Source organism: Melozone crissalis, unplaced genomic scaffold, assembly GCF_028551555.1.
Source record: "Melozone crissalis strain CALT ecotype California unplaced genomic scaffold, PUWL_Pcris_2 ptg000042l_1, whole genome shotgun sequence".
Lineage (NCBI taxonomy): Eukaryota > Metazoa > Chordata > Aves > Passeriformes > Passerellidae > Melozone > Melozone crissalis.
Window position 1 is genome coordinate 56,114,147 of NW_026535820.1, and position 267,756 is coordinate 56,381,902.

Consider the following 267,756-nt stretch of genomic DNA (forward strand, 5'->3'; position numbering starts at 1 on the left):
CTTCCTTTTCTCCCATGCCCCTTTGGTTTTCAACAGCGTTTGCATGCACAAGCTGTGGAACAGCTGCATCACGTGGCGGTGAAATCCGGGCGTTATCTGGCCAGAGACTTGGACAACCCTGTCTTTCCTTTTTCATCCCCGGGCTGGCAGAAGCATTGCCCAGCAGCCAGAGCACTGACAGCTTCTGTAAGGTTGGGACCAAAAGCCTCCCATAGTTTGGCAGCTGGGAAAAGCTCTCAGTTGAGCTCCCATCTTGGGAGTGACTGACAAATGCCAGACCCCGGCAGGGCTGACATAGGCTCGGGCTGCAAAGTGTCCTGCTCAGAGGCGAGTCACTCTGAGAGGAAAACAAACAGGAAAAGGTCCCCAAAAGCTCCTGATTAGTGTTACTCAGGCTTACTGCAAACAGTTCCTTTCTTCTTCCAATAGCAGGCATGAAAAATCACCGCTGTCACTGGAGCAGCAGCGCGTGGAACTGTGAGCAGGTCAGACTGCTCCTCTGTGCTGTGCCTGCTCTGTCAAACTGCCCCTGTCCCAACAGCCTGCCAGCCACGAATGGCCTGGTAGGAAACAAAGAGAGAGATTCAAAGCAAGAACACCTGAGTGATCCAGTAACAGGGGTGGGAAAAATGCAGACTGTTTCGGGTCATATGAATTGTGTGTACGTTCCCAGACACTCAGTCTGTCCCTTGTAGTTCAGGGAAATGCTAAATGAGCAGCATGGCCTGCAGAAACTGTAAGGAGGGGAAAAGCAGACAAGTGCCTGGAGGAAAGCTGATGAGCTGGTTTTCAAGACAAGCGTTACTACTGCAATAAGAGATAGGGACACATGTAGGCGTTCCCTGTCCTGGTAATAAATAACAGCTACAAAACTCTTATTAACCTCTGTAAAACATGTTGATTCTGCCAGCCCATCCATCATGAACCTATCTGTTACTGTGGTACTCGCTTCAGCTGTCCCAGAGAAAGACAGAAAACACAGCAGGCTGGCCACAACATCCCACATTCCAAAGGGAGTCACAATTGCAAAGGATGCATCCTTGTTGTCATAAAAATGATGCTCCCCTCTTGTATCCTCTGTCTTTGGGGGCAGCACTGAAAAAGGAGACTAAAATACAAGCATCACTTTTGAGACAGGAACTTCACCATGACACAAAATAAAGGAACAAAAAAAAAGACTACCTCAGGAATCTTCTACCTTTCCTTCCTAGGAACAAGCAGCCCTGGGGCCTGGCCTGAGCATCTGGCCCAGTGAATTCACTTGCAGTCCAAAGAAAGCCTGGCCCCATTCATCAGCAGGGATGGGAAGCGCCAAGTCTCCTCTCCTCTCACCATCCCACTTCCTGGAGGGGAGTTCAAGGAACAAGTGGCCTGCTAGTGCTGAGAGGAGTTCTGTCCCATGTGCTGCCAGGCTTCCCACACTGCCCCATCTCAGAAGTAGCATGGGGAGGAGGGGGAAATGCATAAATCAGAGCTCTGATACTTGGCACTACACCAGGACATAGATTAGACTACTCAATCATTTTAATTGCTATCCAACAATAATAATCTATTTAGGTGATTGACTCTAAAACATGCATAGCACTTTGGTATGTTTATAATGCTAATTGGGAAGGTCCTGAACCAAATAGCCACCCTGGGTAGCAAAGATGTGTATTTGGGGAGATTTATTTGTTTAGTTGTTTTCAGAACTTCACTCAAATACTGTTTTTCTTAGGTTTTTTTGCTTCAACATATATATTTTTGTCTGTTTACTTGTCAATCTCATGTATTTGGCAGACATAAAAAAATGCAGAGCAGTAACCAAAATTACACACGCTTCCCATGCAACACAGGGTTATTCTTCCATGACTTGTTTCTGCCCTGCATATTTAATTTTGTACTCCTGTGAGGACTTGGGTGCTCAGGAAGAATGCCACTTTTAGAATTACCAGACCTAAGTAGCTGCAGCTACATAAATGAGGAGTATGTCAAGATGTGAGGAGAGCCAATGGTTTTACTAGGTCATCAGTTAACCCACATGGCCAGGAGTGCAGGTGTGAAAGTGATAATCCACCTCCAAGACAGATCCCAGCATGCCTCCATGGGAGTTTTGTGCTTCACAGAGGCATCTTGCCCTGTGAAAGATGGTACATCAGAAAAAGTTCCTCCTGCTTTACCTGCACTGTTAGCACCTGTGTTATTGCAGGTAGGCACTGGGAAGGATATGTTGGGTATGCAGAAGCTGTTACCTACCATATACCGAGCAAAACCACGGGAGAAAAGATGGTGCAGCCTCTGCTCTGGCTGTGTTTATCCTACATGTCAATAAACAATAAAAGCAGGGCACTGAAAAATAAACCTCACTGCTTCAAAAAGCCCCCAGGAGAGTTTCTTCATTGGTATCATATTTTTTGTTTCTTTCTGATTTTTTTTTTTGACTGTTGAAGTTGACATCTCTTTTCCTTTTGCTGAACCAGCATTTCCTGACAGCAAACCACGGTCAGAAATTTTCCATTAAGCCCTGAAGTGTGTTTCAACATTTGGTGCTTGTGCATGCTTATGAAAAGAGGTTAATGTCAATCTCAGAAAATTATCTACATGATGTTCAGAAGGGTACCAACAGTGAGGAGTAGCACCTGCATTTGAGGAAGTCCAGACACTCTCTCGCTTCTTTGCCTCAGAGTTGGGGTCAGCTCTTATCTGCTCTCTTACATTTGTAATGGTGATCCTCCTTTGCATGTTTACTGCCCGACTGACCTGTCACTTGGAAAAAATCCTTCCATGGGGAACACTTTCGTGACACAGCACATCCCCTTCCAAACACCCTGGAGACATTCTGATAGTTTTAAAACCAAACATCTTGGAAAAGAGCAGTGCTCTCCCAATAAACAGCAGTGCAGTCAGGCCTCAGAAGGCAAACAAGCAAGGCAGGAGCTTGTGGGAGGAGATGGTAATAAATACAATAGTCAGCTTCTTAATCTCTATCCCCAGTGCCTGATAACCATTACCTTGTTTCAGCTGCCCTCTGCATAACAGTGACAGGACAGCCTTCCACATTTGGAGGACTTTACCCAGCAAAATCTTCTCAGGGATGAACAAGCACTGATGTGTAAACACACCCAAGAACTTTTAAAGGTTGGAAAAGGAAAATCTCGTGTGCTGTGAGAGCCATCAGACATGAGGCAGCCTGGGTACAGCAGCCTCCAATCTGCAGCAGTTGCACTCAGCAGCCCCATCAGTCAGGAGGCTTTTTTGGGAGCAGGGGTGGACACAGCGAAAACCAGTCAGTCCTTACTGAGAACTCCTGCCTGGAGGGCACTCAAGCCAAAGCTGTCTTGATGTGCTTTTAAAAAAAGGCAAATGACAAGCAAGGCATCATTTCCTTCAAAGCCAGCACTTCTCCTCCACTGAGACATCCAGAGCTGCTATCATCAGCTGAAGGGGCAATAACTTCACCAGGAGGCGAAGCTGGTTTATGAGGGGGAGGAGGAAGAGTTAAACCAAACTCATCAACCCACCCAGTGCCATCAGGCAGCAGCTTTGAGCTCTGAGACACGACATCCCAGCAGCACGCCCAAGAGAGGATGTGTCCTAAAGGACACAGCTGATTCATCATCCCGCTCAGGAATCTCGGGCAGTTTCAGCTGCAGAGGCCTGACCTGCTTGGCAGCCAGCCGGCCGGCATCAGCTGCCTCCTGGAAAAGGGAAAGAAAAAATAAAAAGCTTTGAAACGACAGAGTGGGCAGAGGAATGGGGAGGAGGGGAAAGGAGGGAGTGTGGGGGGAGAGGTGGCCTTGCAGGCTCTGGTTGAGTAAGAGGCTAATTCCCCCCCCACTCCCTGACCACAACTCCATCTAATTACCCTGTTTCCTCTGAGCTGATTGGAAAGTGGCCTTGTGTCTGGAAAAGGCAGTAAGCATCTTACATGCATCTGTTCCACCTAATCCCTAATAACTAGTGCCTGTGTGTTCCGGGAGAGGAGGCGGAGGAGGTGAGGGAGGACAGGCAGGGAAGGGCCAGGAAGGGTTTCCCATGTAGGCTGCCATGTGGCAGAGGGCACAGCGGCCTTGTGGCCTGGGCTGGGGGCTTTCAGGGAACTAACATTGTTCCTCTTCCACCTGTTTCACAATCTGTGGAGGCCCTTTCCTCCTTCCCCTTGCAATAATAACAAATTTTATTTAAAAAAACAAAAGAAAAAAAAAAAGAGAGAGGCCTGTGGCTGGAAATAAGGACACATTTTGCTGAGCCTCGCTGCAGTTGGGATCTGTTTAAGCCACTCGTTTTCCCCTTTCCCTAATCCTGCATTATCCTTTAGGCATGACGTTCAATTCCTGAAGGGGGGTGGGAAGTGCTCTCCAGGGCCCTGCCTGGTTTGCCCAGGAATTTGGATTGCACTTTTTATGTGCAGCTCTGGGAAGGGGCAGAGGGACAATTATACAGCCCTTTAGTAGCCAGGCAGGCACATTTTCAGTGAGCTCTTCCTAGTGGGAGCTAATTCAACTCGAGGAGAGCACAAGGATAAACATCTCCATTTGCCAGTAAAGGGATTGTCACATCTGGAATTTACACAAGTTACGAGGAGCCAGGAGCCACTATTTCGTTTCACTTGCGTGGCGTCATAAAGCATGTTAGCACTTTAAAAGTGTTGCGGGGCAGATGGATGCAGGACAAGGACAACAACTCCCACAGCCCTGCCATGCCCCCGCCCTCCCCTTCCGCCATCGGGGGACACCAAGCTCAGCCCTGCATCTTGCTCAACGCCCTCAACTTTGCTCCAGCCCCTGGGAAGGGAGGCTTTTGGCCTCCAACGCTGCCAGCTGGCTTCTCTTCTCCATGTTATAGTCCCAGGAGGCTGGGAGAGGGACCCGCTGTGCCCCCTGCACACCTCACAGGGAGTGCCAGCCTTGCCCTCAGGCTCGGCCCACATGGAGGAGGACTCATTGAACGATCGCTTTAAACCAGTTTCAAAAAGGTTGGCTGTGCCTCTGTGGGCTGTTTATTTCCAAGAGCTTTCCACATTTATCCAGCTAGTTTTCCACTGTTTTGCTTTTGGATTTTTGCAGTTGCAAGCTTTGAGTGCTCCTCCTTGCAAGAGCCTCCTCGCTCATCTCTCAGCACAGTAATGGTGCCAGAGGTGGTAACAGGCCCTGTGGGCTGACTTCCCTTAAGAAGCCCCTGTCCTCACCCCAACAAAAACACTGGGAAGCATCCTGAAAAGAGCAATGGGTACAGGCATCCACAGACTGGACCCATCCCATCCAGTACCAGTGGACTTAAAAATTAAGGGGAAGAAGATTAGGTCAATGGCCTTTTGACCTTTGGTACTTCTCATCTGCACACAGGCCTTCAGGATGAGCAAGGCAAAACCCAACAGCCCTTATTTCCCAGTTTGTTTTTTCTGTCACTTTGTTGCGTGGAGCAGTGGTTACCCAAGAAATGTGCTCCCTGCTCATTTTCATTAGGGACCAAGCTACACTGGGTGGGAAAACCAGAACAAGCACAAATCTCTTGGCCTGCCATGCTGTTTGTGAAATACCATGCAGAGGTAAAGGCCTTCAGGTTACCGTGTGGAAACCCAGCTGTGATTTACACCTCCTCCTCACCCTCCCTCCAAGAGACAAAGAGCTGCCCTGGGGAGGCTCACTTTACCCTGCAGAGGACTGGCAGCATCACTGCTCACTTTGCTGCTTGCTGGCAGAGCACAGTCCCAGCTTTTGTGAGTCATCCATCCAGCCCATGCAGTATGGGATCCACAGCCTGGAGTCCCACCAGCGCTCACAGGAGCCTGTTGGAGAGCAAATCTCATGCCAGGGATGGATGCCCTGCAGTGGAATACACAGCAGTAGCTGTGCAAGGGTGATGGGAGATGGGGAGAGTTGGCTGCCTCCTACTTGAGCTCTCGTGACTGACCAGAAAAGTGAAGTGAAAGAGCACAGTGGGAAGCTGCAAGGTCACACTTTGCTTCTAGTGTTGTCCAGATCCTTCTGCAGAGCCTTTCTACCCTCCACATGCATAATTCATCCCATGTTGCTCTAACTAAACTTAAAGCCCCTTGAGGTAAGTTGGTGCAACTTTCCCATGAGTGCAGGCTCCTGACACTGTAAGATTAGCAGCTGAAAGAAAAAAAAAAAAAAAACAACACTTTAAAGTGTCTTCAAAACCTCCATCTTTAGGTAACAGATAAGTGGCATAAACACTCAAAGTAATGTGCCCACAACCACAGGCAGTTTTCTGTTAATTCAGGCTGAAGTACTCTGAAAAGGGAGGTCACCTTCCTCCCAAACTGCAAAGATGACTTCAGGGAGGAGCTGTGACCACAGGTGTCCCTGTATCACACACTTGCCTGAATGTGTGAGGGTTGGCATGGAATATAAACAGTAGCAAGCAGATGGTGTTTTAGGAGGAGAAAATATCAAATTTATGGCCAGAGGTTATGCTTACAGTTACAACTGCAGCCTCATTACCTCCTCCTCAATATTCCTAGCTGCCATGCCACAATGGCTCCAGGCCTCTGAGCAACACCTTTTCCACAGCCTGGTCATTGCACTCTCATGAAAAAAATATCCAAACATGCCAACCTGCTCTTCAGAAGACACACTGGCATGAACTCTGCTCACCAGCTACATCTCCAAATGACAGGGGCTGCAGAGGGGGAAGAAGTAAGAAAATGTGGCTCAAACAGATTTCCTCTATTAAAGAGTCAGCACAGGAGGAGATTTACTTGCACCAGAGTGCAAAAGACTGCCAAAATTTACCTAGCATTTATTTGCAGAGCTGGGAGGAAAGCAGGGAGGTATGGCCACCTAGGCTGCCCTCAGTTAGTGCAGAGCAAGTTGAGGAGCTGTGTCTCCCAGTCCTGTGCCATACATAGAGAATGTCAATCAATATCTTGTGTTATTTGAGATCCCTTTCAAAGCCTATTTAAGGGTATCTAAAACAACATAGGTGTTTGCATGACAAATTCCACAAGCTGCATACACACACATGGTGTTTTTCAATAGTGCTAAAGAAATAAATTTGCTGTATCCTGCTTCATGCTCTGCATATGGCACCATGCTCCCAGCCTAGAAGGAAATAAAACAATCACTATATTGTATGATATGGGTTAGAATGAAGTGGCTCTTTTCTACTGTGCTTTCACCAAGGTCCTATCTTTCCAGGATGAAACCTTCATATTTGGGAATACTGAGCAGATTTATTCTGACACCTGTTCTCTGGGAAAAGTCTGCAGCTTCTCAAAAATAGGCTGTGAATACAGCATCTTCATGGTCACAACCCACTGAAGCGCACTCATTATCACCCATCCCATCTGAGCTAATTAATCCTCAATAGTAATGGCTTATTTTAATTGTCTGAACTCTGTTAAGGCAGGACCAAGTGTCCTTAACTCCTCTAATTCTAGGAGCTAGATTTTCAGCTCACTTCATGGCTTGTTTTTTTCTTTCACTCTTGCACTGTCTTTGCACTTAATCACATACCACAGACCACACCTTGGGAAAACCCATATCTTCAGGCCCCTGTCCTGGCCCAGGAAAAAGCTGCTTTTAAATGGAAGATGACCCTACTTTGAAGGTGTCCCTTCCATCCAAAATGTCTCTGAGATAAAGATATTATACTATTTGAGTGGAGATAAGCAGAGTCAAAGCTGCGTGAAGCTGGGCTGACCTAGAGCATGGCCAGGGCACTCGGTTTCCCTGGGAGGAGATGCCTGGCTGGGGACCAATGCCTGTCCAGAGATGGTCTCCATGGGGGCTGCTGATATTGAGCAATGAGTATAAAATAATGACACATGAATGGGCTTGGGGGCTGAGTGACCACTTCTGAAAATCTGAGCCAGAAGCACTCACCCAGGGCTAAGAAGTGAGCGAACTGGCAGAAGCACAAGCCTTCATTCTCCTTCTTGCTGGATCTCTCCTTTAGCCACAGGCTCCATGGTAAAAACTTAGCTGCTGCAACTTTGTTTAACAATTATGTCACCATTAGAGTTCAGAAAGCACCTGCAGAATCCAGTTAACTTACCACACCAAAAAAACAAGAAAAAACAAGGTACTTCAGATGAAAAGATAAAATGATGACATTGTTTTCAAGGGTGAAGTTTTACAGTTTATAATTAAATATAACCCTCTGTTTGTGCACTAACCAAATTTTATTGGAAATCCTTGAGAACTTTACTTCATACACTTTAATGATAAAATGTAAATAAGGCATTTTTAAAACAGGTAACTAACTTCTTTTGCAAACAACAGAAGGTATTTTGCCCACACCACCAATGTTACAGGTGATCCAACTGAGGGGCTGAGTGAACACAAACTGTACAGTTTTCCCTTTTTATATGAACTTGTGTAAATCAGGAACAATTCAACTGGTCATTGAGCATAAGAGAAACACAGGGATATGCTGTGGCTACAGCCTATTCAGCTATGGGTCTGTATTTAAATATTTTTACAGTATCTTTTACATTGGTGCTTGGGGACTCCCAGTAGTCAGAGGTGCAATTAGATAAAAGAGCCTATTTGACTTTTCATCCTTATTCCTTCCTGCCTTGCTTTTGTGGGTTTACAGCACAATCTTTCGACTAATTAAACACATTTGAATATTCTGTGGTGTGTGCAATGAATGTATAATTAGACTCAAGAGAAGGATTATGTGCTTTCGAGCTGACACTAACATTTCAGCATAAAGGTACCCCAGGCACCACTAAATGTAACCCATGAGCTCCTGCTAATAGCACGCTGCCTCTGATCTCCAGAGGATTATCTTACTCTGGAGCTCTTATAGGAGCTGTACACTGAAAGGGGCCTGAAACAGATACCCTGTAATTTACATCCCTGCTTAGTCCCTCGGTGAGGAAAGGCGGCCTTTGCTCCAAATTGTAAGTGTTTCTTTCCTTCTCTGCTTTTCAGGTCTGAAGTTAAGGCACATGATCTTCAGGGTGCAGAATGCTGTAAGAAACCTCTGGGTGGTTTCAGGGAAGAAAGTGTACTTTTTTTGCCTTTTTTTAAAATTCATATTCTGTACTACTTTTTTCTCTATAAACACAGAGTAACCTCTTAAATAAATTATACTTGACAAAACCCCATCTCTCTGCTCCAAAATTAAAGATATCTGCTGCTTTATCCTCACCAAGCACTACATCCTAGTGCTATTATTTACTATATCTCATAAATATCAGTCCTTTTCCTTTCCTCTGCTTGGCACTTTTCCCATCAATTTTACACTGCTGTGCTTTGTTTTTGTTGTTGTTTTTTAACAGAGGTTAACCCTCCCAGCCACCACATGATAGTGATTTTTTTTTCCCCATTTTGTGGTTGGACCAGCTCAGACAACTAGATAAATATTGTGGGGAGCTGACCCTTAAATATCAGGTTTGCCTGTATTTTTTCAGAGAGATCTTTATTTCCTTAAGTTGTAGGTGGTCTCCTTAAGACAGCAGGGAGACAAACCTGGTGGAGTGAAAGGAGGGGAAAAAGAAGAAGCAGGAAAATCCCCTTAGGATGTTTCCTGTGGTAAAACAGAGTAAAGAATATTTTCAGAAACAGTAAGAAATATTTTAGGGCAGCTCCAGAAAAAATTCAAGTCCAAATCTTCTGTGGGATTCAGTGAACTCTGCACATTGTGCCTTTCCTCCAAAACCCGAAGCCAGGCAACTTGAACCTGATTTTGGAGTGAGTAATGGGGACCCTGGCATTTCTGTACCCCTTGCCAGTTGTGAAGAGGGTTGTGTGGGATTTTTAAAGATTTTTCTTCAGAGTAAAGGTTAGTTAAACAAACAGTGGGCTAGCTACTGAAAATCAGCCCCTATCAACTATTGTCAGCCGCAGATGCAGATGAGGGGCAAAGCTCCTTGACCAGCAGTATGGCTTTAGAGTAAGCAGTCTGCAAATTTCCTCTTATCTGAAAAAGAAAATGATACCTGGACAGGCCAGGAGATAACAGCAGGCGTGCAGCCTCGATGTCAGCAATACCTGTGGCATTACCCTGGGGTTAGCATGGCAAATCACACCGTGCCACTGCAGTTCTGTCACTTTTCTGTAGGGCCAGCCCCCTTAAAAATCTTCCTTCAGCAGGAGGCTGGCTTACATTTGTTGTTGTTGTTTACACTGCCAACAGGACGTGTCCTCTGCCAGCACTGAGGAGAACTGTACCGGAGAAGATGTAGGACCTGTGTCAGGGTACTTGATCCCTGGATTTCATCACATATAACTTCACTGCAACTGCTTTGCTTTGCTTTGCCCCTTGCTCAACAGAAAGAGGCACCCCGACTTCAGAGCTTTGTATCTGTGCCCAGACTTCAAGGCTGACACACCTCAACATTGAGAATAAAGTGAAAATCTCCTTTACTGTTCCAAGAGCATGCAGTTTGGAAAGATCAGGATTGAAGCAGGTGCTCAGCTAGGGAGCATTGTGTGCTGGTCCCAGCTTATGGTGGCCAACTCCAAACAAAGCTGCTCCTCTCCCTGGGTAGTCAGGTTGGCCCCACTGATACCCTTCTGCAGCCCACCGCCAGCCATGGTGGAGCTGCTCTGTGCCACTCACTGTGCTCTGCTTGTGAGGCTTTCAGGGTTGCAGGTTCCTGACACAGGGCATCTCCTGGGACCCTTCTTCACTTCTCCCAAAGCCCTTTTTTGTTGGGAAGGAAACCCCAAAGTGCCTGCCTATTCACATGGAAACATACCACGTATCTCAGCTGGAGCTGCTGAGGCAGATTGCTAAATTTAATTACCAGTTCCAAGGGCTGAGACAGTGAATGACAGGTCAATTCATGCAGTGAGCTAGCAAAGATTGCTGATAAGTGCTTTCTAATTGAAAGGATGATAAAACAACTATTAGTCACTGAGGAGCTTGAAGAATGAGTTAGTCCTGGGGTTTTTACACTATGAAGAGCAAGAAGTGCTAATCTCATCAGCACTCTGTTGTCATTTCCTACCAACCTAGTCACTCAAAAGATTCAGGAGGGATCATGAGTGACATTGCAGAGGGGTGACCAGTCACGGCTCCCTCAGTCCTATTAAGGAGATTGAATAGAAATAATCATTAGCAACGTGGATAAAGTCTGTTGGACTCTGGAGAGCACCAGACATTTCTGTGAAGGGAAAAACCAAAGAACAGAAATAACCTCTTGCCCACAGCTCCCTTGGGAAACCAGTTGTGTGAACAACACGATGTAGCCTTCACAGAGCACCTTTCTGCTGCATTAAGTGACACAACACTGGGTGCTGAGAAGGCAGGAAAACAGCAACCACCCATTAGCAGGAACCTCTGCTGCCTTATTTCCATGCTGTGCAACCCTGGATAATTTTTTTCTGCTGCTTCTCTTTCCTTTCCTCCTCTTTTGCCAGTCTTTCTAGACCGGAGATGTTCAGAGTGAGACTGGCAGTGTACTTGCTCTGTGCCTAACACAAAGGGCTACAGCCCTGGCTTAAGGCTCTGGGTACTGCTGTCACATGGATAATCACCCAGGACACTTGCACACACCACATTGCTGAAATGGTAAACATGTTAGAGCTAAGCTTGGGATGTGGCCAGGTGACACAGGCCACAGGACACGTATAAAGTGAGGTTTTGCCAAAGGCAAAAGGTCAAGGCATTTTTGCACCCTTAAGAAGCAGACCTCACTTTCTGCATTAGGATGCGCCTTACTTTCTCCTTTCTGCCCCACCAACATCCACATAGAGTTCTCACTACATGGTACTGGGTATTTGCAGTGGGAAGCCAAATATTTTCCAGGAGGTTGCAGCACTCCCAAATCTGTGTTTTCCATGTTTAACTAGTGACAGATTTGCTGTCTCTCCATCAAAAATTGTGTAAGTTCTTTCTACAAAGAAGACCATTATGCATGGAAAAGAGTGTGCCTGGCTGTTGCATCTGACTAGATATTGACATGAGGGGAGAGAGACCATATTTACATTAACCAGTGTGTGAAAGTAATCCAGTGATGGCATGATAACTGTGCTTGCATTTATGGATTCAATTAGTTTCTAAATAATTCCAGATCCCTAAACTCTTGGAAGTGCAGATCAGTCTTGATCAGCTCATTCTTGTACTCAGTATGCTTTGCCTCAACTCAAAAGCCCCTGGCTATGGACAGACACCTTCTTCACAGTCAGATGTGCAGGTAGGTATTTTGACAGAACTGCATGAGACAAGTCAGATCAGCAGCTCTGCCAGTAAAATCTTAGAGATGTAACTTGCAAAGGAGGGACAGGGCAAAACATTCTTCCAGCAACTGTGTCCAAAAGGTATATCAGCCAGGAGTATAGTGACTACAATATTATATTAACATTTAAAGCAATGAAGGTCACCTTGGGCCACTCACACCACATCTCAGACTTGACATCCATACACTCTCCATGTTATAATTATGTATCAAATATAGTTATGCATATATAAGTATGCATCAAATATATATTGGTTTAGTTTATGTAGTCTCTAAGAGTGCCATCCCTGTTTCACAGACACCTATGTTGATATAAAACTTTACTAAGTAAAATATATTCCTATAATACATTTATTTATGGATTTTTTTAAAAATTTATTTGTTTGTACTTACATAAATATTTCTAACTTAGGGATAAGCTGTGCCACTCTACATCCATACAAACTACTATGTGTCCATTCTTACTGCAAGCTTTCATACTGGTGTTTGGAAAAATGCACCTGCTGAATATAACCACCACAGTCCATGGCTGTGGTGGTTATAAAGCTTCAATATTCCTCCCAATAAAGGCTCCCCCGCCATTTTCACACATACTATGGAATAAAAGAAACATATCTCAATGCCACAGAAGCTTTTCTCCATCACTCCACATTTTCATCATCAGTGAACATCCTTTGGATCAAAGATTGTTGTTTGACCCCAGGAAAAGGTTAACAATGTCAGCAGTGCTTAGGCAGTTGTACCACAAATCAGATCAGGCAACTGATCCCCCTTGTTTTTCTAAATAAAAACATATTTAATTTTTCAGGGTCTCTTGTTTTGTTTTTTTCTTGAAACACTTTTTAAAGCCAGCTGCAGCTGCATCCTCCATCTCCTCAAGCCACAGCCTGAATTAGCATCCATTTAAATTAATAAGACAGATATCCCAAGTTTTATGTTTCATGCTTACAGCCAAGCTGAGCAGATGTGATGCATGTTTACAAATGCAGAGACATTTTGGGAGTTGCCCTGTTTGATGTCTGGACTTGTTTTGTACACACTCCTCATATTGCTGAGAGTTCTTGGAGGAGGTTCCTTCCATGGTGACTTTACTAAATGAAATAAAATGAAGCCTCCTTCTGTTTAAGTCAAAGAGAACTTGGCTTAAAGCTTTTTTTCTTCCTTTTTTTTTCCAGTTGCAAGATATCTCTTTAGCCTATATCTAACTGTGTCATCAGTAATTAGGCATGTAAAGGAAATCAATCTCAACAGGGATGTAAGATTCAAAACCTGCCAGTAAGCAGTAGATAACAACTCTTTTTAAGCACAAGCTCTTCAAAATTATGCTTATTAGTGGAACACAGTCTCTGAGTCAAACTCCCAGATAACCTAACAATAATTAATTTTGTTGGAAAGAATAAGCCTGAACTGTTGTGCTGACCATAGGAATACAAACCACTAAGATAAAGCTTGGACAGAGTTCCTCTAGGCTGGGAAGTATGAGCAGCAGTGTGACAATTGTGAGGAGGGACAGCAAGGTAAAAAACAAAAATACCAACAAAACCCAAAAAAACCCTCCTAACAGAAATTTAGGCCTTACTGTCAGCCATAAGGAACTCTGTTCCCATTAGCCTGGAGATTCACAGTGTCCTGAGCAGGTGCAAATCACAAGGACCACTTTGGGGGGATTTGTTTTCTCAAGCGATTGTTTGCATCAAAAAGTTTTCTCTGATAGTTACTGGAGCTAAGATTTCTCACCCAAGCAGACAGGAAAACAGGGCAAAGCATGGATATTTTCTGATCATACATGTACTTCCATATCTCTGTACACACACAACCACATGCAAATGCTGAGAAGGTCAAATGCGGAGCTGAAAAGAGGCAGTGTCCCTTCTCCAGTTAAATGTCTACACACATAACATCAGGTTCAAACACTGAGGTGATGTGAATTGGAAATGCTTTGTAAGTCAGTAGGGTTAGGCCATTTGATGTTCATCCAAAATATCTTCTCTAAGTATATAGGCAGGCCATGCCCTAAATCTGAGCAGATCCCCTGGGTCAGAGGTAATTTACAAATAATCAATTTTACTCTTTTTTTCCTTCCACCTGGTGCTTATTAATCCATAAAATTTGGGAAACAATGAAAACCCACTGCAGTGTATTATTAGATTTTGAAAAGTCCTGCATTCAACAGTTGGAGTTGGAGTTGCTTCCAGGAGTGAGATTAACTAAGTTGCTCTAGCAACACAGTTCTTGAGATGCAGTCAGCAAACCAAGACTACAAAAACAAAGAACCCACAAATCAAGCCCACAAGGACAGGCAGCTAGTTCCATTGCTTCTGACAGCAAGGTAGTGTAAGCCCTGCTTTCTTTTGGCCATGTGTGTCCTTAGTGATTTTGAAACTGGGAAGGACCTATTAGATATGTTGAATTGGGGTACTGCCAGTAGCTATTGCTTTCAAGACCTTTACACAGTGAGATGGGAAGAATGTGTCCATGAAATAGATACTGGAGCCTGTGTGTTTGTGCATGTGTGCGTCAACTTCAGAAGGAAAAAGGCCTGAATGAGTTAGATCTGTAAACTTAGCTCCCTTTGGGAAAACTTCTCCTCCAGAAACCTTCTACTTTTTCAGAAAACACACATTCTTACTATTCCAGCTCTCACATATATTTTTTAATTCTGACATGCAGTGAGATCAGTGTCTACATTGGCATGAAGGACTCCTGCAATTATGGCACAGATGAGGAATAAAATATCAAGACTGCTGCACAGATACACAAACTGATGTATAGGAAGGTTTAACATTCTGTTTAACATTCACAAATAAGAGTGCAGGTATACCCAGATACATGTCTATTTGCTTTTATAGTTTTCACTTAATGACTTTATTTAGTCAAAATTCTTCTATATCACAGAAAGAGGCACTTGGAAGACACTTGGAAGTTGAAAGGACGTGACAAAACTTTGCCTGTCTGTTTCCATCTTGCATCCATACCCTGTGATTTCAATTCCACCTCCACATTGTGCTGAAGTGGAAGATAAACCAGCTGCCACTCCAGAGCATCACTGTGATAGGGAGGCAAAGACATTTGTGGATGGAGAGCAGCTCAGAGGACACAAAGCTGACCACTGGTCACGCTGCATTGCTTGCTGCACCCCTTGACTCCGTGCCACTTCCAGACGTGCCTCATAGCAGGCTCCATGAGCACTTTTATCAGCCCTGACCCCCAGGAATTGCCTGTCTTTGTGATTTTAGAGCTCCCTGCTCACTCCACAGCTGGTAATGGAAGCAGCCAGGCATCTGGAACAATTGACAAGTCCCTATTACCCTCCCACAGAGTGGGGCGTGCCTTCCCATCCATTTGCTCTCTGGACCAGGAGTGTGGGAGGGGACAGGGGTCCTTCCCCACATGGCAACCGTGGCAGCCGAGCTCAGCTGGGAGGCGTCTGCAGCTCCCAGGTTCAACCCCTCCACATCCAGCAACTGGAATTTCTCAGATGAATGCTCCTGCCCTGGAACTCACTCCCCTTGGCAGCTGCTCAGACCTTGAGTCTAATAACCTTCAGGGCACCATACAAACTTCATTCATTTTGTTTAACCTTTGATTAACTGGGTTTCTTGTACAATTTTCTCTGGGATTGAGGCCTCCATGGCAAACAGGAGTGAGAAACAAACTTCTTAAGTTTTTCTGCTACAGACAGCAGGGCAACAAACCACCCCATGCTATCTAAACCAAAAACAGTACTGAAATGTTTACAAGGAAACAACCTTAACATTGATAAACCAAAAAACACTGTAAAGAGTTGACTGCCTCTGCTTGTCTCTTTGGCAAAGAAAACATTTCAGACACAGAGCAGGGATATAGCAAAGGGCCAAAATAAAATGCAGAATTAATATCTTTTTCTTTAATTTGTAAAAACACCTGCTATGCTAAGGATGCAAGAAAAGTATTTCTTTCCTCTCTGAGCAATTGCTAGAGCTGCTGCAGAGCCATTTTGCAATTGGGAATACAAAAGCAGGTGGTTTAGCTGGCAGTCAAGCTGTGGGTATGATCAAAGTCTGAAGACTCTGGTGCTGGCACATGCATGATCCCCTGTGCTGCAGCTCACCCAGTCTCTCTTTTTTTTCCATGTCACGATTTTGTCATGAAGATTCTGAACCCCTTGCCTGTGGTTTCAGATCATCTCCTGCCCCAAGTGAAGGGACAGCCTCAGGGAAAGAGAGCCTAGCTAAAGGCTCATGGCCTAGTTGCCACGATGAAGCAGGGCAGGGGAGAGGTTTAAGGGACTTTAAAGTGTTCCCTGTAATTTGACAGTTATTAATCATGTTCCAGCTCTCTTAGTGCCTCCAGCTCCTTCATAACTTGGTATGTACCTGCAGAACTCCAAGGGTGTCTATGGAGCTGCATAAGGTGAAAAGAAAAAACCCTGAGTTGTTCCCAAAGCACTTCAAAAATAATTGGCATGATTGTGGTGTTGAGGTTTGTTGAGCTTTTCCAAAAATCCTGACAATTTCTGTGGCCCAAAGCAGGGTAGAGCTGACTTTCAGAGTCAGCATGGTTGGAGCCTGTTGCATTTCCTCAAAGATAAGAGAGAGAATCATTTCACACTTTGCCTGGATTTGCAGTAACACTGGAGGTACGTGAATCACGGCGATAAATGTTGCAATGCACAGCGGACTCCTGATTCAAAGTCCTCCCTTTATGAAGCTTTCCTATCTCTAAGAGAGGATGATGTAGCTCTTGGGTAGATCCCAGATGTGGGATCCCACTTCAGCACAAACCACACTGAGACCTTTGTGGCAGAGATGAGTCCTCTCTTCCTGGCCAGATATGCAAACACAGCTCAAACCCACTCCTCTCCTTTGGGTTGGACTCTGTGAGACCTGGAAAAAAGGAAAAAATGAGCACTACAACTTTTCCTGCTTCAGCCACAGAAAAGGACAAACAAGGAAAAGGGTTAACACCTGTTAACCCAACCATTAATGGTCCATATATGGGGCTTTCAGCTCTGCATATTTTCAGTTTGATCCCCAGTAAGGCAAGGTAGCGTCCATCACAGGTGTGGCCTCAGTGTTTTGGGGGAACCAGGCAAAACCCTGTGACTTCAGAATCTAGATCTACATCCGTATTTTGTAGCTACTGCCCAGGCCTGCTTTGCATTAATAGTGTTGGAAAACACCATCACAAGAAGAAGGGAAAAACAAAAGTTTCCTACTCTGTGTGATGAAGATCCCACTTGGGAAATCACCTACCCCACTACTCCTGCAAACAAGATGCCAGGCATAAATATTTCACCCAGCTGAAAGTAAATACAGATCCTTCTGCTAAACCCGCAGCTCCAGACAAACAGAAAAAGGCTTAAATGAAGGTGTGAGACCAAAAATGAACTTCAGCAGCATGAGTAGGCACAGTGCTGGGGAGCACAGGGAAGCAGAGGTGAAATCATTTAGCAAGAGTACATGGTGGGAATTTGAGTGACTCACAGGAGCAGCAGCTTTCATTATTTCAAACCACTGAAAAACACCCTTGGTCCCCACACCAGGGTGCGGCTGCACATTTTGAAGTTGTCTCAGGTTTCAAGTGGTGGAGGCATCAGTGGGGCATCTGGGTGCCCCTGGGACTCCTCCCTGGCCCTTGATTCCCAGGCAGGGTGGCAGGATCTGCACATGCTCTGGAGGGCTGCCCGCATTCCCGATGTTTCAGGCAAGCCATGTGGCGGGGGAAGGCAGCCCCCTGCCCGGGGTGCACCCCTGCAGGGATGCACTGGCAAGGGGATCAGCCTGTGTGCTGCTATGAGGACAAAACTTTGATCTTTCATCTTCTGAAAAAAGTGAAGTGCTGGGAAGGATAGAGAGGGGAGAGGAGGTCACAGAGCATGTAACCACCCAGAGATATTGCCCACCACCTGGGAATCCCCCGAGCATGGGAGAGGGCTTCCTTTGCCAGAAAGCTCAGCCAGCTGTTTTCCCAAAGGGCTTGTTGGGGTTACAAGTATCTACACATAACAAGGAGCATCTTTTAGCCTGCTCTGCTTTATATTAAGGACTTAGTAAGCACTTTCTGAATTCATTTAGTGACATCTTTCCTTCATTTCCCAAAGCCAGTCACCCACTGAAATTACTGACCTTAGTAAACACCAAAAAAAGAGTACCATTCTTTTCACAGAAAAGCTTGGCATTAGTTCCCACTAACAACTGCAGAATCCTTATGGAAGAAGCCAATTAAGCAATAAAGCACAATAAAGTACAGCCTATTACACTAACATAATAATTCACACCTACAGTATTGCTACTAGAATCACACCTGCAGTGTTGCATAAAGCCAAAAGCCAGGAACTGTTAAAACAAGCTAGCCAGTTTATTATTACAATATAATTTCTGCCTGGGGATACGCTGCAGAAAAGATAAAATATTGATATGTGCTCTTATTAGAGTGTGAACAAAAATCTGGGGTTTAAAAGGGAAATGAACAGTGGTTTAATAGTAAAGTCCAGTGGAGCTTGATTAATTTAAAACTATACAAAGCCAAATGCTGAAAATTAGCTAGTGGGGTGGGAGTCTGCAGCAGAACAGGAAAGGAGTGGATGAGGTGACACCATGGCATCTTGCATCTGGTCTGTGGCCTGCTATCATGGGGCAGGTATTTAGCTGACCTTAACTGAAGGACCTCATTGAAGCCAACACAGCTATTATGTACATAGAGCTAGCTGCTGGGCTGGAAGTAATTTGATAGAAAAAAAATTAAGTGCTTAGTCTAAGTATCTAGCATGCTTTCCCTTTGAAACATCCCCCAGCGATAACTATCATAATTATACTTCCTTGCTCAGGTTGGTTGCAGAGGAATTAGGCAGCCATCACCCATTCTTGTTCTGTGGAGGGTTTTAGCTGTGTTAAAGGCATGGGACATGGCACTACTCAACCATGTCAGCAGAAGGTCATTCCATCCTAAAGCACTCCTAAACAGGGAAGAACTAAAAACTAAAAAGATCCAGACAGTAGAGACCCCTGTCTTATGGCACTCCCCAGATAGTTCAGAAAACAAAAGAAAGGTGCTGTTTTCTTACAGCATGAATGGGACTGGATGTTCCCATTTCCCTTGGTTATGACCCTAATTGGACCTGTTCCAGGATATAAATGAGGGAGTGGTGCTCTAGTACTTGGGAAGTACCTTTTCCATTAGAATTGTGGCCAGCCAGAGAGCAGATGTAGCCTGCTCCTGCTCCAACACCCGGAAGGTTCTGGGGGCTCCTGGGGGAGCTGAATGCTGGCACTCAGTACACCTGTAACAGTGCCTGAAGCTGCCCCTGGCATTACAGGCAAAATGAAGGCACTGCCCGTTCTCACACACTGGCTAAGAAACCTTCTTCTTACTGTGGGCTCCCTTGGCAGGCTGGGGCCCTGTGGGCTCCTTTGGCAAAATGGGGCCCTGTGGGCTCCTTTGGCAGGCTGGTGTCCTGACTAACAATCCCTGCAGCTTTTGCATCTCCTCATGGCCCTGACGGCCCAAGGCCTGTCACCTCAGCCCTGCTGTCACATCCTCCTCCTGCCTGGCCTCCCTGGCCCTGCTTTCCTGGCTGCCTGATGAGCTGCCACAGAAACAACCTTCCCTTCCCTTCCCAGTGCTCGGACCTTGTCCCCAGGTGGCCCTGGGCGGCGATGGTCACACCAGATCTGCTGTGTGGAGGCTGCAGCCGCCGTCCCTGGTAACACTTTAACTCCAAGCAGCCAGGCAGGCAGGTGAAAGGTCGGGGTGGTCCCTGCATTGCCCCTGCTGACAGAGTCCATTTCCCTGGTGGGGCACGCCAAGGTCCCGCGTGCAGTCAGCCTCCTCAGGCCAGGTGTCCATCCTGCCCACATCCTGGCCTGCATTCTGGATCCCAAGAGTACCTTTGGGACAACAGCCAGGCATGATGCTTGCCCACCACCAGATGCAGAGCGCTGGAGGGCACTTGACCTCAAGCCATGTCCCTGCACCCTAGCTGGCCCCTCAGATCTCCAATCCATGCCAGTTTCCAGGAGTCCATGTGTGACAAAACCCAGGGATCCAGGCACTCCCTGAGGAGGTGAACATAGAACCTGGTGGAAACCCCATAAATTACACTCCACAGAGTTATGCAGGATTACCACTAATTAGTTAAACAAACCTTACCCTCTGTGATTTCCATGGAGACTCGGTGGCCCCAGCCTCCGCTGCTTCTCTTTGGAGCTGAGAAGTTATCAGGGGCACTTCCCTCAAAACTGGGTTGAATTGCAACATTTTTCTGTGGCAGTGTTTGCTTTGGTCTGAGGATTTCTGTGTGCAAAACAAACAACAACAACAAAAAAAACAAACCTAAAACACAACAAACAAGTAGATAATTTCTAGGAACAAATTAATGTGTTTAGGGACCAAGTTGAAAGAAGAGAGTGAGGGGAAAAAAAAAATAAAACAGTGAGGGACTTTAGAAATGCCTGGAACATGCCCAGAGTTTGTCCTAAAGTGAAACGGGGTGAAAAAGGGTCAGATCTTTTTCTTTCAAATTTGTATTCTACCTGTTTAAGTGGCTCCTTGAAAACTTGTAACAGTCAAAAGTGTGTTTCACTGCTCTGAAGTAAAAGTAATCTGGTCTTCCTCTGCTTTTTTTATGAAACATCCCTTTACAAAGGCATATGCTCTGCTCTGTTCAGCTCCCAAGCCCCACTACTGAGCTACCACACATATATACAATTATTTCTAAAACCTAGGAATACAGAGGAAGGGGAGTGACACTCTGTACATGCCTTTTTTTTTTTTCTTTAAAAAAGCCATTTCTAAAGATGTGGCAAGGGGAGGGGGGGGGGAGAAGTGAAGAAAGACACATTTTTTATTAAAACCAGATGTGGAAAGGGGGGAAAAAAATGAAGTTTGTGCCAACCGGCATCAAGGAGAATTTTTGTGTTTCAGCTTCGGAGCTGAATCTGCAGCATGCTGCGCCACATGCTGATATCCATCAGTGTAATGACTACAGCATCTCAGCAGCAAAGCACTCCTGCCAGCAGAGAGAAGGGAGTTGGTAAACTAAAATCAACCTCCTCTCTCTGTCTATTACGGTATAACCTTTTGGACAGTTAGTGAGAACTGGTTCAAACTGTGCTGCCGTCCAAACTTCAGACCCATTGAAAAGCCTGCCTTGGCCCCAGGCCAAAGTCCAGTGTTTTATTACCAGTCTCATGTCTTTCTCTCCAGTGCCTTCCATTACCCACTTATTTTCTTTAGCTTTTTATTTAAACTAAAAAAAAAAAAAAAAAAAAGAAAATAAGTATCCTTATAGTACAAGTATCTTAACAAATTCTGGTACATGTCACAGACCTCGTTAATTGATTCCACATCCAAAACAGAAGACTTGGGCTATTTTTGTTGTTCAAAGCTGTACATTGGCCAACATCCTCTGCATATAATTAACCCCCTATTTCCATGGAATCTCTGCATTAACTTATTACAGACTCGGCTGGTAATGAACTCCTGGGAGAAGTCCACACACAAACATTGGCCATTGGCTTCGCTGCCCACGTGGATTAAACAAAAATTAATCTCATCTATTTGGTTATTCATTTGGTGTCTTTAAATTGGAGGCATTTTTCTGCTTCGTTTGATACACACAAAGAAAGAGGGATCTGGCTACTGAACTTTATCCAGAAACATCCATGTGTGGAGCAGATTAATGGGAACTTTTCATACCCATAATAGCTTTACAGCAGCGAAGTAGAACACGCAGTTCTCCCTGGGTGACTATAATGCTCTGGGAGACAGGGAAAACAAATGTGGCTAGAAGATAGTAATGTTTTGCTCATCAAGTGCTGGATAGTTTAGACATCATTAAAGTGACGTTTATGATGTTTAGAACTGAACCTGGGAGGAAACTCACATTTTGTTAATGTAGGGTGTTTTTTGTTTTGGTTTGGTTTGGTTTGGTTTTTTGTCGTGCACTCAAACTTTTGCACACTGAAATAAAAAGAAGGATGTGACAGATAGAGATGTCCCAAAACAGCTGCTGGTATCAAGTGACCACATGTAAAATGGTAAAACGGAATTGACAGGCAGACTGGTAAGGAAAAGAAGTGGAAGCAGCAGGGATTACTGACTCTACCCGCTTCTCGCTGGAAATGGTGTTTTCTAAATAAAGAGAACAGAACAGATATTTTTATATTACTTATAACTTAACTGGTAGCAACCACCTAGCTGAAATCCCAGAGAGCACAATCCCTCCTTCTCCAGGCTTTGCACTGACCACAGCTCAGCCACCTTACTGCTATGCTTTTCCCCATGGGATAAGGCAGGGTAAGAATAACAGTGTCCTCTGGAAAATGCTCTGAGAGCAACTAGAGAGGAAGACCTTAAGTGGATAATTCTAAATAAACTGACTTCTCCTCTGCCCCCTCTCTACCTCTCGAACTCTATCTCAACAAGAGGGTGGTTCCTGGGTTTTGGTTGCAGTCTTCAACAGCAATCATCACTATACCATGTGGGGATCTCTCTGCTCCCTTGGGCTCACACGGAGGTGTCCTGAAGAGGTGTCATCGGGACTAGTGGTCTCTTTTCCCTGCCATGGACACAAAAACTGCTTCTTGGCATTAACTGGCTTTGTCAGCTCAAAAGCATCAAGGTCATTCCATCTTTGGTAAGGAACTTCTTCAACCAGACCCTGAAAATTCATGCTCTAACTTTTGTGGACAATACTAATCCCATTTCTTGCATGAGATCCAAATGTAGCAAACCTGCCTTTCCCGTAAATGCCCCTCCCTGCCTCTCATGTGATTTTGATTCTATTTAGAAAATACTCATTATTTGGAAAGGTATTTATGCAAATTTTCAGTTAAGGGTGTGCCACATGCTGTGAAAACCCTCAGTACTGCCTAAGTCACCTCCTTGTACAATATGTCTGCTGTTGTAGGACATTGTGGAAGACGAGCAGACCTGGCCACATGCTTCAGAGCCCTCAGGATTTCCCCTAACAAGGGCCCAGACAAATGCTCCTCTTTCTGCAAGCCAGGGATGGACCCCCTCCAAGACCAGCCCCTCAGAAGTGGCCTGAGCAGACTGAAGGAGCACATGCAGCACAGCCCATTCCTCACAAGGGAGCTGCTAGCCAGGATCAGTCCTGGACAGAATCTCTGCCTTTCTCTGCAATGCCATCATTTTCAGACCAAGATTTTCAGGCTCACCTAGCACTTGCTCAGGTGATTAAAGGTTGAGGTGGCAATTCCCTGCCTAACAGCACCCTAGCCAGCTGGATTAAACTTCCCTGGCACTTGTCTACGTGCATCAAAGCCTTGCAGATGAGCAAGGGCAGATGCGTTTGGAGGAGGGTGAGCATGGTGGCCCAGCTCCTTCTTGGAGGCATCTCTTCCCTCTTCCCCCCTGACCTTTCCAGCCAGCATCCCCCCAGGCAGCAGGGCTGAGGCAGCAGCCTGATGTTCCCCCCCACATCCCCAGCAGCTGCTGTCCCTCCCCCTGCCACCTCAACATCCCACAGGCACGGTGAGCTACATCAGTGGGAGAGCAGCCAGGGGTCACTGGTGTACACCAAGAAGCAAAAATGGTCAACGTGCCATCAAAAATGGTCAATGTGCCATCAAAAATGGCCAGTGTGCCATCTCTGCAAACAGGCTGGAGCCCCACAGTGCAGGAAGTACACATGAGTGAAGCCCCTCAGGGAGGAGGGGACTACCTGCCCTGCACCTCAGCCTTGCAGAGGGAGCGGCAGGAGCTGTGTACCTTGTAATACCTGTTTCAGATGCACCTGAACAGAAAGCATTCTAAATTGCTGAAGGGCCTGGGAAAAGAGAGAGCATTCACAGCCATGGCCTTAAGTGCTCTTCACCTGAAAACCACCTGCTGAGATGTTGCCATGACTCTCCTGGCAGTGCCTCCAGGGTGGTGTGTCACCAGGGGTTGACATTGCTATTCATCTCCTGCAGTTTGAAAGATGAGCAACAGGACTGTGACTGGGTGCCCCATGCCTTCTGTGTTGTTGTCAGGCTGGACAGGGAGTGGATAGGCTTTGTTTATCCAACAAAGGTCTCCAGTCACTTCTGACAGGCTGCCACAACCTACTGGCTGACATCTCCTGCCGAAAAAGAAGGAGAGCGGAAAGCAAAGGGTGTACAGAAAATGGAAATCAGGCTTGAGGACAAATACCAAAGCCAGTGAGGATGTGGCTGAGACCCACCCACTTCTGCAAAGCAGCTTTGCAAGTTCTTTTGCCACCAGTATTTAACCAGTCAACCAGTTCATCTAGTCAGCTACGTCAGCAAGCACCTCTGCTCCAACCACAGCACTCTGGTCCTCCAAGCAGTTGCTGCTCAGCCCTGCTCAGGCACACCACTGCCAGCTGGAAACACACTGGCTCAGGTACTGAGGCTGTGCAAAAGAGCAGCAAGGCACAGGGGATCAGCTAGCTGCTGGAGGATGACACAAGTTCTCCAACACAGCTGCCCAGCTTGCCTTTTTCCAGGCACAGGGTGCCTTTTCCCAGGAACAGGGTGTCTCTGGCTAGATTACAGAAGGCAGAGCACAGCTAAGAAGAGGAAGCAAAGCAGAAGTGTCACGTATGCTCACTGCATCAAACCCAGCATCTGAAGGACACTGCTGTCATTGACTGTACATAGATAATTTCTGCAGGCAAACACATCAGTTGGACGTGTCCAGGCCCATGTTCATTACCAGCTTGGAGATGAAGTTGGTGGGACTCCTGCAGTGCAGAATTACTTGGCTCATTGCTAGCACACATTCTCACATACGAGTTTTTGCACCAGAGTGCAAAAAACATTGTGTAAGAGTTGTGACTTTTAAGATCAGGATTGCACCTAATCTAGCAGTCTTTATTTCACAGTTCCCATGAAAACAACAGTGTGACTGCCCTTTATTCAACATTTACTAATGCTTCTAAAATACTGGGAAGAATTTTGCTAATCATCCATTTCCTTACACTTCACAAAGGAGCTGAAATAAACCCTTAAAAATTAAAAGATGTGCAACAGCCAGTGGAGGTCTGTAAGCTGCACCAGTTAAGTAACCAGCCAACAGATTACAGCACAAAAACCTTTTCAAAGGGAATTCGATAGCAGAGCATCAACTCCATGAATTGAAGATTGCTGAGCTGCCTCTGAGGGGTGGTTTTGCTGAAAGTCAGTGAGACCCTAGGGGAGAGATTTAGGGAATTCACTTCTCATTCAGCCTAAAGTATTCTCAAAGCAACTTGGGCATCCACACCAATATCCAAAGCCTCCTGCTCAAGCACCCAAAATTCAGACCACCCACAGCTTTCACACACATTCAGGCCCCCAAGGAGAAGCGAGACTTGTCTAGTGGATCCAGAGTTTCCCACTTCTCTGCTTCTCATATTTCCTGACTCCATGGAAACTACCCTCAGCACAGGAGGGAGCTGCCTGTATTAGCAGGGAATGTAGCCTGGAGAGGAAGACGAGGAGAAAGCAACTCCTACTGCTCTTCAGCCGGCCCCAACCATCCTGCAAGCTTTGCAAAGCTCTGCAAGGAAGACCATGAACCTCAGGGAACCTGTGCATGTGATTGCCAGGTGCCATCTTCCCAGGAATCTGATGAAGGGCCAGCTGATGGAAACAGTGACCAGGCAGCACACTGGAAACTCTGGGGTTTCAAAGGCTTCCTTGAAGTTTGAAACTTGATGGCCTCCATCACATGCTCCCCAGTCAGACTTCCCAAGATCACCATATATTTTTTTCTTTACTCTTTATGATGCTTTGGCTGAAAGATACCAATCCATCTGTAATCACAGAAAAATAATATTATAAAAAGTCCCAATAAGCTGTTGGGACCCAGTAATTTCTATGAATTACATTAGGTTCAGGAAAGAAAAAACAGGAAATTGATCTACAGTACAAACAGACAATGCTGTGTCAGGAAAGAGTAGAACTTCCCTATTTATCAAGCTGGGAAATGTCAGCTGGTGTTTTAAAACCCAACCTTTATATGTCAAAAAAATGTAAAACTCACAGAAGAGCCAGGCTTCCAAAAGTTTATCTACACAGTTGCAAACCTTGTATAGACATGAGGAAGTTCTAGCAGCTCAACAAATACCACGATTTTTACAGTGAGTTATTCACGCCAGCTCTGTGAATGTGTATTTAATTTTCAGTTTATTTTGGTTTAGATTAAAATTGACTTAAAAATCAATTATTCTGGTTTCAAACCAAGTTGTCCACTTTGTAACAATTTTAAACTTTGCTCTCAGTTGTGGAAAATGACTTCCCCACAGAGCAGAGGACAGGACAAGTTTTATTTCACACCTTTGTTTATTTGTGAACACCTGTGTGGAGCTAGTCTTATTTTAGAATAAAAGCACTCATGCAGGGACTCAAGTAACAGGAGAGTTAGAGCTCATACAATTATTTCTGAACATTTTGTGTGCACACCAGCTTTGTATCACAACACCCATGCTGTATGCCAGATCTGACGTCATGACATAACTCGTTGTAGTAGATTATTTGGGGATTAAAACCAAAACAAACAGGTATTATAAGGAAAAAATATTGCCACATGAGGGCATGCTTCATCTCTCTCAAAAGCTTGCCTTTTCAACTCAAATCTAAGTCAAGTTATATTTTAAGACCTAGTTTTAGAAAAAGGAAAATTCAGGTTTTATTTATGATTTGCTAGGTTTGTAACATACCAATTAAGGGCAAAATTAGCACAAACTCTGAAAAGAAGCATTCTTTGCTTCCCTTCGTGGTTACACTATTTTCCTGTGGTGACAGCAGCATGCACTTTGGGCTTAGGGCAGAGGAGATGAACTATCTGAATGCATAATACTCGTGTTCTGTACCACGTTGTACAAAATGAGCACAGCACAAAATCCAAACACAAAGTTATGAAAGATAAATTTCACCTTTTGCCCAACGGGAACAACTTCCCAGATGACCAGGCACGTCAAGGCAGAGGGAGGCACCTCGTACTGTTCTCTTGCAAAAGAAGGGCAGGGTTGCAGGGTTCCCCAGGGTTTCCCAGCTCCAACACACCACTGGATCAGACTCCTCCCAGAAAAGTCTGAGTCTGCAGCCCCTTGGCCGTGAGATTGCTGCCAAACCTGCAGCAGACCTTCCTGGGGATTCCTCAACTCACATGGTCGCCCCAACAAAGTGTTCCCTGCTAAGTCCCTCTTTCAGATAAAACTACCATCATCAAGCTTTCAGAGCCCACCAGGTCATTTCTGCTACCAGCCCAGAAATTAATTAGGTCTGCAGACCATACTGCAGACAGGCAGCAAGAGGTTAATCTGTCCACCTAGACAGCTGCACCAGAGCAGGAATCCTCAAGGCCACAAACATTCTCTGGTCCTGAAAGGAGGATTTTGGACCCATGGTGGAGCACAGTGATTAATTAGGAATCCACGGCATCCAAGTGTTTGAGTCACTACAAGTAATTTTTCTTCTAGTGAGTCAGAGTATCTGCATATTCTTGCTTCCTGGAGACTTGAGTACTTAAACATGCAGCATCCCACTCTGGTATCACATCTGTGTCACGGAAATGATTTCACAAAACATTAGGATTCTCCCAGCTAATTCTGTTCTCTAGTCTATATCCACTGATGCTCAACATGCTACAGGATCTGGCTTGAGGTGATTTGTTGAAATCAAATGGGAGGGTGTTTTCCCACATTCCAGAGGAGCAGGGTCACACACAGAGTTTCAGAGCCTGCCACTCACCTGGCCTGGGCTCAGCCATTCCTGCCAGAGGAGCACCAGCTCCTGGAGCCTTTATCCTTGGCTGATGCAGGGAAGCAGGAAGCTGCAGAGGCTCTCACAGCACACGGCTGCACAATTTTAGAAGTCTGAGCTTGTGCTGACTAAGATGTTCACACTGACGATAAAAGCCAGCTCAGAGGGGAAATCTTTCTTCGGTTTCTCCTTTTATCCAAGAGATGTAAATTCATTGTGTGTGTCTTTCACCACCGCACCCATGCTCCAAGATTACTTCATCTGGCCACAAAAAGACAGACGAAACACAAATGCTCCCATGCTTGTGAAGACAGGTGCAGTAAAAGCCTTAGGTGGAACAGTGAGTGAGTTGAGAGATCGGCTTTTAATCCGATGATGTGCAAAATACTGAATTCCCACATATTTTTGTTGTTGTAAACATCTTTCAATCATAAAACTGAAAGATGCCAGCTTTATGTTCTCACTGTAAAATATCACAGGAAAATGTACTCTGGTATTGGATGGGAGCATCACAGGTATTCTGTGCTAATGGTGACTACAGTTTTACTCTTTGTTCTGTGATTGTACCAAAAGTAGTTTTGAATTTATACCAGAGCACATAAATACCCGGACATTTACATTTGCACTATGCCCCTGGAGGGGCAGACCTGAAGGAACAAGAACCTTGATTGTTTAGGCAGGGATCAAGTTTCTCCTTATCTCCTTTGCCAGGCCATGAACTGCTTTTTCGTGCACCTCCTGGCTTCTCCACCAGCTTTTGCACCACAGCCTGAACCCACCCATCCTCCCAGGCCACCCCTGCTCCAGAGTCCTGCAGCTCCTGGTGGAGCTGTAGCCAGACCCCCTGCCAGCTGGCTTTGGCTGCTGCCCCTTCCTCAAGGACTTTGCACAGCCAGGAGGTCACCAGGACCCAGAAGGGCGGCACTGCCATTTGTTAACTGTTGGAAAGAGAAACTGGATCCCCGAGAAATAAAAGCAAGGGCAGGGATATGATCAGGGTGTCCTGCTGAGTGCTAAGGGAGAAGAGAGGCTTCCTGCTCCCTTGCCCAGCCCCTGGTACACACAGCAGCAATGTTATCTGCACCTCTGAGCATCCCAGGCTTGCCTGGCATTGGGAGATAAAGGAATTCTATCATATCTTTCAAGAGGGACAGGCTGTGTGAGAGGTGGCCTCTCAGAACCGGCAGGAAAAGGCCAGCGAGTGTGTGGGAGCAGGAGTGAGGGACACCTGAGTCACACATGGTGAGAGCAGCCTGGCACAGGCACTCACCCAGCTGGGGCAGCAGGATGGCCCTCCCACAGCTTCCTCTGCCGAGCAGGGTTCTGCACACAGGAATGAACTCTGGCACCCCAGGAACCACCTTCCCATCAGGCAGGGAGGGAGGTGCAGAGAGCAGGGTGAAAGGGACTGTCAGCCTGAAGAGCACACCGGGGAGACAAGTAAAAATGATGGAGCTGAGCCTAGTAAATAACAAAAAAAAAAAAGAACAAAGTGAAAATAAATACAGCAAAGTAAAAAAATAAATCCAGAAAAAATAAAGGGGAAGGAGAAGTAGCCACTTTTCTTACTGACTCCTGCCTCAGTAGCAAAGTCCTCTCCTAGTTCATGGAAGGACAAGATGGGTCTCACAGGGCTTTTTCCCTGGAGGAACATCACCCAGTGGACAGATCCCACAGCAGCAGGAGCCTTTTGTGACAGCAGAGGAGCTGACCTCCATCCACAATGGCCCACAGCCAGGTGGGTGATAAAGGGGCCTCCACTCTTCCTGGGTTCCTTGGACCCATCTCAGCCTGGCCCATACCACCCTTTCAGAGGTGGCTCTGGCTGGGAGTCAACAGGAAATCAGCACCCCTGTCAAAGGCTGGAGCAGCTCAGAGGCCACAGCAAGCTCCCTGGCAGAGCTAGTGCCACTACTACTCCCAGGAAAACACTTCTTTTTTCAGTTCATGCCCTCCTGAATTAGGCAGGACAAGGACATTTGACATCACCTGACCATCCAGGTGGCCTGTGCACATCCCTGTGTGGGGACTGCCACCCAGTACAAAATCTTCAGGGAACATAAGAGGGCACTGGAGATGTCCTTTTTCCTATGTCCATGGCATTGGCTGGCTCAGCAGCTTCCCCAAAACACACTGGTAGGACACATGTAGCAGGGGAAGGATGCAAAATCTCCAAGTCCTTGATTTCCTCTGAGCCTTGCTGTTGTTTCTGACCAGCTACCACTTCAGCAGGTGGCATTCTAGCCTGTGTGCCAGCATGTGCACTTGGAGGTGTCTCTGCCAAAACCTGCCCTTTCTTCACATCACTGCAAGCATGGCCTGCCTGAGGGGGGTTCCCCGAGGGCTGAAAAGGAAGGGAAACAGCAACATTAAGCTTAAAAGGCAAAACACAGCAGGATTCAGGCACTGAACTTCCTTTTGTACCACTGAAAATCCCATCCAAAGTCCCAGCAAAGGCAGGTTATACAAGTCAAACCTGCCCACACACAGGCACTGCTGTCCCAGGGACTTTTGCCCCACTCACAACAATAAATCTGTTTGCAAAGCACCAGCTTCCTGCTCCAGCTTCACCACTTGTTGCAGCATCAACAAGCCCCCACCAGCTGCAATGCTGCCCCTTGCCACTCATCCCCTCTCCTGACTGGATCCAGCAGGACAACATCCTGTCCATCCAAAGCATCCCCACTGCTCCACTGACCATTCTCCCGCAGCGGTGGTGGCACCCGTGGCCCTTGGGACGCCGCCAGGCTCCACGTGGCCACGGCCGAGGTGTGTGAGCACATTTTGCTTGCAAAAACCTGCGGCAGAGAGGCAGCCAACAGCTGGGCTGAGAAAGCTGCTGCTGCTTGCCAAGTCTACATGGTCGCCATAAAAAAAAATATTGCCAGGCTTTTCATGGAGTAAGAGCTAAGCACGAGCTCCCACTTCAGCCCAGAGACAGCCGCGCCTGCTTCTCTCGCTGCGGAGGAGAGTTCCTCTTGGACTGCACTACAGGCAGAAGGGAAGGAGCACACGGCAGCAATCATGGGAGAGTGGCAAGCGGCCATCCCAACTGCTGGTCACAAAGCTGTCCAGCAGCTGCAGAGAGAGAGGAGGGGGGAAATGAGCCAGAGGGGGATGGAGTGGAGGAGGAGGGGAAGAAGCTTTAAAGATAGGCAGATTAAGGGCAGCCCCTCAAATGAGTCAAAACTCACTGAGACGTGGTTGCAACTCCCTGTTGAGCAGGAGGCATCCACAAATTAATAAAAAGGAATAAAACCTGGACAGCTAGGAAGTCGTAGTCAATCAGATTCATACATATTTAACAGGGACATTCATGTGAATAGAGGCCTGCCTGTAGCATGCTAGAAACAAGTCACACTGCCTGGGAGGCTCACACAGAAAGCTTTGCTCCAGGCCAGCATGGGAGAGAAAGGCAGGGGATTGTTTGCTGCGCTCAGGGAAAAAGCAGCCCTGATGTGGACAGAGAAGATGCACACACTGGTGAGGTGCAGGGCAAAGGTTATCTCCCGTGCTGGTGAGGAGCAGGGAAAGGGCATGCTCTCTGGACCCTGACCCAGGAAGGACAGGACAGACCATGCTCTGTTTCACAGCTGAAACCCGCCTCCTGGCACACACTGCGGGGACAAGCAGGGCTGCTGCCTGTGGAGCCAGGGCAGCTGAGCTGCAGCCCAGGAGACAGCACAGCTGCTCAGAGGCAGCCCCAGGAAAAAGCTTTAGCTCTTGTTTTCTGGTCCAGAGCTCTCGCTGTCAGTGCAGGAGCACGGATTTGACAAGAAGCCCCAGAAAACTCTTGAAACATGCTGGGATCATCACCGACGTTAGGAGGGTGAGGGATGGAGGGATCACATCTCCTTTAGTCTCTCTAGCAATGGTCTGGATCTAGGCATGGACTTGGGCTATTAAACCTATTGCCACACATCCTGGTGGGTCCTTTGTGAATTCAAGCCTAAGAGAACCACGCTGCATCAAACCACATAACTTCTGCTGCACCTCTGCCTGGGCACTGGCTGAACCAATGCCCTTGCACAGGGCTCTACAATGGCATGTCCTGTATCAGAGTTGTTCCATGGGCAGCTCTCAGCAACCTTGGCATTTGATGAGAATCCATTAGTATAAAAATGGTAAATCCAAACTGGGTACCACTGGCTTGGGAAGTGTCATCAAACAGAGTTCCTCCTGCCTGCTGTCCTCCATTTTGCAACCATTTGGAACACAAAACTAATTGTTACTAAGGTGAGGTCCCTCTCTGTCTGGCACAGCCTGTCGCAGGAGTTCTGCAACCCAGGCTGTGTCCTTGCTGACACCTGCTCAACCTCAGAAACCCTCCAGGGGTTTGCACAAGCACAACTGGCTGAACTTTCCAGTGAGACACGGGAACACAGACACTCTCATCCCACAGGAATTGCTGCAGCCCTGCTGACATGGAGGCTTGTAGGTGGTGTTTCCAGAGCAGATTTCCCTCCCTCCTCCTCAATGTGGAGGCTCTCCCTTGGGGCAGGAGCAATGGCTTCGGTCCACCCTGTCATCTGTGGCAAAAAGGCATCAGCCAGACAAGGAGAGGCTCTTATCGAACAGATGGGAAGCAGGACATAGCTGAAGGAAAAGCGGGGTGCACACCTACAGCACATGACAGTAGTACGTGATATGTTCCAGAGATACAGGGAAATGACGGTTATGAAAGAGACAGGAGGGGAAGGGAATGAAAAAAAAGCCTTTTGGCCCAAGTCCAGGGGGGAAGGTTCATTTCTGTCATCAGACTTAATGGTTCAGCCTGGGGAGAAATGCAAAAGGCACCAGGTCCTCCCTTCCCAGAGAGGGAGAGCAGGGTCAAACGCAGCAGCACCTTTCCTCTCCCTGTGCACGCCACCTGCCTCAGCCTGACCTGAGGCAGGAGCTGTCCTGAGCTGCCAGCGGAGCTGGGTTTACAGAGAACAGCAGTGGCCTGGTGAGCCCTGCATCATGTAGGGAATCAGAAGTACTTTTGCCTCAGGCCATACAGCAAGCACAGTAGGAACCATTCTTCATGCATCAGATATATTACATGGATGCCACATATCCCATTTGGCAACTCCCTCACAGATTGCAAGCTTCTGGACAAAGGGACTCCAAACTCTCTGGGTCTGGCACAGCACTCACTGGGCTTGAATTTAGACAAACATTCTTGGCCAGCAGCCCCGAGCTCTGGGAAGAAGCATCCTTTTTCCCCGTCTCCTCCCTCCTTCCCACTCCTGCCCCCGGACGGAAGGCACATTGGATCACTCCTCTTTGTGAGTAAGGGAGTGCTCTTCTTCTGAAATAACACCCTCTGCATGGGCAGCTCTGCTGGTCCTGCTCGTCTCAACCCACCAGGAAAAGAAATCTCTGCTGCAATACTGTTGTGCTGGAATCAAAACGCATCACAAAATCCAGCTGATTTGGTCAGGATTTTCCTTAAGGAGCAAATCAGGAAAATAAGGAGTTCCTGGTAGAGTGCATTGAAACATTACGCAGCATGTTTAAATGCAGCATAGCTGCTTTATTATTCCTATTTCAAAGCTACTCTAATTGTAATTTTTTCTCCTTGTATTGCATTAGGTAAGCTGCAAAACTCAAACTAAATCTTCCAGTTATTAAAAAAAAAAAGTTGGAAGTAAGAAAACTGAAGATTTTAAAATTTGCCCAATCAAATTCTGAACAGTAAAAATCCTTAATAAAACCAAACCTAAATATCAATCTTCACCCTTGTATAAATATTAACCATTATTTGAATGCAGTTCTCAGCCTGTGAAATCCCCTAGTGTAGATAAGCCCTTAGTACTAGGTAGGATGATGAAACTGCTGTACAGTGTAAGAAGCTGCTATTAAATTATTGTAACTCTAGTAGGGGATTCTACAGCAAGTACAACATTTAAATTTTTGAAAACATAAATATATTCTACCACCAATAAAAGTAGACAGCTAGGAGAGAAGCTGCTATCTATACATCATTATTTACAGGTTTAGGAGTTATATAATCTTAAGTGACGTTTCTCAGTATTCATCCTCCACACAATGTTTTAAAACAGGCAAACAACTTCAGCATCCTGTTAAGTATATTCTCATGTGCATGTCTTCAGTCCCATTGGTCTCACAGGTGTAAATTAGGGCAGGATTTGGCCCATGATATCCATAGCCCAAAAGAGTGACTGCAAATCCTTAAAGGAACAAGGGGGGGGAAAAGAGACAACAGCCCTAAAACAATTAGTGAGATTAGAGACAAAAGAAAAAAAATATGTTGACTAAAGCAATGCTATATATTAGCTTGACCCTAAATAAAACATTAAATACTGGCTGGTAAGTTCTCTGTTGAAATCACTGAACTGAACACTAAAATAAAAGCCAGTTTGGAGGGGGCAGCAGCTTCAAACCTACAGAAAGCAGCTTTACATACCAACCACAGGCAGCAAGTAAAGATCACTGTGTTTAAGCAGAAATTGCAGGAAGTGTGTGGGTGGCAATAGCCATCCTCCACACTAGAGTTTAGTGGAGGACACTGTGACCATTCCTGTGGCTGGTCCAGGAAAATATCCATGCTGTGGTGAGATACACTGCCAAGATGCATCCCTGCTTTCCAAGGGCTCAGCAGCTGGACTTGGGATGAGCCTCTCAGATTTGCCAGGGCCTGAAACAAAATTAGATGAGCCAGAAATGAAAGGTGAGATCTTGGACCAAGTACAATAGTTCTTGGATCCTGTACAAAAGTCACAGAGATCAGATGTCACCCAGTGATTAGGGGAAGTTGGGATAATATCAAAGAGAAGGTAGGCCAGCTATGTCAAGAGGAAGAAAACTCCTTCAATTATAGCCCAAATTTACAAATCAGAAGTTGCAGTTTATGCTCTTGACAAAGCTGAAAACTTCCTGTGACATCTTAAGCAAACTAGTTTGCTCCTCAGTCCAACAAGATAATAATTTACACAGTCCAGAGCTTTCCAGTAACTGAAGTGCACAGACTGCTTGCAACTCCCAAGGAGAAAAGTGCTCTTACCTTAAAACACAGCAACGAAACCCTCCCATCATCCATCTGCTGAGCACAGGGGGAATGCCCTTGGTGGGGTACCACACACAGCCAGCTCACACGGATGTAAACCATATTTTAGTGCTTGCTCCTTAGTCCCAGCTTCCTATCCCTTATAACCATCTCTATCCCACCACATTCTTTGTGAATGGAAACTATTCCTATCACTATACTAGAAATAGCCAAGTAAACAGGAAAAATCCCAGAAGATTTGCCAGCAGGTGCTGTGGGAGGGGAGAAGGCGCCGGTGACCAGCAGCTTTGGCAGCCGTGTAAATGGTACCAAGCACATCAATTTAGCCACCTCTCTGTCAAGAAAGTCAGAACCACAGGGATTCCTATTTAGAGAAGGCTTTCCAAAACACTGTTGGCTCTTATCTCAACCCAGCATTGTTCATGCTATTCATCACAGGCCACGACAGAAATTATATCAGCATCAGCAGCAACCAGGGTAGCAGAATATTCTGCAAGGAAAAATCAACCAAGAAAACCACCAGTGTTTACCATGAATTATGTCAGTTGTTCTACAGTTTCCAACTTCTAGTTAGGGTTATTTGGCTCTGAGCTAATGAAAGAACTTCGGGAATATTGGCTGGAAGGAGGGCAGCATACAGATGTATTTGACAGGAGTAAAAACCTATGTAAGCCCTACGTTTCTTGTCTAAAAGTCACCACCCCAGAATAGCTTGTGATCTAGTTATTTTTATTCAGAGAAGAGCCTGTGCCTTGAGTTTGGATCAGAGTCCAAATTCCGCTAGAGTTTCAAGCTGTTGTTAAGGTAGGATGCTCCAATCTGGCCCAGTTGGAAACAGGATGACCAGTAAATTAGGGATCTCATTTGGAGTCAGGCTCAGATATTAGAGGTGGTCCATTTTTAGAGGTTTGTGTCATACAATAAATGAGCAATTGTACATTAAATGTAGGGGGTTTTCCTCAAGAAAGGAGGAATTTAGGAACTGTGTTCCTGTCTTCACATTTCAGAAAGGTTGCAGGTTGTTTCATGGATGCTGGGATGACTCCTGAGTCTCACTGGTCCTCAGAGGTTACCATTTGATAAAGGAGAGTGCATTTCCCTAGCTGAAAATCATAGTGGTGAGTACTGGCAGGTGTCTCTGTGTTAAAGCATGTCTGCACACAGACACATTTACCATTAGGCCACACACAATATTATACCTTGCTCTGTTTAGTCTGTGTATGCACCAAGGATTCTTTGACAGTTTTCTGTATTTTGGGATGTGGAAAGCCTGTAGGAACTACAGGATCTCTTAAAAACCATCTGCCCATTTTCTCCCTCCTTCCTCCCATTTATCAATGATCCCTTGAGTACAGGAGCTTTCTTCATTGCCCCAGCTGGATATTTTTGAAGATTTTATTATAACTCACTGGTTCAGCTTTAACCACAGCAGTAGTAATGTAAAAATTAATATCATTTTCTTGTAAATGCTTTGTTAGTAAATCTGAAAAATAATGATCTCTTAGTTACCTGGCTTCTACCCCACTGTGTACCCATCCTAGAGTCTTTGCTTACACAAGAGGCTGACACAGTTCCAAATACACCATTTTAGTTGCTCATGTAAGAAATAAATACATCACACATATTTTACACACATGCTTGGCACAAAATGTAGAAGTGCACATGCACATGAAACAGGAGTAATAATACACTCTATTCCAGCAGATGCATCCAGTCCCATACACGTCTCCAGACCTGTAGGAGGCAATGCAGGAACTCTTTGTGTTCTGTGGGAAAGAATTGAGCCACTTTCTCTGCTCTCCCTCTTTTCTAAAACTCAGGGTAAAGCAGTGTTAGTAAAAGTGTTCTCTCTTAAACATAAGGAATGTCAGCTGGCTTAACAAGCATCACCTTGCCTGCACTTAGAACTATCTGAAAGGCTTCACCTGACAGATAGGAAGACCTTGGACAACCTTTTCCAAGAACAGAGCAAGGGATAAAGATGCCATCAGCAGAGGATTGGTAGCAAGCATCTGCAATGGCTGTAAAATTTCCAATCAGCTCAGCTGTTTGAAAATAAATGCCATCCACAGCCTTATGGAACTGAGCTGGTACATCTTCAGACATCCCTTACATAAATCTCTTGTACACTCAAAGAGATTTATGATAAACACTTGCTCTTTCCTTAACCTCCAAAACCTTTTCCACCTGCTGAATAACTCAAGAGTCTTTCCTCTCACCCAGCCTGTTCAATATCTATATAAAGCCTCTGGAGAAGATTCGGTGGCACCACAGACTGACTTGTCAGCAGTACACATATGACACCCATCTCCACATTATCTTCTTCACCTCCCATGCAAATAACACCATTACTCAACTCTTCAAGGGCTTGACTAAGATCAGCAAGTGAATGAAGCTGGCAGAAGCTGAATTGTTGCAAGAGCCTGGGCTGACGATGATATAGGAAAGTATTTTACACTTTGATAATGTCCACTGCTGGCATTAGGACTAACTGAAGATTTAATCTGGATTCCATCATCCTGAAAACCCCATAAGTGTTGCTGCAAAAGCTTCAATCCTTCAGCACAATTTCCAATCAGATAACTGAAAAGATTGGACTTGGTCCTTATGCTTGATTTCTACAACCTAATGGACTTAGAACAACCCATGCAAGAGTGCTTCTGGCCATTCACTCAGCAGCACAAGACCACCGAACAAGCTTAAGCTCTGCTCTTTGCTCTGCTGACTGCTCAGTCCCAGCTTAAATTCAAGGGTTTGCCCTCATTTTCAAAGCCTTCATGACTTTAGCAAAAATTGCTTTAAGGGCATGCACACCTCAGGAACATGACACCATTGAAACCTGACAGTAGCACTGCTCTGTCACAAAATAAATGCCCACTTTGGAGGGTGTGTGCACCAGGGACAGATGTCCCCTGCTGCCTAGGACACAACCTGCAAGAGACATCCATAAATCTCAGAAGTGCAAGAACAAGAAACTCCAGGTCATTTTTTTCCTTTCTCTGTTCCAACTGTACCAAAGCCATCAGCATGAGCAAGAAGCCCATGACTGAGAGACTGGAGGAAGTCTGACTTCCAGGGGAGTTCCCTGGTGTCTGATGAGAAGGTGAGCTGGGCTGGCAGCATGTTGATGCTTCAGCACAAACAGGCTCTTTCTTGTACGCATCTGCCCCTCTCTTTCAAACTCACAGGAACTTCACTTTCAGATCTGTATTCTTCTGTCAACAGGCTCAAACTTTTGGGGAGATGAGAAGGGAAGGCACATGGCATCACATATACAGACAGACACACATAGCATGAATTCAGATGCTTTGTTTTACCAGGAAAGAGTTATTGGCAAAAGCACCATATGTAAAAAATAGGAGAGAAAATGAGAAAGAGGGATGTCAAAGATGTCTTGTGTTCATTCTCATGACCTCATAAAATGATTGCAGGCAGATAGATAAAGGTATACAGGAACATCTGAGGAGTCATTGCTTTCCAACACAACAGTAACAGCCAGCAACTCAGAACCTGGAGAGAATCCTGCAAACATTTCCAAATGACAAATGAGTCACTAATGATAATTAGATCTGACAGAAATTTATTTCCTCCTAGAACAAATCCAAAGATCGCTTTTCAATTATACGAGATGCAAAACAAGGCAAAACGTGGAGATACCACGGAAATACACCTGAATTTGCACTTCCGTGTTACTTTTTCATTTCCTGACCACTGGTCAGTTGCAATGCATCTAGCTATGTTTACATTCCCTGCCAAGGAAAGTAAAGCAGTGGTGCCCCAGTAGGGAAACCAATCCCACACGTATCTATACACTGTGCAGAATAAATACCCTGACAGTGCAGAATTATCATGATGCATCTAGCATTCCATGAATCCTCCAGCTGGTCTTGCCTGGGAGGAAAAATGTGCATGTATGAGCAGGGATACTGTTCAGAGACACCAAAACAGGTTCATAATAAGTCATCCTGTTTTCTTCAGCACAAAAATAAACCCATATCAGGCTTTCTTTTTTTTTTTTCTGACAACAACTGGCAGTAACTTTGTGCATTTCAAATGCAAAGTAGACAACTTTTCAAATGGTTAAAAGGTGTGTGAAGATTGAAAAGCTTGGAAGTCTTGCCAAAGTTGATAAAACTTTGCTGAAATGTTGAACAAAAGTTTCCATGAAATTTTCACTGCAACAACCATTCAACTTGAAATCTGCCTAAATTTGTTCAGACCTTTGGGCTCATCTGACAAGAAGTAAGTGGCCAAAAAAACCATCACAAGTGAAACTTGGAATCACCAAAGAAGCCCATGCCAAGCCTCTGCCTTGGTGGGGTTATATCTTGTCAGGCTTTTCCAGTGCTTGATTCCAGCAGCAACATTTGGGCTGGCACATCATGACAGAGAGACAGCATTTTTGTGTTACAACTGAGAAAACAAGCAAAAAAATAAAAACAAAAATTATGTCGGTTTAATCATTTGGTAAGGCAGCTAGCATCGTCATGCAAGTGTCCAAATTTTAGTGCAAACCATCCCCCTCCCCATTCTCTCCCAAAACTCTTATCTTCTTTTCTTAAACCAACAATTCAGAAACCAGCCAGAGGACTGTTTCTTTTTCCCTTGTATCCTCTGCCACGCTTGCACATGTGCTTATCCAGTAACAGGCATCACTAGTGAAATGGGATTACGCTGCCCTGGTTAAGCGCATGAGCACAGCCCTGGGTGGGGCTGCTGGAGGATCAGCTCTTAATAAGGTGTCCAATTTATAATCTAGCAGGGTGAAGAGCAACTGGCTCTCAGAATGAATAGCTCTTCTGTCTCACCATCTCCTGAGGCTGGCTACTGGGCCGGCTCGCCTCATCTTTTTTTTTTTTTTTTTTCCTCTCTGTGTTTCTCTGATGCTGTTATTCTTTTCACTAAGTTTTTGCTGGAAATATAAAGAGGAAGGAAGACAACGAGTACCCACCCGTATCTGGTCACACATTGCAAACTGCAGCAGGATGAGCAAACGCTCTGCTGGAGTAACAGGCTACAAACCCTTGCTATTTACTTATTCCAAGAAAGTTTCGTTTCAGCCTAGGATCCTGCTCTGGGAGACCGCCTTTGTGCCCAGCGATGTCTTTAAAAGGGATGCTGCGCGCAGGACGGGACAGCGGGCACGCCCAGGGCGTGCAGCCGAGGGCCGGGCGGGATGCGGAGCCGGGGCGATGCTGTCCCCGCCGCCGCTGTCCCTGTCCCCGCCGCTGTCCCCGCCGCCGCTGTCCCCGGCCCCGCCGCCGCTCGCTGCCCACGGCCCGGGCGCGGCCCCGCCGGCACGGAGGCGCGCACGGCGCAGCGCCCTCTGGCGGCGCGGGGGGGCGGCGCGGGCAGCACCTGCCGGGAGCGCTGGGCCCGGCCCGGCCGCCGATCCCTGCCCCGCTCCCGGGACAATCCCGCACTCACCGGGCGGCCGGCGGGACACCGCCCCCGCTGCAGAAACACCCCGCGGGAAGGCCTGGCGCAACGCGTCTGCAAAGGCTGGCGGTGGCACACCCGAGCATCTCTTCTCCAAAGCGGTTCTCCGGCCAAAGATTCCCCCTGTCCCGGAAGGCTTGTCGCAGAGCCTCCCCTACCTCTAGGAGGCACGTTTAGTAGATTTGCTTTCCATGGCGATGAACTTTTCCAGCCTCTGACAAAGCACGCATCTGCAGCGTGCTGCAGTAAGGAAGGGCTGCTCCTCAGGAGTGACTGCTCCTTGCCACCCACCGTCCTCCTCCCTTTCTGTCTCTGTACTTGCACTGTGTGGTGTAGAATGACCTGATTTCCTGTTTGCAGCACTTAAACAAAGCACAACAACAACAACAACAACCCTTAAATACTTTCTGAAAGTACCACCTGAAAACTTTCCATCATTCCGTGCTTCCCCCCTTGCCAAAGCAAAGTGAAAGGTGATACCACCAGCCGCTTGATCAATCTCTGTCAGGGTCGGGGGCATCTGGCTCCCGTAAGATTTTTTATAGTAGGAGTCTGTTTCTAGGACCACTGGCTCTTCTGCAGCAGGATGCTGTTTTCCAGATCTGATTTAAGCTGAGCTCCAAAAGACCACAGAGAAAGAAGAAGCGGGGAGGGTGCACCCAACTTCCTGGAAAAGACACCCGAGCTGTTCCTGCAGCCTCCTGCAAGCACACCCCATCCTCCCCAGCCCTGCAGCTGGTCCCGGCAAATGCCGGCCCTGCGCTCCGCAGGCACGGGAAGTGGCCCGCAGTTGGCCTGGGGAGCCTGCCGGGTTTCAGCAGTGTTTTCAATTACTAGCCTGCTCGACAGCCACATCGTGTTCTGTGAGAAATGCTAAGTGTCACTAGCAGTCTCTCGGTCCAAAATGTTTGGGAGAGCCACTGTTCTGTCCCCAACCTCACAGGGACTTCGCATCTGGGAGGAATGCCTGGGATGGAGAACACAAAAGGACAAGCGGGACTGGAGCACCCATTATGCCATTGAAAAAAATGAAAATAAGATGTCAACAACTTCTATGGGCCTAATTGTTTCTTCTCAAACAGATTGTTAGCTTATGTGAATCAGGGTAGCTCTACTGAGTAAACCAAAGAATGGAAGGGGGGAGGGGGATAGCCTTGGGATCAGAAAGGCACAATATGGGTCTTTATCCCACTGCTTGCTGGCTACTGAGTAACATTAACTTCTTGCCACCCCACCCACACACCCCCAAGAGATAGTGGCAAGAGAGATGCCGACACAGAGGGCAGTAAGACTGCCTCAGTTCCTGCAAACACCGCCACACAAGGACACCTGAAGGACTGGGGCTTGACTCCCTCTCTCTACACCTGCCCTTGCTGCTCAGCTCTGCCATCAAACCGAACCACACAAAACTAAACTGACTGAAAAACAGAAACTGTCATTTTCTGGGCCAGATTTCTCCCCTGAACTGGTCTGCTTACAGCCACATGCACTTTGGACCAGGTGTAAAGATAATACAACTACTTTTTTCAGTATTTGAAGAGTACATCAGACTGCAGCCTGGTGAAACACTGGGAAATCCCACAGTGAGCCACAGACTAGGAAGCTGTACTTTAATTTCAGCAAAACAAAGATCAGGCAGAGAGTGAGTGATGCAAAAGCACCTAGTCAGATTTCTCCACTGGACCTTCAAGAGAAAAGAGGTAAAACATCAAGCACAAAGGGCAGCCTGACTTCTCCAAACACAAAATCAGGACAAGCCAAATCCTGTCCAATTGCACAACATTAAAGAGTGATTCTGTGCTCTCTTACCTTATGCTAAGGGAACAGCAGTGTTCTGACCTGCAGTGATTTATGTGTAGCAAATTCATGCCATAAACAAGTGAGAGAAACCAAAATCTCATGCCCTAATCCCTGAAAGCAAAACAAAATTCTTTATGGTCAGTAAGCCTGCTGATGAAGGAGGTTATGCCTATTCTTATTTGAATCCAATAAAAATATCCAAACAAGAAAAACAATGCTCCAAGAGCTTTTCTCTGTTACATTTGCAAATAATGTTTAAAAAATAATTAATCATTCCACATGCTTTATAAAAATTAATTTATCTTGATGTCTCCCCAGCTGGACAGGTGTTACTTACAACCTCCAGTGAACGTAGGAGCAAGCTGAGTAAGACAGACCTGGCCCTGTTTTTTGAAGTAACATCTAATTTTCAGTGCACTTCTAGTACAGGCAGCTTCTGTTCATTTTGGCTAGAGCTGTAAGTGATTAATACGCATGTAAGACAGATTCTGGATATCTCAAGCTACAGGGCTAAAATTAAAGCCCATGCTCAAAAATGTGATCCTAAATGACTTGCCCTTGGCTGGGCAAGGCAGGGAATCTGTTGCAGGATCAGGAAAACAAGCCAAGTCTTTGGATTCCTTGGGGCTTGTCTCCACAAGAAAAGTAGGGAAGCATCACAAAGTTGCAGCACGCCAGGAACATTCTCCCCAGGTGGACCCTTCAGTGTTTACTGCTTTCAAAGAGCAAATTTTAACCCCTCCAAAAATTCATCCCTTCCCCCACGAGCACAGGGAGACTCACTTCTCGGTGCTTAGCAGCATCACTTGCTGCCACTTCCTAAACGATGAGGTGCTCGTGGCAAGAGAAGGATGTGGTGGCTCCAGAGGCAGCAATAAGAAAGCTAAGGGTAAGTTTCACTTTGGTTTCAGCAGAAAGCTTCCCCATGAAGAAGATGTTTTGCTTGGCAACCAGCACTGAAGCAGCTTACCTGTGTTTCAAAGATGGGTGAGCTACCTCCCACTCAGCACACTCAAGGTCCTGTGTACCCATTTTAAACAGACATATGGAGGATCTGAATAGCTGCCCACACTAGCTGGAGGACAATGTCAGCCCAAAGGAGGAGCTGAGTGGTGTCATGCTAGCACCAAGGAACATTTGTCTCTGCAATAAACCCTCTAAAGATAATTTAACAATGTCTGCACAGGGGACTGGGTTACAGATGCACATCCTCCCAAGCTGAGGTGCTGCTGGAGAAGTCCATCAACCCAGCCTGTGACTACCATCCCTTCAGGCCTGCTCTGCTCAACTGTGCTTGAATGCTTTTCACAGTTTTTCAGGCTGAATGAGGTAGGTTAGAGGGGGCTCAGTATTTCAACATTACAAGCTGCCACCAAATGACAGGAAGTGGTCAACCCACAGCTTACTCCCTGGGTCTGAAGCAGCAGGAACCTCTGGCACCAGGGGAGAGCTGGAGATGGAAATTTCTGTCACAGCCTATGTGAATGTCTGTGGCCTAAGTGCAGGGTAACAGTGTCCAGAAGTTCATCCTCTGGCTTGTCACATGCCAGCTTTCACATGGAGAAGCGCCTGGTGCTAATGCATTAAGTCCTGGCTAACATTTAAAATGGTGTGGGCATAGCACTGCCACTATTTAAATTTTGGAATCGGTGTGATGTAGCTTAACTGGCAAAGATCAGTGCAGGCTAGGTCTGCCAAAAGTGGTGGGTGCAAAGGAAGTGCCACAGTACCCTGTGGTGAGCAGGGCAGCCAGCCAGAGTGGCCACCCAGTGGGTGCCTACACCACACAGGCAAGCCTGGGGTCACTTCATGGTCTTGGTGGACTTGAGAAGAAGAGGAACACTTCAGGTTACAGACACCCAACTGTTTGGACTGTAGCAGAGCCCTTTGGTGTAGCTCCCCCTCATTCCTCACAAACCCACAGAGAGACTTACACCTGCTGTCCCATGCCATCAAGTCAACTGTTTGTGTAGCTGAGCTCCAAAGACTTTTTTTAAGGACCTTTGGGTTAAAAAAACCCCCACCAGGCATTCTCCCTGAAATGCATGTCTTTTCTTTGAAATGGATCATTTCACAGGACTGGCTTAAAGGACAGCTAGACAAACAGCTGCATCAGCACGGCCGCTGAAGCAGTAACCTGGGGCAGCGGAGAAGGAGCCGGCCAGAGCAGCCACCTCCCTCAGCTGTGAGCTAAAGCCAGACACCTGTCTGTGACCCAGCTCCACCTATACTTTCCAAAGTGCCTGTTTTGCTTTGGATTGCTTTTCTGCTGGATATTTTTCCCCTTGCATTTCCTAGATAAATTAGACTTATGTAATTGTTCTTTCTGTCAGTTTTCCTATAATCTCTTTCAAGTCAGTTGTCCCATTCTCAGTCAAATCTGTGAGAGTTTCAAACATAGCATGAGCATCTAAATCTGTCAGTGTCTGGGTAGAGGCCCAAACTTGTGTCCTCTGCAAGGGGAAAAGCAGGCAAAACTCACCTGTTACCCAATGCTGCTCTTTAGCTGACACATGGCCCTGGCCTGTGGCTTCAGAGGGACAGGGTGGGAACTGAAGTGGTGAATTTGATGCCCATCATACAAGGCTAGGCTTTGTCACTGTAATTGCTCATGCACAGCCTGCCTTTATCCAGACTTTGTACCTTATGGCATGTAGACTTCAGTGTATACTTGTGTTTCAAAAGAAAGCACCCTGTCAGAAGTTCCTTCTCTGAGTCATTAAAATGTAGTTAGTACTTTTAAATCCATTTAGTGACTTCTGCATTGGGCTATTTTAAGATAACAACAAAAGTACTACAGATATCCTTAGTGAAAAAGGGTGATATTTACTTCTGTGCAGTGGCTTATGTGTACCATTTGTAAGTTTGATGACTGATGCTGTATTTATACTGCTAAAATGCATTTTCTGGAGGGGGCTCAACACAGAGATGAATTTAATCTAACATGAGAGGAAAAAGGTAACTTGTCAGCCAGATTGGTTATTCTCTGATCTATAAATCAGAGAGAATAACAATGCATACTGTATTCCAGCTTGTTCCCACACACTCCTGCTTGTCATCACAAGAGCTCTTTAGTGCCCTGAAATACAGCTTGACAATAAAAATTAATTGAAAGTGCACTACAATCATTAACTTTTGGAGCTTCACAGTTTGCCCATCCTTAAATAATGCTGGTTATAAAATCCTGTTTGCACTACAATTCCTTGGCTGTGTGCCATGTAGCATGTAGAGAAATCAGCAATATGTGCAGCAGGGACTTTGCTGGCTATAATATGAATGCACAGAATAGACTTTCTTCTTTAGCTCAGCAGCAGAACACTGACTCAGATCTAGAGACCAGTTATAGTCCCAGTGGTGTTTACTCCGTGTAATTAGCAGTATCAAGTGTGTTGTCTTTTGGGTAGCCTGATTGTTTCCATATGCATGAGCACCTTCTGTGAACGAAGACAGGGCAGGAGGCAGACAGCACTCCACAGCGTTCCGGGAAGCACATATGTTTTAAATACCTTATCTCTACAATTAAGAAGAGTTTAGAAATTGGTCATATAAATCTTGGGAAATGGGGCCAGCAGAGAGAGGAAAAGACCTTCTTTGCAAGCAAGAGCTTTGCCTGGGTAGCTACTCAAACCCAGGTGCTGGAGACGGCGCAGACATCTCCCTGCTTGCTGATGGGAGAGCAGCATGAATCAGAGGCTCATGCATTGCTCCGGGAGGGAGAAGGCTGTTGATGCTGTGCTGGGGCCTGGAGGAAGACAGGGCTGGCATTCGAGGTGGGGCGTGCCTGGGAATGCTGCACAACATTCATCTTAGAGGCAGGTACTTGCTGAAATTCCAATTACTGAGAGAGATGGCTGAGGCAGAGGGAGGCCTTGCTTTGCCTTGCAAGGCGATGCATTTTTTTTTTTACCTCAAGCTAGTGTTTCTGGCCTGTCCCAAGGTAAAAAAGCAACTTCAGCCTCACTGCAAGGCAAACCAGGCAAGGTCAAGTGGGGGCTGCTGCTGGACTCGCCTACATCAGCAGCAGTTACAGCAAGGTTTTAAAAAAAAAAAAATCCTTGAGCACAGGAAAGACCGGCCCTAAGGTCTGTTTTGAAAAAAAAGAGTATGAAAAAAGGGTTGTTTGGGCTTATTTATCCCTTGTTCTCCCTCTCCCTTCCACGCCCCCAACATTGCCACATGGGTCAGGCTCTCTCACCCCGACACTCAGGCCTTTGCCCCGTGGCTGGCAGCATGGCTGGAAGCTGCAGGGAGGCGGGGAGGGACAAGGAGAGCCGTTTCCATTGCAGCCTGGCTCCTCCTGCTCCGTGCTGTCCTCAGGATCCTCCACACGCCTCTCGTTACAGCAGGGCCCCTCTGCACCCCACCCTTAATGACGCTGTGCCTCGAGGCATGCCTTGCTGATTGGGAAAGGCTCTCCCAAGACATTCCCTCGCACACCTCTTTTTATGGCTGCAGTAGATGCCTGAATAAAAGCCACCTTAAGTAACTGTCTTGGGCTGTGTGCTCCCATGGGCCATGCCAGCATCCCAGGACAGCCTCCCCTGCATGCTCTTCTGTGCCTCCCAAAGCCTCCTACGTGTGTGTGCCCTTTACCCCTTTGCTAACAGCATTTCAGTATCCAGTCTGTAGCAAACCACTCAAACTAACCTGGACTCGCCACAAGAGAATGTGTGGCCAGGACATTACGACTAGTTGGGTGTCATTTGTGTTGCAGCAGATTTAAACCTCAAAACTTTTAAAGATTTAACCTCAAAACTCGCCTTGCAGCACAGAAAATACATCCTTGCAGAGCACCTTTAAATTTGAGCAAGTGCAGCTAGGCTTACTGGCTGTACCAACTTGCATCACCTGATTTCACCTGCCCTTCTCTGCTACCTCCAGGAACTATCAAAAAAGCTCCCCAAGCAAGCTCTTTAATTATTAAATCTTCACTATAAAATACTACAAAGCAATATTATATGCAATAAATCCAGAAAAAAACATTCTTCTCTACATGTCTTCTTGAAAATATCTTGTAGTTTGTGATTTGGATAGAATTCTGGAAGCCCAGTAAGAATAAAAATCTTTTATTGAAAAAGGTGTGTGCTGTTCACGGTCGATCATTCATTAAACAGCCTAGCAGTTTGTTCCAATCATGTCTTCTGACATTAGGAATGAGGATGCTACTATTTTAATAATAACCTATCAAACTGTTTTGCAAATAGTCACTGCATTTTAATTTCTTGAAAAGCTCTGAAAAGGTGAAAAATGCATTTGCAGCACAGCTGCTGCTGCTTATTCAAAAGGGTATATTATTTCAACCTCAAGATTTGTTTATCTCAGTGAAAAATACTGCACTAAAAATTAGTTTAGTAGTTTTTTTTATCTATCACTGTTGACATTCTGCATTTATTATTTTCTCAGTGGTTCCTGCCAGGGTTTTTTTCTATTTTTTCTTTTCTCATTTCCAGTTAAACGTCTGCCACTGACAAAAACACTTCACAGCACGCAGTCACTGCCATTCGTGGTCACAACAGATGCAGGGAAGCCCAGTGTAATCACTCAAACTAAAAAACATTTTCAAGCAGAGAAATAATCTGTGTGCAATCTTGTGCCCTTACAAACCTCCCTGCAGGTGTGTAACTCTTCCTTAGTGCAGAGGAAAGTTTAAAGATGCTTGAGCTACTGCTACCAGCTTAGTACTCGCAGCACACAGGACAGTGCACACTATTTTAAAGCTTATGTAAATAATAAATATGTTTTGTGGCCTTTTTGTGTGTAAAATGTTAGGTTAATTGAGAAGTTAGTTCAAATTTAGTAAGTAAAAACACAAATGTACTTCATAGTGAGTACCTAGACCTCTGCTACAAGCACATTTACATAGAGAGAAAGACAGAATATCTGGAAAACCACTGTTTCCGCTGTGATGGAAATAATATACTGTTTATGTGTCATGTTATTTTGAGTCATTATTAATCTATTACTCAGCCAGGTTTGTAAATGTGGTACAGCACTAAACATTTAGGGTGACATTGAAGATTCCGGCCCTGGACTCTGCAGATGTAAGCATATGTGTAACATGTGCTGAAGTGCTTACAGGAATGGAGCAGAAATATGTATCAAGCCCAAACTTGAAAACAGGTGGGTTTAAGTTATACAAGGACAAAGAACAGTGAACCAATTTTTAAGCAGACGCTTCTAGCGTTCAGAAATTAAATGGCTCTTTTTATTCCGATCTCCACCATCCAAAAAAAGAGTCCCAAAAAAAGGGTTGAGAGAGAAACACATGAAATGTAAGCCATAATTTTAAAACTGAGGCTCTTTTTCACCATGGGGGAGGTGGGAAATCACTTCGGTTTTGTTTGGGTTTTTTTTTTTGCTTTTAATTCACCAAGGGCTGCCTGTCCAGCATAGCATGAGCCCAGGTTCCTAGGCCAGCAGGTGTCTAAAACTGCAGGACAGGAGCACTTCCTTGGCACAAACCAGGGCACTCCTGCAGGCTGGGCTCCACAACAAGGAGCTGGTCATAGCTGGTATTTTGCAATAACAGAACTGAAAAATAAAAAGAGGAGAGGAGAGGAGAGGAGAGGAGAGGAGAGTTCCATTAGCACGTCTCATGGCCACCGCGGTGGGCTGGTGCGTGTCCCAGCAGCTGGGCTGCCCTGATCCCCGGCACTGTTCCCGCCGCCGTGCCCTCAGGCCGGCACATCTGCATCCTCGGGCAGCTGCCCCTTCCAAATCCCGCTGTGTAGGGAGCTCGCACACCCAGCACCTGCTCAGGGACCCGGCCGTACCGGGGCCCACCCTCCTCTTTCCTTGCCTCGGGCACGGCTCTGTTCCCCAAAGGGAGGCAGGAAAGGCGGAGCCGGGCTGGCAGCCCCCATCCCGGCCCTCGTGAGCCCCAGTCCCATTCCAAACGCCGGCACCCTGAGGGTGGCACCTGCCCCCGGCTTGTCCACACCCCCTTCCCAAACATCAGGGCCCTCCCACGGCCTGGAGAGGCCTCGGCTGCCCAGAGCACAAGGCCGGGGATAAGCGGGCTGGGGGAGGCGGGTGCGATGTGGGGCGAAATCCTTCTCAGCTGCCCTCAGGGAAAGGGAGTGTCCGTCCCAGGGGAGCTGACGGAGCGCCCTCCTCTTACTCACCTGCCCGCCCGCCACTCGGGGAGGCGGGGGGGAGGTGTTGCAATTATCTGGGGAAAGGGACGGGCGCCAGGAGCCCGAGAGAGGGACAGGAATGGCGGGGTTACATAAAGGAGGTGGTGGGCGAGAAGGGGAGCAGGGCAGTCAGGTGTGCGCATCCAGACTGATCCGGGGGCCAGGGGATGGCGGAAGGGGCGCTGGCAGAGAAAGCTCAACACCCGTCCAGGAGTGGCTGGGAAAGGAGAGGGAAGGGACACGGCCTCATGCCGCAGCTGGTGAGGGTGCAGGCATGGATGCGCGTGGAAAGGGCCGGACAAAGGGCAGGAGCAGCACCGCTGCACAGACAGGCTGGGAGAGGGAATTCCCTCCTCTCCCGGAGGTCCGCAGTCCCCCCTCCTGCTCCCCGCCTGCTGCTGCTGGGGAAACCTGCGCTGCCGCTGCCTGCCAGGAGACAGCTCGGGGGCTGCGGGTGTGCGAGGCGTGCTAAATGGAGCCTCGGCTGCCCTGCTGGTTGCTGCTGTGCTCGGGGAGGGAGGAGGAGAGGGAGAGGGAGGAGGAGGAGGCGGGAGGGATGTGAAAGTGGGTCAGGAATGTAACTAGACTCTGCCCCCCTTGTTGCAGGCGCAGGCGGCGCTGCCTTAGCGATGGAAAGCAGGCATTTCAGTGTTGATGTTCCCCAGCCCCGGCGGCTGACGGTTACTAGGGGATCCTGAAGGATGTGTTTCCCTGTGACCCTTCGAGAAGAAAAACTTAGTTGCCGCAGTAACCAAGTTTGGTTTGGATGCAATGATGCAGTAAATAGCATAGGTGAGCCTTGCTAAATGGAGGAGGAGGAGGAGGAGGAGGAAGCTGGAACAGTACAGGCTGGACAGCTCTTGCAGTCGGGTCGGGAAATGTTTAAAAAATATCCCAACGAACTGTATTAGTTAAGTACATGACTTTTATATTTTCTCATGCAGTAAAACTCTCAGAATTTATCACCTATTTGTTGTAAACTACTAAGAAAACAGAGATAAAAGTAAACTGCCTTAGTGATGTAGCATCAGGTACAGACCTCATCCACAACTTCAGTAGCCCTGACAGCCCTTTTCAATGCAAAAAATTTTTGTTTGATGGTCTGAATTTATGAAAGTAAAGGGGTGTGAAAGAAGGTGAAGGCTGGCTCAACACCTTAAGTTTTCATCCATCTTCTTTAAAACATTCTTACTTTAGACTAACAATTTTCAATTTTGTTACTTAGATTAAAAGAGAACCCATCAACCCTGCTTCTAAAGGAAATCCACAAACTACTTTCAAAGCGGAAAGCACACTAAAATAACAAGCAAATAACTTGAGGGCCCATCATGCCTAATTTCTCCCTATTCCCTCCAGTTGTTATCATCTGATTTCTATCTTCCTCTAATAAGAAACACTTTCATTCACAAGAGTGGGAAATAATTTCTCAGAGTTGGAATGAAGAACTGAAAGGAATCACAGAATACGTATACTGTATACTGTGATATATCAATTTCTTCTGTAGTTTTCTTCCAGAGTTGTGTCTTTTCTAAAACGCTGGTATTCTAAAGAAGGAATGGGTTGCTGTACCATGACTCATTCTGCTCCCAGCCTGAGGACCCACAGAGAACAGAGCTGTCAAGCTTACAGATCATCAGGAGCGAGGGGACACACGGACTGTCAGTGCAGGCCACACAGCAGATAGGGGTGCATCCAGTCGATGGATGAGGGTATTTGTGTACATTTCATTAAGGGAACAAAAGTCACTGGAGCAAACTGTGCAGCTATTCCTTTTACTCCCTTGAATATTTGTCAAGGCAGTATTGCTGTGGATAAACATCCCTTTAGCTTATTCCACCTCTGAAAGCTACCCAGTGTTTAAAAGCAGACATGCCCTTTAATTCAAGGACATTCAGGGATGCATAATGAATGTTACTCTTTCTACTTTTTCCATGAGATAATTTTTCCAGTTGATTTCCTCTATCATTTTCTACTAAAAGATGAGTTTAGTAAAAAAAAAAATACATGAATATAAGCAAATTGTGCTGAAATATAACTAATATATTGTACCATCATTCCTGTTATATTAAAAAAAAAGTAGAAACTAATAATGGTTTGAGTGCTATGGGCCACAATGCTTTTCTTTAGCAGAACTCAGTGGAGGCCTGGGTGATACCTTATAGATTAATGTAGCCTATTGACTCCATGAAGGAAAATATTTAGACAGTCTTCATCCACAGTTTTAAGATCTACAACAGCTTAGGTATGTCATGCTTATTTTTTGGTGGAACAGTATTACTTGGTTTTGTCATTTTTCCTGGCAATGCTGAGCGGTCAGAGGACACTCTTTCTTGCACCTGATTGCCAGGGCCTCTGCCCTTGAGCTGCCTTGCAGACTGGGGCAGGGGGATCCCACAGGTCTCTGTCATTGTCAGTGAAAATGCCAGGTTAGAAACCTTCTCTTTGTGGACTCCCACAGAAAGTTTTGATGGTCCCACCTGTTGCCAGCATATTTTCCCTGTGTGTTGAGGCAACCCAGTGAGCTGGGAAAATTAAACATTATAGAGTAAGAACTTGTGCTACCAACCGTTCCTTCCCTCACTGGCAGGGAGGATCTGGTTTTGTTGTTAGTCTGGGGCCCTGTTTATGCCCCTCTAGCCAAGCAAAGGGCAAGCTAAGCCTTATGGAAATGCAAAATCCTCCTGTGCTCTGTGCAGGAGCATGTCTATTCCCCCCACCCCTTTCTGTAGGGATGATGTGAGGAAGGAGGTGGGGCCAGAAAGTTGCTGCTTTCTAGTTTTTCTTGGCTCTGGCAAAGGCCTTTTTATTCAAGGGTAAATGACAGGGACCTTGACACCACTCTAAATCTGCAGGGAAGTCTTAGAGGTCCCCAGAAGGACCAGATAATGTGGCAAAGCATGAAGCACAGCTTAGGTGTAACAGAGAATTTGACCTTAACCTGGGGCTGCTTTAAACAGCATCTCAGCCTCGACCTCTATTGCCAAGATTTGGGCATGGGCCTGGTCTGCAGTGAGAGGCTGGTGGTTAATGCACAAGTGTGGAAAAAGGAGCATGGGAAAGTTCCAGGTTTGATAGCTACATCCATCTGCCAAAGTATTTTTCCTTTGTTTTTGCTTTAACTTGCTTTGTACACTGGAAAATCAGGAGGGGGGGAAACCCCACTATTTAAATAGGGCTTTTTCTAGCTGTGTTCAGCTGAGTCCCATGGTTATTAGAGAGAAAAAAAATGTATTAATTTTTACCAAATCATGTTATAGCAAGCTAGTCTGCATACTTTAGTAAAATACTTATTTTTTGAGTAATTTTAGCATGTCCTGGCTTTTAAAAGCATCGTTTCCAAAGTAGATAATAATATTAAATAATATATTAGCTCATTTTGCTTCTACCTAGCAGAGGAACCATTTTGCATCCTACTGCAGTGCCTGTGTGGCTTCAAGGGGAGGATAGACAGGACCTCATTAAGATAGACTCAAAGATTTGGCCGCATGCTATTTTTGAGCTTTAGTTCCTGGGTTAGCATCTTGCTCTTACCAGACTGAATTGCAGAAACTTCTGAGTGAACAGGATGAAACAATAGCAGCAAAGGTAGGATGCCATACCAAGCTGAATAAGGACCTCAAAGCCCATTACCATTTTAATGATGGCATTGTTAAGCAAAGTAGCTTCAAGATTAAATCGTTTACTTAATTAAGAAAAAACTAGCTACTTATCGAGTGTTTTACCTCTAGCAACCAAAATACAGCAGTGTTTTCTTTTGGAACTCAGCTCGTGTAGTTTCAAAGATGTTTGCAGCTGAAGACAGTCAGTCACTGGCTGCACTTACGAAACAGGTTTAAAAGCAGACCGGGTAACAGGATGTGACACAGGCACTCCTCAGCACAGCATCTGACACATCCCTGTGCTTTTCTAATAACTTTGAAAGAGGCTGCTTAAGTCTGGAATGCAACAGGTCTCCCCAAAGTTTGAATCCAATAAGAGAGCCTTAAGAAAGGTGTATCCCCACATGTATCTTATTGGGAATTATTTCAGTGAACTTTTGCTTATCAGTATTGAAAAGATGTGTTAAAACCAGTCTGACAACTTTTTTTCGTAACACCATGTGCTGGAGGGCCTTGAGAAAACAGTTTTGAAACAATATCAGAACTGAGGCACCGAAATGCTTTGAACAAGAAGAATGTTCATTAAACATATTTCCCTGGTTTTTGTACTGTCCCAAACAACAAAAGTAAAATATTTTACAATTTATAGCCCCTTTTCCAGTGAGATGCTACTGCAAGAGCTCAGAAGATTTGCATCTTGCAAGTAAGAACACGATGGACTTAAAATGCTTAACCTACTCTGCTTTTTTTCAAAATTTTAGCTGTGAATTTACTGGATCCTGTTTCAAAACATGCATGTAAAAGCCTTAAATACCCACCCAGCTCCCCTTATCTTAATTCACTGTAAGTCAGCCAACACCCACGGGAGAGGCTCTGCAGTGACTGGACCATGAGAGATGCAGACATTTCGTACTTCACTGGAAACAGTCACTGTGTATAATCCTGCTTTCTCCGAGTTCCTATTAACCAGCACTCCTTGAAGTGAAATGAGGTTTCATTGCCCAAGGCTGTACTCTTTTCCCTCCCGCAGAAGGGCTGTGCTTCAGGTCACAGGTCTGAGCACAGGTCCTCCCACCCAAGCCCAGGGCACAGTGAGAGCGCCTGCTGACAGAGATCAGCTCCTCTGCAGCCACCTGGCAGTGCCTGTTCTGCACTGAGGCTCTGAGGAGGGAAGACATGGATTCAGAACTTGCAAAGCACACCAACTTCCTGATTCCCCATTCTCCAGCCACAGATTTCTCGGTACTTCTCAGCACCCCATTTTCGGATGTGTAACAAAGTGTTTCAGGTTAGAATGGGTTATTCAGCACCTCTGATCTGAAAAATCGGAGCTGAGTGCCACAAAACAAAAACAAAAAAAGATTTAGAGGAAATTGTAGATGTCATTTTGCAGGAGACGTTTCTGACACAAAAGCTGATGCAAACAAATAGTAGCATCCTGCTAAAGTGAGAGGGACTGGGTTTGAAGCATACCAGCTAAGACTAAACATGAAACTCACCTACTACAGCTGGTCAGCAGCAGAACAACTTAAGAAAAATCAGGATTTTGAGAGAAATGTATTACAAAACTGTAGGGCCCAACTAGAAATGTTCACTAGAGATGCTACCCAGCAGGGAATGATAAAGGAAGAGTCACGTTTACATCTAGGGCTGTTTTGAAGAGCTGCTGTTGATGGAGGTTCCTGGTAGGCATTCCTGGGAGCTGTGTCTGTGTCTGCTTTAGTAACTAGGAAATAGATTGTGGATCCTGCTATTGGCGGGACCTTTTACACATCCATCTTGGTATTTTCTTTGAAGTCTTGGGTAATGGCAAACAAGAGTCTCTGTAGAGATGATTTCTGCAACACAGGAAACACCTGTACACTCTCCTCAAATTATTTCTCTGTGTGACAAACGCACGCCAGCTCTGCTGTGTCACAAGGTCTTTTCACCCTAAAAGTTAAGGTCAGGAGTGAACCACACAAAAAAAGCACTGGATAAGGCAAAGTCCTTCCCCTAAACCTTTCTTCCTTTTGTCTCCTACTCTGTCTTCTCTGTTTTTTTCCCCGGTATTATTCAACTCACAGCTTGCCTTCCCAGAAGCATCAATCCATCATTCCCTATATTTGTTTTTGTGTCTGCTCCTGAGTTATCAAGGACCAGCAGATGCTTTTTTTTTCTACCAATGTGTGTAGAGCAGAGGTCCAGCCACAGGCTGGTTTGCATTCAGAAGCTGTAAAAGTAGGAGTGTACCAGTCAGTGATGTGATTTCTGCAATTTCTAAACATTTTTCTTTAAACATGGTTATACAGCTCACACCTCTCCTCCTTGATTAATTGGAGCCTACTCTGTTTCAAGCACTGAAATGCACATTTTTGATACAAGCAGGCCCAGAGCTAGGAGAGGGGGCTCCTGTTCCTGGCCTTTCTACATCTTGCTGATTAGCTGCCCTCTGACTGCCTCAGTTCCTTCAGCTGTGCAATGTTGCTCCCAGAACTGTCTGTTTTATTATAAAGTGAGTAAAGATTCTTGATGAAGAATATGGGATTAAATTAGACAGCCACAGCTGTTGCAGAAGTGTTACATACAAGTATCACTGCATGGAGAGTTCTCCAACACTTTATTAGTACACACAAAGCAGCAAGAGTTTATTCAAGGTTAGCATCTTCTACTCTTAAGCTTGGCTATGGTAGAATAGCATCTTAGATAAGAAAATACCTGTGCAGCGTGATATCATTAGTGTGGTCTGCTTTAGATCGTGTCAAGATCCTGGCAGAAATATTTGCAATGAGGAAAAAAAAGCTATTTCTCTTTTAACCAGTTATTAACCTCAAGACAGTCTGTACTTACAGGGAGGTAATAAATGTTGTACAAAGAGCATCTCTTCCTTTGTTCTCTGAAATCAGGATGGTTTCTAGTAATTTAAGTGTTCCTATTTTATTACTAAGTGCTACTCTATATCTCTTAATATTGTACAGAAAACTGATAGTAGGTGAATTACACAGTTTTGGAATTCTTTACAGTTATTTCTGTAACTTTGTCTTTTCTTGGAGCAGGCCTCAGAAATTAGTCTTGTAGGATGTAGCAAATGTTGGATAATTCAGGAACAGTTTTATAAGCACTTAGACCTGTTAGTTACACTGCCTTATTTTCTTACTGTTGAATATGCCCAGCAAGACACTGAAGGTTTTTTTATGAGAAACATAAAGTAGCTTGGAATTAAAATTCTCCCAATTAAAAAAAATAGTAATTCATTGCACTAAATCATGTAAACAACTTTGACACCAGAGGCACTGCTCCTTAATCTGATATCTGAATTTATTAATGGATATTTTCAGTTTCGTTTTTAAAAGCAACTGAAACGCAGATGCAGATTTAGGGTTCTGGATAGGGGAGGAAAGTAATTACATTGCATCTGCACTCTTCTCCAACTCATCCCCTAAAATATAATTTTCCACCAAAGCAGCAGTGTCAGATGCGCCACAGTTGTATGTGTTGTACATTTTACTAATCCAAAGCTGAGCCTTTTCATCCTTACACCATTTTACCCCTAGGTCCTGTCTGGGTCAGACACATGTTTTCCAAAGAATGTCCCAGAAAGCACAGTGCAGGTGATATTAAAATTCTGTATATTCCTACAATGCACCAGTGTGTCTGCGTCATGGGATCGAGAATTTTGCTTTGGAGAGTTAATGGTAATGCCAAATGATAAATAAAATGTTGAAATGAAAAGTAGGCCCCGAAGCATGGAAAGCACTGTAATAAATCAACATTTATATTTCTAACTGCAGGTGCTGTGAGGTCTGCAGGAAGGGTGTATGGAGCCTTCAGTCCATACTGCACACAGCCAGCAGGCAGCATGCAGCATCATCACTTGGGGCAGATTCACCAGAGCCCTGCAAAGTCACCAAGCACACGCTATTCAATGCTTAGGTTAGTAACTCATGGAGCCTTCTGATACTCAGAAGCATTTGGCAAACATCTAGTATTACTGAACTGTTTAAAGGTGTTTGCAGGTCACATTTACAAGGGGATGTCTGTTACACACTATTATTAACAGCTCTCTTTGCTGTTATCTGCACATTAAACCCTTCCCACTGTACCAGGAAAATATTCTGTTATTAGATATCTGACTCCATCCTCTAATTTTTCATGCAGACAGGCTATAGCAGAATACCTCTTTAGGAGATCATTCTATGATTGTGTGTACAAATAATTATTGCTGTTTGATAATCAAAGAAAACCTTACTGAACATATGATTTTTCAAATTATCTATATAAACACCTCTTTACTTATGTCACTGTTATTTAAAGTTCAACGTATTTCTTCGTTATATTATTTGTATTCCTGAAAGCCCTTTCTTTTGTGTTCACAGCAGTCTTCCTATTTCCCCTTAATCACAGTGGTCTCCACCACTTTTCCCAACTATTTAGAATTCATTGGGAAGAACTTGTTTCCTTAGTAATAGTTTTCCAAGTGCTTCAACATGCTGCAGCATATTTTACAAACGGCAGAGGCTTCTAAATGAATATTTCTTATCAAGTTTCACTTTTAAACTAATCCCAAGATGCAGGAAAATATTTCCATTCATTTTTATCCTATTTTCATCACAGATCACACAACTGGTTGTATTCATCATGCTATTAATTTTTAAAATGTGATGACTGTAGTTAGGCATCTAATTTGTACTCACATGCATAAGTTTCAGAGTTGCTCAGCAGCCATAGAAGCCATTAATGTTCTCAACACCTCTGAAAATCAGGCTATGTAGATGACTAGAAAATACAGCATCAAATATTTGACTAGGGCATCCTAATTAGAAGAAAAAAAAATAACCTTTAAAAAAATGTATTTGATTTGGGTGAAGTATTGGTTCCTAGCAGAAACAGAGCATATGACTTAATGGATCTCATGCTCATTCAGAAGTGGCAGTCTGATAAGCATATTTATAATGTTTGGCAAATATATTGATTTTTCTATTAAAAAACTAAGATGTAATTATTAATCCTACAGTCTGATTTTACGTGTTTGTTTCACTTTTTAAATTCTAAAAATTGTAGTATTATGTTCTGTAAAGTTTGGGGAGAAACAGCTGGCATTGGGAAATGTGACATGATGTATTCTACTGATCCTGAAAGCTTAGTTTAGGCCCTCCTAATTACATGAAGTTCCCTCTTCTCACATAGCCCTGGGATAATTGGATGGTATGGCATTCCAAAGCCTTTGGGATGCTAAAATAATCATGCATTAACCCTACAAACATCCTTGTGCTTTGATGTTCTCACCACTGAGCTGCTAGCTGAATAATTACAATTCACTTGTGATCAACTTTCATATGATAAGAGTGATAGCAATGATAAAGAGGGTGAAAAAGTTGCAAGACACTTGACACGTTTTTAGTTCATATGAAGAGAGGACATCAATTTATAGGAATTGACATGGAGCACACCATGCAATGAAAGCTTTTGGTCCCCATTTCATTGCTGGAGGGAAGTGGAGTTTGTGCTTGGTGGTGGGGAGCAGCCACAGGAACTGGTTGTGGCTCTCTGGCTGAGATAAGTTTATGCCGTTCCCTTTGGCAAATCATTGTCTTATAAATTCCTCAATGCTTTGTTCAAAGTACAGCTGTGTTTCAATAATAACTTATTTCTGTATAATTTCAGTTTAGTGGTTTTTATTACATATGCTGCTAACATTTTCACACGAGTATCCCAGCTGTACAGCAGCCCTCTTGCAGTCAGCACTAGCCCAAAATCATGCCAGGAACTGTCTGTATTAATTTCCATGCTACCAAACTTTTGTATACTGAACTATGATACACCACTCCCATCTTACTTTCTCTTCATTCCATTGCTGTCCTAGCTGTCCAAACCTCACCACTTTTATGCCAATTTAACCTCAATTTACTACCACAAGATTTTGCCGTTGTTCCTATTTACATGCAACATACATGTTGTTTCTGTTTTATCCACGTACCAAGTTTTGCAACAGCTCTCAGTTTCCAGATAGGAAATCTGAGCCTGTTCATTCTTTTCCAGTGTGGTTGGGCAATGTGGTGTTCATCATAGGACAGGATGAATGATACCAGCTCTACTGAATCACCACATTCAAGCTAGTGCAGGGAATATTTCCTCTCTTTTGCAGTGTCAGTAAACTGGAGTCTAGACCAGGAACATCATCAGTGGATCTGTCTTTGAGATTATCCCAAAAAATCTGTATGGACTGTGGTGAATTCTGTCCATTGGCTAGTGGACCAGGGAGCAATGGAAAAACATCAGGCTGGAGTTTACTGATTAAGTCTGCACCTAGAGAACAACAGACCAGCTACCAGCTCTTCTGAGGTGAATCACTCCCATTTACAGCAGAAACCACAGCTCTGAATCTCAAGTCACATAGGAGAATATCAACTACACAGTTCTTTATTGCATATAACTATAGCAAAACTCTCTAAATACCAGATAAAAATAAACAGGAAATAAAAGCAATCGTACTTTTCAGTCAGAAGACCCATGCAGCTTCCTAGCCTTATTTAGTGTGTGTATGTGTGTGTAGGGGGACAAGCAACTGTGGAGAGAATTAGTGTCCTTCAACAGAAGGTCCTCATTTTTACATGAAGACCACTGCTCTGAAGGCTCTAAGATGAATTAATCACATTCATTTTAATGGGTTTTTTAAATCAGGCTTTTCACCCAAATCTCAAGAGGTAAGAATACAGTGCTGCCATCCACTGTGCCACTGGTCACCTTAGCAATGCTCTCCTCAGCCTCCTCTTGGATTATCTGCTGTATAGCTCTTATTCTACTGACACTAGGCTCTACCCCCAGGACTTTTCTTGGGGGTTTTGTGTTTTTTTAATTAGTTTCTTTGCATTTAATAGTTTTAGAAATCATTTTGCTGAATTATTCAGGCTGCTCATTTGTACTCTAAGAATTACCTTCAACCACTTCTGAAAGGGAAAGGACATGGAGGAAAACAGCATAATGAAACAAGTTCAGAAGGTGTGTATGAAATATGTACATAAGATTGTTCAGGAAATTATTAGAGAAAATCTTATTTGCAGTTGCCATTTCGTCCAAATTTATAGCTCAGAAGATTATTTCTCTGCTGAGTTTAGAGAACCACAGCAGTCTATTACCAGTTCACAAAAGGCTGCAGGAAAAATTTTGCATGAGTATTACGATTTCAGGATATTTTCATAGACATTAATCCCAAGAGTTTTAATCCTTTGCTGTAAAAATTGATTGCAAGCTGAAAAGTGGGAGTTTAAACGTCCTCTGCCCTTTCTAGTTACTTGGAGTTCTTTTGAGGAAGAAGCTGATGTCTATGACCTGTTCTTAGAAATCATTTATTTCAAGAGTTGAGATTTCCATACAGTGAATCATTTCAGGTAACAGCTCTCTTGCACTCATTCTGATAATAGGGGTTTAGGGTTTTTTTCCTTTTCAAGTTTCAGTTCAGTTAGAGCAAAGTAATTGAAAACAAAAACAAAAACAAAAAACCAAAACAAAGCAAAAGTTTGTCTATCTACCAAACCTTTCCTCTCTGCATGCTCATTAAGAGAAGTTTCACCTTCTTTGTATTGCACAGAAGGAAAGAAGATTATGGAGCATATTATCTGTTGTTCACATTGAAGACAGGAATGCAGAAAAATATACCAAGGATACTTTCTTGTAAAGAATCATGTATTTAAAAACAAGTGAATGTTGAATGATAAATAAAGGTAAAAGGATTTGAATGCTCTTATCCACATCGCCTTAAATTCATACACTTGGCAATTATTGAGTTTTCTTTTTGTAGAAGCAAATGCTTTCCTGTATGAAAGCTTCAGAAGTTATCTAAAATATGTCTGTATCTTACACCCCTCTGGTCTAAACAGCTATCTTCCTCTGCCAGGAAAAACCTTGTGCTGACAGTTTTTGCTGTGGTTGTGGAAGTCATGTCAGTAGAAGAATTCCTTTTACCTCTCTTAATCATGTGTCCATTATGGACAATCTGTTAGCAGAGCATGGCTGTTTTGACAAGCAGAGAGCTCTCCTGGTGCAGTTACAGCCCTGTACACTGCAGCAGAGGTATAACTACGCCCAGTACCATTTACAACAGCAAGACTCTGCTTTTGCCAGCATGGCTCATCTTGTCATTGTCTGAATGACACAAGCTGTGCTGGTGAAGGTATGGTTCTGACTGCCTAACTCTGCACAGTCGCTGCCTTTGGTAGCACAGCTGGGTTCTAAGCTCAGTTGCAAACCATATCCCTTTGCACATCTGCCTGCAGAACTTTATGGCACAGACTTGACCCAGTGCAATTTTGCTTCTGATTTAAGGAGATGCAGAGCACAATTTAATAGGTACAAAAGCATAATGACTCTTTTCACACTCATTTACCTGAGCCTCACAATTTTCTTCTGCCTCCTCCTTGATTCTTTGCCTACTGCATCCATTGGCCATTTTTTCCTGGTAATTTGGTTCCTCTCTTCCCCAAATCCTGTCATTGCAGCTTCCCCCAAGTTATATTAATCTCTGCCCTTTAAAGTTGTCCTGCTTTTTCCTTCCCTGCAGGGTAACTGCTTCCTTGCCTACTTTCTTCATGACTGCTGCCTCACTTCCTATTTCTTCACGTCTCTGCTGCTTGCTGGCCCTCTCTGCTGCTTTGTGGGTGCATCTCAAAGCACTGCCTACCATCTTCTCCCTGCAACGGGGGTTTCCTTCTTCCCCATCCCCTTTTCTATTTGCACTCTGTAAGCTATAATTAGCTGTGGCCCAAAGTTAAGAAAATAAAAATGCAGGCTAGAAAAATCAGTAGAAACATCCTAACAGCAAAATCAGCAAGGGCACTGCCCAAGCTCCCAACAGAAAGTGTTGAATCCTCCGTAACTGAGAATACTTAAAGCTAAACCAAGACAGTACTGAAAAGTGTACTGTGCAGAGAATTACTGTGGCAGCCTCAGAGAATGGAGAGTAGGTGCTTCCCACCTCTAGTCTATGATACCAAAAGATAATAAGTGATGCTTCAATTGGATATTGCCACCTTCCTTTAGCTGCCACTGTCTCCTCCATTTGAACAACTGAACGTGATGTTGCTGTTAACAGAAGCATTTATTTTGTTTAAGAATAAATGCTTAAACATGCATTTATTTTGATTGTGAGAGGCTTCAGAATCCACTCTCCCTAGCAAATGAGACACAAGGAAACACACAGCTGGCTTACTACTTGCCTTTGGGAGGGAAAATAATCACATTTAAGCTAACAATCAATTAGGTGTGAGAGGCTGGGTGGTCAGTAAGAATGAAACATGTTAGTACCAAATCACAGGCTGGGCACTGAACACTGACTTCTTTTTGCACACCTGTGTTTTTTTTGCATTGCCAGGCAACAAAAGTTTCTGGGCAACAATGCAGAGTTTTAAAACAAGTGAAAGTATTGCAGTGGGTGGTTTTGCTTATTGTTCTTTTACCTGCTCCGTCTCTAGACTGACACACTTGCACATGGATTAAACAACCTGTTTCTGAGGCTGTACATTAGTGATCACAGAATTGCTTGAGAATGTAAATGTCAAACATTACCCACTAGCTTTTTCATGCTATGTTTTCAAACAGTCTGTTGAGGAAGAAGTAGGCTGTGCTGCTTCAAAATTTGCTAAATAATTCAATATGCAGGAGGGAATCTTACTTAGTTTCATTCATTTAAAACGTGCTATTTTTAAAACTCTTCTTTAAAGAATTTTTGTTACTAAAACTGTAATAACACTCTTGTGCCTCTGTTTGCTTTGGTTATAAGGCTGAAAGATATGTCAGCTGATTATCCTTTTAGCCATTCTCTGTAGTTATGACTGTATATCCTGAAAAATAGGTTTAGGCTGGTGAACTTCCCCTGAAAGGGTTTAGAAACGCTGGTTATTGTTACAATGGTTTGGGTGAATAGTTTATGCTACTTTTTACCTCCTGAAAATTAGAGCTGGGGAAAGGGACTAGTTCATCAAGCTGGTCCAGTCCCAGCAGCAGGGCTGCTCTGCATTGCATCCATCTGCAGGAGACTCCCACAGTGAAAAGAGAGGAGGAGATGGGACCAGCAATTATTGCAGCCAGAAACTCCAAGCAGTCCTGCACTATGTCCTACAGGCTGTGATCTGTGGGGGGGGGGGGGAAAGAAGTGGTGTGAGTTTCAGAAACACTATCTTCATATTTCCATATGAATCCTTAGCCAAGAGGTAGTCTTGGCTGGCTAGGTGAGCCAGCACAAGGACTGCTTTGCGCTGTTGAAATGTCTCAGAGCAAACAGGGAGCAAACACTTACACATGATCTTTTGCTGTTTGTTATCACTAACACACTGTCTGCTGAGAAGAGACACCCAGCAGAGTGGATGGCTTTGTGCCTGGAGAACTACACTGGGATTTTGGGGGAAATACTGGTTTTAATTCCAGCCCTGCCACTGCCAGCCTGTTGGGATGTGAGGGAAAGTGCTTAAGCGTGCTGGGATACATCAGCTTTTCTTTCACTCTGTAAAGGCTAATGTTAAAATAAGTTTGGACTAAAGCTTTGGCCTAGCTGCCCTTGAATATAGTGAGTGGGGTTGTTGCAGGAGCAAGTTCCACCACTCCCTTGTTCCCCAGTTGCCCAGTTTCCAGATGCCAGGGTAGCTGAGCATGGTGGTGCATCACATTTCCCTGTGTCTTCAGACAAATGCTCTGAGAGAGTTTGCAGCTCATGGATTATGCTCTTCTGTGTGGTTTTCTAGTGCACAAATTCATCAACTTTTCCAAGCAATTTATAGGATATATATTTAATAGAACTTTTCCCGTTTTATTTGTATAATTACCCTGCCTCTATGGTGGTCATATTTGTCAGTTCTGCATTAGTTCTTAAGGGGTTTTTGACCCAAGAAACCTGTGTCTTGGAGAAAAAAAACCCTCTAAGCAAAAAAATAAAAAACCTCAACCCATGAGAAGACTCAGCAATGGCATGTTTGTTCATTTAATGAAATAACTGGTTGAAACATAAAGGAAATTCAAACATTTCTTTTGGTCTCAGGTTTTATAAAGACTTATTTCACAAAGCCCTCAGGGCTGTGTTCTCTGATCCTCCAAGTAGGCCTTTCCCTGTGTTAGTATGTCAGCCGAGTTCTCCCTCTTGGCACGAGCGAGGACATCAGGAAAAGGATGGCAGCACGAGGACTCCGGATGCTGAGCAGCACAAGCTCCAGCGGGGCACGGGGCCTCAAATGCCTCTGACATCCTCTGAGGCTGGACAGCCACATCAGGGCGAGGGAGCTGAGGCTTGGCAGCTGCCCTCACCCAGCAGTCGGGAGGTGTTGTAAAGCCAGGGCCCAGTCCTGGCTCTCAGCATATAAAATGTGTCTGGTTAGCCAGAGAAATGCCTTACTCTGAGCTACTTTGGCTGAAAGTGATGTGTAAACTTGCAATAAATTACAGTAACTTCTAAAGATCAAGATCTAAACCACAGAATGTTGATAACGTCTCATAAGATAGGGGAAAATTTTTTTCCAACTAACCTTTAACTTCTCTCTTAACCCTAATGTTAACTTTAGTCTCTGTGCTTTAAGACGTCCTCAGGTTGTGGCCTTCATATAAGCTATACATCCTGTTTTTCTTCTCTCCTTGAATACCTTTAATCAGCATCTCTGATATTTAAGTTGTGGGTGGGGGAGGAGTTGTCCTTTTCTTGGGACTACAGCAGGTGGCTTTTGTCACCAACATTGCTGTGTCACCCAGTGGTGTCTATGAATCTGGTAACACACTAAACATCTTCACAAAACTATTGTTTTTATTTCTACTATTGTTCATTTTATTTATCCTTATTGTGAAGAATTGGAAAGGTGTGTGAGGGTTACGCAGAAGCTAAAGAAAGTCTTCTTGCCCCTGAGTGTGTTTACAGTCGGTATCCAGAAAGTATAGAAAATATGAATAGTCCTAGGGAAAAAAACCCCAACTTTTTACTTATCTTGTCATAGAGTGGTCAAAGGAGATGGGATAAACCACAGCAATGTAAATAGTGAAACGTGCAGAATGAAGAGGATAGCTGTATCCGTCATGTAGTACCATTTTGGGAGAGTCATTCATAAAAGTGGGGTTTATTAGACAGAAATTACCTCTACCTTCTCTTTCTGTATAATAAGTAATAAAAAAAAGGAACCATTTTCTCAAAACTTCTCATTCAGTACTAGACCACAGTGGTGTTTTACCTCTCTGATGCATTATAACAGTTCAAATGACAGAAGGCTGAAAGAAATATTTAATTTCTCTTGCCCACCAATAACCCAGAATTATCATTAATTCCTTAACTGCTAAAAGACATGTAACTTTTTATTATTTTATAAACCCTAGTAGTTAATGGAGTTTTAAAGTTATTACATAACTTTTTTTCATCACTGGGTTGTTTGTTGGGTTTTTTTTTAATTTTCAGTAGTAATGTAACACAGTATGTACTGGTTCATGCTTCATTCCATCTTACAAAAAGAATAGGGGTAAGTGCTATAAAAAACTACCTGCATATTTTCTCCAAAGACTAAAATAATGATTTTTTTCCAATGTGAGTTTTACATGTCCACCTTTTCAGAGCAGATTTCAGATACTGAATTGAGAAACACTTGTTTTTCTATTCCATCTATTCCATATACCTGCTTGCTAAACTTCCTACATCGAAGGGCTCTTAAGCACCTCCAAGGTTAAAAAATACATAGAGGATGGGAATCTTCATGTTGAGGAAGTCCAAAATGCCTCCAAGACTATTCTAGAAATATTAGGCAGACGTCAATGAGACATGCATTGCTAACCTCCAAATAGGATTACCCATACAGGAATTTTCACCAGTTTCAGGTGCAGCCGTTTGTGTAAATAAATGGCTGTGCGAACCAGGCCCAGTCTCTGTGAGTTTGTATGTGTGTGCCATGAAGGCTTAAATCACAGCAGTCTTCCAATGTAAATAGAATGTTTCAAGGGCTGAGCCTGAGATGGATAAACTGCTCAGGTTTTTGATTAATTGGATGCCTGACAGCACATGATACTGAAGGTGCAAGCTGGCTGTAAAGCTGCTGAACTTACCAGCAGTTCTGCCAGTGCAGGTTGACAGGTTCAATGGGGACAGAGATGAAAAGGTTAAAGACACTTTGCTATCAATTTATTTTTAATGGCTTTCCTCTCTTTTTTTTTGGTAAAATAAGAACCTTAGAACAATGAGAATGTGCTTTCTCTCATGTTTGTTGCTAATATTGTGGGATAAACAATGATATTGCTCCTCTGTCAGTCAGCAACTCCACTTGGGAAGTACTGCAGAGAACACAGTACAGAGCACAAGTGGCAAAAATTGAGCCCGCAGAAACCACCGCATCACACACATGTCAAAGCTGCAGTTTCACATTCTGAATATACGTGTGCTACCTTTCGGTTTTGCACTTGTGGCATCTCTAACTCCCAGTTCACCAGACCTGCACGTGTTTTACTTGTGAGTCCAGAAGGGATGAGGTTTATTACTGATATGAATCACAGCTCATGGCTTTGAGACAGGACCTGTGCATTCCTGACTTGTATGCCTTTATCCAGTATTTGAAAAAATGGTGCAAATGAAGTTAATCGTGACATCTTATATGCAATAGTCTGTGAAAATAGTCAGTTGAGGGCTCACTGCCACATACCTGGAATTTCGCCTTGTTTTCCAGGTGAATCCCTTTTCAATCAGGAGATAGGATACCACGTAAGCTGGCACAAGCCTTTTGCCTAGAGGCCATGACTTGATTTCTTTAAAAAACAGGCACAGACTGCAGGTTCCACCTCACCAGTAACAGCTTTAAAAGGCCTAGTTTTAGTAGCTCTAGATGTAGTGTAAATAACCATTTCCTTAAAGGCAAGCTGGTTCCTCCTATACTCATTAGGCACTCCTCGGAAGTAGTGTTGGTTTACTTTTCTTTTTTTCCCATCGAGCTTTCAGGATGGAGTATTGCCAGGTATTTTGTTTTTATGTAGTGTTATTATTTGTCACACAAAACTCTAAACCGGTACCGGCATTACAGTGAAATCCTCACCACTCTGAACACCTCTCCATCACTTGTTAAGTCTCCTGCACCTTTGAACTTCCACTGCAGGTAAAGTAACGGGAAGGATGGTGCGTGCGGAGCCGCGCAGTGTAACTACCTGTACGTGCGAGCGGCCGCATCTTGCCTTTGATTAGGCACAGCATTTGCACCTCTGTTCCTGCGCTGATGCTCGCGGTGCTGTTACATTTAAAGTGTCCTTTAGGTCTGGATGCATGACTGACCCCTGCGGGGACCCAAATCGCGCAAGGACGAAAATTTTCCGAGGAACCAAACACACCCAGAAGGTGACTCCTGCCCGCGGAGCACGGGCTGTGCTGCCTGCGGCCGCTGTACCTGGTGAGGCAGCGGGCTGGGAGGCGCAGGAAGATGCACAGACATTTCCACGGCAGCGGAGAGCCCCGGTGAATTCCTTAGAGCCGGCGGCGCGGCACCGCCACCGGCGGCTCCGGATGCGCTCCGGCCCCGATCCGGGCGAGCGGCCGGGCGCCGGGGGACACGCGCGGCGGGCCGGGAGCGCGGCGGGCCGGGCCCGCCCGGGAGAGCCCCGCGGGCGCGGCCGGCGGAGCAGCGGGAGGGCGCGGGGCGCCGCGTGGCACCTGGCCGCCCCCCCGCTCCCCCGCGCCTGCCCCGGGCATCCCGCTGCTGCTGCGCTGCCGGGCGGAGAAGGGAGGGACGGAGGAAGGGTGGGGGGGGAAAGTTGTGCTCACTCCTCTCCTTGGAGGCGCCCCTCCCTCCCCGCGACGAGGGCGAGTTAGAGATGCTATTTGCAACAGGCTGCTGCTGCCGCGGTAGCGCGTCCCCGGGAGAGGAGCCGGAGCGACACGTGATGTGTCTCCTTATCAGGGTGCGCGGGGCAGCGCGGGGGCGGGCAGGGGGCGGGGGCGCCCGCGGAGCGCGGCGCGGCGGGGTCCCTAACCGTGCCCATCTCTCCCCTCCAGGGAGGCGCGGAGGACGGGAAGTTAGCGCGGAGTTGATGAACTTTGCACATCCACAGAAACGCCATTTTGATTCCTTTTTCCGGAACAAGTTTGCGGCTCCCTCCCGTGCGCGCTCCCCCCGGCGCGCCCCCGCGCCCCCCCGGCGGCCCATCCTCCCGGCATGTCGCGGCGCAAGCAGCCCAGCCCCAGCAAAGTCCGGCGTAAGTACCGCGGGGCTGCCCGGCCGCGGAGCTCCCTCACAAAGGGCAGGAGCGTGCCTTAACTCTGGAGGGATATCTATTTCTTTTTTTTTTTCCTTCTTCTTTTCTTTTTCTTAAGGGAGGGCAGGGAGAAAGATGAGGAAAAATAAACTTCTGGGAGGGGGCAGGCGCGGCCGTGAGGACGTTGCAGCGTGTCGGCTGGTCGTGCGACTTATTTAAAAGAATGAAATGCTTCTTAGAGGAGGGGAAAAAAGTTTCCTTTAAAAAAAAAAAAAGGAGGAAAAAAGTTTGGCTGGCAGCGGTGGAGATGATGATGAGTTCGTGCAGCCTCCCTCTTCCCTTCCCCCGCTCCTCCCTCTCCTCTCCTCCCTCCGCGGCTCCTGTTTTTTTTTTTTTTTTTTTTTTTTTCCCCTGTTGCAGACTTTCTACCAACCAGCGGCACCAGCCGCGGCGTTTTGCCTTCAGGACCTGATGCTCATCCATATTAAACCGTCTGAGCTCAGGAATCCGGCCAGATCATCCCCCCCCTCCTGCTGCAAAGTTTATTTTTAACCAGCCACCGCCACAATTTGGATGGGGCTGCGAGGAAGCAACATCTTCTAGCCCGGCTCGCCCCCGTCTCCCGAGCTTGCCTTTTAACTTTTCCTTCAGGGTTATTTTCCTGCCGGCGGTGGCGGCGGTCCCGCGGCGGCCCCTGCCCGCAGTTCCCGGCTGGGAGGGCCGCGCCGGAGCTGGGAAGTTGGGATGAAGGCGCCCCTTCTCCGCAGGTAGAGCCGGCTTGCGCCGCGCATCTCTCCGCTCACTTTCCGCTCCCCCGGCAGGGCCGGACGGCCGCGCCTGCCTTTCCTCGGCACCCTGGTACTTCTCCTCTCTCTTCTGTGCCCCTCTTCCTTACTTTATTTGATTTTTTTCGCCTTTCCTCCACTTTCTCCACCCGCCGCCCCCCCCCCCCCCCCCCCTCCGTCTTCCTCCCCCCCGTCCCGGTAGGGACGTGCGTGTCCTTTCCCCTCCCGGCCTGCGCGGCGGGGGCGCGGGGGAGCCGTGCCCGGGGAGGGCGGGGGGCGCTGCCCCCCGTGGGTCCCCCCCGTCCCGCTGCCTTTGTGCGGTGCCAGGAACACATCCCTGCGCGGCGGGGCCAGGGACGCCTGGGCGGCGTCACCACTACAGGAAGGAGCCGGGCAGCATCCGAAGCTGAGCAGGGGTGTCCGGGCCCTCGCCCCCTTCAGCCCCATCTTGGCGGGGGGGGGGAGGAGCGGCGAGGCAGAGGTGACCCCCCTCCCGCCCTGGCGGTGTTTGAGGTGAAAACAAAAGTTTGGGGCGGCGCGGCTGGCGCCCCCCCGGCGCGGTGCCCGGTGCGGATGGGAGCCGGCCGAGCCCCGTCTCTGGGCGACTGCGCTCCCTCCCCATCGCCGTTGCTACGGGCCGGACACCCCCGGCGGCGCCGCGGGGGCCGCGCTGAGGATGCGAGGCAGCTCCTCCTGCCCAGCTCGTAGCACACGGGCTCGGCATCCCCCCCGCCCCATCCGCCCGGGGTGAGGGGACGCGGGGGTCGCGGGCCGGGCCGGGAGCGGGGCGCGCCGAGATGCTGCAACTTTTTTTTTTTTCAGCAGAGGAGGGAGGGCGGTGGATTGAACTTTGTCATGTCGCAGATAAGTTTCCTTTGGCTTCTTCTCCCGGCACTTCTCCCCCGCCTCCCTCCGCACGCACGTTTGGGTTTTTTATTTTTTTATTCTTTCGTTTTTTAATAGTTTTCCCCGTTTCACTTCTCGGCTGTGATATCTTCTCCTCCTCGGCATCCTCGCGGGGTTGCGCAGGAGGAGGAGAGCGCTTCTCCTGGCTCAGCACATTTCCCTGCCCGGGCCGCTGTGCTCGGCTGCGCACCCCGCGGAGGCCCGGGCGCCTCCGTGCCCGCCGCCCTCCCACGGCCGCGCCGCGGGCTCCGGCCCGCAGCTGATGCTCTGGTCCTGCTCGCCGAGGGCCAGCATCCTGCCCGGGAGCCACCGGGCTGATGGCTGCGGGGAAGGCGGGGGGCATACCAACCATTCAGTTTTCATCCCAGCTCCCTCTTTCGCCTGTTTTCTCTTGGAGATAAGATCAAGTGTATTTACTTATTTGAGAAAGTAAACATCTAGTTCAGTGTGATTTGGGGGCAGTGGTCTAAGAGAGACAGCCAATGCAGTGGATGTTTCCTACCATTCCAACATCCAGCCCCATGGCTTGGAAAAGAAATTGCTTATTAACAACAGGAGCAGTTGCTAAATAACGCCGTGTTGTCACCCCTACAGCGCACATACATAACAGTAGACAGCTGTTATGATGGCTGAAGTTTTTTTCGTTGAGGTCGGTCGTTTTGACACCAGCACTGAGTTTTGTTACCGCAGTTCCTGTTTTCCACAGGGTCAGCGTGCGTGAAAGGGATGCAGTGACTCAGGGTCAGGCCAGCCATATTTGTTTTAGGTTTTAATTTTCTCTTTGAAGACTTAAGGGTATATAGTCTTTTCTTGGTGGGCCTGCATAATGCCGATTAGCCTTAACCGGAGTTGGGTACATCCAGGAAAGAATAGGCCCTTTTGTTTGTTAGAATCCCGGGAACAGCATGAATCCATCATCCAATCAATCAGAGTACCAGGGCTCTGCCTCACCTGCCGGCAGGGACGCATCCCAGGCTCTCATGCTGCAGGGCAGCTGTTCCCGACCGAGGGTGGCCTCCTTTGCTCCCTCACCTTCCTCCTCCTGGCATCCGTATTTGGAACTGAATTCGTATGGTGTACTTGGAAAAATATCATCCTTTAAGTGCAATCAAGTAAACTTTTATTCTCCTTTCATTTCACAGACAGCTTCTAGTTGTCAAATTTTTATTTGCTCATCAGAATTGACTATTTATGTAGCCACTCTTACACATTTCTTTTGAGAACTAACAATGCTAAAGAAGATAGATATAGATATATATATATATATATATATATATTTGGCTTATATGGCAGAGTGTTGACTGTTTTTCTGGGGTTTGGGGGTTTTTTTTCTTGTTTGTTTTTTTTTTTTTTCCCATCTGGACCTGGGTGTTTGAAGCTTCACTTGAAGATTTCAGTGTAATGAAGCATCTTATTCTGACTTAGCTCACCCAGGTTGTGATGCCACTCTTAACTCTTTACAGTATTCAGTGACCCTCTGACAAAATGGCTTTTCACTTTGATTGAGGATTGGGAAGTAACTTCAGCTTTCAAAATTGGGAAAGCTGAATCTCTTCATTACCTGCCAGTAGTATGTGTGATCTCTTTTGGTACCAAAGATAAGTGCAGTGTTTCCCAAAGTATACAAACACTGACCTGTGTAGTGCTTTTCTCACTCCTTAAGGATATTATCACTTTGCCTGTGCTGAAGTAACACTGCAGTCATAACAGTAGCTTGACTTTAGTCTGTGAAACTCTTCTTAAACATAAATAGTTTGAATTGCTCTCAGTTGGATAGGATTTCTCATTTAAATAAAAACTGGTGATGCACTTACAGTGTATAGATTAAAAACATATAGATAAATCCCTTTGGTTATATTCATTATCCCTTGTAAAAGTAGGTGGTGCTTAGAAGGTCATAGGATAAGTGTTGCTAAGCAGCTAAACAGAAGGATGCTAAAATTAACCTGAGTGTTTTTGAAAAGGATTCACTTTTTAAGTTGCAATAATTTTTTAATTTACTTAAAGTACACCTTTTGCTAGTAAGACATAAAAAAAAAATATATATGTAGATGCATAAGTAAAGCTTTCCAGGGGACTGTGTCAAATGTTCAAATTACCTACGTACAGGAGTAATTCTACCCTCCCCCAGTACACTGAAATTTTACTAACATCAGGCCCTTGATCTGTGCCCTTTGCAAATGTCCCTCCAGAGTTATCTGTTGCTCCAGGAGCATCTGATGTATGTTGGATAGCAGCCTGTAGGGACAGTCTTGGGAAAAAAGAAACTGCAGAAGTTCCCCGGGAACGGGCAGAAAACAAGTAAATCCTGTTAGTCTGAAATCTATGCATGTGTGGAAAAAAGCCCCTTTTAACTTTTTGATGAATGATGCCTAAGTTTGGAAATCTCTGTTTTAGGTGTACACTCTTAAAACATGTGAAATCATGTCTTCCTCTTTCAGCACGATAAAGTTGTTTTGAAATGAGTGTATTATTGGACTGTGTTACTAGACCAGTTTGCCACTGCTGCCTTGTTGATGTGGTAGCTTCTTGCTTGGGAGATAATTGTTTGTAGAGGAGGATGGTAGTGCTGCTTTCTCTTCTCCTGAAGGTAGTGAGAATACTTCTTGCTCTCTGTCTTCTGCCTTCTTTCTGAGTTCAAGCAAGATGGACAGTGATAGGGTTACAGCTTTAAAATATGCCTTTTCAACAGCATTCTACAACTTGGAAAGGGGCCAGAAACTGCTTCGTGTTCTTTTGAGAGCAGCTTTATCATGGATGGAGTGCTCAGGTACCCTGCAGCTTTGCTGGAAAGTCTTTTATGGAACAGATGTAAACTTTGAGGGTGAGAAGGAATTGCCTTCTGAGAGAATGCAACAGCTTTTTTTTCTTGCTTTGGGGTGGGAGATTTGACTTGACTAGATGTTGCTCAGCAGTTAAAGCAGATTTTCTTTGGGGAGGCATATGAGGAATCCTTTCTCTGTGTGCATTGTTTTATTTTGTTTGCTTGTTTGTTGCTTTCCTTTTTAATGTCCTACATAAACCAGCACCTGTGGGAGCTGTGGTTTCCCCCTCTCCCCCACGCACATTTAGAAGAATCTTTACAGGCAGTGATTTCAAAGGCAGGACTTGGGTATTTCTGGGAATGTCACTCTGGTGATACACTGAAAAGTCAAGGTATTTGTGTGGAGCCAGGATGGGCTTGAAACTGGCAGAGCTTTGCCAGGCCGGGTTTGGTTATCAGCGTTTGATTACAAATGAACATAGGTGAGGTTGGCTGAGGTGGGAAGTGCTGGCTCTGTTCTGGGGTACTTCTGAACAGGAATTTCAGGAGCATTGACTCTTTGTTCTTCTTTGGTGCAAGAAATCTGATGATGGCTTATCTTTGATGTCTGCCAGTGATGTTTTTCCCACCCGAAGGTGTTCCCTCCACCTCACCCTGTACCGCTCTGTTTTGAATAGCAACATTTGAGGGCCAGTGACTTAAAAAAGTACAAACTTCTGAGCCAGCAGTACCACAGCATCTCACGCTCCTTCCTGCAGCATTTTACTTGGAGCAGGGTGACAGGACTTATTTGGAGCTTGTGCTAATGCTTTATTATGAAATGTTGAAAGTAGAAATAATTGCCAGCTGGGGCATATGCTCTGGGCTCCTGTTGGGCGGCTCGTTCATGTTGTGGTGGAAAAGGGTCAGAACAAGGAATAGGGCCTGGACAAGAGGGAGAAGAGTCAGTGGGATACTTGGCTTGTGGCTGTGCTGGTATGAAACCTGTTAGAGCAGCCTCCTCTCTGCAGGCAGAGAGGAATCGCCCTGATGTCACTGAGCAACGCCTGGACCTGTGCTTCCTTTAGAAACAACACAGGCCTTCAAGTGTATCCTGCTCTTTTTTTTTTTTTTTTTTTTTCCTTAATAATAACATTTCAGCCTTCAGGTTGGCCAGCATAGCAATCAATAAGGTGGTTGCCTTTGACTAGGTGCTTTACAAAAATACATAGTTGATGGGTGGTGACTGTTTATTCAGAATGATTCAACTAAGTAAGGCTAAGGGAATCTGAATACCTCTTTAAAGATGTAGAGAGAGGCAGCTGTTTCAACAGCAGGATTCATCTGCGGAGTCCCAGCCATCCACAGAGGTGTTACAGCAAGGGAAAAGAAAAACTGTCAAAATCCCCCAGGGCATTGTTAGGCTTCTGAGCTAAAACAGGTATTCCAAGGACCATTAGAGAGGGAGGCCTTTCAGGCCTTGATGACCTCTCCTGTCTCCTTTGCAGTTTTCCTGTAGAAGCATGTGGAATGCAACTTTCAAATTCGTTTTCCTGCATCTAACCTTCCTGAATAAAAATGTTTTTTGTTTTATCTTATGTACTTATATAATCTCAGGATTTTGAGAGATCCTTTTCCTTTTGGAGAAGGCATCCCTACATCCTGCTGTCTGAAATTTCTGTGAAGATCCATTTGCACAAGGGATGTTATTTGTGTAATGCTCTGAAAAAGTGTGGGAAAGGTGCTTGCATGCAATGGCCAAGCGACTTCCCAGTGTCAGCTTTGAAAAATGAAATTTATACTTTCAAGTCACTCTGGATAAAAAATGTGTTAAGCTTCTTGGAAATTTTCTGTGCTGATGTGCCTAAGTGACTTGTTAATTTGGTTCTAAAAGAGAAAGATATTTTGTGATTAATAGTGGAATTTCCAGCCTCTCATACATGTAGAACTTCTCCACTTAGCATCTCCTGGTAGATACTTTACAGGTGTTAGCGTGTGCTTTCCTGAAACAGCACAAATGTACCCGTAGGTGTTTTAGGAATGGGGGCTTGCATCATCTGTCTTTGAAAATGGAGGACAGTCAGCAGTTGACAAACTTTTTTAAGTTAAGTTAGGTATGTGCTTCCTATCTGAGGATGAGAGAAACAAAATGTTCATGCTGAAGTGTAGCTGGCCTTTCCTTTTATTGTGTATGATTAGCTGGCTTTAACTGGAGCCCTTGTTAGTCCTGTTTCATACAGCAGGTGATGTCAGTGTTCAGGTGTATCAGTAGCTGGGAGTGCTTTGTTCAGAGCTCTTGCATCACAGCAATAAATTCCACTGCTGTGTTCAGGCTGGACTCCTTCACACTGGTAACATCAGGGCTTGAACAAGAGAGAGCTGCTTTGGATTTTGCACCAATATGCAGCACTACTTCCTCGTTAATTTGGACCTCTCACAGTTTTGGGTAGGGGAAGGACCCTAGTTTAAGTTCCTCTTTTTGTTACACAAACTGTATTTTCTTTATTAAATTAAGTTCATCACATCTTACTGCTCTTTGTGTTTTGAGAACATGAGAAGCAACCAGGTCATGAATACCTGTGCACTGTTCCTCACCCAAGTGTGCATTTTTTTTCTTATGTTGATGCAGTTGCCACTGTATTGCAGAAACACGCAAGGTGTCTGTGGTGTCTTGTGCATGTGCTTACCTGCTTCATCCCTCCTTCTTCCCAAAAGCATTAAGGTGTCCTGAAATGGTCTCCAGCTGGATAACTTGCAGCACAGCTGACATACTTAGCTGTGTGTACATCCTTATGCTTTTGGGTGGGAGGGAGGAGGGCTGCAGAAGGAGGTTTGCTTTCTAAGCAAGACACTGAGGGTTCAGGAAGTGGAAGCACGCACCAGAGAAGCCAGCTGTAGAAGAGCTGTAGCTGGATTAGTGAGGGATTCCATTTGTGAGGTTTGACTGTATTTTCCAGGGGAAGAACTGTGAGTGCAGTGACAAGTGCTTCTCTACAGAGATGTAACTTACATCTTGTATTTAGCTGTTGAGTATATTTCTTTTGGTCTGTTCTTCCAACCACTCCATCATTTGTTTTTCTACCTTATCAGATGGCCCAGCCAGGTGTTGCTAAGTACATCCTACTGTATTTCCAAGTAAGTTTCAAGACTGTAGGCATTGGCAACTTCTGGAAGAAGTCTTGGAGCAACGTCTCAGCCTTTACAGTACATAGCTGTCTTTTCTGCTTGGTAAGATCTCCTGTCACTCTCTGGACTGTCAGGAGCCTGACTGTCCATGCTGTAAAAGTGTAAAGAGAGCTGTATCACAGTGCCCCTGTTTCCCTGCTGTAAACTTGCTTTATTGTTGGAAACTGGTTTTGTTCAAAAAGTGAGGATTTTTTTTTCATATCAGTGTTGCCTGCAGTTTGTGGGAGAAGTATTCTCCATCCTCTGTCTCCATTCCTCCTTTTTGCAAAATGGCAGTGGTTTTTTGCAGAGTGCAGTGAATCCTGTGTGCAGCCAAAGCAGGGGGTGAATTTCTAGGGGTGAGGGAAACAATCCACACCTCAGAGTGGATGCTGGTTACCTTGAGAGGAAGCCATGCTGATTATAAACTCTGCAGGAAGGATCTGGTGGATTCTGTAAACTCTGTGGCCTCAGTAACTGCAGTTTCAAGCAGTTCTCAATCTCTACTTGCAAAGCTTTTGGAACTTGTAAGCTCTTTAAATCTAGTGACTGAGGATTTTCCATGTTTCCCTTGAGGGAAAAAAAAAAGTTAGAAATAAATAGTAAGGTTACTCATTTTAAATGCTCAAAGGGCAACAAATGAAAGTTGAGGTGTTCACAGAACAAGTAAGTAGATAAGGTGAACACTGATCATGCCCCGTTACAGTTGCTGTTCCCTGTTTAAAAAATCAATAGATTAGTAAATAGCAGGTAGAAGTGGAAAACGTGTCTTCATTTGAATCAACAGCAAAATTCTTTCAGGCTTCTCTGGACTAAGATTTTATTTGGGGTATGTACAGCTGAAAGCTCTTGAGAATTCATAGCATGAAAAATGCCAGGAAACTTTAAAAAACTGAAATACTAATAGCGTCTTTGTATTTTTTTGGTGTTTGAAATTCCTACAGGTGTAGTTACAAAGTCAGTGCATCTGTTTTAGGAGCTTGTTTGATAAACAGCAAATGGAATTTGCAGTATAATAGTCTATTTTGACTAAATTCTTCCATCCAGGTTTTGGGCATCATTGCAGCTCTGGCCACTGCTGTGTCCTTTTTTTAAATCCTAGAGGTTGTGCTTTTACTTTCTTGAGCGTATTCAGTCTGGTGAGTAGGACTTGTCCTTCCCAGGCTGTCCTTCCCTGCAGGAAAAGGGGAATGCAGAGAATTCTCCCTGAGGATGGATTTGGGACAGAGATGGCCCCTGTGTGTTTGGGGCCAGAGTTTGTATTTGCACCATTGCGTAACTGAGTCTCCATAGAAAGAGATGTGGGTTAGTGGCATTGCAACGCCGCATAGGCCACAGGCTTGCACGTGGCCGTGGTCTGCCCCAGCCGACGTGCGCTAGCACTGCGTTGTGGATGTGCTGATGCCTCCCTGGGGTTGTCCTGGAGATTCAGGACAGAAGGATCTGCTGTTGCCTGACTCTGGACCTCGTGCATTGGCAGCCTCTCCTGCGCTTGCACGGCCTGAATCGACTGACTTGCAGTAAATGTTTCCGTTTGTGTGCTCGCTGTCTTTTCAAAATGATTGCTAAAAAGTATTTGGGCCAAAAATAATCTGCACTGGACAAGAAGATGCCAGCAGCATGTGCAAATTGCATGCTGGAGTTACTGTCCCAGCTACTAATTCAAACAGAGCTGCACAGATGTGGATTAGGAAAGTCCAGACTGCTGATTTTAAAATTTCCAGTATTTCTGGTAATGGATGTTTATGTGAGCTGCCTAGTCCAAAGACCCAGGAAATGAACTGGTGGTGGTCTTTGTTTAATTCCTGGTATACAGATGCCAAGTGTTATGCTTTGATTTCCTACTCTGTAAACTCTTCGGGGCAGGGATCAGCATTCAATTACTGAGTTTTGAAAAGCCACCTAACACACTGTGGAACCGACCTGCACAGCACTACCTCAGTATAAATGTTTAATTATAACTATCTTCTTACCCCATAGTGGAGCCTTTCCAGATACCAAGGTAGAGGCATGCTGGGAACCTGCACTGCTCCTGCTGAGGTGTCTCCTTATAAATAGACAGCTTTGGTTGCAAAGCAGCATTTGGGCAGCTCTCATAAATGCCTGCTTTGCATGTGAGGGGCAGATTATTTATTGATTTCTTTTCTAGGTGGTAGAGGTGCAAGTATATAGACGTGTTGAGGAGTCTGCCTCTGGTTGTTTGGTTCAGAAGCAAATACGTTCCTAGCTTTAATATGTGTTCTAAACCACCAGTCAAATCACATCCTTCTCTCTCCTTTTTGCTTTAGGTCTGTACATAAAAGGGACAAATATCAGGGTTCTGAAATTAGGAAATTAGAAGGAGAAACTGGGAATAGAAAGATGTCACCCCCTCAGTATGTCACCTTCCCAAGACTGAAATGAAGAGCAGTTGCTGGCTCTTACCATTCACAAAGTAATTTAATTTTGTTGCCTTGAATGACTTCTGTTGTAGTTTTAAACTGAATTCTTAAATCATCCCAAAAGTGATGTATGTATCATTCATTATGCTTATACAGCATAAGAGCATATGGAGTAATGGAAACATCTATAAATTAGACCTCCAGAGAAGACTCCCATTTTAATCAGGTTACTTACTTGGATTAATCCAACCCAAATTTAAAACACATGGGCTCATGCACTAAACTAGTTGCACTTTCAGCACTCCAGGGGTCTGTCTGGGAGTTTATCGGTGCGTTGCTGTAGTCTGTTCCAGCCGGCTTTGCAGAAGCAGTTTGGTGTTACTAAGGTTGGAATAAGCTGATGTCAGATTTTTGTCCACAGTGCATAGCAAGTAGAGGTCAAACACTTGTACAGCCGGTGATACTATGACTTGTTAAGAATGTACGCAGCAGGTCGCTTTTCAAAACATCTTTTGAGAAGCAGCCTGCGAGAGCAGTGCCATGTAGGAGAGACACGCATCTTCCTCTGGCATCAGCAAATGGATGCAGCCTATCACATTGGACTGCTGAGCATGTTTAGTCATGTTACTGTAATAAGCTCTGGGAACAGGAATGGGTTCTGCCCTGTTGTGCTTCGGGAAGATTTGAATGAATTTGACTGGTTTGTTCCAGGGAAACTTGTGTTTCTATGTGCTGCTTTTGTGCTCAGTACAGAGAAGTAAGGAATCGAGTTTGTTTTTGTGGCTGAAGGAGTGTTTCTTTGCATTATAGGATTGCTAACATTACCTAAATTCTTGTTCTTTAGAAGAGATAAAACTAAAAGCATGACTCCCAGAATTATCAGTGTTTCTGGTGCTGGTAGTGTACAAATCTGTTTTCTTTTGGGACTCCCCTTTGCCCAGATAAACTCGAGTATTAGGGACCTTTCTTGTGCTTCCAGCCATAGCCCTCAGGCATCTCTGTTTTTCCTGCCCTGGTGAATCATCCTCCACCATACACACATGTAAATTTTAAACATGCCTTGGTGGGGGTTACCATCTTCATCCTTTTTTTTTTTTTTTTTGTCTTATCCTGATAGCTCTCAAGGTATTTTCTGAATTTGCTGTTGGGTTGTGTGTGTGTGTGTGTGTGTGCATATGTCAGCAGCAAGTCTAGATCGAGCCAAGCAGTGATCCTGCAGACACTTTAACACAGATAAAATTCTACTTAAGCAGGTTGTTCCTTTAAAGTCAAAATACTGGCATGGGCAAAAGTTAGGGGAAGTGTTTTGGGATTGGAGCCTGCCTCAAACTTTAAGAAAAAGTATTGGTGACACAAGCCAGAATCTTTAACCCGTGTGAGCCGCATCTCCAAACTCACCTCACCGACTTCTTCAGGAAGCATTGCTCAGCCCAAGGAATTTTCCACAGCTCTTACAGCCTGAGAAGAGCCGGTTTTGAAGAGAAGTGGCCAAAAACGTGGCCGTGAACCCAAACTTCTTCAATACACAGTGTGTGCAAGAGTTAAATGAAAGTACTCCAGCAGCTCATGTGCTCTCTGTGTGCGCATACTTTCCTAATCTTGACATGGGGTCTGAGCTGCAGGCTCTGAGGGTGTATGTGAAGTTGGCTTGGCTGTCACCTTTTCACTGCCCAGATCTGGCTGTGGCTCAGCACAGGGACGCTCCCTGCCGCTGGGATTACTGGCTGCAGAGAGCCTGCTACCCAAAATTCCCTGCATGGGACAGGCTGGGCTGAGAGGTGCCCTGGCACACCTCTCCTGCCCTCGCACTGGGAGCAGCAGAGGGAAGAAAAAGCGCTCCTCTGGCCCCCTCTTCTGCACCTGGAAGATCTCTTGCACCCATCTTGTGCACTTGGGTCGACCTGGCTGAGCTTTCTGCTCCTCTGCTATCATCATTTGGCTGGAGAATTGATGCCTCCATGGATGGGTCTGCTTTAAAAGGGGAACAGCTGTAAAGAGTGGTTTCCATGATGTTGGGCTGCCCCTGCACGTGGGGACAGGAAAGGCAGAGCACGTGTTTTTCTCCTCTAGGTGACAAAGTCCTAAGGGCAACTTGGTCTTTGGCTCTCCGGGAAGAGAAGCTGCAATTCTTTGAATCCACAGCACGCTGTCAAAAATCACTGAGCATTTCTGACCATAGGCTGGAAGTGAAAGCTACCAGTCTTTTTTTCCACTTGAGTTTCTTCGCAGAGGCTGCCAGTGGCCACCTTGCCCCACCCTGCAGACGTGTGGGCGGGAGTGGGGGTAGCCGGCAGGAGGGAACATCACCAAAAAGGCAGAGTGATTTGGCTCCTGGCCACACACAGGAGCAGGAACAGCTGCCTAGATGGCCCCCGGAGCCTCACTGATGTCAGCATAACCAGCGCTCCTTAAAACACAGCACCGTGTGTGGGGGGTGACGGGGAGCAAGGCTGGGAGCAGCTTGAGGGGGTTAAGCAGTACATAAAACCACTTCCACAGTTCTTTTTTTCACCCCTCTCTTCTAAACAGACCTTTACTTTCTATAGGAATGGGAAGTGTTTGGGTGAGTGAGAGTTACGAGAAATTCATAAAACTAAAACAAGTTACCAAAAGCAAAGAGCAGAAGGAATATGCATTGTAAAACTTGCATGTGGCTGCAGTGTGTCTGTTTGCTTGGGTTTTTTCCTTTTAAGAGAAGTGTGGCTAGGAACAGTTTGTCACTGTTGGATAAATCTGTCAGTGCTGTTCCCTCCTTTGTCCCCTATGTTGTCTCTGGGAACCTCTCACACTGTGACAGATGATACTGTCAAAGATCATACTGTGTTTGAGAAGTATCTGGCTTGCCTTGGGATGCTGTATGAAATACGGCAGGATGTGGCATCCTGCAGGGAGCATGTCATGTGCGCTTGCTTGGCCTCCTGCGCGTGCCTGAGCAGAGGAAGGGAATGCACATCAGAAGAGCACAGTTGTTCACAGCTTCCTTCCACTCCCCTTGCTTGTTCCAGAGAGGCAACGCTCCATGAGTGGAGTCAGAGGGGTGTCACCCATGAGGTTTACCAAAGCTGCCTTTCCTGGTGTGCTGATAACCAGGTTCCCTGATGGAGATGCCTCTGCATTGTTAAGGGGGGGAGGGGACTCTCTCATGACTTCCATGATGTGGGATGCACAGTGCAAAATTACCCCTGTCATAGGTACTGAACTGGATGAATGTGAGTTCCTTGCAGGCCAAAGATGCTTTTTCCAGTTTAGTAGCTAACATAGCAGTTTCCAGAAGTCACAAGAGAATCTGACGTGGAAGTGCTGAGGGAAGAGGATACCAGCTTTTCCAGAACTGTGCAGCTCAGTCACAGAACGAGGTTGGACTGGACATGAAACTGGATTCCAGGGTGACGTGGTGATTGCAGCCTCTGCTGGCTTTGCTTCTTCCCACAGCTGGGGAGTTGATTCTCACAGTCGGCCCGTGCCAGTATAGTCCTGTGCTGGCCTTGTGGTGTTATCCCAACACAGAAGTCGTGCTTTGAATGGCTTGCAAAGTGGTAAGCAGCACGTAAATCTAGGCGACAGGGGTGAGCCAGCCTACCCAGGCTTCTTGCAAAGCTGAATTTGCAAAATGCTGTCTCCATCAAGGGCGATGTAATAATAAGTTGCAGAGATTCCGTCTCGAAAAACAAACAGTGAAACACAGGCATTGAGGGAGGAGGGTGTTGTGTTCTTTTATAAGGCTCTTGCTTTTTGTTAACTCAGGTTAACTTTATCAGCTGGATTAACTTTTCAGTATCATTCCAGAATTATTGTAGTAATTAGGAAAAATGACATAGGGTCATGGCCTCATACATGGCCAAGTAAGCATCTAGTCACATTCTTTTCAACTGGGACAGTGGCATGAAGAATTTCTTTACTGAAGGTCACACAGGGAGACAGTAAGAGATGCAGAAAAAGAGCCCAAATGCTGTTAATCCTGTCGTGTGTCTCCACCATTAGATCATGCTTCCTGTCTAGGCAGATGAACCCACATAAAAACCTCGGTTCACAAACAGATGACATTCAAGTACTACCAGCATTTTAAAATATGGCTAGGACTAATATATTTGCTCTGACTTTCATCTTGAGTGCCTAGTGGAACACCTGTAAGTATTTACATTTTAACATGAGCTTTTGTGCTTGTGAAAGCAGACAGTTTGACAGCAATGACCTCTCACACAAAAGCCTGAATAAGTGATGAACTTCCAACAAATCCATGACTTGAACTCTGCTGGATGCATATTGAAGGCGACAAGTTAATATGGCCTGTGGCAGTACCAGCAAGAGGCCTGGCTCTGTGCTGGGCTCTTCTGGAGGAGGTGGTCCACAAATGAGCTGCTAACGACTCTCCCTATCCAAAGGCCTGGAACTAAGCATGCCCGTGTTCACTGCCTGGGCGAGAACCTCAGGCAGATGTTTGATGCAGAAAAAATTTAATTTTTTTCCAAAGTTTTCTTGTCCTGTTGGTCTGGCCCTGGATGAAGGACTTGGACTTACGTTGCAGAGGAGGCAGAAGGGTGGATGTGTCTCCTCCCAAGTAGAGCACTTCAGAGTTTGCTGTGTTTGAATTGAATGGAGTGGTAGGTAGTTAAGGCTTCAATTATGGGCATCCCTGGAGTTGTACGTGTCTCTGCTGCAAGCCCAGTAACCACTGGCCGTCAGACAGGGATGACAGCCCTGGTACAGTAACCTCTGAAATCACCCTGACCTGAATCACGTTGAGGCTGTGGCTCTGGTGACATTTCCTCAGGACTGCCCTGTCCTGGAATGAGCAGTTCCTGGTACCTGCTTCTCCAGTGGAGCTTGGATTCAGAGCAGGGAATGCTTCCTCAAGCTGACAGAAATGCCTCTGGATCTGTTGCAGGAAGTACTTTAGTTCTGTGCTAAATTCTGTGGAGTAGGTCATGCTGTGTTTTTTGGTTTTTTTGCCTGCAAAACTGAAAACTAGTGGGAATCCTGATTGTGTCTTAGTACCAAGTCAGACCCAAAGCTTACCATGCCCAAGATGCTGGTCAATGTGCATTTATCAAAAGAGAGTATGGCAAGAGGGCACCTATTAGTGATGCTTTCCTAATGTAGCCTACCAGCAACATGCTTCTGGAATCCCTTGAGCCAAGGAGTATTTGTGTAGTTAGAGTGTTTAGTTTCAAGGATCCTTTTTTTTGTGAGCTTGTCCAGTGGCTTTTTGACCCTGTACTGACTCTTGGTATGTTGTGATGGTGAGTTTTGCTGTTTAACTGCAGGCTCTGTTGGTGAGGAGCTGAAAAATTGATTTTCTGAATCTCTCATTTTATGCTTTCACTTAATACCATTTGAGACTTGTACTAAGGGGAGTAGCAGGTATTCATTTGCTACTAACTGTCTCCACACCTTTCAGGATTTTCTGGACCTCTGCTGTATCACCTCCGTGGCTTTCCTCCCAGATTGGAGTCCTAATCTGAGTATCCATTATTATGCAGAAATTGTTTCATACTTCTGATTACAACATTCATCAATGCTTTTAAAATCTTTGGTTTGCCTTGTTAACATCTATCACAGGCACATGCCAAAAATACTTTATTTGCCTAGATATTTATTGCTGTAAGACATACTTGGACAGACTTTAAAGATTTCCAGGTGCTGCCATGATTCTGCAGCAGCTTTTTTGTGAAACTTTCTCCATGTTGGCAAGTCACAGTCAGAAGATGATGATTGGTGAGGTTGTTTGTAGGTCTGGCTCAGTTACTTCCATCCTGATTGCTTGAGAACTGCCTGTTTAAATGGTGCTTTTCTTGCTGTTTTCCTTCCCAGATATACTGCTGGTTTCCATGAGCAATGTCCCCGTATCCCCCCACTTAATATGCCCCCCTGCTTCCTCCCTACAAATGGCAGCCTGAAGCATGCCCTGTGTATCTAAAACCTTGGTGAATACAACTTACCAGAGACAAGGGACATTTGTCCTTGCTCGCTCTGGGTGTTTCTTTAGGTTCCACTTAAATGGAGAGATATTACCCACATAAAAGTTTGTCCATTTCCTATGCTTGCCTGATGATTTGGGATGATGACTAGGACTCATCCATCAGTTTATTCTTGGCCGGTATCAGAGGAATTGTTTTGAGCTGACTGAAGTAAAATTAGCAATTCTGAAGTAACATTCCGCAATTCTACTGTTTCTGCATCCCCTTTTTTATATTTGCTAGTTGTGAAGCCACTTGTCCACCTGTAGGACCAAGTGGTCTATGTTGGTGGACTTTGAGATTTTATTTTTTGCAAAGGAAACAATTTTGCTTCAGTGCTAGGCATAGTGCTAGTATTTACTTAGTTAGATTGCTTTACAAATCAGTGCTTACAAGGCTGCCGAAATGCAGCCGCTTGTGGAGAGTGAGGAAGGAGAGGTTTGGATCAGGTCATGCTAACCCCTTTCTTCCTCTGTGTGCTGCACATTCTTCACTGCTGACATGGCCTAAAAAGGAACCTTGCCTTTTAAAGCTCTACCTTAACCTGCCCACCAAACGATGTGTACTGCTTGATTTGTGTTTAGCTGTTGAAAACTTTATTCCAAGGTGCCTGAATTGGGAACTTAGTTGCAAGGGTGACGCCAGTGATTTGAAACCTTCTGGGAGGGAAAGCCTTCCACAGTGGGAACTCAGTTTTATCTGGGTTACTTACTCCATGTACTAAGCCTGATGAAATGTAGTGGTCTTAGGAGAAACAAGCCCTGTTCATCAGGTAGTTCTGATTTATGATGAAAATCTTTGAAGGTTGCTGTGTGTAAAACCATTCTAAATAAGCTGTTCAACACTTAATACTGAGCTCTGTAGGCTTTGTGAATTATATAGTATTTGAAAGTAGCAAGCATATGTGTTTGGAGAAAGGGGGCAGGGGCTATTCTTTTAAACTATGAAGTTGTGGTTGTAGGTCTGATTGTTGAATTCAAAGCTCCTCTTGTATTGTTCTGCTGCTGTTCTATGCATTTAGTGGCTTAAATTTAAATTTCATATCATAAAGATCACTTGAGGAGCAAGGAATGAAGCCCTAGCATGGTACATGCTTTGCAGGTGTCTCTCTGCTCTTGGGTGTTAGATCAGGAAAACCTAAAAATAAACATAAAATAAAGTCATTGTGTATGTGTAAGCAGGAGGGCATGTTTATGTTCCTTTAATTAGAAGTGTTTTCTTGACTGCTTGTTTTCTTGGGGTATGTATTCAAAATAATAAATATTTTAAATACCTTAAAGGTATGCCCTAAAGTGCTAGGCCAGAAAGCTGATAGGAACTTTTTGTATTTGTCCCTCTGTCTTTTCAAAGTTCAGTTTTGGCTCAGTCTGTTCTCTTAGCAGACTTACTGTGCAGGTGATGTAGTTGTGCTGGAAGAAGGAGGTGGGAGAAGAACAGAGGATGACAGGACTTCTGATTGCAGTGCAGGTAGAACAGATTTTAAAAGCCCAGGCAACCATTATTAAAAAGACCATTGCTCAAACCATCAGAACCATCATGTCTTCCTTGTGAAGCAAGGGCCAGGATGAAGAGTGGAAGAATCAAGTGGAATGCCTTTTTGCCAGTTTATCTTTGCAAGGTCCTTGAATCAAACCTGGATGCAAGAAGATGCATTGCCTGGTAGGATGGATCCTTGATCCTGGAATCAGTGCTGCTAGGTTAATGAATTCCTGCAGACAGAGCCTAATTCAAGTTTGCTCCATGGGTGGGGGGTGATGAGCAATGTCTGTTGTATCTGTCCTTGCCTATAGGAGCTACATCTGCTGTGTATGTTGGGCTTAGCATCTTTGTCTCAGAGCTGTGGTGTTGAAAAACCAGCACAACCATTTTGCACTTTTTAAAAGATGCTTCATTTTTAACATGTAGGTTCTTAGCTGCCCTCAGCCTACTTGAAGGTGAGAATGAGCATCCCCTCCATGGCTGCTGTCAGTTCATGGGTGTCTCTGCTGTGATTCCAGTAACTGTAAGAGTGGCAGGCTTATGGTAATAGAACCACTTTCCCCCTCCCCTTTTCCTTTTCCCACTTGCCTCTGTCTTTCAGGTACATTGTGGTGTTTGCCTTTAAAGGCTGTGTTTAACACCACTTGTATTCAAGCATCTTCCCTCCACCACTTCAAGGCAAGTATTCTTCCAGGTATGTGACTGCAAACAATGCAAAGGGAAACATCTCAATGGAGATCTGTTCTTGATGTTTTTTATCTCTTTGAAGATGCATTTTTTAAGAGTCTTTTGATATTTAGGTATTTCCTCACAGCTTTCCCTTTTCTGGTGTCTTTGCCTTGGTAATTAAAAAAATTCATAATGACATTGAATTAGTGACTTCAGAATGGATTCCCTGGCAACTTAAATGGGCATTTGGCATCATAGGATGAAGAAGTGGTAAAACCAGCTTGAAGAGGTTTGGTTGTTTGGGTTTTTTTGTAATTTGTTTACCCCCTCACCTCTAGCAGTTCACTCCTGCTGTTGTAATCTTCTGAGATGCTGATATAAGTGTTTGTGGGGTTTCACTGGAAGCCTTATCTCTAAAATGTTCTGAGTAGCCAATCCTCTTTAATTTTTTGTGTCTTTGAACAATCCTACCTCGCCAACTTTTGTTTTGATCAATAGAGGGGAGGCAATCATAGGCTTTCCCTGGTATGGAAATGAGCAGCTGAAGGAAGGGAAGAGCTTCTGGAGAGATGCTGACCCTCAGTGCAAGCAGCACAAAACTATGTGCTGTTTTTATCAAGAGGCTTGAGAGTTTTGGCTGCAGAGATAGCCTCATCTTCCCACCTTATCAAACACTCCTTGTTTTTTCTCTTGATGCAAATCTTGTTACTGCATTAGCTGTGTAAAAAATTCTGTAAATCAGGTCTCTTTTAGCTGTTCTTTCTGTTTCCAAATTAATTTCTATCTTGAGAGAGTATCTTTCTTAATCATGCTTGATATTGTGTAAGGAAATCATGTTTCATCATGTAAGATTGTGGTCCAGGTTTTGTTCTGACTGGACTGGTACAAATCTGGTGCAGCTTTGCCAGTGTTGGTGTCTCTTTTGTGAAAGAAGTCAGTTTGAGCAGCCGGGGGCAGAGTATCAATCACAGCCCAGAAACACCAGCTTAAGGAAAATAAGAGTGAAGACTGATGTAGGTTTTGTTGGAATGCCCAGGCTTCTATTATAAGATGTGAAACTAAACATATGCTAAAAGCCAAGTAAGTACAAAGACTGCGACACCACATTTCCAAGAAAATTGTCTTGTTGCAGAGGAACATGGACTGTGAAAGGGCCTTATGGCATCTGCACATTTAACGCAGCCTCTATCAGTACTATCTTCGGTTACAATAGTCCCACTTGCTTTTAGATTTCTGCAGGTTTTATTTTTTTTTTGTAACTGTTTGGGGGAGTAGCATATAAAACAGGGCAGCATGTAGAAATCTAAAACTCCAGCCAAAAGACACCACCTTTTTGTGTCTATGTGTTGCAGCTGCCTATCTCTTGGCAGCAGGCAGCCTGTGTAGAATGTGAGGTTTTAGCACTGAAACGTGGAAGAGAGAATTAAGGGGTTCTGAACTTCAGTCATTCTGTTCTAGTGAATTTCAGCCCTCACCATTGCTTAGTTATTTGGAGACTGTAGGGTTGGGTTTTTTTCCTTTCGGTAACTCCTTATGTTCACAGTAACAGGAGTGTCTCATATAAACTGAGACAGGTTGCTAACTCTTCACTTTCCTCAGTTCTGCAGTTTAGTAATCAAATTAATTGGAGCCAGTTGCATGGATACCCAGCTGGGAGGAAAGGCAAAAAAGAATGCATGCATGTATTTTATTATGGGTAGGAGAGGAGTAAAGGAGAGACTTTGCTTTTTCTGCCATGAAACACTTTTGTATAAGCCAAATAAATGCTTTGTTACAGGGATGTCAGTATGGGACATTTTGTTTCTGCATAAATTATGGATTACATCATAACACCTAGGGCATAGTTACACCTTTTAATCTCCCCTTGTTCCACCTGGAAAAGCAGAGGATTTTGTGAGATGAGCCAGTGTAGGAGCTTCCCTCAACACTGAGTTTTTGCATTTTGGAGGAAGCAGATGCATGCTTTTATACCAGGCAAGCAAACTGAAAAGGGAAAAGTATAATAAGACACTGTGAGACTTTCCATTTAAACCTATTTTTTTAAAATTACTTTGTGCCTTCAGTTTTGCAGATGTTGTCAGAATAGGGAATGGAAACTGTGTACTCAATGCTCTGAGAAACAGGGTTTGGGTGCTGATCTCCATCTTCCTTGTAGACTAAATCCGTGCCTTTTGCCCAGGGTTTTCATTATTCCAGCCTGGCCTGAGATGCGGTTTTCCTTTTAGCCGAGACATTTGTATTGCTGTGGTTGTTACATGTGCCCTGGGCGAGCAGAGAAGGCCAGCACAGGCAGTTCCATGCGCTGGTGGCACTGCTGCCTCGCTGGCACGGGCTGGGCTGCTGCTCTGACTGAGAAAAGTACGGGCAAAGTTGTTCAGCTTTTTAGTGCACGGGTGAAAACAGACTTTTCTCTTCATCAACAGCGTTCGACCTTTCTGAATCGTGTAAGTTCTGGTGTGCAAAGGCCGTGTGGTGGTGCTTGAGCAGGTTTCACCTTTGTTTTTTGTTGTTGTTGCTGCTGTTGTTCATAACTTTAACACGCAGCTTTAAAGGCCTTGCTCTCGGGGAGGCTGGTATTGAAAGGAGTGGAAATCATCCCGGGGAGAGGAAAAGGACAGGCTAACCTTGGCACCTGGGGCCTGGCTATTATGTTGCACTTCCTCTGCGGGGCGGCGCGGGGCGCGGGGCCGCCGGAGTGATGTTCTCACAGCAAATGGAGGAAGTTCCTCCAGCAGCAGCAGCAGCAGCACGGCGCTTCTGGATCTGCTCTCGCCTGGGGGATGGGGCAGGGTGGTGAAAGAGGGCTATACAAAGCACCGAGGGGAGGGGTGGGAAAAAAAAAAAGAAGCCAAACAACAACCCGGATCCTTCAGCTTACGTGCAAAGCTCGACAAACTTTTCGGAAATGTGAATACTTCGCGTATTCACCGTTTTGGGGAGGGCTTGGGGAGCACGAGAATGTTTCTTTCCCCGGCGCTGCTGGCGGCGGGGAAGGTACCACGGGAAGGAGCCGGGAAGGATGGAGGGGGGCGGCCGCTCCTCTCTGCCTGGTTGCTGACTAAACAGTTCTGTCAGCTGGCAGTCGGCGCGGCCTGGGGATTTGCGATAGAGCTCCTGGAGGGTGGGGGCGGCTGCGCGGGGGAAGGGAGGGAAGGGCCGGCCCTGCTGCAGCCGCTGCTGCTCCCTCGCCCTCGTGGCAGGGAGGCCTGGCTCCCCTGGGCACGGCCGCGGGGAGTTTTGGCGGTGATGCCAAGGGGATGTGCCCACATCTCTGTTTGTCTGGAAGGCTGTCCTGTGCAGGAGCGTGTTCCTGCCCCGCTGGTACCCGCACCTCTCTCGCCAGCTGTGCCAGAGCCCTTTGGAGCACGTGCCTCTGCCAAAATTGCCAGAGCCGGCCGCTGGGGTGCAGGGAAGTGATCCCATCCCAGCTCGGAGCAGGTTGTGGATGCGGGGGCAGAGGGCAGCCCTGCGGGGCAGAGCTGTGATTGCCCTTGGCCGGGTCTGGCTGGCATTCGCAGGGACAGTGCCAAGCGCAGAGCAGAAGCAAGGCTTGGGCAGTGCCCTCCCAGTGCTCTGCCACAGGTAGAGACTGCCCCATCTAAGCGTGTTAGGAAGCGCACAGTGAATTCTGGCTGCTGTTCAAGTTTAATGTTTCCTTTCTCGGCCTTGAAGGCAGATGGAGCCCAGGGTAGCCCTTGCACAGAGCAGGAGGTATTTACAATGATTCTTTTAGGTCAGTAATGTTCAAATCCTATTTTTCTGCTCCTCTTGTTTTGTTTTCCATAAATCCCGTGCTGTAAAGTTGGAACAGCCTTGGAACAGCTGCGGCTTTTCACCCATATGCTTCCCTCCCCTCCACCCCCTATTAGGAGTAAGTGAAGGATGGGTTGTATGTGAATCACCTCCATACATATTTCACTTCTCCTGTCCCAGCAGTGCAAGACAGAGAAGGACCCTGTCCTGACAGGCAAAAAGGGTGTGTGTCTCAATTGTTTGAGGTCAACTGAGTTAGCCGAACACAATTAAAAAAAAAAAAAAAGCAGCTCTCTTGATACTCCTTAAGGTACAGCCTACCATGTCCAAAGCTGTGTTTGTGGCTGTGCAAGACCAGTTAATGTGCTAACCTGCATCTTAATGAACATTAAGGTAGGTTTTTAGTAATGTTAGTCTGACTCAACGGAGCTACCATGGTTGTAGTCGTGAGTGAACCTGTCCAGCCCAGATGGACCAGCTTGCTGGAGGCTTTAGTTTGCAGGACAGCACCAGTCACTGTTTCTGAAGGTCTAAAGGTGATCTGCCTTTTTTTTTTTCCTTTTTATTTTGCCAAAGCTGAGCATGCTGTGAAAGACGAGTGGAAGGCTATAGAAAAGTGTTTATATTGTGATGTGGAAATCTACAGATCTCGCCCAAGAGCTGCTTTGTTGTACCTTTGTACAGCTCTCATCACCTCAGTGCAGTTCTCAGCAGGGTGTGTTGTGCCTGGCACTCCTTCACAGCACACCTGGATGCCCTTTTATGCACGAGTCAAGCAGCAGCGTGGTTTTGTAGGGCCTTGCAATCCTTTGCCAAGTGGCCATACGGATGAGCTGGGCAGCTGGACTGCTGTCAGTTTGCTCTCAGCACTGTAGGTGTCTGCGAGCCGGTGTGGGAAGGTTGTAAAGCACTAAAGTATCTGAGTGACACCTCAGTCTCCATTCTGCTTTAAACACCCTGCTTGTGACAGGCCACAAGAGCAGAGCCCTTTGTGAGAATGTGTTTAAACTGATAAAACTTGAATCCTTAAATATTTAGCTTTCCACTGTGGTTATTGTAGGTAAAAAACACTTCTTTGGTGCTGAGGATTTTTTTTTGAGCAGAGAAAAAAGTTTCCAGGAGACAGGAAGACACTGAGAGGTTAGTGTAGAGCCAGATGTACATCATCTGTATTCTAAAGCAGGCAGACTGTCTTCTGAAAATGGAATTATTTTGAGAAGAGAGGGGTATATAACAGTTGGAGTGCTTAGGCTTACGGTCTGAAATGCTGAATAACCGCAATCCTCGCTAGCTTCACAAGGAACGCTTCTGGAAACGGCTCTTGATGCATTGGGTACAAAGCACTACAAGTGCGGGTAAACAGTTCTTTAAAATATTTTGGCACACTGAGAAAACTTCAGAGAGTGCTACTTGGAAGCCGAACACTTGACTTTTCGTGGATAAGATCAGTTTAAATAGGTGTGTTTTTCTTCCTTCTGTGTGTATGAGAGAGGGGAACAGGAGGGCAAGTAAAAAAATCAGAGGAAAAGACCTCGTTGCTGACTGGGGAGACTTGTTTGACCTTCTGAGCCCTGTGCACTTGTCTGTGGTTTGCAGCCAAAGGCTCTCACTTTGAGAGCGCCTTGCTCCTCGTGCTGAACTATTTTTTGACGCAGTGAATGAATGCAATATGTTAACACTCCTGTAAGTCCCCGAATTGCTTGGCTGCCCCTTGCCCTGCCTGCCTTGTGCTGCCTGAAAAGGTACCATTGTTTGTTCTGCAAACAGTGGGTGATGGTTGTTTCCAAGGTGACTGCGGCACTGTTGCTGCCCTCTAGTACAAAAAAAAAAAAATTGTCATTAAACACCTGAGAGCATCCCACTGTCACCAGACAGTGGGAGGGAAGCAGGAGCTGTCTGTAAGAGCTCTCTGGGCTGGATGTTACTATACAGATGGATAAAATACCAGTAAGCTAAGAAGGGGCGATGCACACATTTAGTCTATGCTACGAAATATTGCTCCTAAATAGTGCACAGATACAGCTGTTGAAACTGCTGATTGTTTTTAAGTCTGTCTCTGCTGGGAAGAAATGATGATAAATTTAAAGTCTCTGAATAATACCGATCAACTGGTAGTTGTAGTTTGAGTTTACAGTAGTAATATTCTGCTTTTTCACTTAATTGATAGGATGTTTTGAAGACTGCTCAAGCCAAGGGTGTGTGGAGTTCTAGAGGGAAAGCTAAAAGAAAACACTCAACAGTTCTGCTAGACTTGTAGGTTTTCAGACTGTTTTGAAAAGCAATTATTTGGGGGTAAAGTATCCATCCCCCAGAAAGAGAACCCCAGCAGTTATTTCATTCCTTTTGTATATCCTTGAAAGGCCTGTGGTCCTCAGAGCAGGGACTTATTTTGAAGTGTCTAGGTGGATGGATTTGAAGAATTTTTTTCAGTCTTCTCCCTGAGCTGCATGCCTATTTACTCATGCAGCTGTTTAGTGGGAGGGGGATGAGTTTAAAAAGAAAAACAAGCTAAGGCTTCTTTTTAATTGGTCATGGATGCTGCTAGCAGAACTTTGCCTCCCCCTGCATCAGGTTTAGTACAGTTCATACGCAGGTTTCAGTAAACATTAACCACTTTTATCAGGGCTCGCAGCATGCTGAATGGTTAGCAAAGAGCATGTACTGAGAGAAACAGAGAAAATGAACAAGTCCAAGGTCAAAAGGATGGTAGATTTTCTTTTATTAAAATAAGGGGTGGAGAAGGTTGACAACACTTAGTGGAAAAAATAGGTGTGTGAGAAAACATGATTCTTGTCCTCAAGCTTTCATCTGGGTGAGAGTATGTGGGGGTACTGCAAGGACGATGTGCATCTTGAATTTTTCTTCTGCTCCAGTGAGATGACCAGAACAATCAGCCCTCCTTGCACTCTTGCTGACTGACAGCTTAGCTCCTCGTGACTCAGATCAATCCAGAGCAGAGTATAAGCTTTGCAATTGCTTGTTGCATATTTGTAGGGGCCTGTTCCTACCCAGCATCCACAAAGATCCCACTGACTTCTGCAGTGCATAGCCAAACAGAGATCACAGTTCCCCCCCTTCTATGCCTGCAACAATACAAAGCCATCCTGGTTAGGAAGGGTGGTTAAGGAACTGTGGTTTAGCATTTTGCCTCACCTTTCTTTCTCTTGGGCGACTTGGACGTTTCTTTATTGCATTTGAGGGCTACAGTGCTACTAACTTTCCTGCAGAATGAATTGATCAGCTTAGCAATGAAAATGAGGTAATTGTGGTTAAATTAATGAAATGATTTTACGTTGCGGTCTGGAAAAAAGGCATTTTGAAAAGAGCATGTAATCTGCCCTAATGAAATTTGTTGAAGCATCTGATGCCACAGTTCAAATTGTAAGTTATTTTTAATTGTGCAAATCAGCATATCCTGTCCCTCCTAGCTTTATTCAAATAGTACTTTGCAACAGAAGCAGCAGCATTTACCTACGTATTTCCTAGAAAACAGCATCACTGAGAGGTTGTACCTCATTGGAAAAACACAGATTTAGTTAAATGATACATCAAACACAGAAGAAATCCAAACCGTGTGTGGCTAGTCTGACAGTAGTTTGAGAAACACCCTCCACTGCATGCCCCTCAAATGAGAAACGTGTGCGCACAGTTAAAAATCTCATCTTTGTGGTGACACAGATGATTCAGTGCAGGAAACGAGAGGAATTTCTTTCAGCAGTTAAGCATTTGTGGGGCGGGGGTGTGAGGAGGTCATGGTGTTCAACACACCCAGATAGAAACCTTCAGGCTCCTTTCCCTGCTGCGTTTTATTGATTCAAATCAGGGCTGATACTGGAAGCATCAGCACGAGAGGCAAATTCCATCCTGTATGTCCCACCTGGATCAGATGGGAAGTAAAAGAAAGAAAGGAGGAGACTTTTTTGTTGGTTTTAAATTTTACCTACCGACATTAGCCATCCTACTCAAAACCATCCCTTTTCATGGGAGGTGCAAGGACTCTCGCATCCTGCTGGAGCTGAGCTGTGGGGTGGCTGGGCCAACACATGGAGGAGGGGCACCAGCAGGGCTGCAGTGGTTACCCATGTCCTTCCTTCTGCAATGGCTGCATGGTCCCAGGGCAGGCACAGGGAGAGCTTTACATGCAGGCTTGCCATTACAGCTTCTTGAAAGATGCCATAGTTCATCTAAATATAAAATACGGACTGTGGTTTCGGTCTGAAATATTTGTGGGATTTTGCAAAACCACTACAAACAAACAAAGTAAACAGTAGCAAAAAAGTGACACATTTCAGGCAGGATTTTTTTTCCTTTTTCTTTTGCAAGGTGATGCGGAGACTTGTATTCTGTGATTCAGTGTTCAAAGGAAGGACATTTCTCAAATGGAGTACGTATTTTTTCATCCCTTATTCAGAGACTTCCTAAAGAGCTTTATATTAAAGTTTTTCAGGAGGCTGGGATGTAATTTTCTTTTCAGCTCTGTTGATGTTCTCCCACAGTTTCCCAGGTGTTTTTGTTGCCTTCTCCAAATTTAAAACTAACAAACAATTTCCTAGTAAGTTGATCATGTGTTGTATTAGAAGCTTCTGTAAAGTCTATGGAGGAAAACCAAATCATGTGTGCCACTTGAATTCTAGAATGCCAAGGGCAGCTTTCATGGGAGCATGTACAAAACATTACATGTATGTGTAGACTTTTGTCTTGCCTGGAAACTGTCCAATTAGTAAAGTCAGACAGTTTTTAGATTGCTTTGATGCGTCTGTAAAAACTTTTGAGTTTTGTATTTGCTGTAGGTCTCCAGCTGATAACTGGCATTAATGAAGTGGCTTTTTATACAGTTTTATTGAAATTATTTATGCAACTACAGTGCAAACTTTCTTGCAAAAGCAGTGATTTGCAGTGCACAGCTGGTAAGCAGAAGCATTACTGTTCATTCTCCAGAACCTCAATAGCTATGGCTCAGTTCTCACCACTGTAGCTTGCTGTGCATGCTCCCAGTGTTTATTCCTCAACTCCAGTGGACCTGCAGGTTTTGGCTGCTCTGGCACAGAGGTGCAGGAATGGCTGTCTCTGTCTTGAAGAACCACTCATCCTGTTTTGCGTTTTTTTGGTTGGTTGCTTGCTTTCTTGCTTGGGTTTTTTTAAACCTCAGTGGAAAAATACTTTTACTGTCAGTCTGTGGGACCACAGTCCTGTTCACCTCTGAAATGGTTTCATAATAGGCTCTCAGAAGACCATTAGGTGCACTGGGGATAGGAAGTGTTACGTGCATCCCCTTTTTAGATACCCTTGCAAAGGCTTCAGTGCCAGAGGACTCTATTAATAATGTCTTAACACACACTCTCTTGATGATACAATGGAGGGAGTCATTCTGTCAGCCACAAAATTTCTGTCATCTCTCCTTCAGCTGGGCTTGCCTTGGTAGCTGTGGAAGTGTCAGTTCTCCCAAACTGTTGAGATAATTTTTTAGGAGAAAACTTCTATTGGGCGAGATGTGAGATCTCTATGCTGGATGGGTGCCATGAGGAAGTAAGGTGCACAGCCTCAGGGCAGCCAGGAGTGGTTGGGGAGAGTTGTTTCTTATTTTCTGTCAATGTGCAGGTGGGACTTAATTCTTTTGGTGTCTTACAGGAACTGCCACTGACTCTCCCACTGAACTTCAGTTATGGTGTATGATGTGGGGATTTTTTGCTTTATTGCTTAGCTCAGTAGAATGGAGCAGGTGACAGGTATTCATTAATAAGCCATGCTGCTTAGCTGCTTATCTCCAAAGGGAGCACTTTTGCACAGACTTGCATGGGTGTCTCGTGCATCTTAGGGACAGGTCAGGTTTGCTTTCAGAGATGTCAGGTGTGTTTGGGGCTGATTGCAGTGTCTGGCATTTCAGCTTCAGGAGCCAGAGCTCCCTCAGCCAAGGGCAGACTGGACAGCATGTTCTCGTTCTGCAGCAAGACCTGGACATCCATAGATCTGTTTGGGCTTCCCAGCACAGGGTGCTGACCGGCTGAACTGTCCAGATGGGCTACACATGGGTCAGAAGCTGTGAATTGGACATCCCCAGAGTGAGGTGGCATGGGGCCTGGAGAAGGGGCCTAGTGCATACCAAAGTCGCTGCCCTGGGCAGCTTAAAAGCCAGGATTTTTTCCAGTCTTGAAGCACTCGCATAGGGTCTTACATTCAAAGCACTAATGATTTCCTTGTTGGGATTCAGACTCTTTAAATTTTTATTAAAGGGATTGTCTGTGGTGGCATTTAGCTAGGACCAGATGTTGGCTTTTAGTTACCAGTGTGGAGGTGGCATAGCTAATAAAGGCAAGGGTAAGAAACTTGTGAGAAACTGCCTGTCACATGCAGCTTTGTGTAGTGCAGCCTGCATGGTGGCTGTCGCTTCTTCATGGGCCAGCATTCTACAAGAAAGCTTTCTCTTTTCTTCTTTTTCTTCTATACTCTTGACTGGCCAAGTGTTTTCTAACCACATGTCTTTTCAGGTGACCTTGCTCTTTTGTTAGAGACTATCTAATGGAGGGAGACTGCAAAGGGAGCTCAGTGGTAGATTTGGGTTTTCTTCCCTTGCATTTTGGTATTTCATCTGAACATAACTTTCCTGTAGATCATACTTCTCCCCCTCAACCTCTTTTGGCCATATCCTCCCTCAGAAATGTCAGCAAGCGATTGTTTCCTTTGCAGAGCTGCGATCCCCTAGACAGAGGCTTTTCCAGTTTTATGAATGCACCATTTGTTGCTGAGGGCACAACTGTTCGATATAACTGGCTGCATCCCACTCTGCTTGGGCCCAGCATGCACTACAGCCAGGCTATGCATAAACCAGATTTTTGTATTAAATGGCACCATTTTGTCCACAGCAGCAGTCTGTCTGTCTTTTGTGTGTGCGCGTGTGAGACTTGCAGTTTTCAGATGCAAAATACATAAAGAACAGGAGTTTTGCAGAAATATGTGTTACTCAGCGAGTGTATCATGCTATTTTAAGTCTTATTTTTCTCAGGGAGCTCTTGATGAGTGATATTTCTTCATTATTTAGTGTAGGCAGGCCAAGGCAAAAGCATATTTTAAAATATTTTATAAAATGGATGCATGGTATAATATTACAAATGTAGTTGTTTTGTTGGGGACGTACTCAATTATAACTAAGCAGAAATTACATGTAGCACTTTGAAAGAGGATGTGCTCATTTATGTTGTATTGTTTGTCATCAACCCGCTGTTCATCTCCCCCACCACCACCTTTCCTTGTTCAGTGTCACAGGACTGGTGACTGTATAGATGGAACCACTTAAAGATGCGCCGCGCTTTATATTTTTAATTATGTCTAGGAAATATCATCTTATGCCAAACCTGATGCTCTTTCTCACCACCTGCCCTGCTTACCCCCCTTCTGAGGTCAGCAGAATTTACTGTTTTCAGCTGAAATGCTGTGCAGGAGGGGCTGCTGTGCAGGGCCAGGATGTGTCGGGGGAGGCCGGAGGGGCTGCACATCTGCCAGGCACAGCTTCCATCCCAGCCGGGGTTTCTGAGCTCAGTTTTCTACAGCGTGCACACACCTGTGATGTTTGGTTCACAGCTAAAATAGTGCCACAGCAGCCCTCTGGCAGTCTGAGATGTGCATGAGTTGGGGGTTAGTTGGGTACTGTGCTGATTGAATGCTCTTTCTCTGTCGTTTCCCTCTCGGTCCTGGAAAGCAGCTTTTGGAAAGTGCCATCTCCATTCTTAGTTGTGTGAGTGCAAGCTGTAAGGCAGGGAGGTTCCATGAGACTCAGGTCCCAACAGCTGAATCACAGCTTAGGGTTTTAGTCAACTCTGCCTGCCTCATTTGTCTCAATGCCAAGAGTTTCTCTTTAGAAGCATAGTGCTCTCTTTTTCCCATCTCTCTTCTCTCATACCTGTTGAATTCCCTCCAACAAATAAGAACACCTCAAAAGCAAGCCCACCAGTTTAGAAATTACTCATTTGTGCTTTAGTAAAAATATTTTCCATGCTCCATCATCATGGTGTTTAAGAAATGGGGAAAATTGGAAACACCTATGATTTTTCCCTCTTGAATGAAGGCAGCACTGAGTAGAGATTAGGATTCCCCACTTCACTCTCCTTTGGGTACCCAAATGTGTCTGGGCATCAGTCAGGCTTGCCTGTAATGTCCATAATACATCCACCAAAAATGTACAGCTATGAAACCTCCTTTCTGTGGAGGCTTCTACACATACCCCCCAACCTCACCATGTTCCTTCATATATTTGCTGCCCACATAATGTTACCCGTGGGATGAGGGTGGGAGGGGGAAGCTTGTTCTCTTTCATGTGACTGCAGCACAGTTAATAATTGTACCAGACTTCAGGCGCTCGCGTGACCAAAGGGGTTGATCAGGCTCATAGTCAAACAGTTTTTTCAGGCCCATCTTCATGCCTCAGCATCCCAGTAGATTCAGGGAAGGAGCCAGATCTGCTTACTCTGTGATTGTTCATTTGTTATGAGCTGGCTGGCATATAGCACAGAGACAAAAGCCACCCTGGCCTGAAAAGCCCCCAAAGAAAAGCAGGATAGTAAATACATCTGTAAAACGGTGTTCAGGTTACAGACTGCATGTGTCTCACACGCTCTTGCTCGCTTGCTCCATCTCCCTGCCCCCCCACCTTGCTGTCTTAAAAAAGGGATGGCAAAATATTTTGATAAATGCATCAACTGCTAAATGGTTTGTGTGTTTTTTTTAAAAAAAGAGGAATCTTTGCTGGAGCATATGTTTCCAACACTTTAATCTTTTATGGACTGCATACTTGCTGTGGGAGTGGAAGGGGATGTTTCAGTCTTGCTTTCAGTGTACTTGGGAATCTTTCCCACAGCATGCAAACTCCCCAGAAAACATGTGAAACAACGGCCTGGAAACCAGGAAGTTTCTGATGCCTAGCACTCATTGCTCTGAGGGATTTGCTGTGCTCTGGAGGTCATGGAATAATCTTTCTTCTTTGCTGGCTTCTCTAAGTTTATTTTGCACATGACAGAGGGGTATGTGTGTGCTGCTGAGCTTTTAGGGGTCCTCCTTTCTGAAGCATGCTTTTGCTGCTGGTTCTTTTGTTACTGCATTCCCATGATTAATGTATCTGCTGCTTAAAATGGCTACTGAACCACCACCAAGTTGTTGTCACTGGTTACTGACCCTGTCAGAAACCACCCAGCACTGTGTGGACTTGATGCTTTTGTTGATTAGCAGGTTTATTTCTGATCTTTGGGCTGCCCATTAACCCTGTGAATACTGTACACAGTGAAGGCATCAATCTGCTGTGGTGGTGATGGTATTATCCTGGTGGTATGATCACTGCTGCTGCTCCTGCACTGTGCTCTGGTTAGATTTGTGTGGCATGCAATCTTCCAGGTGTGTGTTTTGAGGTTTGGGACTTTTTTTCCCTTTGTTTTTCCACCCCCTTACCACTTTGTGTAGTTTAAAGTTTTTTGATGAGTTGCTAATGTTAAAAAGCAGTGATGAAGGTGAGAAGTCTGGCACCTGAGGGCTGATGGTCCTGGTGAGTTGACAAGATCCAGTTCCCTCCAGTAAAGAAGCTCTGCATCCAGTTTCAGTCTGTGATGAACTCAGCATTTTGTTTTCTGGCGTCTCCGTTCCGTGTGCCCATGTTTGTACTGGAGTGTGATGGAGCGTGAAAGGAGTCAGAGGAGAGAAGGGCCTGCAGCTTGGCTTTGATGCCAAAAGAAAAACAACGAACAACCTCGACCAAAAGGAGAGTTAACCGGAACATGCCACAAAACAGGTTAGGCAGGACGCAGAAGCCAGATACGAACTTTCTTCTGTGCTTTAAGGCATCTTCAGTACACCCTCCTCCCTCTACCCTTTCAGGATTTTCCCCCCTCCTCCCCGTTATGAAATAGTCCTGGGCCAGCTGGGTTTGGACATGGGGCTGGCAGATGGATGGATGGTTGCAGGGCTCACTCGCCTGCTGCCAGCTGTTTCTTAAGAAAGAGAGGGTGCACTTGTCTGTGCCCGTCATCCTATGGCAGAGGCAGCGCTCGGTGCGGCGTGTGCCTGGGAGTGCCTTCATCCCCTCCACCGGCTCGCCCTGCAAACAGTCCCAGCCGAAAAGTAGCAGGGGAGGAAGAGCAGCAAGGAGCCAGGGAGTGCTGGCGGGTGGAGCTTAGAGGGCTGATCCTCCACATAGTTAATCATTACTTGCCACATAACCTGTTCCTGTTTTCTAGAGGTTTCACTGGCACCCTCAGTCAGGAGCAGATGAGGAATATGTGAGACTGCTTTCTGAGCAGGATGGTTTCCCTTGCAGCAGGAAGCCCAGCATCTAATGCAAGACATCATTTCTTCTGTAACATGTTTATGCCTAATCATTCAGTAAACATACCATATATAGTCTGTTTTGTGCTTGCTCTAACACCCTGCTGCAAGGCGAATTTGCTGGTACCACACAGATTCCTTAGCTCCTGGTAACTGCCTGACAAATAGGATGTTGCCATATGTAACATAAATATTCCACACAACTCGGTTTTTTTACTCACCTGCTCATGGCATGCTTTTCTAACTGTGGCAGTCTTAAGTCTGGCACTTAAAAACTTAAAGAGGATTACACAAAACAAGGTAATTTATCAAAGGATGGACCAGATCCCACATGCACATTTTTTTGCAGAATAAAGTTTCCACACTTCCCCTAAACACCAGATGTTTATGAATCCATGTTTTGGGGACATGTTTTTTTTTCCTTTTTTCTTCTTTCTCAACTTTAAATGCCTGCTTCATCCTAGGTTATGGATCCCAAGTTAAAGCTTTGGTTGACTGAGAGCTCTCTCTTTTCATTCTAGCATCTTTTGTAGAATTTCTCCTCTTAACTCTTTCTCTTGGCCTTCTTTCTCTTTACCCTGTGCTAGCAGGGTGCTAAGCATGGCAGAGGGCACAAATAACAGCATTGTAGCTGGATTCACAGCTAATCAGGTCTTACATACAGTTTGCCTTCATGTTTTTTTGTTTGTTTGTTTTTAACGTTGTGAAATTACTTAAATAACATCTGGTTATTTCTGTGCTAGGCAGAAGTAGCTCAGGAAAATGATATGAAGCCTTCCTACCTACACCAGGGTGGGGTTTTTCCTTTTTGTGCCTTCTACATCTTGTCCTGTTTGTTGATGTGTGAGAAGACAGCGCAGTGGTGTGGACCCCAGATAACCTTGCACAGAGCATTCTGGCTGTCTGCTTGGTGATGCCTGTTAGTGCCTGAGTTCAGCAGTGTGGTGGCTAGCAAAGCCTCCTGTACCACTGAGATGATTGCTTAATCAGGTGGGTATGGATGCTCATGCAGGTGAATTTTCTTATAGAAGCTTGCTCCTTATTTAGGCAGTGCTTCCAGAAGGGAAGCCTTTGCAGGGGGGAATGTTTGGGTGTTACATAAATGAACAGGACATGCATTTCTGGGACTCGTCTCTCATTGGCTTGGTCAGAGTGAATTATGTCTGACTGCTTGGCAGTTAATTGGACCATCCTTCCCATTTCCTAAGCTGATAAGCCCCTCACTGTCTGCCTCAATCAGGCTTCTTTGTTTGAGAAGTTACTAATGCTGCAGAAGAACAGAATAACTACTTTCCTGTAACCAAGTGAGGGGCTCTGATAGATAAATCGATGAAGATTCACCCTATTTCTTCAGCAAAATCCTTTCACGAGGCTTACTTGTACACCAGTAGCAGTTGGCAGGTACTGAAAAGTAGGTATAGCCGATGTATTTCATACGTACCTTGTCCCTTTTTGAAAGATTGGTATTTGTGATGAAGTGTTCCTTTCAGCACCTTTATTCTGGCAGATCCAGTAGCTGTGCTGAGTACCACGGGGGTCTGTAGAAATCTCTGCATCAGCATCGGGTCTCAGAAATGGCTTTCTTTTACCACAAAGCCGTCAGACTGGGACTGTCTGTCTTAATGTGTCTGGATGGTGCCTGGCTTAGAGTGGGTGTTGCCAGAAGGTGAGTAATAAATGGTGATTAATCGTCTTTGAGCTGTGGATGTTTGTATGAAAAAGCACTTGGCTAAAGGCTGTGCTTCAACAAGCTCATCAAAATTAGCCACACTGAAGGCAGTAGTATAGCATCCCAAAGGCCTGATTCTTCTGTCTCTTGACTTGTTTTGTTTTTACTTTTGTGGATTTATTAAATCTGATTGAGGGAGAAACATGGGTCGCTTTGTCTTCAAATATCAGTAAATATCAGCTGAGCGATATCAGTGTTACAGATTGCAAATGGGTGATACAGAATCAGGGTGCACTAAAAGTAAACACCCTTTTGTTAGACTGCTCAGTAATCTTTTTAATGCAGAGGTGTGGTTATGAACCTTACAGGTAGGCATCCTTGTGTTTGTGCCATTGAGCCTATGATACAAATGCATAGGAAAGATGTAAAGGTACCAGTTCCTGTGTTAATTATATATTGAAGTTGAAAAGTAATTTTCTATTACAGGAGACCATTTGTCTTTTGCAATCAAAACAGTAAATAAATATAAAACCTGAAGCCATAGTGATTTTTAAAATAGTTCCCGTTCTGAGTTTACATCCTTATTTGAGGAATGCATTGCATCTATGTGATTGTACAGTTACTTCTAAAACTTCCTGAAAAAAGGATTCATCACAAAAATCTTCCTCCTCCTTCCATCATTCAGCTGTTTCTGGCAGCTTTCAGGGCCTGAAACACACAAGGCAGGTATTGCAGTGTTTGTTCCTTGCACAAAAATTAGGACTGTGACTTTTTGTTCTTAAAAACCTTTCCAAAATGGCATTTGTTTTGACGTAGTCAGAGAGGATGTACTTCCGAGTTGGTGGTGTTGAGCCCTGGGATGTCTGTGGCATCGTGGCAGGGGGTAAGAGGACATGGTCGCTGTTGAGTTGGGGTGGCTCTTGCTGGTGTTCTGCCATTACTGTTTGTTATGCCTGAGAAATGTAGGAACCCAGGAGAGCTGACCACAGGGCCTGGCCTGTAGGGCAGGATCTGCTGGAGGATCTGAAGGAAGCAACCACCAGTGGTGGCCAGATCGCATCCTTTCCTCTCAGGGACTTAGCGGCAGTCATCAGACCCCAGGCAGGTAGCCAGAGACTTCTCATACTGTGACTTCTTTTATTAGCATTTTTACTGCCTGACAGCATTCAAGGTGATGGGTGGAGCATTTGCATTTTGGATTTTAAAGTTTCTGGAAGAGAGTTTGTGATGTGTGCCCTGTTTGAACATTACCTAGGCTGGTTCCAGCAGGCACCGATTCAAAGGCCTTGCCATCTACCGTGGGATCAGTGAGCTTCTGGCTTTCTGAGCAGAGGTGATGAGAAAATGAGGGTGAGGAGGTGTCTTTGTCCTAAAAAAAAAAAGAGTTGAAAAGGAAAAACTGGAAAGCAGGCAGTTTGTCACTGAATTTCTCGGGAAGAAGGGATCTGTGTACACAGCAGTCACCGTGATGGCCCCTGTGCGCGGGGACACAGCGGCGTGGTCAGGGCACAGCAGCGCGGGTAGGCCGCACTGCTGTCCTGCCCTGCCAGCTGGGAATGCAGAGGAAGCAGGAGACAGCCTGCCTTCCCTCAGACAGCCATCAGGGATGCACAAGGTTAGGAAGTGTTCAGCCTCAAAATTAGGGTGACTTGAAGGTGATTTAACTGCTGGGCCTGTGAATGAGCTGTGTGTTCATGTGTGTATAGGACCTTAAGCACAGAAAGGTTTGGGGTGAGTCTGGAAAGGGTCCATGTTTGAGGAATGTAGTTATTCTGGCTTCTGAGGTACTTTTTTTTGTGTAGACAGCATGGAAAATGATTACAAGAACAAGTATTGCAAGACACTTACTGAGATGGGAAACTGGCGGTGTTAAGGTTGTGGCTCTTGGGCTTATGTGACTGTGAGAGAATTCCAGCTTTTTTCTGCTTCCTTTCTCCAAAGATTTTCTGAGTTGTGAACAATCTCAAGTGGAGTTTATCCTGTGGGCTTAATGTCAGCAAGCCCAAAAACACATTGAAAATCTCTCTTGACTTTTAGAATGAGGGTCCATGAAGCAACTGAACTCGAGGAAAGAAGGTACCTTTAATGTTTGCTGCCAAATCCACCAGTTTAGTCTCAGACCTCATCTGCTGAGATATCACACTGTCTGCTTTCACCGTTTTGGAACAGGGGTGACTGGGGCTAACCAGACCAGTTTTCAGGGAGCTTAGTCAGCTTTCAAATTTCCAGGTGTCGTGAGAGAGTCATCAGGGAGAGGAATGGAGAGAGAATGTCAGTAAGTTGCTCTGCATGAAAGAATCTGGGCTGCCAGGAGGATTTCTAATTGGAGATCACCAGGCAGCTTTATTACTGCCCCTGTTTTCTCTTGCATGTGGCTCTACAGAGCTTTAACCATTTGTGCTTAAACACTGCATGTCAGGTGTTTAGCTTCAGGCCACATTTGCTTTTGAAAGAAAAGTAAGTAGTAAAAAAAATTTCTTCAGCCATTTCTGAGAATGAGGATGAGGGAAAAGTGACTTCAGGCTTTGAATTACTTTCATGTTCCCCTTTTTAATAGAAAATAGAAAAAAACCAATGGCAAACTTTGAATCCCTAACAAAGGGGAAAAACATTGACCTGTTCTTCAAGTTCTCAAAGCTGTAATGCTGGGGCATTGAGATTTGAGAAAGACAAAGTGGGTGGGAGATTGGAATTGTAGCCATCAATTGAATAAGTTTTTTGTTATCATTGCTGATAACAGCAATGGTGATTTCTCCAGTGTGGTCTGGTCCTAATGTCTTTTGTAATTCGGAAGTAAAAGGGGCTGTGCATGATCCAGTGGAAACCAAGCATCCCCATGTCTGTCTTGCTTGCAGAGTAGGTAATTTCAGCTCTGTAAAGACTGAACTTGGTAACCCAGTCCCACATCTTGAGTAAGCGCTTTATTGATGTTGTGCATATATCTCTGTATTTGTCCACTCTTTCAGGTGCAAAACATATGTGGGGAATGCATGATTGTTTCTCTTGCACTGTGATGTACAGGTACAGGTATAGAATTCCTGGTAGAGGGGGATTAGTGTAAGATGAAAACACTGTTCTTGTGAAAGTGCTTTACTCTGTAGGCACTTCTGCTCCATGTGGAGTAAGGGTAGCTTGAAAGTTGTTGGACAAGATTTGCACTCCTTGCCAGACACCACTGGTCTCCTAAATAAAAACAAGGACCCAGAAGATTGTAAATACCTGTGCATGTGATGTAAACAAATTTCCTGATTCAGGGACCACTACTGAAGCTAGTAGTTCTCCTCCATAGAATGAACCTATTAGTATCAGTTCATTAGCAAGACTGAGGGCTGATTTGTAATGAGCCCTTAAGTGTAATTTGCAGTAGCCTGTTGACTGTATCTTACTAAGCTGCTGTGGGTGCAAGAGGGAAACAGATTGAGGCTGGAGTAATACTTACCTTTGCTTCCAGTCAGAAGTATTTAGAGCAAAAAAGAAGTGTGCCACACCTCTAGGATCTCCAGTCAGCTTTCCTGCAAACCTTGGCCACAGAATTAAGTACCCCTGGTGCCTAATCCATAGGGCAAAGGCTGCTGCTATATTAAAAAATACGTGTATGAAAATGGAACTGGAAGTTACTGCAAAGCTGCATTTGCAGGTATCATAGCAAGGAAATTTTTAGAAACCAGACCTGAAAGAATTTGCAACAGAGAGTTTCTCAGGATACTCCCTGTCATTTCTCATTTGCTTTGCTAAAGTGTTAAAAGAACCCCCAGTTTCTGTAGTTATGGGTAGTAATAAATTACTTTATGGGTTTGTTTTGATTATATACCAGGTATATGTAAAATATATTTTTTTTGCTTGATTATGGAAGGGGGGACTGTGGAAAGAGAATTTTAAGTTCTTTAACGAGACACTTGACTGAAATTATTTATTCGTGTTAAGCACTCCAGAGCAATATTGAATAGTTCTGTCCTGTTCTGTTTTAAAGAACTCCTTAAAATGAAAGAAAATCCCTTTCTTTCAGAGGGAAAAACTGAATTGAAAAATGGTTTAAACAGTTTAGTGATTCTTATTCCATTTCTTGCAAACTTCTCCCTTGCTCCTGAGCCTGACCTCTCTGCCCCTCTCCACTAGCCCACAGAATTATCATGCAACTAATTTTAGAGGTGGGTTTGTTTAAAAAATGCTGCAGTCTCCCATCTCTGGTAATCCACCATGTGGAAGCAGATGTGTAGAATATCTGTGCATGTATTTGTAAATCTGGGTTTGAGCAGATTTGGCGTTTGTGAGAGGGCAGCGTGTGTGCAAAGACAAGGGAGCCCTTGGCAGTGTAATACCATCAGTAAAGCAAAAATTTGCAGTAAACCACTAGCAGGGTTCATTGATGGTTTTTGTTCATGCTGGGTGACAATGTGTTAGCCAGTTCTTCTGGTGCATGGTTAGACATCACTTGCCCTGCTGTTCTGAGTTACAGCAGGGAGAAGGGTATCAGGGAGGGGATGGGGAGAGTAAGAGAAAGTGGTTTCTTAGAGATGGGTGCTCTTCTTGTGCTAACAGAGCTTTTGGTCTCTTAACCTCAAGTGGCCTTTTCTGACCTACAGACTTGTTCATCATTTACTGATGTCTTCCTTGTGTACATCTCCCCATTAACCACCTGGCATCCCAATACCTCTCTGCTCTTGCAAAAAATAGTGCCTTAGAAGTTTGGGCAATATCCCTGTAGTATTTGGCCCTCACAGTGATTTTGCTTTGAGTGCACCTTGGTTGGGAAATACACTAATAGTGCTAGGATTTTTATTTTATTTGGTTGAGGGATAGGTGGGAGGGCAGGGTGAGTCCACATGGTGTCAAGCAGGAAGCTTGATGTAGCTGAAAGTGGCCTCCTTGAAAGCATCCCTCCAGTCTGCAAATCTTCTAAAGGCAGTCACTTGGAAAGGGCTGTGCTACCCAGATTTGCAGTGTCTGCTGTGTTTTGTGTAACAGAAATGCTGCAGTTGTGTACTGCTGTAGGCTTTTGTTGTCCTTCTACAGGTTTGTTGATGGCTTCTCCATTGACCTGTTGCACTAAACTTCATGTCACTGCCTGACAAAACTGAGCTCTTAATAATTTAAAGTTCACTTACAGAGCAAAGTCTGGACAGCAGAATGTATTGAATGTATATTGGATAAAATAATTTCCTTACTGACCTGTACTCTTTGAGCTTTGCTTAATTGTGAGCATGTTATAGAAACAATCAGATTTCCTAAAAGCGAAGATATTTGCATTTTAAGTCAGAGTTGCAAAACTGAGTCCTGTGCATGTTGGGACAAAAATAAAATGGAGGAGAATCTGAAAGAAGCCTTTTGCATCACTTGAGGCCCAGTGGGAGCTGAGGGTCAGGATCACTCTGAGAATTAATCAGTTCACTAGAGAATATGATAATATAAGGAAATGATGGTATTGCAATATTTTTTTTATTAGTAATAGAAACTTTAAAAATAAAAAGAGAGTGAGAGAAAGCCTGGGAGCAGGAGTAGCCTGAAGGGGAAATGACCAAGACCAGCTGAGAAATGCAGAGAACCGTGATTCAGGAGTTGCTGCTTCACTGCATCTGTGAGAAACTCCTGGCTGTCTCATGAAGGGGGGTGAGGGAGATCACAGTTCTGTACAATCTCACTTCTTAATGCAGTTTTGAATAACATGAAACAGTTCTGGGCCTTCTACTTCTCTTGCAGACCGAGGATTTTAAACAGGGAATGCCAGTCCTGCAGAAAAGTGACTGTAATCGCAAATTTGAAAGCAGCATGTGACCCTTCTTGTCATTTCTAACAAGCCAGAACTTTGCAGAAATCTGCCCAGGCAAACTTTTGGTCCTACTGTGCCCCAGTGCAATAATTATAATGCAGAAACAGCTGATGGGTCACGTCTCCAGGCCTGCACAGCGTTATGACTTGCTACCTACATTCCATGTTTAGCTTTGAGAGATCAAATGGTGCCAGCAATGTGAGCTAGCAGTGCCTGAGGACATGCTCAGGGCAACACGTCCTGTCCCTCTGCAGCTTTGGTTTCTTTTCTCCACTTCTGTCCCATCCTATCCCCTTAAGGTGATGCATTTTACAGTAAACACCAATCTCTCTAGGAGGTGAGCTGCCCCTGTGGAAGCATGTGTACCATTCCCACTGTGCTGTATGTTAAATCCAAAGGCCCAAGGTTTGTAAATATTGTTTCAAAAGTATCTGGGGACTCCAGGTGAGCTGCTTGCCCTACTTGCTGGTGGCTGTGGAGCTGTGGTTGGTACATGTGGCACACGGTGGCAGGCTGTTTCAGCATTGTTACTGATGTGATTTAATGAAGCATGAGTGGTATTGGAGGGGGTAATTTTTGTCTTTGTGCATGGGGAAAGGGTCATTGACAAAAGTTTACAAACAAACAAACGTGTTTAAAATTAGGCTTAGTTCAGCCATGTGCGGGAAGGGAGGTGGATATTTTCGAGTTGTGTTTGTTTTGTGCTTAGCACTGTGCAAAAGTTACACCCAGTTCTTAATGTAGGAAAAATTGGATAGGTAAGCAGAAAAGTACTAGCTCATTGCCTAAGACTGCTCTTGCTCTTTTACTCTCCTCATCCAGGGATGCCAGTGGACAGGTGCGGTGGAGACACTTTAATTGTGGTAGTTTATTTTATTGTGAACTTATTTTCACTGGGTTTAATCGGAAAACTGAACTTCAGGTATATTTTTAGATGTTTTTATGGCAGAGATGCTGCAAGTGAGCTCTGAGTTGGAGACGAGGGAGCAAGGGGGAGCGGGAGGCGGGAGTCTGGAGATGGAGCCGGTTGTGGGTTCGTTCCACTACATCTTTTCATCTTTCCCCGGTACTGCAGCACCGCAGGAGTAGAGTTACTGACAACATTCTTGCTCAGGTCTCTCATCTCTCACTCAAATAGAGAGTGTAATTTGACTATGTCTCAGCTCCCATGTGTGAAGGCTGTTGATGAAACTGTATGTATGTGCATTTTTAAGTACAAACAAAAACCAAACACACACAAACACAAATCTCAATTCAGATCTGTTCCATGATCCTGGATGTGGTTGTTCAAACTCTAGAACTGGCATGAGGCCGGAGGGAGAACACGTGGCCAGAACTGTGGGGTAAAGTGAGGACTGGCAGTCTGTCCTTCTGAATGACAGCTGTGGCTTACATCAGGTTAAATCAGTCTGTACACTGCAGGCTGAGGCAAAGCAGAATGGACTAAAAGCAGGTTTTCACTTCTAGCCTTGAGTTTCCTGCAATCCTGCATCAGCTTGTGGGGGTACATGTATTTCTGCATCCCAGCTGCCATGGAAAGTGAGAGACATCTTCTTACAGGACAGTTCTCACAGTCAGTATTTACTGAAGTTTTCCTGATTTGAATGGCTGTGTGCACAGCTCTTATGGATAGATTGTGAATCTGGATTTTTTCCTCCTGCTTCTCCATTCCTATCAGCTGTTTCTGGCTGCTCACAGGTTAACAGTGAGGCCTGCTGGGCTGCTTAATGGGTGGCCTGGTGCTGCCTTTGGGCTGATGCAAATAATTTCTATTGGCCAAGGTTATCTTCTCCTGACCTTGTAGCCAGACTTCAGCCTCCCGTTGGCACGGTAATTGTGAAAAGGAGGGCTTCTGAAAGAATTCCTGTAGGCTGGAATATCCTTTCTGGTTTTGTGAAAACCGTGGGGTTTTTTCATCACTGCTCTGGACGGCAAAGGAAAGCGCCTTAATGTTAAGTTTGCAAATTCAGAGAAGGTTGTGTTTAAAGATTCTTTTTTTCTAAAATCCACAGTGGAGACTATAAATTTAGTATGGCAGGAGGCTGCTGTACTCAATCCACTTTTGCTGCTGTACTTTCTTGGTTGCTTGCTCACTGCACACTGGTAGCTTGCTGTACAGGATACATGGCATCTGATTTCTTCCTAGCTGCAGCCTTTTGTACCAAAATGTCTTTTACCTTGGTTGCAGTTGGTTCACTTTACAGGACTAAATGTGTTTGCATGCTTTTGGGATGAACATGGACTTCTGTTACCTGCGTAATGGAATGAGGCAGAGGGATTAGTGGGGAAAATGGGGAGAGAGGGAGGAGTTGAATGGGGTTTCTTTTCTTTTCTGGAGTCAGGAGACTCCTCCTGTAGCAGAGAGGGAGCATAGTACATGGAACCTGAAGACCTTTAAAGTACATGCTGAAATGGATGCTGGGAAGATAAAGTACAGTGCTTGGGCACAACTCCAAGGCTCCCAAGGCAAGTAATATTTAAACAAGCTGAACAGCCCCTTTCGGCAAGCAGCAGGAAATCCAGCACTGAGCTTTGTGTTGTTGCATGGTCAGCAGAAGATAAAAGCTCAGGCTATGCAGCTGGGGTTCCCTCCTATCACTGGATGGCAAACTGTTAAAAAAAGATAAAAGAACAGAAAAGGACAGGGGGTCGCCTAATTGAAAAGCATTCCTTCATATTTTAAGCCATCGAAGTACTTTGAAATACATTGAGCCTGATGTAAGTCAGGAACAGCCCTATTGGGATGTGTTGGAGCTTTTACATCAGTTGGCAAAAGATGAATTTGTCCCTCTGCTTCATCAGAGATAAAGATTTAACATGGGTAGGACTGTGATATGCGTAGGTGCCTCACCACAAGCCCCACAGCAGGCAGGAGCTTCCCAGACATTTTTTTAGGAGCAAGGCATGTAATGGTGGGTCTGCTGCTGACTTGGGGTCTCATTCTAAAATTCAATCAGCATTCAGCCATGTATAGCCTTTCCAGGACCCACTTTCTGCAGCTCATCCTTGGTTAGGAACTATTTTAACAATGAGGAAGAGAATTTAATTGAATGAGATTGCTAGTTCAAATCTTCTAATCAGTATTTACTGTATTCCTCCCCTCCATCCCTCCTCCTTTTTTCCTGCATCACAGCACTAGTGTCTTGGGAAAGAAAATGCTTCAGAGCATTTGTTACCAATTTAGCATCAAGTACGTGCTCAAATTTGGGATTTCTGAGATCTGTGTGTGCCATATGCAGGCAAAATGTAGTACTTGCAAGTTCCAGTAGAAGGGAATAAACACAAATTTGCTGTTCTGCAGATAGTGTTTCTTTAATCTAATGAGACTTACATTTGTGCAGCCTTTTTGTTTTGGTAAGACGGTTAACCGTCCTCCCTGGGGTGCCTAATTGCTTATCATGAACTAATCAGTCCCCTGGGTATATGAAGGGATGAAACACTGCCAAGATAGAGCCTGTGACTTCCCCAGAGGTGTGATAACCCTCCCAATTACCCCACCCTTCAGGGAGCTTGCTTACTGCTGTTTTAAAGACCTTGTTACATCAGAAATTGTCCATGTTTGGAGATTTTAGGAAGTTTAAAGGGGTGTATTTACTGAGACTCTTCTGAACCTGTAAGCTCTCATATTTTTTTGTCAAATTTATATTGAATATTGTTTCAAGTTTGGTGTGAAAACGCTGAACATGTTTCTGCTTATGAAAGTGCCTACCTTCATAGCCCCCATGGCATGCCAGACCCTAAGAGATAAGGAAAGGGCCAGTTTCTGTCTTCAGCTCTTACTAGATAGGGATGGCAAAATCTTCTAGCTTCAGAAACCCCATTTGAAGTTCACATGAAGAAATGAATGAAACAAATCTGGTGGTAACTCTCTTCTAATTTTTGGTAGAATGATAGTTGCATATTACTGTGTGTGAAATGAGTGGGTAGATTAGGAAAAGTTTTTACCTTACTGTAAAAAATAATTCATTTAACTAGTGGTTTTGCTTGCATTCTCCTTTCAGTTTCCTGTTTTAACTCGTTCATAATACATGCTTGTCTGCTGTACAGGTTGAGGTAGCTACTGATTGCCTGAATTCTTCTCTTGTATCTTTTTGTATTGAATGGTTGAGTTCCATGAGACATATAAAACTTACTACAAAACAATAGTGTTTGAACTGGAAGTGGAAAACAGCTCCTGCTATTTAGCATCTGAGTGAAAATATGAGTTCTCATGTTGAGGTTTCTTTGTCCTTTACTTTTGCCCTGAATGAACACGATTTTTGTGTGAAATTTGGAGGATTGAATCTGGCAGTTGAGTAGAAATAACAGTTTGTTCCTTGAAAGAGTTATAACGTAATCAATTAATAATATCAGGATTTCTTAAAATTTTGTGGTTCTTTTAAAATACTTAAGGTTTTCTTCACTTCTGGTTGTATATTCTAAGTGACCTTAGCAAGATCGATGTAAATAAAAATATTGTTGTAGTGTATACTGGCTTAAAACTTTAAAGGAAGGTAATTTCATGCTTAGAATTAAAAGAAGGTGGCTGTGTGGGGGTGTATGTTTATATGCCTGAGAAAATGTAAATGTGGAAGCATCACTCCTCAAAAGAAGTGTGACTTTCAGTATCATAGGTCTGATGACGATACTTCAGTGTTGCTTTGCTATATGTGCATATTTGAAAGTGATTAGTCAAGTTTCCACTGGCAAACTCTTGCTGTCCTCCTGCAGAAATTGGGGTGGGTGCACAGGCCACTTGATCACTTTTGTTGCTGTTTGTTCATTTTTCTCTGTGTGCAACTACTACTTTACCCAGAATTGAATTGAACCTATGTGTAGTTCATACGAGTTTGTTTCAAGCTAATGCTTTTGTTAAATATTTATCAATGGAGTCAGAAGAAGGAAATTAATTTCCCTTTTCGTATGTGAATTGTTTCAAGAATTGTCTGTATCATCTGTTTCATGGAAGAGTGTGAAGCACTAGCAGTAGAATTGGATTTTTGGAAGGAGAGGGTGGTTTTGGACTAGCAGCAGACGTTTTTGGCTGGAGGAATAGCAACTTGAAACTTCACTTACTGAAGAAACCTGTTCACAATTTTGTCTGTTCTTTTTTTTTTTTCCCCAGCGTTCCTGAAATAAACTTCCTGCAATTCTTTGCAGTGTGCAGGTGTCCAGACTCCCCTTTACTCATGGTCGCCTGTGAAACCCGTCAGGCAACTGAAGGCTGTACCTAAAATTCTGCTGGCAGTGCAGCACACTGCAGGGGCCTTGATATAGTTACGGTGGACACCTTGCACAGCAGCCACAGCTGTAGCATCCCCTCGTAGTCCGAACAACTGAGTATTGCTGTCCAGGAGTCTGCACGTGTGGAGGACTGCCTGGAGTAGAAAGAGGAAAGCTGCAGAGATTGTGAGCTGCTGCTTGATCCGTGTGGCTCTTGTGCCGAGGAACATCAAAACTTTGCTGGATGGATCCGACAGCTCGTTGCAAAGTAGAGGGTCAGTCCTGCTGCTTATTTGCAGTTATTAACCTTAGTGGATTTAAAATTTTTTTTTATTTCCTTTGGTTTTATGTTTTTCTCTGTATGCCTAAGAGGATTGCGGCCTTGCAACCAGAATGCTCATGTTCAGGAAACTTAAAGCTGTTCCTACTGAAGGGCTTTGAAGATCAGCAGGCATTTCCTCCAGGGTTTACAGCATTGTTGGAGGAAACATTCCTTGCAGAAGTCTTCAGGCCTATCCGCCCGACTTTGGTCATTTCTTACCTCACCAGCACGTGGATTATGCTGTTTGCAGACTGTCTAAGCTGCACGATGACCTTCATGGATTCCTCATGAGCTTTTACAAGGCCAGGCTAGTGTACTTTGCGAAATCCTTTAGAAATGCCTGCTAGGCTTTTAAAGTCCCAGAGCATAGACCATAGTACAAGGAACTCGGAAGGTCAGCAGCTGGATGTGGTTGTGGATGAAGGGGGATATGTGTGTGTGTGTGTGTGTGGATGCAGCTCTTGTTTTGAAAAGACATATTTTTTCAGATCAGATAGGGATATATTGTTCCTGAGAAGGCGTCTTGTACTCTCTGATAAAGCTGACTTCTGAATTCCATAAGAAATTGATGAACAAGATCCCTATGCCCTTTTTTTCATGTATGTTGCACATTCATTTTGATGAACAGATGCTGTTTCATTTTGTCAGTGTGCTGGAAGCACCTCCCACAGGTTACTTGCACTGCATCTACTTCAAAATAGAAAGAAAACTCATACTGAAGAGTACCAGTGGCAAGTAGCTCTGCTGTTTAAAATTTGTTAAGTGTCTTTCCTGTGTGAATCTCGACTTGGAGAGTCTTGCCAGCACTATCTATTGCTGTAATTAATTTACCTAACTAAACCAAGAAAGAAGCCTTGTATTTCAGAATTTAGAGCTCTGTAAACAAGCCCAAAGGCTACTGGCCAGCGGGTGTAAGCCCGTGGGTGTGCTCACAAAACTTGTGGCACCTTGTTCATAGGTGGTGGGAGAGAGCTATTTTTCTGAAGGCTGGATTTCTCCCTCACCTGGACAGAGCAATAAACTTCAGTCTGAGTGATCTTTGGTGCTTTAGCATCTGTGGCAAATATATATCTAGAATAACCCCCTGTAAAATTAAAACCACTAGTTTGTATCTTTTAATTCTGGCTCACAGTATCAGGACAATGTCAACTGATGGTTGTCTGTGCTTAATATCACATGGAGATTATGTAGCTGGTTTCTATCTGTTCCTAGTCCTTAGCACACTGTAGGAGTTGGTTGGCTTGAGATCTGCTTGTGCCTCTTATGGTGAGGGGCAGATGTTGGCTTTGGCTTGTGGGCCTGCAGAGTCTGCTTGGTGTGGAGATACAATCTCAGAAGGATTGCTACCAGTTATCTTGCTCACGAAAAGCTGGGTAGGCCCTTGGGATATTGCAGCTGGAGGCTGACATTACAAGTGCCTCCTAGCATGGGTGGGAGAGGGAAGGCTGTACAGAATGCTTCTGAGTCTCTTTGCTCCAGCATCTCTCTCTCTCTCCTCCCTGTGGGCTGTGCTTTCCCCTCTGAAAAGCTCAAGCTAAAACTCCCTAATTCAAAAATGTATTTCAGGGGAAGGGGATAGGGATAGGATTTGTGTTTCTGAACTTTTAAAATTATCTTGGTTATAGATTGTTGTTGTTGCTGCTGTTATTTAGAGGGTGTGATAGGAGGAATAGTTTCTGTGCTGACCAGAAACAGAATACAGGAAGATATGATGTTAACAAGGTGGGGGAGAAAAGGAGGTGTTTGTTTAGAAAAAGCCTAGTCACTAAAGCCTGTGGGGCAGAGGAACCCTGCTGATAACACAGATGAAACGGTCTGCCTCTTTCCCTACTTTAGAGGAGTGGAGCTTTGTAATAAATGGCTGCCATGTGGCAGCTGTCTCCCAGCTTCGTGAGCCTGGCAGTAGTTAATCCTGTCAGCAAGTCATGCTCCCTGGAAAAGAGCAGTGAGAAGAGCTTCAAACTCTTGAATCATTCTATCTTCAAAATATTTGCATGTTGAGTCTGCTTAAAACAAGTTTGGTAGTTTGATGTAGGTTTCCATCTCTAAGTAACATTAAAGTGCAGCTGTGTTGGCTTTTAAATAAAATGTTAGAAACATGCTGAGATATTGCAATTTTTTTCTCTCTTTAAAAAAGTCATTTCAGTTTTAGAAGGTATATTTTCCGGAGTACAAAATGTACTGCGTAGAGAAGGGACACTGTGTTGCCATCCCTGTATGTTAAAAAATTACAGGTTGAGCATTTGAGATCATGGTTATCCTGAAAAACTTGAGGCTTTAAAATTAATCTGTTCACTTCAGTTTGCTTTTTGTATTTTGCTGAGCATGTAACATGTTTATCCTTTTTCCAAAAATCAAAAAACTAGAATTTTTACTTTAAAAATTTGAGATTTTGTGCAGTAATGTAGCACCATCAGATTTTACAGGCTCATGATAAAATCTTCGTGGTTGACAACACTACCACCAGGAAATGGGTTTAAATCCCTGTAATTTCTACTTTTTCTTTTCTCATTTTGCTGTGTTATCTTGTGAAGCACAAAATGTTTTGGCAAGCTACCTGGTACAGTGCTCCAAGGAGAGTGTGTTGGCACCTCCTGCAAAGATAGTGTGGTTGGGCTGCAAAGGATGAGTTGGGAGCTCTGCAATAAGCAAACTGATGCTCTCCCCTTGGGCTTGCCTGTGTTTGCTAGCATATGGATGCAGTTAGAGTGGTGAAACACCATGTGGGACATAGCTACTCCAAGAGGAGTTTTTTCCTGGTCTCTAGCTTATCCTATTTTCAGAATGATTTTTGTAAAATTGCCTGTGCATTCAGTTCCTCTGTGAAACTCTTCAAATACTCATCTTGGAGGAAGAGAATTGCAACCAGAGCAGCACACAAGAAGCAGGGCACTAGCACAGGAGATTTTCTGTGTCTTCCTCAGTGTGATTCATCCTGCCTCTGTAATCCCTGCTGAACCCGTCCTGCGCACACACGCGGCTCTGGCTACATGTGAAGAGCAAGTGTGAGGGGGTGAAATGTTTGCTTGTTTCTCCCTCCCGAGATTTGCTTTAAACCTTCACTTTGAGTGCTGGCTCCGAAGCTGCCCTTGGCTGAGCTGCTGGCCATCAGGGTGAGGGACAGAGATGGGGACAGGGACAGGCTCTCCCTCTCTCCCTCCCTCCCTCCCTCTCTCCCGGCCTCCCTCCCCAACAGCTGCAGGCACCAATTGCCAGGGAGCAGCCCGGCCGCATGGTTTCGTGGCTTTCTTCCTCTCCTTACTAATGTGCCTGCTTGTTTCCGTGATGCTGTGCAGAGGAACAACCAGACGGATTGTCTCCTCTCGGGGTGGGTGCCCAGGCATCTGCACAGCCAGTTGGTATGGCACAGGAGCCCCTGTTTTTTCAGTGACACCAGGGGCTATTGATGGCAGGCTGGGGCTGTGCTGCTGCTGCTGCACAGATGCTTGCTCTTGGCCCACCTTAAAAGGACAAGATATCCCGTGGTTTAGGCTGGCCATATATTGTCGGGGATGTCAGCATCTCCGTCACAGCTACCCAGCTGAGCTCAGTCCCGCTTCGCCCGCCCTGCATGCCTGCAGCCTCTCCTCAGTCAGAGAGAGGGGTGCTGTAACTCCGAGTATTTGAAGGGGGGGATGGTCTCTTTTCTTCTCTGTTACTCAGAAGTGTTTTCCATCTGACTCTCCCTAGTGCAGTGCATCTAGCTCACCAATTGGGCTCTCGGACAAGTATCTCATTTCCTCAGCACAGTACTTGCTTAGGCACACAGGTGATGGGACATTAACCTATAGCTCCCCCCATGTCCCCTCCAGGATTTTAGGTCAAGTGGGTTTGTCAAGGTAGCATGAAAAGGAAGAAATCCCCCAAGCAACAAACACACAAAGCTACATTTTGATTGTTTCCTCATTTTGCTATCCCCTCTTGCTTGTCTGAGATGGCAGCAGCAGCAGGCGATGAGGTTTGGTCTCCCAGGGCTGTGCTTCCCTAGGATTGCTCTCCTCAGACAGGTGCATCTTCCTTTCCTTGGCCTGTTGGGCATGGGCACAGGCCACAGTGGGGTTGCCCACTCGTCCTTGCTTCAACTTCCCCCTACCCTTCTGCCCTCTTGCCTCGCCCTGGGCTCCTTCAGGGTGTGTGGGCAGTGGTTTTGGCAGGCAGTGTGATGCCACTTGCCTGACCTGTCCTGCCTTTGCAAGATACTTCCATTCCACCTTCAGGGCCCACTCCCTCCAGTCCCTGGCTCTGCTTTGGAGTCCCACCCTCTCCCACACCATCTTCCAAGGCTGTCCCCTTGCCCAGTGGGATGTAAGCCAGCCCTGGCCCGAGTGAAAGATGCAGCAGCCAGACTAGGGAAGACTGGTAGTGTAGGGAGGGACCCCAGGCCATGTCCCAAGGAGTGTTGCCCTGCTACAGCCAGTGCCAGCTCAGGGGAGACTCGAAGGGACTTTCTCGTGTCGCCACTTCAGCTAAGGCAAATAAACTGGAGTTAAAGCCAAGACACACATTGACTTCCTGGAACTCTGCGAACCGTCCACACAGCTGTCCCCACTTCCTGAACACATGCAAAGCAGAGCTTATAAGGACAGACAGTATTGCTTTTGTGTCCTTCCTCAGCCAGTGGGGAGGGCGCAGGGGAGGGGATGTGCTGGGTAAAGCCCAAGGCCTGTCTTGTTCCGTGTTCCCCCTACATTGCCGTGATTCCCAGTGCCTGGGGGAAGCCAGGCTCCCTTCCCACTGGCCTCTTCACAGCTGTGCAGGCAGGCAAGGATGAGGATGGAGGAGTGTTTGCAGTAGTCAACATGGGAAGGAATGGATGGATGTCTGCTTAGAGCCACTTGTTTTGCTCTCCTGTTGCCCTGACTTTTTTTTGTTGCCTAAATGTGGGTGGGGTTCGTGGTCCCAAGTTTGTTGAGCTGTCTTCAAATCTCATCAGTATCCTTTTTGCTTGAGCAAACTCTTGAAGCTAGATGCAGTTTTGTGACAAAGGCTTCCTGGAGGGCCAGGTACTCTGATACACACTGATACAAACAGCAGAAATGAGGAGCAGCTCACAGATATGTCTTTGGTCAGGGAAAAGAGTGCTAAGATATTAGAAAAGTCTCAAAATTCATCAGCAGCTGCTGATCCTAAGTGCAGCCGTAGGTTATTTCAGTTCTTGCAGTGCTGTGTGTTCTGTGTGGCACTGTTGTCCCCAAAGAGAGCAGTGCTGGTCAGGAATTCGGTGCAGGTTCAGATCAAACTCTATGAGGCGATTACCAAGTGTGCTGGGCTTTCCTGTTGGGAGCCAGGGGGCCGTCAGGTTTCGCTTTCGCTTCGCTCTTGGTGCGGGAGCAGCGTTTGCCGGAGTTCTCTTTTCTAGCCTAGCACGACCACAGGCTCCTGTGTGAGGGCTGTTCCCACAGCACGCAGCACTTGCAAAAGGTGCAGACATGGCTTCCCTCTTCAAGTTAGCAAATGGAGCACAGGGCCAAAAGAATGGGCATGAATTCATTTTGTATTAAGGCTGCCTGGTAGCTGTGTGCATTGCTGCAAACCAGTTGGACCATAAAGGTGAATTTTACCCAGGAAACCCCTGCTCTGCCAGTATAGTGTCTCATTGTTATATTAGTACAACTTCCTTGTTTCCAGTGTATTGCACCAATGTAATGCCAGAGTATCATGGTGATTCAGTGTTGTTCACTAAAGGCATTAGCTAAGTTCAAAATCTGCTATACTTTTTGGAGAGAAGCTTCTGGTCATCTGAGCCAAAGTCCTGAGGAGCATTACTAGTCCTTAAGTCACCAAAAAGGGATTTTCAAAAGCTACATAAAAACTGAATGCGCACATATATCCCATCGTGCTTGCAAGGAAATAAAGCAGGAGGAGTAAATATGTTTGAATATTTAAAATTTAGCCTAACTGTTAGGTGTTATAGCAACAGCATGCAAAATAGTCTGGAAATAGTCTGGTATCATCTTGTTCTTGTTTAGCGCTTCTTCCCCTGTCCCGCTCCCACCAGAAGATTGTTGAGAACTTAGTTTTAAGGCATGTCCATGAGCATGTGGTTCACTTGTTTATTCCAGGTCTGGGTGTATCTGTCTGTGTACAAGTTAGACATATGGATGTTGTAGACTCACATGGTTATTTCAAGAGGCAAAGTATTGTACCTGCACTAACACAGGTAAAATGATTGTTTCACTAACAGCTCAGAGTTTATAGAAAGAGTCTGTCTTCTTTGATGGTCAGAGAGTACCCTTCAATAGATGTTACTCCTTTTGGTTGTTGGTTTTGTGTTTGGTTTTGGGTTTTTTGTAGAGGAAAATGTTACTTACCAGCAGCAAGTTCAAAAGCTTTGGGGTAGCATTCTTAGTTTTTACTGTTAAGTGAAAGAGCAGCCCCCAGATATTCTGGTGCCGCTCTCTTCCTTTCTGTGCTTGTCTTCCTTTTCCCATGGGCTGCCCTGTAGTGGTGCTCCAGCAGTGGTGACGGTGAGGTGACGCTCCCAGTGTAATTTTCTACTGCTGGGGTGCAAAGTCAGCACCAGCACTTCAGTAGCAAGGGCAGAGTTGGTATTAAAAAAGGTCAGTTGGGAAAACTTTGTTCATTTGGTTTTCCTTTGCCTTGAGGCAGTGCTTTGAATAGTGTTAGCTCTTTTTTCTTCCCACACGATGCCTTTTCACCCTTTTTCCTTCCTGCCAGCTTTGACAGAAAGTTATGTTCAAAAGGTAGAGCGGGTGATAGCGCGCATCACTTTTGGGGTGGGAGTGACCATTTGTGCTTGGGAGTGTTTGTGCTCTGGGAGTAAAATCCTCTCCTCTGTGTAGAAGCTTAGTAGGAGACCAGTGCATCAGAAGCAGTTTGGAGTGCAGTGTAGCGATTCTTAGGTATTATAATCTCAAGGGTAAACAGTAAACTTTGTTTATTCAAATGTGATATATCTCTCTTTGAAGTTCTGTTCTTGTCTAAATTTGTATACTAGCAGGTCTGGCCTTCATTTAAATGATCCTTGGGGTTTTTTCATGCCACTTAGAACAAAAAACAGTGGGAAAGCCTTGACTAAGCTAATAGTGTTGCTAAGATGGAAATGATGAAGAAGGCTCAGGATTCCTGTTTGGACCTCATGGGAAAAAGTGGTTTGAAATGCATGGTGGGGGGGGGCTCCACATTGCTAAACCTGTCATTTCTTTTCCCTGTTTCTTCTCCCCCACTGTGTTCTTTACTAAATACTACATTAATGAAACCAATAAATCTATTTGGCCAAGAGTGTTAATCTTTCCGTGGCCCAATTAGTGCATGGCTTCTACTTTTAACATTAATGTGGATTTTTTTCGGAAGGCAGAACAATAAGCAGCTTTGTGCTGTGTGTACCAGGTTTTCCCCCTTCTTGCCTGTATTGTGCGTTTCTTCCTATCTATTCCAAAGGGAGAGCTTATGTGCACAGACAGTGGAGCAATCTGGAGCAGAAACTTGTACCAGCTCCCAGGGGCCAGGACGTGCTGCTCTGTGCTTGTGTAGCTGCCTCTCAGTAGCAAGTCAAGTGACTGTGACTCTGAAGACTCATCATTTTTTCTCCTTTCTTCTTCCTTCTCCTGTGGCCTGTGTTCTCCTTTTTGCTTCATGCGTGATGCTCTTCGCCAGAAGGCGAGACAGCTGTAGCTGTTTAGAGTTGTCTTAAAACAAACAAACAAAAAACCCCAAATAAATACACATAAGCAAAGCGGGGGGAGTAACTGTTGATCGGTTCAGCTTTAACATACAGTGGAGTCACACTTTATCCCAGAGGAGGAAATAGGTCTAGCAAGTGTCTTCCTGTACAGACTGAATGGGAAGCAACAAGGTGGTGGATTTTTTTTTTGTAAACTCTGCTTTTGCAGTTTCTCTGCCATTAGCTGGCTGTGTGGGGCATCAGGGGCCAACCACTATCAGAAGCAGGAGCTGTAGGCCCCTCAGGGCTCTCTGTGGGATGGAAGTTGCCCCAGTTTCAAGTTGTCAGCAACCTCATCAAGTGGAAGGAACACGTTCCTGCAGAAAAGACAGGTTTCTTGGTGTGGCTGTGCAGAGAGGGCTGCATTGTCTTGTTTGGTCCTGTCCCCCCTACCATTTGTCAGCACTCTTGCTTAGTCACTTGCTCTCTGCTTTTCCTCCTTTTCACACAGGATGAATGTGACACTGGGGGGTTTCTTCAAAGTAGAAGATGACTTGAATGCTTGTGACCACTTCCCTGTTTCCTAGAGGCTTTGGTCCGATGTTGAATGTAACCTGAGGCTGCACTGTTTCTCAGCTTATTTCCTGTTTATCCTTTTTCCTGGAGGTCTTTGTTTTCTTTTGGGGAGAGGGAGGAAGGAGGCTCTGTCAGCACAACCTCCACGCCGGGGCATTTGGTGTGTGCTGCGAGGGTTTACAGTCCTGAAGGCAGTATGGCATAGGGCATGTGTGCTGGTTGCTGCCTGTCCCATTCCCTGAGTTGCATAGGTGCTGTAGAAGAAAATCCCAACACTTCTCCATCCTCAGTGATGCGTTTTTTTAAAGGGGAAAAAAACCCCAAAAAAACAAAAAACCAACCAGCCCAAAGCAAAAAAAACCCAAAAAACAAAACACACACAACCAAAAAACAACCAAAAACAAGGCTGCAAGAGAAATCTCTCAGTGTGTTCCTGCCTGAAGGCACTCTGCCACGGGTTTTCCCACAGGAAGGAGTGATTTGGCCCAGCATTCTTATTGTTTCTATATCCTATTGCAAATAGAAAGTTATGCTTCTGAAATTGGTGTGTGCTGCTCATGCAGTTGTCTTTGTTTCAGTGGTGCATTTTTGTTTCATGCAGGAGAGTGGAAAATACATAGGTAGATTAAAGCATGCAGAGCAGTTCAGTTGCGATCTCTAGACTCCTTTAGAAATTGGAAATTTTTAATATGCAGAAAATGGTTTTAAGGGCAAGATCTCTGACTACATATATTTGCTTGCCTTTGGAGGAAAATATTTGGATTCAGAAAAGAAGAATAACTGTTGGCTCACAGAAACCATGAAAGGCTGTAATAGTATAATACGTAGTTTTCCTTGTGAAAAAAACAGAGAGCAAGGTAGCAGGTTTGTATGAAACAATAGGTAGGGTTTTTTAATTACATATATGCCTGCCTGTTCTGCAAGCTCTCTCTGGAAAGTGCATTTCCCATTTTTGGTGCTGCTAAATCTGACTAGAAATTCTGACTGTAGTTCTCTGGGAAGCTACTAAGCTGTCTTTAAGTTACCTTGGCAAACACAGGAGTCTTCACAGTTACACAGTAGATTTTCTTCCAGGATGTATCAGTGGTGACATTAATGCGCTAGGTATTGACTGAAGGAGGAATGAATATGTGTATTTTGGAAGGAATTGTGTATTTTGTTTGTTTAGGGGTTTTTTTAAGGAGTAAAGCATTTACTTTTTTAACAAAATACTTCAAAATAGTTCAAACTGGTCCTTATTTTTGGTAGTGCTAAGCTGGTGGAGCAAGCAGTTTTAGATTTAGGCCAGTCCTGAAAATAGTTCTGTTGCTTATTCTATTCAAAAGTAAGCCAGCTACCACGTAAGTGATTGAAATAAGATGGGGGCAGGGGGGAAAGAAATAATTATGTTGCTCTTGAATGAGATGGACCTTTTTTAAAAACAAACAAAATAACAGTAAAGTTACAGCAGTTACAACAGTTAAAGCAAAGCCAAACAAATAAATGGCTCCCATAATTACTAGAGGAAACACAGAAGGATGGGAGCTTGGCCTCACCTTGGAGCAAGAAATCCCTGTGTCACAGGGATCACTACTATTTTCTTAACAGAAAAGTACAAAAATAATTAGGGAGAAGTTATTCTGAGTTGTTCAGGTTAGTCTGTTTTTCTGGTTTTGAAGGTGCAGATGGAGGGCAGTGTTTTTAAGAGGTTGATGTTTTCCTGAGCCTTACACTACCTGGGCTTAGTCAGGTCCCAGGTTTTGTCTCTAGACTGCATCTGTCTGCACTCCTTAGAAGGTTGGCAGCTAAAGATAGGAAGGTTGAATCCACTGCTGTGTCTGGCATGGTGTGAAATGAGGAACCACTTGGCACAAGGTGGGCCCTTTCTTTTTGCCTGCCTGTTCTTGGGCACTCCAAATTGTTGGCAATTGGAGTAACAGTCATTGATTGTTTTCAAATGCTGTTCAAACAGCATTTGAAAATGTGTTGCATGATTAATTTACGTGTTGTCCTGGAGAATGTCATTTTTTTTAAAGGAAGAAACCCTCTTAACTGTGGTTTGAAGGCAATTGTCTCTGTTCCCTTGATAAAAGGAAAGCCTGTATTGGGCTTACTGGTTGTGATTTGTAAATCTGAGATGATGAGATGTCCATGGTGTGTTTGTTTTCATAATGAAATAAACATTTTGCTTTTAAGGTTATAAAGGTGTATTTCTCTGTTAAAAGTCTATCAGTAGTTTTCCATGTTACAAATAACTTTTGCCAGAGGCTATAGCCATGAGTGCTGTGAGCAGACAACTGTTTCTCATGTGTTGATCATTCCCCATCACTTCTAAAAATGATGTTTAACTGCCCTGTCATTCTCCAGAGAGAACAGGCACCCTTCCTTAAACCCCAATGAATAGCATGATAAGTTTGTGGTTTCAGAAAGGGGTGTGGAGGAATTCTCTTGGTCCATACAATGGTTACTTACGTCTTCAACCTGTGTGGGAACCTTGGGCAGTGGATGTGAGGAATGTGCCAAATGGTCCCAGAAACCTCTGTAGTAATTTTACCGCTGCTAGAAGGAAGAAGGTGGCCACCATGAATTCATGGATTGGAGTAAATGTTAGTCTTCCAAGGAGAGAGAAGGAAGCAGTGTATGTGTGAAATTGAATCACCTAAATTCTCTAGGTGCAGAATATTCTTCCAGCTTCTCAATCAAATGTCACTACTGTCAGTGATAGGCTAGCTTGCTCTCTCTCTTCCTCCATTTTTTGCTGCCTTAATGCTGCAGACCAGGCTGGTGGGGGTTTCTTTATTTGCTCAGGTTTTGCCACTGGTGGAAGCAGCAGCATCTCCCAGCTCAGTGCCTGGGCACTCATGAGAGTGGCTGCTTGGCTGCACTGGCACTGCTGGAGTGCTTCGGTCATCAGATCTATCTGGTAGTCAGAGGAGCCATCAAAATAAAGGGCAGTAGTCTTACTTTCCTAAAATGGCTTCCATAAAAGCTCACTCCCTTTCTCTTTTTGCCTTCTCCCTCATGTAGTGCCAGAGGGTGCTGCTGAAGAAGAGGCTGAAGAGCCAGACGCAACTGTACACGCTACACTAAGTGAGGAGACCAGCAACCCTGAAGAGAGCCACAGTCAATCAGGGGAGAAAGATGAAGGTAATTGGTTCAACTAGCTCTGTGACTCTATAAATTAGGGCATTGATTATGAATGTAGAAACATTTCTCACCCATCCATACACCTTGTTGTGTGAAGAGTGTAAAATACATCGAGCAGAAGCACTGGTGCATACATTTCTTTTCCCGTCCCTAACTTTTATCTGTCTGAAAAATATAAAATAGGTTGAACAGAAGCATGGGCACACAAATTCTTAGCTACCACTGCAGGCTTCCAAACAAAGATTTTCTTGGCTCACAGTAACTTGGCACCACATAACTTAGCCTCAAAAAACCACCTGTTTATAATCCTCAAACTTATGTTCCAAAGACAGTATTATGCAGAGATCAAATGTTCACAGACAAACGTGTTCCTCCTTGTTCACCCTCACATACTCTTCTGTTGCAGTGACTTTCTCACAACACATTAAGATTCTGTGCTTTTCCACCAGAGGTGACAGAGCAGTAGACTTGCAGGGTCTTCCTGTTTCTTAGGGAAACTTCTTGTGGGGGAAAGGAATGTTTAATTTGAAAGCCTCTTCCTTTTCAAACTTGTAAAGAAGAAAATAGAAGGCCTTTCCTGTGTGTTTGACATGTCTGTATATTAAGAAACCAGAGATGAGATTTTAGGTGTATTAGAGATAGAAGCATCCCTGCTGCTTACAGCATGTGATGGAGAAGTTTGAACCTCGACAGCTTTAGCTGTCACATTAGTCATGTATGTAACACATATTCTCCATGGACTAGTATGGCTTGGCATACCAAAATCACATATGTGCCATCTGTGGCAGTAAAGAGGCAATATGAGGGATACAAGGTTTTGGTTTGGTTGGATTCTTGCTACTTTAGCTTATTCTGTATACAAAGCTGGCTTAAACCATGCTTAAAAGGGAACCCAGTACCCAACACTGTGTTACTAATGCCTTAATTGTGCAGTCCTGTTTAAAACACATACCTGCTTGAATGTGCTTGCCTGAGTGCAATTCATCAGTACTGCTCTACTAGTTCATGGTGATCACAAGGTACCACAAATAATTCCATTTCACAGCAAGAGTATGAAGTAAATCACTCTATAAGCTCCATATTGAATTAAGGTTGAAAAGGAAGAAAATGGGCATGTCCTATGAGAAAAATGTACACTTTGTCCTATGCATTCCATTATGAGAATCTTGTCCTGTTACAAGAACTCCACTTATTATGGCCTGTTGCCTGTGCTCCATGATGATCCAGCAGAGTGTGATGTGAGCTACAGGCAGCTGAAAATACTGTAGGTTGTTTGGGGTTTTTTTTTAAGATAGCCTAGGAACTCCTATGTGTGTTTTTGTTTTCAATTCCAGAGAAGCAGCTGGAAAGCTTAAACAGCTATAAGGTATCACCAAGTTCCCCAAACAGTTTGGACGGAGCAGACTTGTCCTCCATTGACGCCATGATGTCAGCAGTGATGAATGTGGGGAAGATTGCTGAAAACGGCGGGAATTCTCAAAATGTCAAATCCCCCTCAAAGTCTCCTGCACCAAATCGGATTGGCAGGAGGAACCAGGTACATAAACCCAAATGCAGGGAGGGCAAAGGGGAGACAAGCAGCTGCCTGGAAAGTGATAAGATGTAATTTATGTTTCTTTGACTGTTTGCCTTTTTTCCCCTCAGTGGTTTTTTCTTGCCCCTGCCATTGTTTCTCTCTGTATGTTTTCTGGTATCTCTCCAGACCATAACTTAGAAAACTGGGAATGGGAAGGGTCCACATGCTTGGACTGACAAATAAAAAATATTTGAGCATGAGCTCCAGTGCCATGCAATGTTGAGCTGGTCTAGCAGATGCCCCTAGCAGCAACAAAGTCACCTAAGAATTGCCATTTTGTCCTGCTGCATCCTTTCTCCAGGCTCTTGCATTCACATAATCTCATGAGGCGTGCAGCTGCCCCGTGGAAGGTTCAAGTAATTTATGGTTAAAGATGGTTCTGGAACAAAATATTCATCAGGATGCTCAGTTCATATGTGTAGTGTAAGGTGCCCTTAACTTCCTTGTTAATAAAAGCCTGAAGAGCTAGTGCAGAATGCCTTGTATGAATTTTGCAGAGTAAATATATGTAGCTTTTATCAGTTTTTTTCCATTTACCTGTTGATGGCACCAGGTGGTAGCAATATTGATCTAAACAAGTGAAAGGAGAGAGTCGTATCAGTTAAGCTGTAGTTATTTATATCTGTGTTTTTCTCCTGCTGAGCCAAGCTCCACCAAAGAAGGTGCTGTAGAATATCAAAAAAAAAACCCAAATCCCTGTGGTCATTTGACTTCAGAGCTTGAGGTGAAGCACACAGACTTTGTAAACGAATCAAGATGTAACAGGGACCAGAAAGGTTGAGAGGCGTGACTCATGTGATGTTCCTATAGTAGTTTATTAATAGCTTGCTGAGTAGCTGCCCAGTTGACAGACTTATGACTTGTCTTGGATTTTTTAGCATGAAAGGAGTTAAAAGCCATCAGCTGTAAATGCACATCCGTAAATGAGGAACGGGCAGTATACAGACAGCTGTGTTTGTGGGATTCTATTGATTAGCACCTGGCTCTGAGGTGTATTTACAATGTTCTCACTTAGGGGCTGCTCTGGTTCCTTGATTTCATCATGTGAAGTGAGGCACCGGAGTCCAGACCAGTCTCAGGGCAGTGCTGATACACAGCTGTCCGCCGGTACACCATGTGGTCTGGCTTCAGGGAAGTTTATTAGTGTTGGTGACCTTTATTCCACCTGGTATTTCAGTGGGCATCGAATCAAAGGAAGCTCTAGAGTAAATGTGACAGGATTAAGAGGCATTCTTACAGCATAAAAATAAACAAATACATTGAAAACATAGTAAATTGCCTATTTGTCTTTAGGCTGAAAGATTGTTAAAGCCAGAGGGGCAAATGGCTACATTACTGAGAAAATAGAAGTGAGATGTGAAATACTAAGTGGGTATGAATCTTGTTAGCAGGCTCTAATACAGCAAATTTCCACTTTCAGCTAGCAGAATGAAAGCACTGAATTGTTTTAGTGTGTAGCAATGCAGGGACCTCAGATTCTGGTCAGAATATGCCCCTTATTATAATTTCAAGGATAATAACAACTGATTTTCTGGATCTGACTGCTGTTTCCCACGAGTTGGCAGTGAAACATTTTGCCCTGAACCTTTGTGCCAAAGTCTATGCTTCTCTTTATAATGCTGACTTTATCTTGGCTGCCGTCTACCCATAGTCTAAAAAGCATGTTCTCACATCAACCTGCATATATTTTAACTTCTCATTTGCTTTGCTCTTGACGAAAATAAAAAATGTGACAGAGGTGTGTTTTGGGCTGGAGAAAAACAGACAGACTTAAAGCACAGCTCCAAAAGCATTTGCCATCAGTTGAATGCAGAGCAGTTGTGCCAGATTGACTTACTAAAGGGAGAGTAGCTGACAAATGAGCTGCTAATTTTATCTTTCAGTTCAAGAACTGTGTTTTCACCAACTTGGCTCTGGTGGGGTAGCTGAATGCTGTGTTTTAAATTGGTGAATGGGGGTACTCTTACAGTAGGGATGCTAATGTTTTTTGGTCTGGATTGGGTTAGTCAACGGATTTGCTTGAGCTGTGTTACGGTATGCAGCTTGTAGCCTGTCTGACCACTGGAGAAAGTTTGGGTTCTAGTTAATAATAAACCCCAGATTCAATACTAATCAGCTCTGGCTGAGCTATAGTGTGTTTCTGATCTTTGCTTCAAGGTGAACTAGTAATTACTCTATCTTCTGTTAATTTGCTGATTTGAAGAGAAGGCAGCCTGGAAAGCAGGCTTTGAAATCATCAAGTGCATCATGTAGAACTACAGCACTCGTTTAAAGAGGAGGGGGACAAAAAACCAGTAGTGGGTTGATAATTTTTCAGAAATAGCCTGGGGATTAAACATCATCTAAACTGTCAGCACGTATGCAGGGATTTTCCTCACGGCACAGTGTGTTTGTGCTCTGTCTTGAGCCAGCTTTTAACAGGGTGCAGTATAATTGGAGCTGAACATTACTCCACGGTCGGGTTGCATGTAGTAAAATTAAAGTTGTATTAGTAGGATGGAATGAATGTTTGTGAATGACACGTTTGTATATAAAAAATTGGGGGAGGGGCACTGAGATAATGCATTTTAATTTTCTTTGAGTGTTCAGACTTCATAATGGCAGCCTTTCTTGCTTTCTTTCTAATGTTTTGCAAGCGCTAGTACATTAGACCTTGGCCTGTATGTGTGGCCCACAGTGATTACCTTTGGGATGTAGAGGCTGAAATGTAGTTGGAAAAACATGTACAAGCAAAAGAATGGGGAGGAGTGGGAGAACCTAATCCTTTCATTTTAGAAACAAAGTCTCAAGACTTGTTTTCTTCAGAACAAATGGTAACAGCTCTTCATCCATGTCCACAGGTCACAGAAGTTATTGCAAAATTATTATGGCCCTGTTTTTGAAAACAAAACATAATATGGCTACTCTCTAGAATGGTTCCCCAAATCGTGCAGGAGGGAATATTGCTTTTAATGAGACATCAAAAAAGAACTTTCTCTAACTCTGTGTCAGCATCTCACTGTCCTAATGTGCCAGTGAATTTGTCACAGAGACTTGGATTAGTCATTCACAATGTTCTTTGTGAGTGCTTGTGTCTGGCAGCCTGGAAATGGTGGCTTCTGAGTTAATGACTTTGGAATATCACTGGGGAAAGAGAATTGTGTGGAGAGAGGAAATGCATAGACACACTCATATCCATCAGCTTACAGCTAAAGAAAGGCTGAGAATGGGTTCTGCTTTTTGCTTGTTTTCAAGCTTTTACTAATGATACTTAGGACAACCGCAAAGAACTTGAATAGAAAATGTCACTTGGCATAAAAATTATGCTTTCCCACTGGTCATGCAGAGATGGTTTTTGTACTGTCTTGTCACTAGAGGTGTGCATCATTCTAATTGAAAACTGAGGTTTAATTTTGAGTGCCAAATCATCTTCCTTTTAATATACAGGCGTTGGTGCATAAGCCATGCCTGGCTCCTGGTGGGGTTGTGAAAATGCCCTTTACATCATCCAGCAGCCATCCTTGTGGACAAATTGAGGCAAACAGCTTTGGTTCCTGCAAGAGTGTCATTTCATCCTTGGCTGGAAGAGTGGTGGCTTTGCTCTGTGTCTCAAGGGCATACTTAAATCAGGTTTAGCTCTCCGGATCGGCTTCATTGTTTGTACTGTGGTTTGACCATCAACTCCTGATTCTCACCTGGGCAGAGAATGATGGGGTTCATAATGGGTTTTTTTGGAGTCACGTATACTCCTGCATTGTCACCTCTTTCTTGCTATGATCTCATCAGATCTTGCGAGCTTCAGAAGGGTGGGGCCTGGCTGGTGTGCCTGGATGGGATGCTTCCAGCAGAAACACAGGATGCTGAAGGAAATGGTGCTGATGATTCAGTAAATGCCACTCTTCCTTCTGAGTCAGCCATGGAGAGCATGCAGCCCCTACAAAAGGGCACCAAGATAGTGCTTTGCCATCAAGATGAGGTGGAAAATCTGAAGTTCTGACAACTTGTGCTATTAAAAATCTTCGGGAAAAATAATGATGTTTGCCCATGTATTCTGATGATGTTCCAGGAATTATTTTCTGGTCAGCTAAATTCCTCCTGGCAGTTTGAGCTCCTTGCAATTGCCTTCACTTCCTGTCCTAAATTACTACTGCTGAGTATCTGTGTGCTGTTAAAACAGCTGCTGTACTTCTGTGATAGTTGAAATGGCCCCTGTTTATAAATTCAGAAGTTTCTGAAACTTGCTTGAGGGATCTATCACTTGATGAATGTATAAATGCCAGTTATTCTTTTAGCAGTGGCCTTTTGTACTTGGGATGGATTATGTTTTTCCATCCTCATCACTGACAGGTTTCTAGTCCTTTTACATTGATATTCCTTCTGATTGTTTTGTTCTCTTTTGTCCACAGGAAACAAAAGAAGAGAAGTCTTCCTATACCTGTCCCCTGTGTGAAAAGATTTGCACTACACAGCACCAGCTAACTATGCACATTCGTCAGGTATGCAGAGTACCAGCTCTTGGTTTCTTACTTTTATTAAGAGTGTTTCCTTTGCCAGGTTGCATTTTGCAGCGATGTAAAACAGTTCCATGTGCAAGCCAATGAAATGCTTCCATTGTTTCACTTTTATTTTAGCCTTCTCTTGCATTTTCTTCAAAAAGCACACCCCACAAACCTAACCCTGAGGTGGATAATTTTCCTCCCTTCCTTGCTTGGCATTCCCCCCCCCCCCCCCCAGTGGCTCAAACAAGGATGTGTGTCCTGTTCTGCATTGCTTAAGGTATCCTAAGGATCCGGAAAACCACTTCCATCATGAGGCCTAAGTCCTGTTTTATTATCCTGTTTGAGTACAGATCTTTTTACTGGTCATGCAAATTAAGAAGCAGGAAGACATAATTTTTAAATCAACTCAGTGTAGAAGAGACTCTCAGTCTTTCACAGGATATAGCAGTTTTGAGAGGCTTTTTTTTTGCTTTTTTTTTTTACTGGATAGTGCACTTTTTTGTCATCTACAGGCCTGTTCTTGCTCCTCCTGAAATATATGCATACTTAATGAGGAGGTTTGCCCTTTTCTCTAGCAGAAGGTTCTGCTTTGGATGCTAAGGTGTGGTTGATGACTGGCTTCACTAGATACTTATTACTTCAGCTTTTCCTCCTGTACTGCAGCTGTTACTTAATTATTTTTTTCTTACTCTCCTGGTGTTTTTTGGGGATTTTTTTTGTATGTGAAGAAATCTTCAAGTCTCTGAATGCAAGTGAGAACGACTGGTACATACAGCACTGTAGCTATGGCCATTACTTGACCTTGTAATGCATTCTCATGGCCATAGAAGTCTGCATGTACACTCAGAAGCAGTTTACTTTTGTTGTCTTGCTATGCAGTAAGTTAAAAATTAATATCTTTAAAGACAATTTGTTTTTAAGTGTCTGTCTTCCGCTGTGAAGTTCATAATTCCATCCTCTTTCCTTACCACTCATACAGCCCCAAACCACTGCACAGCTTAAAGTATCCCAAGGTTCCATTTGTCTGATGGGTTGTTGCTGAGTCCCTCTGTATCTTCTTTTGCTGCAGACCCAGCAGAAATGCTGCATTGCAGGCTGTATGAAACAGCTACTTGTGCTGGTGCATTAAGGGGTTAAAGATGACGGAGGAGGAGGGGGGCTGTAGTTGAGGGAGGAGGGCTGGGGAGGAGAGGTATCTACAGGGCACACCCTCATTTAAGGTGCTGTGCCAAGCAGCTCTTTAGAGCTGCTTAATTTGTTTATAGTTCTTGCTGATATTTTACTGGCACTTCAGAAGGGACATTCAATGAAAAAAAAAATCATTGCTTTCTCCAGCATAACACTGACACTGGAGGGACAGACCATTCCTGCAGCATCTGTGGAAAGTCTCTGAGCTCAGCGAGCTCCCTTGATCGCCACATGCTGGTGCACTCAGGTGAAAGGCCTTATAAATGTTCAGTATGTGGACAGTCCTTCACCACCAATGGAAACATGCACAGGTGAGTGCTGACCGCGTCCCAGGAGTTTGGAAAGGATTACAGCATAGGGGGCTCTTGTTTCCTTGCAGGGACTAACAAAGACACTTGGGCAAAGTGTCCTTAGCAAAGACTAAAGACACTTGGGCAGGAAATGTGGAGTATCTGTGACCTACAAATGTGGTATAACACACACTACAGCTACTAGGATGCTTAAGTAGTGGGAGGAAATCAGAATTGAGTAGTGGGAGGAAATCAGACTTAATAAAGATGTTCTAGCTTTCTTTAAGTATTATCAAGAGTTGTTATAGCTTTTTTTTTTTTTTTTAGTAATAGTAGTAGTATGACAAATGGATAGTATGACAAATGTATTTTTCTCAGGGGATAAAAATATATAGCCAAGCTATATAGTAATTTCTAATTCCATAGCTTCAGAGTCATGGATTCAAGTGGTTGCATTGGAACATCTGGGGTTTTGTTGGTGTTATGTACCTAAGTATCCAAGTGCCACCAGGAAGATGCCTCTTTGGTGTTTTTATCTTGTTTCTAAATACATACATCAATATATGTTTGCACTACATACAACTTACTGCACTATAGATCTGGCAAATTCTCTGCAGTCCAAATTTCCAAATGTAGTTTCCTTTGTAGAGATGTAGCAATATGTACAGTTGTCAACTGGGGAAACAAAATGTTAAAGCACATGGATTTTCCTTCCTCTCCCTCATCCCTTGTTTCAGTATTCATTTATTTGCATGGGTAGAACATCTCAGAACTGATTAAGACTTCATGGATTCCCACATGGCTTTAGTCCCCATTTCAAAGAGTTTACAACCTACAAAGAAACAGTAAGGCAAGCGGGGGAAAAGAATATTGCTTACAAGCAAAAGGGCCTGAGTGATGGTTACAGACTGTTTCTGTGTGGAAAGGAAGTCTTGTTTTCCTGGTTATTGCTAATTATTTTCCAAGCAGTGTGTTATAGGTAGAATGAAAAGGTGATTTTGATGACAATAGGAAAGATAACATAGTCCTGCACAATGGGAGCAATACCTGCTTGCAGCATTACCTTTTCTGTGTAGTTTTACTCCTGTTAACACTTGGGTGAAAAGAGAGGGAATGCAGTTTTGTGATTCCATATTTATTTAACTTAGAGTTGATTTGAACTGGTGAGGGTTAGCAAGATAGATAAAAAATGAGAAGGGGAGAACACAAAGAGATACTGGCCTTGGGCACTGAATAAATCACACATCTGACTCATCTGACCAGAGGTGTTGTGAGCCATGTTTGCCAGGTCGGGTCATTACTCTGCATGACGTGGGGAAGGCAGGGCCATGCTGAGTTGCAACTGATGCCACTGTCAGTATCCAAGGGTGACTTCCAGTGGTGGAACTCTGGGATGGTCAGTCATTTGTGTCTGGGTGGCTTGCTGAAGGACTGCTTGTGTGGTTTATTTGAGTTTTTGCTCACTAGGCATCTCTTATGCTCTTCTAGAAGCTGGAAAGGGAGGCTTCACCTGAAACTTGACTCCAGGCCTATAAGAGATCGATGTAGTCACCTTTGCTTGTACAGGTTTCCCCATATAGAAATTCTTAGCATGCTTTTGTAGCAAATTTATAGCCAGAATTGCCAGACTCAGTGACTTGCCCAAAAGAAGTAGAAATCAGTACCTCCGGATGAGAAAATAGTTTGGTTTTATTTTTTTCTCTCAACAAGATGATGCCTGAAGTTACCAGCATGGCGTGTTGTATTTACTGACCCCACTAAGAAGGGCCTAAGTTCATGAAAGGAAAATCTTGATATGAAGTCTTTTTGTCTGATGGGTGCCTGTTGGTTCTGTTAAGCTCCTTCTTGTGCAGGGCTGCCCTGCAGCAGCAGAAGGCTGTTCCCAAACTTGGTATCTCTGCAATGAGTGACCCCAGACTCATGACAAGCAAAATCCTGAGCAACTGAAACATGCTGGTTCTGCTACAGGAGAGTTGTGGTTGGCAGACTGTGCCTTCTGGTCTTTTTCAGTGAATAACCTTTTCTTGTTGCTATAACTGACTAATACTGGATCTTGTTGCTGAAGGAAGGCATGAATGTGCAAGTAGGCTGATGAGGATAAATGCAAAATGAAATCAAATTTTTTATCTGATGCTATGACATACTCACAAGGAAGACGTTCATTTTGCCCACCAGTACCTCCTTCTGAAACAGGTATTTCTGGTCCAAGATGGTGTGAAGTAAATTTCTTTTTCAGGCATCTCAAACTTAGCTGTAGCATCATGTCCAGTGGACTGTCAGTGCTGTGGCTGAATCTGTCTCACATCTCATTCAAAACTGCTTCTGCCTCAGGATTCCAGAGCAAGGACCTGTTTGCCAGGTCCTGCCTCATGTGTAACTCTTGCAGGACGCCTCTGTGGTGGTGCCATGTCTGTTCTTCTGTACCAGCCAGATGATACTACAAGTCCATCTTTCTCCTCTTTTATTGTTCTCTATTTTTGTGCTACAGCATCTAAGTAGTGACAGATGTATATGTCCAAACCTGCAAAAAAAACAAGAAAAAAATTTCTCATGTGCCCCCTGGTAGCCAGCAGGGTGGTATCCCTGGACCATTGCACAGCATGGGGTGAGAGAGGAGTTACAGGTCCAGCAGAAACTTGTGATGTGCTGGTAAAGAATTAGTGTAACTTGTGAAGGTCCTGCAGGAGTTTCCCAGGATTTACTGCACTTACACCAAATATGCTTGGTTTATAGGAGATGAGCAAGGGAGAAGTTGGTCCGTTGGTATCTGAATGGTGGGAAAAATGTGTAGGCTTATGCCATGTCCATCCTCTCTTTTCTTTTTCCCCCTGCCATGTGCTGGCTCTTATTTAGTTGCCCATACTATTTTAAAATCCAGAGTTTTAAAGGACCTTTTAGGGGGAAAAGTTCAATGGAATGGTTTTGTCCAGGGAAATACTGTGCCATGGGAGTACTTACTCCTGTTCCATCACAGAATGAAATTTCTGATCTTTCAGCCTCAAAGCAGCCACATCATTAGGCATTCAGCTGACTAGAGGAGGGAAGGAGACAAGTTTTGGTTGCTTTTTTGGGTTAGGAAATGATTACCCTATGCTGTTATACTCTCAAGTGTTGACCATCTCCATCAAAAGTATTTTTTCACCACCTTCACTTTGCCAAGGGAGAAAAAAAACTCCAGAGCTCTTACTTGATGCTCTTTTGCATTACGATAAAACTACTGTGCAACAGGTGAACTTTTTGTGGTGTGAGTGAGAATGCTGTTTCCTGCACATCTCTTCCTTGAGTTACTCTAGCTGTGCTGGGGTGTTGCATGTACTCTTCACTTGTGAAATCGATGCTGGCCTTCCTGACTCCCACAATACGTGCAACACTTCATTTGTAAATGAGTCATAGCCTCTCATATGAAGTCCAATTTCTTTTTGTTGTGCTCTTTGGCTCCTCGTCAACAAGTTAAGTTGAATGGGCACAGCAGACTGGGGTGGAGTGGGAAGGTTCTCTTGTGCAATACTAATAAGAAAAAGAGGTTAAAACCTGCTTCCCTTTCTGACCAGTGTGACTCTTGGCCAGGATTTTCAACAGGGAACCTTGAGCCCAGGGTATCTCAGAAAACTCTCTTACTGGCTGCCAGGCTGTTCAGGAGTGTCCTGAGCCTTCTATGGGGACAGTCACATTTGGAGAGAGCAGAGGTCTCTGAGGAATGCTCAATGTCCAGAACAAAAAACTGCAAGTGGTGTCAGGTATGTCTGCTGCCATATCAGTGCTGCTCCTACCGTTTGTGGAGGGTTGGTGCCATCTGAGACAACAGCTGGAAGATCTGTTAGTGCCTGCTGTCAGCATCAGGAATTGCTCTGGAGAAGAAGACTTGGAGATGATGCTGAGTTTTTTAAAGTTTTGTTTTTGACCAGTATTGAAAAGAGCAAGTCTTCTTGGAAATAGCAAGCCTCGTAGAATCAGGAGCTGATTAGAGATTTGGGAGCATTGTTTTCTTGGGGCTCTTTTAAGAATCTGGAGGAAAGAGTTAGATCATGGTAGTTTTGAGTTCATCATTCCTGTAACTGGCACTGTAATGATCAGTACATAAGAAAATCTGCAATTTAGGATATGCCTTATCCTCACCCTTCTTTGTTAGAGATACAGACCCTGTGGCTTTCTCTCAGTCACAGTGAGTTAGAGTTGAATACTCATATCTCCATCAGGAACACAGACTATATGGAGGGGAAGGGGGTGTATAAAGAGTTTCTGTAGCTGTAGAAGAGCTGGGGATTTCCAGTGTACTGTCTCCACTCAAAAGATTGCAACTACTAAAGATTTTCCAAAGGTTTTCCATCTGTATTGTCATAGTAACTTCCTAGGGAGTTTATCTGTGAATAATGCCAACTCCAAGGAGCCCTTTAGGTCTAGACTCCATCTCTACCACTGCTTCTCCCCAAAATGCCCAGAGGAGTTAGGCTGCTGCTGTGGTTGTAGTGGTGGTTTGTGAGCATAAGGAAAGGACCTTGAAGTAGAGAAAAAAATTTTCCTTGACTGTGTTGCATTCAAATAGAATGTGCATCAGCCTTCAGTGGGAAGGGCGATGCCTCCACTTTGCTCCAAAAGTGTTTCCTTTGGGGGTAGGATCCTTTGCCAGCAGTTCCTTTTCCATTTCTGTGACTAAGGATAGTCCGTGCCTATCACTTTAAAGTCACATTTTCCTCCCTGCCAAAGACATGCTCTCCATGCAAGTAGAAAATGTTAATGGGGTATAAATGCCAAAAGGGAGGCGAGAAATTACCTTCCTGCCAGTTTCCAGTGGGAAGCTATTAAAGGCTCTGTGGCAAGTCTGACAAGAGTAAAGGGATAACACATGTGTTTCAGCCACAGCTTCCCCAGTTTGGTAAATGAAGGAGCATTGTCCATGGCTGGTTTTCTCCAGACTGTCCATATAAGTCCAGTAATGCAAACTAACTGAAGTGTTTCATTTGAAACTGAAATGTAGAAAGTATCTACCTTCTTTCTCTTCTTCCATTCCTTGCCCATATGTGACAAAAATATTTAGTATGGCTTTTTATTTACATCCTGCTTGGGTACTTGTGGACTGTTTATCTACCATCTCTCAGGAGCAGGTCTCAAAGTTTGGGGATTTTTTTTTTTTTTGGCACATGTGAAACACCACATGCAACAACCACATGCAGAAGTCTTTGAAACTCAGATTGGAAGATCTGGATCGCAGAAGCTATGCTTTGAAGCATTCTTACAAAGGGTCCTATCAAAGAAGGTATTTCTTCTTTTAATTAAGAAGGCACTTTCATTTCTCAGTCTTACTTTCACTACTAGATAGTTTTCCCAAACTTCTGATTTTAATATGCTGTGGAGAGATAAACAGCTGTCTTTTTAATCAAGGTATGGTAATGTTCTGATGTTCAAGTCTTTCTGAAACAACACTTTGTATGTGCACCTGTGTGTTGCTGACTGAGTTTCTTGAGAAAGACAGAAAATGCACATGCTGGAGGGTAATCTGTGAATTTTGACATTTTAACCAGCCATTTTTGCTGGCACATGACGAGCGTGCAAGTCTGGAAGATTGTAATGCACTGCTCAGAAAATGAGTTTTGGATCCTGATGAAGGCATAGGGATTGGGATGCATGCACTTCAAAGGTTTCCCTGCTGCCTTTAACAAGAGTCTGTGTGTCATGGGCAGGCATGCACACAGGCCATCTGTGACTGCAAATGTCCAATAGTCAGAGTGTCCTCAAGATCTGGCTGAATCCATCCTCTCCCTGCATTCCACCTGTGAATCGCTCCCATGTTATTTATGGCATTGGCCTGCTTCCAGTACCTTGTGTGTGCTTTGTGGGGTGCAGCACAGTAACAATGCCCAGCCTCCAAGTACAAATAGGATCTCTGCAGTCCAGCACGTGCAGGCTGGCATTTGCTTAGGATGGAAGTTTTGGAGGCAGAACATAGCCAAATGTGATGAAGACCTTTTTTTCTTTCCCAGAAGAGGAGAGGAACTGCCTTATTACAACATGGTTGGCTTTCTGGTGGTTTGCAAGTGGTAATTTGGTGTAGCTTTGAAAAACTGAACCTACAAGATATTGAAGCTAAAAACAAATTGCCAAGGAGCTCACCACACAGAAAATGATTGACACTTCACACATATGAAAAGGCTGTCTCTCATTGTCTTGCACAATAGAAATGTCTCTTTGGTCATCTCCTAAGGAGCTTTTATTTCAATGTAGCAATTGGTGAGCAGCGCTCTTAAATATTAAGAACAAGGCTGTACTACAAATATTAAGAAAAAGGCTTTTAAAATCATTCCTTATATGTGGGGGGATGATTTATCTTTCACTGTAAGCATGCTAGTGAAAGATAAGCTTCAGCAAATGCAAGTGCCCTAATTCTTCATCAGGGATAAGAACACAAAGGACTAACTTCTGCTTCTAGTAACTGATGGACTGTAGTTGTGGGATGCAGGTGAGATGGGATAGCTGTTTTGGCTTTTTTTGCAGTTAAGAATGTTTGTTACATTTTTTGCTAGTATGTTTTGTAAATAAGGATGGAGAAACAGGTGGAAGGAAGCTTTTTGGCCTCTCCTGTCAGCAGATAATACCCAGAAAATGTGTTTGGTACTCTGCTGGGACCCCCATGTTTTGAAGAAGGTTGAATTAGAAAGAGAGAAAGAAAGCCTTTTCAACAACAATACAGCACTAAGAGAAGAGTCTCTTTCTCTGTGTCTTTGATTTGAATTAAAAGTCTACAATATTTTTAATTGTTCCAGGAAGAAACTTTTGTCTGTCTCACTCTTGCTGAGTAGATTTACTTCTGGAAAGACTATATATAAACTTCTATTTAATTAACATGGCTCACAAACAGGGTGCTCAAAAAAACCTCTCCACCAGTATCTTCAGCAGTAAAAGACTCTGGATGACCTCCTGTGCCACAGAACCTCTGTGAGCCCTCAGAGCTGTAAGGAGATGCCACGATTTCAGATGTGTTACATGCTGCTTGTAGGCTTGGACAGTATCCCCCTTCAGTTATCATTAAAGAACAGCAAAGGAAGTTAACACAAAAACATGAATGCTGAGATCTGATTAGAATCAAGCGAAGCAAGGAAGTGCAGAGTTAAGATTTATATGCAGACCTTAATTAGCTCCATTGTTCTTGAGAACCTAAGTGTACACAATGAGGAACATTATTCTTGCATCTCCAGAGCTCCTCAGTACCCAAACATGAGACTTTAGTGTGTTTTTCTGTCCTAGATTTTCTCTGTGTGTTGCCTTTCTCTGTGTATGCCTCTGCACAAGTCTAATCTTGTGCACTGTAAGGCTGTGGGTTCTTATGTTTTGGTTTTCTGCAAGGCAAAAAAAGGGGACAGTCTTAATGAGTTTAGGTTTCTGGTGTGATTTGTGTTGAGGAGAAGGTGGCCTGACATGGCAGGGTGATGCCGCCCTGCTCAGGGGCAGTAACGTGAATCTCCTGTAGAACAGAGCGTATTGAGCGTGGCTTAGTGCTGCTTTGTTACCCGTGTCACAGTTCAAATAAGCACAAGCCACTTGACAGATTAGACTCTAGTCTCAGAGCACATGGCAGTGCAAGACCTTGATCTTTCCACATAAGTACCCCTTCAGGAGTATCACTTCCTCTGAAGGTCTAGTATTCTCAGGGATGTTTCCTCCCCTTCTCACCTTGAAGAGATATAAAATAAATACAAACCTTAACTTAGCAAGCACTAGAAAATCCAGGTGATCTTTGTCAGGAGTTGAGGTGCTTTTAGTCCTCTGCCATAAACCTGACATGTGATTCTTGTGGACATGTTAGCTCTCAAGGTTAACAAATAACGTGTTGTTTTGTTCGCTTTTCGCTTGGTGGTTTGTCTTGTAGCTTGTACTTTGGTTGGCTGATTCTCTGTAGAAAATGCTGGTGGTGAGAAAGTTTGCTGAGAGAGTTTGTATGTTAAGGTAATCTTTGTTCAGCCTGTTGTGCATGCATATCAGAAATACTTGCATCACTTCTCTTATGAACATGTATTCCCTGTCCTCCTATCCCCTGAAAAGATTCCTGGGCAAAGTACCCACGAGAATGAGGAAAAAGTCTATCACAAACTGCATTTGTGGTTGCTGTCATTCCACCTTTAATGTATGTCTTCCAGCTTTACGTTTTTTCCCCCCAGTATCTAACCTGCTCAACCTGTTCTGATTCAGCATGCTGGAACCAGCAAACAGCAGAACATACCCCCTCTCAGGGTCAGCAAGTTTTTTCCTTTTTCTTTCCTCCCCTCTTTTAAAAAATAGGCTATTCCATAACAGTACATTGACAGCATTGTGGGAAGCTTCTGTAGCTGTTAAAAAAAATAAATTAAAATAGCAAGGGGAATCTGTCTTGTCATTTGGACTTAGCCTGCTCTTTTTCACTCAGGTTGTTGAGCCTTGATGCTCATATGCATGATGTACACAGCTTAGGCAAAGACACAGTCTTTAAAGTAGTAGTGCCATTATACAACTGCTAAATAGCACACAATATGCAAATACTGTTTTCTGTTTCTTGAGAGTATCTATAGATATGCCAAGTTCTTCAGACTGGTCTCTTAGTTGAAGTTTGCGAAACACTCGAAGTGATTTTTTTTGTAAATCCTCCGAGTCAGCTTTCCAGTGCTGAGTCATGTGGAAAGATATCTTGAAATAGAGAAGGTGCCCAACTTCTGTGTGGCTCATTTTTTACACCAAGACACTTCAGTGTTATCTTTTTTGACAGTTTCAGACAGAGAGGAGAGTAAGGTGACAGTTGTTCATGGACTCTATGAATTCCACTTGAGGGCTAAAGTTCTCAAACTCCTGTAGCACAGTCATGTGGGGACTTTTATTTCCAGTTTGACTAAACAGACACGTAACAAGATGTGAAACTTCTTCCTTGTGCTTCTCTCCTCAGCAAGGGAACACTCTAAGGAAGGAGGACCACATGTTCAGGAACAGGAGAGGAAATGGGCTGAGCACGTGAAACCGCTTTTGCTAGGATGCCATCCTCAGCGCTGGGAAGTTTGCAGTTTGTGTGTGTGCAGTGATAACCTTTTACTTCCTTGCCCCTTGAGATACTTGGTGGCTGCTGATAGCGGGTAATGTGGAGAACCTGCTTTTAAGGAAGATGTGCTTCCCTTATCTCGTGCAGCTTCCTTGCGTGTGTGCGTCTGTTGTGTGTGCGTTCGTGTGTGTGTCGGGGAGAGATACCCTGCTCCATCTGCACAGCGTCCCCAGCGGTGCCGGGGCCCTCTGTGTTTTCCTCCTTGAGCTGTGTGACGAAGCAAGTTGCTCTGTGCTGTGCCATCAGGATTGCTCAACAGTGGAGTGTGAGAGGGAACCAGCAGCAAGAGGGCTTGCCTGGTTCTGGGAAGTAGCTGAGGCTTGTGTTTGCTTGGTTAAGAAAAGGGTGTGGTTCTTGACGGGAGGCAGGACATACCTAGGACTTTTTTGACTGTATTTGCTCTTTAGGATAAATCTTTTCCCTGTTGTGATATACTTTCTCTGATTTTCTCTTTCCCTCTCTCTCCTTCTTCTCCCTGTTACTAAAATTTAAAATGGCCTTAATTATCCTTACCTCCTAATAACACTTGTTTTCTTTAAACATAAAGTTTCCTGAAAAATCAGCAGTGGAGTAACTGAATAAGGTTATATAGTCTGGTAACTAAAAGACATGCCTGAAAACCACAGATTGCCAAAAAGACTGAAGGAAACAGAATGGCCCAGGCCAGATTTTTTGTACAAAAAATATTACTTCTGCTTGATTTTACTGTTGTTAATACACTTTTTTCTCCAAGCTTAAGGAAGTATGGTGGCCTGAGAAGGGTCTTTTTTAATAAAGGAGGATCTTGGCCCATATAAAAGTTTCTTACAGCTTGGAAGTCTCCTTGCAGTGTTTGGCACTGTTAAATTAGGTCTGCTCTGAACATAATGCAAACTGTGTGTGACAGCTTGGTGAAGAGGTACTGAGAAGCTCACACTGCATTTCCTCCTCTTTTGCCCTCCCTTATGCCAGGGTTGATGCAAACTGCTTTCTTCTGCAGTCCTTTCGGAAGCTTTGCTTTGGAGGCATGGTTTGAATCACTTCCCTGTCACAGCATCATCAGGCAAATATTTGTCTCCCGTTTTTTCCTTTGAGGTGTTCTGACAACATCGCTGTTAGGGAATAGGAGTAACTTTGAGCCAAGCGGGGAATGCAGTTGTATCAATTTCAGCCTGTTTGAACTTGCTGAGTCTGTGTAGCAAGTAGTTGCTTAAATGTGAATACAGAAAAATTATTCAAAAGTGGTACCCCCCCACACTGGATTTGTAGATCATTATCTTTCCTCTCATGCTTACAACTTGCCTTTATTCACAGCAAAGCAAATTTTGTCTCTAGGATAAAAATATAGAATGCTCTGTGTGCATGTGTGTGTATCATATATCCTTAGGTATCATATATTGGCAGCTGTGTGGCAGTGGCTAACTTTGCAGACTGTCCCAGCAGCACTGAAAAGAGATTTGAAATCTGTCATTCGAATTCAATCACCGGTGGCTTTTTCAGCACACTCAGCCAGCCTTGGTGGATCTAAATAACAGCACTTCTGTCATCCCAGTGATGTGTTCTGCCTGGAGAATCTCACTGTGCTGAGAGCCAGGTGGTGCAGCAGCCACTGTGAGCTGGGGAGGATGCTGAGGCCACGTCCGTGTGGCACCTGGGGGATGCTGAGGGGGTGGCTACACCCACGTGCCACCACACACTGCTGTGTGGAGAGGCTCCCAGGGCCACCTTAGCCTTGGTGCACAGTGTGACAGGCACTGGAGACTCCATGAGGATGATGAGGTGTGCTGCCATGCCAGCAGGATGGCACTGCCTGGCTGCCGCGGGGAGTGCCAGCAGGGACATCTCCCGCTGGGCCTGCTTGCACACATGTGGCTGAAATGAGTCAGGACATCCCAATCTGATCCTTCCTGGGACCTGTTTGCCCCACCCTACCCTTTCTCTGCAGGCTCTGCAATGACTTTCCTACCAGCGTAGCCATAGAGGCCTCCACTGCTCAGCTTCCTTTGGTTTGTCCCATGCTAGGGTTCAGCACTAGCATGGGGATGTTTGGGACTGTAAGGACTTGCAGAGTCCTAGTTGCTGGCAGCTTTAATTTTGGAGAAATCCAGCAAAGTTTGCAAATTTCTCACTTGGCACCACACGGTCTGCCAGTGCGAGTAGCCACAAGCGGAGGCCATTTTCCATGGGAAAAAGAAGTCATTTCCCCAGGGTCTGGGTATCAGATTAAAGGTGGCATTTGGGGCTCTAAGGTAACCTCTAGAGTATAGGGGGGTGCTCGGAGTTTGTTTTGAAATTGCTCTGCAGTTGTAAGAGGGAGTTTCCCATGTGATTGGGATTTTGGTATTTGACTTGCTGTGAAGTATGTGTGTGTGTCTGAGGACTTTTTGGGCCATTTTTGGATTTTTTTGAGGATACAAATATTAAGTCAAAAAGAGAAGACAAACAGAAACTTGTCCTAGTACAGATCATGTCTGATTTGCAAAATTGCCTGCATCTTTTTGGTTCCTGTAATCACAGCTGGCAAGGGCTGAGTAGATTGCTCTCTTAAGTGGGTGATGTTGGTAATTAACACTGGAAATACATTGTCAATACCGATTCTCTACATGTTTTAACAAACAAACAACTGACTAAACTCTTTAACCCAAGGGCATAATGTTATTGCACTTTTGACTTAGATTTCAGTCATATTCACGAGACTCTTAAGGAGGGACTTAGCAGCAGGGTATTAAATGCTTGTTCCTAAAAATACTGCTGCTTCACTTTCGCTTTGTTTAGGATTTGCTTCCTGTATGCATCAAATGGCAGGAGCTTTGAAGAGAAGTTCCCTGTGTTTTCCTACATTTCCAGACAACTTGGGCTAAAGTATCATTTTTTTAAGAAGAATGAAACAAAAACAGTGACAAAGATAATGTGACAAAGATAATGTGACTGAAAGGAGTGTAATTCTAAAGGCTGTCTTCTCTTTCTTTGAGACATTTTCCATTTCATGGAGCATGAAGTGCCCCATGGTCCATCGTGGCCCAAATTTCAACCTGTCTTGGATGCATCCTGCACTCCTGTTCGTTCTGATACCATGGCACTATGTCAAAGCTTTAACAAAGCAGACTATTTTTTTCTAAACAGAGATGTTTGGTCATGTTCTGAAGGATAGACTTTTTTTTTATTTAATATTGAAAAGGGGTTTTATGATTCTTTAGATTTTGTTTACTGTTACTTGGGAGGAGCAGTGTAAGTGAAAGATCTTGAGACACAAAACAGTGAAAGATATAAAGCAATTGAATCAGCTGAATTGTACTGACCAGCACAGTCCTTCCCAGACCAGCTTGAGAACTTGAGTAATTCTTTTTGTTGTAAGGGGAAAAACAAATTGTATTGTAAATAACGTGGAGGATGGAAAGCACTGATTTTTATTCTTTGCCTTTGATTTGAATGATTGGATGTGTGGCTTCCTTGTCTTCCGATAAGCATCAGATGTATCAGTGGATTTTCCACTTGGTTTTGGTACTGAACTGCCTAGAAATCACGAGGGAGATGAGGAATAATCATATGCAATACAGTAGAGTATAGGGTACATCTAGTGGTAAAGTGGAGAAACTTTTAATAATATGTGGGATATGAAGCCAGAACCTGAACTTGATACTGTCAGATGATCTCTCTGGACTGATAATGCCCGGATTCATTGGCCTCCCCACCGCGTTTCCACAGACGTGAGGGAGGAGGAGGGTGTTTATACATACACTGGATTCTGTGCTCAAGAATTAATCTTGATTTAGATGCTGGGACTTTCCCAACCAGGCCTCAGTGAAATTGCTTGCTGCTCCCCCTCTGGACATGCTGCTCCTTCTAATCAGACCTACCTGGCATAAACCTCTCTTGACTGAAAGCCAGCAGTGCTTGTGCTGCCACAGTTCTAAGGGAGAGGCTTAACCCTGAGCCCTGCTCAGGGGCTGCAAATGCACCCGTTTGTTCCATACCTTCCTTTAGGCTGGGCCTCCAAGCCAGACGGGCCTTTTTACTTTGGGACCTAAAGCACATCAGGAGGCATGGTAACTCAAGGTGCAGCTAGAGTGTACTTTTTTCCTCCCCAGAATTAAGAGGTGAGGGATTCCCACGCATGCTGAGGGATGATTTCTATCCAAGAGCCAAAGTGATGCTGATCAGGTTATCTGCATGCAAAGCAGAAGCTCCTGGTTTTGTTCATAATTCAGTGGGACCCAGAGCCAGGAGCAGCTGCATCTTGCATTTGCCTCCTTTAGGATGCTTTGGCTGCTCATTCTAGCCTTGAGCCAGCCAGTCAAAACCTGCCCACGTTCTGGTTTTGGCATTGAAACTGTAGGCTGCCCTGTTTTGAGACCTCCAGAAAGCTTACACTATCAATATGCAAATCCCCTTGGCATTATGAAAATATATCAGCCCTTTTTTGAGATCTGGTAAAAACTGGGATGTGACCAGCAGGAGCTGCATGTCCCTTCAGGAGACTACATGCTCCCCTGCCCTCCCCATGAGTCACCTCCCACAGACACTGTTCCAACACCATCACAAGAGAAAAAGGAAAAAGGCAGTTGTGTTCTGCATTTGCCTATTACTACAGAAGTCTCTTCTTCAATGTAAAGTAGCAAAATGTTCACTTGCTGCCGTACTAGTAGAATAGCTACTCTCCTGAAATCATGCTCTGCATTACAGTGTGGAGCTAGAAACTTTTTCTGTCCATTTGTCTTAATCAAAAAAAAGGAAAAAAAGTCAGGGGAATTCTTGTGCACTATCATCTTAGTCATCCTGCTCATGTGACACCAAGAGGGGAGAGGAGAGCTGTGGCAGAAGAGGGGAAGCAGAAGGTGATCCTCGGTGGGAGGATGGAATGAAAGGCAGTCAAGAACTTGAAAAAATGTGATTTTGTTGGGAGGGCTGACTGGCACACAGTCCTAGCACAGTTGGATCCTCTTGGCTCACCTGTGGAATTCTTTATGTGAGGGGGAGGGAAGAGATTATGAGGAGAGCTTTTTCTCATACAGCTGTGCTGCATAAAGCGTATCATATAGCAAGGTATTTCACGTTTTTTGCATAGCAGTTCTTAAACATTAAGAGTTTAGTTCAGAGGTGGATCAGACCATGTTTAGAAAAGACTTAGTTTCCTCTTTTCATTTTGTATTTATTTTTTGCAAATTTTTCTGGTTCTTTCTCTGGTCTAATTTCAAATAGAGTTCCACCACTTTCTTTGAGAGGTTAATCAAGGCTAGCTAGCACTTAGTGCAAATGAGTCCTCCCTAATATTAAGCTCAAGTGTTTATCTCCTTCCTGTCATCCTGTGTATCATGGCTGGATTTTAGTGTTCTACCCTCAGCACTGTCCCAAGTGCATGTGTACTTGCATGCATGCTGGGGAGACTGTGAGGTACAGATTTCAGGGCTCTGTACCTTCCTGAATTTGTCTGCTGTTCTTTGGTTGCTCTGTAGAATGGCTCAGAGCCACAATTCATTGATTTAATTTAGGAAGAGAAATCCAAGTATCATCTGCTGTGATTCTGGATGTCTTCTGAGCTGCAGTAGTGGTCACTTTAAAGCTGCTGGCACTTGTATCTGCAACTGAATATAAGCATTTCTGTACATGTCCTTACTTTGCCCTTCTTTTTTTCTGAACTACATTCTCACTTAAAGTGTTGAGTGTTTATCTTTATTTTTTGGAATTGATGAATGTCATATCATTTTTCTCGATCACTGTAAGATGCTGAAAGCCAGCCTGACTTATGAGCCTGTCTTTTACATTCTAAGTATGCCAGTGTTGTCAGGCCAAAATATGTTGTTATAGTCACAAAGGGAAAATAACTTCCAAACACAGCTTTGTTCCTGTTCATCTTGTATCTTGGCAGGCTAAACAGTGAGGTTGAATATTTTCAGTGTTACATGTAAGATCTAATCAAGGCAAACTCCTCTAAAGGAGTAAGGCAACACAAGTACTTACCCCCCCCCCCTTAATTATAGTTAGGAAATTTTTTAACTAGAAGAAGCCTCAGTGAAGGGAGTGTTTGAAAGAAAGGTTATGGATGTGGATGTGACTTGGCATCTGCTGAAGTTCAGCCCATGTTGGGTGATAAATGTTGTCTGGAGGCAGAATGACATCCATGTTGCAAAGTAAAAGAGAGAGATGAAGATTGTGTCTATCCTTTGTACTTCTTGGCTTTATCTTCCCGCTTATCTAGGGCTGTAGCTCTAGTAATCTTTTTCCTCTCCACCCTTAACTTGATGCAGTGAAACTTGCTTAACCTGCCAAAGGAACAACCTGCTGGCTGTAACATGGGCAGGTTGTGACTCTCCTTGAGAACTCTGGAACCTGCTGCTTTGGTTTCAGAATTTTCCTTTTCTTCCTTAATGATCACATGCATAGAGCTATCACAGCAGCTGTGATGTTTGACCTACACAGTAAAAGTCAAAGGTGCAATCAGGGTGTCTTCCTGTTTATAGCTCAATAGCTTGGGCTGCTTCCTTTCAAATGTGCAAAACTAAAACATGAAGGGGGTCACCACATTCCTTGCTGTGGTATGGATTTCTACTGTGGCTTTTAGGACATGGCAAAAGCACACACATTGCAGGAATGAGAACTGCAAGCAGTTGGGGCAGCCGGTGGCTGACACCAGACATAGCAAAGCCCCCTTGCTGTGGTGCTGTACCCTTGTTAGCAAGCCCTGCCTTATTGGCAAACTTCACACTTCAAGCATGGCTAAACTGCTTTTGGGACTTGCAGGAGCCAGTGTGTTTGCATGCAGTAGGTCAGGCCAGGCAGAGGTGCTAGGCTGGGCTGGCACTAACCTGGAGGACCCAAAGGTTTTTCCTGTTGGTGTACTGTGGATGTGCCATTGCATCCCTCTCAAGTAGGAGCCAGCTCCATCAAAACACGCAGAGTTCAACAGGTGGACAAACAGCAGGAGGAAAGAACTTAGCCCTAAGGAAGCTGTTTTGCATAGGTAGCTGCTAAACAGGAGTTGTGCATACTTGTTAATGGTTGGAAAGAGACTTTAAAATAAAATGAGAAGAAAAAGTCCCACCCTCAATGCATGGCAGTTTTCTTGTTGCTTGTTTTCAGGATGAATGTGATTTATTTTGACTGATTTTGCTCTCTAGCTATCTGAAAAGTAACTGGCCAAGTAGAGTTAGCTATGCTTCAGCTGAGCTGCCAAAGGGTTAAGCAGAAATCAGGCTGTGTGTGAGTGCCTGGGGTGCAGGCACAGACAGACACAGCAAAAACCTCTGTCCTTACTACTAAGTAAGGACCTGGGAAACTGGAAAGCAGTTTTTACCAAAAAGAAGTAATAAAAACATAGACAAACAATCCAAACTTCCAGGTTTTGCTTTGCTGTGCAGATGAATATTTTGACTTTTTGTTGCAAGATGCTTTCTGAATTTTATCTTCTATCATTGTGGACAGGAACCCCTTGAACAAATAACTGTTTTCTTCTCCTTTATTCTTGTGTGAATACAGACAACTGCAGCTCAGGCTGCTGTTTTATCACCCATGAAAGAAGCTCTAACTAGCATGAGAAGTTAGATCAGTGTCACAGGGAAAAAAAAAACCAACAAGATTGAAGAAAACAAAGCAGTAGAGTATCTGTAGATGCCTTCCTGCAGATTTTGTGAGACAAGGTAGCACTGTATGGATGAATCAGTTGCTTTGGTGCCTGTGGTGCCAGAGCTACCAGAGGGCCAAGGCAGGGAGTGTGCAGCCCTCTGTATGCTGTGTCAGCACTCTGGGTTTTCTCTGGCTTCTGTCAAACCTGGAGAGAGCCAAATGCTCAAACCTTCAGCATTCCTTCTCTCAAATGGGTGATTGGCAGGGAAAGAGGTCAGACAATTTCAGCATCACTTCCATGATTCCATGTCTAATCTGCTGGGCACATCTACACATAGATGTGACTGACAGGTGTCACCAGTGTCTGTCCACCAGTTGTGCAACCAGTGTGAGTTACTGGGGATCTGGGGAAACAACAGGTTTTTTCCTCGTGGACCTGATCCTCCAAGCAGCCCCAGCCTTGATGGATGCTGAAAGCAGGCAGTAGCTGAACAGGCATTTTCATCTTGCATTGTTTCTGGTACCTGTGGTGCTTTTGGCTTGGGACTGTTCCTGCACAACACCCTGCAGTTTGAGACAGGCTATACTTTGAGACAGTGATTTAGATGCCTTATTTTTTTTTTTGAAGCTTCTGAGCTTATAAAAAAAGCATTGTGTGATGGATGAGACAGTCTTCCCAGCAGCTCCAGTGGGGTCTGCTGTGGGTCAGTTTGGTCCAGTGTGTTATCTCAAAAGCATCATGCCCTTGGCATCCAAAACTAAAACAGATTTTATATCATAACACCAAAGCAGTTTTGAGGACATGCAAGACTTGTCTGGGTTACAACATTCTCTCATGTTAGAACATGATATTGTGCAGTCATGTTTAATGGCACTGTCCTGAGCTGAGTTGTGGATGTGACTTCTGAAAGATTTGCCCAAGTGCCATTAACATTGTCTCCATTGTGTTTCTTTGAAGTCAGTCAGGGACAAATGGCAGCTCCCTCCTGCACTCACATATCTAGCTGTTAGGAGCAGAAAATTTCCATTGTATCTAGGAGCATACATTTAATTTTTTTTCCCAATAGCAATATAAATTTGAGGTGAGGTTAAAGGTCATATCTTAAAAAAAAAAAAAAAGAAAATTGAAATTTGAGCTTTGAGTTGTCAGAAAAAAAAGCATGGCAGCAATACCTTCCATCTAACTGAAGGGAACTAGACAACAGTGGCTTCCTCAGGTTGCAAATACAGAAAACAAAGAGGCAAGTGGGTCAGGTAAACAGATATTAATGATATTGCTTCCTGAGTAATTCTGTTACTTTCCCTTTTCCTGTGTCTTTGTGACAAGAAATAGTTGTTTTCCTGGGAAAGCAGGTTTGTGAGCATGCCTTGGCAGTACAGAGTTTTGCAAGCCATACCTAGTGCACTGTAACAGTGGGACCAGATAATCCTGACTTCAAAGCTGCACTTGAAATTTGATACTGGGGTCTCCAACACTGTGTTAAGGATGAGAAGGAAACAAATATATTTAAGAAATGTTGCTCTGGAGTTGGCATATGCAGATCTATTTGAGGTACAGTCTCAAACTCTAGACAGAGAGCTGGTTGAAGATGAGGTGCTTTTTTTGCACTGCGAGAAGTGAATGCTAAGCTGCAGGCTTTTGCTTGCTAGACTGCCACAAGACAGGGAGGCTGGGTATGTGGATTGCTGAGCAGGTTTAGGCAGAACCAGGACCTCATGGATGGTGGAGAATGGGCACAGTGCTCATGGAGATAGATGTTAGCAGGGCAGGTGTCATGCTGGGAGTTGGGACATGGGGGAAAGCTTGTGGGCTCCCTGCTGCAGCCCCTCACAGGCCCAGGCACTGCAAAGGGCCCATGCTGGATCATGCCCCACCTGGTTTTCAGAAGTTCAGGCCAGTTTATGGGATAGCTGATGGTGTCCTTTAAAGGCAAACCTTAGAAGTGGTGTTGGCATTAAAATTTACATTGGACTTCCTGGCCCAGATTTGCCTGCTGATGGTGTCTTCTTCCCCCTCCTGCTCAGGCACATGAAGATTCATGAGAAGGATCCAAACAGCACAGCAAGCACCACTCCCCCCTCGCCACTGAAGCGCAGGCGATTGTCTTCGAAACGGAAGTTCAGTCACGATGCTGAGCTGGACAGAGAGGAGAGGACACCTGCAAAAAAGGTTCTTTACGGGGCATGAAGCAAAAGATGTTCCTGGTTACCTCCTAAATTGTCAGCGGTTTGGTTTGTGCAGTCAGCACAGATTTGTTGCAGCTCTGTATATGAGTTGCCTTGCTTATCCTGTTGTAGCCAACATAGTTGTCTGAGATTGAACATTATTTTCTAATTTCAGAGATTGAAATAGTTCAATTTTTAAAATTCTTTATTGCTTAAATTTTTTAATTTGCTTCTGATTTATAAGTATTTATTGTTGGATGGCAAGAGGATGTACTATTCCTTTGCTGTTGCAGCTTTTCCCCTAGCTTTATTTCCCCTCCCATAGATTTTGTAGTATTCGTAGACGATGGTGATTTAAACTTAAAAAAAAACCAACAATTTTTACTTCAAAAGCAGTAGCAGATTAAGTCTGTTTTTGCCTAGATGTGGAGGGAAAAAAAATCTGCAGTACATTTCCCTTTCGCAGTAGCATAATCCTACCTTACTGGAGTTACAAGAGTGACCAGAAAATATTTATTTGAGGGCTAGACGTTTCCGTTAGGGTTCTGTTTATAAAATATTTTAACACATCTCAATCATTTGTACAAAATATATGTTGTCTGCCAAACTTAACTCTCCACTTACTATCTCTAAATGGCAAGCTAGTAGCAGTTCCATTTAGCACAGTATCCCTCGCTCTGTGCATGCTTTTCTCCCTCTAATCAGAAGAGAAGTATAGAAAACATGCAGAAGTTCATTGCTTCTCCCTGAACCACTTGACTTAGCAGTTGGTACTATCTCAGTGGCATAAATAATTTAGGCTGACAGCTCTCCTGGCTTTCTGAAGGGAGAGGAATGCTAGTTCAGTGGTATATGAACACATGGGTTTATAAGTTCTTCAAATCACAGTTCCTCATTAGAACTGATATATCTGTGACTCAGCTGCACACTTTATCTCCTACTGAGCCTCCCTTTCTATCATGCGTGTTCTTACACATGTGCCAAGGCTCTGGCACTTACCATCTCTCTTAAGAAATGCTTTTGTATTTGCTTGCAGCAAGGTTACACATGAAGCCTGCAACTTTTTGTGAGAGAAAGACTTTGAATGGATTGCAAGTTTGGTTTGTTGCTTATGAGTTGGTCTAGTGAGGTTTTTCTTTTCCCTTTTTCTGAAGGTTCTCGAGGATGGCCATTCCGGTGAAGGGGATAAGAGGGCTGACGATGAAGTTTATCATTGTCCAGTGTGTTTCAAAGACTTTTTTTGCAAGTATGGGCTGGAGTCCCACATGGAAACACATCCAGATAATTCATTGAGGTAAGAGATAGTGGCCAGAGTGTCTCTGGTCACCAGACAGCTTAAAGAAGCCTGCTGTGGAGGGGCAGGAGCCCCTCAGCCCCCTGCACTCTTAGCTGCCCTCCTTTGTGGTTTTGAGCAGGTTTTTAAATGGTTTGCCTCATCTTGTGTCACCAGGGTGCTGTAGGGCTTAATTTAATTATTTTTTGCAAATACAGGAAATCTTGCCAGTTAATAGCTGGAAATGTTTTTAGAAAAAATTAAAGCCCTTCTTCATCCCATTGAAACACATCACTGTTACATAAAACTGTAAAATGCCAACACTGCAAAATTTTAACAAGATAAACTGAAGATGCTTAAAACTTGATAAAAAAACTTGATAAAAGTATTGAGGTGTCATCCTGTGAGATGATTCTGTGTGGAGAAGGCAGCAGCTGGATAGAAAGGGTTTTTTAGTCATTGGAGTGAGTAAAGGTAGATAAGTTTCTGGTTTCAGACTTTCAACAAAATGTTTTATGCTTTTCTGCCTTTTGAGGTTAGGGAATGATGTGGATTTTGGCTTAAATGAGCTTTTCCTAACAAGGAAAAATTATTTATTAATTGTTCGGGAAGGTGCTTGAATGTTGTGTTTTGATTCAAGTAATTGCCTCTGGGACTCCTGAAACTGTTTTATTTCCTTTTTTTTACCACAGAAAAATGTGGAGCCAGATACATGAAGATATAAAAGAAATTTTTCATGTCTAGTTGAAACATGTAGAAAGGAGATTGTCTGTTTTCAGAAGCTTGTCAATATTTTAAACTTCTTTTGAGACATTTGACTCTAATGGTCTTTTTGAATGGGTGAAGAATTCAGCATCTTGAAATATCAACACTCACTTCTGGATATTGGGAGAGGTTCTTAATAGAATGACATGGAGCAGAAGCATCCCATTCTATTAAATTAGATTGATTCTATTAAATTTTCTCTTTCCTAAATTTTTGTTTAGAAAACCTTTGTAAATACATGTAAAATACTTTTTAAAGGCATTGTTAATGTTGCAGTTACTGGGGAAAAGAATTGAAAGCTTGGTCCATTCAATAGTAATCAATTAAACATACTTTGCTGATTCTGAAGTAAATGAGGTAAATTTTCATTACAGATCAAAGCGGAAACAGTTGTTTTCCAGTAAGAGCTCTGTAACCCCTACAAAATGGAGTCTTCAACAATTTTGCCTTACACTTCATGCTTTAGAGAAAGCAGCTGACATATTAGCTCATTACCCTCATTTTGAAGCTTCTCTGAAGATAGGACCTCTTTGCAAAGTTATACTCCATGGACCTGAGTGGAGAGGTGGATTTTCTTGCTTTGATAAGATAATGGAATAGATATCCTTCTAGCTTGGCAGCTTTGCAGTCTGCTGTGGCAAGGCAGAAAGATACAGTGGCTGTGCAGACATGCTGTTCCTCTTTATGCAGCTCTTGCTCTGGCATTAGGCTTGCTTTGGGATAATATTCTCCTGAAATGGATTTTGCTACCCTTGATTCTGCTGAGCAGCAAAGACTGGAACGTGTCCCTAAATCAAAGTCACAGTTGTCAAGCTCCACGGGTATGGTTTAAGAGTAGTGCTGGGATGCTTATCTTTATAGAATTGTCTAGGTGATAGTAAGGGGGTTTTGTCAGGTATTTGCCTCAGCCATTTAAGACCTGTCAGTGAAGACAAAACAAGGAAGATGTGGTCCTTTCTGGGCAGCTAATACATTAAGGTGCAACTTAGCCTGCCCATCTGGTTTAAACCACACCTTTTGTCCTAGTCTAGACAAGTCAAATGACACTGTCTGCCTAGCCCAGCCTGACAGAAAATCCTCTAGTAAGCTGAGCAGTTTGGACTGCTGTTAAGGTGACTCTTTCATCCCAAACGAAATGGGTTAAAATCCGTGGCCAGCAGGGGCTGTAATCCCCTGGTTCCCAGGGTTCTGCAGTACTGTTTATAGGATTCAACAAGACAGAAAGTAGCATGCCTTTCTCAGTCCTGAGTACGAGTGATTGAGGTCCTTTTGGTGAGGCTTAAGGGTGTTTTTTTGAGTGAAAGAGCCGAAGAAATGAGAATATTTTGCTAGAGTAGTAGAGCAGGAGACTTGTGTGTACGGGTGTACTTGTGACAGGGAAGCAAACTGCAGAATGTTAGAAGGCTTCCATCAAATCCTGTTGTTGCCTTATTGTAGAAGACAAGGGGAAGTAACTCTTGTTAAAAGTTCAAACAAGCAAAAAAGCACAGTAACTGTGTTGTGAGCAAAGAGCAGGGAGTGTAACACCCCCAGTCTCCTTTTATTGCCCATATTGTAAAAGCAGAGTCACTTGATGAGGACCTGTGAGGAAGGTTGGGTATCCCAGAGCCAGATACTCAGGGTCTGTGGTTCATTTGGAACTACTGCAGTAGGCAGCAGCCCAGCACAGACTGTTTTGTCATGATCAAAAATAAGCGATGCTCAATCTGCCTAGCCAGTGCCTTTCGTTGTAAAGGTACAGGTCAAACATCCAATTCCTTTTTGCTCCCCCAGCTCCTATATAAAGGATTGCAAACTGGCTCTGAAGCAGTGCACTAGTTTGTGCACTGTCTTGATGGTGGCACCAGCCTCCCTGCAGAGATGCATCCGTGGCTGAGGCAAGGTGCCAGGGTGGGCAGGAGCTTCTGCCTGGCTTCTCTGTGGTTCTTTAATCCCACCATTTCAGTGCTGCTGTGCAAATACAGCCTCTTGCCCCCAGAGCTGTCTGAGTCTGTCTGTCCCCACCACCCTCTGCTAAGTAGCAGAAAAGGTAAGGCTGTCTAGCAGCCCTGGGATTAAGTATGTGTGCAGCTAATTTACAGGGTGGGCCATCACCCTTCCAGATACTGTCAAATGAACAACTTAAAATCACAGGGTTAGCTGTTCAAAGTCAGATGAAAAGACACTCCCCATTGTCTTGCCCAGAAATGCTTTTTCATGTAAAACCCAGAGCAGTGAGCACCTCATTGTTTACTTGCAGCAGAATAAACAATTCTTAATCTGATTGTGTGAGAGGGGCTCCTGCTTGGGAGAGTATCTCTTGATTATGTAAAATCCTAAATCGTGCATCTTTGTCTCCTAATTACGGTAGGAACTGCCCTGGTCTTGAGAGTAATAATAGGGCCCTTTGTCCCATTGACAATGGGCTGTGGCACTGCATCTCCTTCATGGCATTACACCCCCTGGTCAGTCGCTGTCCCTTTGAAGCCCTGTGCCCTGCACCCTAATTAAAGACATGAGCTGCCCCCCCGGCAAGGTTGTCTGCAATGCCCATTAGCAGTGGGAGGTGGCCCAGGAGCGCTTTCTGACCCTTTTGGCCTCTCTACCTGGATTATTTAAAGAAGTCTGCTTCCCTGCAGCTGGGGCCTCAGGACACTGTCTATTTTGGTGGGTTTGTATCTGTGTGTTGGTATAATTAGCAGAGAGCTGAAACGCTGCACAGCCAATCGGGAAAATGAGAAACCTCACAGAGCAGAGGAGTTTCTCTGGAAACTTTAGTGGCTCAGAGTTGCTGTCAGACGTGAAACTGTGCTTGTAAAGGTCACCTGACAGCTCTGAGCAACATCAGCAGTGTAAGCAGAGGAGATCTGAGGGTTTCCCGGGGAGAAACCTCTCCAGATGCTATGCTGGGTTTCTCCTCTTTCTTTTGGCAAATACAATGGAACAAGCTTAAAGTAAAGTGTGTGGCTTTTTTAAAAAAAGTACCTGAACTATAAAATTTCTCTCTTGAATTTCACTGTAGCTAGAGCATACCCTTTTTATTTCCTCTCCTTTTCCTCCAGGAGGTTTAGTGCAGTATGCTGTACCAAGAGCTAAAGTATTTTTAATTTTTCCTTCCTCACAGCAGCAAAGAGACAATTATGCTGCCTCTCATGCCTAGGTATCTTCCTGAGGAGAGGAGGAGGGAGCTGGTTATGGTGTTAGACTCATTCCAATATTATTTCTCAGCCAGGATAGTTGTGCAGTTTGAATGTGGTAAAAGGTTGCTTCTTAATGAATATCATGAGGCTTTCTCATCACAGCTGGTTCAGTATGGCATTGCCTCCAGTTACAAGATTTGGTTTTGCTATATTTTTGTAAGATATAAGAAATAAGACATTGCAGCGTGAAAGTTACTCTCTGCCTATGTCACACAGCTGACCTGGTGACCAGAACCAGTTGCCATTAATAGATTCAGGGGAGATTAAGTTTTTGACCTTCTACAGAGCCTGTCCAAACAGTGATTTAATATATTAAGCTTTGTAACTTGAAAATCCTGGCCATATTTTCACAAGGACAACAAAAGCAGTTCTCTTCCCCCAGGGTTATGTGCTTCTGTAAAACCTGCAAACAAAGGACACCAAAAGCTGTTTACAGCCTACCTTGTTCTTCAAAACAGCCTGCCCAGGTTTTGCTGAAATTGTGTAGAGGTTGAACACTGCCATGGAAAGCTATTGTTTTGAACCCAGGTTAGTAACAGGCTCAGCAACAGAAGAACTCAGGCCTTGGAAAGAAAGGTGTTAGGAGTCTGACCATTAGGATCTGTGATCATCTGCCTCTAGTTTTGCCAGGGTAACCACTGTGAGGTCTTGTTTTTGAAAACACTTATGGGTGAAAAATGCTGTTGTTGTTTCTTGGTGTTACCTGGCTTCACCAATATGGAGTAGACAACTTAAATGCCATAGGAATGGTCTGCTGGACTCTGTGGGTAAATTGAAGATATCTGTCATGTGCAGCTTGCAATTGGTCACCAGGTTGGTCACCAGGTTGCCCCCTTTGCCAGCACATCCACATTCTTCAGTGTGTGGTGGGATGCTGCCAGGCACCTGGACCTATGTCCCAGTCTTTAATCATTTTAGACAATGTGCATGAGCAACTCCATTTAAGTCAAGACAAGAGGAAGTGGGCTTTGGGTGAAAAAGATATCAGCTACTTAGAATATGGCGTGTTTATTGCCCAGTTACTGTTCTTCAAGGCAGTTCTGCACCCTGGCTTTAGGGAGATAAAATAGGAAAGAAAATAAATGAATGGAGATTTAAAGTATGGAGATTATTTCAGGCATTATCACCAGTAGAAAAGACTAGTACAATATTAGATTTTTGAAGCAGTAGTCTGACCATGTAAAAGTACATTGAACTGAATGTTAAAAGGTAAAAAAAAGAAAACAGCCAGAAAAATACCCTAGTGCCATTCCTGTTTTTGCAAATGCCTATCTAAGCAAGTTTAGGAATTCACTTTCTATCTGTTCTCTCCTTATATAGTAGGGATAATCCTTCTGGCTTCCTTATTCTGAAGCACACTGCTCTCTACATGTGGCAAGCCTTTTGTGGGAAGAGAGTGTTAGTGATGCTACAAATGTGCAGGAGTGAAGGTGTTTGAAAACTAGATGTTGTTTGCAATTAATTTTACTGTGAGACAAGACTATGGGTTCATGGTGGGAAGAGGAAGCTTCTTCTAGCTAGTTGACACTGCTATTATTGGAAGCAACTTGAAGGATCAATGACAAGTCATCTTAATTCAGCATTGTGAGGTTATATACTACTTTTCTCTGTCACAGCTGTTGATGTGCACATGGCCTCGTTCCTTGTTAGCATTTCAAAATAAGAAACAGTATGCTGTTTTAATGAAGATGGATAATTCTGAGGTTGTTGTATCCTACACAGTTGTTGAGAGGGATGGAGAGCACTCCAGCATACATATGTTCATGGACCTCCTTGAGCTCTGCTTTCGGCATACTATATTTTGGGCCTAGTACTTCCTTTTTTAGTCACTGAGATTGTACCAGCAAGGACAGTTTAGATAGAAATTGCTCTGGAGTTACTGAGTACTAACACAGTTAATGGTACAAAACTTGTTGCAGCCAAAGATGGAGGTGGCAAGGGGCAGTGGTGTGACACTGCCAATTCGGCTCTCAAGCTGTTTGCTCAATGTCTTTCTGATAGAAACTAGGAACCAACTCCTAATCGCTTGCTGGCAGCATTTTCAGTGCAGGAGCAATTCCATGAGACAGCTGATGATGATGAAGTCCAGCTCTGGTGAATTCTGTGACCAGAAATATGCTGTGGTACAATGCAATTCTTGGTGAGGCAGAGGAGAGGGTATGCAAGCAAACTGGTGAATGCATCCTTTTACTGAGCAAATGGAGAAGTAGAATCAGTGGGTTGTCTTGCAAAAGCAGAACAGAACTGCATGTTACATGCCTTCTGAAGTTCCTGTTCAGAAAAGAGAGCTGGGAAACATCTGAAGAGCAGCGCGAGGCCAGCGCTGGCCTAGAAGTGGTCAGCTCACCTCAGGGAGCTCATTGTGTGAGGAAACTGGGAATCCAGAGCAGCCGGATAAAAATATTGGCTGGTGAATGGACACAGGGAGTGATGCTCTCATGTGAAACTGTGTGCTGTGTCACATGCTGTTAAATATCTTAGCTTGGCTGCCAGAATAGAAAGTGGGTAAATGCAAAGCTGACTGTAGAGGAAAGCTGCTTGTAAAGGGGCATGCAGGAGGGAAAAGGGGCTGAGCCAAAAGAGGTTATTAGCACGCCTGCCTGATCCTAAGGAGCAGGATTTGTTTATTTGCAGGCTCTCTCAGAGTGCTGGGTGCTGCTCAGCGTGTTGGCAGTCATGTCTGCATGCTGAGCATATCTTAACCTGCAAATGTAGATAAGGGCAAGGGGCTGCAATCCAGATCCAGCTCCACCTATTTGTGAGCCGTGTTCTGATCAGTGGATGCTTACAGAGTAGAGAAACCCCTGGAGATGTATTTCCTTATGTTACTCATGAAAAGCAGTGGCCTTTTTTTAACATGGTAGACACATAGATTTCTTTTTTAACTCTTGCTATTAATTTAAAAATTACAGAATTACTTGCTTTCATATTTGAAAGGTGTGTTAGAAGATGGGAAGAGCTTTTCATTTTCTTAGCTTGAAAGAATACCAGAAGGTTCACATGAGTTGGTGTGCACAAATAACTGTTACTCTGCATGTTGTGCAGCTTCTAATTTTGGTAGCTGTAGAGGACTATTCTGGTCAAGTTTTTTTGCCCCTCAGATATGTTTGCCCTCACTATTAAACCCTTCATTGTTTAAGCTGATCTTCATCTCTTTCTCTGTGATTCTGTCCAGCCAAAGTGTTGATACTTCTGTTTTTTAAAACTTTGACCTTTATTAAGTAAAAAAGTCATTATGAGAAAATGACTACTTTGTATGAGTGTCTGCAGGCCATCTCCCATTATTTTGTCTTAGTTGCATGTTAATTGTGTTGAAGTAAATGGTAGAGTAAGGTACTGTTTCACGAGGGCAGAGGTGTTTAAATCTGGCATTGTTGAAGTATTGCTGGTAAGTGCAATTCATTACAGCGTTAGGAAGAAGTTTTTACTCGTTTTTCTTTGCTCACACACAAAGGAAGTTTAAACATGACACAGCATGGCTTGTGCCTTTTTATTAAACCTTACAGCAGTTAATTTCACTGGAGTTACTCTGATGAGGGAGTCGCTGGTGCTGACACTGGCTCTGCTGCATGCTGACAAATTTCTAAAGCGCAACATCACCCTGGTTTATAGCGGTGCTCTCCTGGCTCCTACACGATACTTTTCTTTCCTGGACCACAGTGCAGCTGTAGGAATGTACATAATGCTGTGCATCCCTCTATTAATAGAAGGGTTGGTACAGGGGGTTCAGCCTTGGCTGCACCCAAGGGTGGCTTGGCTTCTTTGAGGGAGAAGATTAAAGAGAGCGACAGAACATCGGTAACAAAATCAGACGGCCAGGGGGGCGGTGGAAGGGGGGAAAAGTTAAAAGAAAAGTGCCTCTTTTGTCGAGGCTGTGAAGCAGCATGCACTGAACATCTAGCGGGCTGTGTCCGTCCCCTTAGGCACCGAGGGAAGGGGAGGGCAGCCTCTGCAGCTGGCAGGGAGTTGGCTCCTGGTGCTGCCTGCGGTTCCAGCACAGCCCCGCAGCGGTGGGCGAGGTCGAGATGGCAGAGCAGCCGGTCCTCCGGGGTCAGACACGCTGGGGAGCTGCGGGGGAGGGATGTAGGAGCGGGCATTGCAGGATAGCAGGAGGACCCGGAGAGGGGCAGGAGCGGGCATTGCAGGACAGCAGGAGGACCCGGAGGAAGGCAGGAGTGGGCATCGCAGGATAGCAGGAGACCCGGAGGAAGGCAGGAGTGGGCATTGCAGGACAGCAGGAGGACCCGGAGGAAGGCAGGAGTGGGCATTGCAGGACAGCAGGAGGACCCGGAGGAAGGCAGGAGTGGGCATCGCAGGATAGCAGGAGACCCGGAGGAAGGCAGGAGCGAGCATTGCAGGATAGCAGGAGACCCGGAGGGGGGCAGGAGTGGGCATTGCAGGACAGCAGGAGGACCCGGAGGGGGGCAGGAACGGGGCTCGCAGCACTGCTGCTTTTCCATCACTCATCTGCAGCAAATGGGAGAGATTAGTGCGGCTGTTGGATGTTATTTCCCAAGGCCCTGGGTGTGGAGGCCAGGAAAGGTTGTTTTATGGTTTTTTTATCCAAAAGGAGATGAGTATCTGGACCTGGGTAGGGTTGCACAGGAGCAGAAACCAGTTGGCTCTTTCTCATCTCTCTCACTTTGCCTCGTCCCTGAAGAAGTGAAAGAGAAGCAGAGGAATCATTTCCTGAAGGGGAATATGTCTGTAACCTGCTAGCTTTTCTTTCACAGATGGTGAAAGCCCTTGTGTTTGAAACCATCCTTTCTCCATCTCCCCCTCCTTGCCCGGCTCCCCTGCAGCGGGACATTGCCAGTGTGGAGGCTGGGAGCCTGCTCCCACCGCGGGTGTGGACATGAGTCATCAGCAGGGAATCACCCATCTTTCTCTGCTACCCAGTTGTGTTATTTTTAGGTCAGCATAGGAATTTCTTTGCTCATGAGAGCCACATTAATTCTGCAAATAACTTTAAGAGAGAAAGGAGAATAATAACAACAGAGATAGAAAAATACACGGTACTGACTGGGAATTTCAGTGGGAGGAGTTAGACAACTTCATAATTTAGTTGTGTATTAATGACTTCTGTCTCCGGATATGTTTCATTCTTTTTGTTTGTTTTCCTTGCTTCTGTTTGTGGAAGTTGCTAAAGAGCACGGACAGGAAAGGAACAAAGTGGTACCAAACTCTTTTATTTTTGATAAGGCCTAGGAATTTAAGACTGTTTTTATTTGTTAACATACACAATATGGGCAACTTTGTATTAGTGAGCTGCATGGGTGAAAACTTCAGGTTTTAGTCTGTGTGGTTTCAGTAGTACAAGCAGAACAATGGTAAATGGCACTTGCTCACCAGCAGTCTCGGGTAATGCAGAGCATAGTGTTTTGTTTAATTTCTTGGTAACATAACGGTAAATACAAATATTTGGCATTTTCGTCTTGACTACTGAAATATAAAATCTAGAAGGATTTACTGGTTGTCTGCCTTACTCTTAATCAAAATCAAGACTGATTAATTTTGCTAAAAATTTGGCTCTGCATTTCCTTTCTAAAATGTCTTTCCATTTCTTAAAGAAGGACAGCTATTTCCTCTGCAGACAAATTGGAGTTGTCTCAGAGGAGAATGTAATGCAAGGTAACAGGCACTGCTTATGTAAACTTTCCTTGCAGAGGTGCCACTTATGAAGTGCAGCAAATCCTGCCTTGCCCCCTTGAACAAACAAGCTTTGCAAAGCACTGACTATTTCGTAAAGCCTGTTAAAATTATTTTATATCCTAATTAGCATTACACATTTCAAGAATACTAACTTATTTTAGAAGAAAGCTTTTTAATGGTGTGTTTTTACACAAAGATGCATACACTTGTCTGCATTAAAAAAATTTTAAAAAGAAAGAAAAGGTGCACTGGTGTAGTAATAACTAATCAGACCTGCCTGGCGTGATACATGACCCAAACACCAAGGACAGCCTGGTTGTTGCATTGTTACATTTTGGTTCTGCTTTTGTGTTTTAGGAGTTCTGTTTCCTTACCTGCTTGTTTTTTATACCTCTGCCAGTAAGCCAGAGCCTTAGTATTATATTTGTATTGTTACAGATATGAGCAAGTCCAAAACATAAAGGCAATTGAGAATTAAAGTAATTTTAAAGAGGCCTTAGCTGCTAAAAACAGTTTTTTCCTTTCTACTTAAAATTTAATCTCTATACTTGGAACTGAACAGCTATTTTATCCTTACTCTGTAATCGTATTTATAGAAAAATTGAAAACTGCGGCCAGGACTAGCAATCACATGATAACACAGCAGCTTTTATTAGATACATCTGGAAACTTACCTTGCAGATAGAGTGCTTTTATTTCTGCACAGGTGTTGAGCCACTGCTTGGCCTGTGGTGCTGACAACCTCAGAACCTGTTCCCATCACTGTTCTCTGCAGCCATGTCATCCATGTTTGACTTGGAACTAACTGCACATGAGCAGACTTGAGAAATTTTAAGGAGAGGGAGGCCTCTCTGTTGTTTTGTTTTGTTTTGTTTTTTGGGGTTTTTTTGTATGTTTGGGTGTTTTTTTTTTTTTGTTGGATTTGTTTGTTTTGTTGGGTTTTTTTTGAACATTCATCTTGAGCAAACTATTACCATATGTTTCAGATGCTTTATTTGATATGCTGGACTTTTCAGACTTTCCACAATTACTTTTTTTTTTTTAAAAGCAGTTTAAACAAGATGAAAAAATGTTCATATCACCTAGGATTCCTTTCTCTTTTCCTTCTTAAACTGTGGGTCTAGGTTTAAAAGTACTATAGGCAGTGACACTACTGAAAGATAGAAAATAGTACTGATGACAAAACAGAGAAATTAATAGTTAGACTCCCTTAAAAAAAACTAATACTTCCAGTTAATGCACTGTTAGGCATGGCAGCTTACTCCATTTTAAATTAACACAAGACTTAGTCAGTGCAGTGATGCTTGCCTTAGTTAGGTTTTGACACTTAGTAGCTATAAGTTTTTCTTGGAGGTGCTAGGAGTCCATATCTGGATCACAGGGGAAGGCAGGACATCCACAGCTCCTTCCCATGTTGTTCTGTAAGCTGTGCCACCAGGGCAAGGTGCAGTGCATTTTTATGCCCTGAAGAGCCTGCACCTTGAGGTGACAGGCAGGATTTATCAGGATGTTTCTTTTTTTCAGCCAGGTGCTTCTTTCTGACCTAATGAAAAAAGAGCTTAATCTTCATCCCACATTCTCCTTTTTGTTTGCTGCTTCTTCACTCACAGCAGGGAAAATAAAAGATAAGGAAGAAAGAGAAAAATAAATATGCTTAATAAAAGAGAAAGCTTATATTCCTTTTATAAGATACATTACTTTTGTTCGGGGGACAAAAGGTGGTGCCCTTTGCATGGAAAACACCATTTTTAACTGGCGAATTTTTACTGTCTTGAGGCTAGCAGTTGATACAGGTGTACTGTGAAGGACTTTCACATGGGTGTTTGCTCTGAAAGATTAACTCTCAAGTGCAGCTTTTGATGAGAGACCCAAATAAAGTAGCGCTGAAAATCAGTGTGTTGCAAGAGGGAGGCGAGGAGGAGTGCAGCATGAACAAGGCACGCCTCCCTGCTGATTGGGATGTGTGGCTGCTTGGCAAGGAGCACTGGCTCCTGCTCAGCCCAGATCCTGGGGTTCAGTGGCAGGTGTCAGTGCTCCCAGTAGCTCTGTGGAGCCATCACTGGTGGCTGTGCCTGCCCTGTCACACGCAAGGGGATACAGCTGCTGCACTGGCTTCCTGTGCCCAGGACAGGCCAGGCACATTGGGACCCCAGAGATGCTTCAGGATGCCCTGAGGTCAGGGTCTGTGTCCCTGCAATGCTTCCAGCGGTGCAGGAGAATTGTTTCCAAACCCTCCTTGTTTGTATATTGACATACCAGGAGGAACATGTCAGAAGCACTGCTTGTTTTCATGCAAGGTATTTTCATGACCTCTAAAAGCAATTAATTTCAGTAGCCTGCAAGTTCTTTAGGTGACTACTCATAATTTTTTTAATGCTCTTTGGCCCCCAGTGGTTTTGTTGGTTGTGCTTTTGTCTTCACTGAAGATGAAAGCTTTGCATCACAGAATAGGTGCTGCCAAGTGAGCTGGAGGAGAGCCTTAGATCCTGATGCTGAAGAAGCACTATGTGTTGGCCATCCCATCCCACCCCCCTGAGATTGTTGTCACACTTGACATACCTCTTTAAGTAAACATTAGCTTTGTAAATGGCATTGGTTTGGTATTTAATGGAATGCAGGAACTATGTCAGCAGTAATTATACAGGTAGGATGCAAGTGAATTGACAGGAGAGTTAAAACAGATTAAACCTTCAGTGCATATTTATGTCCAAGCTTTCTGGGTACTGTGATAACAATGGCCGTGTTATATACACTTCACACTTGCTTCTTTCACCACTCAGGGACTATGAGGCCAGTTGCTTTGTGGGTGACTTGGTTATCTTTTTGTTTTCAGAGAATAAAAAAATGGCTGTGGGAGTTTATGTAGTGATAAAATGCACAACAATGGGAGTTTGTTAGGGATAGGGCAGGGAGGGGGTGGTTTCAGGATTTTGTCAGAAGTCATTTCTAATTGCAGGATGTTTTTTTAATGACTAGACACATGTCCTTTTCCTTGATGTAGAGAGCAAAGGCAGTATGGGGAAAACCAAGGCCACAGGCAGATGTGAAAAACTCCTAGTGCATATAACATTCTCAGTGACAAAATCTGACTGCCTCATACGCACTGGTGTTTTGCTTCTGGGAAACCCACGTTTTGGCTGGGAGCTGGACCTATAACCACAAGGAACTTGAGATTGAGTGAAACTGTGTGTCACTTATTGAATGCAGACTGGCCATAACCTGTCATGCTGCAGAGCTCACATACCAAATATTTAAAAGGCAATTGTCCTTGTTGACGTGTTGACCAAATGTTGCTGCATAGCCCTTCCTGCCTGCAGCATAGCTTTGATTGTTTAATGCAGTGTTTTATGTGAGAAGCCCTTGTTTAGCTGAATTTGGGATTTGAGAACTTAAGAAAAACAAGAAATTGCAGCAATAGCATGGGTAGGGAAAAACAGTGCTTCTGCATTTTTCAGGGCAAACTGGCTGTGAAGGGGGTCTAAAAGTGTCAGAAGTGTTGAACTTGTTTCAGGTCTTCCTCCTCTGAACCTTTCTCCCATTCAAGGAGTACTAGTTTTCCTTTTCAAACAGTCTATTTCTCATAACAGCTTTAAAAAATATCAGTGAAAGTTTATGGAAAAGCAATGTGATGAAGATTGACACACAGATATTAGAGTGGATGCAGCAGTAAGTTTTAAGTAGTGGATATGAAAGGTGCTGCTTTTACATTTGCTTTCTATTTAGGTCAGATTTAGCCTCTCCTTGTCACTGATTTTTTTAAAATGTTGTTTATTTTAACAGGACTTTTCAGTAAAAATCAAATGGTGTAAGGCCACTGAAATATTTTTTGTTGGACAATGAAATATTTTCAGAATGCTGTTATCTCAGCTGCCATTCTCCTGTCTGTCTGTGTGAGATTGTCAGTTCTCACATTCTTTAAACTTCCAGTGGACTCACTAGCCAGAAACTGGTAGAAAGTGACTCTGACCAAAATGGCCTTTTGTGGTGATACACTGTGGCTTTATTTTGCATTTAACAAGTTCTTGGTATCATGGGGTGAGAGGAAAGAGGATGTCCCTGTGCAAGAAGAATGCTAGTTCTTAAGTTTGCAGCAGTCAGTAAGTAATTTCTGTTTCATTCCTCTCCTTTCCAGGTGTGACATCTGTTGTATCACCTTTCGTACTCATCGGGGCCTACTGCGCCACAATGCAGTTATCCACAAGCAGCTTCCCAGAGATCCCATGGGAAAGCCTTTCATTCAGAACAACCCTTCAATTCCAGCAGGCTTCCACGACTTGGGATTCACGGACTTCTCCTGTAGGAAGTTCCCCCGCATTTCTCAGGTACTCTCTGTTCTTGGTGGCTTTAGGTGCCAGCTGCTACCGTGCTTATCTGATGAGGTCATTGAAAGACTCATCCTGCATGTAGAATATTTTGCGGACGGTACTTCACCACTGTTCGTGTAGGCTTTAAACACTTTATGCCCCTCCCTTTTCTTTTTTCATCTAAAGAATATTGGCACTGGGTAATGTGCCAATAACATTACAGTTATCCACTGTAATGGCTTTTTCACCATTACAGTGGATCGCTACCAATGTAAAGATGTATAAAAAATTTTCAAGGAAAACTTTGATCATATTAGTTCCTTGCCCCTTTGAGCATACCAAAAAATCCTACATCTGAAATCAACAGAGAGTACACAGGGTAAGGAAGACATTATTTATTTTAGTTTAACAAGGATGGAGTTGGGGTATGAAAGTTTTTAACACAAAAAACTTTGAGCAGTCACCTTACTAACTAAACAGTGACATCTTCAGTGATTTCCTGACAAAACACTCCACAATGTTCCTCATGTAAGGTTTGAGGGACAGTGGATAGGGAAAGTCAGGGAGGTAGTCTGTAAATATTTTTCTGAGAGCCATAAACATTTCTGTTGGGTGATGTGATTCCTCCCACTGTCAAATCCTGCCTATCCTAGTTTGGGTCTGGATGAAGCTGCATTATCTATTAGAAAATCAACAGCAAATCCACCTGGACCATGCTTAGTTTCTGCACTTTTCTTACTCTTCTGGGGTTAAAACATTGATTTCCAACTCTTCTGACTGCAAAGTGGTAGACTTGAAATTTACTGCTGGGCTAGGGGAGCATGTCAGTCTGTTACAGTTTTTGTATAAAACTTAAAATATCAAAAGAAAGAACTTTTAAACAAAGTTTATTTCTTTTGTAATTAATGACAGACATTTAAAGTTATTAAGGGATTTGAATGTTGGTATTTTCCTTTTGTAATAATTTTGCTTGCACTGTGAGAGAATATTTATAAAGTATTTAAAGTCTGTAAAGATCTTGCCAGCCATCTACTAGTATTTTTCTTGGGAGAATAAATGTAATCAGACTTCCCTAACCAAAAACCACTCTGCTTTAAGCTTTGAGTTTCATTGATTTGCTTTTGGGGGATTTTATTTTGGTTGGTTTACACTGGTTCATTGGTTTAGCTTCTTGGATGCCTTTTTTTTATTTTTCTTTTTTTTTTTCTTTTCTTTGCTCCTGGTTTCTTTGTAGTAGAGCTAAATGAGATAGTCTACTGCCTGGCTTCCTTTCTGTGTAGTATGCTGAGGCTCCTGTCCTGTCAATGACACAAGAGAAGTTTCTAATAGGGAAATTTAGGATGGAAAAGAATTTGAGAGCCTGAATAACCTTCTGAAGGAGTTTACTTTTGTAGAAGGGAACTTGTGGAGAATCAGCTCCTAATTCAGTTACACCCCTTAGGAGACTAAAGGCTGTTAAGTGGGAATATCTTCATGCTGGGTAGGGGAGGGCTGCTCTAGACCTCTTAACTTAGTCAGTGGAAGAGAGAGTGAACTGTTTGTGTTTTGCAGCAGCTTGTGATGCCTTTCCAGGTTGAGATTCTTACTCTAAATATTTTTGCATGTCTTGCAGGTCTGGTGTGAAACAAATTTGCGAAGGTGCATCAGTGACTTCCATCGATTTATTTGCGAGATGTGTAACAAGGCATTCCCCATGCTTTCGGCACTCAAACTGCACACAGAAACTCACGTGGTGGATCAGGGAAAAGACAAGCACAAGCCACAGTCCACAACCCCACCCGGTGAGAGCCCAGACCAGAAAGTCTTCATGGCATCCTTGGGCCTACAGTACACCAAAGACATCAAGCCTGTCAAGCAGGAGGACAATACACAAGACGAGGTCCAAGAAATGCGGCTCAGAGCTCTGAAGAGTAACCTACCTCAGGAACCTGGCAGCACCAGTCTGCTCAGCCTCTCTCCTCTGGAAGCTGCCTCCATGGGAGGGTCATTTTCAGTCCTTCCTCCTACAAAAGAAAACATAAAGCTTCTCTCGCTGCAGCCTTTCCAGAAGGGTTTTATTATCCAGCCTGACAGCAGTATTGTGGTGAAACCCATCTCCAGTGAGTCTGCCATTGAGCTGGCAGACATTCAGCAGATCTTGAAGATGGCTTCTTCTGCTCCTCCTCAAATCAGTCTTCCTCCACTTTCTAAGGCACCTTCTGTCCCCGTGCAGTCTATTTTCAAGCATATGCCACCACTGAAGCCAAAGCCTTTGGTAACGCCCCGAACAGTTGTCGCAACCTCTACACCTCCTCCTCTTATCAGTGCCCAGCAAGCCTCCCCTGGCTGCATCAGCCCAAGCCTCCCACCTCCCCCTCTGAGGCTGATCAAGAACTCGGTGGAATCTGCCTCCAATTCTCATCTCCCCCAGCCAGGAGCCAAATCAAGTCCTTCCTCGCAGCTGCTCCTCCAACCCAAAGTAGAGCCGTTAACCCAGCACGAGATGAAGACACAGCTGGAGCAGGACAGCATCATTGAAGCTCTCCTGCCTCTAAGTATGGAAGCCAAGATCAAGCAAGAAGTCACAGAAGGAGAGCTCAAAGCCATCATCGCAGGGGCAGCGAACAAGAAGACCCCGACCATGAGGAAAGTTTTGTACCCCTGCCGTTTCTGTGACCAGGTGTTTGCCTTCTCTGGTGTCCTGAGAGCTCACATCCGTTCTCACTTAGGTATTTCCCCGTATCAGTGCAACATCTGTGACTACATCGCGGCTGACAAGGCGGCGCTGATCCGGCACCTGCGGACGCACAGCGGGGAGCGGCCTTATATCTGTAAAATCTGCCACTACCCCTTCACGGTGAAAGCCAATTGCGAGAGGCACCTGCGAAAGAAGCACCTCAAAACCACCAGGAAGGATATCGAGAAGAACATTGAATATGTCACCAGCAATGCTGCAGAGATGGTGGATGCCTTCTGCTCGCCAGACACGGTGTGCAAGCTCTGTGGAGAGGACCTGAAGCACTACCGGGCCCTCCGCATTCACATGAGGACGCACAGCGGCTGCCAGAAGAAGAAGCCGTTCGAGTGCAAGGAGTGTGGCACGGCCTTTTCAGCCAAGAGGAATTGCATTCACCACATCCTCAAGCAGCACTTGCATGTGCAGGAAAAGGAGATTGAGAATTACATCTTAATGGTGGACTGCAGTGCCCAGGAAAGCCAGACAGACCCTTCTTTATTGGATGACAGCACTTATATGGACCACAAGCCCATGACGCCTTTCCTGGAGCCACAGAACGGCTTCTTGCTGGGAACATCATCTCACGTTTCCATCAAACGTGAACCTGTGGGCAACTTCCCCATGGATTTTGATGAGCCATTGGATTTCTCTCAGAAAAGCAAAAGCCTGAGTGCTGTGCAAGTGAAGCAGGAGAACCTGTTCGGTTCATCTCTGTCCCTTTATGACTGTTCCATGGAGCCTATTGACCTGTCCATCCCCAAAATCCTGAAGAAGGATAAAGATGATGTCCCCTGTGAAGCCAGGAATCAAGAGCTGGCTGCTTCTGGGAACAGTGATATGGCCTATAACTGTCTGCAGTGTCCTTTGGTTTTTGGTGCCAGTGGGAACTCAGAAACAAACCGGGGTGTCAGACATCCCCAGCCACTAAAAGGTTCTTTGCATTTGACTGTCCCGATCATTTCCCCGGCTCTCCCTGGCAATGCTGCCTTGCTGAGACCCCTGAGGCCTAAACCACCACCACCACCTCTCTTGCCAAAGCCTTCAGTAGCTAAAGAGCTGCCACCATTGGCTTCCATTGCACAGATCATTTCATCTGTATCTTCTGCTCCCACTTTGCTGAAAACGGAGGCTGCAGACGCCAGTCCCAAGGCAGTGAGCAGCTCCGCTGGGTGTGACAAATCAGGGAATGCCAAAGCTAAAGTGACAATCGTGAGCACCATTCAGAGAGACTCCAGCCTGCCCAGTGACCTGTCTCAGGCTTGTGATCCAGAGCAGTCTCCTGTTGCTGATGCTGGGTTGACTAAGAAAAGAGGTAGAAAGAAAGGAACGAAAAATAAGCCCAAACTTATCAGTAGTGTGGATCTGGAGTCAAGTGGGGAATTTGCTAGCATAGAGAAGATGCTGGCTACCACAGACACTAACAAATTTAGCCCATTTCTGCAGTCCACTGACAATTTCAAGGAAGAAAGTGGCAGAAATGGAACAAGTGAGGATGAGAAGGAAACTGCCAAGGATAAGCTCCTGAGAGGGAAGAGGAACGCTTACTCAGACTGCCTGCAAAATATTCCTTGTCCTTACTGTCCTCAAGTCTTTCCATGGGCGAGTGCCCTGCAGCGGCACATGCTCAGTCACACAGGTAAGAGTGCTCTGGGCTCACAGTAGGTTGTAGCTCCTGAGGTTGTTCCCCATGGAAGGGCCTCTCCATGGAGGAATCTTCCTTTCTCTGATGTCTGAGTTGTATTTTCCTTTATTATTTTGCTAATCCCTAGCTGTTGCTGTTGCACAGTGGTGGTGGTAGATTTTTCAGAAATGGAATAATCTCTGTGTCTTTGAGTATCAGAGGGTAAATAAAACTGTTAATAAGCATTTGATTTCAGTGGCATAATTTAGTGTAGCTGGAAAGAGGCTCAGGTTTCAGTTGTTTTGTTATTATTTTCTTGTCTTGAAGGGGAACATGTTGAATATTTAATTGTGCCTTACGTGGTTTATTTGTCTGCTTCTGATGGCTGTTTGTTGGCATCAGTGATGATAGAATAGATCTCTAAAAATGAGAGACAATAAGTGTAGAACTGTGGCAGGAAAATAAAATAATATAGTGCTTAGCATTTTTTTTTTCTTGTGGCTTTTATTTAACAGATCAAAGGAGGATGTGAGAAACTGCTCATCCTGAGCATTATGTAATAGCTTGCCTCTAGGAAAAGTTTCTTCCCAGAGCTAGACAACTAAAGGTGGGCACATGCCCTAAGGTGTGGAGATGTGTGTGGAATCTCTAGCATTGTGCTGCTGTGTAAGTAACCTCAGACCTGATGTAAACAAAAGGAGGAATTGGGTAGGGAGATTTATTCTAGGTCTGGGGTTATTTTTTGTTCTTCACTATAAAGGAAATACTGCATTGAATGCTGTGCTGATTTGAAGTTCCCTCATTCTTCCACCCACACTATACTAAAGTAATTAGTAGATTCTCATCCTGCTCTGGAGGGAGAAGGCAAAGCTCTACTTGCTGTTGTGCCCTTCAAAGTCAGTCACAGTTGTTGATATTATTTACTTCATTATGCATCTCAGCTCCTGGCATAGAGAATAAAAATTAGGGATGTTTATAAAAAACATAGGGGATTTGAGTATGGCCTTATAAAAGTTAGCACTTTTTTTGCTGGTTTTTTTTTTTTTAAGAAAATGAGGTTTCCTGAAATGACTATGCTAAAGAGGGAAACCTGAAGAGGTGAAAGAGGTTAGCTAAGGGGTTTAAAGGGAATCTGAGCTGTGGAGCAGTCCCTATTACAGTTTGCTTTGGGTGACACGAGGACATAACTTGAAAGGTATCAGTGCAACAGTGAGGCTATTGTTTTCTGGTCCTCAGAGACCAAATTATTTCATCTTATTAAGCATACAGTTTACTTTGTGGTGAAGGAGAGCGCTTTACTCATATCTCAATTGTTTTCCAACACCCTGGTCTCCAAAAAAAATACATAGTTACTGAAGAACTGTTCATGAGGCAGAAGACAATGGAGAGGCTTTTCCCAGACTAAGAGGTTTGACCTGCTTATTGATGGCAGACTTCCAAGGTAGCAGCACTGGTGTAAACCCTTAATGAAGACAGGAAAATTCACTCAGCCATGAATTATACTGGTAAAACTTACGACCACCAGGCTTGGAAGGAGGCACTGTCCTTTTAGAAAGCCTGTGCTGGCATCCCCATGAGGAGACCAAGCAGCTGTGGCCATAACAGGACTAAATCCTCACCACAGATACAGGATTTTTGGTGATACTAGAGCAGTGGCAGTAATGACATTCCAGTTGGTGTGCTCTGGCACTGATAATACTGAGCTCTTTTGTAATCATCATCTCAATGTTGAGAGAGACTTCTTGCTGGAGAACCACCCCACACCAAGTTTGGTCTAGCCTTGGGGCATCTGCCTTCAGATGGCATGAGTGTTTTCTTTCTAAACTGGTAGTAGTTTCCAGCAGTTCCCCTGTGGCAGAAGTGTCCATGGGGCCTCCTGGAGGGGAGGGGGAAAGCTAAGCTAGGAAGGTGGAGGAAATTTTGGCCAGGGAGGTGGTGCCAAAGCAAGCCTGAGGATTGCATTCAGGTGGAGCAAGCCCTGTGTTTTTGTGGTGGGTGTCAGGTGCTGGTGGCATGCAGGGAGTTTGGCAGCTCTGTGGGAGATGCAGCAGTTTGTTGGCTTTATCTTCTGGATGGGCAAACTGGTTTTCTTGTGGAGAAATCGACAGTGTTGTAGTGCAGCACAGCGTTCCTATCCCCACCTATTGCACAGGCAGATAACTTGTGACTTGTCAGATAGTTCTGTTTTTTAAAATTAGTTAAGAAACAAATCTATTTGCTAATCTTTGTAAAGAGAAAAAGAGAACTTTATTATTGTCTGTGTTTGATGGCTGCTCCCTGACCTGGGCAGAGAAAGGATGAACAAGCTAACGTGAATGGGATAGATGAGATTCCCGGTGATCTGCTTCCAAACTGCATATGTTGGATATGTGATCCATAGGCAATCACAGCAGGCAAGCTGACTGTTTAACACTGCTACAAAAAAAACCCAAAAAACTCAAAGCAGTTGTTTGAGCTAAAAAGCAGCACCTAGCTCTTCTGTATCTGTTTATAGGAAAGTTGTTATTGAGGTAATTCATGTAAGTGGTCTAAGTTAAGATGAGGAAAAGGTACATAATTCTGAGCATATAAGTGCTGTCTGTATATTATGAGTTTTGAACTGCTGAATCCATACAGATGTAAGAAGGTTTTTGCAAGTCTGTCCTTCATGTTCAATAAAATTTCAACACAGAGGCCACCTTCCATGTGGTGTCAAGATCCTATTTCTCTTTTGTGAAAGTGCAAAAATGCACATGCTACCAGTGACCCACATCCCTCATGCAACCAGAAGTGTCTCTCAGGGAAGTTTTTGCCCTGCTGAACCTTGCCTCAATACCACTGTGTGTTTGGTTTTTTTAAACTCATAAACATTTCCATGAAGAAGCATACACCTTCCTCAGTGTTTTTTTTATTTTAATAGTGAGCTCACAAGTGGAACACTGGGAATTTGGCATAGCTTGGTTTTATACAGTGCCTAATGCAGTAACTGTGTTTTGTTTGAACATGCTCGAACACTTGCTTTTAATACTTTCCTTCTTTTGATGTCTTTAATGTATAATTTACTTTCCTATGTTCAACATGGTTTGCTGCCTTTTTTTTTTTTTTTTTAATTCTCAGAATTGTGACTAAGATGTGCCCTGCAGGTGATGCAGTTGGTTTTGCTCCTTTTTATAGGATGCAGATCAGACTAGGTACAGTATAAAATTGCAGTAATGGTTGTTTTTAACCACCAGTTTGTTATAGATACCCTAATCTGTTTGCAGAGAATGACTTGAGAATATTTTCAGAGGGTTACTGGCAGATCGTACTTGGCCCAAGATTAAATTTTGGAAAAAGCAAAATTTAATGGCAGAGGAGGTTTTTTGATTTTGTTTTGTTTTGCTGCTACAACAGGAACAAACCATCCAAGAAAATATCTCTAAAAAAAATAAAGGAATAAATAGAAAATTCCTACATCTAGCCCATGAACTTGAATGTTTCCTACTGATTGGAGGTCTCAAGTCACCAAAAAAAAGGACTTTGAGGCAGTTTTATTCTTTGCTTTTATGATTTAAATCAAAGTATAATGGTAAACATCTTTATTTTGCAACATTTGTAATTACCATGGTGAATAACATGTTTCTGCTAGCAGTGGCAGGAGATACCTTGAGGACTGATCTTACATGCTTTGATTATTCAGGTGACCCTTAATACTGAAAAAGACATTCTTCCAACAGTTGGCTACTATGAAATGTAGCCAGACTAGGCTAGTCCTGCCGTGCTGCTAAACAAAATTTACAGTCCATCCCAAGTCAATATTTAGGCACAGATGCATTTTAATACAACCCATGACTATTCATATGGAAAAATTTAATAAAAAAAGCAAATCACATTGACTTGTTAGGTTACCTTCCAGTGAGTAAATGTATTTTATCAGAAGGGCTGTTGCCTTTAAGGGACAAATGAAGAAAGAAGGCAGAGAAAACTGCTTTTTTGGAAAATTCTGGGTTTGTGCCTTTAAAGGCGACATTTTTGGAAAGCACTGCAACTTCAGGTGGGAGGATTGGAGTTTGCACAGTAAGTGGAATTTTTGTTTGGGTTTTGAGACCCCCAGCTAGGACATCTGTGTGGAAAGAAGTATATTTTATCTGTTGCAAATATTGGTTTGTATGACAAATATTTGATTGATACAAAGATTTTAAATGTTGAAAATATGAGAAAATTGTGACGTGAGATGCAGGTTGAGTTTCAAGTAATTAATCCTTAGCTAATCCTGTCATTGCATGCTTGAAAAGAAATGTAGAAAGGAATTGGGCTACCTTGAAGCAAAAGGATTTCTCCTCAACTTTGAAGTTTTGTATTTGCATTGTGAATGAAGCCAGATAGAAGTGTAAAAAATAGTGATATTTGTAGCCATAAATTTATGGGTGAATTAGCAGGCATCTAAAAGGAAAGAGTGACTTGAAAGCCTACAAAAAAGCAGTACTATGATGCATCTAAAAAGTTGTGTTGACACTGGAAGAAAATGAAGAGAAAGAAACAGCTCCTGAGATGTCTGTGAGATGCAGGGAATCCCTGGTATGGGTTGAGATGTTAACTAGAACAGAGCCAGCTTTCAGAAGATGAAAGTGAGAGAGATACCCACAATGTTGTATCAAAGAGGCTGCTGGCTGTGGCAGGGGGTGGGTGGTGTGCCTGTGTTTTCAGGGGTTTTGGGTGGGAGGTGGAAGGTGTGACAGGAGCTGATCTCCTTTTACAAGTAACTATCCTCTCAATCTCTTTCTTCATCACAAAGATGTCTTGCAGGATTGCTGTCCTCATTGCACTGCATGATCATGGTTTTTCTTTCAACTTTTCCTGTGCTTAGTCCCTCCCCTGTTCTAGTCATTTAAATGAATTATAGACATGAAAAACTTTCTCCTAAGGGAAAATAATTTATTGCTTATTCAACATATGGGCCTTGATTCCACTGAAGTCAGTGGAGAGATGCCCTGTGGCTTTGATGGAAATTGTGTCCAATTCACATAGGTGATAGGCATTTCCAGAGAGAGCCTGCTGTTGAGGAGCTTGCAGTCAGGATATTGTGATTGGTCACCAAGCAATAACAGAGGCAAAGGAAGAAAACCAAGGAAGTTTCTTATTACAGAGCAGGATAAATTCATACATTTTATCTTGCATCAGGCCAGAAGCCTGTCAGAAAGGTGGTGTCATTCCTACAAAATCTAGCAGAATTTCCACAAACCTGGAGTTACCAGCTGCTACCTGTGGAGAAAAGTGCTTATCCCCCAGCCTAAGGAAGAGGATGTTGGATCTTACAATGGTACACACACTTTTTCCCAGCTGTTCAGAACACCAAGGCAAAGTTGTACTTGGTTGGGCTGAGCGCTGCAGACAAGCAAAGCATAAGAATGTGAGAAGTGCCCTTCCACATTGGAGCAGTGGTACTCTGGTCTCCACTGGTAGCAGGAAGATGTGCTCTTTAGTGTGAGCATGTGGACACAGCCACTTCCTCTGGCCTGTTGCTCTTAAAGCTCTATCAGCATCCACAACTGCTTCCTTAGGGTTGCGTGTTTGAAGATGCATCCCTGCCCACTCCCTTTGCAACCTGTTTATGGAGCTGCTGTCTGCAGGTCCTTCCAGTTGTTTTCTGAACCTGCTGATGCAGTCTGGTTTTAATTTGGCTGCTGCTGCAGGCCATGTCAGTGATCCTGGAGAGACATCAGCGATGGCTTTGAGTCCTCCTGCCTGGATGTACCTGCCAGTACTGTGCTCAGCATCACAAAGGTACACTTTAGATTGTTTTACCTTGTGTTCATCTGCACTGAAGCTCACCTGCCATCATACCTCCCTCTGCCTTGTCAGTAGTGAAAGAGGTTGGCTGTCAGATCATGCTAGGCTTTATTGTAGGCAGGTGAGTGGCGTTCAGCCAGAAGGCAGGAGCTGACACAAAACCAAGGGTGAGCACAGTCACTCTGTGCTGACCAAATGGGATGGGTGCAAGAAGGAAGCTCAGCAGATGGTGGTACATGCCCCTTGCCTGAAAACTGCTTGCACAAGGGAGCTGTTGCTCTAAGTTATTCACACCTCCAGTACAGACAGCGTCACTTTGTGTCACTTTGAGTTGGTTTCATGGGAAAATTGTTGGAAGTAACAAACTTGAAAGCTACAACAAGTTGGCTCTGCACGTTAGGGTAGTTAAAATTACAAATGAGTTATTACTCTCAACCTCAGGGTAGCTGCTGATCAGATTGCACGGAGTGTACACAGGATTTTTCTCTTACATCCCCATGCACCAGTTTGTTTGGGAAAGTCTGCTGTCTTGCCAGCCTCTCTCATCCTTTCTGCTTCTTTTAATACAGCAGGTTGCCTTGCAGTGATTCAAATGTGGTAATACAGGTCTCAGTACTAGTCTGGCTTTGCAATCTGCCGTGCTGGGGACCTGTTACGACATGGTTTGATCTTGCCTATCATGAAGAGACTAAGTTGCCTTGTTACCATGCTAACAGCCTGTAACTTCAGAGGGCTGTAGCACGGTGTCTGCAGTGTCACGTGGGCCCATCCTGCCTATGCAGACAGCAGATGGCTACAGCCTGAGAGAGGAAGACTCATGTTATGACATGATCCCCTCCAAGAACAAAAGTCTGGAGGAAGGGCTCTGAAAGTGCTCACCTCTGACAATTTTTCTGGCAGAATAAAACTGAAATGTCCTACTTGAGTCAACTGAAGACTTTCTTTATAGTCAGAGGGGTCCTCAGCTGTTTGGTGGTGTGAGGAAGCAAGCATTTCTAAAGCTGCTGGACAAGCACTGGTGCAGCACGTAGGGTGGGTAGGACTTGGGTGCAAGGTAGATGTTCTGAGCAGCCGGCGCCGGGCTGGTCAGGGTGGTTCGACCTGCCCTCGGCAGACAGAGCCCTGGGCCATGGTTGGATAACACAAAGCACTTATTGGCAGTACTGGCTCGACCTGTTCCCAGCTGTTCATCCCTGCAGCTGTAGCTGACCCAGCTGCCCAAAAAAATTAAAAGGGCAAGGGGAGGGACTGGTAGTCATGAGATCAGTTCCCGGATCTGGCTGGCAGTACAGCCCTAAAGGAGCACATGGATGCAGCTGAGGTGTGGAGCTAGCATCATCTTCTGGGAGGCACTGGGGATAGATGCTGTTGAAATTGGCTTTGTTGTCAGTGCTTTGTGTCTTGAAATAGCAGCTTTAGGCATCATGGGGGGAGCCCAGATCCGATAGTGCCCACAGTTATAGTTACCACATGCACTTTATAGCACAGCTTAGCGTTTGTAACTGGCTTCACCAAGCGGTGGTTAATCTCAGTTCAGAATCATTCAACAGCTTTGGACTTGTGCTCTTCCTCCATTGTCCAAGAAAAAGGAGTTTCCAAATCCTTTGGAAGTGGAAGTAAAGTAAGAATTTGAAACCGTGTCAAGTTTAAAATGAGGTGGTTTCTTTTGGTGGGTAAGCAGCATGCTCAGGGCTCACGTGCAGAGTCCTTGTGAGGGCTGTCCTTGGAAGTGAGTGGTCATCTGGATTTCACTGTATGCCCAAAGGAAAGGGAATGAAGGGAGATGCTTGGATGGTGTTTGGTCAGCCGTAAATGAAGCAAAGCTTTAGGATGAGGTGTAAGACAGGAAGTGCAATTCAATAGAGTGTCACTGAGAACAAGTTTATAGAGGGTTTCTTTTGGTCTTGTTTTAAACCAAAACAAAAACAGGATGGTGGTTTAGAACAGGATTCAGAGATGAGGAGACTGTGTAAGTGATGGGGCTTGCTCATATCTTTGCTACATGGGGAGGAAGGGAATGGTCTGAAGTGCCTGAAGCAAACTGAGGGCATTTCCCCCAGCTCACAGCAGTCAGACCAGCAGAGAGCTGTCCCGGCAGAGAGGCATACAAGGAAAATGTGCAATGTAGAGCAGCTTAATTAATTGCCCACTTTCGTCATGTTAAGGCAGCCCTGCCTTTGTCTCCTTAGGGCTGTCTTAATGCTCCCCTCTTACAATAAAATACAGTTGACAGAGATGTAGGATAGGAATGGGGTAAGGGATTATCTCTTACATAATGGAGAAAGAGAACTTAATAAGGAAAGATCCCTTTCGTAAAGAGACTTGCCCCTAATGTGAGAGGGTCGAACACAACTGCTCTGTGTTAGCTAGACAAATATTTACAAAGTATACTCAACAGTGAGTTTTCTGATTAGCATTTAGCAGAACTCATCTTTGCTCTAGATATCTGCACACTGTGATCCCTCCAGAAATCATGTGAGCCCTGGGTATAGTGGGGGACTTTTTCCAAACTGTTCTAGCTGTCTGTACCTCTGAACTACATTTGTGGGTATTTCTTAGAGGACAAAGGGCTTGAAATCGTGTTTTCAGTGTCAGGCAAAGTTTAACAGCTGCTCTAGAGCCAGAGCTCAGGGTAAAGCAGGAGTCACTTGCTGCTGGGGTTGGCCTGAGTGCTAGAGCTGTTGTATGAAGGTACTGAGGAGATAGTGTATAGCCTGCTGGCTGTATTGGCAGCTCTACATCAGACTGCCTTTCTGCTGAATGGTGCAATCCATCATAAGCTCATAGTGTGGGCTTTGCCCCTGCTACCTTAAATGCAGATTTCCCCATGGTAGGTGCAGTCAGAGCTAATCCTGAAAACTTTTCATCATGACTTCAGCTGCTCTGTTGAAGAAACTGGGGAATCATAGTGTGTGTTAAAGACAGAAAGTGTTTTTTCCCAGAATTGTTTTTCTTTTTCCCCAGACATACTCAATTCCATTTACTGTAAATAGTCATTTTCTAGCTTGAATATTTTCATTTCACAAGGCATGAAGACACAGTTGAAGCTCTCTCAACCATGTGAGGGATGATTAAATATTTAACTTGAGTGTTTGCAGGTGATGTAATGAAGGAGGGTGAATTTTATTATTTACAATGTTTACAATAAAAATGGATGAAGATAACACCCAAAATTTTCAAGTGGATTCTCTGGGTTTAGAAGATGTTCTCCAGTTCATGAGTGGAAGTGGAAGCAGCCTTGTGTGTGTGAGTCCAAAAAATCCCAAATTTACTAGAACTGCTACCACCTAGTGGTGGCTGCCTCTGTTGTAAAATACAAAACAAGCTGGGGTTATTTCAGTTAATGTAGGGAAGATAGTAAATCATCAGCTCATCTGACTGATAATGCCAACTGCTTGTACCATATCCATTTCCAGTGGTCTGTTTGCTCCAATTTTGAGGATTATTTATGTGATGGATTTTCTAACTCTTCTCTTGGGATGTTAGGAATATTTGTCAATAAACTCTTGCTTTAGCACCAAAATGTTTTTCATTACCTCCTGTTTTGTCTACTAACTTTGTAGCGTCTCAAGCTCTAGTCTCTATTCCACCACAGTTCCAGGAAAAAATAAAACCATGTATAAAAAGAGTCATGCCAGCAAGCTCCCCACCTTGATCTGTATCTCCTCTTTCATCTGAAATTGTTCACATTTGGTGTCCCTCTTCAAAATCTAGTTTGCATATGTAGGGAAGCAATTCCCTCCTCTTTCTTGCCGCCAATAAAAGATGAAGTGGATTCTTCTGACTGGGCCGACAAAAGACTGCTACTTGATTTGTAAATAGACTTCAGCAAAACAGTCTTGTCTTTTCACAGTTTGAAGGAAAAATGATTTTGGCTACATCTATATAGTGGTTTCTTTCATGCAAGCGGAAAAGTTTTTGGATTCTCAGATGGAGTCCTTGAGGTTTAGCTTATGAATCGATCTCATGAGTTGTTTTTTTTTCTCCCAGGAGCTGATGAGGCAGCAGCTGAGTTACCAGTGGTTTTTTGTCACCTCCTTCCGCATGTCCTTACTTCCCTGCTCTTCTCCTCTTTTTCCCTTATCCTGCACATCTTTTTTGACTCGGGTGTCAGAATTGAGATCTTCAGATAGTGTCACCTTCTTCTCTTCATTTTGGGGGAGTGACGCACTGGTTGCACACGACAAGGTAACGTGTGCTGCTCCCATGGTTGCTGAAGAAGTGACAGTGGGTGGGAGCCTTGAGAAGTGGATTTCTCTGCTCTTGTCCTCTTGATTCACCAAGTGTAAATTCTGTGGGATAACAAGTGGACTGGAAAGCATTTTACAGCCTCAGTAAGTGAAAAATGGGAAAGGGGCAAAAGAAACAGCAGGCCTTTCCTGTGCATCCTGTTTCTTTCACTGCCTGGAATCGAGTGACTGCTCTGCAACATAAATCAGCCAAATTCTGGAGATGGGAATTATCCATGTGAGAGGAGCTCTGTCTTGTTGGAGAGATGTTTGTCTGGATTTGAAGGCTCAGTCAAAATCCTCCACCTTGTGTAAGATAGAAGCCTGCTGGAGCTGTGTGGCCAGCAGGGTTTCTGTTGCTACAGTGGGCATGTAAGAAGGCAGAAAACAGTAGTGTAGGCCAGGCCTAACCTCTGCTGGAGTGGATGAAGCAGCTGCCAGTGCAATACTACCCTTGCAGCCATTTCTTGCACTGCAAGAGAAGTCTCACACTGGACCTGGCCAATTGACTTCACAACCATTGTGTTTACCACACACCTTTACAGCTTCCCTGCTGCTGTTTCAGTTCATCGGGAGCAGAACTGGGCTGATTCTCACCCATCCCCAATAACCAGGATTTGTGCAAAGCAGCTCACTTTTTCACCAGCTGCAGAACCAACTGCACAGGTTGGAGACAACCACAGAGCAGCTCAGCTAGTCAGGAACTGCTGCTTTACCTGAGGTACATGCATGAAGTTTCCTAAGGGGCCTGTGAAACTCCTTTTGACTAGGAAAAGGGCAGGTGTGGTTTGTGCAGGGGAGGAGGAAGAGCGCTCCCCCAAGCACGTACGTGTGTCAGCATATCCCTGGCTATGTCACCACCTGAGCTTTGAATGTTCCTTCAGGGCTGCCGAGCCTAGAGGAGCTTCAGAAGAGAAAGCCTCTGTACATTTGTGTTCCTAGGATCTGGAGTGGGCTTTGCCCTTTGTGAAGGCACATTGTTTAAACTTAAGGTTTTGTTTTTCTTGATGTTGACCTCATCTGTTTGCCTGTGCCAGTACATCACTTACCTGTGGACCACCTATCCCTTGAAGTGTTTTTCTCTTGTGCACCAGGGAATGTAGTTGTAGGCCACACATGCAAGAACAGAATAACAGCTTGGAAGAGGCCCAGGGCACAGAGGAGAGGAAAGAAGGAGATAGAATTCAAGTACAATTCACTGAGGAATGAGTATACTGAGAATATACTGAAGAATGAGTGAGAAAAATAATATATTTTTCCAAATACTAGAAGCAGAAGAATAAAAAGTTGTGGAAAAATTGGAAAATCATGAATTATATATGTCATTGAATGTTGAAGTTGGGACTTCTGTATTGAGAGACATAATGGTTTTGGCTTGCTCTTATCTTGAGTGCCACCCATGCATATTCTCCTCACTCACCTTGCTTCTGATGTTTCATGTTGAAAAACAGGAAGAAAATCTCCCTCTGCATGCACTGCTTTCTGTTTGGTCGATAAAGAGTTACAGAACATCTCTCTGGGTACGATTAAGAGGAGCTTTTTCCCATCTTGGTTTCCTTGTGCTCTTCACTCATCTCCATCCTAACAGAGCTCACGTGGTTTCCTGCCCCTCTCCCTAATGAACCCCCTCTGTGCTGTGCTGTGCTGTGCTGGCAGCCTTTCTTCAGCCCAACACACATCCATCCCATCAGGGGAGCATTTCCTGACCTCACGGGATGAGACAGGGCAGCCCACATCTGCCTTCAGACGTCCCCATCCTCACATTCTGTGGCCTCGCACACAGATTAGGGCTTGCTTGCGTGTTCTAACGGGCAGATAATTAGATGAGCAATGAACTTTGTGTAATCCACTGTCTCTGTAAACAGATCTGTTCTGATTAAAAGGTGAGATTACTTTTTGTGATAGGTCACTTCTCCCCCTTAAACTCCCCCAAGAAAAAGCATACCAAGAATTGCACACTATTAAGTGATCATTTGCTATCCCCAGAAACAGTGCTTCACTTTGACATTTGTTTAGTGGCCATTTGTTATCACTATTGAGAGGAGATGGGCCTAGTGCAAATCATGTTGCAAGACTACATTCAAACTAGTAAGTGCCTGAGAACCATCTTCTTATCTTCTGTTTTTACTCCTTGCTTAGGGAAGAAGCCTGTAATAGAAAATCTGGGCAGTTTGGAGACATGTTGTACTGTGCCAAACAGAGAACTTGCACTGCTCTCCTAGTTTCTAAATCCCTGGAGTTACTCAGCAGCTATCGTTCTTGCAGATGAATGTTGAAATGCCGGCTGGGTTGTGGGCTCCCTTTGCTGCTTGCTGTCAATAAGCAAGAGGTGGGGTGCAGGACTGAAAGGAAAGTTTCAGCTTTCAGAAAGCACCATTTGCGAACTTCGTGTCCTGGAACAATTCCTGGGAAGTGGCACTGGGGATGCAGTTACATCAGCAGCAGCTTTGGCCTCCAGAGCCTGACCAGCTTATTTCCTATTTACTAATGCACTATTTATGTGGAGCTTGGAAGGAGTACAGCTCCAGCCCTCTGTTCTCCTTAAGCACCTTACCTGTTTCAGTTTTTTGGACATATGTTACATCTTCAGCAACATTAATGCTGCAGACAGGTAAATAAACAGAGGACACCATTAAGGACCACATCTTAGGTAATTTTTGTCTTCTTGTGAGGTAACTTTGAAACAGCAAAGCCTGTTACTCTCCCTTGGCTTTATGCTTTGATTCCAAGTGACGTATCAGAGACTCAGGTGTGGACAAACTTACACATCTTCCACTTTCATGCTGCATACCCAATTTTTTAAGCCAACTTTTGTGCTACTGTCTGCACTAAGTATTCACATTTAGTTGTACCAGGTGGTTGCATGAGGCCTTTACATTTCCTTGGAAAAACATTTCTTGCTACACAAAAATTAGTTTGATAAATATGCGGGTTGCATATTATTTCAATCTGTGTTCATGTTTTTCATACACAAGTTTATTAGTAATACATCCATGTGTCTCTGGAATGGACTGTTTCTGATAATGACCTCAGCCCTTCTTCAGTGTGTCAGCATAATGTGTTCTCTGGTTAAAAGTGATTATATTAAAAATTATTGCAGGAAGCTGCTGAGTTTGTGAGTCTGTTTTGGAAAAGAAAGCATTTTGTGAAAGAGTTTGTATCATCTTGTTGATTGGGTTCTGTGGTATTTTAATCTCTTTTCAGCTGTAAGTTGCTGGCCTAGGTCACAGACAAGAGAAACAGATATTGGGATGCTTGATCAGAAGCAGTGCTCCTGGGTCCATGTGCAGGCTCACTGCTGGCACTTGGGAATCCCACTGAAAGTTTCTCTGTGTTTCCTTGCAGAGAGCCAGGCGGATGCAGAGGCACTAGCTACAGGAAACAAAGCCTTGAACCTGAGCTATGGGGAGAAGGAGCAGTCAGAGGAAATGACAGAGCTGCCAGAGAGTGAGCGCAGCCCCAAGGAGGAGCAGAAGGCCGATTCCCTTCTGGCAGAAGAGGATGCTGAAGAAAAAGTGGATGGATATGAAGAGGGCCCTGAGGAAGATTCTGTAAGTAACAAAAGTCTTGACCTCAATTTTGCCAGCAAATTAATGGACTTCAAGCTGGCAGAGAGTGACCAGAGTGCAGGCAGCAGTTCTCAGACTGAAAGGAAACATGCCTGTGACATTTGTGGCAAAACCTTCAAGTTTGCTGGCACTCTTAGCCGTCACAAAAAGGCCCACATTCGTGAGGACAGAAAGGATGAAAGGAGCAGTGAGGATGAAAGCAAAAGCATTCAGGATGATGCAGGAGCTCCCTCGATGCATGACTCTGGTCTTGAGCAGGAAGAGTCTCCGTTGGACTTGAAGGTAGTGGAGTCTCCTGTGGACTTTGAGGCAACAGGAAAGGAGAATGAAGAGAGCGAAAGCATCTCTGAGGGGGAAGGCACAGAGAGAAAGTCCACTGAGAAGAGCAGTGATGACAAACCAAAGACTGATGGGGCTAAGAGTACTGCAAAAGCAGACAAAAGAAAGAAAGTCTGTACTGTGTGCAACAAGCGTTTCTGGTCTCTGCAAGATCTGACGCGACATATGCGGTCTCATACAGGTAAGAGGAGGCTTGAGGGTAGAACAGACCATGAGGTGTCCCACCAGACTGAGGTGTCTGCTCTGGAGGTGCGCAGTTGCTGCTGGCACTTGAGGTTGGAGACACTGCTTTTAGTCCTAAAGGTATCTATCTGCAAGGTGTCTTCTCTGCCCCAGTCCCCCATGCTGCATAAAAAGCCTAGGGAGGGAGCAAGAATTGCAGCCACTGCCTTATTTTCAGCTCCCAAACTATTTTCCCCATGATTGCTTGCAGAGTTCAGAGGTGAGGGCAAGTGTGGAGATCCCTGGGCAGCTTCTGACTCCCTTCTTGCCATGTGTGTGGGGCTTTACTTCTTCCCAATATTTTGAGAAGCAGTGGAGAAACTGTTTCATGAGACTTCACCTCTGAGTCAAAGTTTAGAGAGAGAGAGAGAGAGAAAGAGTCTGGTTTTGTCTGATGATCTGAGCCTAATATGGCTAACATGCTGGTGATGTGTGTGACCTGCTGCTTGGGTGGAAGGCAGAGATCCAGTGGTCACTTGGGCAGGGAAGGTGGAACACAAGGTAGTGAAACACTTGCCCAGTGACTTGACTGGGCGGTGGGATTGCTTTATGTGATAGGCAGATTGCAGCAGTGCCTTGCAAATGAGATGAAGGCATGAACCAGCTCAAAGGTGAATTAATCATTCATCCTCATGAATTATGTATTTTACCTGCCAGCAAGCTGCTCTGACGTGGGAAAACTGGTCCATTTTGACATTTTGTGTCTTTTGAAGGTTCTCTCTGCTGAAGACAAGATCTTTGCCATTGACAAAATATTTGTGTTGTAATTGACAGTGATTTTTAGAAAACTACTCCAAAGACTAATGCCTGAATAGCTTCAACCCTTCTAAAACATAAATATTCACCTATTGAGTGCAAAACTGACCTGTTTTCTTCTGTCACTGAGCCACAAGTGAAACACGACAGGTCCCTTTCTAGAGCCTATTTTCATACAAGTGCAGAAGCTTCAGGGAAATGCTGATATCCAAAGTACTGAGCTTTACCCCCAAACCATGTGTGCCCATGGACATTTCCACACTCTCTGTTTTAATTGTTTTCATTGGCTGCTGGGTTATTGTGGGCTTTGTCAGTATGTTTTCTTCCTGTTTGTTTCTCTTTCTTATTTGACACTTGAAGGATGTTTTAACATAGAATAGGTGTGAAACAGGAACCTGGCACAGTGCTTTCTTCAAATTCATAAATATAACTATGACCTACCCCCACTATCAGATCAACGTACTTTCAGCTGAGGATTTTGCACCAATGCTGTGGGTTGACTCTTCTCCTTGTCTCCTTCCTACTTGTTGAACTATATTGCCAAAATACTGTCAGGTTGCACATTCCTTATATTTCAGTTTTAATGTGTGAGGTTTATTAAAGATACCTGTAGGGTTTTGGGATTTGTTTACTCAGAAGAGGAACATTTGGGACACACTGAAGTGTGCAAGAAACCTCTGCCTGCCTACCACGTGTCTCAGTCTGATGCTCATTGGCACAAGATGGTGTCTTGATGGAACTGTAGCGCTGAAAAGTCTTTAAGAGGCACACTTGGAAAGGGAGGACAGGTTGGGGTGGGACCTTTGTTTCTTCAGGGCAGAGAGCACCTTGGGGCAGTGTGCGTGGTTTGTATTTTGGGAGAATTCTGTCTGTGGGGCTGTGGTTGCTTTGTTTTCCAATGAGTTCTTGCTGAGGGAAGTATTCTCTCTCTCCACGTGTGTCTGGGGCTGACCTGCATCAGGGAGCCCACATGGTGGGCTGATTTCATAAAGGCTTTTGAGTTCCAGAGATCGACTGTAAACTTTTTCCAGAAAAGTTGCTGACTAAATTAGGCAGGATGCTGGTGAGCACCTGGTGCTTACGGCCTTCCTCCCTCCTCAGTGCAGGGCCTCGCCAAGCTCGTAGACACTTAGTTCAATGCTCCATTTGTGCCGTGGGCATCTACCTGCATTCCTGCTTGCACTCCATCAGCTAGTTTGCTAGTACAGAAGCAAATAATCTGCATAAACATGATGTTCAATGTGTGAATTTCCAAAGTGCAAAGTGTTTCATGCTGCTTGAAACAAGAGGGAGGTGCAAATAATCTGCATAAACATGATGTTCAATGTGTGAATTTCCAAAGTGCAAAGTGTTTCATGCTGCTTGAAACAAGAGGGAGGTGTGACCTCATGGCTGACTGTGTGTTGTCATTCTCTTCCAGGTGAGCGACCTTACAAGTGTCAAACCTGCGAACGGACCTTCACTCTGAAGCACAGCCTGGTCCGTCACCAGCGCATCCACCAGAAAGTGAAAAATGCCCGAAACCACGGGAAGGAGAGCGACAAGGAGGAGACGCAGTCGCGGTGCGGAGAAGACAGCGAGAACGAGTCCAGCCACAGCGGCGCCAACCCCATCTCCGAAAGCGAGTGCGACTCCGCAGGGGGCATCGGCAGCCACTCGTCCCTGGCGGGGAGCCGGAGCGAGCCCCTGGCCGGCACGGTCACGGACTCCCCCTGCGGAGAGGAGAGCGGCGGCGCCTGCCTCGCCGAGCCCACCAAGAGCGCGCAGAAACACGCGGCAAAGGACCAGGAACCGCGGGGCAGCTCCGAGCACGAGGGGCCCTCGGGTTTCATCCAGGACTTGCTGGAGATGCACAACGCTCCGTCTCCCATGAATCACATCCTGGGCTCTGCCGACAGCGCGCCTCAGCTCTTGGGGGTGGAATGACTTGCTTGGAGGTTGGACCCGTCTCAGCAGGCAAACTGAAGCCAGCAGAGCAAGGTTTCTGGAGGCTGTTTTTGGAAGAGCGACCTTACAGCTACGGGGAAGAGTATGGCAGACTGGACGTGGTGCCATATGCCTTTCAGCATAATAATGCAAGAGACTACAGTATATACTGATTTGAGTGCCTTACTACTTTATTAGATCTTTTGGTATTATAGATTTTTTTCAAAAATGATTTTAATATTTTAAAGAATTATTTGGAGAGGACCCTTTTTCATTTAAGCATTAATGTTACCTTTTGTATTGGTGTGCGTGAGCTTGTTCTTGTATATCTGTGATAGTCGCTGTGTTTGTTCTCTGAGCTGGAAATGGGGCAGTGGGGTGGGAGGCCCTTGGATATCATAGCCAATAACTGGAAGAAAAATGATGTGAATTTCATATGAAATAGTCTGAGGAGATGCAGAGGAGACGTTGATTTATTGTTTTTTTTCTCAGTAGATGTTCTTGCATTTGCCACATGGTGGAGCATTAAGCCTGTTCCAGGCACGAACAACATGGCAGTTGAAGGTGTTCAAAGTGGTTCAAGCCAAAAGCAGGAAACGCAAATTAATTTCAACCTCATGCTTGTTTCCACTTTTCAGCATTAGAAGTGTTCTTCTAAATCCTAGGGGTTTTTTCTGGCCGTCACGGACTGAGCGTGTATACAGAGAAGAGTTACATAGCAACGTAACCTATGGAAATTATGCACCCGCTGTTACATATGTTTGATTTGCTTCAGTATATTATTATTATTATTATTATTTTATTATTATTTTATAAATCCATCAGTTCGCTTGTCTCTGCAGTCAGCAGAAGCCAATGGGCAATATTTGCCCACGGAGATGCGTAGCGCAGCTTGGATCCCGTCTCGGAGTGTTCTTGACTCATCAGCTTTCACCAGCTCCTCCTCCTCCTCCTCCTGTTGTTGTTGTTGCAGATCTTCTACTGTACTTTACATGAACCCCTTCCTCTGACCGGAGCGTCCCATGGAGGCCAGCGAGGTACCGTGCCCGTGCGGGCACATCTCCATCCTTCCCTCCCTCCCTCCCTCCCTCCCTCGCGGTGGGCATGGGTGGCAGCGGAGCCCCGGCTGCGGGAGAGGGGCACCGCCAGTGCCGCAGTGACCTCGCTGCCCTCCCCTCGGTGACGGTCACTCACTCACAGAGCAAAGTTATCCCGTCTTCCAGTGGAAAGCAAGAGAGAAATGCGAGCCTTACCCTCGTCTTGCTTCTGTCGTGTTCTAAGAGCAAGAAAATACTACTGGTGATGAAACTACAGATATACGACATGTTAAAAATAAATAAAATTAATTTAAAAGAAAAAAAAAAAGAAATAAATTCTTCCTGAGATTTTGGGGTTGATGCTTGAAGACTTGAGGTGTGTGTCTAAATTTCATATCAGTAATTTAACCCCTTTAATGCTGGCAGCTGGAATTTCTCCATATGGCTCCTGTTGCCGGCAACAGGTGACAGACACTCCAGCCTCCAATGTTGAAGGGGTTAAACGAAATGTATCCTACTGTAGCTGCGCATTTTTAGGAGTGCCCAGCATTTTTGTTGTTCTTGTCGTTGTTGTCGTTATTGTTGTTTGTTAAATGTCCTTCAGTCATGACCTCTGGGACAGACAGAGCCATAATAGCATTGCCGGAGCCTCACTGTGCTATTCCACCACTGCAGCCCCCCAGCCCAGCCCGCACTGTGACCCTCCCTCCTTCCCACCACAGAATTGCTTTTCCTGCTCTCACCAGACATGGAGGAAGTGGGCCTCGGACCCAGTCTATATTATATAATATATATATATCTATATATATCTATATATTAAAAATTCTCTGAAAAATTTCTGGAGACTGAAATCTCACTGTCCAGAATTCAAAGGAAGAGAAACATTCTTGAGTAATATTCTTGCAAATAGAATAAGAAAAAATGGTTGAGGTATATGTGATTTCTATTTTTTTTTGTGGTTTTTTTTTTTTTAATTTTTAAATAGGGATGTTTGAACCAGTTCAGAAACGAAGCTAACACCAGATATAGATAAATCAATCACAACCAATGATTCATTTGAAACTCTACCCAGGTGCATTCTACTTAATTAAAACCAGTTCACGCATCCCTTAAATTGTTACTGCTATTATAATTATAATAATAATTATTATTATTATTTTGGGTATTTTTTGTTTTTGTAATTTTTTGTTTATTTTGGGGTTGTTGTTTTGTTGTTTTGTTTTGGGGTTTTTTTTTTTTTTTTGCAACTCTCCACACTAAACTGCGCAATACTGTGGGGGAGAAGCCATTACTAAACTATATGCTGCAGAACAATGTAGCAAGTAATTAATTCCCAGCAGCCTGCCGGGACATCTGCTAGCAATAATCACTATTGATTTAAAGCTTTATTTAGCCTTTATCTATATCCTAGTAGAGTATAAGGTCTTGCCACATTTTATTGACATTTTTATTAGTTGAGTTTGACTGAGAACTGTTGCTGTTGTTGGGGTTTTTTTTGTTTCCCTTCCTCCCCCAATATTAAACTGTGAAATTTATAATGTGTTTAAACTATGGGTGAATCTTAGGCTTTAGTTTGCATGTTCAGCTAATTTGTCTCTATACGATTTTCGTTTGAATCTTTTTATTTTTTTTCCTCTCTCAGGGCTTTTACAAAAAACAAAAAAACAAAAACAAAACAAAAAGAAAACAAAAAAAAAGATCTTTTAAAATTCTTTTGCCTGAGTTGCAATGGACTTAACATGGAGATAATTCAATCACTACATTAAGCACTTGACTGTGAAAGCGCAAAAAAATAAAGGAAAAAGAAAAAAAAAGAGAGAACCTTGTTTGAGGCTGTTGTGAAATAACTTTAGGGGGCTATGTGACAGTCTGATTCCATTTTCAGAATGATTCATCTTCTCTTTCCTCTCTGTCTCCTTTCTCTCTCTTCTCTCTCCACGAAGGAAGTTTAATCCTAGTGATTTCATCCCATGCAGGAAACAGTAATAAATGTGTAGAATTCATATTTTTCTAAAGGGAACTTAAACTGCTGCTACGAATTGTGTACAAGACTGGTTTATGCCACATGAACAGAGAATCACACATAGTTTTGGTACTTTTATTCCTCTTTTTTTCAGTTGTACAGTACTTCCAAATTCAAAATAAAAAGTAAAACTTGTTCTGTATCAAACCATCTAAGCAATAAAATGTTATATTTAAAAATTATAGGTTATTGAATGGGCGTGGCTCTTCTTGTGGGTTTGTGGTGATGTTCTCTGCCTTAGCTCTGCTGGAGGACAACGTGCAAGCCGGAGTTTGTCTGTGCCAATGGATCACTGTTTCTCTTCCTTTGGTTGATCTGAATTTGGGCTGGAGACGATTGCAGCACTCTGAAAACTCGTGTTCATTTTGACCACTGTTTTCTGGTAGCCAGGCCCCTTTGAAATGCTGCTTGTCTCCCGGTGCAGTTCCTCAACGCAGTGACTGAAGACAGCAGAAAATGCTGATTTTCCTGCATAGGCAGGGTCAGGATTCTTTTTCAATTAATGGTAGCCCCATGGTCACATAGGTGAGCATCCTCTCAGCATGTAGTGCACCAGTCACTATTTTATAAATTAGGTAGGTTTCTGCTACCACAGTTTCCTTCTTGCATAAATGTTTATGGCCGCAAATTCTTCAGGATGCATTCAAAAGCCATGTGCATGTGTCATAAACAGAGACAAATCCTTTGGTTTAGCTTGTCAGAGCTGCCTTTATCTGCATTTTATGTGCTTTCCTATAAATAAACTGCATTTCACAGGACAGTGAGCCAAAGAATCATCTGAGTTGTGCATCCAGCTCTCGAGGCCAGGGAATTGCAGTGAAGCAAAGCATCCACATCTTCCTAAGTCCTGCTGCGGTGGTGCTTTCTGGCAGAGAAGTGAACCAGGTTCAGAATGAGAGACAGACTGGGGTGCTGAACTGCTGCTGCTTTCCTCCCTCAGGCCTCCTGCACCTTCCCCATGGAGGTCAGAATGCCCCACAGCACTTGGTCTGCTGAGGACCTTGGTCCCTCACCCGCAGGGAGGGACAGGTTAAAACAGAAGCATTCAGCCAGCTCAGCCCCAAACCAAGGATATCTGATGAAGTGGAGCTCTGAAAGCTCTCTGGGTGAGCTCATTGGGTGGAAACATCATTTTTGAGGGTGGAAAGCTCCCCTCAGAATAATAATTTTCCCTCCCACCCACTGACCTGAATCGCCTCTCCTCTCGTGAGACTGATGGGAAACTCGCATCCAAGTGGCCCAGGGACCTGTCAGGAGGTGTAAAATCAAATGGGATGAGTTTATGTGGCTAGGAAGTGATGGTGACTAATAACTTACAAACAGATGACTTAGAAAGCACTAGGTTTTTGGTTCTTGCACATGGAAGAGTATAATTGCAGCCCTTTTCTCCTTCTACCTCAGTTTGACAGTGACTATTGCCGAGTTGGGAATTCCCCTGCTCTTCCTGCCGTGGACAGGGTAACACCCTGCAGACCAGCTGAACTGTGCTCCTTGCTGGCATTTCCCTTTCCCTCTTCCTGCCTCCACTCCTTCCCACACCAGCACCCATGGCAGGGATAGCTGGAGCTGGCCTGAAACACCAGGTCAGCAGAGGTGGGGAGGTGCCTCCATGTGCCTCCTTCAACTTGCTGCTCCCTCACCTCGTTCCCTAAAGCTTTTTTTCCCACCTTGGCAAGGGTGAAGCTGGACTTAATTCCTGACATGGAGGGGGAGAGTGCCTCTTTGAGGCACTGCTGCGCTTCAGCTGTGGAGGCCACAGGCTGGCCCAGAGCATCAAAGTTTGGGGATGACCCAAGTCCTCTGCCACCACAGGGATGCCTTGGCAGCAAGGGGCACCAGGAAGGTGGGTTTTTTCCTGCAGTGTGGAGTGTGAAGCTGTGGGGATGGGCAGGAGATAGCAGAATTGGATGAAAACTGCCCCAAAACAGAATGTGGAGCCTGGTTGGAGCATCTTTTCTCTTTTTTTGTTTTCTGCTACTGAAATGCAAACAAGTAAAGAGAAAGGAATAAAGTTACTTGCTTTTTATTATGCAGCTGTCTCAAAGTAGCCAGCATTTGTGAGATGGGAGGGCTGTACACCTACATGAAGATCTTCAGAAAGTGAGTGCAATGAGAAGTGATTTGCTGTTGACACTTAACAGTGTTTTGGTCTGTTCTGTTGGAAAAGGCCTTTCTCAAACAAAATGAGTCACAATTCAACTAGCAAAGGCAGCAAGGGGCAAAAATTAATTTGAAATCTTTTCTTCTTCACAAATCTCCAGTTTGGGGAATCATACATGCCATTTTCTTTCAGCATTTCTGTAGTTATGATGGGATTGAAAATGTCACTTTTGGAAACCCTGAAGTTCAGGATTACATCAAAGGGAGACTCAAGACTCCAGCACAGAATAACCAGCACTTTCTGTACATCAAAGAGGCACCATTTTTCATTACCCACTCTGGCAAAGCAAAAAAAGAAAAGGGTGGAGAAATGGGATTGTTCAATTGGAACATCTCTTCACTGCTGGACTGTGGGAAAAGGAGCCATGCCAGGACTTCCCAAAACCTGAGTACTGGAGTAGCCAGCATCAGGAAGGGAAGTGAGTTAAATCTGTACAAGGCACCAGCATCTTTGGGTGTCGTGGGTCAGCTGAGACCTGCAGCAAAGCAGGAGCAGCACTAAAGTACTTTCCCCCTTTCATCCCCTTCCTTGGCAGTAATTACTGTGCAGGGGAGAGGCTGCATTCACTCTGCAACAGCCAAAGGAGCCATGAGGGAGATACTGGGATTTGGGCTCCAATCTGCTTGGAAATAAAGGAATTTACTTAGATTTTGAAAACCTCCTCCATGTCAGGGAAGAGCTGAATGTTCCATGAAAAATGGTGTGAGGTTGGGAAGGGGGAAGAGTGTGTATGAGGAAAGGTCTAACCTGCTAATGGGATGGCTTGATCTGCATACACATCTGCACCCTAGCTTGGGTGGTGTCTGAGCTGGGGACGTGATGGGTCACCTGGCTGCGTGTGCTCTCCCCAATCACTACAGCGATCCCTGGAGTCCTGGCTGTGCTCTGGAGTTCCTGGCTTTGGCCACCAGCCCCACACTGGAGCTGCCCTCCTTGCCTATATCCTCATGTGCACACTCAGGGAATGGGGGAAACCAACATCCAGGAGCAAACTGTTTTCCCTGTCTGGAAACTGGTGATGCCAGTATCTGCAGATTTGCTGGCGGATCAAAGGATTTCCCTAGTCTTGGGCAATTAGTGCCATGCTGAATCACAGGGTTAGAAAAACTGGAAACAACCCTAAAGTGACAGGAGGTAGAGCACAGCTGGGGTTCCTGAGCCAACAGCTCTGCTGAGAGTATGTATGGTCAGTCTCTTCCTCTGGTTTTGAAGTAAAAACATTAACAGGAATAGTGGCTTGCTCATGGAGCCCCTGCCAGAGCCTAATGCATCTCCTGAAGGTGCAGGGTCTTGCACTCAACAAATTCAGACCTCTTGGCCTTTCTCAACACAGCCTCCATGGTGTCCTTCCTTGTCCCCTCAGCTGAGGGTTGTGTTTTTGCAATGCAGTTTCAGGGAATGCATTTTTAGGTGATTTAAACTTTTCTCACCAGTCCTGAAAGGATGATTTATGCCAAGTAAGCCCAAAGTGTTTCTCCCACAGGATGAGTAGGTGTCAGACACAGATGGTGTGTGTCCTTGGGCCTGTGACAAGTTAGGGACTCATTTGTCCAGTGGTGTGCACGTATTTCTCTGGAAATATCAGAGGACAGGAGGGGAAGGGAAGGGGCAGGGGGAGAATAGCACAGGGAGGAGTGCTCTGGCACAGAATTATTTGGTGTTTTTAGGATTTGTCACCAGCTGCACCACTATGAAAGGTGCAGAAGCTGCAAGAGCACCATCCCTGTGGGCTGCCAGGCCTCATCAGTGACTTCACCTGGGCAGGGAGGCCTATTTAAAACAAGGGGAGGGATGAGAGTTGGGCTGTGGGCAAGGGGACAGTTGTTTGTGAGCAACATCAAGTTCTGTATTGTAAAAAGATGTTTATGAGGCCGTTTTTCCAGAAGTATCTTTTTTTAAAAAAGGAGTCAATTAGTACCTGGGAAAAAAATGTGGGGAGGCAGCTGGCCTGCTCAAAGGCAGCAGTGAAGACAGACTGCTGCATTCTGTGCTGTCACTGCACAGAATGGATCCCAAAAGACACAGGGGCATCTACCTTGCTGTTGTGTGTGTGTGTCACCTCAGGTAAGTGATGTGTAACCTGCACACATGTGCCAGTGTTAATGGGCTTGACTGAGCTCTCTGGGGAGATGTAAACCTCCAGAGTATTGCCAGGTAAGGGGCTCTGATGCCTTCATTTCAAGATGTGTCTGAAATCACCCTGAAGAAGTGAAACTAAATGGAGTTGAGAAGCATTCTTGAGGCTTTTCAAAAATTCTAGTATTGCCTACTTTCATTTCTCAAGACCCCTCTCAGAATACTAAAAAAAAATCCTCACAAAAGGGAAGCAGGAGTTTTTCATATATTAAACAGTAGTAAAATGAGAAGACTTCTCTGGCTCACCCAACCTCACTGCGTAATGCAGTAGAAAATGTTGTAGCAATCCTCCCAACTAGTAGGAACTGAAAATAGCTTTCTCCTTTGCTGTGCTTGTTTATTTCTCCTGTGCCAGATCTGTCTCTTGTTTGGCAGGGAAAACTGCCAGGAGTGTATGAGGAAACTCTGGGCGATGGTGTTTGGAATACGCTGTTGTGAAAGCACTTGAACTTCTCTAGAGCCTTTCAGCAGAGGGTTGTGAAGCAGTTTACGAACATCAGTTAATGGGAGGCTGTAAATAAGAGAAATCTGCTGGAGAAAAGGCTTTTCATCACCAAAGGGCTGATCTGTTTTCACAATCTCGGAGGTAGAGGTTATTGCGGTGGAGGCCAGCACCACTGCGGGCTGACTTTCCGTCAGGCATTTTTAGCTGTAACCACACATGGAGCACGGCCCTGCTGCTCGTGAAAATGTGCCAAGGTTGGGACAGAATGTCAGCCAGAGGGGTCGGTGGCTCCAGGACAGGGCCTGCCCTGGGGTGCCCAGAGCACTGGGGTAGGAGGAATGGCAGAAATAAACACTCCTGTGAACGTGTGCACACAGCTCCATGGGCCCCTGCCCTCAGACATGGAGCTGTATTTGGGTAACAAAAGCAATTGGTGTGTTGGCCTTTGCTCCCATCTCCTGTTACCTGATCCTGCAGAGAATGACAGCCTAGGTTTGTTGCTTGCAATGAGCAGCATCTGACTTCCAAGGAATCTGCACCCAAAATAAGTATTTCTACTTTATTTGGGGTGATGGCAGTGCTAGCTGTGACATGCAGGCTTGCTTTGACCAATATTCCTCCCAAGTTTTTGCAACTCAAGCTTTACTGCATGACCTGTGCTTGGGAAGGGCAAAACCTGGCTGTAAACAGAGACTGTAACCTTTGTCATTGCTGTTTAGTTCTACCAAAGCCCAGCCCTGCTCGATGCATGGGGCTCCTGGGCAGCAGCCGGGGAGGGGGCAGCACATGTACCTCCCATGTCCTGCTGCATGCACTGCTGCCGAATGGGATCCAGCACTCCCAGATTGGCACACTTTGCCAGCATAGTCCCTTTTTAGTGGCAGGATATTTAACACCATTTAATCTGCTGCCTTCAAAATGCCTGTATTACTGAAGCTTTACAGGCTCCAAGGTTACGTGCACCAGGTCCACAATATTCCAGAGTCAGAGAAAATCAAAAAGTATCAACCTGTCTGCATACACACAGCAGTCAGTGTAAGTCTGCACCACAACACAGTGAGCCTGACCTTTGATCTTGTCTCTATCTCACTCTATCAGCATCTTGGAGTTTAAACCACAGAGGCTGCCTAGCACAGCTACTCAAGACCCAGAACTCACCAGAAAATGAGCTGGGGCTGTAGGTGATAGAGAGGCAGGGATCTGGACAAGTGAGCAACCTGGGCACCCTGTGGTAATCCATTTTGGAACAGGATGCAGAGCCACATGCTGCCTTTAATACATTTGGTTGTTACTTTTTATGAATGCACCTCTTCGACAGTTTTTAACTTTTTCTGAACCTTAAGATTCTCTTTAGCACCTACCAAACACCTGCTTAAAAATTAAGGTACTTAATTTGAAAAATACTTAATTGAAAGTGATAGCAGCTTCTCCACCAGTTCCTTCAGGCAGTGTTTTACTGAACTGCAGCTGAGGGATGCTTTGCACTATGTCAGCAGGTCCTTGGTGGCCTGTAATTATTCCCACTGCACTGCATCCGTGACATCTGGCTCCATTCAATTCCATAAATTCGGCAGAATGGGAATGACAGGGTGATGGTCCCTGGGGACTGCCAGTGAAAGGAAAGGAGTAACCACAAGGGGTGCTGCAGCTCGCTGAAGGAACAGTAAATGACACCCAGCGAGATGGGAGCAGGAGTTCAGCCTCAGGAGGACCTTGAGGGAATGTCTTGCCCTGCATGAGCACAAAGAAAAGCACAAAGTGATTGTTCTGGCTGCATGACTGTGACTGATGCCTTGTACTTCACCCTTGGTGTACCTTTAGCTGGGGTGGTGGTAATGGAATGCTGCAGAACTGCAATCTGCCAGGCCAATACGATGGTGGAAAGGAGATGGTTGGTCCCTGAGGAGTGTATTTCTAAAATATTCTACAGTTTTTTTCTTTGCTGCGGTGCCTAACAGCAAGATGTGCTTCCTGCTTTCCAATTTGCTTTATAGCAGCAACAAGTTAGGATTAGCTGGGCAACATGTTATTTCCAGCTGTGAGAAGTAATTCCATGCTCTATGAATGAGCCACTATTACAAACAACCAAGCATTAACCAAGCCTTAAATACTGGCTCTAAGGAAAATATGACACACTTCCAAATCAAATGTTTTAGGGTATTTGAACTTGCTTCTAAATATAACCTGTTATTTTGGTAGCAATGTTTGCCATACTGTGCTCAACAGTCATCAGATGCTATTTAAATTCCAGCTTTTCCTTTCCAATGGAAACCTGCAACAGAGCATTTTAACTGCCCTCCTTGCTCTGTAGGCTCCTCTCAAAGAAAACAGGGTGTTCATTCTTTTACTCTTGAAAACTTATGGGTGGAGAACTTGCCAGCTGATACTGGATCAAATCCCCTCTCAGGGCAAGCTCCTGTCCCCTGCTTGCTTCTGCAGGGCTGTGGATCCAGGCTCTGCCAAGGGAGTTCCTTCAGTGTTCTGAACAGTCTGGCTCTTAGGTTCCCATTCAGCTTTTCCCTGCAGGCTGAATCAATCTGTGTCTGCATGTGGTCAAGGTACACATGGGGCTAAAAGATCCAATTTCATGTAACTTCTAAGGAAAACTGGCTGTGGGGCCAAACACCAGGTGGCAGAGGCAGTGTCACTATAAGCTCCACCTCTGCAATACCTTCGGCTGACCCTGTGGGTGGCCACAGCCCTGAATTTTTTTGGAAGTAAATACCAGACACCAGCATTTACAGCTTATCTGAGCTCAAGCTTCACATTTGTCTGTTATTTTCTGAACAGCACAGAAAAGTGCAGTGCCCAAACTTACTTCAGTGGCCAAGATAAAGCATGGAATGATTTAGAAAGGCCAGACACAGTTGCTGTGACTCCTCCCTTTAGATCCTGCTCTTTCAGAAGGGGCTAAAGCTCTCTTTGTGCTTTTCTGCTATGAGCAGCAGCTGTCACAGGCTTGGGAGATCCCTCAGCTGGCAGATCTGGGAATTGCTGGCTGTAATAATTTCCATCTAGTGAACCTAGTTCACATTACCTCCAGGGTTAATGCTCCACCACTGCAGGCTCATCTCTATGGAAAATACACGGTGTAACTCCATCCAGGCCCAGCGGGGCAGGACTCAACCTCCTTTACTAGAACATAGACTGTGGGGTCCTCTTGAAAATCTGCTCAGACCATTGTGAGACCAAGTGCATCAACTCCAAGTGTTCTCTTTGCTGTGTGATAGGGAGCTCTCAAGTGACAGATTCATTATGTGAACTTAGGTGGCACAGGGAAAACAAGTGTGATTTCCATGCAGGCTGAACAGATTGATAATGACGAGGAAAGGCAGGTTAAATTTCAGCTTTGCCTTACCAGCTAAGGGACTGCAATGTTGTAATGATGAAATTTTACTGCATCATGGTTAATAGAAATTTATAGCCAAGACTATTTACACAAGGGGACAGAAAAGAGAGCCAGACAGATATTTAAGACCTCATCTTGGTCTTGGTATCTGTTCTTTCTGAGCCAGCTATTGCAATCTATCTATCGTGATCTTTTCAGTGAAAGATGAGGCAGGCTTCAAATTCTAGTTGTTTTTATGTGTTCTGGGACCTAAAAATACATCAACACATCTGCTTCTAGTTTTTCTCTCCTTTACCCACAGATATAGCTCACAAATACAGGGGTCCCAGTATTCTTTATTCTTAAACCTTGTCTTGTTTTTTGTTGGCTTTTTTCCCCAACAAGCCTTACCTTCTTCTGTTAGGATGCAGAACACCTGCTGGAACTGCTATTTTCAGAGTAACTGCATGGAATGTGAGCATTTGCTTGGTCACACAACAGCATGCACATAAAAACAGGAAGGATTTGGCCTTGTACTTCAGCAACCTTTAAGCATCTTAACAGATCCTTTTTATGCTGGCTCTGGTTTAACATGAGGTTATTCCTTCTAGAAATGTAGGGCACTATGAAATGTAGTTCACTACTAAATGCAATTCACTACTAGAAATGTAGTGACTATGGCTCACTTTTAACCCATCAGAATTCAGGAATTTACTGAACATTTCCCCAGGGCCCTCCCTTAAAAGAATTCTAATCGTAGTTATTAGTCCATTGTCCAAAACAACACAGAAACTTGCTCAATATTATCTCCATTCCAATTACACAGGTAGAAAGGCAGATTTTTAAGAATGGCATGTTTTCACACTTTGCATATTTCCTACTACCGATTGCTTTTCAAGGAAAAGGCCTTTTTTTGGTGCCATACTCATGCTTTATTAAAAAAAAAAAAAGCTACACAATGCTAAGAAAAAAAAAATCAAGTATACTTTACAAAAAACCTGCAGCTGTTTTCAAGAGATCTGATCTCACTTATAAATGCAAGTCAGCAGGTAAGAAATTAAATGATAATTTAACACTTCAGTTGCAGTACATCACCTGAACTTAATCATCCAAAACAATCAGTCATTCTTAAGTTGACTGCTGATTGTAGCTACATAAACAATCATCTGTATCAACTGATTAGAAAAAAATCCCTGGGAAAATTTAGAGAGAAATGGAAAAATATCAGAATAATGTTACTTAGCCCACCTATAAATTTTTGCAGAAACTAAGAAATCTTTCTGGCTTTGCTCTCCTCTGTATGTTAACTGCAACTCCTCTGTGTATTTTAGAAATTGTCCAAGTGTAAAGCTGCTAAATTCTGGTCAGTGAGGGGATTAAATTAGTACAGTATGGATCTATGTGTACAGCTGCCAACCATTTACACTAGTGCTGTGTCTTACTATCTCCATGGAAGTGTATTGTGCAAGTGCCAAATAACTTCAAAACACTCTTGAAACAGCCCTTATGTCACTCCTATGAGGTAGGTACTGTCCTTCCTTTGGAGAAGGAAAGAGAACAGACTCTCTACTGCTCAGTACATCAAGCACACCGAGAAACAGCACAACCAGCCCACTTCAGCATTTGAATGGATTCAGAGCTCTCACCTGCAACATTTTGTTTAGCACCATGCATTCTAGGAATAATCAGTAAATGTTACTTTTGATTACACCTTACCCAAGCTAAGGAAGACATTCAGCATAAATGTTTTAGCACAAGCAGAAGCACTGCCACCTCTACTCTGTTCCATCCAGCTCCACAGCCTACACCTCAATAATTTTGTGCATGGAGAATGAACTTCAATCCTTGAGTCTGACAGCAGCCACTCTTCTTTCTCTGATTGAAGGATACTGGGGAAAAAATGAACTGCTGCCAGAAAGCAGACAGCAAACAGAGGGCTACAGGTGTCACATGCAGTTCAAGGGTAGCCTGAATTAATGCTTTGCTGCCTCTAGATGTGAACTCTAATGCTGTTTTTCCTACCCCAGTTGTAGAATTGTTAGGTCTTCACAATTTTTTGAGTAAGTTAAGGAGCTGTGAGAAATAAATTCACAGAGGTCCTTCACTCTAAGCCCACATTTCATTTGCTCTCTAAAACCATTTTAGGATCTTCTACCAATAAAGAAACCCTAGCCCACAGCTTCTTTCACAGTTGTCACTGTTCCCAGCACCCTCCAGGAGCAGTTGTGTGGCAGTGTAGCAAGCTGGCTGAGAACTGGTAACAATGCTGGATTATACAGACGCTTGTGCTGCCAAATGGAAATGGGTGGCATAGGCAGGCAGAATTGCTGCTGTCTCATCTTTAAGTAGCAAAACTACATCCTACTCAGCTGAGAATAATAATTATATCCAGCAACATACCTGTGACATTAAGCTATCCCTGTTTAAAAATAGAGTATAAAATTCAAGTACCAAAATAAAAGTTTATAACCAATAGGATAAAGCAACAACTCTATGTCCCCAATTTAAGAAAGCTGAGTGCAATAGACTGGCTTTTTCACTAGAAATAATACTAGAGATGCCAAAGTCCAGTTGCCACACTGCATGCTGGAATGTTACTGCTAAATTTCAACTACAACAAATTAATGAGAAACAAGTAATTAAAAAATGTTATGACATTCATCATGAGCAGCAGTGGTCTACTGGCCCCTGCTCTTATGAACTGCTTCTGGCTAAGAAAGTCACTATGAACCATCTACAGTGAATGCCAAGTTGTACCATCAGATAAATAGCCTTGGTACACATGGACTTTCTCACTGCTGGTTCCAGTGCAAGCTGCCTTCTCTCTTCTTTCATGCTTAAGCATTTGGAAGTCAGCCACTGACTACAGAGATGAGAGCTCAGCCTTCAAATACTTCTTATCTGTAGAAATAAAACTAGGATTACAAATTAATATCCTCTGTTCTGATCCTTTGTCTTTTTTCCTGGCATACCACTGTATCACCACCACCCCCTCAAAGGGTACCTTTAAATCTCAGGAAGAATTAGAATATACAGCTCAAGATGACCTATTACAAGAAGGTGAAAAAAAGCCCCTCTTGATGCCAGGTCAGAGACAATCCAAGAGAGGGAACCTCCAAGTTCAGTGCATCAGGTGCTGCAATCACTACGGGGCTTTAGCACAGGAAGCATTTAATCCATAAACACTCTGTTGAATCAATGCAAGCTGGAATACAAGCCTGCAAATCTACCACAGATCCAGTCAGATTATATCAATAAAGTCAAATAAAGTTGTTCCACACAATTTGAGTGGAGATACTCCTTATGAGGGCAGCATTCAACTGTTTCCTAAATGATCTGAATGACAATTAAGCAACCTTAACTGCAAAGAATATTCTGCCTGGACTAGCTGTATTTTCAGGAAGTTGAACAAAGCATCTTCTCCATAGCAGTATGAGTCAATAACACAGTTCATTCTGGCAAGGTGTGTAACAAAATAGTACCAGCACGGGTAGATTCAGAGCCTAGCTGCTTCAAACACACTGTGGAGGGATTTGGAAGGATCACTCAGCATTCACTGGCTCAGAAGTTCAGTCCCTGAAGACCAAGGGTGGAACTAAAAGGGCATTTTCACAGGTGGGGATGAGAAAAGGGAGGAAAAGAAGACAGAGGCCTCAAATCTATGCCTCTTCCTGAACTCAACAAGCCTTCAGATAACATTCAGACATAGGAAGAGAGGCAGCTGAGATGCAAACAGTCCAAGCCTTGCCCAAGCAAACTGGTGTTCTGCAAACTGGCTCTTTTCCCTGTCAGTTAATTCCTGGACACAGTGGATGTGGATCAATACCTCAGTACCTGGTAATCATGTAAGCCACAAAAGAAAATCTTGCTTTGATTTTGCACACAGCTTTTCTGCTTGACCACTGAACCAACAGGCAGCTAGTGATGAAAACACATCTGTGTTACTAGTTAAGAAACAGTAGGTGAAAAAAACCTCAGACCAATGTACTGACCAGTGTAAAGATGTCTCAAATTTAAAAACTGCAAATGGTGAATTAAATAGTTTGCCAATAAAAAGAATTATTTGAATCCAACTGTTTTTCAAATTCAGTTTCAAGTGTGTACAGCAAATCCTTGTAAAGCTTTAAAAAAAGAAATTGGCCTTTTGATACATATGACATTCTAGTTCTTAAGAGAGAGAACCAAGAACTCACTGAAAAGTTGTTCTGGCTTATTCAACAGTTTCTTGAGTAAACATTGCAGAACTATCACTATAATCTGAATACCTAAGATGCTGGCACAATTCAATAACTAACCATTTAACAAATTGGGTATAAAAAGGAAATTTATGCAGTAATACCAATTCAGCACACAAATTCCATGCTTCACAAGTTCTGCTGCTGTGCAAGAGTCTTCCTAACATCTATGCAGCTAAATTCAGATTTTTAGGTCACTGCATGCCCAGATCAAAACAGCAGCAAAATATCTACCACTACAAGCAGCTATACCCAATTGTGCCTTTAGAATGAAGACTAATGCAGAAGTTGAGATGATCAGTGCCTGGCCACTGAGACAGGACACACAAACTTCAGTGTGCGCACCTTGTAAAGAGTAGCTGAGTAAGAACAATTGCATTCAGGTTCTGATACAGATATGATACAATCAAGACAGATTAAAGTCACCAGACATTCAGATTAGGGAGAGGAGAGAAATCCTTCAATGACAACGTACAGATGGCAAGCCAGCATTACAAAGAACTCTAAAGGCACATTTCAGGTAACACGTTTCTGTTAAGACCAACTGCTTACACACGCAGGCACAACTCTTAATGGCTACCTCCCCCGACCCCCAACAATTTAAAAAAACAAAATTAAAAGAGAAGTGCATTTTCAGTAATATTAACACCATTCAGTTAATCTGTTCAGTCCAAATGTTTAGCAGTATTTTCCTTATGGTGGTATGGGTTCTCTGCACTACTCCAATCCAAAAAAACCAAACAGGCAGAATTAGTAAAGGTTCAACTGTTGCACTATTTAACATTACTCATCAGAGCCCACTGGTCTCTTCTGTGCCCTCTTGTAGGGCAACCTCCTTGGTGAAGCTTTATCTAGATTAAAAAAAAAAAAGAAAAAAAGAGATAGTTGCATCAATTGCAATTGTTACATGAGCATGTATTTTTCTCCTCCCAAACACAAGACAAGCTGCCCTTCTAGTGCAATGCATCACCACAGAGAAGCCAGTTCAAACAACTTGTTAAGGCTTTTTAACTACCAGCACCATAAACAGAAGGTAACAAAAAAATACTGTAACATGCAACAACAGGGTAAGGTTTGTCTTATTTGTCAGTTACTAAAATGCAAAAAAGCCCAAACCAAAAAAAACCCCCTGTCATCCCTATGTGAAACTCCAGGCTTTGCTGCTTCGAAAATTTTCATGTTCAGTAATTACACTTTTAGAAAGTTAAATGAATTATTTAGATAGCCACTGCAGTAAGTTTACATGGCTGAAGAATGTAAGATTGACTCTTCAGACAGCTGTGTCTTGCATGTACTATTTCCACATTCAGACAACTAACAGCAGAAGAAAACTGTTGTGGAAAACTGCACTTTTCCAGGAAGTATCCACATTTCACTGGATGACCTTTAAGGCCCCTTCCCAACCAAACCATTCTATGGTTCTATGATTACTGCAGAGAATACTTTCAATAACCTTCAATACTCTACATGAAATGCTGAAGTGATTGCTAAGTGGTGACTAATTTTCTCAAACAGAACAATCTCCAATAGCCTCCCTGGTTAGTGTTTGTGCAAACACTAACTAAGGAGCAGCCATCATGCCCTTACAGGCCAATCAGTACAGTATGAAGTGTCAATAATAAAAAAAGTCAAGAATATCTGAGATCTTTAAGGTCATCATTTTAAAGAATTCTAGTGTAGAGTTCTAACTGAAACTAACCTGGAGCTGAGAAAACCACAATTAAGAACAACTTAACCATTCATTTTTTCCTAAACTTCAAGTGTTCAGATATGAATATTTATTTGGCTTAAGAAAAGGATGGTGGTGGGGCCCAAACATGACCAGAATTTGAACCTTTTTAAGTCAGCTTGCTCTTTAGCAAAAAATAGTATTTAGACCTTCAGTTTTTCTTGCTAGAGGAAGGCTTTTCAAATTCCTGTGTCTGGATTTTATACTATTCTAGTGTCTAACAGAAGAAAGTGTGCAAGAAAGCTTTCATCTTCACAAGTAAAGCACTAGTCTTTAAACCTATGTGGTGCAAGTACTCTTAAAAAGGGTAAAGGAATTAAAAAAGCCCAAAGTCATTAACTCCTGGCACAACTTCATACCACAGCTAAGTCCTCTAGCCCTTCTGCACCAAATGAAGCTCAGAATATGCTTATTTGATCAAAACAGCAGTCCCTACCTAGTAAGGGTAGCTCCTGCAAAGGGTTTTTGAACTCTGCATCTCATGTAGGATGCACTTCACTGAGGCTTTCCCACCTCACAGCAGTGACTGCTACTGATGGCAGGAGTTTATCAGCCTGATACACCAAGGAGAGCAGGGAAGGCAAGATAAACATCTGCCTTTTAGAAAAAGGATTCTGGGAACTGTGAGAGAAGACAATACTTCATCAATATTCTACTGAAACTATGTTCCTACAATATAACCAGAAATATCTCCACAAAATACATGAAAACATAAATTTAGAAGTATATAAAAAGTATGCCATTGCGTGCATCTGTTCTGCATCTTTCACTGCTCATGCTACATCACCAGTCACAGCATGCAGGAAGTTGTACTTCTATCCATGCCTAATTATTACATGGACAACACACTAAGCACTTTTCAGCTCACAAAGAGTCTGCCTCACCTCTTCTACTTTGCACTGAAGCCATGGGAAAGCAAAAGAGAAGAAAGAGTAAGAAGTTAGAAATATCCACAGTCTAAAGAAATCAGATATTGGGTTTAGTGTTGGTATTTCAGGTATTAAGTAGAACTTTTGGATTTGTGAAGGACATCAGTAACAAGTATTTATGTGGCTTTAGTTAAAACACACTTCTAATGCTTATTTAAGACTTTGGTCTATAGGTAAACTTCCAAACAACTTACAGAAACTCTGAGATGACATCTACTTTCTCCTATTTAAACCATCTTTGCAATCCAGGTTTTGGGTAGAGATCTTACACTGTTGAAAAATACTCTACAGAACAAATCATAAAAGTCACCAGTAGTCATTATCTTATCAACCAATAAAGTTTGTTCTACAAGGAATGGGCTGCTAAAGCAATAATCTCATCCTTAAGACAATTTGTTATTCCCTAGAAAATACATGCTGTTCTAAGAAATTGGTATCAGCTACTACTTACTCACTTACAATTTAATAGTAAAGTTAAGTTTGTAATGGTCTAGTCTGTGAAAGGCAGACTACTTACTTATTTGATTTAAAGTTTCTTGGGGAATCCAGCTCATGTCAACATCGTTCTGATTTGATGTTCCCATCTCTACTTTCTGTACCGGTCTTTTCCTCTGAAAATTCAAGAAATAAGAAAGGTTTTTCTTTTAAGTAAGACTTGGATAGCACAAGTATTAGAAATTAGTAACAAAGCGATATTTAGTGAATTACAATTATTTCACTAAGGTACAAACTTAAGGCTAGTCAATACACAGAGCTGTCTTGCCCATTAGCAATTTATTCCCCTAAGCTTTGTATTACCACTTCTAACACCTTACAACATTTATTCCACATAAAAGCACCAAGATTTCATGCACACGTGGGCAAATTCATTACACCTTTTGCGGATGATCAGTCAAACTTTGTGATAACAAGTTTTATTTTGCTTTCTCAGATTAGCACAATATTGTCATATGTGATCTGACCTTGCAAAATAATCAACATTATGGCAAAGCTTTGCTAAAAACTAAATAAAGGACTACAGCTGTTTTCCCCTGAAGTTTGACCTGGATTAGACTAATAGGCAGAAGTAGAGAGCATGGGGAAAGTAAGTACTGGATCAGTAGACACAGACACCCAGTGATTACAAGGTATTCCAATTCAACCCCTTCAGTTTGGAGCCAAAGGGCAGATCCAAAGGGCACCAGGCTCAGCAATCAAAGTATCTTTCATTAGGAACATTTTTTAAGAACACTCTAGTTTCCCCAATAATCTCGAAGGTTCTAAAAATAAAAATAAATCTTGCACCTTTACCATCATATGTCAGAAGCAATCACTGAACTGCTTTCTTTTCACATCAGAAAGGTTTTGTATTAACAAGTACACAGACAAACATGCTACCCACCTTCCTAGACTCTAGCAACTGATGTAGGCCAACAATGACCAGCAGACCAAGTCCAGCAAGGAACATGTACATGAAGATCCTTTAAAAAAGTTTAAGAAACAATGCATTAACTAAAAATGTCAAGTTTTGAAGACGGCTTATGAAGAGGCATAGAAATTAAGCCTAACTTTGGCTGCACATCCACCAAAACTTTCTCAAGAACTTCTGTAGGGCAATAAGAGGGGAAAATACCCAAGGAATCTGAAACTAAAGTTCTAACAACTATAATGCAATTATTCTGACTTGGATTTTAGAAATATAATAATTGCATTACAGTTGTAATTGTAAGTGTAATTCTGAACAACAGAATGTTTGAAAAATGCTGTATGAATTAGGAAAATGTTATAATAAATACCAAAATTTACTAACTTCAAGAATTCTTTCGCACTGTCACGAAGTTTGAAGATATTGGGTCACAGGCACTATTTCGGTCTGTGACAGCTTTAATCACTTATAAAACCCTTAGAAGTGTCTTATATGCTTTTAGCATGCTATTGCAAAGCAAGTACTACTAGGACACTATTAATTTGCAACAGAGCTTTGAAAGACTTTGCTTATCTTGCTCTCTTATCTTAACTGTTCCACAGTTAAAATTCTACCTACAAAATCAATTTTCTTAATCTGCGCATTCTGGTTTGTTTTGAAGAATTTTATCTGAAGTATCTGTTGATACTCAGCAAGAGGTAAACCTAAGTTATAGCTAAAACTGGTTTGAGGATTAAGGAATTTACAGGTAAAGAACTTATTCCAAGCTGGACATGTGAACTCTCATTTATGATAAAGGAAATTATGGAGTTAAACTGAAGAAGATACTTAATTTAAATACCTGTCATAGGGCAATTTATCAGTTCACAGGACATTCACACAAACTGATTCTAGTATCTGAATTGTGTCGAGAGCTCCTTTTTCAGAGCATCACACATTTTCATGTGACCAACTGTTCTTTCACTTGTACCATTGTACTTGAGAAATACAAATTAATGCAACAGCGATTTATTTTGGATGACCTTTTCTAAAAGGAAGCTTGCTCAACAGGCAATTTCTATCTGTGGCAGGAAAGTTCACATATTCAGCATTGTCTACAAGTATTTCTGAAGATGAACTTTTCTAACTCACAGCTTCACTTAAAAGTCCATTCCAGTGCTATAATATTTAATAGCATTTTAGCACAGCATAGCCTTGGAAGATATTTGGTGTGTCAGATCTACCCAAGTGTGAAAAAAATCACTCCTGGAAGATACCTACTACAGACAGGGTTTAGAGGAACTCAATCATTCTTTGCTGTGCTATCTGGTACTCTAAATACATTTTTCTAGTTTATGTAAACTTAGATTACACTGCAATGTTCCAGGAGAAAGTTATTCCAGTCCTGACAGCAGGACCCACAGTCTGATACTATGGACTCTCTGCATCTTTTAACTCTTAGGAAAAAGCACAGTAGCATAACGGAAGCTTAACAGCTTTGAATTGCTATGTAGCTGAAAAACACCAGGCTTAAGCCCTCTGAGCTAAAGCCCATCTGTCAACTTTTCACTGACACAGTACCAGTCCTGAAGATTCCCACTAATAATAGAGATCTTAATTTTGGGAAAAGTTTGTATTTTCAGTCTATCAAATGCTGCTACATCATACACAAAACATAGCAGACCTAACACTCAATAAAATGACAATATAAGAACTACTTTCAATGGCACTACTAATAACCTGTTCTACCAGTGCACCAACTAAACCAGGATCTCCAGTCTCCTTACGTTTCTCCATCCAGCCCATCTTCTTTTTCAATAATGGTAACAGTTTGATTGAAGACAGCATCTTGAAAAACGTTGCCCTAGAACAAAGTTTGCACATGACATTTTAAATTGATTTCTTCAACACATACACAAACGTTTACCTTTTCCCATGTTCTTAGAGAAATTCTAGAAAGCAGCAACTCCTGCACAAGACTTTCTTAAGGCTGCAAGCTATGCTAGGTTCACTCAACACATAAAAGCACAAATGTTCTGTTGTCCTCTACAGTTTTAAGACACCCCAGCTTCCACTGCTGATACAACTTAAGGTGCATGTAGGCAATTACTTGCTGTGCTTATGTACCCACTGATTTGCTTAAATACTACAGAGGCATTCACTCTTTGGAGAGGTACTTGACTAAGCAGTTCCTTCCTGACACCTCCAGATGAACTGGAAAGACTCAAATGAATTGGAGCATCAGGCTTACACTGGCATCTCTGTAGTTGAGATTGATAACCAGACCGAAAGGACGACCACCCATAGGCTCAGCAGGGATGAAGGAGTACTCAAACGTGGCTTGTCTCTGTGGTGGAACTACTGTGTTCAGAGAGAGAGCTGTGAAGTTCTGGATGTAAAACTGGTAGTCTTGAGGGTACCGGAAAGAAGCATCGAGAGACTCGACAATGAAATCCTCTGTACCCTTATTGGTGAAGCCCACCAGAAATTTTACAATGTTGTTTGCTGGAAAGTCTGAAACACACACAAAAAAAATCAACCATGAGAAATCTCATGCACCACACAGAGCCAATTCTAACCAGAGAGTATCTAGAACAGACTCTGTGGTTTCACTGTTTCAGGAAACACTGATGTAGTCTAAGCAACAGCAAAGAGAATGGTGGATTAGCAGAGGACCCTTACCTTCGCCTTTCACAAATAAGATGGTTGTATCAGCACTGGGTGAGGCTTTAGGTTCTCCTGACAAGTCTTCTTCCTCTTTTTCTTCTGTCTAAGACAAGAGACTTATTTGAAAAATCCTATAATGAGCAGTGAAGCAAAACCCATGCTTGGTTCATGAGAATCCCATGTGTCAAAGCAAGCAACAGTGGCAAGTACTTGTACCAAATCCTGCTCTTGCAGGATTAGCACCATAGTCTGTTCTCCCTCTAGATTTGCTGAGCATTCCTTTCAGCATTTATCTTTCTACTTGTTATATTTGACAGTGACTAATCTGAACACATTTAGCTCTATTGAAGGGTTTGGAATCAAAAATCATCAGTAATGCTTCTGTTTGCGGGTGGAAGGAAAAGAATAGAATCTAAACGTTAAGTGTTCACATCTAAGCTATTTCCAGTTAGAAAACAAATATTTCAAAATAAAGACAGCCATAAAACAAATGAGTTATTTTCACTACAGGGAGTGTTTATGGCAGCTTTCTATTCAGCTTTAATTAGTTAAATGTTATGTATGCCTGGAAATGGTTAGGCTATTAGAACTATGTAAGTCCATGGACTCATTCAAGCTCACCTTGTGATGAATCACTTTTTGACAAATGCAAGCATTAAGAGCTTATTTTCCATTTGGGGATCATGGGATCATCACCATCCCCACCAAATGAAAACAAGGCTGACCCAGTATTGAACAGTCTCAGCTAAGTGCTGAGAACTCAGTTGGATCATTTGATTTCAGTGCTTAAACAACCTCCTGAAGCAGTGGAAATCCTACTGGATCAGTCATACACATACTATGAACTAGGGAACCAGAGCTGAGCATGTTGCATCTTGATTCCAAGACACCATGAAAAACCCTTTTATTTGAGAGACAAATAAAAGAAATTGCCTAAAAAGCACCATGTTTTGTACCTGAGCCAAATATAATGAAAAGGAAATTACATCCAAAAGTTTATTTAATAATATTCTGTCAATGCTGACATAGTATACCTTCTACAACTTAGCAAAGCTGGTCAACCATAAGCTCACCAACTTAATAACAGCAGTAAAATCTCATAGAATCAAGTAACACTTTACAAAATCTTCATTTTTGTTATGCATGTTTTCTCCTATTAATGTCCATCAGAGATTTGAAAAAATTTTGCACCACTTTAAGCACACTGCCTAGCAAGCCTAACATGCCACTGCTATAAGCAGATCACAAAACTGTGTAAAACATTTCACTTTTCTGTTTTTGACTTTCTGGGTAATTTTTTGAGCTTGTGTTGTAAACTAAGCTGTATTTTTTTTTTAACAAGAGTTTTAGAATTCATTCTGAGCTTAACTAAGAACTCTGTCACCCTTAGAAATCATTATCAAAGAAGTCAGAATGAAGTAGTTCTATCCCCCAACGTTCTTCTCACTTTACTGAGGTGCAGCTTCAGATAGAAAAGGGCTACAGAGGGCTTCTATGAGAATGTGGTTCTCTCACTTGGTGGTTTGGTTTTTTGTTTCTTTGGGGTTTTTCTGTTTTGGGTTTTTTTGTTTGGTTGTTTTTGGGGGTTTTTTTGTGGCCTACAGTTTTGATAGAAATCAGGTTGTCCCCATGTGGCGTTTCAACTGGTAATTCAGAAAAAAAAGATAAATCCTTCTGACACTTCAAACTGAACACAAACTTAATCAGCTACATGGAAATAGCCACCTGAAAAAAGCAATGTAAGTGAATTCAATTATTTAATTTATCCAGTTTCAAGCATTTCTGGTCTAATTCATATTTTTGAAGTAACATTCATGTACAATTACCAAGTCTGTTGGCTCATCTTCTTCAACTTCAGCTTCATCATCCTCATCTTCAACTATAGTATCTTCCACAGCTTCCTCATCTTCTGTAGCATCTTGAGCTGCAACTAATAAACCTGCCAAAACAAAATGCAAATACAACAAAGTCTTTTAAAGGTCTAGTTAATCAACAAAAAACTGACATTAAGTACTAGTTAATCAACAAAAAACTGACATTAGGCACAACTCTCAAACTAATGTTTGAGGAACTTCTTAAAAACCTGCCCAATACAGTGTGTTGAAGCCTCAGTTGCAAAATACTCCTATTCAAAATGATCCCTGTGTTGATCTTTCAGCCTTATTCCTTTGCTAAAAACTTTCTTTCTCATTTACTAATTTATCCGCCCTAAGTTCAAAACCAAAAATTCACAGCTGGATGACAAAACGTTCAGCATTCACACAGCAATGCCTAAATTTGCAGAAGGCAACCAAGTTACATTAAATATGTGAAAATAATTCAATGTTACAATTACAAAAGTGAAAATAAGGCATTCCTATTGACAGGAACTTAATTTGTAACTACTGTTTCTTCTAAGACGGGCAAGTCTAACAAGTTATTAGCTCACTGGTAACAGAACCCTTTGAAAGGTACCTAGAAAGTTACTTTGTTGGGGTTTTTTGGGTACTTATTTTCATCCAAGTTTTGAAACCTAAAGAATGTCTTTTTTACTACGATCTCCTCAACATCATCTATGCAACAGAACCCCAGCACCAATCAGAAAAGAAACGTGACCTAGAGCAGGGCTCCAAGACAAGTGCAAGCTGATAGTCCACTGCCTCTTTGCTTTTGTGGAGCCAAGCCTCATACATTCAAACACTGGGCAAATATGATTAATAAAAATACTGGCCACAGGACAAAGTTCTGTCTGTTTGCAGTTCAGAGCACATGCAAGCAAGTCTGACATCTAAAACACGTGCACAAAACGGCAGGTTTGGGTTTTGTTTAAACAAATGCAGTGTTTTCTGAATATGAAAGAGTAGAAACGAATGGATGACTGATTTACATAGGTCTGAAAAAAGACCTAGCTACTATAAATACAAAATTTAAAAGAAATACTTTAAAATTTTCAGGAGAAATAGGAATCCTTGAGCAGGACAAGTATATCCAAGAACTTAAGAACTGACAGTCAGTGCTAGAGAGAGCAAACCCAACCTCTCCTCTCAAGTGTCTTTAGAAGGCACACTCAAAGACTTTGGCTTGACCACGTGCAACACTTAATCTAAGCCTTAACTACAGTGATTTTATTTGATGTTTTAAACTTGTAAGTGTGGAAAAAATTTAATTTCTACAAAAATTCTTACAAAAAAAGGCGGAGGATTTTAAATTAAAAATGAACAGCGTATAGATAGGCTGTAGGCACCCTTTGCCATCTGCTGCCCAGCACACCCTCAGACCCCTTCGATGGATGTCAGAAGGGCTGATGATGTGGCAATAGCGGGAGGGCTCTGGGAAAGGACTCGCACGGGGCGTGAGCCGCAGCCCACTGCAGGAGCTGGGCGAAAAGCCTTCCCAAACTTAGTAGTAGGGAGGCAATTTCCAGATCGTGAATCAGATAACGCCACAGCGTAAACAGAGATTAGCGCTCCTCGGTGTCGCCAAGGACACTCGGGGGGTGGCGGCAGACGAGGTGGGAAGGCAGGGTGGCAGCCAGCGCATCTGCTGGGGAATGTGGAACCAGCCCCGCGGGCGAGAGGGGAGAAGGACAAACCCGCTGCCGCCGCCTCCGGACGGGGCTCTCCGGCTCTCCCGGGCCGCTGTCACGGCCGGGCCGAGGCCGGTGCCCGCGGGGCCCTGCCCGACCCCGCGGGTGGCTGCGCCGGAGGGGCCGGAGCGCGGCCTTGCCCCCGCCCGGCGCCTCGGACGGGCCCGGGCCCGGCGGGCACAGCAGCCCCGGCAGCCGCCACGTGCGCGGGCGGCCGGGGCGATGAATGAGCGGAGCCGCCGCCGCCGCCTCTCGGCGGAGCTCCCGCAGGCCCGGCCGGAGCGGCTCCTCCTCCCCGCGGCGCCGCGGAGATCCCGCACACAGCCGCACACACCCACCGGCCCCGCTCCCCGGCAGTGACGGCCGCCCAACCGCCCTTACCTGGGCCGCCGCGGGCGCCCCCGAGCAGCAGCGCGGCGGGGAAGACGAGCAGGGCGAGCAGCAGCAGCTGCGACAGGCGGCTCATGGCGACGATGAGGACCGTGGCGACCCGAGCCCTCCCGTACACTCTGTCCCGGCGCTGGCTGCCGCGGCGGGATGTCTAAATGGCGGCGGCGGCGGGCGCTGGGGCTGGAGCGGCAGCTGGAGCCGCCTCCCCCCGCTGCTCCATCCGGGGCCGCGCCCGCCCCGCTCCGCCTCCGCGGACGTGGCTCGGCCGGGCAGGAGGCGCGGCGGCCACGTGAGCGCCCGGCGGGGGCGGCGCTTCCTGCGCTCCCGGGCAGGGCCGGCGGCACCCGGGAGCCTTCGGACAGCGCTCTGTGAAATACGAAGCTGTGTTTCGTGTCGGGTACATACAGGCAACGTGTGTATTTGTGATTGCGGTAGGTGTGGAAACCGACCATGGGACAGTTATAAAGACGAATTCTAATAATAACTGAGGAAAGTAAAGCATGGAAGAAGGCCTTTGAACCTATTAAACTTTATAAGTCTTAAGTTGATTTAGGAGCATTTGAATTAAAGCTTTAAGGATGCTGCTCTTTGACAGGAACTTTCTGCTTGTACTTAAGCCTTAAAGAGTTTTGCAATAATAACCTTTTGAAATATAATTTTAGAATATTGCTTGTATCTTTGAAACTATAGCATTGGAATATATAAAAATGAAACATGCTTATCTCACACCTTAACAAAGCACTGAAAAGCAGCTTGAGAAAGGAAGATGAACATCAACTCAAGGATTAATAGTTTCGACCAAGGGAAGCTGGACATCACTGTTATGAGATTTATATTCCTTGCAATCAAAAGGTAGACCCACATCTGGGGAGCTGGACTTCACCAGATGGGATACTTCTTCCTTCTTTCAGAAACTGGACCACCTGGGGACCATCTGGGGATACTCCTCTCTGGGACACATCCTGAGAAAAACTAAATCACAATCGTGTATAGAATTGTGACGTAAAAATTTGGAATAGAAACTGCTGATGAGTAAAAATTGGGAATACAAACTGCTGAGAAAGCTGATGAGTACCCCTATAAATACCTGTAAGCCTCAACCATCGGTCTGCAGTTGGAAGGAAAACTTCCCCCACTGTACCCAGTGCTGTATTGCTCATACTTTACCATATTAATTAATAAATTGATTGATTGCTGCTTGAATATTGGCCTAGTCAAGCTTCTCATTTATAACACTCCCAGCACAGTGTGCCACTCCCGGCAAGGGCCGGTGGCACCGAGCCTTTGGACAGCGCTCCCGGTGCATCAGGCAGTCTGCGGTCCTGCGCAGTGCCAAGGGTTTGACAGTCCTCATGGCATTGGAAAAGGTGGGATTTGAGGATGTAAGCTGTCAAACAGCAGCCAGCAAACAAGCTCTGTGTGATGTCCGGGTGTTAGAAAGACAAATTACTTGTCGGTAGAAGTGCCTTGTTGAGGTTTAGGCCTTGACATGCTACAATGTTCTCAGACCTGGTCAATGCCTGGATGAAGGATGTAGCAATAAGAGTGGGCACAAAGAATGCAGAATTTACAGGCCACAGGACATTTGGCAGAACTCTAAAGATAAGGACGAAACTTAATAAACTGTGCTGAATTACCTGTGCGGATAAAAGGCAATTCTGGCACATGGAGACCACCGACCCGAGAAACCCCCTGACTCCTAAGCAGAGAAAGACTGAGCATGTGGATTAATTAGTATGAGAAGTGAGAGACTCATTAACCAATAAATGATAGAATACGACTTAATATGAGAAATATGTAACTTGTAGATAATGAACGTTAATGCCTTTGTTTGCTAAAATGTATAAATAGTGAAAAGTTTTGATAGGTGGTGTGCTTGACTTGTGGAATACCACTGAGCAGCCAGGCTGGTGCAACTCTGGAAAAAGTTATCAATGTCTCTCTGGAGTGTGAAATTATTGGCTTATTGCACACCAGGTAACAAGTCTAGTTTTTTCTGGACAACAGTGGATCCCTTCCAACTCAGAATATTCTGTGATTCTCTGGGAAGTAGGCCAACATACCTCTGGAAAGACCAAGGATAAAGCATAATACTGAAACAAAGGTGCTATGGAAATCTCAAAATTCCATGTTACTCTAGAATAGCTGATTTTGAGTCATATATTTGCTGGTTTAATTGAAAGTTTCCCAAAGCATGATAGGCAATGAATATGATACTGATACATTTATCTCAGTAGATACATTTATCTCATTTTGTTAAATGCAATGCAAGGGATGTTAAAAGGGAGAGCTTTCCCAAACCCTACAATCAAAACATTCAGTGAAAATAAAAATGCCAAGGCCCAAACCAGACTCCCTCTATCCTTTCTCTTTTCTCCCACAGTTTATTCAGTAATTTGCATACAAGGTAAAATGAACAAGAGTAGTGTTAAGATACATTCTATATTTGAGGTAACTTTAATTTGTCATTTGGGCATATGCAGCTTGCTGTCATGACAATGGTAAATGTAGTCTTGAGGCTTTCATTTTTCAATTTCACTCATTTGACTTTGAACCAAATTACACTAAAAAATATCAGAAGTAACCATTCTAGCTCAACTTAATCTTATTTTAACATGCTGACAATATTATTGAAATGCTGTTAAGTATTGAATAAAAGTGGCATGTAAATATGAACACTGGAAAACATTCATTGCTACTGGTAAAAGTATTTCTAGTCAGATAATATCCACTCAATGGTGTAACATTACCTTTTCTGTAAAGGTCTTTCACCAGGTGGTGATGTCTTTATCCTAGTTGTGATTTGGTTGTTTTGGAGGAGGTTTTTTTTTTTTTTTTTTTTGAGGGAAAGCAGCTAGTTATTTTTTCTTCAGGAAAGTGAAAGAATACTGGCATGCTGTAGGAGGTTTCCTATATAGCACTGCCAGATCTGAAGCACTTTGTGTCTTCTACACAGTGACTATGTCCTTTAAGTGCTGCTTTTCCATCTGAGTTAACTGTTCTTGGTGTTACTAATTAATTAGCTTGTGTGGTGCTCTTACTGGGTTTGTATATTGTGGAGGCACAGAAGGGTGTTAATTAAAATTGTACCTGAAGACAATTGCGGTGCCTTGACCAGCTTCAGCAACAAACTGAGCCAAGACTGACTCTGATTTACAACTGTACCTGGAAGCCTGCATTCTCTTGTGCTAAGTATTCTACCCACATTAAATAAGTTATAATTTGAAAGAAAAGTCTCTACGAAAACCTGAAACCAGCTGCAGAGATTTTTTTTTTCTTTGTGCATGGACTGCTCCGTGTGTTTATTCCCAGTAAGTAAAGTGTTGTTATTCCCAGTAAAGTAAGTGTTGACAATATTTGCCATTATTGTGGCATTGAGCTTTGACATCTGTTATGTTGGATGTTAATTCTAAGACTGGTGTTCACTCAGAGTTCATGTTGCCCCTGGGAATGTGATTGCAGTCATGTACAAGAATTGTATCCTGCATTTAAAAGAGGGTTTTCCCTTAAAAATTACACGTAAAACTGTTAGGAGGAAATGTGCCTTCAATTTCATAATGAGTGTTACAAAACCTGTGAGCATTCCTAGTGTGTGATCTATAAGTAATATTTACTTTACATTTCCATTTTGAACTTCTTAAATGAATCTCCCAGATGTGTTGTTTCCCCTTTGAAGATATCAGCAAAAGGCAAATAACTTTATGTAGAGACTAATTATTTTTGCTTATCAATAATTGCTTTTGGCATGGCCAAGGGTATAATAATCAGCTGGACTACCTCTTCATTATTTATACAATGCCTTCTATGAGAGATGAATTCAGCAAAGCACTTTTAGGAGCAGTGTCCCATGTACAGTCCTAACCTGTTTTCTGCTTCCAGTTTCTCACTTTTGGATGGCACTTCTTGTGTCAGGAAAAAGCTGACACAAGAATATAATCTGACTAGGATGGAGAGCTTGCTGGTATTGTAGAAGGAAATTTTGTTGGGACAATCAGGAGGATCACTTGCTCCCTGAATTTTCCTGGAATTTTACATGTTAGCAAAATGTTTAGAGAGCTTATTTTTTCTCAGCTGTTTTTCTGTGGACATTGCTGTAGGTGTTAATACCTTGCTATCACATGCCAAGAACTGAATCCTTCTCAGTTTTCTTCAGGTTCAGCTTGATGTAATAGTTTTGATAAGTAACCCACTATTCCAGTGCACCCCAAAAATATAACTTGCTATTTTTGCTTGCTATTTTCTTCTGAAAGTTTTCTGGGGCTAGCAGATAAGGTCAAAAGCTTTAAGAGCTTTTGCTTTCAAAAGCTCTTAAATCTTCTTCTAGTAGTTGATGATTTTGTACCCTTCCACATTTTGCCACGCCCGCTGAAATCAGAAGAGACAATATTATTTTTTTAAAAAAAAAATTCTACTAAGATTTATCTCTTTATTACTTTCTATAGTTCAGAGAAATAATTATATGAATATTGAATTCTCAGGGTTTTTTCCCCCTTAATTTCTATAGTACTTTTCAAAATTACAAAAAGTTATTGTATGTGGTAGTTATTAAAAATTCAAGTGAGAATCTCCCACTTATACCTGTCAAGCTGACATTATTCTTCCTCACCACTGATTATAACTGTGGGGAATCAACATGTCTGAAATTTATGCAGGCAGAAAGAGGTCATACAGCAACCCCCATCCCTGTAATTCCTGTCAGCTGCTTCTACTGGGTGATAGCACAGGAGACAAACCAGTGTTCTCAGGAGCTCTTAATGAGATCTGCTCAATTTTTGCCTGAATTGTGGTGGTTCTTTGAAGGCTGATGCTTTCTCAAGTTTTTTGCTGGAAGGAACTTTAGCAACCCTATTGCAGAAAGTTGTCTCAACCACACGCAGATGCTGTATTTTATCTAAGACAAAAAAAAAAAAAAAAGGAGAGGGATACCTCTTTGGAGATCTCTCTTAGAGAAATACATGGGAAATTGTGTTCCTCAAACTTGACTGAATAACTAGATTTTTTTTTTTTTAGAATTGGAAAAAATCAAATGAAAACTGTAATAGTGTAGATAAATTTGTAATTGTTAACTATGATTGCTTAATCAGATTTATGGATTCCATATGCTCCATATGATGGTAACAGGAAAGGAACTTCAGAGCTCCGTTTGGCCTTGAGATTCTGTGCAACACTTGGGTTGGGGTGATGGTTTTGCAACATATACAGCTTAAAGCATATGGAGTATTTTTAGCCACCAGACTTTTTATCTTCCCTCTGCATGAAGAGTAGAAACAAAGCTGTTGACATGAAAAGATAAAAAGCTATTTTTATTCTACAAGTTAATTATTGCTACTAATTCAGTGATAGGTTGGCTATTTGGTGGATTTTACAAGTCCAGTCTTTCTCACTAAGGGAGCACACTACATATACTGCAGCAGTATTTGTTAGCAGCACTGAGTATATCCAAACAACCTCCAATATCTTGGTTTTATCATTGTGAGTATTGTCACATATGGTGAAAGCAAAATTCTATTTTAAGCCTAAAGTACAATAGGGAAATAAAATAATATAGCCAGTAAGAGAACGTGTACCTGTAATTGCATATGGAGTAATCAGTAAGTAAGAAAGCCACCCATGGCTAAGATAGAGTTGCCAATGTTAAAGGGGAAAAAAAAAAAGGAAAATTGAAGATTTATTTCTAGATGTTACACTTCATGCCATGGAAAATTAACAAAGCAGATCTTTGTGAGTGACTTCTACATCTCTAATCATTATTGGATTGCATCTAGAATATTGTGTCCAGTTTTGAATGTTTCCCAACCCATGCAAGACAGATATAAAACCATCTGCAAGCTTCTGCAAAGTTGAAGAAAGAGAGAAGGTAACATACTATGCAACATTTACATTCTGATTCTTTCTTTCCTTTTCCCCTTGAAGTAGTAAAAAAAGGTTCATTATCTTTTTATTCCCTCTTTTACTTGAAATAATAAATTGCAAAGTATTTCATCAGTGCTTGAAATTAGATTATTGCATAAATATCTGTATAATACAGAATTCCACACTTGGACTCAAATCCAGTAAAGGACTTCAGGAGCACTATCTTACCTTTAAAGTTCTTAAAGTAGCTTTTTTTAACAGAACCCTCAGCTGGAACCTGTGGAAGTTTGTCCCTAGAAGGGAAGGGGAACTGCTGCACCTGGCAATTGGGAACTGCTGTACCTGGCAGCTAGGATTGTGCATTATAGACACTTTCACTGCTTACAGTATCAGACTGAATTATGCTGTAGCTGTCTGGGGTTCTCTGACTATATCATATCTCTTTCCATTGGTTTTGAGCTGCAGGATGTGGTTTTTCCTTGAAGGTCTTTCACCCTCTGTTGCTTCAACTTTTGGTTCTCCCTTCTGAACTCACAAATCTGTTGTTGTGTTTTCTTCATCTCAGCTTGCTCATTTTCAAGATCTGCTTGCAGGATTTTAAGCCAAGGAGCCAGCTTGTTATATTTAGATAGTGGCTGTTGACTTTCTGCCAGCTTGTCATCCCTTTCTCCCTGGAATTTTGTTTGCAAGGACAGGAGCCATTTCTGTGTGCATCCTCCTTTTCCTCCCTCAGCGCTGCAGGATGCTGGCCAAGGGGCCAGGCCAGGGCTAAGGTTTTCTATCTGTGGATACACTGTGTGCATTCCCTGTTATCTCTGCAGATGGAGATTGTGTGGCTGACACTGAGAAAGGCTGACTTGGCCAAAGGAGGAGGCCTGTGGAGATGGGAAGGTCCTGTTTCGGCTCTGAGGAGTGAAACAAAGTTGTATCACTGAAACTTCGAAGGACACAATGGTCAAAAAGTAACTTTTGTTGAATGAAGGGCGGTTTAAAGATTAAAGCTCATCCCTGCATGTGCTAACAAGCTCAATGAAGAACATACTACTATATACATGACTCTCACTCCACCCAAATCATGCTGTACATAAAGAGGGAGAAGGACAACAAGATTGGGCTGTGTACAAGGAGCTGCAAGTAGCTCCCTGTACTGTGAGTGGAGAAAATCCCTTCAGTGGGATCATCTTTATCCCTTCATTTTATCTCCCCGTTTTCGTTCTTCCTTGGCAGCAAGTAATGTCCCAAAATGCTGGAGTAAAAAGTCCTCACCAACTTTCAACATTTCCCAGGGGAACAACACTTTCTATCATCAACTAATTAGAAGAAGGAGGGGTCACATGGCTTGACAGCATTCTATTCAGAGAAAGTGGAAAAGCAAATGAGGAAAAATGTGAGTAAACTTCACCCATACTGTTACTGTAGTAGTGGAGTTGTGTCATTCTGCTATTGCAAAAGAAGAGGTGACACCATTCACTTTATGCAAACTCATTTTTTACCAACTTCAGTGGAAATTTTCCATCTGTGAAGATAAGTCAGTGTGGGCAAAATTATAAAATGATGAAAATTAAGAAGCTCACCCTTATACAGTGCCTACAATCCTTGCACCTGCATCAAGTTCCAGTGGGGTGACAAGTCTAAAGAGTGTAATTTTCAGATTTTGGCCTAACATACGGTAATCTCAGATTTTAAAGCAAGAATTTTTAAAAAGGAAACAAAACCCACCAAAAAATCAAAATCCAGCTGTTGGCTAACCCCTTTGATTGTAGAAAATCAAGAAAATAAATGTTAGCATTAAAGAAAGAAGAAATAAAAAAGTCTTCCATGCTCTATGAATTGTTCTGTTAACTGAATTTTGAGAAGGTCGATTAAAGAGAGATTTTACTCACTGAAGACAAAGAAAGAAGGCAAAAACAATGTTTGAAATGCCAATGAGTTAGTCTGTTGGAAGAAGGCTATACATTTTTTCACTGTATTTCCTGGATATATAATAAATTTAGCAATGAACAGGAGTTGCATTTGATCCACCATGTTTAAATTATTTTGTTTACTTTTTTTCTTACACGACCTGTAACTGAAGGAAAAAAAAACTGTAAAAAAGAAGAAGCATTTTACATTCTGGTGGAAACCCTCTGAGAGTATTTCCCCTTTTGTTGTAGTGTGTTACACTGTTCTTTATACCTATTTTCATTTCTCTGTTTGACTGTATTAGGCCTGGTATGTGCACTGTGTTCTCATGGAAAGAATCAGATTATATACTCATGTTATTCTCTCTCCAGTTATTTGGAGGCTATATTTGTTATGCAGTGGCTGCCTACCAAAAGCATGTAATTTGTAACTTCTTCAATTTTAAATTTTGATTTGATATTTTAAATTTGTAATAACTGTAATTAAACATTATTTAATTTAAATATTAATCAAAATTTTAAATAATTTGTAATCAAAATGGGAACTGAAATGCAAATGCATTACTCCCTACACTCATTACTCAGTTAATTCAAGGCACAACTCCAGCACCTGCATTTGGTATTCTTAGCACTTATCTTTTATGTTACACATCTGTGAGGCCTGGCACATACTTACAAAATTTTGCAATATTAGTGCAAAAATCCACTACTACTAATTTTTTCAGAAAAGGGTGTTTTCATCATTCATGCCTCCGTGGAATCTTACCATGGCTTCTTGCTAGCTGATTCAAATCAGTTCAAATTATCTTCTCCAGGGAACTGTTTCTCAGTATCAAAACCTGAGTATGTCTTGAATAGAGAGATAGGGGGTTAAGGGAGAAAATAAGACATGTCTGTTATGGAGGATACTTTAATAATGCAATCCAGCAGTGACTCCACATTTCTGCAAATGGTTCTTCATGAGGACCTATAACAGGCTTAACTGATGATTATTCTGGCAATGAAATATCTCCCAGGCTCTTGCATTCTTTTTTAGTATTGTCTTCTTTTTGTCAGCCCAACACCCTCCTTTGATGTGGTTGTTCTTCCTTGCCTGGGGATTCCTTCTCTGGGAAAAATGTATCCACACCCAAAGACTGCTTCCACTTGACTGTGCAGAAAGGTATGTTGGTTCCACAGCAAGTGTTTCTATAGCTTAGGGAATCTGTTGTTTGCTGAGAGGTATCCCAAAATTTATATGGACTCAAAAGAAGAATTAAGTTTTTTAGAGTGTTTTCAGAGGATATTAATGGAGATAATACAGCTGAGGAAAACATGTATTTTGTTTCGAACTTAATGCATGTATCACTTGGCCTCCTCAGTGTGTATCCTTCTTCATTAGGAGTCCTCTAGCAAAAATATGATGGAACTACATGAACACAGCAGTATTCAAGTAAGATATTAGCTAATTTCTCTTTCATATATATGTGTGCCAATTCCATTTAAACCAATGTCTTGTGTAAAGTGGAAATATAGCCTAGAATATTGGAATATCAATTGTACTGCATGAGATAGAGAAGATCCTGATCACTTGCTGTGTTGCTGTAATAATTGCTCAGGATATAGATGCCATTTTCCATTTTCAGATAGGTTTTCATGTCAATCATCTCACAGTCCCTTGACCATGCTTTGTTCCCCCCTTTCATGTCTCCCCATGCTCTGTGCAGTCTGTATTGTTCATGTGCTTCACTCATGGCAGTAAGAGCTGACCTCAAAATCTAACAAAGTCTGTTGATTTAAATGGGCTTTGCACCAGCTAAAGATCTGGTAGTCAGCACTGTGAGCTACCAAGTACTGCCTGGCATACATTGGCAGGGGAGGGGAGTGTGACAGATATATGTCATTATAACTTGCTCATCCTAGCACATGGCACTTGAAATCCCTCTCATGTTTAGCCTCACCAACAAGAACATACTGTCAGATTTTCCAAGATGGGCTCAGAAGCACAGGTTGCTTCACAGAGCTGGCAGGCAGCATGTTTTCTTGCCACTGAATTGTACATTTCATCCTGCAAATATGAAAAGGAAGCTCTTGGTGGTCCTCTCAAGTCAGTCTTCTTTCCAGGAAGGAGCAGCACTGCAGTTCTCCCAGGGATTCTGAGTATGGTCTCTTTTCCCAGCTTCCCAGCTTCTGTGTGAACCAGAATATATACCTGTACTACATAAAATGTCATGTTAAGTACAGAATTGTTGCATCTTGCAGTGTTAACAAACATTTTTACTCTTAATCTTCAGGAAATATAATAATGTAGCCATAGGAAGAGTAAGGGAGGTAGTATTTCCTGAGGAGTCTCATGGGACAGGGAACATGGAGCTACAGTGGTCCAAGCTAAATACATACTCTGATAGATGTCTGTCCTGCCATGGATTAGGGGTGATAACTGGTAGGTCTCTGACACCTTTTTTCCCATTCTCCTTCTGAAAGTATCACCATTGCCTAGTGGATTAACCCTGTTGCAGATGAATTGCTTGTAGAACAGTTTTTGCCTGCTTCCAAAGGAGCTCTTAAAGCCTGGGATAACAAAAGTGTGCTGTACTCCAAGGCTGTCAAAAAAGTTACACAGAAGCCTGAAGCGTAGAAGGAATAAAAATGAATGTGGAAATCCTCTGGCAGTGTTATGTTTCAAACAGTCCCTTGTCATTACAATAAATGGGAATGTTTACTTAAGAGCACTGAATTATTTATTAGAGAGTGAAATAATCCTGTAGAACAGCACCTTCTCTACACACATGGATTAACCCATGGGGATTAGGAGTCCTCCAACACCTGGTTCTAGGAAAAAGATCAGTAAAGATGATCTTAATCTGGTTTCTGCTGACGTGGTTGTGCATTGGGGAAAATGGGCACAGAGACTCTCAAAGAGCTGACTGCATGGAAGTGTTGCAGATGCAAATAACACCTATTGTATCTAATCTATTTTAAAGGTATCTCTGCACAAGCATCTATGTTTTCTGCACAATCACAGGTTTTTCATAGCTTTTATACATACCACTTGGATTATGCAGAAACATCTACAAAAAAAGAGACTGCATTTTAAAATTTTGCCCTTATGTACCAGATAGCAAAAGCCCAGCACTGACTTTTATTTTCTTAATCCTGCATTATATCCGTATATAAACAGTATATAATAATATTATAATCTGTTTATAGATTAAGCTAAGATGCTTCTAGCCAGGCTTGCAAATTTGGAATTCCTTTGGCTTCAACTAGAGCTTTATTTTAATAAAGATTGGAATTTAATATTTTAGAGTACACCAAATAAAACTTCTCAGTATCTACTACAGAGGACACAGATCATCATCTGTGTTTCGGGGAAAACAACCATGAATCTGCAGCAGGAACGGTCATTTCCAGTCAAGAATTGAGGGCTTGAAAATGCCTATTTCTAAGGCTAAATTGTTTAATATTATACAGATGTGCCACAGTTCAGTATTGATGTATCGGCAGCTGCTGGGGATTCGATGAATCACAGAATGGTTTGCGTCGGAAGGGACATTAAAGATCACTTAGTTGGGATGGAACTAAATGATCTTTAATGTCCCTTCCGACCCAAACCACTCTGTGATTCTGGGCAGGGACACCTTCCACTACACCAGGTTGCTCCAAGCCCCGTCCAGCCTGGCCCTGAACACTTCCAGGGATGGGGCATCCACAGCTTCTCTGGGAAACCTGTTCCAGTGCCTCCCCACCCTCACAGTAAAGAATTTCTTACTACTATCTAATCTAACCCTACTCTCGTTCAGAGCAAAGCCATTCCCGCTACAAGCCCTTGTAAGAAGCCCCTCCGTGTGCCGGCTCCACGCCCTCCCGGTGCAGGAGCCCGGGAAGCGGGCGGGGACGGGAGCGGGGCCGGAGCTGAGCCAGGCCCGTCCCCGCCGCGCTCGCCCGCGCCGCTTTTGGTCCCTCTGGCGGCGCCGTAGCGGCCGGGCCGGGCCGGGCCGGCGCCTGCGTGCCGCGGGCATCCCGGCTGCCGGTGATTCCTGCTCCCGGTGATTCCTGCTCCCGATTCCTGCCTCCCGCCCCGCCGCCATGGATTACCGGGCGCTGGTGATGAGCCAGGTCGTGCCCGGGCAGTTCGACGATGCGGACTGCTCGGACAGGTGACGGCGCGCCGCGGGCCGGGGCTGAGGGCGCTGGGGGGGCCGCGCCGGGCGGACACGCGGAGCGGGAGCGGGAGCAGCCCTGGGACTTGCCCGGCAGCAGGGAAGGGAGAGCGGGTGGTGCTGCCCCGCCACGGGAGGAGGTGAGAGGAAAGGCTGCGTATGTCTCTCGGCTTCCCTTTTCCATGATGTGTGCTGCTTTGGGACGTACTTGTCCTGGCAGAGGCCGTGACACGTTATTGACATTACGGAATGGTAGCATCAGTTAGGTTGGAAAAGACCTCTGGGATCATCGAGGCCAAGAGACCGACCCCCACGTGTCTGCAGCCTTCTCTCAGGGAATTGTAGAGAATGGTAAGGTCCCCCCTGAGCCTTCTTTCCTCCAAGCTATACACCCCCAGCTCCCACAACTGCTCCTCACTGGATTGATGCTCCAGACCCTTCACCAGCTTCATTTCCCTTTTCTAGACCTGAATAGGGGGCCTCAGAACTGGACTCAGTGAATTAAAACACGAGTGAAAATGCAAAGTCATTTATGAGGATAAGTGTATTGAATTTTTGGTGACTGTAACAATCATTTTTGGTTATAGAGACATCTGTGTTTCTTTTCAGTGAATCTGTGGAAGACACAGAAGCGTGTAAAGAGGGTGAGGTCCCTGAGAGCTGCCAGCTATGCACGTGTGAAGAAGTTAATGCTGAGGAAGGAGATGGTGATGATGACAATGATGCTGAAGAGGAAGATGAAGACTGGGACTGGGATGATGAGGTGGGAAGACTCACAAAGCGCCACAATGCTGCTGGTGGATGCAATCCACAGGTATGTTGAAGGTTATTCTGTGGGCTTTGAGGGTGCCCGAGAGCTAGTGGGGCCAGCCTGGAGGCTGTGTTTGTTGTTAGTGTTATGTTGGGGGCATATGCAAGCAGAAATTTTTCCTTCAGAGAATCCCCTTCCTTTGCATCTGTTCCTCTTAATTGCCTTGTGTGTATGTACACTATAGCCCGAGCTCCATTTGATTTTCTTGTCTCAAACCCTGTTGCTGGATTCTCTGTGTCACTGCAGTTTCCTTCTCTTCCTTGCCTTACTCAACTTTTCTTTGCTTACCCTTAAGATGTTCCTTACTTTTTGGTATTTGTCCTCTGTGTTTCTGAGCATCTTCCCCAGCCTTTCTGTTTATTCTTAGATTATCTGTTAGCCATATCCAGGGTGAAACCAGTTCTATTTTTGACTTAATAGTGAAGAAGGCAAACAAAAATACAAGCATGGGAAATGGAGGGGGGTGCTTGAAGTGAATTAATTTAGAGTGTATGGCGTTGGCATAGAAACTCTGGCGTTGTGCAGAATGGAGAGCACTCGTGAAGGTAAGGAGGGTGCTAGTTCTCACATCAGCTGGGGCCCTAGAGGTTCAAAACCTCATTTTTCTTATTGCTATCAACTTAGCAGAACAGTTGAGGTAAATCAGAGTTTGCTGATCATAGCATAGCATAGCATGTCTGGCAGCACTTGTCCTGGTGATATATTCTTGCCTTTATTTAGAGGTGTATGCTGTTCAATGATGGTGAAATCATGTTCAGGTATTAGTTGTGTCTGGGGAGGACTACATGTAAGAAAAGACAGAATCTTGGGAAGTTTTCTCAGTTCATTGCCTCTGCATTTTTTCCCTCTTGATTTATTCCTTGTTTCTGTCTTCTGTTCTCTTCCTTTTACAGACAGAAGAAGTGCTGTGTGAAAGACTTGTAGCTTCCTAGACTAAAAAATAACTCTGGTTGGGAGCACTTTTAGAATTTTAACTGGTGTATTACCTGTATTTTATTTTCTTGATTTAAGTAAAATCTGGTGTTAATCCACGTCTGTTTCCTTATATCCTATGTAGTTTTCATCTTGCAGCTTTAGGCATAGGCATTTGAGATTACTTTTCCAATGAAATGGTTTGAATTTCAAAGGGCTGTGTACAGAATGTGACTTATGTTAACAAATCCTTTATTTCAGGCAAATAGACAGACCCCTAACTGCTCTTCAGCAAAACTGTCAACCCCTGCAGGCAAGGTTTTAAGAAAATTTGAACACAAAATCAATTTAGGTGAGTATAATTGCTCTGCTGTCTGTTATTTTAAACAGTTACCACACTGTGGCATTCTCAGACTAATTGTGCTTATGTTAAGCCAGAACTCACTGGAATGGGTGGGTTAGCCATTGCCAGAGAGATTAAAAGTGGCTTTTGAGTACTTGAAGTTGCCTTTAGTCTCCAAGAACTGGCTGTGATACCCCCCTCTCTCTCCACCTTCAGCACCACATGGCTGTTTTGTTGGGGTTTTTTCTTTCCCTTTGACTTTTCCAGGCAACATGATGTCTTTCTTCCCTAGATTCCGTTTAGGAAAAAGCTGTTTGGAGGGAGAATATCAGCTCTCTGTTGTGATGTTGGTGATTCCCACAGCTGCACTTTCTAGACAAATGCAGTAGTCCCCTGTAGTATTAAAGGGGGTATATTATGCAGCAGTTCTCTCTCAGGGGCAGAGTTCCTGTGCTAAGTGAAGAGGCTGCTGTCCCAGCTGGAGTGGTTTGATTTTTACCCTGAGATGGAGATGGCTGCTCAGCACAGCCTGTCAGGACCAGGGGTAGCTGTGATTGGCACCTTCTGACAGGGTAGAGATCAGAGGTTGGGTTTTCCTTTATAACAAAGTGGTGCTAGGGTGAAGGCTGCTGGTGTTTGTGGCCAAATACAGCAGCTTTTATACATTTAGCATTTAATCAAACACCATTTAAATGCGTTGTTGAAGAGAATCTGGAAGGCTGTTGTTTATTGTGTTAAGAAAAGTGGCATTTGATTGTTTTAAGAGAAGAGCAGACAAATTTATTGGTGAGATGTTATTCAGAAGGCATTGCTGGTATAACATTTCCAAGTCTGTGGAATTGTCTCACTCATCTGTGTTGTTACCTTATAGTCCTGACCTGAAATGTAAACAGAGTAAAGTGCTGGGTTAACCGTGGTGTGTAGGAAACTTCTTTGGGTTTTGGAGTTTTGTTTTTTTTCATTGCTTCTTATGTGTTTTTCAGATAAGCTAAATTTTGATGACTCTGTTATAAACAGAGTCACAGAAAAGTCTAGGCAGAAAGAAGCAGACATGTGAGTATTACTTATGCTTCTATTTTCACTTAAATACTTTAAACCCAGAAGTATAGTGCTTATTTCCTTGTTTAAATACGTTTGTTAAGAAAAATGAAGTTTAGAAGTAGTCTGCATGCAGTTTGCCCTTTTGCAGTTTTCTATTTTTTGGTTTACAAATCAGTTTTTGGAAAGTTTTGATTCTTCTGTCACTGGTAGCACATCTGATTGTATTGGTGTAGTATAGTAAGGCAGAAGTGATGGGTGTCATTCCCCTAGAAAAGACCCTTTGATACTCTTCTTTTCTAAACATAAATCCTTAAACCACTGAGCTCAAAAGGTGTTGGAGGAAAGTTCCTCCTGATGATTTGGTGGTGGAAAAGTATTTCTTCTTAAGAATTTTTTTTCGCCTGCAGCTTATAGTCCTAAGTTGTAAAGAGTGATACGGTTTTCTCCTGAATGAGCATATTTAGAAAAAGCAGGAAGGTCATCTATAAAAGTGAAGGGCTCTGATGTTAATGGTGGTGGTAGTTTGTTGATGTTTTCCTTTCCATCCCTCTGTCTGCAGGAGAGATCTTTTGGTTTTGTATGAACTGAAAGCCTTACTTACTAAGGCTGTCATCTTAACCTTTGGCACAGGATGGCACAGTTTGCTCTGTCAAAGTACCCAGCCCATATGTGGGATTGTAACATTTTATTTTCACTTCTGCTAGGTACCGAGTCAAAGACAAGTCAGACAGAGCAACAGTAGAACAGGTAAGGCCTTTGTTCATCAAAATTCCCTTTTGACCAGAGCAAATAGTGTAGAATTTTGGAATCAATGAAAAAGCAGTTAAAAGCAAGAACAGAGTTTTGGAATTCTCTCTCTTGTTATGCTGAAGAGACCTGTTGTTTCTTTCTTTCTTTGTTTCGCAAATGAAAGTTAACTTTGGTTCCATAAACATTTTAGAGCTCATGTTTGTGTTTAACATTGTGATTTGTTTATATGTGTAATGCAGAATTCCATCTTAAGCTTTTATTGAATTCCAAAGAACAAGAAAAAATGCTGAGTTTGCATTTTCCTTTTTTTCTTCTTTAGCAAGACTGAATTATTACTGGGCTGAGCCCACATGGCTGTTCTATCTCAGTTATGTTATCTGTATCCCAAGAAATATCTTACTTTAAAACGTTTAATGCAGCTATGGGTGGGACATTATTTGTTTGTCTCTTCTAGAGTTAGGTTGAAGACATATGCTTAATTTAAAAAGAGAAAAAAAAATTGAAGAAAAAGTGAAATATCATCCTAGATTCATGGTAAAATTCCGAGTGATTATTATTATATATTCAGATTATTATTTGATCCTTGAGAACATTCTGATGCCCAGGGTCCTTTAATATGATAGTAGGACTGGGCATTATCATTTGTTTTTTTTTTCTCTGCTGACTTTTCTGTATTAAATTTGAGGTGTTGGACCCAAGGACCCGAATCATTCTGTTCAAGATGCTCTCTAGAGGTATTATATCAGAAATCAATGGCTGCATCAGCACAGGGAAAGAAGTAAGTTTTATTGCAAATAATGTAGTAGGCTTTTTTTTTTAGCCAGCTGGGTGGAAGTTTATGATGCTCAGAAAATGTAGTGAAGCAGTTGGGCTTAATTCTACATATTTTGTGCTACTTGATTGGTAAGAAGTCATCTTAAGAAAAAAATATTTATGGTAAAGGAAACCAATTTTCCCAAGTATGAAAGATTTCTGAGAATGCTTTAATATTATCTTAAATTTGTGGATGTTGTTAATTGCATCTTTCAACAAAAATTTTAGCAAAGTTATGTATACCCATAGTATTAAATAGTGCCTAAAGAACCATACAAACCCAGGTAATTCCAATTAAAGACATACTTCTGCCCTGTGTAGAGGTGAAAACATGTCTCATTTGGGCCATGCTTTAGGGCCTGAACAGTGCACAGGCTCAAGTTAACCTTTCACACAAGGGCTTGTTTCAGTCTCCCAAGTGTGCATGAGGCAGAGTTTCCTTGTGCAATGTTGGTTTTATTTTGAGGGCATTGCTACACCCCTGCCCCATCTTATGTACTTCCTGTAAGTTGCCCTTCATGGAAAAAGGATTGCCCTGGTGTGCAGTCTCCTCCAGCTGGGTGCCACACAGGGGCAGGGGTGAGATCAGCCCTTTTCCAGGTGTCAGAATGAGAAGAAGAGAGAAGACTATGTTGTTTTAAAGAGCTTTTCTTTAATGCTATTTCTTCCCTTTTTAATCTAATAGGCCAATGTATATCATGCCAGTACTGCAAATGGGGAGAACAGAGCAATAAAGATTTACAAAACCTCTATTCTGATGTTTAAAGATCGGGATAAGTATGTGAGTGGTGAATTCAGGTGAGTTTGACTTCTGCTGCGTTTTGCTTGGGAAGAGGGATTGTTTTGACAGGTGTTAAAATAACTAGTACTCATGCTGTGTTGATAGACTAAGAGTCCCTGTTGTCTTTTATTTTTTTATTTAAAGATTTCGTCATGGATACTGCAAAGGCAACCCAAGAAAAATGGTGAAGACATGGGCCGAAAAAGAAATGAGGAATTTAATAAGGTGGTTCTTCCAGTTTTTATTTCATCATGCAGAGATTACAAAAACTTTTAAGTTTAGAGGAGATGCTCTCTCTGTGGCTACCTCTACCCTATCGGGTCTCTGGAGCGTTCAGGAAAGTGTCTTAAGCTTCATTATAGGAGAGAAACAAAAGGGGAGGGAAGAATAAAGATCTTCTTTTGTTTTCCTGCTAATGCTCGAAGCTCTTCAGTGTCTGAACTCTGTCTGACATGACTGAACAGCAAGGAGAAGCTACAAATAGCTGCTGCTGAGCAGCAACACACTGTGTGATATGGGTTAATCTAGGATTAACCTGAACTGTCTAAAGATTCTTTGACACAGGAATGCTTAGAAAAGGGTCAGAATGGTTGTGGCTTTTTGTGTGCATTTCCTAGTTCTTCACAAGGGAGAGTTTCCTGAGCTCTCACCGTGTTATGTTCTAAGCTGCAGAGCTCCTTTATGCGCTGGTGCAAAGCAAATAGAGTTTGGTTTTATTTATTTTTTTTTGCTTTGTTCCTGTGTTTCAGGTTGAATACAGCCCAGATACCTTGCCCAGAGCCAATTATGCTAAGGAGTCATGTGCTTGTCATGGGCTTTATTGGTAAAGGTGATAGGTAAGTATCCTTAGAAAATAATTTTTTTTAATTTAGTAGTAGCTTTTCCCAAAGGTTTATTAAAACCAACCAAACCAACCATCTGAATTTACCTACAGTAACTCTAGGCCTGTAAAGTTGACATGTGCATGTGATCTGTGGAATGGTCCCAGACATTTGTCAGCTACTACTGCAGGCAATCAGTGTGATTGTGAAGCTTCAGTTGTGTGCAAAATGAATTCATAAAGTGGCTTAACTAGAGATTAATGCTAGAAAGGCTTTCTAATCATACATGAAGATAGTTTATTGTTTTGTAGTTGCTGATATTAATGTAGCATGGTCCAAATTAGCTCCTGTTGAAAACAGAGCTTCAGAATCTTTGGCAAGCATGTAGCAAGGTTTTACTCCCCTTCCTGCTGGCTCCTTGCACTTGGTTGCTCATCCTGAGTTGCTTGACGTACTCGTGGAGTGAAAGATTCAGGCACAGCAATTAAAACATTTGCAGCTGGTGTGAAAAAGGAAAAAGTATTTAGCTTCTATTTAGTTTTAGGTATATTTTTAGTTTCTGTTGTTTTTTTTTTTTTTTTGTAATTTCAAGGCCTGCTCCTCTGCTGAAGAATGCTCAGTTGTCTGACTCCAAAGTCCGGGAGCTGTACCTGCAGATCATCCAGTACATGAGAAGAATGTACCAAGATGCCAGACTTGTTCATGCAGATCTCAGTGAATTTAATATGCTGTATGTTTTTAATCCTTGCTCTGAATTGTGACATCCAAGATGTATGCATTGGCAGCCTCTGTGTGAGAGTACTGATGTACCTTTCAGCGAGGGCGGGGTCCTTGTCGTTACTGGGTTTTGTAACTTTCCTAATTAATTATGTCGCTTTTAGCCCAGATCTGAGCTTTCTCTGTTAAAAACCGCCAACAGGCAAACAAACAAAAGAAACCATAAAATAAGAAAGAAAAAAAAGTTAAAAGACACAACAAAATCACCTCACAAACCCCCCTCACAACTAGAAAAAAACCCATCAACTCCGGCAAAAATTAGTAAGGTATCATTTTTATGTAAAGTATTTTATATTAGTTAGGTATCATTTCACTGCTATATTTTTATAACTTGTTTCTTGTTTTATTTCTTTTTCATGCACCTCTCTGCTTTTTTTTGTTCATGAGCAGACTGTTTTTAAAAAAAGTTTAATTATACAGCTTGTATAGAGAGGGAGAGGATTGACTAAAAAAAGCCACTCTGGCCCTCACAGGCAAGGCATATGCTGGAGAAAGAAGTTAAGATTTTTTTTTGCTGGCTCTTAAGTTTGAGGCAGGCTTTGTTCCCTGCCCCTCCGTATCTGGTGGAGTTGGTGCAGCCCTGTGTGGGGTTTCCTTGCAGGTACCACGGAGGGGACGTGTACATCATTGACGTGTCTCAGTCCGTGGAGCACGACCACCCGCACGCGCTGGAGTTCCTGCGCAAGGATTGTGCCAACGTTAACGGTGAGGGGGCTGCACTCCAGCCCTTGTTCTGACACCTGGTTTGTTTAGCAGGGTGGACTCAGTTCACCTCATGTTCTTTCAGGTGTAACTGACTGTAGAAGCTGTCAAAACTGCATTAAAATACTTCCTCTCCTATGTTCTTGTGACTTCCTCAGGGAGCAGTGTGCTGTGCTGAGTTCAGAGTAGTGCAGCTTATTTTGCTAGAAATCATCTCTCTTAAATGAGTGCCATGACTGAATCTCTGAGTTAGGATAGATTTAAGATCACTCCCAGTCTGCAGCAGTGCTCACCCCAATCTTAACTTCCCTTACTTAAAATACTGTGCAGACATACTGATGTGTTGCCTTCTGTGAGCTGGATGTACATCTGGGATTCCTCAGCTGGCAAGATGTTTCTGTGTGTTATAAAGTTCCCTGCACTAAGGGCAGCTGAGAGGATTGAGGCACAGAGTAATTAATTAGAGATGTTATCACTTGTCATAGCATTTTGATAAGTTTAATGGTGTTTTTCTCTTGAGAATTTGGTCTTCATGTGTGAATTTACATGTTGTGTAACAGATACACACCTCCTGGTAGGGTGTGCCCCTGAGGATGAAAAAAATCTCTTTATAGGCTGCTTTTGTCTCCCCTTTCTTTTTACATTGACTTTTTTCTTATTTTACACAGGCTCTTGAAAGTCTGGCACATAATTAGGAAAGAACTGTGTGCATGCTGTATGTTTGTCGACATCCAGTTTGCTACTTTTTCCTTATTCCTTTTCAGTTCATGCATTTCTAGTAACTCCCTTCTATCTCAGCTAGTCATACCCTTGCTCTTTATTCATGTCTTTTGTGCTCCTTTCCCTAGATATTCTAGGATCTCAGTGAGTTGCAGTGGTTTTGGTGTTGTTTTGTTTTCTGTCACTGCAGCTTTCTCTGTCTAAATCTACAGAGACTCTAAGAAACACCTGGTTCTGCTCTAGGTGTGATCTCTGCAGAGATTTGTGGTTCAGTGAGCACGGAGAGCTCCAATCTAAGTGCTTCTCTAATCCTTCCATGATTAATTTCTCACAGTGAGAGATCTTCTGGGAATTTTAGTAGGAGATACTTGTTGAACAGTCCTCAGTGTCACTTGCTGCTGTTTTTCAGAACAGAAGTGCAGCCTATGAATTTGGTCATAACTGATTTAAGAAAGCAATTCTGCGTGTAGTAGTGAAGAAGATTCTAGGACATCAAGGTGTCTTCCCTTTTGGGTGGATCATAATGTACTCTATTTCACTGGCCACTTGTTTCTCGCTGGCAAAAGTTTGAGATCTCCATTCCTTACTTGAAATACACTTTTTTTGTCTTAGTCATTGCAAATACTATACCTGTCTTGAATTCTTTACTTCTTAGCCTGTACTCCATTAAGTCAGGATCCTGCTGGAATTGATTTGGCTTTTATATTTATGCAGTTTTTCTCCTTTTGGTATTTGTTGCATCTGGGAGATGAACAGTTTTATTTCAGATGACCAAGAATCATCTGGTAACTAAACTCCATATGATGTAGAATGTGCTGCTGAGTCTTCCCCAAGTCATCAGAGTTGCTGACTTGCTGGAACTGTCACTTTAATATCCAAGCTGTGTACGTTAGATGGAATTACTAATGGGTTTTGTCTCTCCCATGTTTCCTGGCAGACTTTTTCCAGAAGCACAATGTTGCAGTGATGACAGTGAGGGAGCTGTTTGAATTTATTACTGATCCTTCTATCACAAGTGAAAACATTGATGACTACCTGTCTAAGGTAAGACCTCATGGCCTTGTTACTAAGAGGACAGTAAAATCAGATCTAGTTCAAGCTCCAACATCTCATTTATTCTACACCCTAAGGAAGCCAGCACATGACATTGTTGTGCTAGTGCTTCAAAAATGCATAGAGGTCTTTTCCATTTATACCATTGTAGGGTGACACTGCTTTCCTTGCATGTTGTCTCAGAAAGTGTCTTGGACATATTTTATGAAAAATCCTTTTGCTAGGATCTTTTCTCCTGAGAAGCTGAGAGGCCTCAGAAATGAAATGTAAACAATAATTATCTGCTGCTGTGGAATGCAACAGGGGCATCTTTGATTGGTCTTATGTGGTTGTTTTTAATTAATGGCCAATCACAGCCCAGCTGTCTCAGACTATCTGGTCAGTCACAAGATTTTATTATCATTCCATTCCATTCCATTCCATTTCTTTCCTTGCTAGCCTTCTGATGAAATCCTTTCTTCTATTCTCTTAGTATAGTTTTAATATATAATTTTCTTTTAATATAATATATATCATAAAATAATAAATCAGCCTTCTGAAACATGGAGTCAAGATTCTCATTTCTTCCCTCGTCCTGGGACCCCTGCGAACACCACTACAAGAAAGTCTGTCTAATCATGAAGACTCAAATGTCTGTTTGAGGTGCTGGAAGAATCAGGATGCTTTAAGCTAGCTCTTTGTTTCTGGCAAGGAGGAGCTCTGCAGAAATATAACCGTGCTTATATGGAGAGTGGTGTTGTATGTCCTGTAGCCTGCTGGCCTGCCGCGGTTTGGTCTGGGGGGAGGAGCTGCGCGTGTGTTTTTCCCGCTGGTACGGCCCCGATCTGCAGCTGTCCGTGTGCTTCGCAGCTGGGCTGGTCACCATTAGGTGTCGCTGAAGGCATTCCCACAGGGACTGCTGGAGTGCTTGTGAGTGACGGTGGAGCACAGGGAGAAACACAGATGGGAATAGTTGGATGCGATTCTAAAGGCTTAGTGGCTCGATTCTAAAGAATGATAACTTTTTTTGTAATGTTTTGTGTTTCTTTAGGCGATGGAAATAGCATCGAAAAGAACAGAAGAGGAAAGATCCAGTCAAGATAAAGTGGATGAGGAAGTGAGGATTTCTGTTCCTGCTATGAAATTAATGTTAACCTTACCTCTTCTAAACACTGAAAAATGTTGTGTTTTCTTTGGAAAAATGTACAATTGATGATAAACAAAACATTGTTTCTGATGCTGAGATATCTTGACCTAGTTGAGATGTGAAGTATTAAGGGATGCCATGTGTAAAAGCTGACAGCAATAAGCTGTTAGAAGGCAAATATTCTATTTCCAAAACGAGTTTGCTTGCTGACGTGTGTGTCTCTTGGTGTATCTTCCAGTTTAGGTTTAGTTAACAAAAAACCTGAGTTGAGGTTCTGATGTGATTGTGCCAGTAGTTTTGGACCAGTGATGCAGAAGCAGGCTATTTGGATAAGTGCATTGGCCAAATTGCCTATCTAGCTCCACTCCCAGTCTAGCTCAGTTCTACCGGTGCTTTTACATTAAGTGAAGCCATCTCAAGTCCATTACTGAAAGCTGTTAACGTTCTGGAAATGCTTGATGTAAAGATAGAACCATTTCTATCTTAGTCTTAACTGTCTGTTCCAGAAGAATCTAAAAACAAAACCAACAATCAACAAAAGCCTCTTATCTTGTGGGTCAGTACAACTTGATTTATTCAAGACTTTTTTGTCTTGGAGCTCAGCAGATTTCTCTAACTGCTTCAGGCTTTGCCAAGGAAAGATGTATTTTGTTTCCCAGTATAGCCTCAGCATAAAACTGTTGAGATGTAGAGTCTGATTCTAGTGTTTGATAGCAAGTCCATCTTTTGCAAGCAAGTTACTCCTTTGTTTATATGAGGTACTGATCTGTAAGAGAGGTGGTTTCATAAAATTTTCAGTTCATTTGTCCTAGACTTTCCATGTGACCATGGCTAATTTGTGCCACTTTCCTTGCAAAAGAGTAGAGCTGAGTAAGGGCAGCTCTGTGGAAGTGGGGAACTGTGCTTTGTGCACAGCTCTCAGATGAGCAGTGATGATCATGAAGGGTACTGAATCTGTACTGGGATTGAACTAATACCATGAAACAGAGAAGCAAAACACATTGATCTGGTAGGATCCTAAGCTTGCTGAAAGACTGTTCCAAATGTGACGAGCGTTACGTATGTTATTGATACTGCAGTTAGTTTTCATTGTACTGTGCTGCTGCAAGTACCTTTTTTGAGTTGTACTGTAGGTTGAAGTGGGTGTTGTTACATGAAAAGATTTAGGTTGTAGCAGTGCATTTCAATGGAGTTGCTTCCTGAACGCATTATAAACATTACAATAAAAGCATTAGAAAAATTCTTAGGACACAAAACCTTAGGATTTAAATAGGCTAAGAGGTGGTTGGAGAATTTTATAAGTGGGCTGGTGTGAGTCAGGCTGAGGAAGGAGCCTTCTTAGTTGTGATCTATCAATAATGTCTAGGTTGCACATTAAATCTGCCCCTGCAAAAAATAACCAAACAAAAAACAACTCTGTAGTTCAAATGGTAGGGGATGATTGCTATGTTCATTTGTTGTTTCTCTGTGATTATTCTCCTAAGGATGCATAATTAGGAGAGAAGAACATCATGACACTATATGTAAATTAGTAAGTCTGTGTTTCCCTTCACTGTGCTAGGTATTTAAGAAGGCCTACATACCTCGAACTCTGACTGAAGTTAAAAACTATGAGAGGGATGTGGACATAATGATGAAATTGAAAGAAGAGGATATGGCATTGAATGTTCAGCAAGATAATGTGAGTAGACATGCTGAGGCCCTGCAAAAGAGAGAGAGGGAATATGAATTCTTCTTGCTGGAAACTGTTAGTAACAAACAAAAACAAAAGTGTTGCTACCAAGATGCAGAGTACTAAATCTCTATCATACTTTAAAAGTGTCTGGTTAGTGCTTAATGCTAACATTGTGGATTTTTTTTCTGGAATTTATTTCTTTAAATTTATTTTTAGATAGTAGTTTTCTCTGGGCACAAAGAATTAAGATATAATTTGATAATGTAATTTCTTCCTCTCTCCCTTGGAGCAGATTCTCTACCAGACTGTGACAGGACTAAAGAAGGATTTGTCTGGTGTTCAGAAGGTGAGAGGGTCTTTTTGAAATCCTTAATTTTAGCCATTTTCAGAAAAGTGCTTACAGGTGGTTCAGAGAATGCCTGGTCCTGCAGCTGGCACCATGAAAGAAGCCTTTGTGTGCAGAGTGACCATTTGTGTCAGGGTGTGTCTGCAAAACACAGAATTTGCTTCCCTGCACTGCAGCTGATGCTGGGTTGCTTGAGAATGAAATTAATTAAAATCCTTGCTGTGGCCATGATCTCTAAAGTTAACGTGTCAATGAGGTAAAGTGTTTTCTGATTATGGAAAATGTAATTGATTTAAACTGTTGCATGACTGCAAGTTTTGATATGTTTCTGATATCAGATTTAATATCAGATATGTTGATATGATAGGGTATCTGTTGTAATATTGCATAAAGAACAGTCCTGCAGTATAAGCCATAAAATATTATGTCTTACTGTGTTTGAAGTACTTGACAGTGACACTTCTGTAAAGTAGATTGGATGAGAAGTTGGATACAGATCACTTGGAGCCATGTCATTCAAGGCAGAAGCCCTGTGTGGATTCCCCCTCCTTACTTTGTGAATATTCTCTAGCAGTGGTGTAGACTCTTGATTTAAAATGGAAATATAAATATGGATGGGATTGGGCTGTAGCACAGTCTCCAGACTTGTTTAAGAATAAGTGAGTGTTCAGTGCAGATATTTGTGTTTGCAATATAGAATACATAGAGTGCCCCCAAGGTAGATCTGGGTATGATCCAAGGATAATTAAAAATAGGCTTCCACATATGTTAGCAAATTGTTGTTTAACTTAGGGAAATTAGTTTGGGAGTGCAAATAACAGCTGTGCTTTGAGCCCTGACCTAAAAGAATCTGTGGTGTACATTTTAGATTCCTTTTTCTTAGTTTGACTTGACCTACTTTTCATTCTTTATCTTGAAATTCAATGAGGGCTGTGGTAAGGGAGATAGCATCAGATTGCTCAAGGGCTTCTTTGCAACAGATTCTGTTTTCTTTTTTGTAAGTATATATATACATTGTGCATGTGTATGTGTGTATGCTGCCATTAGGTTTCTTGGTTTTGATTTGATGTAATTCTTGATATATCTTGCAGATTCCTGCACTCCTTGAAGAGGCTGACAATTCAGAAACAGACTCTGATGATGATGATGATGGTGGTGGCAGCTCAGAGGATTCTGATTTGGGCTGTAAAGAATCTGTACATCCCAAAGATAAACCTGCTGAAGTTAGCATGGACAAAAAGGTCAGCTGGCCAGGAACTGTTTATTCTTTCCCACCTTTGCTTATATGACACAAAAATATCCAAACTTAGTGACTCTTGCTTCTTCTTGTCTGAAGCAAGCTGTGGACCTTTCCTGTTGTGGAGAACAAGAGCAGAGGCAGTTAATTTCATTGGGGATGCTTTATTAAAGGTGGTTTTATGTAGAGCAGTGTGCAACACAGCTCTCTGTAGCTTAGGCAAAGCTGGAAGAGAGATCTCTTCAGGGAATTACAGGGCTACACAAAATAGAATGCAGTGGAGCCTGGGCAGCTTTTCAGTCCCTCTGGCTACTCTTCCAGGCTTTGGTGCTCAGGTTTGTGGCTGTGGTCCCTGATGAACCTCCCTATGCCCAGACAGCTGAGACCACTTCATCTGTAGAGCTGGAGATTTGGTGACAGTGTTTGTCCCACAGTGCTTTTGCAGTGGCTTTTGCAGTACCATCAGTACAAGCTGCTCCTGTGGGCAAGAGATGTAATGCATCTTTCCTGTGGGCAAGAGATGTAATCCAGCAAAGGGATTATGGTTAGGGTCTGGGATTTGGATTATCTCTGAGGTTTCATTTTCTAAACTATGGAACAATATGCTCAGTTTTGGTGAGACTCTCCTGCGGAGTATCACTCATGAGTGAGAGCCTTTTGGCAGCCTTTTAGGTGCTGTGCAGAAAAAAAAATAATTAAAAAACAGAGTGAAACTTGCAGGCTTAAGGGGTTCAAGGTTTGGGACATGGCATTTTAGGTTTTTCTTCCTAGAAAAGGTAAGATTATATATTTCATATCTGTCAAATAAAATTTGCAGCACTCCACTACACACTGCCAGTCTAGAGCTGCTGCCTTTTAGATGTGAAAGAGGGAAGTCTTGGCCACTTCTCATCTGATAGGTTTTCATTTGGACTTCTTTTTGTGTGAGGTGAGGGTTTTTGTAACTTGTGTTTAGCTGTAGGTTGAACAACTGATTAGCAGCAATTACTTCTACCTACCCCTTCCACTTTGCTGACTTTTTGTTTTCTAGTTGAGTCTTGTCCCTTCTGTCTGGCACAGACTTAGTGTGTTGCAGTAGCATGGCATTCTTTCCTGCCAGTCCTGCTGGTGATAAGCTTGCTCTATCAGCACTTACTGGATCAATATTTTGATACATGACACATACAAACAGATACTGTAGTAGTTTTGTGGGTAGCAGAAAATGTAGACCAGACAACCTGTTGTAATCTTAAGTGTAAATAGCATGAGTTAAGAGTGCCTCTTGTTCACTTTCTTCAAAGGTTGCATGAAAATCAGGTTCTAACTAGTTTGTCATTACCAGTGTGCAAGTCTGGGCTCCACCCCCAACCTGTATCTCCTTTTTCCTATCCCCTCATAATTTCTATTGATTTTTAAAATTTCTTTATCTTGATAACCTTATTTTTATGTCATGTGTTAATTAACTTGTTAATGTAACAATTGATTGACTTGTTTAAAATTCGTCATTCCCTTCTGTCTTTAAATGAATGGTGTTTGATTCCTTATAGGAAAGGAAAAAGATGGTTAAAGAAGCCCAAAGAGAAAAGAGAAAAACCAAAATCCCAAAGCATGTGAAGAAGAGGAAGGAAAAGACTGCAAAAATGAAGAAAGGCAAATAAAACCATCTTTGGCTCAGAGAAAGGGATGATGTGTTGTGGATTAGTCAGCCCCCATCTTTTTTTCTTTATTAAAAAATTAAAAATCCTTTATTTATATACATACAGTGTAAACTGTGAGGATGTTTTTTGTTAATAACATGGTGTAGTTGTTTGAACAGAGAAAGAACATTGTTCTTTCAATGGAAAAGAATGAGTCTAATATTTGTGCCTGCTAAAATTCTTTACCTGTGCAGGTTTGACTTTTTTGCTGAACTCACACTTATTTGTTCCTGTGTTCTAACTCCCCATGCCTTCTTCACAGTATGGGAGCAAACTGAGCTCTGCAGGCTCTCACAGTCCCCTGGGATAACCCTGCAGGCATTGTGCCTTTGCTGCCTCCCTCTGCTTGCATCTCCATTGATGGCCAAGTGCACACGTGGCTGCAATCCCCAGTTTGACCTTCACAGCCTCTGGTGCCTTTGGCTAGAAATCTCGTAAGAGAGGAACCCATCAGGGCTTCCAGATCTCTCTTTCTCTCCCTCTGCTCCATTTCTCCGTCCACACAGGGGTTGATAGCACCCTCACATACAGTGCTCATGTACATGTAGACACTATTATTGGAGCAAGCAGGACTGGTATTTTCTTAGCAAATGGGGATGTTTATTGGGGCGCTGAGATGAAATATATGCATTTTGGAAATTGGCATTACATTAGGTGCAAGAGAGGGCCCTGCCTCCAACTTGGAAGTGAAGGAAGGAGGACTTGCAAGACCTATATCCAGAGGTGAGGGAGTACTGGTGATTCTCATGACACCAAGGGCTTAGATGCTGCCAAGAAGCATGGACACCTTATTTCCTGCCTGTGTACAGATGTATTCAGGGTGAGGTGGCCTCGGTGATGGCTGCCCTGACCCTGGCTGGTTGTGTTCATCAGTGCAGTGCTGAAGGTGACTGAAGCAGTAACAGCTTTGCACACTTTGTCCTTGAAGTCCCATTGGAGTGGGGATTCTCTCTACTAACCAACAGGGTTGTGGTGTGCCCATCTGCCTTGATTCATGAGGATAGAGCACTAGGAAGTGGGTGTAGGGCCTGAGAGTTGTGGATGGAGTGGGGAATTGTGTCTGAGTTGTTGCCTTTCCCCAGGAACAAGTTGTGCACTGGGCAGACCTCTGTGTTTTTAGTGAAGTGGGCATAAGTGACTATGAAGCTGTGTGTGCTTTATTTTGTGTAGCTCAGCAGTGTGTGACTCCACCAGGAAACTGGTCCGTGGCTGATCAGTGTGAGTGGGTGTTGTCAGACACAAGAGACAGCCACCTTCTCTTTGGGTCTGGCTGCTCTGAAGGCAGGGATGGGTGCTGCTTCCTGGCAAAGAGCCTGGAAGCCCCAGAGACAGAGCATGTCCCACGGGGTGGTGTTTACCTCCTTGACCTGAGGAGACACTTCAGAGAAAGGAGGTTGCTCTCATCTGTGCTTGAGGGAAGAGGAAATGTCCCAGCCCACATAACCTTGTCTTGCCTCCAGGCCATGCACCACAGCCTTATCAAGTTTGCCTGGCTCTAGCTGTCCTGTAGCAGGATCCTGGCTCTGTCATTTTGGATTGGAACCTTGCTCTCAGTGATGTGCAGCAGGACTGTCTGTGCAGGATGTTCAAAGCATGAGCTGCCTGCCTCAGGTGTTTGCTGGAGGACAGGTGTACCCAGTTGGGTGTTGGCAGGGGACCTGAGGTGAAGCACAGCCAGAAAAGCCATGTGCAGTGCAGATGGCCTGGGGGGGCTGCTGCAGTGGGTATGTGCTTGTCACAGGTGGGCTGTGAGTGCAGTTGGTGTGTCCTGGCCACTGCAGGCCTGACAGGTACTAACTAAAGTGAGGCAGTCCACAGGAATGGGTTGGTGGGGAGCTTCTTGGGCCAGAGCCATGAGATGAAGCATCTTCCTGGTGATCCCTGAAGCAAGAGAATGGTTGAAGAATGCTACACAGAACTACCAAAAGGCACCAGTCTGATTGGATGTGGGGAGGATGAGGATAGGATGGCATGACTTTGTATCCTGTGCTAAAGAAAAAGCTCCAGAGTAGCACAGAGGCTCAGTTAACCCCATTTTCTCCCCAGAGATGAGGATCCTAGAAGGCCCAATCTCTTTGCCATGGCAGCATGTTTTTGCTGTGCCCTGCTGCTGGCACCTGTGCAGACAGAGTATTACCATATATGCCAGTTCCATGTATAAAAGCAAGGGGGACAAAACCAGCTCCAAGCTAATGCTTCCCCTTTATCTTCCATAATTTTCCTCCTACCCCCTCTTCCTCCACTCCCCAAGATTGTACTTGCTAGGTAGGGCTCTTGGGTCTCTTGTGGGCCATTGCAAGAATCTCCATGGTGGAGCTCATCTCCTGTCACAGCACCAGCAAACAGAGCCTGGAGAGGGGGCTGTGGGGTCCTGGTGGGCTGTGGAGCCAGGAGATGACCCTGAGATGTCCCAGCAGCAGTGAGACTGAACTGTGCAGGGGTGATACCTGCCCCTAAGACTGAGAATTCCCTTCTGCTGACTGCACACTCTGCTCCCTGCTCACTGAGTGTTCCAATGTCAAAGTGGAGCACTCAGATTACTATTTTTACCCTTTTGAATGAGAACATCTTTACTGAGGCCGTGCCATAAACTCTCTTGCTTTGTCACTGAGGCTTTGGGAATGTTTCTGCAAACAAGGCTTTTGATGACTCTCTGGTGTGTTTTTCAAAGCACAACTGTTTTGTTTTCTGTCTTCTCTGAAAATGGATTGGAGTCCAGTTCTGTCAGGCAATCAAAAGGAATTTTTACAGCTGCAAAAGCAGAACTTTCTACTACTTTGATACTCCTTTCTGGCATAAAGTAGTGGAGGAGGATTGGCTTTAAAAAGGCTTTATGCAGAGGGCAGGGTGTGGGTGGGTTTTGGCAGAATGCTGCCAGTGGTTTTGCACCAGTGTGGGTGAGAATGGGCTTGAAATTAGCTGCCTAATCTGAGATGCTGTTATTTTTTACTACTACTACTACTACTACTACTACTACTACTACTACTACTACTACTACTACTATTATTATTATTATTATTATTATTATTATTATTATTACTATTATTACTATTATTATTAAAATACTTCTTTAGAACAGGCTGAGCATGTGAAAGACATCAAATTCTCAAGCACAGGTCAGATGCTTTGAAAAATGCATTTCTGGGAATTTGAGGCCAGAAGATTTAGTGACACTAGAAAGCTTAAGTATGTAGAGTGGGAATACTTACAACTCTTTTATCAGAGATAAAAATGTCCAAAAGCAATTTATCTCATCTTCCAGGGCCTTTCCAAGTAGTCCTGTCTTTGTAGTCATTCACTGGGATTCAGGGGGAGAGGACTGGAAGGAGATACTGCTAAATAATATATGTTAAATTCCAAAGAAGTTCATAGGTGAGGTGGTGGAGTTTTTTGGGGGGATTCAGCCACCCACCCCCTGAAGTTCTGCAGTGCTGTAAGGCTGGTTTGCACTCTGAGCAGTTGGTACCAGGCCTCCTCTCAGGTCTGTACAGGGCTGGTATTAATTTGTTGCTTTTTCCACATTATATATTTTATTATATGTAGCAGTAGAAGCATTGGAAGGTGGAGTTTTGCAGATTTGGTTTCCCCGTGACGAAGCCTGTAAAACCAGCTTTGTAGGGATACGTCTGCTCAGAGGGATTAGATTTCCATGCTGAAATATTTTGATTAAACAATGCAAGAGTGCACAACCAGCTGTGGCAGGCTGCATGCCTGTGTGCTCGGGCAAGGCTCTCACCTCACCTGGGGTGCTTTGAGACTCAAAAGAAGCAAGGCTGACATTTTCTGGGGATCAATGCATCCTACAGATTTTGGTCACAGGTAGAGGTGGAGGTGATGATGAAGAGCTGTGAGGGCTGGATTTCAGGATACCAGGTTAACTCAGAAAGTTAACTCAGAATTTATTTCAAACTTTCTAGGGCATCGCTGGAAAAATAAACACATAACTTAATGACTCGTTGTTTTTACAGTTGTAATTTTTGTCCTTCTGAACTGCTAGTAAACTTTCAAAGCAAAAATGCTGACCCTTTGCCTTAGCATCTCGTTACTTTTCTGGTCTTGACATAACCTTATGTTCCTTGTGCTAATCTCCGTGTCCTCTAGAGGGAGAAGTAAGTTCGTGCTCAGACTGTTGGAAAGTGCCAAAGCTCCTTTAATATGTCAAAAGTGCTAATTATGTTTCAATCATCTACATAACTTTAAATTTTGATGGAGTTGTACATGCACCTAGATGTTATTTGGGGATTTTTTCCTCCTGAATTTGTAGTTCTTGAACAAAATTTTATATCTTGAGGACATAGGGGCATAATTTATTCTGGGCCAGGCCAGGCCTGTAGCAATGGTATTGATGCTGGTTTAGGAAGAGGTTCTAGATGGCAAACACCAAGGAGAATTCCTTCCCCCTGTACAAATGATGAAGGCTCGTGGTAAGAATCTAAAAAATATCAGGGATATAATTCTTCAGCTGCCCAAATTCACAGGCATAAGCATCCATCTTTTGTGTGATGGAATAGGCAGCACTCATTTTGCCACAATCACTAGCCCTAAACACAGTTTGAGTTATTGACAGATGCTGGTTTGGTTTTTTTTCCCTTCCCCACCTTTCCTCCATAGCTGTTTATTTTCTAAGGACTGACATAAGAACAAACTTGGCCTTTCTTCTGGACATGCATCAACCTGCCTCCACCTCTGCAGCCAGCCTGGAACTGCAGGCTCTCCTAAGCAGAGTGTGAATGTTAGACCTAGCCTGCAGCAGTAGGTTTAAGGCTATCTCTCTTATCTAGCCCAGAGATCCATGTCTGCAGCAGAGGCCACAAGGCTGGGCCTTGCAGCTGGCAGGGATTGCTCGGGGGTTTGGGGTGTTTTTTCCTTTTTTCCTCTCTTTTCTTGCCCCCCCAAGCCAGCAGGCTGTGGTTGCAGCAGGCTGCTGCAGAACAGGGTGAAGGATGGCCAGTGACCCTTCTCCTGCATTAGGGCTGGGTTAAGGGCTGGCATGAAGGCTGGTGATGGGGCCATGAGGACAGGAAGCCTAATAAATAGTTATCTACAAGAGATTCAGAGCATTTACTTGGCATTCCTGCTCTTGAGCATTCCTTTCCTCCCTTTGCCTAATCTGAACCTCAACCCCTGAAGCTGAACATGAGCCCTGTGCTCTGTGCTGTCACTTCCCTCCCAGACTCAGCCAGGGCTGATTCTCTGTAGCTGACTGCAGCCCCCTACCCCTACCCATCTGGTTTTTTAGTGCCTCCGGCCCTGAGTGTTAACCCCAGTTCCAAGTGTAGCCTGCCCTGAAACTGGAAAGTCCAGTGTTCCCCAGACATCATTCTGGGAGGTATGATCAGCACCAGCTGGCACCTAAACAAGAAAGATACAAAGCTGGTTCTGCAGCCCCTTCACCCCATAATCTACACCCATGATCAGATGGAGCCAGCAGCTTGCCAAGCTGGAAATGTCTGGAATCAGCCTAGTTTGGTGGTACTTCCAGGATCCACTGTTTATTCCTCTCTGTCTTTAGCCCTGGCTGTGGGTTGCCTGAAAGGTGGATGAGACTCAGGATGGGTGGCTCTGTGAAATCTGAATGGATGTTTGGTGCTGAATTCTGAGCAGGAAGATATTGCAGGTTTGCCACCAGTGCTTTGGTTAGGGATGTGGACAGTAAGTCTGAAAAGGTGCAGTATATTTCTGGATTCTTTACTGTGCAGACCACTGTTTTTATGGTATGTAAGTAGAGGTTGCCACACAGATAAGGTTGCTGTTGACCTCTAAAGAGTCAAAGCAGGCTGGAGTCAAGGTTTGGACAGGGAGGGCTGGCTAAGCAGAACTCTCACTAGATCTGGCAAGGATTGAGTGCTCAGGTGAGGCTTGGAGTACAGAGTTGTTTGGGGTAAGGTTTGCTCTGAGGTGGTGAGAGGACCAGTTTTGGTCTGCATGCCAGGATTTGCATTTGGGATGCACAGAGAGCTGCAAGTTGGCAGGATGAGATGAAGGCTGATACTGACTAGAACGGGAGAGCAGAGGGTTTGCTGATTGTTGCTGTTTCAAAGAAAAAGTCTAATTTATGTGCTTGACATAAGATGTCGCTTCTAATGCTTTTGCTTCTGGATAGAAAAGAAATGTAAGGAATTGTTTGTTCTCTCTCCTTGCCAGGTTTCTCATTCTGTGCTTTTCAGTCAGGCATGAGCTCGTGGAGTGTGAAGTGGACACATGTTGCAGAGCACTGTGTCTCTGGGCTATGAAGAGGCCTTTACATGGACTTGAGAGCTACCACTGCGCACTGTGGACCTCAGGTGTGACAGATACCTGCATCCTGGAGGAAATGTAAGGAGGTGTTACCATACTGTGTGAAACACAGTCTGTACAGCTTGCTGTGCTCTAACAGTGGTGAGTATGGGGAACACTCGTTCTTTCTGTGGTAGCTCAAATGATGGAGCAGTGGTCTCGAGAGACAAAAGTAGAGGGGGAAGAGCAATTGAAGAGGAGAGAAGGGGTTGTCCCTTTGTGGTTCTTCAGCCTCTTTTGCACCACTGCTTGCCCTGGATGCTGTGACCAATTCGTACTTTCCAGTCCCTCTGCCTTAATGATCCAGCCTGGTCTCAGCTCCTCACATTCACTACAGGCTACATGCCAGCTACAGATGGGGAATTACAAAGGAACAGCAGGGAGAGTTGGAGACTCTTCTCAGGGCAGTTTTGACTAGTTTGAAAAGCCACTCCCTGTGGCACTATGTGGCTGAGGTGGCAGATTTGCAGTGACTTGACTCCCTGACATCAGGTGCATCGATGCAGCAAGGGTGCGAGTCATTACTGGGGATGGGAAGGGACAGACCAAGGGTCCAGTCCTGCTGAAGGCTCAAATCCAGGTTCAACTGAAGGAAATGGAGCTTTGAGCCTGACTTAAAATGGGGCTGAAGAGCTTGCAGCTGAAAAAGGGGTTTCTTGATCCGGTCACATTTTTGGTGTTCTGGCACATTAGTGTTGGTGGAATAGCAGAAACTGAATGGTTCCTTCACAGTTGCTTTAAAAGCATGTAGAAGAAGAGTTCAGAAGAATCCATTGTGTGGGGTTTTTTTTTCCTTTCCCTGAGCTTCTAAGAATTACTGCTTATAGCCCTGAAAAATTAGAAAATACCCTATTTGTGAAGATCTCTTTTTAGCCATCCAAAGTGATTGCATTAAGTTGTCATTTAACATTATACACATGCTGGAGAGAAAAGCCAGTCCTGGTCTTTCCTCAAAGTTGAACAGGCTCCAGCCTGTAATGGAACTGTTTATTTATTTGAGAGTGAAGAAAAGACAGACAAAATTTGTTATTGCGTAAAGGAATCAAAAAGCAATTTCAACTTGCCTTCAGTGCTGGTTTTCCAAGTATTTAAATATAAAATTTTCCCAAGATCCTGGCAAATCCCTGTCAAACTTATTTTGTGGACTATTTTCTTTCCCACAGGTGAACCAGGAACACTCTCATCATTTTTTTCATGTGGGGAAACAAGTAGCAATGCCCACAGATGCTACTACAAAGTGATTTCAACTTCAATAAATAGAAATGAGATGTTGGCTTTCTGTGACCAGCCAGGCCCTTTTATAGGAAGCCCATCAATTACACTAAGTGCCCTGTGGCTGCCTATGGGTTGTGCTGTGCAGAATTAAAGGATTACAATTTGTATGGGATTAGCAACCTGAGATTATTTCAGTTGGTCAGACCAAGGTTTTGGGATCAATCCCTGTATGGACCATTCGCTTCAGGGTTTGACCCAATGATCCTTGTGGGTCCCTTCCAACTCAGAATATTCTGTGACCTGGAAATAAAGAAACTATTTCAACAATGTTGGTGCTGTTGCCATTGCTCTGTGTATTGCTCTTGGAGATGTTTAATGAGTACAGTTTTTTGACAATATGTGAGGCTGTGTGATGTGATATTCTCTTGCTTTGTACTGGCTGGGATGGGGAAATGTTAGAGATGGGAGCTGAGAGAAATTAAATCAGTTTGGTGGCAAGGCTTAAGTGCAAGCAAAGTGCATTTTGATCAAGTCCTGAAGGTGGCTGGTACAGGGAGAGCTGCCAGGAGAATCCATGGTTTTGTACCAAAAGGAAAGGAGACAAGTGAGGGAGAAAAATAAGATAACACAACTGAAATCCTTAAATGTGAAGGTGCAGAGTGCATGGAGTCATTGATCAGTGTGTGCTGTGCTCTCAGCCATGCCTGCCTTCAGGGTGCCAGTGCACCATAACAGCACCTTCAGACTTGGGCCACTCTTTGCTGATGCTTTTTGCCACCCCACAGTTACGTTAGACAGGACCATGAAGAGATGTAAGCTCAGACTAACACAGCAGCTCCTACAAAAGCCTCCAGCGGGTGACTCCTTCTGGGAGTTTGCTTTGGATTTGATGGATGGTTCAGGCAGAAGAACCCCACAGATTCATGTGGGAAGGCAGCTGGGAGCAGGCATGTCAAAACTGTAGCTTGTTAGGAGTGGTTTTACTCCCAGAGCAGCCATGTCCTCACATCACCGAGTGGCTCACAGGGTACTGGATCTGGCAGGGTTCATCAGGCTGCAGCAGACAGGGAGACTCAACTGCTTGTGCTTGGATGATGCCCACTGCCTTGTGGTTGTACACCTTGGGGCAGTTTGACCGTGGCACCTTGTCTGAGAGAAAAAGCTGCAGAACTTTTCCAGCCTTTGTCAGTGACAAGACCCACAAGCTGAATGAAGGGAATGGCTCCATGGGCATGGCTGTAGGAGCAGCTTCACAGCGCAGGGCCAGCAAGGAGTTTTGGTACAGACTATTTACAGGCTGCCTTGGTGCCTGCCAGCATTTGTGGGAGAGGTGAGTGTGAAGGAGTGGTTTAAAAGAGGATGGATGTATAGAGTGACACCTGGAATTCCTCTCATTTGTAAGAGGAGGATGAGCAACCCTTGTGGGCAGGAGATGGACAGCAGGGGATGTAGTGTTTCCATTTCAAAAGGAGGATTCCTCCCCATCCCTCTTGAAAGTTACAATGAAACCCTTCCCAATGCTACCGGCCAAATTTTATTCTCAGTTACACCCATGCAACCTTACTGAAGTCAGCAATTGTCTGTTTTGCAACCCTGGCCTGATGCAATAACTCGAGGGTTACGTATCTTAGGGGTTCAAGATGTGCCTGCATTCCCAGCATGGTGACAGTGAGCAGTGCTGGACATGAAATTGCTGCTGCCCAAGTAATTGCTGAAGAATAACTGAGGTCAGGAGCATTGCATGGATGTAACTGACTGCATGGACCTGGCAATACTCATGCAGCATCTGGGAGTTCACTAGGACCTGTGAGAGACCAGCTCATCTCTCCTTCCAGCTGGAATGCCACTTTCCCACATCAGACACTCCCTTCAGTAATTATACCCTTTTTAGACTCACCCTTTAGCAATTACTCGTCTAAGCCCTGCCTCGAACTGACATCATTGGAAAGTCCAATAAAAACATGACAAGCTTTTAAACCATCCCAGGAAAGCAGAATGCTGTATTATTAGCAGCATTTCAATGCAGCTGTTTGATGATGGTTTTCTTAGCCTTATCTCTTAAGAGGAAGAGTTTGAGTTCCCTCCCAGCAAAGAGCCTGAAGGGTCAGCAGAGGCCCTGCCTCATCCTCAGTGACGTGGTGCCTGAAAGGGCTCCCTGGCAGTTCCTTCCTTTTTCTTCTTTTTAACTCATCTTTGCAGTACTGAACACATGCTTATTGAAGACCCAATCTTAAGCTTCTCAGACTGCAAAATATTGCCCATCACTAAGTCAGTAGCTGTCTCAATTCTTCTTTTTCAAAATACTTCTATGTTCTTTCTTTCAATTTTTAAAAGTTTTATTTTCAAATTGACCACTTCTTTGAAAACATAAAGGCATATTCAGAACTTGCTCTTGCTCTGGGAGAGAGGAAACAACAGTAACTTGCTTTACTTTTTAAATTACTTTTTTTTGGAGGAAGAGAGTGATAAAACTTCAAACTATTCCATTAATTTGGCCCTCTATAAGGACACAGGAAGTTATCATTATTTTTGTTACAGCTGAATCTGAAGAGTTGAACATGAATCAGAGCAAAGAGTCGAGAGTTTTGGGTTTTTTTCTATTATGATCCTGTCTGAACTGGCATATGGCTCATCCTAATGACATCAGGGTTTTTTGGGATTTGTATTTTAATTCTTGGTTTGCATGGGAACAGTAGTCTAGAAAAGAATTTTCCAAACAAATAATAAGAAAGGAAACTACACGATTGAAAAAGGCAAGGAAGCTAATTGGAAAATTTAGCAGGAAACGATTCCTGCTCTGTAACACCTGATGATGGAAGCATGAGGCTTTGCAATTGTAAACAGATTTTCTTTCCACCCTGCTTGGCAATCATCTTCATTTTTTGGGTGTAACCCTTTCATGTACGCAGCTGCGCTCCCCATTCCCACAGCGAGGCATGCCGGGTAAACCCTTTGATCTCTCCTTCCAGCCTTTGCTTGCTTGCATTGTGTTTATTACAACTTTTTCAACTCCTCCAGAGCAGGGCGTGATGGATGATCCTTGAGGATCTGCCCTCTAGATCTCCGTGATTGTACTGAGTGCATGGTTTCTCCCTGACAGGTGCAGGCATGTTGATTTAAAACCAAAACAAAACAAAAATCTTTTCAGTAAAGCGAAACCCACATGGTGTTAACTCCTTCCTCTGCTGTTGTGCTCAGGGCGGGAGAGCAGAGGCTTTGCTGGGCTTCCATTTCTGCCTCTGGCACCATCACCCCTTTGAATCACAAATGCCTCACCCAGTCCTGGCTCTTGTCATTTGGTACCAGCTGGGGCTGCTCCTCCACAAGTGGGATGCACCAGCCCCTGTTCCAGCTCTCTATCTCTTGGCAATGTGGTTTTGCTCTTACTTTGTTCTCTGCAGGTTGTTTTGCCTCGTGATTGCTGTGGCACTGACCCACGGGCCCTGCAGTCAAGGGGCTTCTCCTGCAGCTCTCACCAGGCTCGAGGGAGGGCTTAGATCCAGCCCTGAGCTCATGGCACAGCGAGGCCCTTGTGGACATAAATCTCCTTACTCTGCCCTGACAGATGTCTCAGACTGTTCAAAAAGGTACTGCTCGTCTTTCCAGCAGCTCCCCTGCCCCTGAACTGAATACCACTGAGTACATTGGTATTTGCAACTGTTAATCATGTTTGCAAAACACCAGAAGTTAAAACAATTGTCAATTTCTTTTTTTTTCCCCTCTGATTTATATACTTTAAAAACTAGTTGCAGACCTCAGGCTCTTTGCAAATCATTTGTGTTTCTTCTTGATGGTTTGGGGGTTGTAGCATGACTGTGCTCAGCCAGAGCAGGAGCTTCTGAAAGATGTGAAATATCTCCATTCCCTATTTTTGATATTGAATATTTTTTTAAATTTCTGAGGTGCTACACATGTGCTCTTATCGTGTCCAGGGAAATTAAAGATGTACACAGGATATTTTGATACCAGGGAAACCTAAGCACCTTTCCCATTAGCTCTGAGCAGGTGTATTGGCAGAACTGTAGCTGTCTGTTGTAAGAGAACATGGAGGCATTTTCTGCATATGCAATTTGTGAAGCAATATCAAAAAGCACATTTAAAAAAAAATAAATGTTATCCTGAATGTTTATGCAATTTGGAGTGAGGTGCTTTTGGGTGGTCGTGCATCAATTCAAGCTGATCCTTTCAAAAACCACATTGTGGATTTTTCTTATATAATGCAGGAAAAAAAAAGTCACATCCCCAGTTCACCATTTGATGCCTGAGGAGTTTGGATTGAATTGTACATTGAAGGAAGATGATATACAAAGAACATGCGTCAGCTCAGCTACTTTTTAATCTGTTCCATGATTTGTCCACACTCAGCAGCTTTTTTTTTTTGGCTGCAACAGAAAGCCAGGGCAGTGCTTCAGGCAAAGGCGTCACCCAAGCTACCTTAGTTGATGAAACTAAAGTTGCTTCCTGAGCATTACTGTCCTGTACATTGCTGGATGAATTGGCTCTGCATCTGAGGCCAATTTGGATATCTGCAAGTGATTTACTGTGCTCTGAAATGCAGCTGCTTCATGTACAGCATCTGATCTGGGACCACCACTGGGAGTCATCCTTGCTGAAAGTCAGGGAGAGATTAAAGCCAGCTGAAGAAAAAAGAGATTATTTTTATGGTCGTTCTGGATAGTGTTTTCCCATTAATTCTTTTCATAAAAGATGGAAAACTCTAATCCTCCGAAACATCTGAGCTCCATTTTTTTTCCTGGTGGTTTCCTTTGGGTAGTGAATTATTGGGAGATGGCAGGAAGACATGCAAAGGACTGCTTCTTCTGAAGTCTGTGCAAGAGATTTCAAAATAGGAATAAAAAACCCCAACATTTTTGTAAATACTCAGGCCTGAATTAGCAGGGCAAATTCATTTGGGTGCAATTGATCTTGATGATTTGAAGGCAACAATCCTTCAAGGCCTTGCAAATGGGGAAACCCACAGGGACAGACTGAGGAACAGCAGGAATCCCATCTCTCTTTTCTCTTGTTTTCTCATAGTTATCTGAGATGCACTGACTACCCCTCAGAAAGGTTTAGTTATCATGTTTGTTGGCAGCAGAGTGTGTGTCATGTAGGTACATGTGAAAGCACTTGGCATGAGTATTACCAATATTCCCTGAAGTGTTACTTAACTAATACTTGGATAGAAATACTAGATACGGTCCACAACCAGTGTCACAAAAAAAGTATGGCCTGTCAAGTGTGAGTGTGGTATTAATGCAGGGATTAATACAAATTTTTGTTATGCAGAGAGGTGCTGACCTTTTCTACGCTGATTTGAAATTAAGTATAAAATGATGATCATCAAAGAGGTTCATGAGAAAAAAGTCAATCCAGAACAAGGTCAGAAAATATCATGTTTCTTAATTTTAATGAAAACAGATGGTATTTTTTCCAACTTTTGAGTCTCTGTAAGAAAAAACCCCAACAACTATTTTTCGTCTCTTTCAGTGAAAATTGTTCTGTGTAAAAATGTGCCATAAATGTCCTTCTTCCAACCACAATTCATTAATGTAAACCTCATGAGTCTACTATGTAGAACATATCCAGCTTTGACTATTTAGATGATTAAGAAAAAAAATCCCTTTAGATATTTTTTCTGGCTGAGAAGTGAAGATAATACAAATAATGTTAACATATTTACAAAACCCAGCAGTGGTGGCACAAATATGGAAATGTCCTAAAAGAGAAGAACACATGCAAATGTGTAGCACTTAGCGTGAGAGTGTTAACATTTTGGAAAGAAAGTAACAGACTTGTTTCTTAGCTATTTCCACTCTAAGTTAAATGAGCACACTCACAGGGTGCTGTCCCACAATTATATTTCTGGCCTGATTATGACTCTTTTTGGGCATGCACTTAACAAACTTAGTGTTTGCAAACTCTAAGTAGCAGACAGGGGATTCATGAAGTAGATTAATGTCTCCTGCATATTTTTTGGGTATGAATGTGTATCTGACCTTCGCTATATCTGATTTTGTCAGAGAAGCCTGTATTCCACACATGGGCACTGTGCAGCCACTGAGGAAATGAGCATTGCTCAAGCAAGTGTGGAAGCAAATGTCATCTGCACTTTTGTGTCTGATGGAAAAGTCAGGTTTCTTCTGGAAGGGGCTGTGCTGCAGGATGCCTGGTGCCCCTCTGCTTGGCTGGCTGGTTGTTCACTCTCTGGGGAAAGGACAGGGTGGGCAAATCAGTTAATAATGATGATGATGATGATTGATTGGACCGGACTTCATTTCAGTCACAGGGAAGCAATGCTCTCCAGCATCCAATGCAACACCAGCAAATATGTCGGGCATTCCAACCACTGCTCTGCTGGGAAAATGGAGCCTCCAGGAGCAACACAAGGATGACTGTGGAAAGCCTCACTGAAGTGGGAGATGATGTACATGTATGCTTACTGAAATCAGCAGTTGGGTGGAGTACAAATCCTCATTTTTATAGGTACTCTGGTGGATCTGTTGTTCTATGAGTCCATTACACCCATAAATACCCGCACAGTGTAATTACTGGAAGTGCGAAGTCAGTTACTGGACGATTACTGCCATGGTAATTAAAGAGTTATAGAAAAACAAGGAGCTTTCACCATTTACTAGGGGAGATGTCACCCCTGGGGGAAGGCAAAGTGAATGCAGAAGCATGGCCACAGAGGGATGTCATCAGTGGGGTAAGAAAATCTGCAGGAAATTCTGATGGATGGACGGACAGACCGACGGACAGACGGACAGACAGATGGATGATAGATGGCTGTTAGAGGCTACCACAAACACCTGTGACATAAAGGAGAGAGGGAGGCACCGTAGCTCACTCCTGCCTGTGCTCTTTCGTGAGGCCCAGTGTAGCCACAGCAGCCCTTTAAGCTCCGTATCAATGGCAAGAGAAAAGCAGATAGGAAAAGCAAGGCATTGCAGGACTTGCTCCTCCTCCATTCACAAATTTTATAGTACTATTTCCTGCCTTGTAGAAAGGTTTAAGCAATTTTGGGGCACCCTTTGTGCTGTAGGAGCCTCTTTCCAGAAGAGGACAGAAGCTTAGTAGGTGTGTGATATGCAAAACTTGGTAGGGGGAAGAAACACCATCACTATCCCATGTTGCTGTGTGAGATCTCACTGTGGTTCATCTGGCCTGGGTGGGAGCTGGACACACAGAGTCCAGCTCAGCATCTTCCCCAGCCAGATAAAAAGGTTTTCAAATAAGGAAATGGATGAAATAAATCACCAAATCCAGCAGGCACAAGTATATGCTGGAAAATGTCCCTTTTCCTTTTTGTTCCATTTGGGAAAAAGGGGGTAAGAGTAGGATGGGACTCATAGAAGCAGCATCCTGGAGGATTGGTTTTACACACAGCAGCGGGGGTGAGTCACAATCTGGGACGTTGTAGCAAAAAGGACTGGACTCTCCTGATATCACCTGGAAACACTATTCTCTCCCATCCATTCCCAAAATGGAAGATACTGCTGCTTTTATTTGGGCCAGCCAAGAGTGTAGCAAGTCAGGACTAGTTGTAAAAGAATGTGTTCATCCATACCAAAATGTACCATATTAGTGAAAATATTCTTGTAGCAGAGGCTTACCTGGCCAGCTTAACTAGGAAAATCTTACTGGGCATTGCAGTGATGATGTGGATTTTCCCTCCTTCCCTCTTTTATCTGTTGTGTCACTTGAATTCCTTGCAGGCAAGGGACAATATCTAGCTTGGCTGAGATCCTTCTGTGGTATAAAAGATATTATTCAGTGCTCATCATTGGTATTGTTTGCTTGGATTACATTGTCTTTTCAGATTGACTACACAATACATTAAAAAGCGCACAGTAATAAAAAGTAACAAATAGTGGAACTGTAAATATATGTTGGCTCACTCTTCAGCTGCTGTAAATTATTCTGTATGCACTGAAACCTCCTGATAAAATGCTGCCTTTTTACATGGCATAGTAAAATATATGCTTAAGGAGGTTTAGGAAGAGACATTAATAAAGCTAAAACCATGTGACAGGCAGTTCGACAAAATGGCTTCAAATAAAAAGCTTTTGACAGAGGTATTCAGCAGGATGGGTTTATGAGGTCTCTTTCTGTGCTGATTATTGCATATGCTTTTTGATTCAGAAGGAAGGCAGGATTAAAACCAGAGCTTGCCTGAAAACCATGTTGAAGGATGGCATTTGGTATGGGCAGGAGGCAGCAACATTAAATGTGATTAAACGCTACACACCAACCGTGTTGCTTCACCTAGAACTCCTTGGCATGGGTTACAAGGCACGGATTGGGCTCTGAATCCTTCCCTGAGCTTCTTACCTTTTTTTCCTTGGCCTGGTATGCTAATGAAAGCCCTGGCCCTGCTCTTTCATCTTGTCCCATATTTTCCTTTGTTGATGTGGAAAAGGAGCGAGGGAGGGGGCCTGGACTGGAGAAGGAGAGATAAAGCAAGTTTGTTTTTGGCTGAGTCAGAGGACAGTCAGATGAAGAGTTTTCTTTGTAACTGACTAGCTGCATTAATCACTGGGACTGCAGCTACTCCCACTGATGGCCAGAGAAGGGCTTCAATTTCTCACAACTTCGCTGATACCAAATTTGCAGAGTTCTCTGCAAAAGCACTCTCCTAGCAGGTACTATTAGAGTGCTTTAATAGGCATGCAGGACATGGGGAAAGATTTTTAATTGTATTAAATACAGCACAACCTCACAGTAGGACTGATCTCTCTATGTAATTTCAAATTAAGTGAAATTACTTTGTATAGTAGTGATGTAATAAGAGCATCCCTGGGCAACTGGCTGAGAGTGGTTGTTTTTTAAAAGGAAATAAGGTCTGGATTTGGCAGTGCTAGGCTCATGGTAGCACTTCATGATCTAAGAGGTCTTTTACAACCTAAATGAGTCTGTCATTCTATGATAGTGATAATACTTTATCACACTGCATGTGCTGACAAGGGGCTTAGTGAGAAGCAATCAGTTTGGTTTGGACTGGGTGAAATCATGGGTTGAACTTGCAGAAGTTTTTGACTGTGTTTAAACACACTTATGTCGGGATAATGTAAATTTCTGCCCTTGTTTTCCTTTATGAAGAAAAGAAGGGAGAGGTAAGATTTCTTTGGTGAACAGTTTATTCCAGTGGAAGGAAGTTCAGCACTTTAACCCACTGGGCTTTGGCAAATGCCTGTCTGCAGATTTCTGGGCTCTTAACTTCCATCTGGATCCATATCCCTGCTTTCCAAGCAAAGTTTTTCTAAAATAGCTGCCTGAGTAACTATAAAACCTAAAGAAAACAAACGGGACTCACTAATGCCTCACTAAGGCGTCTCTGAAAAATTTCCTTTTAAACAGAGGAACACTTTCGTGGAAGAGCAAAAATGACAGATTTTTCACTTTTCTGAATGAAAATAGCACAAGGATGAGGGGAGGTGGAGTAAAAGATCACAACCCCCTGAATTATCTTGAAGTCCTACTCTTCTCGTCAATGCTGCCAGCATTAGATCCCCAAGTGTTGAATTCCAGTTTCTTTTTGTTTGAATGATATGGGCAGGGATAAGTTCAGAGCCCCCAGAACCAGCTCCTTTAGTTTCTCCCTGTTGGATCTCCTGCCAGTGCTCGCACAGGGGGCCAGGTTGCAGCAGCAGAGTCTTCCCAGGCTGACCGTCCCTCACCTCTTTGTCTGGAGCTTACCCTCTTCCCCCTGGCACTGCTGACAGCTCCCACCTAAAAAACCCCAAAGGCTTTCCTTTCTGCCTGCCCTGTGTTTGCTGGAGCCGATGCAATGTCTGAATGTGCACAGCACACAGGCTCCAGTTTCTATTTCCCTGATTGCCCAGAGCATGTGGGGTTTTATATCACCCTGTAAAGGTTACATCTTCTCAATCTCCATAAACCCCATGATGAATGCAGGGAATCCCACCTGTTCCCAGCACCACAGTCTGGCAGTGCAGGCATTGCTCCAATTCAGCCCCATTGCTGCAGGGTCCGTTTTATACCACCACAGGTTTTTTTGGGTTTTCCACTCCTCTCTCTCTCCTTTTTGTTGTTGGCAGTGTGATTGCTAACCTGGGCAGTGATTTTCAGTCTGGAAGGCAAGTGAATGTCAGGGAGGAGCTGGAGGGTGTGCAAACAGAGAGTGGCATATGTTCCTGGCTCGCTGGTACAATACTGGCAGAACAGACCTGTAGCTGCCAAGGGAAGTGGGCATTTCCTTGAGTTTGGAAATTGGAAAGCTGACTGGATCCATGCTGCAAAGCACTCCCTCTTCACTGGTGTTTGTCCATGTGGGTTTATTTTCAACCTTTATTGCAGTCCCTTCTATAATCACAGCTTGCCAGACCTGTAAAAACAGCACCTTGTTCTCTCTGCAGGGCTGACTGATAATTACTCGCAGCCACCAGTGGCAAAACCAAGGCAGGCACGCAGCCAGGGGGCATGTTCCCACCTGCAGCTCATCCGGGGGCATGCTCCCACCTGCAGCTCATCCGGGGGCATGTTCCCACCTGCAGCTCATCCGGGGGCATGCTCCCACCTGTAGCTCATCCGGGGGCATGTTCCCACCTGCAGCTCATCCGGGGGCATGTTCCCACCTGCAGCTCAGTGTGAAGGATGGTTTATCGATAGTGAGGGGACGGGAGTGGAAGCTACCTGCCTCCCACACCCATTGCTCCGTGCTAGGGCAGCTCCATGGCAGCTGTGCCAGGGATGCATGGGAGAGGCAAATTCTCCCCTCCTGGCCCAGGAAAAGGGACTGCCCTTTGAAAAGGTCAGATGCAGTGTGACTTTGGAAAGAGTCAGTAGGAAATAGTGGAAAATAACTCCTGGGGGAGTCTGTCTGGCATGTTGATGTGGTTTCTTCTAAAGGTGGCTATACTCTGAGACAAAACTCTTGGCTGGTGAGTTGAAAGTCCTTCACAACTAAATGTGTGATGGAAATACCTGTGGACAGCCTGTGCTTTAGGGTAAAAGCTTGGAATACACGAAAACTTGTATGTGCAAGTGCACAATACATATGTGCTTTTCTATTCTTTGCAAGCTTACTCTATAGGTTCTCAAATATCACCTACCAGAGGATCTGCAGGAGTCTTTTCAAAAGATGGATTTCTAGACCATTGATGGCTTCAGATCACTTCTCATTAATATAGGGGAGAAAAGGAAAGTCATCCCTTCTGTTCTCTCAAAAACCAGATTATTCTTAGCACTGTTACAATCATATTCATCAGAGCATTATCCAAATTTATTTTTCATGATGTTGTTTCTTTCTGAAGACCACTGCTGGAGGGAGTGTGCTGGAGCTAGATGAACAGAAAGTCTGGGCAAAATTTGAAGCCTCTATGCTCCTTTCCCCATGGAATGTGCTCACCCAAGGTTTCCACACTGCTGTACTTTCCTAGCCTTGCTATTCCACATGGGGATGATGCTCAATAGCATTGATCCAATCACATGAAGAAGGGAGGTGGGCCAAGGCCAGCAGGGCCAGGACAATATAGACATTAAGGGGATAAACCCATGCAATATTTGAAAACAGCAATTTCTGATATCCATGGTTAGCTGCAGTGCAGCAAATCCATCCCTTGTGCACAGCTGCCATTATCAATGGATTTAAATGCAAGATGTATTTGGTTCAGTGGGTGGAATAGAATGTTTCTCTAATCTGGTGATTTTCAGATTAGCATCCAGGATCACAAGTTGCAGAGAGAGACCACTGTCCTCCTTGGAGCTCCCAAGCAAGTTGCAGGAGCCTGGGGAGCAGAGAAGGGGCCTCAGCTCTCCCAGATAGAAAGATCCAGATCCTTGCCCTCTTCTCATGTCTTTAAATTAGCTGGAACTCAAACAAGCTTATTGACAACTGGGATAATTTAATTTCATGTACTGGGGGGTGGAGGCCTGCCTGTATTTCCCAGTTCTTCAGGACATGTGTGAAGACAACAGATATAACAGAAGGGACCATGAATGGAACATGCTGTGAAAAGAAGGTAATTGTCTTGATGACATTGCAGTTTATAAATATAGCAACTCTATAATAAAAAAGGAGTTTCTGTGCCAAATCATTCTATGTTAGAAATAAACCTATTTCATCATAAATCAAATATTTCTCCAGGCAGCATGCTTATACAAACTGAGTTTACTTGCCAGTCACTAAAATTAATCTGCAGTTCTTTTGCGCCTCAGGAGACCTTGGTTCTACTCTGCATAAGTGGAAGAACTAAAATTTCTGCCTGCAATATGGGTGGACACTTACATTTCTTAGTCTAAGTCAAGAGATTTAGATATAAGAATACCTAGCTGGTGTCAGGCAACACTTGATCTTCTGCTAAATTCTGCAAGTTTCCATAAGCATGGAGTGCTACTTCACAGGATGAAATTAATTTCCTTTTCTTGTACCAATACTGCTTGTTTCAGTCAAAACTCCTGGAGAAAAAGGGATCATGCTGCAAGAGGACCAATGTGAGGACTTCTTGGCTTTGGCCATGCCCCTGTTACCCCTGCTCTTTTCAGGAGGTAAGTTTGGCAGGAGCCAGTTTTCCATTGTGCCAGGCTTCCCTTGGGATATGCGGCCTGGCAGGGCTGTGAGGGGAGGGGAAAGGCACAGCAGCTCTCTGTTGAGACAGCACCACTTGAATGAAGCATGCCTGAAAAATTCCTAACCACAGACCGGCTGTTAGCTGCAGCAAGATAAAAGGCATATTTTATGAAAGTAACACATTCCAGTGTTGCACGTGTGAGTCAGGAGATGAACAGCATGCGCATGAGTGCTTGCTCTGAGTCCATCATTTTGCATCTATAGGATCAAATGTTTATTAATTTCTGCTTAATAACAGGTCTTAAGACCATCCTACCTGGCTGTGAGCCACACAATGGGGGTGTGATATGCTTTGTTATTTTACTGTGGTTTTCTCTTTTGTTGAAAGACATTTTTTTGAGTATGCTGTTTTCTGAGGTCAAATGCAAGATGCAAGATATGGTAGCTGGGATGATTTAAGGGTAAAAGAGAAAAAAGGTTGGTTTGTTTGTTTGACTAAAAATCTTTTGTCAGACCAAGTAATATGGTTGGTAAGATAGACAAGATTTCCACCTCAGTATCCCTTTGTCATGTCTCTTTTTTTCCCCACCTAAGCTTTCCTAGCTTGTCCCACACAAGCCAATTCTCCCATAACAGGGCAGGACTCAAGTGCTCTTGCACTATTTCCTAATCCAGGGATAAGGGGAAATGAAACTGCCAGCTTCATAGACCTGTGATCCAAAATGATCCTTTGAAGAAAATTTTTCCCTCTTGAAGCCCTTAACCACCAAACATCCAGTCATCCGAAGTAAAAGTGGAATTGCCTATCATTCCAAAAGTTATGCTTTAACTCAGCCACAAAATGTAGGTTATGATAAAAGATTAGATTTACAAGGTGAGATAGCATAGTTTGCCCTATGCCAGGGACCAATTATATTATCAAACCAATTCCTTCTGGTTTAAAAATTTAATCTCTCTGAAAGGTAGCCCACTGTTTTAAGCTATAGGTGCATGCAGGATAGAGCACACTCAGAACATGGTCTCTGTTACATCTCCTTCAGCCATCTTGTGCTGGCATATCCACCTGTTTATTGTGTTTGCTGTTTTCCTGCAAGGTAGTGGTTTGCTGACCTTCTGACAGTGTCTGAGGGCATTCACAGGTGAGAAGAAGGTGTGGAAAAAATAGCCTTTACCTGAAGCAAACTGAGATTCCTGCAGTTGCAGGGCTGGCAGTCCACAGCTGGATGAATTTCCCCTCTCTCTTGTGCTGGAGGAACAAGCTGCATTTTTGTAGGCTGTGGGAGCCATGGGATCCTGGGTCTCTGTAAACTTGCTGGGTTTCAAGCAGCAATAAAGTCCACTTTGAGCCCTGTGCCTACCATGCTTGCATCACTCCTGAATCTCCACGTTGCCTTTCAAGGTTTTGCTGCTGAGGCTCACTCTGTACCACAATTTTACTGAAGTAAATCCTTAATACAGGGCCAAGCTGCCCTCTGCTAAAAAAAATTATAACATTCATAATTAGAAAACATGTATATTGTATGCAGAAATATGTTGTGTTGCTCTTTTCTGCTAGAAGTGACCAGCCTTCTTCTTGGAGTATTAAAGAGAAAGATAATGTTTACAGGTCTGGAGAGGTAAGACCTGCAATTCATACACAGAAATTTTTTCTTGAATCCCTTAAAAAAATGACAAAATGTATTCTTTCAACAGAAATCATTGGTATTTAAAAGTTGCAGGAAAAAACCAAAATGGTATTTTTGTAAGTCCTTGCTTCACATCATGGATTATCCTAAGTGCATCTATTGCTGAAGTCAACGTACCTTCCTCCCACGCTGCCCCCTCACAGCCCCTCTCTCCAGGTTTTCCTGTCTCTCTGCACTGAGTTTGGAGCCTCTTGCTTTCCCAAGTGTTGCCCTTCCTGACCCCTGTCTCTGTATCTGCTCACACATTCCTCCCTTATCTTGCTCTCAGGCTGCTCCAGATTCCCTCCAGACCATAGCCCATACTCGACCACACGTGTTTAGAGAGCCCAGCTTGGTGCCTTCTAACAGAACTGGCTTTCATCCTGACACAGAGTCATATGACCTTCCTCTCTTTTTTCCAAAACCTTCTGTATATGCATGAACGGCGGCATCCGAAATGTTTCTCCATCCACGTCCACATTTGTAAGTCTGCATATATGATCAATGTTTATATTAGGTAGCTGTTATGCTGTTCTGAGCCTGTGCTAGCTGTATTTTGCTTAGCCTTTGGTGACCTCCAGGCAAAGGCTCTGCAGTACTAATGCTGGAACATTCTGTTTATAAATCATTAAATATGCCATTGGTGCTCAAAAAAAAAAGTATTATTCATCTTTGAAATGACTTTGAAATTAATTTCATGTTTGAAGCAGCTTAAGAAAAATCTGTGGGGTGAGAATTTAGTCAATAAAGTCAATGGGAATTCTGCCACAGGGTGTTTTTGAGTACACAATAATTGTTGTCCTGTTGCAGGTTTAGGTTATTAGTTTGCTTTGACTTTATTTTTATATAGATAAATACGTCTACATTAAGGTACCTTTCTCTCTTAAATGTTACAGATTCAAATGTCTTCTGGCTTTGTAAATTTGTAAAGTTGACTACATTTTGCTTGTTAAAATAATGTGACTTCAGTGAAGCATATTTTTTTTTCCCAAATGGGTCACATGGGGCTACACCTCCTCTTTTAGGGCGATACCCAGCTCCAGGGAGAGAAGACTCTAACATACACCGAATGCATGTTGCTATAACATGCCTGTGCCTAAATACGTGGGGCTGTTACAAACTTCAGCCCTGTAGAAACCCTATTGTTTATCATTGTGAGAAGCTCCACCCCAAACAGTAATTAGAGCAAAGCTCCTGTCATAAATCCGCTGGCATCCCAAGTGAAGTCGGTGTTCTCTGGAAACAAAGGTTATCTCCTCCTTTTGCTGCTGGTCCTTTGAACTTCCTGTGGTCAGGGAATTCTCCTGGTTTCAGCTAGAATAACAATGATGAAACTATCCCTGCTCTCCTGGCTGGGGTTCATGTCTCATTAAATTTAACAGGAGTCATAATTTTAAGAGCGATTTCTCAAAAGCATTATAACTCAAGACAATTAAGGCTTGAGAGAGAGCGCGCGAGACAGGGAAGGGAGGAAAACAGAGGCACTCCTTGGGGCAGGGCACTTCATGCGTATTAAAGAGATGTGACTCATTCCTGCCTCTAGTCCCAGCACAAGTAATACCTTCTGAATAAGTTCTGCGTGCTAGATAAAAACTTGTTTGCTGGTGCAAAAATTATATCACGCGTGTCAGAACAAGCACCCCGATGGGCCATTCCCATCAAAAACAAGGGCACACAGCAGTGGATTTTTCAGTGTGTTGGTGTAAATTTTGCACAGCGTTTTCAGCTGTGGAAACCCATCAAAGTCTGCAGAAAAAAGGGATTAAGGGGAAGGAAATGCAGACCAATGAATGAATGAATGAATAATTGCAGTCGCTCTTCTGGAGCAGGATGTTTTTATTTGTTTTTATTCTTGTTATGCATGACATATGTGGTAGCGTATATAGAATACACCCATCAGTCAATTTGATAGGCAAAACCTGATTTTCTTGAGGACATGTGAAGCTAGAAGGGAGATGATAGCAATGTAGAACATGAGAATCCTTGGAAACCCCTAGGTCTGACTTTTTGTGTGTTTATTTAAAAGTAGCTCTGCATGCAATACTGTATATATAATAGGTATTATCTTAAGCCAGAGCATCCCACAGACCTCTCATAGACATGGCAGGACAACATCTCCATGCATGAAGAATCCAGCCTTCAGCAAACATACAGGAAATCAGGTTTTGTGACAGAAATCTGAAATGCTTGTTTGAAATCTGAAACGGTTTTAAGGAAAACTCCTGCTGCTACTACAGGGGTGATTCCTCTCATTACTAGTAGCATGGGGATTCTAGAGGAAATAGGGTGTTTTTTTTACCCCAAAATTGGCTCAGAGCAAGTTTAACTGAACAGAGCCAGCGCCAGCATACACAAAATCCGAACGGATGTTCCTGGGGATTTGTTGTAAACCCACAGTGGACTATTTCACTGAAGGACTGTATCCACAGTTTCCCCTGGAGCAGCCTTCCAGTAGCCCTGCAGAAAGCTGCTCATCTGCTCCAGATGAAGCAACAGAGCAAAATGAGTGTCTCAGTGTGACAAGAGACTACGAGCGAGCCTACACCACCCGTGGTCTGCTCGGGAAGCAAACCCTGACCGCCTCGGGAAGAAAAATCTGACCTAGGCAGTGGAGCATCTTGTGTCCTTGGAGCTGGGATCTGGGAATTTTGTGCCCTCTGGGAGGGAGAAAATTGATTTTCTCAGGGTAGAAGCCTGGGGGCAAACCAGCATATAAGTGGTGTGGACAATCAGGGGCCCAGGAGTGAAGGAGGGAGCAAACCGCAATGATAGTGTGGATGTGTCCTAAGGATGATGTCTAATGCTTTTACAACATATTGTTGTGAGCAATGAACATTAATCTTCAGCTGTAAATCAGCTTGTTCGCCATTTACTCATAAGAATTTTGCATTGTTTTCTGCTTGTTACATTTCTAATGTTAGCATAGCTGTTACATTGTCTCATCTCATTAGTTTTTGGATCATTGGGCATCTCTCAGAGATGCAAAAATACAGGGGAGATTTTGGAAAGTACTTCCTCCCTATTGTTACTGACAAAATTATGATCAGCTCTAATGCTTTAGCATGCTTGAATGTGAATATCACTAACACTTGGACACTTCTATGTCCCTTATTCTACCATTATAACAACAATGCTGACAGCTCCACCTTCTCCTAATTGCTATCATCCAGCAACCAGAAATAAATTAAAAAAAACATGCCCTAGGAAAAGCCTTGTCTTTGTCCACCCAAAAAGCAGAAGTATCAGGGTCTCTACTGAGTTTGTCAGAATTTGTGTGTATGCTACTGAATAATAAAAAAGGTGATTTATGTCCTTTGGAATGAGGACATTCCAGGGTAGGTGTGGTGGGATCATGCTGCTAGCAAACCTTTCTGAGGGACAGTGGTAAATGTAAAAGCTTTGTTATGTGAATGAGAAGGTGTTGATTGGGAATAGTCAACATGGATTTACCAAGGCAGGATCATCAGATCACACAGGCTTTGCAGGACCTCTAGAGGTCTCCCATCCCACCCCTCCACAAAGTAGGTCCAGGTAGAGCAGGTTGCTCAGGGTCTTGCCCAGCTGGATTTTGAGTATCTCCAGGGTGGAGACTCCCTAGCCTCCCTGGGCACCTGCTCCAGTGTTTACCCTCATGGTAAACTTATTTTCCCTAATACTGACTGGGAATTTCCCCTGCTTGACAAAACTGATTGCTCCGTGTGATAAGGGAAGAAGAGTGGTTGTTATCTCCCCTGAGTTTAACTTAGTTAGATATGATTTCCTAGAGCACCTTTCTATCTAGTCTGGAACATTCTGGTTTGAACAGGTGGATTAGTAGGTGGGTGAAAAACTGCCTTGCTTTTTGAGCTTAAAGAGTTCATATTCTACCTGGAGGCTTTTATAAGCAGAATTCCTCTGGGATCCATTTGGGCAATTTAATATTTTTGTCAGTGATGTGAAAGCGGAGACAGTGTGCACCCTCATCAGGCCTGCAGCTGTCACCAAACTGACCAAAGGAGAGCGACTGACACGTGCCTGCGTAGAACTGCAGAGCAGCTGGAGGAATGGACCAACAGGTCTAAACCCCATGACATTTGACAAGGACAGCTCTGAGATCCTGCAACTGAGGTGAAGCAACTCCTTGCAGCAGCACAGGCTGCTGCTGAGCTCTGCAGGCAAAACCCCGCAGCCAAATATGTCCAATACACATGAGAGTCCTGCCAGGAGACCTCCTCCTGCCCAGAACCTCTGCATAGGAGCTCTCCTTGGGCACAGTGTCTCTCTCATTTCCCGTGTGCCACTTCCCATGTGCCCTTTGGCCAGCTCACAGAAAGATGGAGCAAGCCCTGAGTGCTCCCACCCCTCTCCCAGAAGAGCCAGATTGTGCTTCCTCTTGTTCTTGTCTGCATCAACAAGGTGCATTAGCTACAGAAGCACAAGAAAGAGCAGTGCTCTACACAGCAGGCCAGTTCATAATCATTATTTTATTGTTTTCTTGCAGACAAGACTTTTTTCAAGGATGTGGCTAGAGTCTGTCCTGGAGGTGAGGCCATTCCAGTCATGCAACCAGCAGGACTGGACTTGTTCTTAATTTAAACTCATACTACATCTAGCAGAGTGGCATGGGAAAGTGAAATTTCTGTTTATATTGAAGGAAATAATGTATACAGTGCGTTACATACATACAATTTTCATATTGAGCGGTTCTACAGTATCTGTTCACAGATGTTTTAAACCCTACTTGAGCACACTTAGGTCACTCATACCTATGCTCAAGGCATAGGAGACATTTTTACAGTGAGCTGATCTGGATTCCCACAATGCCATTTGGAGGTAATTTTCTAGGAATCCATGCAGAAAAAAATAAAACTGTTGACCCCTCATTGTCAGCACAGAAGCTCAGAGCTATGCCAAGAAAGTTAACACAAAGTAATAATTTTTCTTCCTTGCTTCCCATCAAAGTCATTTTGTATGTAGAGAGTTGACTCTGGCTGGATGCCAGGCACCCACCAAAGCCATTCTATCACTCCCCTCTGCAAGTGGACAGGGGAGAGAAAACAGAACAAAGGGTTCTTGAGTTGAGATAAGGACCAGGATGACTCACCAAGTACCATCACAGGCAAAACAAACTCAATTTGGGGATATTAAATTAATTTATTACCAATAAAATTAAAGTAGGATAATGAGAAGTAAAATAAATCTTTAAAACACAGGTGGGTCTGTGCATCCCCATAGTCCTCCATGAGCTGCAGGAATACAGCTGCCTCCCTGTGGTCTTCACCCCAGGCTCCCGGGGAATTTCAGCTCCTGGAACACCTCCTCCTGCTCCTTCTCCACTGACCTTGGTGTCTTTAAGGCTGTTCCTCTCACCTATTCTAACTCTGCTCTTCTCTGGCTGCAAATTATTTCTGAAATAACCTTTTTTTCCTTCTTAAATTTGTTATCACAGAAGTGTTACTATCACTCCTGATTAACTCAATCTTGGCCAATGATGGGTCTGTCCTGGAGCTGTCTGGCACTGGTTCTGGGGAAACTTCTGGCAGCTTCCCATAGAAGCCACCCTGCAGCCCCTCTGCTGCCTC

General features: G+C 43.8%; 3 protein-coding genes across 4 annotated transcripts; 2 read left to right on the forward strand and 1 right to left on the reverse strand.

Annotated features, from left to right (window-relative positions):
• Positions 1–67,909: 67,909 nt before the first annotated feature.
• On the forward strand, positions 67,910–187,735 carry RREB1 (ras responsive element binding protein 1). The gene is made up of 11 exons (XM_054285024.1): positions 67,910–67,982; positions 124,289–124,408; positions 125,743–125,945; positions 130,370–130,459; positions 131,798–131,961; positions 150,560–150,704; positions 151,855–151,994; positions 165,702–165,891; positions 167,486–170,225; positions 183,533–184,276; positions 186,494–187,735. Exons 1-11 carry the CDS (start codon positions 67,943–67,945, stop codon positions 186,997–186,999), a joined length of 5,082 nt encoding a protein of 1,693 aa, XP_054140999.1. The 5' UTR covers positions 67,910–67,942; the 3' UTR covers positions 187,000–187,735.
• A 14,433-nt stretch (positions 187,736–202,168) lies between these two features.
• On the reverse strand, positions 202,169–213,258 carry SSR1 (signal sequence receptor subunit 1). 2 transcript variants are annotated; one of them, XM_054285206.1, is made up of 9 exons: positions 213,020–213,258; positions 210,900–211,012; positions 209,089–209,176; positions 208,658–208,920; positions 208,194–208,270; positions 206,404–206,482; positions 205,540–205,633; positions 204,978–204,992; positions 202,169–203,215 (listed from the first exon to the last, which is right to left on the reverse strand). In XM_054285206.1, exons 1-9 carry the CDS (start codon positions 213,102–213,104, stop codon positions 203,148–203,150), a joined length of 882 nt encoding a protein of 293 aa, XP_054141181.1. In that variant the 5' UTR covers positions 213,105–213,258; the 3' UTR covers positions 202,169–203,147. The 2 variants fall into 2 exon arrangements, with proteins under 2 accessions (XP_054141181.1, XP_054141182.1); XM_054285207.1 differs by lacking the exon at positions 204,978–204,992.
• Positions 213,259–224,774: 11,516 nt separating this feature from the next.
• On the forward strand, positions 224,775–240,558 carry RIOK1 (RIO kinase 1). The gene is made up of 17 exons (XM_054285292.1): positions 224,775–224,921; positions 225,534–225,738; positions 226,909–226,999; positions 227,974–228,043; positions 228,736–228,778; positions 229,467–229,559; positions 230,280–230,392; positions 230,520–230,600; positions 231,125–231,211; positions 231,789–231,926; positions 232,575–232,678; positions 234,333–234,439; positions 235,479–235,544; positions 237,136–237,255; positions 237,542–237,595; positions 238,687–238,836; positions 240,359–240,558. The coding sequence occupies exons 1-17, from the start codon at positions 224,851–224,853 to the stop codon at positions 240,467–240,469; spliced, it is 1,704 nt and encodes a 567-aa protein (XP_054141267.1). The 5' UTR covers positions 224,775–224,850; the 3' UTR covers positions 240,470–240,558.
• Positions 240,559–267,756: the final 27,198 nt, after the last annotated feature.

Bases quoted from the DNA above. Each gene is read 5' to 3' on its own strand.
- RREB1 (XM_054285024.1), top strand. From the start codon at position 67,943: ATGTCGCGGCGCAAGCAGCCCAGCCCCAGCAAAGTCCGGC. The intron at 125,946-130,369 runs GTACATAAACCC...TTTTGTCCACAG, and splicing joins GGATTGGCAGGAGGAACCAG to GAAACAAAAGAAGAGAAGTC. The intron at 131,962-150,559 runs GTGAGTGCTGAC...CCTCCTGCTCAG, and splicing joins ACCAATGGAAACATGCACAG to GCACATGAAGATTCATGAGA.
- SSR1 (XM_054285206.1), bottom strand. From the start codon at position 213,104: ATGAGCCGCCTGTCGCAGCTGCTGCTGCTCGCCCTGCTCGTCTTCCCC. The intron at 208,271-208,657 runs GTAAGCCTGATG...ACTTTGTTCTAG, and splicing joins TCAACTACAGAGATGCCAGT to GGCAACGTTTTTCAAGATGC. The intron at 206,483-208,193 runs GTAAGGAGACTG...ACTTTTTTAAAG, and splicing joins GATGGGCTGGATGGAGAAAC to GATCTTCATGTACATGTTCC.
- RIOK1 (XM_054285292.1), top strand. From the start codon at position 224,851: ATGGATTACCGGGCGCTGGTGATGAGCCAGGTCGTGCCCGGGCAGTTC. The intron at 227,000-227,973 runs GTGAGTATAATT...TGTGTTTTTCAG, and splicing joins TGAACACAAAATCAATTTAG to ATAAGCTAAATTTTGATGAC. The intron at 237,596-238,686 runs GTGAGAGGGTCT...TATATCTTGCAG, and splicing joins ATTTGTCTGGTGTTCAGAAG to ATTCCTGCACTCCTTGAAGA.